Source organism: Colletotrichum fructicola (genome assembly GCF_000319635.2).
Source record: "Colletotrichum fructicola Nara gc5 chromosome Unknown KSG_Nara_v1_contig11, whole genome shotgun sequence".
Classification (NCBI taxonomy): Eukaryota; Fungi; Ascomycota; class Sordariomycetes; order Glomerellales; family Glomerellaceae; genus Colletotrichum; species Colletotrichum fructicola.
Window position 1 is genome coordinate 1286274 of NW_027094061.1, and position 236550 is coordinate 1522823.

The 236550-nt window shown below is 52.1% G+C and overlaps 79 protein-coding genes across 79 annotated transcripts; 33 read left to right on the forward strand and 46 right to left on the reverse strand.

The window, feature by feature from the left end:
* Positions 1-4253: 4253 nt before the first annotated feature.
* Positions 4254-4603, reverse strand: CGGC5_v016889 (uncharacterized protein; the record flags this gene model as incomplete). The annotated part of the gene is made up of 2 exons (XM_032027471.1): positions 4254-4477; positions 4561-4603. The coding sequence occupies 2 exons, from the start codon at positions 4601-4603 to the stop codon at positions 4254-4256; spliced, it is 267 nt and encodes an 88-aa protein (XP_031876156.1).
* Positions 4604-13213: 8610 nt separating this feature from the next.
* CGGC5_v016890 (uncharacterized protein) lies at positions 13214-14350 on the forward strand (the record flags this gene model as incomplete). Its single annotated transcript, XM_032027470.2, has 3 exons — positions 13214-13339; positions 13405-13673; positions 13750-14350. 3 exons carry the CDS (start codon positions 13214-13216, stop codon positions 14348-14350), a joined length of 996 nt encoding a protein of 331 aa, XP_031876155.2.
* A 1162-nt stretch (positions 14351-15512) lies between these two features.
* On the reverse strand, positions 15513-17013 carry sol5-8 (Bifunctional solanapyrone synthase; the record flags this gene model as incomplete). Its single annotated transcript, XM_032027467.2, has 7 exons — positions 15513-15661; positions 15732-15937; positions 16003-16255; positions 16328-16377; positions 16431-16530; positions 16583-16917; positions 16970-17013. 7 exons carry the CDS (start codon positions 17011-17013, stop codon positions 15513-15515), a joined length of 1137 nt encoding a protein of 378 aa, XP_031876173.2.
* A 4099-nt stretch (positions 17014-21112) lies between these two features.
* On the reverse strand, positions 21113-21507 carry CGGC5_v016892 (uncharacterized protein; the record flags this gene model as incomplete). The annotated part of the gene is made up of 2 exons (XM_032027466.1): positions 21113-21280; positions 21328-21507. 2 exons carry the CDS (start codon positions 21505-21507, stop codon positions 21113-21115), a joined length of 348 nt encoding a protein of 115 aa, XP_031876152.1.
* Positions 21508-24550: 3043 nt separating this feature from the next.
* CGGC5_v016893 (Transposon Tf2-9 polyprotein) lies at positions 24551-29004 on the reverse strand (the record flags this gene model as incomplete). The annotated part of the gene is made up of 4 exons (XM_066153637.1): positions 24551-25696; positions 25832-28262; positions 28304-28415; positions 28482-29004. The coding sequence occupies 4 exons, from the start codon at positions 29002-29004 to the stop codon at positions 24551-24553; spliced, it is 4212 nt and encodes a 1403-aa protein (XP_066006911.1).
* Positions 29005-31542: 2538 nt separating this feature from the next.
* CGGC5_v016894 (uncharacterized protein) lies at positions 31543-32066 on the forward strand (the record flags this gene model as incomplete). The annotated part of the gene is made up of 2 exons (XM_032027464.2): positions 31543-31744; positions 31798-32066. The coding sequence occupies 2 exons, from the start codon at positions 31543-31545 to the stop codon at positions 32064-32066; spliced, it is 471 nt and encodes a 156-aa protein (XP_031876167.2).
* A 1559-nt stretch (positions 32067-33625) lies between these two features.
* On the forward strand, positions 33626-35712 carry CGGC5_v016895 (ATP-binding cassette sub-family B member 6; the record flags this gene model as incomplete). Its single annotated transcript, XM_032027463.1, has 4 exons — positions 33626-35046; positions 35098-35289; positions 35346-35516; positions 35562-35712. The coding sequence occupies 4 exons, from the start codon at positions 33626-33628 to the stop codon at positions 35710-35712; spliced, it is 1935 nt and encodes a 644-aa protein (XP_031876168.1).
* Positions 35713-37877: 2165 nt separating this feature from the next.
* Positions 37878-40268, reverse strand: RPH1-0 (DNA damage-responsive transcriptional repressor RPH1; the record flags this gene model as incomplete). The annotated part of the gene is made up of 1 exon (XM_032027461.2): positions 37878-39407. The coding sequence occupies one exon, from the start codon at positions 39405-39407 to the stop codon at positions 37878-37880; it is 1530 nt and encodes a 509-aa protein (XP_031876161.2).
* Positions 40269-40865: 597 nt separating this feature from the next.
* dnaJ-1 (Chaperone protein DnaJ) lies at positions 40866-42211 on the forward strand (the record flags this gene model as incomplete). Its single annotated transcript, XM_032027460.1, has 2 exons — positions 40866-41712; positions 41766-42211. The coding sequence occupies 2 exons, from the start codon at positions 40866-40868 to the stop codon at positions 42209-42211; spliced, it is 1293 nt and encodes a 430-aa protein (XP_031876162.1).
* Positions 42212-42423: 212 nt separating this feature from the next.
* CGGC5_v016898 (uncharacterized protein) lies at positions 42424-43344 on the forward strand (the record flags this gene model as incomplete). The annotated part of the gene is made up of 1 exon (XM_032027459.1): positions 42424-43344. The coding sequence occupies one exon, from the start codon at positions 42424-42426 to the stop codon at positions 43342-43344; it is 921 nt and encodes a 306-aa protein (XP_031876163.1).
* A 343-nt stretch (positions 43345-43687) lies between these two features.
* CGGC5_v016899 (uncharacterized protein) lies at positions 43688-44681 on the reverse strand (the record flags this gene model as incomplete). The annotated part of the gene is made up of 3 exons (XM_032027458.2): positions 43688-44160; positions 44212-44326; positions 44379-44681. 3 exons carry the CDS (start codon positions 44679-44681, stop codon positions 43688-43690), a joined length of 891 nt encoding a protein of 296 aa, XP_031876164.2.
* Positions 44682-45928: 1247 nt separating this feature from the next.
* CGGC5_v016900 (uncharacterized protein) lies at positions 45929-46692 on the reverse strand (the record flags this gene model as incomplete). Its single annotated transcript, XM_032027457.1, has 2 exons — positions 45929-46531; positions 46576-46692. The coding sequence occupies 2 exons, from the start codon at positions 46690-46692 to the stop codon at positions 45929-45931; spliced, it is 720 nt and encodes a 239-aa protein (XP_031876165.1).
* Positions 46693-48126: 1434 nt separating this feature from the next.
* Positions 48127-49083, forward strand: CGGC5_v016901 (NAD/NADP-dependent indole-3-acetaldehyde reductase; the record flags this gene model as incomplete). The annotated part of the gene is made up of 6 exons (XM_066153638.1): positions 48127-48225; positions 48276-48396; positions 48445-48586; positions 48839-48869; positions 48918-48996; positions 49046-49083. The coding sequence occupies 6 exons, from the start codon at positions 48127-48129 to the stop codon at positions 49081-49083; spliced, it is 510 nt and encodes a 169-aa protein (XP_066006971.1).
* A 3573-nt stretch (positions 49084-52656) lies between these two features.
* On the reverse strand, positions 52657-54345 carry CGGC5_v016902 (uncharacterized protein; the record flags this gene model as incomplete). The annotated part of the gene is made up of 1 exon (XM_066153639.1): positions 52657-54345. The coding sequence occupies one exon, from the start codon at positions 54343-54345 to the stop codon at positions 52657-52659; it is 1689 nt and encodes a 562-aa protein (XP_066006972.1).
* A 543-nt stretch (positions 54346-54888) lies between these two features.
* On the reverse strand, positions 54889-56028 carry CGGC5_v016903 (uncharacterized protein; the record flags this gene model as incomplete). The annotated part of the gene is made up of 1 exon (XM_032028282.1): positions 54889-56028. One exon carries the CDS (start codon positions 56026-56028, stop codon positions 54889-54891), a length of 1140 nt encoding a protein of 379 aa, XP_031875429.1.
* A 1721-nt stretch (positions 56029-57749) lies between these two features.
* CGGC5_v016904 (uncharacterized protein) lies at positions 57750-58769 on the reverse strand (the record flags this gene model as incomplete). The annotated part of the gene is made up of 1 exon (XM_032028281.1): positions 57750-58769. The coding sequence occupies one exon, from the start codon at positions 58767-58769 to the stop codon at positions 57750-57752; it is 1020 nt and encodes a 339-aa protein (XP_031875431.1).
* Positions 58770-65486: 6717 nt separating this feature from the next.
* Positions 65487-66548, forward strand: ANKK1-1 (Ankyrin repeat and protein kinase domain-containing protein 1; the record flags this gene model as incomplete). Its single annotated transcript, XM_066153640.1, has 5 exons — positions 65487-66120; positions 66191-66253; positions 66300-66338; positions 66417-66470; positions 66526-66548. The coding sequence occupies 5 exons, from the start codon at positions 65487-65489 to the stop codon at positions 66546-66548; spliced, it is 813 nt and encodes a 270-aa protein (XP_066006781.1).
* Positions 66549-69707: 3159 nt separating this feature from the next.
* Positions 69708-70616, forward strand: CGGC5_v016906 (uncharacterized protein; the record flags this gene model as incomplete). Its single annotated transcript, XM_032026942.2, has 2 exons — positions 69708-70193; positions 70254-70616. 2 exons carry the CDS (start codon positions 69708-69710, stop codon positions 70614-70616), a joined length of 849 nt encoding a protein of 282 aa, XP_031876632.2.
* A 1166-nt stretch (positions 70617-71782) lies between these two features.
* Positions 71783-75321, reverse strand: CGGC5_v016907 (uncharacterized protein; the record flags this gene model as incomplete). Its single annotated transcript, XM_066153641.1, has 4 exons — positions 71783-74569; positions 74612-75071; positions 75135-75174; positions 75228-75321. 4 exons carry the CDS (start codon positions 75319-75321, stop codon positions 71783-71785), a joined length of 3381 nt encoding a protein of 1126 aa, XP_066006973.1.
* Positions 75322-77543: 2222 nt separating this feature from the next.
* On the reverse strand, positions 77544-80159 carry CGGC5_v016908 (uncharacterized protein; the record flags this gene model as incomplete). Its single annotated transcript, XM_066153642.1, has 6 exons — positions 77544-77686; positions 77906-79163; positions 79216-79229; positions 79403-79633; positions 79695-79727; positions 79952-80159. The coding sequence occupies 6 exons, from the start codon at positions 80157-80159 to the stop codon at positions 77544-77546; spliced, it is 1887 nt and encodes a 628-aa protein (XP_066006975.1).
* Positions 80160-80402: 243 nt separating this feature from the next.
* CGGC5_v016909 (uncharacterized protein) lies at positions 80403-81034 on the forward strand (the record flags this gene model as incomplete). Its single annotated transcript, XM_066153643.1, has 5 exons — positions 80403-80432; positions 80476-80559; positions 80645-80717; positions 80786-80934; positions 81020-81034. 5 exons carry the CDS (start codon positions 80403-80405, stop codon positions 81032-81034), a joined length of 351 nt encoding a protein of 116 aa, XP_066006974.1.
* Positions 81035-81332: 298 nt separating this feature from the next.
* CGGC5_v016910 (uncharacterized protein) lies at positions 81333-81629 on the forward strand (the record flags this gene model as incomplete). The annotated part of the gene is made up of 2 exons (XM_032025865.1): positions 81333-81419; positions 81489-81629. The coding sequence occupies 2 exons, from the start codon at positions 81333-81335 to the stop codon at positions 81627-81629; spliced, it is 228 nt and encodes a 75-aa protein (XP_031877576.1).
* Positions 81630-82705: 1076 nt separating this feature from the next.
* On the forward strand, positions 82706-83696 carry CGGC5_v016911 (uncharacterized protein; the record flags this gene model as incomplete). Its single annotated transcript, XM_032025867.1, has 4 exons — positions 82706-82732; positions 82790-82828; positions 82960-83603; positions 83660-83696. The coding sequence occupies 4 exons, from the start codon at positions 82706-82708 to the stop codon at positions 83694-83696; spliced, it is 747 nt and encodes a 248-aa protein (XP_031877545.1).
* Positions 83697-83724: 28 nt separating this feature from the next.
* On the forward strand, positions 83725-85434 carry CGGC5_v016912 (uncharacterized protein; the record flags this gene model as incomplete). The annotated part of the gene is made up of 1 exon (XM_032025868.2): positions 83725-85434. The coding sequence occupies one exon, from the start codon at positions 83725-83727 to the stop codon at positions 85432-85434; it is 1710 nt and encodes a 569-aa protein (XP_031877588.2).
* Positions 85435-87879: 2445 nt separating this feature from the next.
* On the reverse strand, positions 87880-89303 carry CGGC5_v016913 (uncharacterized protein; the record flags this gene model as incomplete). The annotated part of the gene is made up of 3 exons (XM_032025870.2): positions 87880-87974; positions 88305-89022; positions 89085-89303. 3 exons carry the CDS (start codon positions 89301-89303, stop codon positions 87880-87882), a joined length of 1032 nt encoding a protein of 343 aa, XP_031877544.2.
* A 2916-nt stretch (positions 89304-92219) lies between these two features.
* CGGC5_v016914 (uncharacterized protein) lies at positions 92220-93586 on the reverse strand (the record flags this gene model as incomplete). Its single annotated transcript, XM_066153644.1, has 2 exons — positions 92220-93410; positions 93473-93586. 2 exons carry the CDS (start codon positions 93584-93586, stop codon positions 92220-92222), a joined length of 1305 nt encoding a protein of 434 aa, XP_066006802.1.
* A 207-nt stretch (positions 93587-93793) lies between these two features.
* On the forward strand, positions 93794-94122 carry CGGC5_v016915 (uncharacterized protein; the record flags this gene model as incomplete). Its single annotated transcript, XM_032025872.1, has 2 exons — positions 93794-94008; positions 94068-94122. 2 exons carry the CDS (start codon positions 93794-93796, stop codon positions 94120-94122), a joined length of 270 nt encoding a protein of 89 aa, XP_031877553.1.
* A 50-nt stretch (positions 94123-94172) lies between these two features.
* Positions 94173-95318, forward strand: CGGC5_v016916 (uncharacterized protein; the record flags this gene model as incomplete). Its single annotated transcript, XM_066153645.1, has 2 exons — positions 94173-94758; positions 94816-95318. 2 exons carry the CDS (start codon positions 94173-94175, stop codon positions 95316-95318), a joined length of 1089 nt encoding a protein of 362 aa, XP_066006800.1.
* An 833-nt stretch (positions 95319-96151) lies between these two features.
* CGGC5_v016917 (uncharacterized protein) lies at positions 96152-97971 on the reverse strand (the record flags this gene model as incomplete). The annotated part of the gene is made up of 9 exons (XM_066153646.1): positions 96152-96181; positions 96238-96349; positions 96416-96511; positions 96560-96568; positions 96621-96627; positions 96682-96852; positions 97146-97251; positions 97299-97904; positions 97963-97971. 9 exons carry the CDS (start codon positions 97969-97971, stop codon positions 96152-96154), a joined length of 1146 nt encoding a protein of 381 aa, XP_066006801.1.
* Positions 97972-100857: 2886 nt separating this feature from the next.
* Positions 100858-101608, reverse strand: CGGC5_v016918 (uncharacterized protein; the record flags this gene model as incomplete). Its single annotated transcript, XM_032025876.1, has 2 exons — positions 100858-101445; positions 101492-101608. 2 exons carry the CDS (start codon positions 101606-101608, stop codon positions 100858-100860), a joined length of 705 nt encoding a protein of 234 aa, XP_031877540.1.
* Positions 101609-102391: 783 nt separating this feature from the next.
* On the reverse strand, positions 102392-103045 carry CGGC5_v016919 (uncharacterized protein; the record flags this gene model as incomplete). Its single annotated transcript, XM_032025878.1, has 1 exon — positions 102392-103045. One exon carries the CDS (start codon positions 103043-103045, stop codon positions 102392-102394), a length of 654 nt encoding a protein of 217 aa, XP_031877585.1.
* A 103-nt stretch (positions 103046-103148) lies between these two features.
* CGGC5_v016920 (uncharacterized protein) lies at positions 103149-104102 on the reverse strand (the record flags this gene model as incomplete). The annotated part of the gene is made up of 1 exon (XM_032025879.1): positions 103149-104102. The coding sequence occupies one exon, from the start codon at positions 104100-104102 to the stop codon at positions 103149-103151; it is 954 nt and encodes a 317-aa protein (XP_031877584.1).
* Positions 104103-104616: 514 nt separating this feature from the next.
* On the forward strand, positions 104617-106307 carry FUS6-4 (Efflux pump FUS6; the record flags this gene model as incomplete). Its single annotated transcript, XM_032025880.1, has 4 exons — positions 104617-104685; positions 104738-105051; positions 105107-105542; positions 105597-106307. 4 exons carry the CDS (start codon positions 104617-104619, stop codon positions 106305-106307), a joined length of 1530 nt encoding a protein of 509 aa, XP_031877583.1.
* Positions 106308-107118: 811 nt separating this feature from the next.
* Positions 107119-107571, reverse strand: CGGC5_v016922 (uncharacterized protein; the record flags this gene model as incomplete). Its single annotated transcript, XM_032025881.2, has 3 exons — positions 107119-107243; positions 107293-107420; positions 107468-107571. The coding sequence occupies 3 exons, from the start codon at positions 107569-107571 to the stop codon at positions 107119-107121; spliced, it is 357 nt and encodes a 118-aa protein (XP_031877582.2).
* A 1539-nt stretch (positions 107572-109110) lies between these two features.
* Positions 109111-109655, forward strand: CGGC5_v016923 (uncharacterized protein; the record flags this gene model as incomplete). The annotated part of the gene is made up of 2 exons (XM_032025882.2): positions 109111-109153; positions 109207-109655. 2 exons carry the CDS (start codon positions 109111-109113, stop codon positions 109653-109655), a joined length of 492 nt encoding a protein of 163 aa, XP_031877536.2.
* Positions 109656-110002: 347 nt separating this feature from the next.
* On the reverse strand, positions 110003-110995 carry CLB4-0 (G2/mitotic-specific cyclin-4; the record flags this gene model as incomplete). Its single annotated transcript, XM_066153647.1, has 3 exons — positions 110003-110221; positions 110268-110837; positions 110894-110995. 3 exons carry the CDS (start codon positions 110993-110995, stop codon positions 110003-110005), a joined length of 891 nt encoding a protein of 296 aa, XP_066006780.1.
* Positions 110996-111568: 573 nt separating this feature from the next.
* Positions 111569-112150, forward strand: CGGC5_v016925 (uncharacterized protein; the record flags this gene model as incomplete). The annotated part of the gene is made up of 1 exon (XM_032025883.1): positions 111569-112150. One exon carries the CDS (start codon positions 111569-111571, stop codon positions 112148-112150), a length of 582 nt encoding a protein of 193 aa, XP_031877581.1.
* A 1376-nt stretch (positions 112151-113526) lies between these two features.
* CGGC5_v016926 (uncharacterized protein) lies at positions 113527-114477 on the forward strand (the record flags this gene model as incomplete). The annotated part of the gene is made up of 1 exon (XM_032025884.1): positions 113527-114477. The coding sequence occupies one exon, from the start codon at positions 113527-113529 to the stop codon at positions 114475-114477; it is 951 nt and encodes a 316-aa protein (XP_031877580.1).
* A 704-nt stretch (positions 114478-115181) lies between these two features.
* On the reverse strand, positions 115182-115799 carry CGGC5_v016927 (uncharacterized protein; the record flags this gene model as incomplete). The annotated part of the gene is made up of 1 exon (XM_032025885.1): positions 115182-115799. One exon carries the CDS (start codon positions 115797-115799, stop codon positions 115182-115184), a length of 618 nt encoding a protein of 205 aa, XP_031877579.1.
* An 895-nt stretch (positions 115800-116694) lies between these two features.
* Positions 116695-117354, forward strand: CGGC5_v016928 (uncharacterized protein; the record flags this gene model as incomplete). Its single annotated transcript, XM_032025886.1, has 5 exons — positions 116695-116795; positions 116847-116909; positions 116977-117036; positions 117099-117173; positions 117228-117354. 5 exons carry the CDS (start codon positions 116695-116697, stop codon positions 117352-117354), a joined length of 426 nt encoding a protein of 141 aa, XP_031877587.1.
* A 694-nt stretch (positions 117355-118048) lies between these two features.
* On the forward strand, positions 118049-119248 carry MIMI_L93 (putative ankyrin repeat protein L93; the record flags this gene model as incomplete). Its single annotated transcript, XM_066153648.1, has 2 exons — positions 118049-118104; positions 118297-119248. The coding sequence occupies 2 exons, from the start codon at positions 118049-118051 to the stop codon at positions 119246-119248; spliced, it is 1008 nt and encodes a 335-aa protein (XP_066006978.1).
* An 885-nt stretch (positions 119249-120133) lies between these two features.
* On the reverse strand, positions 120134-121964 carry lolP1-7 (Cytochrome P450 monooxygenase lolP1; the record flags this gene model as incomplete). The annotated part of the gene is made up of 6 exons (XM_032025887.1): positions 120134-120256; positions 120323-120806; positions 120870-120995; positions 121101-121447; positions 121515-121711; positions 121766-121964. The coding sequence occupies 6 exons, from the start codon at positions 121962-121964 to the stop codon at positions 120134-120136; spliced, it is 1476 nt and encodes a 491-aa protein (XP_031877586.1).
* A 574-nt stretch (positions 121965-122538) lies between these two features.
* On the forward strand, positions 122539-123756 carry CGGC5_v016931 (uncharacterized protein; the record flags this gene model as incomplete). The annotated part of the gene is made up of 1 exon (XM_032025889.1): positions 122539-123756. The coding sequence occupies one exon, from the start codon at positions 122539-122541 to the stop codon at positions 123754-123756; it is 1218 nt and encodes a 405-aa protein (XP_031877548.1).
* Positions 123757-124812: 1056 nt separating this feature from the next.
* Positions 124813-126005, forward strand: fdh-3 (S-(hydroxymethyl)glutathione dehydrogenase; the record flags this gene model as incomplete). The annotated part of the gene is made up of 2 exons (XM_032025890.2): positions 124813-125161; positions 125239-126005. 2 exons carry the CDS (start codon positions 124813-124815, stop codon positions 126003-126005), a joined length of 1116 nt encoding a protein of 371 aa, XP_031877598.2.
* A 624-nt stretch (positions 126006-126629) lies between these two features.
* Positions 126630-128490, reverse strand: CGGC5_v016933 (Acyl-coenzyme A oxidase 2; the record flags this gene model as incomplete). The annotated part of the gene is made up of 4 exons (XM_032025891.1): positions 126630-127168; positions 127217-128188; positions 128242-128301; positions 128364-128490. 4 exons carry the CDS (start codon positions 128488-128490, stop codon positions 126630-126632), a joined length of 1698 nt encoding a protein of 565 aa, XP_031877549.1.
* A 4242-nt stretch (positions 128491-132732) lies between these two features.
* Positions 132733-133554, reverse strand: CGGC5_v016934 (uncharacterized protein; the record flags this gene model as incomplete). The annotated part of the gene is made up of 2 exons (XM_032025892.1): positions 132733-133275; positions 133336-133554. 2 exons carry the CDS (start codon positions 133552-133554, stop codon positions 132733-132735), a joined length of 762 nt encoding a protein of 253 aa, XP_031877534.1.
* Positions 133555-139096: 5542 nt separating this feature from the next.
* On the reverse strand, positions 139097-140917 carry CGGC5_v016935 (Baeyer-Villiger monooxygenase; the record flags this gene model as incomplete). Its single annotated transcript, XM_066153649.1, has 2 exons — positions 139097-140779; positions 140867-140917. 2 exons carry the CDS (start codon positions 140915-140917, stop codon positions 139097-139099), a joined length of 1734 nt encoding a protein of 577 aa, XP_066006777.1.
* Positions 140918-143077: 2160 nt separating this feature from the next.
* On the forward strand, positions 143078-143527 carry CGGC5_v016936 (uncharacterized protein; the record flags this gene model as incomplete). Its single annotated transcript, XM_066153650.1, has 3 exons — positions 143078-143099; positions 143157-143250; positions 143305-143527. The coding sequence occupies 3 exons, from the start codon at positions 143078-143080 to the stop codon at positions 143525-143527; spliced, it is 339 nt and encodes a 112-aa protein (XP_066006829.1).
* Positions 143528-148198: 4671 nt separating this feature from the next.
* CGGC5_v016937 (Transposon Tf2-6 polyprotein) lies at positions 148199-153093 on the forward strand (the record flags this gene model as incomplete). Its single annotated transcript, XM_032025895.2, has 3 exons — positions 148199-149340; positions 149382-150249; positions 150316-153093. 3 exons carry the CDS (start codon positions 148199-148201, stop codon positions 153091-153093), a joined length of 4788 nt encoding a protein of 1595 aa, XP_031877552.2.
* Positions 153094-153223: 130 nt separating this feature from the next.
* freB-5 (Ferric/cupric reductase transmembrane component B) lies at positions 153224-154594 on the reverse strand (the record flags this gene model as incomplete). Its single annotated transcript, XM_066153651.1, has 4 exons — positions 153224-153595; positions 153657-153724; positions 153790-154477; positions 154532-154594. The coding sequence occupies 4 exons, from the start codon at positions 154592-154594 to the stop codon at positions 153224-153226; spliced, it is 1191 nt and encodes a 396-aa protein (XP_066006819.1).
* A 913-nt stretch (positions 154595-155507) lies between these two features.
* On the reverse strand, positions 155508-158894 carry nphp3-2-0 (Nephrocystin-3; the record flags this gene model as incomplete). The annotated part of the gene is made up of 6 exons (XM_066153652.1): positions 155508-155551; positions 155596-156461; positions 156849-156988; positions 157046-157128; positions 157175-157881; positions 157945-158894. 6 exons carry the CDS (start codon positions 158892-158894, stop codon positions 155508-155510), a joined length of 2790 nt encoding a protein of 929 aa, XP_066006820.1.
* Positions 158895-159565: 671 nt separating this feature from the next.
* CGGC5_v016940 (uncharacterized protein) lies at positions 159566-159925 on the forward strand (the record flags this gene model as incomplete). The annotated part of the gene is made up of 2 exons (XM_066153653.1): positions 159566-159583; positions 159644-159925. 2 exons carry the CDS (start codon positions 159566-159568, stop codon positions 159923-159925), a joined length of 300 nt encoding a protein of 99 aa, XP_066007049.1.
* An 800-nt stretch (positions 159926-160725) lies between these two features.
* On the reverse strand, positions 160726-161946 carry CGGC5_v016941 (uncharacterized protein; the record flags this gene model as incomplete). The annotated part of the gene is made up of 2 exons (XM_066153654.1): positions 160726-160961; positions 161214-161946. The coding sequence occupies 2 exons, from the start codon at positions 161944-161946 to the stop codon at positions 160726-160728; spliced, it is 969 nt and encodes a 322-aa protein (XP_066007048.1).
* Positions 161947-163031: 1085 nt separating this feature from the next.
* Positions 163032-163736, reverse strand: CGGC5_v016942 (putative serine/threonine-protein kinase; the record flags this gene model as incomplete). Its single annotated transcript, XM_032025898.1, has 2 exons — positions 163032-163139; positions 163194-163736. 2 exons carry the CDS (start codon positions 163734-163736, stop codon positions 163032-163034), a joined length of 651 nt encoding a protein of 216 aa, XP_031877547.1.
* A 3050-nt stretch (positions 163737-166786) lies between these two features.
* Ari1-3 (Aristolochene synthase) lies at positions 166787-167597 on the reverse strand (the record flags this gene model as incomplete). Its single annotated transcript, XM_032025901.2, has 3 exons — positions 166787-167174; positions 167235-167508; positions 167579-167597. The coding sequence occupies 3 exons, from the start codon at positions 167595-167597 to the stop codon at positions 166787-166789; spliced, it is 681 nt and encodes a 226-aa protein (XP_031877562.2).
* Positions 167598-168487: 890 nt separating this feature from the next.
* CGGC5_v016944 (uncharacterized protein) lies at positions 168488-169282 on the forward strand (the record flags this gene model as incomplete). The annotated part of the gene is made up of 5 exons (XM_066153655.1): positions 168488-168529; positions 168626-168696; positions 168742-168755; positions 169094-169140; positions 169190-169282. 5 exons carry the CDS (start codon positions 168488-168490, stop codon positions 169280-169282), a joined length of 267 nt encoding a protein of 88 aa, XP_066007070.1.
* Positions 169283-169442: 160 nt separating this feature from the next.
* nphp3-5 (Nephrocystin-3) lies at positions 169443-172735 on the forward strand (the record flags this gene model as incomplete). Its single annotated transcript, XM_066153656.1, has 4 exons — positions 169443-170389; positions 170454-171160; positions 171208-172681; positions 172726-172735. The coding sequence occupies 4 exons, from the start codon at positions 169443-169445 to the stop codon at positions 172733-172735; spliced, it is 3138 nt and encodes a 1045-aa protein (XP_066006910.1).
* Positions 172736-172904: 169 nt separating this feature from the next.
* Positions 172905-173661, reverse strand: CGGC5_v016946 (uncharacterized protein; the record flags this gene model as incomplete). The annotated part of the gene is made up of 5 exons (XM_066153657.1): positions 172905-172994; positions 173054-173149; positions 173217-173306; positions 173377-173432; positions 173502-173661. The coding sequence occupies 5 exons, from the start codon at positions 173659-173661 to the stop codon at positions 172905-172907; spliced, it is 492 nt and encodes a 163-aa protein (XP_066007047.1).
* A 1050-nt stretch (positions 173662-174711) lies between these two features.
* CGGC5_v016947 (uncharacterized protein) lies at positions 174712-175319 on the reverse strand (the record flags this gene model as incomplete). The annotated part of the gene is made up of 4 exons (XM_066153658.1): positions 174712-174747; positions 174804-174999; positions 175167-175201; positions 175293-175319. 4 exons carry the CDS (start codon positions 175317-175319, stop codon positions 174712-174714), a joined length of 294 nt encoding a protein of 97 aa, XP_066007046.1.
* Positions 175320-176182: 863 nt separating this feature from the next.
* CGGC5_v016948 (uncharacterized protein) lies at positions 176183-177000 on the reverse strand (the record flags this gene model as incomplete). The annotated part of the gene is made up of 2 exons (XM_066153659.1): positions 176183-176199; positions 176259-177000. 2 exons carry the CDS (start codon positions 176998-177000, stop codon positions 176183-176185), a joined length of 759 nt encoding a protein of 252 aa, XP_066006932.1.
* Positions 177001-178001: 1001 nt separating this feature from the next.
* On the forward strand, positions 178002-180961 carry CGGC5_v016949 (Protein SERAC1; the record flags this gene model as incomplete). Its single annotated transcript, XM_066153660.1, has 8 exons — positions 178002-178035; positions 178095-178128; positions 178189-178417; positions 178469-178528; positions 178576-178884; positions 178932-179136; positions 179197-179229; positions 179289-180961. 8 exons carry the CDS (start codon positions 178002-178004, stop codon positions 180959-180961), a joined length of 2577 nt encoding a protein of 858 aa, XP_066006931.1.
* A 2955-nt stretch (positions 180962-183916) lies between these two features.
* Positions 183917-184336, reverse strand: CGGC5_v016950 (uncharacterized protein; the record flags this gene model as incomplete). Its single annotated transcript, XM_032025906.2, has 3 exons — positions 183917-184016; positions 184069-184197; positions 184260-184336. The coding sequence occupies 3 exons, from the start codon at positions 184334-184336 to the stop codon at positions 183917-183919; spliced, it is 306 nt and encodes a 101-aa protein (XP_031877595.2).
* A 4280-nt stretch (positions 184337-188616) lies between these two features.
* On the reverse strand, positions 188617-189715 carry Ari1-2 (Aristolochene synthase; the record flags this gene model as incomplete). Its single annotated transcript, XM_032025907.1, has 4 exons — positions 188617-189034; positions 189089-189361; positions 189430-189468; positions 189540-189715. The coding sequence occupies 4 exons, from the start codon at positions 189713-189715 to the stop codon at positions 188617-188619; spliced, it is 906 nt and encodes a 301-aa protein (XP_031877594.1).
* Positions 189716-190417: 702 nt separating this feature from the next.
* On the forward strand, positions 190418-192422 carry CGGC5_v016952 (Cyrochrome P450 monooxygenase; the record flags this gene model as incomplete). The annotated part of the gene is made up of 7 exons (XM_066153661.1): positions 190418-190730; positions 190794-190920; positions 190982-190991; positions 191044-191396; positions 191445-191499; positions 191547-192187; positions 192257-192422. 7 exons carry the CDS (start codon positions 190418-190420, stop codon positions 192420-192422), a joined length of 1665 nt encoding a protein of 554 aa, XP_066006872.1.
* An 88-nt stretch (positions 192423-192510) lies between these two features.
* On the reverse strand, positions 192511-193132 carry CGGC5_v016953 (uncharacterized protein; the record flags this gene model as incomplete). The annotated part of the gene is made up of 2 exons (XM_032025909.2): positions 192511-192902; positions 192949-193132. 2 exons carry the CDS (start codon positions 193130-193132, stop codon positions 192511-192513), a joined length of 576 nt encoding a protein of 191 aa, XP_031877596.2.
* A 439-nt stretch (positions 193133-193571) lies between these two features.
* Positions 193572-196133, reverse strand: Pnpla8-3 (Calcium-independent phospholipase A2-gamma; the record flags this gene model as incomplete). The annotated part of the gene is made up of 6 exons (XM_032025911.2): positions 193572-194451; positions 194528-194554; positions 194635-194689; positions 194759-195148; positions 195217-195789; positions 195848-196133. The coding sequence occupies 6 exons, from the start codon at positions 196131-196133 to the stop codon at positions 193572-193574; spliced, it is 2211 nt and encodes a 736-aa protein (XP_031877556.2).
* Positions 196134-196155: 22 nt separating this feature from the next.
* CGGC5_v016955 (uncharacterized protein) lies at positions 196156-196904 on the forward strand (the record flags this gene model as incomplete). The annotated part of the gene is made up of 4 exons (XM_066153662.1): positions 196156-196250; positions 196301-196517; positions 196558-196835; positions 196895-196904. The coding sequence occupies 4 exons, from the start codon at positions 196156-196158 to the stop codon at positions 196902-196904; spliced, it is 600 nt and encodes a 199-aa protein (XP_066006789.1).
* A 552-nt stretch (positions 196905-197456) lies between these two features.
* Positions 197457-198454, reverse strand: daf-16 (Forkhead box protein O; the record flags this gene model as incomplete). The annotated part of the gene is made up of 2 exons (XM_032025912.1): positions 197457-198014; positions 198074-198454. The coding sequence occupies 2 exons, from the start codon at positions 198452-198454 to the stop codon at positions 197457-197459; spliced, it is 939 nt and encodes a 312-aa protein (XP_031877557.1).
* Positions 198455-200179: 1725 nt separating this feature from the next.
* CGGC5_v016957 (uncharacterized protein) lies at positions 200180-200861 on the reverse strand (the record flags this gene model as incomplete). The annotated part of the gene is made up of 3 exons (XM_032025913.1): positions 200180-200596; positions 200654-200758; positions 200808-200861. The coding sequence occupies 3 exons, from the start codon at positions 200859-200861 to the stop codon at positions 200180-200182; spliced, it is 576 nt and encodes a 191-aa protein (XP_031877554.1).
* A 1050-nt stretch (positions 200862-201911) lies between these two features.
* Positions 201912-202831, reverse strand: CGGC5_v016958 (uncharacterized protein; the record flags this gene model as incomplete). The annotated part of the gene is made up of 2 exons (XM_032025914.2): positions 201912-202764; positions 202818-202831. 2 exons carry the CDS (start codon positions 202829-202831, stop codon positions 201912-201914), a joined length of 867 nt encoding a protein of 288 aa, XP_031877555.2.
* An 8737-nt stretch (positions 202832-211568) lies between these two features.
* On the forward strand, positions 211569-212165 carry CGGC5_v016959 (uncharacterized protein; the record flags this gene model as incomplete). Its single annotated transcript, XM_032025915.1, has 2 exons — positions 211569-211669; positions 211724-212165. The coding sequence occupies 2 exons, from the start codon at positions 211569-211571 to the stop codon at positions 212163-212165; spliced, it is 543 nt and encodes a 180-aa protein (XP_031877559.1).
* Positions 212166-213328: 1163 nt separating this feature from the next.
* CGGC5_v016960 (uncharacterized protein) lies at positions 213329-213826 on the reverse strand (the record flags this gene model as incomplete). The annotated part of the gene is made up of 1 exon (XM_032025916.1): positions 213329-213826. The coding sequence occupies one exon, from the start codon at positions 213824-213826 to the stop codon at positions 213329-213331; it is 498 nt and encodes a 165-aa protein (XP_031877538.1).
* A 458-nt stretch (positions 213827-214284) lies between these two features.
* Positions 214285-214841, reverse strand: CGGC5_v016961 (uncharacterized protein; the record flags this gene model as incomplete). Its single annotated transcript, XM_066153663.1, has 2 exons — positions 214285-214625; positions 214691-214841. The coding sequence occupies 2 exons, from the start codon at positions 214839-214841 to the stop codon at positions 214285-214287; spliced, it is 492 nt and encodes a 163-aa protein (XP_066006952.1).
* Positions 214842-215221: 380 nt separating this feature from the next.
* Positions 215222-216754, reverse strand: Tnni3k-2 (Serine/threonine-protein kinase TNNI3K; the record flags this gene model as incomplete). Its single annotated transcript, XM_032025917.1, has 1 exon — positions 215222-216754. The coding sequence occupies one exon, from the start codon at positions 216752-216754 to the stop codon at positions 215222-215224; it is 1533 nt and encodes a 510-aa protein (XP_031877558.1).
* A 2952-nt stretch (positions 216755-219706) lies between these two features.
* On the reverse strand, positions 219707-220714 carry nphp3-6 (Nephrocystin-3; the record flags this gene model as incomplete). The annotated part of the gene is made up of 1 exon (XM_066153664.1): positions 219707-220714. One exon carries the CDS (start codon positions 220712-220714, stop codon positions 219707-219709), a length of 1008 nt encoding a protein of 335 aa, XP_066006951.1.
* Positions 220715-220991: 277 nt separating this feature from the next.
* On the reverse strand, positions 220992-222680 carry CGGC5_v016964 (uncharacterized protein; the record flags this gene model as incomplete). Its single annotated transcript, XM_066153665.1, has 5 exons — positions 220992-221026; positions 221094-221155; positions 221211-221373; positions 221423-222144; positions 222208-222680. The coding sequence occupies 5 exons, from the start codon at positions 222678-222680 to the stop codon at positions 220992-220994; spliced, it is 1455 nt and encodes a 484-aa protein (XP_066007021.1).
* Positions 222681-224953: 2273 nt separating this feature from the next.
* On the forward strand, positions 224954-225289 carry CGGC5_v016965 (uncharacterized protein; the record flags this gene model as incomplete). Its single annotated transcript, XM_032025919.1, has 2 exons — positions 224954-225154; positions 225200-225289. The coding sequence occupies 2 exons, from the start codon at positions 224954-224956 to the stop codon at positions 225287-225289; spliced, it is 291 nt and encodes a 96-aa protein (XP_031877561.1).
* Positions 225290-226936: 1647 nt separating this feature from the next.
* CGGC5_v016966 (uncharacterized protein) lies at positions 226937-228436 on the forward strand (the record flags this gene model as incomplete). The annotated part of the gene is made up of 1 exon (XM_066153666.1): positions 226937-228436. The coding sequence occupies one exon, from the start codon at positions 226937-226939 to the stop codon at positions 228434-228436; it is 1500 nt and encodes a 499-aa protein (XP_066006953.1).
* Positions 228437-233299: 4863 nt separating this feature from the next.
* Positions 233300-235877, reverse strand: CGGC5_v016967 (uncharacterized protein; the record flags this gene model as incomplete). The annotated part of the gene is made up of 5 exons (XM_032025923.1): positions 233300-234333; positions 234390-234739; positions 234856-235319; positions 235382-235598; positions 235654-235877. 5 exons carry the CDS (start codon positions 235875-235877, stop codon positions 233300-233302), a joined length of 2289 nt encoding a protein of 762 aa, XP_031877601.1.
* Between the last annotated feature and the right edge of the window lie 673 nt (positions 235878-236550).

The following is a 236550-nucleotide window of genomic DNA, read 5'->3' on the forward strand; positions in this document are numbered from 1 at the left end:
GGCCCTGGGCTGTGGCCTTCAGCCTGGCTGGGGCCGTACCAATGAGGGCATCCAGACCTTGCGCGAGGAGGTCCAGGGCCTCGTCTCGGAGGGCCCGATTCTCTCGGGCTCGTCGTAAGGCGTTGGCGGCCGTCTGCAGCTGTCTTCCCGAGGGCCGGATAGGGGGGGGGCGTTAGGCCACGAGGTCGTGGAGGAAGGGAGGTAGGGGGGGTAGGAGGGTGTGGCAGGTTGTGTATAGAGGATAGAAGGCCGGTAGGGGCCCGCGGAGTGCCCGCGTCTGGCTGCGAGGCCATCGCGGGCGGGAGGTTCAGGTGTAGAGAAGCGATTGGGTTGTTAGCGTTTTGGTGTGTGGCCCAGCGTAGCACTAACAGTGGGTGCTAGTGGGGCGATGTGTAGGAGGGAAGTCTCGCGATCTTGTCCGGCTAAGAGTATTGGTATGCATAAAGGTGGTCCGCAACGCCGGACCTGGCTAAGGGGTTGTAATCCGGGAATGTTGTTAAAGTGTGACTGTGAGAGTCCCTCGGCTACCTGTACATGTTGAAAGTGACGGTTTTGTGTATCAGAAGTCAGAGGCTATCCCTCGTCGCAGCAGGCCTCCGCTGTCGCGCTTTCAGCAGTATTTTCTTTCGCACGTAAGTCACAATCCAGATTTCGTACCTTCGCTGTCCTAGAGGTTGACGGGAACAAAGGCGTCGAAGGCATTTGTGGTTGTATTTAACGCCATTGTAATAGGAACAGTACCGTTGCAGCAGACCTACCTCGTGGTGTACGGCGTGGAGAGCCGCAAGCTCATTTTATATGCTGCTCAGTACTTTGCCTCGTGCCGCGTGACACAAGTCTTATTTAATGGCTCTTGTCCGTTCAATCTATCCTGGATCCCGCTGGGTTACGCAGGTCTTTTACAGTCTGTCTAGTCATGTATGTATCAAAGGAAAGATATCTGAGGTGGTTGCCTATGCTAAGCCCAGACTCTCAGTAACGCGGACAGGCCGATTTGAAGAAGCCAGTTACGCATAAGAGGGCCTAAAGGCCTCCCGGATCTGTAATCAGTCTTTCGAAGTATTGCTTAAGATGTCCCGTGGGTCCTGTAGGCTTTGATGATCTAGAAAGGCGGAGGGTAGGCCACTGCTGCCTCCTCGCTAAGGTCTTTCGGCAGCAGACTATGTCATCCACATCTCTTTCTTTCCAGGAAGAACCCTGGGCCGTGCCAGTCAGGGCAGTGATGAACAAGGCTGCAATGGAAGCCAAAGCGCGCAGAGTTTGGATCGGTTTGATCAGAATTTTACCGATCGAATAGACCAGTATGGCCTAGATGTGACGAGAGAGGGCTTACCAAGCCTTGGAACTAGCCAGAATGCGATCTTGGACACGGCACGAAAGAAAGCCCGGGCGTCCTATTTAACATATAACAGTATGAAAGCATGTAAAAGGCCGAAAATGCAGATGGGTTGCAGCACTGAACTGTAGTGACCCTTATTATCTGGCGGGATCATATAGCGTAGAGCGGCGCGATCTCCTCCTGCGAGCGTCTCACAGCTGCTTCGTGGTATGCGGCAGGGAGTCTTGATATAAGCCATCTTTAGTGAAGGAGACTAGCAGATTCCATGCCTGTTAGTTGCGAGAGGGCTCCGCAGATGAGGTGGCTTGACACGTTTAGAAATAACCAGTTTTCCATTCCAAGAATGAAAGTATATATAAGAACTGTCCCCAACATAACCAAGATGTCCCGAATGGCCAGTGGTGCCCAACCCAGCGAGAACGCACTACTTCATCTACAATCTATATGACACCGGCAAACTGGCTCAAGGCTAAACCCAAGAAGCATCTGCTTGGCTCTTTTCATATCAAGGGTATCCTATAAGCTGGCTTTCAGAACATGCGTTTCGATTTTAGGGCTGATTTCTATTGTCCTCTAGCGACTTCTTTATTAACGTATCTTCACAAAGCGTTTTATATATATTCTCATCTTAGTGTGATCTCTTCCTAAATCTATATATAGAATTGTTCTTTCTATATTTACTACTTCTAGACATTTTAGTTGCTATCTATATTAAGGAAAGTCTGTAAAATGTGTACGTCCCTATAGCTGTCACGGTCTATGGACCGATATGAAGCTTCGGCTAGACCCTCAGCTGTGGAATACTTTGGAAGGTTACAGAATATCGTGGAAGGTTATGAGAACCTTGTCGGCCCTTACTCAATGGAAGCTTCTGGAAGAAGACTCACATGTATTTAAAGATGAGAAGGGCACCACTCTTTCCCAGAATGGTTCTTCTTTCCTCCAGCTTGGAATGCTCGTAGTAGTAGGCTAGACCAATGGCACCGACCTTGTCCTAGACCCTTACAATAGCTATTTTTTTAAAAGGTGAAGCGTTAATAAGTACTTCAATTAGGTTAATAGGTATTCTTTAAGATCACCTCAAAATATTAAGTGAAAGTCTTATCCAATTGTGGTATAGGAGCAAAGTGTTACGGTCAGCTCTCCGACAGTAGGGTCTGCTAACAGAAGCTGGGGATTGACACGTTATAACAGTACACTGAGGTCGTGGTCTGGGTAGTAGGTCGTAGGCTGATAGTAGATCGATCGTCAGAGGCTAAGGTGATCAGTCTTAGGCTCAACAAGTAATTCGCAGTGAAGGTAAGCTGAGAGTATCCGTGAGGATGAATACTAAGTTGATTGCTGAAGAGCTATGGAAGTCTGATCATGAGCCAGGCTCAGGGTCATGCTATAAACAAGTCTAATTCTGAACATGTTCCCTTGTATCTTGGGTCGATCTGGATCATTCCGATCCAGAATGATTGTTCGGCCCCCAAGTCGTGTTGGATCATGTTGATCCAATATGATCGTTATCTTATCGTCACGTGACTTGGACCGTAGTTCTTCCGTTACCAAGTGAGTCCCTGTTGTTCCCGTGATCCTGCAGTACAAATGTCCTGTCCTAGCCGCCCGCTGCCTAAGTGGGTCGGTTATCTGTTATTCCTGCATATCGGGTCGTAACACAAAGACACCCATGCGATCCTCAAACGGAGGAATCTAGCGTCTTATACTATAGATATTCAGAGGAAGAACGCCTATAAGAGAGCAGCTCTTAGTTAGCTGTGAAGATGAGTTAATTATCAACTAGCGGCCCTTTAATAAATGCGTGTTCTATACTGGCCGCCCTCTATACCCTTTTTTTAAAGGCAATTTTTATATTATAACTTATTATTCAGTAAAGAACGTATTAAGAAAACAAAGCTTACTTCTGTGTTACGACCGCTACAGTTGGTCACTGTAGGCTCGTAACTATATAGTGCAGAACAGGGGACAATGACAGCGGATTTGTCATTATCGAAGCTTTTGCTTTGTGCCACAGTTGGTTGCCCTGACCCGCTCGTAACATTCTGGTGTTAATTCCGTTGAGTTGACTTCTATAGATGCCACAACAGAACATTCAACCACTTATATAAGGAATTGAAAATATAGCGCGCTTAATTAACACTAAACATCTTAACATTTAAATAATATTATAAATATATTTAATTGAGGAATGAGTGTAGAATCAAATTCAGTTTTGAATCTGAAAAAGACTGCTAATAATGGGAGTTCCCTTATGCTGAATCAACCCTTTAGTTCGAGGCAATTTCTAGAGAGCGTCTGGAGTCATCTTCCCTCCCGATACATTCTAATCCGTCTTCACCTCATGAGTGACGTGACGTCTCATGGGTCAACACTCTTAACCTTTTTCTCGGAAGATATACTAACAACCTGCACAAACGTGAGTCAGAACCTGGAGATCTCAAACAGAAGCACCAAGCTTCATCTTCACAGTCACAGATCACACAGGTAGGAAGCCGGAGGCCGCCGCCTACCCTGCGAAAAGGCCCTTGGCCACAGGATCTCCCAGACTCTTTGCCAAAGGACATCGATGTCCCATATGGAGATTCCCCATAACACCCACGCGTATCTCGCGGCCTCCGATCCAAGGGACGTCAATACTCAGACAAAGCCTCAGGTCGCCTCAATATTCCTCCAATAGTCGGCGAGACAGAGAGAGAAAGGACGTAGTAGCGGCAGGAAACGCCCATATGGGGCATTCGATCTCCCCTGGTAGAGATTCAGGGAGCCCCTCTGGTCGGGGCTTCAAGACACTATAATCTTTTAGTTACCTATATATGCGATCCCGAGAAAGCCCATTTAGAAGCATATGTGCTTTCGTCAAGGGGAAATGGGTACGTACATGAACAGGTTGATATGAGTCAACCGCGTCCCCTTAAATAAGCCCAAGGTGTTGCATCACCTGGTATGCGGCCTCCATGCCGCCATCCTTAAAGGCGGCGCCGAGGACGGCCTCCATAGTAGCCGATTTGATGCTCTGAGGCACCATTCCCTGCTGGGATACGTTGCGCTCGATACATCTTGTCAGGCCGATGTCATCGCAGAGAGATGCCAGTCGTGCGTTGCTAGCATGCGTTTGTATCCGGGCATTTGTTTCACCTACATCACCAGTTAGCTTGAGGCTCAGCAAACTTTTCAACTCAGTGTTGCAAAAAGTCAATCAGGAAGGTACTTAAACCTACCGATACTGATGTTCAGATCAACAGCGATGTCAACGATGGTCATTGCGAGGATCCTATCGCCGAGCCCGGCCAATGGTTTATTCCCCTCCCGAACGGCCCGAGACCCAACTGTTGGAACCCCTGAGCCTGCAGCCTGCAGGGCCTCCCAGAGCCAATCAGATTGGTGGAAAACATAGCCTATTATAGAGGAGGCTTCGGCAAGCTTGGTTTGGCGGTTGCTCATCTCGGGTCGCTAGTCTAGGTAGTTCCGGGTTGTTACAATGAGAGTGCAAAAGTTGGGGTGAAAATATCTGTTAAGATTAGATTGTGCCGGAAAGAATGAATAAGGATTTTCTGGATTCCTGGAAAGAGGTCCACTTATTTATAAGGCGACCTGAAGAGTATGCCAAAAGGGTTGATGCAAGGGAAAGGTTTTTCAGTCAGCCACCGAGATGGATTTGGCCGTGCCGTCAGAGAGAAAATTAGTGAGAAGCTATTGGTATGTAAATGGAAGCAAGACAGGGATGGGTTGCCCGTGTTGGTCGAGGCGTCCATATCGTTGTCGTCGTCGTGGAGGGCAGAGTCAAATGCCTCATGCCTCGTGGCTTCTGAATATACCTGCCTTTATTGGACCTTTGATCGCAGCTGCCTCATCTACCGACTACAGTAGCTGCCTCACATGAGGCCGGGTCCTACCTGCCCGCCATATCAGCAGTTTCTACCTCGATGGCTGTCATGCTCTCGTGTGACGTCATGACGTCAAACCACCTTCTCTGAGAAATCGCTGCCCAGTATTCCTGCACAATCCCCTCCATTTATCTTTTTCAACCTTTCACATCTCACTTCGGCTCTACGACCAGCATCATCGCAATCATCCACGACCAAAACAAGATCCTCAATGCCGTCCTTTCAGCAACCTGAAGTCACGCTTTTCACCCCATAATGCCGAAGTCCTTCCACCTGCCCGTCACCATTGTGGACGCGGCCGACAAGGTCCAGCATGGACGCCACACCCACATGGCCGTTACCACACTCGACCCAGCCAGCGAGGTCCGATGGAGACGTCATATAAAAAGCCTATCGGCAGCAGAACTTAAGCAACAGACAGCAAATTTCTCCTCGCAACGTCCTCGTTCCGCCGCACAACACCAGCGATCCTTATCTTAGGCAGATATTGTCACGGTCTATGGACCGGTGTTCGGCCTTCGGCAAGACCCTCAGCCACGACTCATTGGACCCACCAAATCCAATGGCGCATTTGCTAGAAGGTTCCAGGAATATCGACAAGGTCAATGGCAAGGTTATAAGAATGCCCAGGAAATAGGGAGGATACGGTTCTGTTTCCTGTTCTTCAAGAAGATTTATTGTACTCGTAGTAGTAGGCTAGACCAATGGCATCGACCTCGTCCTAGACCCTTACAGATATGGACCGACCTCGTCCTCCCTCGGTTGACGAAGCGAACAACTATTACTACGGCCTTCCTTCCAGCCCACGGTTGATAGCACGAACAAGCTCCGATATATGGACCCCTGAACAGCTTTCCAACGGTTGGGGCACAAGACGCAAAGTTTTGAGGACAGTAGGCACGCATCCGATTCTTGCATCCTGGAATGACTCCGAGGGCCTGTATCCACTGAGTCAGACCATTTCGAATGTGTTGGACAAACATATTGGAAAATGGAACGCCATCGACATTATCAGGCTTGGTTTTGAGGATGCAGATGACCTCCCTGTTGTTATGTCAATTTCCATGGACCCCCTTGACGCCGATACGAGTTGGGAATCAGCATACGATGCTGCTTTTGAATGCAAGGCAGTGTTGGAAAGCTTGGGAATCAGCGATGTTCATGTCGAGATGAAAGAGTCCGGCCTGACAAGACTGCTATCAACCAACCCCGTGTAGTCTTCAACGCCGTCTGTGTCAGTCCCCGTATCCGCGGAAGCGACCACAGCTCAAGAACACACGCTTTCGACAAATAGAATTATTCACCTGGATAATCTAGACGAAACATGGCCTACTGAGTTTCAGGACTTTGGCTACTCGATCAGCGATGGGCTTGGCAACGCTATCGCTACTGTTAACGAAGCGCTCAAAGAAGGGACAAAATGTCTCTACCTCCGTGTCAGACCCAGGGGACAAGATCAATTTGTCACCTGTCTGCTGACCTGTCGTCACGTCCTCTTCGGATCCAACGAGCAAGACAACTGGGTTCCAAACACTGGAACGCGTCCACCGACAGGCATCAAAGTTGTCATCCAACCGGGGGAGAAAACAATACAGACAACAGAGACAACCCTGAAAGAGCTTGAATCTTCAGCGGCGAAGAGAATCAACGATCTCGAGATTGCAAAACTGTTCAAGGACCCTGTGACGATTAATCAGCAGCTTCAAGCCCAACAGCAAGCCCAGTCAAGGATACAAGAGATCAGACTACATTTCGCCAGTCCAAGACGTCTAGGGCATGTGGAGTGGGTGCAGAAGTATCACGTTGGCGAGAACGAAACTCTCATGGACTGGGGATTGGTCTTAATGGACCCCCACAGCCACGAGGTCGACCTAACGGACCTGAGGAATCGAGTCGGCATTGACGTTACGGAGCGACAATTGAAACGAGAGTATGGGATGAAGAACGTGGGCGTTGATATTCAAGAACCTGACATGATGGAGCGCTTCACCTTGATGCCACCAGTCCCTGCAGCTGAGATCGAACATCTCATCAAACCACCTAGAATGCACGGTGTGCTAGAGGCTGACCAGCCAGCTCCGAGCTTACTTGTCGTAAAAAGGGGAAGGACCACTGGCGTTACATTCGGTGTTTTGAACCAGGCGAAGTCGGTACTACGCACGCCTTCCGGGAACGGTCTACAGACTTTTACGTCGAGGGAGTCTTGCGTGATTGCCGAAAAGTCACCAATAGACCCTAGGCTGACATTTTCTGGCAAAGGAGATTCGGGGGCATGCGTTTTCGACCTGCAAGGACGAGTCATGGGTATGGTGACTTCCGGGATCGGGCGAGATGAGATCATGGCTGGAACTAATGACTACGGCCTCGATCGAGCTTGTGACGTGACATACGTCACCCCTATGGATTACATACTTGCTGACATGTCGAAGTGTGGTTTGGAAGTAGATATTATTTGAAAGCAGGGGTAGAGAAGACTTAAATATGTTTGTTGAGTAGTCTAATACAGATGAGACTAGAAAACGTCAAACCTTCTCTTTTCTGTATTCAGCATTCTCGTACTGAGCTTGAGGTTCCTGGTCGTTGCATGTTAGAGGACATAATGCATCAAGTAGTAGTTTAAGGCAGGAATAGTTAAGCAACGTCAACTACACAATTATAAGTCATAATACCAGTACCGCTAGCTATGAATGATGCACCTGTTTAATGAAGATGAAGCTGAATACGGAGCAAGAGAGGGGCCCGAACCTGAGGTTGTGTTTCTATGACAATCTACAGAGGCTGAAATGAAAGGCTGCAAGACCCAGCTGCTCGGTCTTGTGTCCTCGGTACGTATGACAACGCCTTCTTGAATCGGCTCGACGTATCGCGCCTCCTTCGCGGTCGTACTCCGAACATAACTGTCTAGTCTATTAGCGTCAACAGCTCCGCGAAGTATAAACCCACTCGTCCTCCGTCGCCGGCGATGACGGCGTCCTTCGCATTTATTGGCGGTCCCCGCGCAATGGCGCCGCGAACGGCTTGGAGGCTGTGCCCACCACCGCAGCCATACTAATGCCCCTTCGAAACATCGAAGCATGCTTCTCTCGCAGGCTCTCGATGTCCAACTTACGACTGGCGCCGCCGCGATCGACTCGCTCCTCGATTTGGACTCAGCTCCAACAGGCCGAGCCTTTGCCGCAACACTGTGGGCCGCCACCCGCAGTCACAGACAGTAGAAACTTTTTCTTCAAGCGAAGGCTCGGTAAGGGTAGCCATATTGTCTTAGGATATGCCGCCGTGAATATTTGTATCTAGGTCATATATATCTTCGCGGCACTATTTTGCCGACTGTACTGGCTAGGATGTGTTCTTGAGATCAAATAACGGCCTTGACGGGCCTTGAAGGTTCGGAGGAGTGTCTCGGAGGAGTGTCTCGGAGGAGTGTCTGATATGTTGCATCTTTATAGACTTCAAACTTTCTATCTCCGTTGAATGTTGTGGGTAGAGAGAGCGATTAGGTGAAGCCTGCTAATGCTAAGAACCTGTACGGAAGCATTCCACGCAGAGAAATGTTCGCCAGATGGAAGCCGATTTCCTTAAAAGTGGGTGTTGGAAACTAAGAGATGTAGATAGCTTTGTTGCGCGCTTTAGCGACGGTGGGGGTGTTTATGGACGAAGGTGGCTAGATTGCTGCTGCGTCTACTTGGAACGTTCCGAGTAAGTACTGACAGATATAATAATATTAGATAAGAAACACAGGCTTCCAAACCAATAGTGAATTATAGGAGTAAAATGGGATTGTTGGAATTGACTAGTAGCTGATTTAGTGAGTTAGTAGAAGTTGAGATGTTGCTAGCTTAAGGACAATAAGGGGTGTATCACGGTCGGTAGCAGGCTGCCAAATCCTCCCTGCCTTCCATCTTCAAGTTATTTCAGCGGGGAAGAGCGACCCGCTAGGCAGACCTGGTAAGAGCACTGCTGAAAATGTAGCTGGTCAAAACAAAGGTGAGGAAGGTGAGGCATAAAGCTAAAGGGGTAAAAGTAGCTGAGGTCATAGAGGTAAAAGCTTTAGAACTTAAGAATATAAAGTCAGTTAACGTAAGGGAACGGTAGGAGCAACTTTGCAACTCATAATTCCTTCTCAAACGAGAATCCTCACATCAGGTGGAAATCTTCACCATTATCAATCTATATCTCTGCTGAGTCGTATCCCTACGTCGCTTTGAGCTTAATGCCCTTGATACTATACTTAGAGTACTATTCTTATAGTTATGCGCTGCAAAACCCTTATTGTCCTTGTCCTTGACTTTGCTTGACCTTGATGTTCAATCTAACTATACGCCATGTTGAGGCCTACCACGGGCCTAACCCATCATGGTAAATATGTGATTTCCTGCAATAAGCGTTTGGTTTTAAAGCACGCAATATGCTGGTGACAACCTTGTCTGTTGCTAGGGCTAATAGACGCCAAGAGGTGGCTAGGATACAGAATGTACAAACCCACTGGTCCCCAGGGCACCAAGGGATAAAAGGAAACGAAGAGGCTGACAGCCTAGCCAAGGAGGGCACAACGCTGCCAGTCCCCAGAGGCCTACTAGCTACCCTATCAGGGATCAAACGGCTTGCTCAAGAGCGCAAACAACACCAGTACAGGAAATGGTGGAGGCAAGAGGCAACCCCCCGCTATAAGCAACTAGGACTCAAGGCCACCCTTGCTTGCCCTCCTGAACTTGCCCTCCCCAGGGCTACCCTTCATCATCTCCTCGCAGCGCGGTCAGGCCACGGGGACTTTGAACAGTACCATCAACGCTTTAACCACACAGAAGCACTGCTTACCTGCTCCTGCGGGGAGGCTAAGGAGGTAGACCATCTGGTCTACTGCCAAAAGACCCTACTGAGGAGGCAACAGTGGCCCACCCTCTACCCTTACAGTCGCCAGGAGCCCATAGGACCTATAGGGTCTCTTGAGCGCTACTTTAAGGGGCTAATCACTGACTCTGAAGGCTTTCAGGCCTTCCTCTGCGCGACAGACTTCTTCCAGAAGATCTGCCCGCGGTACTAAGAGATAGGCCACAACCTATCCTCTTAACGACAAACTACATCTTTCAGGAACCAGATGGCTATAACGGAACTAGGGCACCAGTGGGAACTAGGGATGGATAGAACACATATTCGCCCTCGGGCAAGACTTGGAGGACGTTAGGAAGCGGCCTGTACTATAGAGTATATAGCTAGAGCCTGCGGCCCTCCACGCCACATACCCTTCGGGAGGTCTGCCGCAAGGGCGGCTGCGCCCTTGTCGCCACGGCGTTAAATACAAAACAAACAAACAAACAAACAAACAAACAAACAAACAAGCCTTAGCGACTGCAAGTGGTCGGCTTGTAAGATGACGGTTAAAATCATTCAGAACCGCTGGCTTCTGGCCCAAAACCTCAGCGGCCGCTCTTTCGATCAGTTCGTCATCGGTCGCCACGTCCGGGTAGTCGTCGGGAGATAACTGACATGTTATTAGTACAAAGCCTAGAGATACGACTTGTACTTACAGGCCGGTTGTTTCACGTCATTCTTCATGGCTTCTGGAATTTTGCTGGCTTTGTTAGCTATGCGGAGGGAGCCCTCGAGCGAAAACCCGTTCCTCATCCTCAGGCACTAAGCTGCGAGCCCCCTGTACTGTTTACGCGTTCAGACTGGCAACAAGTGCTTCCCGCGCCTCCATACGTACCGGCCTGGTGGAGACCTTCGCATGGACTCATATTTGCTTAGCTACACACTTAGTGCAAGCTATCGACTCAATAATAGGCCATTGCGTTTGCATGCTACCAATCCCCCGCTACATTTCAGCTCAACCAGACTTTGCGTTCTATTATCCGGAATACAAAATTCTGTTCCGTGGGATGAGCGGCATCTTATATCACGCTGAAAGCGACGCTTGTAATGTTGGAACCAAAGAGGATCATAGAAAGATTCCCAACAGCTTCACCTAGTCTATGCTAAGGGCAGGATAGCCCTTAACTTCTATCATATGGAGCAAGAATATGGAGGAGTCACCAGCTTTCTCATACTCGCCGATTGAGTCTCTGAATATCCTTGGGACCATTATCTAAAAGACGAAAATAACCCCAAGCATTATGAAAGCTATCTAATAACTAGTTCCTAAACCGCTTAAAGAGCAGTTACAATATCAACGTTGTCAAAGACGCTAAGTTGGATGGAGAAATTGGAAATATTGATAAGGAAATTGCTAAAGAACTTCAGAAGATAGGCATTCTTCTTATCAGTCCGCCCGCCACTATATACGTCTAACAGAGTCCAGCACCGCCGGGGCTAAGTGACGCTGACGTTTAACTTATCAACTCGTCGACCAGCCCATATAGAACCCTCGGGTCTCTTCGACAAGATCACGTTGCCCTTACGCTTAATACGATCAGAAGCCTTATTCTGAGCCCAAGGGACCCGTCGCACCTCATCCGAATACTGTGTAACCAACACTGCTTGAAATTTCAGCTTCAACCACACAAACTCAAAATCGAGGCGGCGAAAGGGTCTTGGTAGTTACACTGGCTAAACCTAGAGCAATGACTATATACTGCAAGTCAGTGGCTATAACTCAAAGAAAGTGGCACTTAAGTCTATGATAGAGCCCCTTCTAAAGTCAGAGGATGGAGAACACCATAGGAAGTAACCCTAACCCCTAACCCCTAAGAAAGCAGTAGACTTGTTATCCGCCAGGCATCGTCCCGGGTCCCGTTTCACACTCGCACGTACGTACGGGATGCCCCCGAAGCTGGATGGCTTGAAGGCGGTTTTGCTGCAGACGGTAAAGTCGTCCAAGCCCCCGACCCCCGACAAAACAATCGTGCAAATTCAATCCCAGGGTTTTCTGCTTCTGTAAAAGATTTACAGGCCCTGCACTTTTGTTTCCCCGGGTTCTGCTGCGTACTCAGGAAGCAGCAAGCACCAAACATCACAATGCGTCCCGCAGCAGGGATTCTTTTTTTGCTGGACTGGGAACACTGAGACACTGCGGTCCACATCGGATTTTCCCGGGCGCGTTCGATCCGAATGCGGTGCAATGCAATTCCATCTTTCTCTCGCAGATTCTCCGCCGTCCCTTACGTGCGACCAAGTTACCAGGGCGGATCCCGGGCTGCAAATGACGGAGGCTCGGCCCCGGATCTCGGCTCGGGCGGGGGGTCTCCACACTCCGGCAGGCATTGTCCACATTTTGGGGCCTGAGACGCCACATGAAGCCTGCGCCATTAAAGCCACTGATGACCCACAACCTTGTCCAATCGGAAAAGGCCGCATTTTCCTCATCACCTGGCCAACCGAAATGCACCAGCCAGGAGTCGAGGGTCCGCCAACATCAAGACATACAACTACCAGCATCCGCAACACACGCGTCAATTGATTCCACCGAAAGGCGAACTGGCAGCCCCATTCACTTCAACGCTGCGACTGATCGCCAATGACTTCCGAAGACGCCATCATCACCTGGATCGCCAGTCTGCCTCCTCCCGCTGTCGCACGTCAGCCAGCAACATCACCAACGACAGCGGCCACGAGCCACCACGACCGTCCTCGCAAACGCAAACGAACGTCGAGGTCGCCGCACTCGCACCGACTGCCCTCCCCCCCGAAGAGTACTTGTCCAGAAAAGCGATCCCCATTGTATGCTGCTTCCCCAATTGGCATGGACGATTGCGCGTCGGCTTCTAGCGACGAGCACGACGTCAGAGTCGATGTGACTCCCCGAGACCCGAAGCGACTTCGAACAAACCCCCTAAACCTCACCTACGAACCCCCATCCGATGTCAATCCCGATCTCGATCCTACGCCCAGAAACAACCGCCACAAACCAACACCTGCCCCCCGAACCAGCAGGAGCCATGCCTCGTCCCTAGCAAGCCATACAAGCGACCTTTCCCTTGGCTCGGGCCAGGACACGCCGTCTAAGAAACGTCGAAGGCAGTCAAGTCCTCGGAAACAGACCGTCCTCCTGACAATGGAGAACGCTGTTGAGCATGTCAACCTGAATGGTGATGCCAAACTCCCAGATGCACTAGATAAGCTTGTGTTGCGTATCGAGGACCTAGGGAAAGGTAACAGAATCATTTCACACGCGGAGAAGGTTAGTTTGAGATCCAGACAAACGTTTTCTCAACCGACCAAGCTAACAGGCCATCTCGCTTGAAGGAAACACTCTATCAACAACAAAAAATATCCCGCCGATTCAGATGGGTCAAGGGAGACTCATTCGACTCGCCGCCGCCCGAGGACGAAGCCAAGGAAACCCGTGACGAACTCGGCCCGACTCCAGCCCTCGAGACGGTGAACAGGATTTGGAGCGACGCGGAGGATTGCCAGAACTTTCAACACTTTGAGATCCAATGGAATTGCGCTGTCCACTTCAAGATTCTCGAGGTGGCACTGGCGCACTTCCGCCGCCTTGGCTTCTGCATCTGGTACGTCGTAAACTTCATGCCGGCCTCGCTTCTGCCCCTTGTGTTTGTCCATCGGCAAGTGACTAACGTCTTCCAGCACCGGGGTTCAGATTCATTCGGACTACACACGCGGCTCCAAAGCCTCTCATCATAACAAGAAAGTCGACTTCTGTGTGTTCGTGAACGAACAATGCCCGGAGCTCACACGAGCGGCTTTGACATCTCCTTTTCAGTCCGTCAACCAAACCGAGTACCCAGCACTTCTGCAGCGCCCGATCGCCCTCTCTATTGAAACGAAAGTCACCGGACAGGACTGGACCGAGGCGGTCAACCAGATCAGTGTGTGGCTTCTTGCGCAGTGGGATGCCCTGGACGATCTCGTGTCGCGCTCCCAGGCCCAGGATGGAGACGCGTCTTCGAATGTGGATGCCGGGGATGCCGATGCCCCGAAACCCTCTGCTGCAGCAGCGGCCGGGTTGGTGTTTCTGCCAGGGCTCGTCGTACTTGGACACGATTGGTACTTTGTTGCCATGACGCGGTCTCCGGACGGGAAGTCTCGGCTGTATAATCGTGTCCTGATTGGATCCACACAAAGCACAGAAGGGGTGTACCAGGTGATTGCAGTGTTGCAATTGCTCGGAAGGAACATTGAGAATCACTACTGGCCATGGTTCGAGCGGACCATTTTGAATAAGTAAAGAACCCCAAGTTAAATGATTACTATCATCTTTCTTTGGGCGTTTATGTGGCCCTGATTAAACCTTAAGTGTTGCGTGTGGGAATGAGGTGACCGAGGTGACCGAGGTTGTGGTTTACAGGCAATTCATCTAATTAAGCTCGTATTCCAAGACCGTTGCGTCACATAACGCATCTCCAACTCTCAGTCCTATCACATAGACTTGTAGTCTACCAAGATTCTCGATCCGGTAGAAGCAGGGTGACCGATGCATCTATCCTTGAATCCTCAACCCGGCGGCCCAGCACTCCAGAACCACAGCGGCGCCAGGCAGCGTCTCCAGGAAATATCTTAGCCCTCAAGTTTCAGCGGCGCCAGCCATCATGTCCAGCTCGGCACAAGGACCAAATGAACCCACAACAGACTACTAAATCGGCCCCATTTTAACGCATTGCTAACCGCTTGGCATGCCCATTCAACTGTAATACCATCTTAAATAATTCAGCAACAATCTTAAAGGACAAATTATCAGCCTTATTGCAACACAAGCAGTGGAACACTTGTGACATATTATCAGTATGGCTAATAGCAGTATAATGAATGTGGGATGAAGTTGGTTGTATTGCTTAGTGTAATCTACTGGTCCTGCAGTAGATCTATTGTCAAATTGGGCGGTTCTAAAATGTATATCTTTTTTGTGTGTCTCTAACTAATTTTCAGAGCCTGTAGATCTTCTGCTATTTTCTTTATGTAGGTTATAGGCCCCTGTCCTAATCATTAGAGTTCTCATTGATATGGCAGACTTTTCTCAGCTTCTCTCAAGGTCGCTGAGTGGCGAATACCTCTCAAGGTTATTATCGCCAATTGTTCACGTTCTTCGTGCTGCCTTTTGGCCCTTTAATTTGACACCTTACACCGAGGGAAGTCTGCTGCAAGGGTGTCATTCCTGTTGGAATGACGTCAAATACAACAACACTAACAACAAGAACATCGTGGTCTGGATAAAAGCATCATCATAGGCTGTTCTATTGGCTTAGGTGGGATTCCTAAAGTCTCTCCTACTTTCTATCTAATTTGTACGTGCCTGCACAAAGCTTCTGGGATGTTTGCTCGGGGTCATACCTTTGCGACACGAGCTTCATCTTAGATAGATTCTCCGCGCCATAGCTAGCCATGACGTCGTCCTAAGTTTGGGCTTTATTCATCCAAATGAAAGGCAGATACACATTGCGCAGCTTAGCCGCCTCTGTCAACTTTTCAACGCATTGGCGACTTAAACTGAGCATCAACTCATCGTCAGAGGCCTTTGCCCAGACCATTTCCATGTTGAAGACTGCGGCATCATGTGTTAGCAGACACTGGACGGCAAACCATCGGTTCCCTCGGCCGCACTGGGGATTCACAGGTTTGATCCTCCTCCGTCCACCCAGCACACATCCCACCCAGAGTCTTTGCGTGTTCGATGGTCTTGCCTTGGAGCGCGCTGATATGCACGCTGACCTGAGCCCGCTCCACACGTCTGGCGGGCTCAAATGTAGTGTAAAAGATGGCAATCGCCTCGCTATAAAAGGCGCGGTCGAGTTTGAGTGTAACCATGGCGAAATTCATCCTGGAAAGCGACGACCGTCTCAGCTTCTCCGAGTTCCTCTGGTAGAGAATGTAGGGTAAACATACCGTCCGTGGGGACTGAACCAGAGGGCAAATTCCGGAGGTGGATCCAGGGTTGCGGAGATCGCCATATCCGGAAACGTGCGATCGTGCGCGTCGTTGTGTAGTAGTCCAATATCGAAGAATGGCTTGAATACTTCAGGGCAAGACCCATCAGCGTGACCTCGTCGATCCGCACAGACCTCAGACTGAGTGTAGGATTGTTCTCCGATCTGGGTGAAACCAAGAAACATCTCTACCCCGGGATCCTTAGCGATGCCTTCATGTTGAAAATCCCAAAAAGTATCCAACACTGCCTCTTTCTTGCTGATGTCTTATGTGATTGAGCCACCCCAAACTCCTGTGAGGGGGAAAGTTCTCATATCAAGTCGAATAATAACTCTAAAATTGTTAGCTCCACCTTTTAGAGCCCAGAATAAGTCGGGATTTTTCACAGCATTGGGTTGAACGAGTTTGCCACCTCCAACGACACCTCGAAATTCGCGGCATTTGCGAATGAAAAGCCTTGGCGATGTAAAAAGGGGGAGGTACCACCTGTTGAGAATCCGTTCAGCCTAATTCACCATTGGGGAGATGCAGGACCTACCACCGCTGATCTGACCTCCGCAACCAACGACGCCGATGTGGCCGACAGTCACAGCTTTGCCGTATGGCTGAAGATACTTGTAGATGGCATACCACCGGTTTCCCGGTCGCAATCTCACAATCTCTTCATCAGTGTTGTAAGAAATTGAACGCAACCTGTCAAGTGAAACCAAGACGCCATTGGTGATAGTTGATGCACCTTTAGCAGTTTGGTGGCCCCCACTCCGGATAGCAAATGGAACCTTGAAGTGCTCCAATACCTTGATACAGGTAGCAACATCATCCGCTGAAGTCGGATGGAAGATGCAACGGGGTTCTTGCACCACATGTTGAGACCTAAAATCTTTTAAGCCTGGTTGAGCGACCAGGTAGTTTTGAGGGCGCTCACCAATGCTCCCGGAACAATCCGTTGTACGAAGAGCTTCCCGGCATGTCAATTGCATGAGGCTTCAGGTTCTGTAAGACAGAGATAGACGCCGATAGAGGTGTTCCGGAGACGTCAACGTCATCGACAGAGTGCCGAAATCCGAGAGTCTTTAGAAATTCGGCCGTCTGTTGCTTGACTTACGACATAATGCACGAATATTGGCAACAAGCGAACGTAATATGCGGGATTGTAATCAAGAGGAGGTTTTCGACGTTGTGTGATAGACAGATTTCCGCAGCAACTGTAGAAGAACAGCCCGTGCCTATTATATGAAGTTTTGTGTCGCATCTAGGTGATCTACTCTTGGAACAGGAGGCCCCACACAACGTTCTTGATGTTTTTGCGTAAGGACAGTCTTGGATTGCCTGTATGGGCCTTGGCCGATGGAGAATATTGCAACGGACTTTCGGAGCACAAAGGCCCCATGGTACTCCACCTCCATCGGCCCTTCGGGCAACGAAATCAGTTTGGGCGCGACATATATGCCTACGCACGCAATTGTGTCGCGAAAATCTCAGCTGGTCAGATGCACCTCCACAATCGGCCCAATCGGCCGATCGAAATTCCGCTCGTGTCGTCTGCTTACATAATCGTCTTGGCTGGGGTTGTAGCTGGACTCCTTATGAGGTTCATTCCACGATTGTGCGGGTTGACATAGCATGGGCTGCCACGGCCGTCATGAACGTACTCGCTAATAATTCTCCTCGACGCGCGTGACGGCCGTTCATATGCTAGTCTTCTGATTTGAGTTTTCATTGAATCTACACAAACTTGCACGAACTTGCAGCGGCACCCGGAGCGAAGCATGAACTTCTATGATCGACTAACGCAATCGTCAACGCCATGCATCAAGGTTCGCATCGTGTCCTACTCTCTTACAACCCGAAACATACTGCTCGGCGTCCATCCAGAGAGTGTTGCGAGATTCGTTGGCCAGCCAAATCCTGCAACGATTCTCAAGTTGTTTGTGTCGTCCCTGATCATACTCAGGTGGGATACTAGAAGCTACAGGAGAGATTGCGTCAAAGACTTTCCTCGCGATCTGCCCGAAGCTCATCGCTGCGTCATGTCCCGTCCACTAAGCCGAAAGGAACTGCATCCTTGCGCCGGTCGCGCACAGAATACAAGCGACCGGCCTCGAAGCACGCTATACCTAAAGAAGCAGCATCCTCGCGCCAGTCGCGCACAGAATACAAGCGACCCCCTCAGGGCACGCTATACCTAAAAAAACTGCATCCTCGCGCCGGTCGCGCACAGGATGCAAGTGAGCCCCTCAAGACGCGCTATACCTAAAGAAACTGCATCCTCGCGCAGGTCGCGCACAGAATACAAGCGACCCCTCATGGCACGCTATACCTAAAGGAACTGCATCCTTGCGCGGTCGCGCATGAAACGTCATTGTTGCTGATAGTACCTAGCTCTACCACGAAATGCTAATGTTGTCCCAAAGATCAGCTGAAATAGATACTTAGGCGAAAAGGTATAGGATGGTGCTTAGAAGCTTAACTGAGCTGCCTTTGTAACAACGACACGTAAGAAGGAAATTATAGACGTGGCGCAAAATTATCAGACAAAGAAGTATTCAACAGATCATGAGCTCTCTGCAAGAAGCCCCAGCTAGAGACAAAACACCTAATGAAGATCTTATGTGTAAACACTTCTACTTCCTACTCATTCTCGCGAGCTCTCCTGCGTTGGGGCCATCTTCAAGCAATCCTCGCTGTCCGCCGGCTTTGGTATTCCTGAGGCAGTTGTGAACATTTGGCTGTCTTCTCCATCTTCTGATGTGCTGCTGAAACCCCGCGGAATGTGCTTAGCTCCCACCACCAGGACAGAGAGCAAACACTGCATTGTTATGGGCAACGGCATCAAATCTAAAGTGGAAAGTGCCAGGATGATAGCTGAAGAGAAGAACGTAAAGCCAAAGGTCCATAGTAGCCACTGGATTCGCTGTTTATTACGCTTTTGCTCTCTGTCGTTTGCGTTCACTGGGGCTTTTGATAAGAGAATGAATAGTTGAGCGAAGGCCAAAAGTATGAATAGCTGTAGGCTAGCGAGCGATAAAGGCATGAAGTCACGGCCTGACTTGCTCTGAAGCCACGCTCTTAAGCCAAAGAGTCCGCATAGAAAGAGGAGGATGATGTGATGAATGTATTGCGTTGAGTGATGGTTGGTAGGAGAGTCACATACCTCGCGCAAGACGACCGCAAATTCGAAGAACTATAACGACGTCAGACTTGGTACGTCTTGCGAATGACAACACGCTACCTCCACAGAGTTGATAATAATTACAGATATGCCTTTTGATATACATATAAAAGCTGGAGAGATCGTCTAAGTGACGACTGCGTAAGCGCTGGTGGTCAGGAGTATGAAACCAAGCAAGGCTAGTCCCATAGGCAGTTTTCAGAGTACTAAAGCAAAGGGTGGCCGTTTGTGATTCGTTTTGGCGTAGAAGAAGTAAAGAGTAAAGACCATCAGATTGGCTATCCCTAGGGCTAGCCAACTGTCGACATTAGAGATGGTTATAGGATATATTGTTGACGCAGCTTAGTTGGAAGCAAATTCTCAACCGTGTAAGGCAACCGTGGTGCGCCTGGAGGGCAGCATCATGTCTAAGTACGCAAGACGCCTGTGTCCTGGCCAGGAAATCTGCCGAGTTTGTCAACAGTCGCTGATTCTTTCGGCTGTGGCGGGCTGGCTACGCTGTATGCAAGGATGCAAATCAACTAAAGTGCTAGCGGACTTTGGAGCTGTCATGAACCCCGAAGCCGAGCGTCTGCTGGATCATCTTCATGAGTGTACTGTAGAAGTCGAAGTGTCCAGAGATGTAGGTGGAAAGGTGTAAGTTGGTATAGATGGTACGTATTATCCCTGTCCAATGTAATTGCAGACAGCACCGGAGATAAATGACACCCTGGCGGAGCGCCCTTCCCCACGCCCAAGAGGGCCATGCCAAGCCCCAAGAGTTGGGTACTTCGGCCGCCTCGCCTGATGGCTTCCACGGAGGTATTTATGGGGCGTGATCCTGGCCTCTGCCCCCCACCCCCTTGCGTTAGCGTGCCTGCAGCCCTTGCGCCCACGGCGACCTTGATCTGACGCTCTTTCAACATCACCGATGTCGAGCACCATGGAAACACCACCGGATGATGCTGCCAGTTCGAGATCCGAGACATCGCAATTGGACAGCTCTCTCAAACCCAAGACAGCGGCCACATCGTGATGAGCAGGGCTACTTCCAGCCCCCGGCAAACGCGGAACCAGTCTGGCAATCGTAGCAGTCCTTGCGGATGTCACCTGGTGTGGTCTCTGCTGAACCCACCTGCAGTTGACGCGATGGTATTATGGGTATGGAATCTATGCCTACGTAGCCCCTGTCCTTGGGTGTGTCCCTGGATTGGTGCAAAGTCCGATGTATGAAAAGGCGACCAGGAGACTTGCTCGGTTCGCATGGTTCGCATCGCAAAATTGCACTTTCTTCCTTGCAATCACCATGGCCACCTCTCAGCCAACGATTACAGCCTTTTACACACCCGAAAGCCAGGCAGAAGTAGAGTTCTACATACTGAACCTGGGCCGAGAACGACCAACTCCATGGCGAATGAGAGCTCACGAATTGGACGGCTTCCGGCGCAGCAAGTATCGCGAAGCCGTCGCCCGCACCTTGGAATCGTCCGGTGAGGTGTGGGTTCGACGCGAAGGCAACTTCATGATCTTACACACCTCCCCGGAAACGAAACTTTCTGTTGCAGAGTTCAACAACATCGTCAACAGACCTCCACCTGTAAAAATCATGGGCGAATTCTATGCCCCTGGAACGGCGGCATATCACTTAGCTAGGCACCGTCTTCGACGCCAGAAACGAGCTATGACCAAGGGGCGCGTACGCCAAGCGAGGTCATCGCCATTAAGTAAAGGAGAACCAGGAGCTCCGAAGGGATGTATGAAAGGGATCAAGTGTTATCTTCTCTCGATGACGGTCAGGCCTAAAGAGACGGGACGCTGTGACAGACGATAGCACATGCCGACTCAGACCATGGAATTTACACATGGGGCATCAAAGTTATTTGTTTTATTTGAGAAATACTACTGATTACCCCATGTCTACAGGCTCAGCTCGTTGAGTTGAGAATTGATGAACGTCTCGTTAGCCGACTTGGTGGTGTCCAACATTGCCTTCGAGTCTTCAATGCTGTCCTGTGCAAACTCCTGGACCTTTGTCAGGTTATCGTCATCCTTTGTCACTTCAGCCATAGCCTTCCAGAGTTCCAGCTGGCCGCGTCAGCGTCAAAAGACTTCAAAGCCAGTATGCGACATACCAAGGCAGTTTCAGTAGAGACCACGTCTTCTATGCCGAAGTCTCCAATCGTGGGGAGATGAATATTCAACCATCGCCACTCCGATTTCATGAGGTCCGGCAACTTGTGTTGCCTCGAGTGATAGACGAATAACCCAATCTCCCGGATTGTATCGCCTGCTGGGAGATGACACACAATCATTGTGGTGAAGTACTCCACGAGAGACTTAGGAACCTTTTTCTTAACAAGAATTTCCTTAACAAAAAAGCTGACAAAAGGCGCGTAACAGTTTTGGTGTAGCTGGAGAATATCCATGTCGTTCGTCGAAATATGTATGCGGGTGATGGGGTGTAGGATGCAGGAGCTCATGCAGCAAGGCAACCGTCGTGAGTGGAGGGGGAAGCGAACGCTCTTTATCTTGAGACGATGCCGGAGCGGGTCTCGACGGCACCGCACGCAGCTTTCATAGAGCCGACTGCAGGTGACAGGGCGACTGAGAGACCCTGGCTGAACATACCCTTTTGATGAGGGTCGTTCGGCCCAACACCAACCCGATCAGTGCCCTTGGCCACTGGGCTAGGCCCTGGCTGAACTGAGTCGGGGCACTACTTGAACTCCGGCGGCCGTCCCTCGCGCAGCAGCCGACACCTAACACCACTACTACCGCATTCGACGTAACTATGTCAGATCCGATGATCTGGCGTAAACTGGAGCTTCTCTCTGACGGAGTGACAGGGCTTAAGAAAGGCGAATTCATAAGCGGCATCCGGGATCTTATGCTCTGTCTGTTAATGTGCTTCGCTTTGCTGTTTGCATCTCTCTTTCAGCTGCCTCTACGGCCTCTACTATTCATTTCCGACTTTGGGAGCTCGGCTACATCTCGGTATAAGAGTCTTCGCCCGGGGACTCGCAGATTCCTCACACCCTTGCCTTTTTTCATCGTCGCACTCTTCGCGTACTTGATGAAATAGGGTGCCCTTGAGGACGCGCATTTTCCGACATCGCTGATCAACAATCTTCAGAAACTTTCGCCGCCACTTCAATCGAAGAAAATGAAGCATAGTATCCGGAAATCGACAAGGAAAGCAGCAAAGGCCATCGATTGCGTCCTTCAGCTAACCTGCCACCGAACAACAAGTCAATATCTCAGCCTCTATAAGGAAGGCTGCGCGCGGTCCCGATTTTGCATACCCTACATATGGCGCGAGAGAACGACAGAAGCACCGCCGGGCTCAAGAGTTGGATGCGTTCTTGGAAGTCACCTTCGTCGACCTGGAAGAATCGAAACTATCCTTCTGGCAATGGCACAGGACCTTTTGTACACTGGTGGCCCTTGCAGGCGTTTGGTCTTTTTTGAAACCCACGTCTGGCTCGTCGCCGTTGCGCGAGGCGGATTCACACTTTATGAAGCTACGATAACAAAAGAGAGACTTGCGGCATTGCACGATGGGCAACCTGGAGTCCCACTTGAGGTTTCTTCCAAGAAGCTTTCGACACTCCAACAACTACGGACGTCTCTGAGAGATGTCAAGAACACGATTGCCAGATCCCTCCCAAACTTAAGAAAGAGAAAGGCGGACGAAGATGATGGCCCGACACCAAAAAGACAGCGGCTGAGCGACGCTGATTATATGCGTCGTAAAGAAACCTTCTCGTGTGCGTCGGAGACGCCGCTGGTCGACTGGAACACGACGGAGTCTCTTCAGTCTAAGCCGCTCATACCGCAGCGTTATGCGAGCCCTGGAGACCTTTGTATGGAGATGTGGTGCTGCTTCAGTCGATGGGCAATGGAGAGTACCAAGAGGTTGCAAATCAGGCGTCTGTAGAAGTCTTGCATCAGCTTAGTGCGGCAAGCGCGTACACGCATTTTACTAGTACATGGGCGGAAACAGTCATTACCTGGATGTACGGATGGTTCCAAGCATAGTCACAGACACACTCCTTTCAGAATACTATTCCTTTTCACTGCAAAACGTTCGAAACAGTGAAGGAGGGCAATTCGTATCTCCGCCCACCTGCTAGTGGGTAGATGCACTGCAGTGACTGGGGTCAGTGGGTATGAGCAAGGGCTGAGATGCATCCTCATTCGCCGACAACACATTGACTGGGGATTGAAGGATCCTAGTCGATGTTGTGCCTCGATTTGATCTGGTCTGGAGCCAGCCGGCCTTGGAGATCATACATAGGCCGGCTGGTTCCCAAAGTGCACATTCAAGCTTGCTCCTTCAACAGCGGCAGATTTTGCAGTGCTTTGCCAAGATGTCAACCACGTATCGCTTTCCTTCCTACGCAACAAACAGCTTCGGCGGCCAAGGCGAGACTTTCCATGGCGCACTTCCTCAAATTTGTTTGGCAGACTATGTCATCTACCACCAGAAAACCGGAGTCTTCAGGCACTCGCTAGACAGAGACCCCGTAAGCGCTTTCCACGCGAGGGCATTCCCAGAACCGACTGGGAAAAATTTGAGGAGAGCTATGTTGGCCCTCTGGCTCAAAGTATAGCTCTTGGCGGGACGAGCACCAAGACCGTTCGATTTCCGCCATTTCAAGACCAAATTTGCCTGCTGTAGGTACACAGAGCACCTTTTCACGAGTGATTCAGCTGATATGAATGCAGCTATGTGCGCGTGTGGTCTATTGTCCCGCAGAGCGGCTTCACAGACTTAGTCCTGCGACCGCCAAAAACTCCGTCCGACGAGATGAACAACGACATATGCCACGTATTCGGGCTGGATCCTTCCGAGCTCCCAAAATCACCTACATACCAGCCATCGCATGGCCAATGCGAATCGAGCACCAGCAACATGTTCGGCGCTCCAGCAGCGGAACCAGCTGTATACCTTGAATGGGAACAGGACGCATTGGAATCTACCAGTGCAGCGACAGCGACTTGGAGTCAGTTGAGCGGGAGTACAGAAGAACCTCAGTTGCAACCTCAATACCTTCTACAAAGCAATTCAGCACTGCCAAGGGCGCCGACGGGCACAACGGCTTGTGGCTTAGCTGTATGCCCTACCGACTGTAAGGGGCTGGCCCCTAGGCTTGTTCAACGTAGAGGTGCCGTCGATTGACTATTCTAAGCTGAAGAAGGAGGAAAGGACTTTACAGGGATAGGCGCCTAGCAGCAGTGATGCAGACCGGGGCTAGGCGGTGTGCTACAGCAGAATAGTGGATCCGGCGGAGCCGGATCTCGGTAGCTGCTCCGGCAAAGCCGGAGATCTCGGCCGGGCTCTAGCCCGTTACATTACCTCCCCGCTCCCCTCCGGCGGCGCGTCCGTGGCGCTAGAGCTGGGTCTCCGTCGTGCTTCATCGCAGGGCCGTAACGTTGTTCGTAAGCCTCCATCGCTTCCGTCCCCTGGAGCGTCTCGATAGGCTCCCAGGTTCTCTCTGCGTATCCTTCCCACTTAACCAGCACTTCACGGCGTCTCCCACGCCCTCGACGCTTCCAGGCGGCGGCGTCGATACTCTCTACATTCCAGGTCTCCTCGCCTTCGTCATCTATAATTGGGGGCGGCTGCTCGTCGTCTAGCGTTTGCCCAGGTAAAGGGTCGTTACCTGCACGCTTCAGGGTATCCACGTGGAAGCGTGGGTATATAGCCGTTGGCACGTTAAGCTCTACCACGTATGGTGAGATAACCTTCGTAACGGTATACTTATGGTGCAACCAATCCAGTTTCTTGCATGGCCTAGGAGACCTGTAGTGGCCCATGTGAAGCCAGACTTTGTCGCCTGCTTCTAGTCTCTCCGTAGGCTGGCGCTTCCTGTTAGCCAGCTCCTCATAGCGTTGCTGCGTTGAGGCAAGGGTCGACCGTGCCATATCCATCACGTCCTGGAGCCTTGTTACCAACTTGCGTGCCAGGTCCTCGCGACGGCCCCCATGGTCTTCTGGGTCTGCCTCTTGAACCCGGACAGGCTCTGGGTGGTATCCGTGTTCTAAGAAGAAGCTGCTCATGCCTATAGCGCTGCTATCGCGGCTGCAGAGCGCTAGTTGAGCTGCTGGGAGGTTATTCGCCCAATCCTTCTGCGAGTAGGTAATGTAATTGCGTAGGTAGGCCTGGATCTCTTGGTTCATCCTTTCTGGGCCGCCATCAGTCTGTGGGTGATAGGCAGTACTGAGCCGCTGTTCTATTCCTAAAAGCTTGCAGAATTGCCGCCAGAAGCGGCTCGTCCAGTTGCTTCCTCTGTCGCTCACGATTGAAGTAGGGACGCCGTGGAAGCGGAAGTGGCAGCTCAGGAATCGTTCAGCGCAGGCTTCAGCTTCCATACTTTCCATAGCTTCAAGGGTTACGCCTTTTCCTAGCCGGTCGATAATTACCCAAAGGTATCGCTCACCCTTATCCGTAAGGGGAAGGTCGGTAATGAAATCCATAGCGAGGTCGCTTCGTATACGCTGCGGTATTGGTAGAGGTTTCAGAAGTCCTTTTCGATGCTCTCTCCAGATGTGGCTTCGCCCGCAGCCATCGCAATTGCGGCAGAAGCGTCGTACTAGCTGTGACTGGCCAGGCCAGTAGAAGCGCCTACTGACTAACGCGAGGGTATTATCTCTACCAGGGTGGCCACTAAGTACTGAGTCGTGGCTGCTTTGAACGATACGAGTACGTAGTGTGTTCGCCTCGCTATCTAGGTCTTCGCTACCTGGTACCCAGATCCGGTCTCTGAATAGTAGTCGGTTGCCATTATCGATCTCACACTCAGCAATCTGGACCTTTAGCTTGAGGCTAGGAGGGAAGCTTCTTTCTCGTTGTTTCACAGCATTATATGCCTGCTGGTAGACTTGGTCTTGCCCTTGGGTCTGGTCCCAGAGTTGCTGTAGTTCCTTATCGTCGGTGAACACAAGCACTGATGGGGCTGCCTCTACGCGTCGTGTACGCGTTGAGGTAAGGGCTACTTCGGGAAGAAGCTGGAGAATCCGGCCTTGTTCGCGCTCGTCCTCTAGAGACGTAGGTACGTCTTGTTCGCGTCTAGAGAGTGCGTCTGGCACTACTGCTTCACTTCCTGGCCGGTACTGTATCTCGAAGTTGTACTGAGACAGCTCCTCTGCCCATCGGCTTTGTCGTTCTGTGAGCCTCTGCTTTGTCATGAAGTACTTCAGGTTCTTATGATCAGATAGAACCTTGAACTTATTGACGCTCTGCAGTTCCGCTCTCCATGCTCGTAGGCAGCTAATAATAGCTAGCATCTCCTTATCGTGGATTGGGTAGTTGAACTGGGCGGCATTCAGCCGCTGCGAGTGGTATGCTACTGCGTGACGTCTCCCATGCTCATCTTCTTGTGACAGTACTCCTCCAAGGGCGAAGCCTGAGCAGTCAGCCTCAACGTAGGTTGTACGCTCAGGGTCTAGTTGATGTAGGATAGGCTTGGCTGCAAAGATCCTCTTAAGCTCCTGGAATGCTACTTCCTGCTCTTTACCCCAGTGGAATAGGACGCCCTTCTTTGTAAGAGATATAAGGGGTCCAGCAATCTCTGAGTATGCTGGGATGAAGATCCGATAGTAGTTTGCAAACCCTAGGAAGCTTCTAACTCCCTTAACCGTCTTTGGCGCAGCCCATTCCTTGATTGCCTTCAGCTTCTCAGGATCGCAGGAGATGCCTACTCCTGCGGTGATAATGAACCCTAGGTACTTGACTGTCTTCACAGAGAACGCACACTTATGAGGGTCTAGCCGGAGCCCTGCAAGAGCAAGCTTCCGTAGTACTAGCTTAACCTTTGCTTCGTGGTCTTGCCGTGAGCCGTTTGAGTAGATCAGTACGTCGTCCATATATGCCGTAGCGAAATCGTCTAGGTACTCTCGAAGCACTCCGTTGATATATCGTTGAAATGTAGCGGGGGCTCCTGTAAGCCCAAAGGGTACAACTAGCCATTCGAATAGCCCATATCTTGTCCTGAAGGCCGTCTTATGCTCCTCTCCTTCAGCAATTCGTATCTTATGGAACGCTGCAACCACATCCAGTTTCGTGAACCACTTAGCAGCACTAACAGTGCGTAGTGTCTCTTGGATTAAGGGGAGAGGGTATCGGTCGCGCTTAGTGAGTTCATTAAGGGCGCGGTAGTCAACACAAAAGCGTATCCCTCCCCCTGGTTTACGTACGAACAGTACTGGTGCTGATGCCTCTGAGCTGCTGGCGCGGATAAAGCCTTTATCCAGTAGGTCTCGTAGGGTCTTACGGAGGACGAGGAGTTCTTCTCGTGACATGCTATAGAGCGGCCCCCATGGTAGTACAGTCTCATTACCACTACTATCCTGTTTGATAGGGATCTTATGGTCGACCCCAGGACGATGTGGTGGAAGGTTGGCGGCTTCGTCAGGTTGGAACAGCTTGTGGAACTCAGCTAGTGTAGCTGGCGGAAGGAGGGCCTTTAGATCTGCCTTCTCAGTCTTCTTCGTAAGGGCCTTCTGTATATCTGCTAGGCTGATGGCTCGGACTTCGTATCCTGCAGTTCGTTTGGTGTCTCGTTGTGCTCTCCTATAGAGTGCAGTGAAAGGAGCTCCTGGAAGGAGACGCGCGGCTCTGATCTCCCTTACTCGATCTGGTTCTTCTTCGCCTTTTAAGCGTAGGTCTACGCCACCCCTCCTATGCCGTATCCGTTGTGCAGCGGCATCGTATAGAATACGGTTCCTCTCCATCCAAGGCTTCCCTAGGAACAGGTCGTCACCAAGGCTACGTACGGTATATGCAAAGATCTTCTCATCATAACCACACAGCTCTAGGTTGAAGACAACTACACCTGTTGCTTTTGTAGCGCCTGTAGCGTCGCTAAAGCTGCCTAGCAGCCGCTCAGAGCGGTCTACTACCGGTAGGCGGAGCTTACGGGCGAGGTCGTGGTCGATAAGGGAGTATAGATCGCACCCAGTGTCTACTAGGGCGTCTGCTTGAGTGCCCTTGTGTATGCGGGTAGTGATCACTGCTGATTTGCTGCTCATGTGATGCTTGAACTGCTTCCATTCTGTAATGTCACTAGGCTTGGCCTCTAACGCCCGACTTCGCGTTAGAGTTACTCTTTTCCCGAGCTCTCTTCAGCTTCAGAGCTTCCTAGCTCCTCTATAGCATTACTATCGCTGCTCTCCTCTCGCCTCTTAGCTTTCTCAACCTTCTTGACCTTCTTAGGCCCTGAACGTCTTGGCTTAGGGCACCGTGTAGCAATATGGCCGATCTTATTGCAGTTATAGCATTTACGGTTATCTTTCTGGGGCCTTATGTTGTCTTCTGATGAGGAAGAGTCGCTGCGGTAGCGCTGTGACTTTGCGGCTCTTCTGGGCTCCTTAGTCCGGCTGACTCCAGCCATGAGGGTGTCCCCATCGGCATCTCGGTATCGTCGTCGTTCGTGACGTTCCTGGTAGGTCCTACTATCTAGCCCTGACCCTATTATCATAAGGACCCGGGCGTATTCTGGGTAGGTTTTCGGGGGATCGATTACACTAATTAGACGGTCCCGCAGAGTGGAGTTCAGGGCTCCTTTCAGATAGTTGATTCTGACTGCGTCTGCCCAGTGTCCTCCTCCACCTTCTGCTAACTCCTTCTCAAACTTTGGGAGGAATGTAGCAAAGCTTTCGTTTTCCTTCTGTCGGATAGTACGTAGCCTATCCAGTGCCCTGGCTTCTGCATTGGGATCTCCATAGCGAGTCTCAAGGTATTGCATAAACTGATCGGAGGATTCCGCTCCATCTGCTCCGCCTTGAGCGTAGTAGGGTGACGCCATGGTTTGAGCTGTGCCTTCCAGCCTTGCGTAGATGTATGCGAATATATCGGCATCACAGTCGAAAGCTTCCCTATCTCTTCGTATCTTTCCCTTCATCTCTAGGAACCAACGTTGGAAATCTTTACGTATGCCGCTAAACTTTGGTGGGTTTGGTATTTGATGTTTCCTCCGCCCTCTAGCTGCCATCGTTATACCGTCGCTCGTTGCCTGTATAGTTGTATCGGCTGTGGACGGGGTCGTTACGCTGCTCGCAAGCGGCGTAGGGGTTGCTCTATCCGTTGACATAAGCCCATTCAGAGCTGTCAAGAGCTGCGTCATCTGGGCCGTCTGCTGGGCCATCTGGTCCTGAAGAGGACGGACGCTTGCGTTGACCGCTTCGTTGATCCGGCGATCAATCTCAGCATTCATCGCGTCGTTTACGCTACCCTCTGGCGGATCCATCGTGCCGCTCTCGTGAGGTTCCATATAGCGTCTTCTCGTTGCGCTACCCTCTAGCGAATCGTCGTGTCGCTCTCGTGAGGTTCCGTATAGCGTCTTCTCGTTTGCACTACCCTCTAGCGAATCGTCATATCGCTCTCGTGAGGTTTCGTATAGCGTCTTTTGTTGTCGAGCTTAGAATATGTAAGGGGCTGGCCCCTAGGCTTGTTCAACGTAGAGGTGCCGTCGATTGACTATTCTAAGCTGAAGAAGGAGGAAAGGACTTTACAGGGATAGGCGCCTAGCAGCAGTGATGCAGACCGGGGCTAGGCGGTGTGCTACAGCAGAATAGTGGATCCGGCGGAGCCGGATCTCGGTAGCTGCTCCGGCAAAGCCGGAGATCTCGGCCGGGCTCTAGCCCGTTACACCGACACACAACAACTGAGCTCCAATTACGATCTTCTACCATGGATGTATTTTTATGGAATCACCGAGGACGGGGGATATCCAGATTGCGAGCCACCCCGCGATCAGCATGGAAATTACTACTGTCTATGGCGCTCTAAGTCCAAATGCAAGCACCAGTCGGCATTAACAGAGAAGGAATATCAGTAAGGGCAGATGTGACACCTCTCCTAAGGGGCCTATTTGCTAATTTGTTATATCTAAAGAACGTGCATTGACGCGCATCTGAAGCGTTTCGCATGCAAATATTGCGGAAGAAGATATATGCGGCAACATTCAGCAGCAGACCACCTCAACAGGCAACCCTGGTGCAACAATCTGTTGAGGTTAAACCTGCCCTCAGCGCCGGATGTGTCTGGGCAGGTTATTGGGTACCAATAGAATCAGCTTCTTCTTACCCTATCCTACTGATTGGGCAACGGCATGATGGCTTCGTGAACGGCATGTGTATGGATGTTTCTCCGCCACCGCGGATACGCTCTAAATACAAATAGCTCTCTTTTCCCTCGCAAATGTTCAAAGGTTTCTAGCTTCCACAAAATCTTCCACACCTTCATACACCCACAATCATCGTCCAAGAACCACCGCCATGGACCGCTATCCCTGCGTCAACAGATACAAGCACGGCGTTGACTGCCCCGGCTGGGTCAACGTGCATGGCGCTCGCTGCGAGGACTGCGTCGTGGTACGTGAACGGCCGATCAAGCAAGCAGCCGATACTGACGTGACTAGTACAACCGATAAGTGGGGGCGGGAGCATCTGGGAGGAGAACGGGAAGCAGGAGATAGAACGCACTTAAGCACAATACAACTCCACTCATCCATCTGTTCTAACGCGACGTGGTCATGTCCCTATCGGTTACGAGGTACAACGACCAGATCCAAGGCCCAGACCTGATGCGCTGGGACGGGCTGCCAGCTGAACATCGGCGTTCCAACAGACCGTGCATCAGATGTCACCTCGACGGGGTCGGTTGTGGAGGGCTGCAGGCTTGCTCGGGCACACAAGTACCCAGAACGCGCGGGCGTCGGGATCCTCGCACAGCCAGCGGCACGCTAGCGAGTTCCCCGGCGCCACTGGGGTGTGGATACGTGCGGCGGTCAAGGGTCATGGGAGGTCTCGCTGGGCGCGCACACCCGGGGTGGGGTGCGAAAATCACGAACGACGACTCCAGCCGACTTGCAGGTTCGTCAATTCTTGGCCGATTCCAAGGCCAGTCCTGCTTTGAAGCTGCGTTGCCTTTTGGAGAGTTGCCATGGATGAGCAAGTGGCCACTTGATTGCGGGTTGCGTGGCGACATGGGGATGGCGTAGGTTGGTGCGGCTGTTCACCGACAGGGGAAGCGAACTTGGGGCGAGCCTTCAATCGGGCTCTGGATACCTACGTGTCAATGGAGATCATGGTGGAAAGTCCATGAATCGTTTGGGCTTCCTGTGTCGATTGGCTAGGTTTCGTCTGGCCCCGGGCCAGGTGCACCTTGTCTCTGGACTGCGATGCCACTGATGTTAATGTGCAATCTAAACAGCTCTCGATCCGAGATCAACTATCGCTCCTCAGGTATAAATAAAAGGCCTTCCCAAGTGCATTCGACTCAAGAAACTCTAGCCATTAGCTTTTCGTCTTCATTCCTCCTATCTTTTGAGAAATATCTCATGATGGACCCGCTCTCCATAGAAAACTATTCCTTTAACTTCCCAAATGCAATCCGCCGAGTCTTGAACTCAAACCCCAACAATGAGAAAAACAAAGGCTACAAGGCCTTTATCCTCTCAGCCGAGGTTATCAAAGACTTAGAGAATGGGAAGCTGTTGGACGCAAAGTCGCTCACAGCGCTGAAAAGACATCGAATTGAGTCTGGTGAGTGAACAATCATACGTTCTGTAGTCCTTTTCTAACATCGTGACACGAAGAACCCGCTTCGCCCGGGGCATGTCAGGATTCGGAGCCAGTTTATGCTCTGTACGACCCTGGATTGTTCTCAATGAGACATGCCCGCTTGGGGTTCATTTGCGGGACGCTTTTAACAGCTTTCATTAACAATCAACTGCCCGAATGGGGTCTCGCTGTCTCATCAGGTACAGGATATGGCGTCTATTCGCTCGGGCTGGCTGCGGGCTGGGTTGTGGACAAACTTGGAAGACGGCCGCTGGGCGACTACGAACAGGAGAACAGCACTTAGGATTCTCAGTTTCAAGAGGTCTTCTGGCGGGGTTCTACGGTTCGATAGGTCTCCCTAAATATACTAGGACATTACGTGTCACTGACAAATGCAACACCAGCTGAATCACATCTCTGCACTTTTTCTGAAGGCCTCAGCTATTGTAGTGATATTGTCCTCCTGTAGACGCGCGCAGGCTTCATCTAGTTGAAGGTAGCGACAACATATTCTGTGCCAGCCGCATTCATGGGCCGAGAGAACGGCTCAATCCTTCAAAGATTTGCTACATTTTGTCCCCACAGAACCTCATTATCAAGGCAAGTAGCATCCACCATCGATACTGGGATACGTGTAGTATTCCTTGGTTTGAGTCAAGGAACACAAGATCAGGCTCTAGATACCCGTCCATAGGGATCGCCGCGGCCAATATGACACCAACGGTCAGGGGCCGGCGCCTCGCAGTCATGCGTATTGGCCAGGCCTTCGTGTTTGAGATGAGGACCACAAACCAAGCCAAGGAAGGGTGAAAGGACCATGCAGACCGGCGCTTTCTTGGCGCAAACTTGACGTGGTCTTTCTCTGATGCGACTCATACCCTTGCCACACTTCCACCAGGGGCATCCTGCAGGAGGGCAACCTGAAAGGAGTGGGTGACACGGGTTGACAAGACTTAGCACCTATATGGCTCTGTTATACGCCCGCTGCTCACCTCGGAGGCAAGCCTTCCCGTCAGGTCAAATATTGCCAGCTCACTCCTGCGGGCAGGCAGCTCAGGGCGAGCGTCATTTAAGGCTCCAATACCTGTCTATGGGAGGAGCCGCGGCCAATATGTTGCAGATGGTCGGAGATCGGCGCCTCATACTAATGGACATTGGCCAGGCCTTGTGTCTCATTGCAGATAGGGGCTTGCTGAAGCAAGGGTGGGAGAACCATGCAGGCCAGCGCGTTCTTAGCTCTTTCGGTGCGATTTCTCTCTGAACGAATCTGCGTGATTTGCTAACCGACATAGGGTTGATCAAGGCAAAGCTTGCGGGGGCCTGTCGTGTTTCTAGGCTTGATCGTAGCGATCCATGCATGATAGCAAAACGGAGAAGTATATGGAAAATTGCTCGGGGGAGTTTTAGAAACATTTGCCTTACAGGCGAACCATGGCGTCCCATGCTGTAACTCAATGCCATTAGCGCAGCACCTTTTATATGCGAAATACCCCCATCATACGTCCCAGGGCACCAAATCTCTCTCTATCCCACTCAATCACAATGACGCCGGACGATATTTTTGACCGTGTTCGATTAGCTTGCTCAATTCTAGCTGCCGTACTCTCCTTCATGGCACCCTGGAGTACAGAGCATCGCATACGCCCAACGCCATGCTTCTCCCGGGTATTCTATGCACAGGTTGTCTTGACATGGGGCAACATGATACTGCTCTGGGCACAACCACTTGCCCCCATATTTCCTGCCTATCACGCCACGTGTTTCTCGATCGCAACACTCTTCCAACTGGACGGACTATCGGAAGACTTTGGGCTTATCTGGAATTTCTTCGCTGTGAGTTGGGCCCTTGGCATTAACCACGAAATGCTGGAAATTGCTATTCAGCTTAGTCCGGGCATCGAACCCGACTCGTGGAGAGTGATCCGAATCACACTGGCAGTTTCAAAGTTTGCGTTGTATCTCTACCTTCTCTACTGCTTCGCCGAGGAGAAAGGAACCAAAACACACCTTCGAAAGCGTCCTCCACAAGCCGACACTATTCTGCAGATGTGCATTAGCCACTTCAAGGTCTTCAAGCAGTTTATCTGGATAGACAACGATGATGGCATGCGGAGAAGATTTACTATATCTATCGTTCCCAGGCTGTGCCAAAACGCTCTTTGCCTCTGGCTCCCCTTGAGTATCAGTCGCCTTATGAGAGAGCTCAATTACGACAAACCTTACTCCGAAATCCTCCCATACATCATTCAGTGGTCTCTTCTTAGGCTTCTGCAATCGCCCGGCACTGGTCTACCATCACTGGACGAGTGGAACTGGCTCAAGGTGATCTTTCATCGCCAGCAGAAGCTTAAGCAGAAGATCTTCGCTGCAATCATGAATGCCGGCTTCTCTTATCATAGAAAGCAAAGTCGGGCAGCCATCACTACTGCAATTGACAATGCACAAGGCGTCGATCAATCCTTTGACGCCATTTTGAGGAACGCTTTAGATGGCTGCTTTGCGATCTTCATTGCTCTCCCGGTGACGGCCCTGAGGTTTGGAAGTTCTATGCTGATAATTGCTGCTTTTTTCTTGTCAGTCTCTGTCATCATCTTCCGACGCTCAACGACCAAAATGTTCAGAGCTAGAGCAGACGTTGTAGTTCTTCACCAGCGTCAGCGGCAGCAATGCGAGGACGCTATCCAAGGGTGGACTACCTCTGCCCTCTTCGGCCAGACGGGATACCATATCCATGAGAACGACGAGAGGCTGGAAGAATTTCACAAGATAAGCTGGAAGTTCTACGTCTCGTATTTCATTTCGAATGCATTGAACCACACGGCTCTGAACGTTGGATACTGGACCGGGGCAATCATTGTCCTGGGTCTGGTTCAATGTCGTCGGCTAGGAAGCGAAGATTTCTTTGCCCATCAGCAGTACTGGAGTCAACTTATCAGTCCCCTTTCCCATGTTTTGAAAGACGCCAAAGACATTGTTAAGAAGTTCCAGGATGCGACCGAAGCTGCAAGCCTTATGGAGATGGCCTCTCATCCAAAGGAAGAAAAGCCGGATCTCCACTTCCAAAGTGGCCTCGTGGAGTTTTGCAATGTCGGTGTCACTTTTGGCAAAAAGGTGGTACTCGAAGACTTCAATCTCGTTGTGCCTGCAGGATCCAAGATCGCTATTGTCGGGCCATCAGGTGTTGGTAAATCAACAATACTTGCTCTTCTTACGGGTCAAATCGAGCCCGATACTGGCAAGATATTGATAGACGGTCAAGATATCACTCAAGTGAAACATAGCTCGTGCGTCCTTCAATCTTTGTAGCCGAAGAAACATGCTGATTATCTGGGCAGTCTAATGCGAAATATCGGCATCGTCGAGCAAAATTATCACATCTTCAACACGACAGTCATTGACAATGTACGATACGGTAAGCGAGATGCTTCCGAAGAAGAAGTACAAAATGCTTGCAAGAAAGCTTGCATTCACGACGTCATAATGAAGCGTGAGAAAGGCTACGACTCTCCATGTGGTGATGCAGGAAAGTAAGTTGCCCTTGATTCATCTGCCCATTTGTATCGTCAGTTTCTAAACTCCCTAGTGAATTCTCCAATGGAGAGCGCCAACGAATTGCACTCGCCCGACTGTTTCTCATGGAACCAGATATCCTCCTCATAGACGAAGGGACGAGTGCTCTGGATGCGACAACAGAAGGCTCTATCAAGAGAAGCTTGTCGAGGGAATTCAAAGACAGGACTGTGATGACCGTGGCGTAGGTGACCTTTCTACCGAGATAGCTAGAGGCTAATTCTCTCAGACACCGGTTGTCATCTATCAAAGAATACGAAATCATCGTTATCGGCGAGAAAGGAGTCCACGTTGAGAGTGGAAGTCATGATGTGCTCTTGGATTCAAAGGGGAAGTACTGGCGATACTGGCAGGAGCATCTCGGAGAGGACGTTGCGTGAAATGACTATGAAACATGGGACGCTGGAGACGTGTTCTTTTAGGGGGTATTTACAATGAAATGAGAACATCGCTTCCCCTTTGGAATGGCTATGTGACTCCTAGTCCGATACCATCCTCGAGATAGGGGCTCAAACCAAGCCTCCACGGACCCATGTTAGCTCATGTGGTATTTTTACATGGGTGAGAAGGCTGCCTGGCTTAAAAGGGTACTGTAATTCCCGTGAATGGGTATTTAAGACCCCTCTTGTCCCATGAACAACCATAGTAGGCCACAGTCACGGAGTGTTCATTTGTATCCCAGACACCAGGACAGCTCGATCTTTGACCACAACATTACGTTACGTTACAATGTCTCCAGGGCAAGTTTGATTACCCCTTCGTGGGACAATTGCTTACCTTGGCTCAAGACAAGACTCGCAAGGCCCGACGCCCAACACCAGAAGGATTTGCTTAGCATCTAGGCTTCGCCATGAGTCGCAAGATGAGCCGGGAGAACATAACGCTTCTCAGCCGGGGTTTTCTCAATCCCCGAACTGTGAGGAGCACCGCAATGAGGATGGCAGAAGCTCGCCATCTGCCCCTCAGATGATCTCTCGAAACCGAGACATGAACTCTCTCAGTCAGCCGGCAATCCGAGCGCGTGCGAGATATCCTACTGGATTCCCGCCGATTGGCGATATCCCAAAGTTAGTGCTTAGCGCCTTTCAATCGAGCAGTGATTAATGAACGTTCAGTTACGGTCCGCTCGCAGCAGAGGATTGGCCTTCCTTCAGCTCAACTCTTTTGCCTGACTACAGGCCCGTCATTAGCGAAACTAGCCACATCACGTCGCAGATGCATCGGTGGAATGATATTCTCGCACCTTTTTTGGGGGCGAATGCATGGTACCAGCTACTATCAACCCCCTTGAACCCCCCTTGTCCTGAGATAGCTCACTATATTGTCTTCTATTCTTTTTGCGGAGAAAAACTAGTTTACAACGGGTTGATAGAGCAAAACTGTGTCGCGCTCGGAAAGGAGGGCTTCTTCACAGAGCTTCTTCGTCAACTTATGGAACCCCATATCCCTGACGAAATGGGATACGATATGGAATGGTCCCAGCCTTTCCACATTACCTCCACAAAATGGATTGTGTAAGTCGTTTGGTGTCTATGGGTGGAGAATGCTGACTAAGAATCACAAGCCGAGTCTATCACATCGGATGCTTCGAGTCGGTTCCCGGCAACCCCTTCAAAAAAAGATGGTCTGCCCTCCAGATGGCTGATGATTCGAAAAGAATCAGAGCCAGGATCCAAGCGACTCCGTACGGCGACATACAATCTGTTCCTTCGCGATGAGTTGTTGGCGTGGAGACTCATACGATACGTCCCACCAGACAGGAGTTATCGGCGGAGATAGTGTGTTGGTGGTGTATTGGCAATTAGGAATACTTACTATGATCAGTTTTCATTTTACTTGAATTTTAACCGCACACAAATGTTCTAGTGGCGAGGTTGTTGTGCTGGATCTAATTCATTTTTCGTCTTTTTTCCAACTATGCCACGCATCTTTACGCACGGGCCATAAGGTCCTTTAGGACCTTGTGGCCCGTGCACATTCAAACTGTGTCCCCTGCTTCCTGACAAGCATCGCAAAGACACGGGCTTGCCGTCCATTTACTTCCGTAAGAGACCGTGATCTGCTCGCCATCGGTAATATCTCGGGCGGCCCTAACTGCTGTTACATAGCGGCCGCTTGCTCGTAACTGCTCAAATTTTGCAGAAGGCCGGCAGGAATGGTTAAGCAGCCTAAAAACGTTGCTGACCTCGACGCAGCGGATTTGACAGACGACCGGCTCATCAGGAAGATCCGGCCTCACAAACTCCAGCGTATGGCTGTCATCAAAAGTGTCCACAGGAGCAATCTCTCCAGCAAGAATTCCAATGACATCGCCTGACCGATACGCCACTTGCCCATACTGGTTTGCCGTAGCCTGCAGACCTCGCCCCAGTGCCCCATAGTCTTTTATGCGCGGCATAGGTCGTGAGCCGTTGCGGGAAGATAGCTCCTCCAGACACTTGCATTCGGCTTCCTCGCAAAACTCACATAACTTGCTGTCGAGATCGAGAATAGAAGTGGGATCAGCAGGCCACGGTGCATGCTCAGGCCATGCTGCAGGACGCGGCTACGTGGGATATCTGCCCGGTTCAAAGACGTTCTCTGCAACCTGTGGAAAGGGACGAAGGAGTAACAGCATGTCCTCTTCTGGTATGCTGCACAAAGGCTTGCTCTGCATTTCCCAGACAAAATCGACGTCATGAGTGACGCCGTCTATTGACTGCATCAACGCTGCCGCCACTGTGCACAATGACGCGATGTAGTCATTGCTCAGAAGTCGATGCAGAACATCCACGTCATTTTCTTGTAATGACATCCACGCATCCAAAAATACGCCGAATGGATTCCTGCTGTCTAGGAAAATAAAACACAGAAGCTCCTTGCGTTCACGGCAAAGTCGCATCCACTTGTTGCCTTGATTTACGTGTTTCGACAGTACATCTCTGGGGCAATGCGACTTTTTGGCAATAGCGTCGAGAAATGAACTATCCGCCCTGAGGCGCCCTTGCTTGGACTGCTTGATGTCGCAGGCAAGATAGTACTGGTCGAGACGGACCATGAGCCTCTCGAGATTCGATCTCCGCTGGGACCTGCCGAGTGCAGTGAGACGTTGTGTGATGCGGACTTGCAGATCGCCTTCGAAATATAGTCTGGTGCGGTCGTTCTTGGGATCCCGTCTACTGCGGACGAGGTCGCAGAATTGCTGAATCGCCGGACGGCTGCCGATGGCCATGGCGAGTTTCAAGACTTCGGGGCTTGGTGGGTTTCTATGGTCGATACGAGGAATGTGGCAGAGTTTGTCGATCTTCAGGACCTGGCTGATGATCTCGTCCAGCTCTGGATGAGGCCGGGAAGTTTTCGGTTTCTTAGCTGGCTGCAAATCCTGTGGCCGCGCCGCCGGTCGTCTCGCGAGTTTTGTCCTCTCTGCGATGCTGACATGCTCTGTCTCCACGCCTGGCACAGGGTCCAAGGGAGGGGGCGAGACAATGCGGAAGTCCGGGCGGTGCAGAGGGTATAGCCCACATTGCTTACAAACGGCGAGGTCTGGCGGCATGACGCGGTCTCCGGGCAGCGAGAAATTGATGGCCGTGGCAAAGCACGAAGAGAAGTTGACGACGGCATGATACTGCCCGGGGCGGATGATGACCATGTCGCCGGGCCCGGCGCAGTGTACGACGAAGTCAATACCTTCCTCGCGAAGCCTTGACGGACCGACGAAGAGTGACAGATGGCGTACGAACTGCGCGCATCGGTTCGCCTTCCAGTGTCGGCGGATGAAGGCTTCGAACTTCGCCCTGTGGTGTTCTGCGACGACGAGCCACAGCTTCCAGCCGAAGCTGACATAGTTGCATGACCAGAGAAGAGCGTCGTCATCGTGCCAGCCGGTGCCGGAATACTTGGCGCCGATGTACACGTAGGGCGAGTTCCCGCCGGCAATGGCTTCCATGGACGCGAGAGCGTCGCCTGGGTGGAGGAACGATTCGATGCTGGACGTCAGCGGCGGCCCGGCATAATACGGTATGGACCCCTTGGGGGGGTCGTTGGCGATGTCGTCAAGAAACGCTGTGATCTCGTCCTCCGACGGCTTCTCTGGCATCTGAGAGAAGTCCGGGAGGACGAACTTGGTGGACGGCGATAGCTTCAGAAATGAGTATCCGGACCCATCGGGACCTTTGGTGTACACGTTTCCCAGATGCTCGCGATCCTTAGGCCGCCCGATGCTGGACTCCAAATTGGCCCAGTCAACCTCGGGCAGATTTGTGATCCGGACCTTGCCCGTGAAGTCTTCGTCGCTGACCATCTTGGCGATGTTCGGCACCAAATTGACACCCATTTCCTCAGTCGTCAAGCTGAACTTGGGCCTGGTCGTGATCGGTGCAGGCTCAGGCGGGGCCGGGTCGGTCGGCGACTCGCCCTGCGCTTCGAGGAGCGACCCTGCATGCTGCAAAGCCCACTCCACGTCGGAGCCCAGATCGGAAAGTGGCGATGGTGCCGCGGAACCCGGGGCAGCTGCCGTGGGTGGCTCCAGGTCTGCGCGGGATCCACCAGCGTCCGGAGGTGGACTGGGGACGGTCTCCTGGTGGGTGGGCACATCGGCCACTCGCGGTGAGGGCGCCGGAAGGTCCGCGGGTGGGTCCGAGTGTTCGTCCGCCACGACAGATGGCGGCGGGGAAAAGAGCGCTGAGCTCGGCGATGCGGCATCGGCAGGTAAAGTCTCTTGGCCAGGCTGCTCGGATGTTCGCGAAACCTCTTGCTGTATTTTCTGTAGTTCAGCATAAAGTCCGGTGAGAAGGTCTTTCAGCTCATCAAGATCCGACGTTGGCTTGGTGGTCTGGCGGGGATTGTTGCGTCGAGTTCTCCTTCCTGCGTGCGGGGTGGACAGCTGGAGCGTGGAGACAATCCTGGTGACATGCTGGAGCTTCGTCTCCAGAGCGCGAAGCTTGGACGCAATATCCATTGTACCGGTTCGATTCGTCTGAACAGCGCGACCGCTGCCCTCTGTTTCCCTCCCGTGCACGGGCAGACGTAGGTACTAAATACCCAGTCTACCCCTGCAAGGCGCACTGTCCGTGAGAGCGTTGGCTCTGAATGTCTGCTGCATGCGCCCTGGTGGACGAGCAGCGGGGACACCCTCACCCTTGCGGTCGCGTCAACATGGATGTGCCGGGCGCGAACCTGTGGGGGCCTGACCAGGGTTTGTTGGACCACGGATCACGACCCGCCATGGCCACTGAATTTGGGTCAGCTTCAGCGCATGCTTGTTGGCGCTGCCCCCACGCAACTCGAACCAAAGGCACAGGAGCGTCGAGTCTGGTATCCTCCATTAAGTCGGCATCGGAGGCAATTGGCAAGCTGTCTTCTTCGTCAATGGCCATGAAGGGGCAGACGAAGGTCTCAGCCAATCACTGACATTGGCGTGTTGGTCCAGAAACGGCCCGGCCAGTTGTGACATGACGGCCATTTCGGGATTTCTTCTAATAATAACTCGAGCGCAGCATATAACAGTTGACGGAGCTCATGGGATCATCTCTGCTTCATCAGACAAACAAACACAATGTCCATCGAATATCCCAAGCTTTCTAGTCTCCCACCAGCCCCCTCCGTAGAGTCGGAGGATGAGTCGGGCAATTCCACCCTTCGGGCTAAGAAGCCTCTGGCGCTGCCAGAACCAGTCAATCAAACAATCGCTGTATCTATTGATAATGCCCTTTCCAACATGGAACCGTCTTCAACAGGGCCAAATTCTCAAGCCATTACCTCAAGCCATATAGAGGTCCCCGCTGCTCCGCCGACGGCTACTTCCAGAGACCAGTACCTGCCTCCCGAGGAAGAACCAGATGAGCCTGAGCCCCAGGCCAAGCCCGGTCGGCCAGCCATCACGGTTGAATTCACAGATCCATCCATCAGGAAAGTTCTGGATGCAGAGGCTGCGAATTTCGTCAACTTCCTAAAGAAGCGCCTTGCCGATATGAAAGGCGAGGACCATAGAGCCAAGAAGGATGTAATGGCAAACAACTATAAGCTTAACTTTGTGCGTGAATTGGCTACGAAAGTTAAGAAATCGGGGGCCGTATCCGAGCTGGATGACCGCGCCACGAATATTGACATGTTGATTATGAACAAAAAAGAGGACCTCTTCGACGTCATCTTCAATGCTGCCGTTGTTCGCCTCACAGAGGAAGAGACGTCTAGAGCCAACGCGTCTCAGCTCAACGACAGAAATCGACGAGCTGCCGTCACGAGGATGCTGCCGCTAATAAACAATAACGCCACTTACTACAACATTCTCGAGATTCCCAGCGCCGCCAGCGACGATCAGGTCAAGACTGCCCTAAAAAAGATGACGATGCTCGTACATACCGACAAGAACGAAGACAAAATGGCGAAACTCTGTATGCAAAGTAAGTACAACCAACGTACGGCGGTGAGGCACAGTCTGACAATGCATCTGCAGAAGTAAACGACGCGAAGTCGACGCTTACAGACCCACGAAAGAAAGCAGAATATGACCGCCAACTCAAAGACCCTGGCCGACAGAGCAAGATTCCAACTGCCACAGTCGATCTCAACGAAGAGTTTGATGACAGCGCCTTCGGCAGGAACGGGGATGATGACCCGAGTTCTGATGAAGATTTCGACGACGACGAAGATGATATACCGAAAAAAGACGAAGACATTGCGAAAATTCACAGCAAATACGCGAAAGGTGTTCTGGCGTACCTTTTGAACGGGACCAACTCCAAAACCGATATCAAGAGAATGAACGGAAAGATCAGGAAGGCCAATGAAAACAAAGGACGAAGGGGGGAACTTTACCAGATGAGCGAGGGTATCGCGACCTCCATGAGAGACGATTTGAACTCTCTCCAAGCCAAGATGAAACGGAAGACGCCAAAGTGAAGGCAGAAACCGTTAAAACTACTTTCCGGCGGCAATGCTTGAATGAATACAACCAATGGCCCAAGGCATGGGCAGATGCTTTCGGCAAAGTTGCCGATCAGAGGCTGGTTGCGCTGACTACATACCAACCTGGCGAGCCCAAGCAGAACGCCAGCAAACGTAAAGGCAAGCAAGACAACAGGAATAGCAGCCGTGTGGGTCAAGACGTCAACATGGAAGATGCTCCTGGTGGTTCTGCATCTAACACCGGGCATAATGCAGGCGTGGGGCAATCCATGGACGTTGACGAGGAGCACGTCTCTCCTAACAGACCCAACGAAGACGCTTACTACAATGCAGGCCAGGACGACATGGACCAGGACGACATGGACCAGGACAACATGGACCAGGACAACATGGACCAGGAAATACCACCCCCAAGAGAGACGCAACTGCAGCAGGTAGGCAGAACACCGTTAGGGGAAAGAATCCTGGGCTGCTGTATTATCGAACGCAAATGTAAAGTTACCGGGCAGAAATCACCTGTAGGGTGGCGATTCGTTGTCGAGGTCCCCGAGGCCAATCCCGTCAAACTGGTCCCAGGCAGCGAGCTCGGGTACGAGGCAACCCGTCTTTATCACGAACTTCCAGAAGAGCAGAAGAACATCATTAACGGCATGGAAGAAGTATACAAAGACGTCAGACCTAACCTTTTCGGTGGCATACGTGGTGTTGCTTTCTACAGCCTAGGAACGAGCGGCATCTGCTACGTTTGGGTCGATAGACAAGACGACCCGAACCCGCAGAAAGCCCACATCCTGTCCCGAACGGCACTTCGAGCCTGGATTGGCCACAAGCTCACTGATAAAAAGATCGACGACTTCCTCGTAAAAAGAGGAGTGAGGCCAAGCTGGGCGCCGACGTATGGACAGTTAACGTATCCGTCGTATGACCGAAATTATTTGAAGCTTGCGTATCCACGTGCCATCCAATCCCCAAGTCGTCTACTTCGAAGTGGTGATGCTTACAATACGGAGCAGCAAATAGTCGTCGCCATACAAGAGCTAGTGAAGATGACGATCGAAGATAGAAAGGAGAGACGGGAGGACAGAGCGGAGAACAGGAAGCTCATGGAAAGGCTTCTTATAAAATAGAGCCGGCTCTATAGAATTTTTCAGGTCTTATTGTTATAGTCTCTCGTTCTAGCTCACTTCAAACACTGATACTGTTAACCGTTCCCGCTTCAGGCATTGTCATTCACAATGTGCCACCACTGACTACAATTCGTTGGCTCCTGCAATCCTCCCTGTTCTTGACTGTCCCTCAGATGATCTGGAACGGTCATACCTTGGCCCGATGCGGGCGGCCGGTGATTCTCGCACTCGCTTGCCGAAAAACCAGGCGGCTGGGGCAAAGAGTTCGTGTAATCCCGAGTTGAGTCAGGATCGCACGCCACAATGATTTCTTCGGCGATCAAATCATCGTCTATGAACCAGGTCAGACGATGTAAGTGCTTTTCAAAGAGATCATACCTGTACTCTTTTGACTGTCTCGAGTGCCCTTGTATACGCAATATCCACCGGCCAAGGTAGACAAGAATTCCTCATTATTTCGGTCGGCCCTCTCACCATTGCAGTTCTCCACTCTAACGCCGAAGGCTTTGATAACGGCCGCGAAGTTCGAGGCCGAACCTCTATGCCAGTGGCTTCTAAGATGAGAGCCTGCTGCAGAGGCAGACCGGTATGGAAAGTGCATCTCATGCTTATCACACTTGAGTATATACCACTTCCCTTTGAAATAAAGAATTCTATGTTTGTACTTGGCTTTCCCGCCTTCATAGAGCTCTTCGAAATCGATTGAATTCTGTGTTTTGGACGAGCTTTGGCCGATATCGTTCTTGTGGCCTTGGTCGAACTGATGTCCGGCTATTCCCTCAGCCATTTGACGCCGAAGAGAAGCAACTGCGGATTCTGAGAGTTCGATATTTTGCTGCATGGTTGGGATAGTGTTTGCTGGCTCACTGTCTTCGGGATTGTTTTGGATCTCGCTCATCATCATGGCGTCCTGGGTATGCATATATGGTAGATAACTGGGGGTTCTAGCTGGAACTGAAGCGCTGCCAAATATGAAACCGACCTGCATCTCCAGGATTAGCTGAAGCCAGCGAAAGTATAGAAGCAGCACTCACTAGATGTTGGTAATCTGGGACAGCTTCCAGCGATCGCGACCTCTGAAGTGAATCATGGTAGCTTGCTTCGAGACGCGCGAGCCGTTGGAAAGCATCGGCATTTTCATGTTCCCAAACCTCAAGTAATGCTTCCACCTCCTTTCTTCGATTCTGGTTATCTGCAATTTTGCGCTCAAGCGCAGTTCTCTCAGAATCTAACGTGGCTCGCACTAAATGTTCTCTATCACAAGCGCGCTGTCGAACTGTATCCAAATGTCGACCGAGACATTGGACAGCAGCGGTCAATTCCGAGGGTAGCGACATATTTGACTTGCACTGAGTAAGGTGGTGCTTGGGTCAATCAGGCGCAATCGCGCGGTAATAGATCTGGGAAGATGTCAAAAGCTTCGAAAATGGCGGCTAGGAGCTAACCGCTACGTTATGTCACTGACCAGCAGTTGGTCAAGTAAACGCCCGCCGACGGCCTTTCGGGATTTTTTTTTTTGAACTGACATCCACGTCTGATTGGCCGCTATTTTCTATCAGGCAAGCGTCACATTTCGATGTCCGCAGGAAGCCAACGGTAATGATGCTAAGGCCGAAGCCCGAGGTTGCGCTGGTCCAGACAGTCGTCGGTTAGATGGGAAGCCGAGCAGGTCGGCTTGCGCAAATAATAGCTTTCGCGAAAGCTATCAACTGGTCGCATTGCTCACCAGCTGTCACCTCCGAGCCCTGGGCCCCTGCCTGGTGGGGCGAGTTACCAGACTTTCGGGACGAGCCGCTCGATTTGATTGATCTTCGAAGGGAGCTTAAGCTTCCATCTTGCATGGTGTAGGTGCCCCAAAGCAAGGATGCAAGCTGAGCACCAACACAGCTGACCAGTCTCCCAGATGAGCCCTGCAATCGTCGGACATAACTGTATTGACCAGGTTTAATCCGAAGGAAGATTTCAGCTTTCGTCTTGCATATAGGAAATGTCTCAAGCAGGGATGTTAGTTGAGCACCAACACAACTGACCATTTTCTCATCTAAGCCTTGCAATCGCCGGACATAGATGTATCAATGAGGTTAGCATGTAGCGGTTTAAATCCCTCAGCCAACGCCACCTCGTGAGTGATGGCGTCGGAAGAGCAGAGGATTGGCCAATCTCCGAAACGAAGACGTCCCACTGGGGGAACTTCCCCGCGCCGCCCCTCCTTGGTCCGTGTGTGAAGTCAGTCACTGTTACATCATGGCAAGCTGGAAGCTGGAGACGTCATTCGAAATCACGAACCTTTCGGCCCTAATCTGATTTGTATCCCCGTCTGCAAATCCTCTTGTCAACCCTTCACAGAACTGCTCGAGGTGTTCCATGCAACAAAAACGTTCAGGGGGACTTCAACTTTTGAGAAAAGGCGGGTGGCGGGATATACGGCTAGCGACCTATGCTTTGTGGCACGAGTCGCAATCCTAAGAGCAGGGCAGCATCTCATACACTAGCGTTGCATCGACGTTCAAGCTGCATGAACTAGTGCGCACGTGACATTCAGACTAACAACAACGTGTGTACAAAACTTTCTGAACAGACCAGATCACTGTGATCTTTGTCGCTTGGCGACATGCTCAGGATCCCCATTCCCCTCTCTGCTCTGACCATGTTCTTCCTCCATCTTGGGCGAAACGCTGAAAAAGTCGGCCTTGGGTAAAGTGACAAGGTCTCGGAAAGGTGGAGGACGGCCTTGGTCGCGAGCATAGAGATCCTTGATGATATCCTCTTGTGTCTTCACCAACTGAGCCTGGTCATCGACCTTGCGTTGGAACTGACGTAGATCCATCTCGCATGCATGAATGCGTTCTCTCTGCCTCTCCAAGAGATCTTTCGCTGCCGAAAGCTCCCGGTGAAGTTCGGCGTTGACAAGATTAGACGACGACTGAAGTTCGTCGTATTTCTTGCCAAGCAGGCAGTACTGGTCATGAAGACCCAAATGCTTCGAGGTTGTCGACGAAAGCTCTTCTTGCAATCGAGACATGGTCTGTTCCAGGCCGGAGCGGGCTTCTCGTTCTCGACTCAGATCTTGGAATCGTGTGTTCCGGTCAGCGCGGCAGATGTTGATGATCTGGCTCATGTTCCACAACTGATAATCCAGCTGGTCGGAGAAGCTTCGCTGATGAACACCATGTCCGGGTATGGCGGGCTAGTGATATCAGCCGAGAACTTGAATGTTTTCTGTGTACTTACGATAACCTCCCTCACAGGTGCCGTCTGCACGCTGAGTTGAGGCAATGGCCGAGGGGCTATTTCGGTTTGCTCAACGACAGCGTTTGAGCGCTTCCTGCTAATCTTGGTCTGCTTCATGTTGACGTTTTGTGCTTGTGAAAGAGGTTGATTTGATTGATGTAAGATAATGTTTGGTTTGACTGGGTTGATACCAGTGTGTTACTTGAAGGGATTCTTTCGTATTTAAGTAGAGACTGTCTATGAACCTTTGGTTGACTCTGCTGGTGAGCTTCCAATAACTCATGGAACTTCCGAAGTTCACCTTCCGATAAGGCCAACAGGGTTTACTTCCTGTTGTGATGCGCCACTCACACTGTTATTTCCAGCGGTTCCAATCTCGGCGCAGTATCTATTTTGGTTCTATCTGTTCATGGTTGCCGGCCCTTCCTCAACAGACACGATGTCGAGTGGCACAGCACGCCAGAAGCTATTCATCCGAAGCAGTACCTCGTCCCGTTCAGCCAATGCCTTGTGCAGCGCGGCCTGTGTGGAACTCAAATCCTCCATCAGCTTGCTTTGTGCCTGGACCACTCTTCTGTATTGTGTACCATGCATCTGAATGGTAGAAATGAAGGCTTCGTAAAACGGCGTATCTCCGAAGCATGCTTCGAATGCATCATGGAAGACTTTCCACTTTTGCTACCAAATGTCAGCTTTACCAAAGTTTTGACTAGGAAAGACTTACATCAAAATCGTCAAGAAGGGTGTAATGGATAGCTGGTGTACTGGCCTGTACAGCAACTGGGATCGTGCGAGAAGCACCTGCGGTACTGGAGTCTCCTTGCTCAAGGGCTTCAGTCCCCTCCAAGCTAAAAATAAGTCTTCTGTGGCCGAGAGGCTTTGGCGCTTGCATGGGCTGGTTGGGACTGTTGTTACTTGCGGTCAGGGCGGTCCTCTTGCGACTGCGTCGCAAGCGGCGGCTATCAGTCGGTTGATTCTGTGGATCCATTGCTTTGGCGATTGCAAGGCTCGGCACTTTTATTCTGCTCTGACTGAAGAAGAGGGGCTTATATATACGGAAAGTTGTTTCCGTCCGCCAGGCCACTGTGCCTTTCCAGGGACCCCAGCATTGGAAGTCAGGAATATCATCACCCAGTCTGTCTGAGAACGGCCCCTGCAATCAAAGGTATCATATCAAGTGCTTCTCAGCTGATGTACTGTACAGGAAGACATCTCCCGAGGCCTCCAGGTGTGGGAAGGGCAAGGGAAGGGCGATAGCGGAGCTGCTTGCCGCATCTTCCGCGCGCGGCGTCCTGTGTCCCCGGAGCGTTACAGACGCCTCGGTGACAGGCGACCATCATCGCCACATGGGATGTATCAAGAGTCACTCCCTGATATAGTGTGCAGCTTAAGGCCCGAGACAGGGCACTGAGTTTGACACTGGGTATAAATAATCATGCTTGACCCACGCAGCAAGGAAAGCTGTCAGGCTCACGCCCGCACGACGTTCAGGTATCAACTCCTTCCTCTCGGTTCCACACTCTTCTTTAATCTCTGCTATCCACGGCCAAAATGGGATCTCTTGGAGACGTCAAAGCAACCCGTGATGAGTTAAACCAGAGCCCTCCCCTCCCATCGCTAAAGTTGAACGATGGCAATTTCATCCCAATGGTATGTGATCGTCCTTGATCTAAGAGGCTCTTAGTGACATCTAAGCTCAGCTCGCTTATGGAACGGGGACCGCGAACTTCAAGACGAGCAGCGAGCCAATCGACCATGTGATCGTCGAAGCCGCGAAGAACGCTATCCAGGCAGGATTTCGACATTTGGACGGCGCCGAGGGTATAGTCGCGCTCGCATTTGATTCGTGCCCAGCTAATATATTCTTAGTCTACGGGAACGAGATCGAGATGGGTTTAGCAATCAAAACCTCTGGAGTTCCTAGAGAAGAGCTCTATGTGGCAACCAAGCTTTGGGATATGACCAATCCGAAGGCATCGTTTGAGTTGTCTCTGCGCAGGCTCGGTCTCGAGTTTGTAGACTTATATCTGATCCATGCTCCTTTCAACGCACGATCGGACGTAGAGCTCCAATGTTGTTGTTGTTGTTGTTGTTGTATTTAACGCCGTGGCGGCAAGGGCGCAGCCGCCCTTGCGGCCGACCTCCCGAGGGGTATATGGCGTGGAGGGCCGCAGGCTCAAGCTATATACTCTACATTACACGCCTCTTCCTAACGTCCTCCAAATCTTGCCCATAGGCTACTATGTGTTCTATCCGTCCCTAGTTCCCGCTGGTTCCCTGGTTCCGTTATACTCGTCAGTTCCTCTACGAGGAGGGGGTTCGTTACTAAGGCCTAGGTTCAGACCTGGGCCCTAGTACCGCGGGCAGATCTTCCGGAAGAAGTCTGTCACGCAGAGAAAGGCCTGGAAGCCTTCATGATCAGTGATTAGCCCCTTGTAGTATCGATCCAGAGATCCTATTGGTCCTACAGGCTCCTGTGGACTAGAAGGGTGGAGGGTCGGCCACTGAAGCCTCCTCGCTAAGGTCTTTCGGCAGTAGACTAGGTGGTCTGCCTCCTTTGCCTCCCCACAGGAGCAGGTAAGCAGTGCTTCTGTATGGTTAAAGCGTTGATGGTATTGTTCGAAATCTCCATGGCCTGACCGGGCTGCTAGGAGATGATGGAGTATAGCCCGTGGCAGGGCTAGTTCAGGGGGGCAGGCGAGGGAAGCCTTAAGCCCTAGTTGGGTATAGCGGGGTGTTGCCTCTTGCTTCCACCATTTTCTATACTGGCGGCATATCCGTTCTCTAGCTAGCCGTTTGATCCCTGACAGGGTGGCTAGTTGGCCCCTAGGGGCTGGCAGGGTTGTGCCCTCCTTGGCTAGGCTGTCTGCTTCCTCGTTCCCTTTGATGCCTTCATGCCCTGGGGACCAATGGGTTCGTATGTCATACATCCTAGCTGTCTCTTGGATCTCAAGGAAGGCCGCTTGTGAGGAGTCTGGGACCCTGCCTCGGATCCCCTGGATAACGCTGGTATTATAGATACAGATGTGTATAGGCTGGCCCTGGGAGGTAAGGAGGGCCCGTCGGAGCCCTGCCCTCGCCCCCTCAGCCTCCCCATCAAACACTTCTGCTAAGCCAAGGCGGCCGCAGCCCTGGGCTATACGTTTGTTCTTACGGTATATAACAAAGCCAAACCCTGTAGCGCCATCAGGGGCCTTAGAGCCGTCCGAGTAGATAATAGTATGCTTATCTGGCACAGTCTTAAGCCAGGCCTGGAAGATCCTTGCTGCTACTTCCTTCGTCTGTGTGACTATAGGGTGGTGAGACCCTGGGGGGTATTGCGGCTGTAGGAGTGCTGGCCTTGGGCACCTAGGTAAGAGGCCAGCTGTTCTTTGGAGCCTGGTCTGCTGCCGCCCTGGCTGTAGAAGCCTTGGGACCAAGGGATGTTGTTGGTCAACCTTCTGTAGGCGTGTAGCGAAGCGTAGTCGCGCTGCCTCAAGGGCCACCTCTGCTGTTGGTAGGCCAGCATCTCGGATGAGGGCACTGGTTGGTGTGGTCCTCCAGACAGGTAGGATAGCCCTTGCTGCTGCTGTAATAACTCTTCCGACTCTACAGGCTAAACCATTCTGCCCTGTGCCGACTGTACTGGTGCTGCTGTTCAGGGCTGGTCTGGTCAAGCCTGCATACCAGGTCTCAGCTCCATATAGGGCTATTGGGAGGGCGCAAGCAATAGCTGCTTTTCGAACTGCAGCTGCTGGGAGCCCCCCTTTTGTGTTTGTAAGGTGCTGTAGGAAATAGGCTACCTTCTTTGCTGCTGCTACCTTTATTCCTACATGGTGTTGGAAGGTGAGTCTCCTATCAAACCAGACCCCTAACCATCTTATAGGCTTTATTGAGGCCTTAATAGTTAGGCCTCTGGCTTGGATATCTGGTAGGTCTGTTGTCTGTTTATGTTTTCTGCTGAAGTGGATTGCCTCACACTTAGCTGGATCAAAGGCGACTTTATTTTCTGTTCCCCAGCTGAGGATACTAGTGATCTCCTGGCCTAGGGCTGTAGCGTTCTCTTCTAGCGAGGGGCTAGTAGCTACTAAGCCTATATCATCTGCATAGCCAAACCGTAGCTTCCGATCATCAGCTAGGATATCAGCTATATAGAGCAGGAAGAGGATAGGGGACAGTGGAGAGCCTTGTGGTAGTCCACAGGATAGAGGGAAGTCCTCTGTAGTAGTATCCTCTAGCCTGACCCGGGCTGTTCGGCTAGAGGTGAAGGTGTAGATCAGCTTGATCAGGCTGCTTGGCCAGCCCTGCTGCCGTAGCCTGATAATAAGTCGGTTTCGTAGAACGGAGTCAAACGCCCCCTTAACGTCCATTGTTGCTAGCGTGGCTGTAAGCCCTGCATCTAGAGCCCTCTCTATCTCATGGGTTAGGCAGGTTGTCAGGTCGACTGCAGCCCTCCCTGGTAAGGCTCCAACCTGCTGTGGGCTGGCGACCCCTTCTAGGATGGTAAGGTAGGCCATCCTTTTTGCTATCAACCGCTCTAAGCCTTTGCCTAAGCAGGATAATAGAGATATCGGGCGCCAGGACCCAGTCTTAGAGAAGTCTGTTTTCCCCGGTTTCTGGATCATAACAACCTCCGCTTTGCGGAAGGGTCTAGGGAAGTAGCCTACCTGTACGCAGGCCTGGAAGAGCTGCTGTATAGGCCTAGCTACTAAACCCCAGGTGCATTGTAGTAACTTTGTAGTAATCCTATCAGTCCCAGGGGTTGTAGTCTCTGTTAGAGTAGCCTGGCGTACTTCCTCTATACTAACTGTATCCTGCCAGGGTATAAGACGCCTTGTGACCACTGGGATAGCAAAAGGGTTCCCAGGTAGGTCATCTCTAGCGCTAAACCGTTCGAGTAAGGCCTTTCGTAAAGCTTGGGCTTTGTCGTAGGTGTTGCTGATCGTCTCTCCTTCTACTATTAGAGGCGGAGCTTTAACTGCTAGGCTTGACTTCCGCCAGCCTATGATCTTATATAGATCTTGGTCTGTCTTAGCCTCTTCAACCTTAGTAGTCCAGTAGGCGCGTTTTGCCCTTCTAACGGTTGTTAAGAAGACCTTTTGTTCCTCTAGGATAGGGGGAGGTATGACCAGCCCAGGTTCTTGGGCCTGTTGGCGCCTAGCCTTAATAGCAGCTTGGTGGGCTACTGAGCATTCTTCTGTCCACCAGGGGGCTCCCCTACCCTGATTAGTCCGTCTCTTGCCTACAGCTTGAATAGCTGTATAGAAGAGGCTGACCAGTTGGGCAGCTAGGGTGTCTAGCTCTGCTGGGCTGGGCAGTTCCCCTAGAGTAGGTAAGGCTGTAGCCCCAGCCTTTACTAGGTCGATCAGCCGTGGTAGGGCTGACTCTGGTACTGAGAGCTGGTTAGCCTGGCGTCCTTGTTCCTGGGCCCTACTCATAGGAATAATTGTTGTGATGGCTTCGTGGTCAGCCCCTGGGTGTAGGTGTGGGCTGATATAAGCCTCAGTAAAGGGGATATTTGAGAGGGTTAGGTCGAGGGTATGCCCGTGGGTATGGGTAGGGGCCCCAACCTCCCCAATAAACAGAAGATCGTAGCCTTCCGCCCATTCTGCAATATCGTCTCCTCGATTTCGGCTAGGGGACCCAGGTTCCCATGAGGAGTGGTGGGCGTTAAGGTCCCCAGCAATAAGGGCTCTCTCTGGCGGTTGGTAATCTAGAAGGAGGCTGGTTGCTTGGTTTATAGGCTCATCTGGCGGCCTATATATATTCATAATAGTGAGGTCGCCAACTTTCACCCACAAGATATCTCTTGATTGGGTAGGCCTTTGTTGCTGTATTTGCAGCCTTAGACCTTTGCGTGTGTAGGTCATAACCCTAGGCCTTGTGTCTCTGCTGTTCCAGAAGTCAACTGGTACGTAGGAGTTAAAGCCTGGGTGTGTGTTAATCTGCATCTTATCTCTATAGCCTATCCAGGGTTCCTGGATCAGGACTATATCGATCTGATCTGCCCAGCAGAGCTCTAGAAGAGCTGTATGAGCTGGGCTTCTCTTCCCCACGTTACACTGGGCGACCCGTAATACCCGTGGGGGAGCCGTCCTGAGCCTACTGCTCCGAGTCGAGGTCGAGGTGGGTGTAGGCATTAATAACGTTATAATCAGGCTTCTGAGCTACCCGCTGGACCCTGCTGCTTGAGGTAGCTGGGGTATGCTGGGTAGGTAGTGGTGGTAGGATAGGGTTGTTGTCAGAGACGTCTGCTTCAGCCTCATTCTCATCCTCCTCCATACTGCTAGAGCTTGCTGTATCGCTAACGTCCGCTACGATGATTGAGTCCTGGGTAGGGGTAGGGGCTCGTGGTCGCTTAGAGCCAGGCTGAGGGCTCGTCAGGCTGTTGCTAGGTTGCTGGGTGCTGCGGGCGTGGGTGCCGGCCTGACTGCTCTGATAGAGGGCCTCATAGGCCTTCTGCCCAGCTTTACGGATCCGGGAGAGTTCCTTCCGACCTGGGAGGGTGGGGGAGCCGTTAACCACTAAGGGCCTTGCTGGGCAGTCCTTATGGTTGGCTTGGAAGGGGCCGGCGCAGTTAGCGCACTTCGGTCTGGCTATGCAGGGCCAGGTCTCATGGGAGCCTGCGGGCCTGCTGCAGTTGCTACAGAGTGGCTGTCGGTTACAGTACCGGTTTGAATGATATCCCTGGCAACCAGGGTCATGTCTGATGAGGGTCTTTTTCTTCTGGATAAGCTGAGATCTGCTGCTTTGGTTGAAGAGCCTGAAGGGTAGTACTTCTACAGAGAAGGAGATGATCCAAGAGACTTCGTTTGTGATAGGATTCACGCCAAGTTGGGATTGGCGGGCCCGGATAGGCTTGCATCCTGTCTGTGCAAAGACCTCCTCTTCAACTAGAGTAGCTGGGTCGAGGGTATCCCCATCGATAGTCCATAGCTTAGCAGGGCAGCGTGGGACAACATAGGTGAACCACTTAGTAGGGGTCTCAACCTTATAGGCTCCAAGACTGTCGGCTAGTTTCTGTTTGTCCGTAAGGAGGGCTTGCTGAACCTGCTTATTCAGGGGTCTCAGTGAGTAGCCAGTTGCGATGTGGTAGATATGTGGGATATCTGCTAGCTGCAGGCCAAGGGCCTGGCAGACCTTCCGGCGGAGGGCAAAAGGGGCATGCTTCCTAGCAGCCGTTAGGCCCTCCTCGGGGATGCGGGCAAAGACCCGGAGGTCCTCCTTTGGCTGGGCTAGAGTCTGAGTCTGAGCCTGGGGATGGATTGGGTTTTGGGTGCGGACCGGGGCCGGGGCCGGGGCTTGGGCTGGGGCTGCAGCTGCAGATTCAGCCGAAGCTACCACCTTAGCCCAATTCCGGCTCGGGGTCGGGGCCGCCGTTCCGTTCCCCATGATCCTCTTCAAGGCTTGAACTACGTAGGTTGTAGCCTCCTTCGCGATCTGCTTCCTAGGCCCCTCAAAGCAAGAGACCACGTTGTCTACAGACTGGGCGATAGCCATAAAGACATCCTTTCGGGCTTCGTAGAGCTTGGCCTCTTCACTAAGGGCTGTAAGGACAGCTCCAGCAGCTGTCCCATTCACAGTTGAGGGTCCCTTAGCCGTTAAGGGGGTTGTCGTAGAGGCGTCGGGCTGGCTTCCCACGAGGCTGGGCCGGGCTGGCTGGGCCTCGGTATCGCGGCGGCGTTTAGCCCTTGAGGTTGGGGACGGCTCCGGAGGGGCTCCAGAGCCTCGATCAGGGCCGGCCGAGGAGGCCGGCATCGGTCCAGAGCCCGCCGGAGGCTGCGAGGCCATCGCGGGAGGGCGCTGGAGGCGAGAATTGAAGGGTTTTCCGCTGTTAAGAACTTTGGTGGTATCCCACGTATTACACTAACAGTGGATGCCAAGAAAAATTAGGCGAGAGGGAAGTTGACCTTGCTCAGTAGCCACCCACCCCGACGACGGCAGCTTCACGTTGGGCTGCCACAATTCACTTCGAACCGTTCTCGCAACCATGACCGCTGATCAATCCTCGTATGAGCAACATCTGAAGCCTCGCTGTGCCCCGAGAGCGCGCTGCCGCGCTCGTCATCCCTAATGTGAACGATATGGCTGCAGCGGTGGTCAGTCAGTCCGAAACCTTGCTCGTCTACTCCCCGCCCACCTCGCAGGTTCATTCCTTAAACTTGACACCACGCATCATTTATGGATGTCCAGTGCACCCTGACGCACATCCTCATATTTCACACACGGTTGAGTGGCAGCAACGTCCAGCACCTTGTTGCGTATGTCACCACGCACGACTGTAGGCATAGCGATGCATTCTGGGAAAGCGTGATCAACGGCTTGAGATAACTGCTAGCTATTGCTTGTCTCATTCCTTCCATGGCTTTCCAATGTCTCGCATAGCTCTTTAGCCCTCCGTTTTTGCTCCTCCGTTCGTGTGCCCCATCTGTCAATCGAAGCCATGAATTCGGCCCTATTCACGCTTTGCTTTTCCATGAACACCCTGAGAATGGCGAGCAAATTCGCGAACCCTTCGCGCTGGCCTCGGAAGGACCAAAGACAGTCCCTAACGAAGCCATCGATGTTCTCGTTGATGTCGAATTCACTGGCGAACCCAGCCTGCGCCAGCAATAATGCCGTCTGATCGTCTTCCTCTCTCAGGGCCAACTCGAAATATTGCTCGGTGTCACCAACCTGATCCTCGTCCCCATCCCCATCCCGTATCGCATTGTACACACCACGGCCCAACATGACGCTGGCCAGGGCTACCGTGCTTTTCTTTGTCTCCGTCTCTGGTTCACGGTAGGCATACCATCTGGTGCCGATGTAATCGAAAGGAACGATGAGGTCTTCCTTGGACAAAGGCTGGGGTTGGGCTGAAAGTATTCGGCCGAGGATCTGTGGTGATTCGTATTGTATGGCCCAATAAATGCCTTCGCCCACCCGGGCTCCAGCTTCGATAAGGCGGTACACCACAGCCCAATGTTCCCGGGATGCGGCAAGATAAAGGGGCGTGGTCTTTTCCATGTCATTCGTCGACAAGCCGTATTGATGGCACTCGAGAACGGCGTTCTTGTCTGCGCCCTGCTCCAGCGCAAACTCCACGACCTCGTGAAGGCCAGAGTAGGCGGCTAGATGAAGGAGGGTGCCCTTCACCTCCAGCGAGTCGTGAAGCAATTTTCGGCCGGCGAATCTGGGATGAAAAAAGATCTCCACCTCGAAATCAATTTCTTCTTCGATTGCAACGGTGGAGGCAGGGCCTATGATACTGAGGGCTTTGGGGGCTGCTGACTTGTCGACTTTTTGTGCGATCGGCCCCTTCCCCCAGATGAAGTAGCGACACCACGCAACGGGCGTAAGTTGATGATCTTGTAGAAGTAGGCTGGCGAACGTAGGGTGTGCAGCGGCGGCGCTGAGCTTGTCTTCTTCGGCGACGAGATACCCGAGAATCATCCGAGCAAGTTCATTCGATAGCTCCTGCAACTGCATCATTGGGGTTTTGCGCAGGCGGCAGGGTGCTCGAGAGAATGTACAATAGATTGACAGTGCGGGTTGCCCAAAACCTCGAGGGCGGCGGCCGCCGGTTTTATACCAACGCGTATCCGCACCCCTGCAGTGAAAATGGAATACCGATCTGCGTTATCGAGGCCAAGGTACAGCATGGCAGATAACGATTCTTGCCATATCACGAAGCCTTGGAGGTACTCCGCTAGCCTTTCAGACCGGAGAATAGGAGTAGTTCAAACCCATGCCGTCCAAGCCAGCTGCCATCATCTCCGGGCAACGCATTGAACAAGTCAGGCCGTTGTGTACCATCCTTGCAGGGCCCCTGTGAGTGCCTTGGCTTGATCAATCGTTCTCTGGCGGGGACGGGACTAATGCCACATCTCCTGACCATGTATTCTGTGGGGGACATTGAGGTAGCTGCGGAGCCAGCCAAGGGAGCACGTCTCAGGTCCGAAGGAGATGGATGCATCGTCGAGTGAAGCGGTGGGGCGCATGTACCTACACGCTACGCTTGACCAAGTATGGCCGTCATAATAAACGAAGGGCATGAGCAGTAGCTGGCTGCCACGCGTTGAGGATTCGGCAATTTTCACCATGTAAGGTTAGAGATAGCTTAAGAGCCGATTCTGCTTTTGTCTTATGCTCCGTCAATCTCACTGAGCCCCACTTTGCCGCTTCTGCCTGCCATCACCTTCCGTGGGTCTCTCGAGCTGGATCATTGCAATTAGACACTCTACCATCGAGTCGTCCCAAGGCTCACTGCCTAGACGCCTTTCATGCTACCAAGTACAAATTCCGATGGTGAAAACAAGACTTCCTTTCAACCGTTCAAAAACGCACCTGGTCTCTGGCATGGGAGGCCTACTGGCTTTCATCAAGTGGCCTTGATGTGAGCCTCAAAGCTGGGTTTTCGTCTTCGTTTCTGCTTGATCAGAGCCGACTGGCTACTGCCCTCCGAAACCTAGGTACTCCGATCCACGTTCTCCGATCTACGTTCTCCGAGTCTGGAGATGCACTAGTTCTTGGGAATAGAACTTGCCATGACGTGAACGGGATTATATTCATGTATCAGAGCTTTCCTGGTAATGACCGAGGTTGACGCTGCTTCTGGGTAGGCTGAATGGCGTTCGCAGTAGTGCGATGCAATGAATTAGAGCTCATAGATCATCATCTCGATAACATGACGTTTTCAACTTCGTGGAAAGCAAGTACCATGAGTATTTCTCCATCGCAAGCTGGGCAGGCTCTCACTATCCCCAAGTCTAGACTTATCATCTGTGCGTGCGTGATTGGTGGGCTTCAGCCGATTGTAGACCATGTTGTCGGCCTCAGGGTCTCGTAGGCAGTGTTGCGACGATACCCCGGAGAACCCGGCCCATTTCCAATCCTTGTCGGGTTGGCCACTTGAAACAAGCTTAACGACGCGCCCGCACCATGGAATGGCGATGTATGCGACGAATGATATGGCTACTTCACCTGGAATCCACGATACGTGATGGAAGTGCCGCTCTTCCTAGTATTTCCCGGATGTGTGGCACAGGGGAGACTTTGTGCATTTATGGCAGTTCGAGCCACTAGGGTCTCTAACAGAGGGGTGAAGACTCTGCGCACTTGTCAGCTTCATACCCTATGCGTAGTATGCGGCAAATTTCGAATATTCTACATCACTGTTCCGAGCCGATGATAAGAATCGATTGAATTGACTCCTACACGATATCCCCTTGTGACACTTTCCGAAAAAGGCAAGCTCGTCTTTTCTGCTCTTCGGTTTTCGCGTGCCATTCCAGGCTGCGGTCCATTTCGGCCCAGTCAATGTCCCGCGCTTCCAGGAATATACTGAGCATTTCGCGTAGGTCCCCGAAGCCCTTTTCGCTCACCAGCTTGGAAACACAAGCACGGGCGAATGCGTCCACGTCGACATGGGTATCACCGCCATGACTGGCGAAGCCAGCTTGCGCCAGAGCCAGCGCTGCGGAGCAGTCGAGAGCCACCAATGCACAGTTGACGAAGCCCACCCGGTCCTCGCTATCGATGACACCGTACGCGCCATGCTGTAAGACGACTTCGACCAGCTTCAGTTGTCCCTTTTTGACCTTCCCATCCTCTCCGACCCTCTTATCCCTTTCAACCTTACTCCTGATGCCATACCAAGCGCTGGAGACGTACTCGAAAGCACTCCAAATGCCGTCTGTTGAATGTTGTGCTTCCGACATCATTGCGTCAAGTACTTCAGGCAACTGGTGGTAAATCGGCCAGTGCGTGCTCCAACCGATTTCAGCTCCGGCGCGAAGAAGGTACTCAACGACGGCGTAGTGTTTTTGAGACGCAGCCAGGTAGACCGGGGTGAGTTTTCCCAGCCTATACTCTATTGGCGCACTCTCGTTGCATTCCAGAGAGATGTCTTTGTCTGCGCCCTTTTTAAGGAGGAAGCTTACAACGTCAAATAAACCAGAATAGGCGGCGAAGTGCAGCAGAGTGCCCGAAGCCTGATCCGAACGCGGCCGCGTTTCATCACCAACCCAAACGGGAGGGAGGAGCAGCTTCGCCTCGAACGAAAATCTTTCATCGATGTTTTCGATGGGGGTATGCTTGATGATTGCGAGAATGCGAGTCGCTGCTTTCGCGTCGGCCGCTCGCGCGAAAGGCTGCTCTCCCCATACGAGATCACGAAGCTGTTTGACTGGCGACGAAGTTTTTCCATGGTCGACGAGGTTTGTGGACTGCATTTCGCACAGCTTCAAGAAAAAGTTCTGCAAGGTGTAAATCGGAGTCTTCCACTTGCGGCAGGGTGCTTGAGGAAATGATGAAGTAATAGTGGACGTTCACCCACTGAGGTCGACCGACAGACGCGTGCCATCCTCTTGTAGAACTATGAAGCGGCGGTGGGTGCCTTAAATACCTAAGCCCCTGCACCCTCGCATTCTCAAATGAGCGCTATTTGACGTCGTTGGGCTAGCCATGCACCCACAGGCGGCGTGCCACACCCTGTGGTGGGCTCAAGGATTAGCAAACCGTAGTGCAGGTAAATCCCTGACGCCAACGTTTCCGGGCTTTCCCATTGTAATCACTTCTCAAACAGGAGTGTGGCCGACCCCTTGCGTGAAGGCAAGTTTCGGGTCGGAATTTGGGCCTCGTCCCGGAGCCGAGTCTGATGGGTGGGAGTGTACAGGCTTTAGACTTTGCTGTGGGCCGCAAAATTGGGCTAATGTTTTCTCATCCCATCTGTTCATTCTTCTGGACTTCGTGCGTCAATGTTTGTCCTCATGTTGCAATCTAATCGGCCGAAGTTAAGCCTACATTCGTAGTTGGAACCAAACTCTTTCTTTCCTACGCAAGTCATTAATCACATAAACCCAGTCGGGGAAAAGAGTTCAAAGTACTTTCGTACCTCCGAATGCGCCCTTCGAAGTTATGGGCACTGGTAATTGCTCTTCAGAAAGCTTGGCCGGTGCAGAGATCCCATTGAGGTTCGAAACAATTGTGGCGCAAGGCAGCGGTCAGAATTAACGTCGACCGGACGCTGATAGATCCATGACGGAACAGCTGTATTCAACCCCAAACTCTGATTAACAGGCTCGAATGGCCTCTATGCACCCGTTGATCGATATTTCCAGCAGTAACACAAACAGCGGCAAGCTGCTCTTGTACCTACGATATGGCTATCAACGGTCTCTCTCGAAGAAAAGAACCCTGTACATGAATTTGTTCTACAGTGAGTTACAGCCAACGCTCGCTCTCCAGTACTGCGCTTCGATACTCGCTCTAGTCCGAATGGTTATGGGTATTGTTCTAAAGCAAACAACCCGTGCAATCGAGCCCACGGCAAACATTTTAGGAAACCCCGATCGGCTTGTGGTAAAAGAACTCCAGCCATTCAGGATATCTCAGCAGCTAGTTCCTGGTTTGACCAAGTTGTCTATGCACATTAGCCGTCACCTGTCCGGTCGGTCATATTCACCGCAAATGGCTATGTTTAACGAGTATCGAAGAGAGTGGCCGAAGACCGTTTTCGACTACCAATGCTGCCTTGGACATTGCGTCAACGGATTTCCGTAGAAGCTGTGATGAGGATATAATAACGCCAAAAGCAGCCGATCTCGGCGGAACCACACCGTAGCGGACTGTGATCGGCGGGCCCGTCGATCTCTAAGCATCGATCACTTCAGCCCATCTTAGCGCAGTCTTATTCTCTGCCCTTGCTACTCACAAATTACTGACGGCACCCTTCATATAGAGAATACGGCGCATGTGTTCGCATCCCGTTGGTGTGGCTACGCCCTCGATCCCATCAAAGGGGATTTGATTGCATTTAGACACGATACAGGGCTGTGATGAACCCCCTACTCACGCAAACATCGCTTCCCAATGACCGTTCTATGTTGACCCGGTCATTAATCCTGTCAGTGAGGCAGGCAACACGGTGAGCGGCCTGGGAAGCTTTGTCATGTACAGTTTGAGACGCTGTTGTTCGATGAACCCGGATTGATAGACCCGAATCGATGACCCTCTTCGAAGCACATGTCGTGGAGGTGAGAACTCCTTCGTCAAAGACGTCGATTTCGTTGGGAGCACGGCCATGTGGCACGAACAAGGGGCGAAGACGTTGGCCGTCCAAGGACAAAAGAGAGTTAAAATACATCTTCCAGGCGGAGTGCACTCTTCACAAAAGGTAGCATCAAAAAAAGGTTCAATTTTCACATAATCCGTGTCAGGACTTGATGTTCTGTCTTCTTTTCTGGGCCAAAGCCCAACTTGGAAAGGATCACCGGCATCTCGACCATTTCCGCTCATTTCAACTTGTCGAAGGACCTGGGTCCTCGAAGTGGCCAGCTGAAAGACAAACTCAGGGGTACGGGCCACTCAAAGGAATATTGGTCAGGAGTGTGTACGGGGTCTGGTATCAGCATGGCAGGCTTCGACTATAGCGGGTCTGCTGGCTTGCCGAGTGACTTGTTGAAGTGATCAGTGTCCGCATCAAATAGGGTTAAAGGGGAGTTTCATACATAAATACCGCGAACCGGCCGTCCCAAGTTCCCAGCAAAATATTGTCAACACACCTACGGCGATCCAGAGTATTACAAGAACAAAGCCATGATTATGATTATGAATCCCAAAAAAGAAGCCCCAGGACGAGGGGCATATGATACCACGGGCGTCCCGAAGCCCCCGCCGCGTCCAAAGCCGCGATAAAAGATGACGAGGTTCGTTGTGTCCAAGACCTTATATTTTACTCCAGTCTAACCTCGCTCAGTATGATCCCACGTTCGGAAGCAAAAGACACCTGGCGTGTCAGGCATGGATTCGGGCGTGAGAAGAGAAAGTTTCATTCGACATCTTGATCCCAGTTCTTACATGGCGAGGAAAGGCGCTGATCCATTCACACAACCCCTTTTAATCTAGAATGGCGTAATTACTACTCCAATTTCTGTCTATGGTATTCACAATCTGGCTAATACTTCGGCTTGTGAGATGAATAGTAAATGTACAGTAATGGGTTTTGGAAAAGTCGCAGAGCAGTGTGGACCAAGCTTGTGAATCGAGATCGATGCTGCTTAGTGAGCATACCATCAGCAAATGCCATCAGTACAGCATGAGAGCTCAAAATCACGAGGGTAAACCACAAAGATTCGAAAACCCGGCTGTCATCACTTTAGTGCGTCGCGAGTGTTCGTTTCTGCTGCGGAGCCCTCTTCTGAAGAAGGACTGCCATCGCACATCGCGCAATATGCTCCTACAATCTGTCGGTTTCACAATTGCCATTCGGTCATTTTTTCGCGCATTCTTTGATTGCATTTAGTCTGTAGGCCGGACCGCCACGGCAAGTGACAAGTCAATGAACGCCCTGGCTGTGGAAACACAACGCGTCGTACTCAAAGTCGCGACCGACTTCTATGACCTCTGGGCACAGGGTCATTCCTGAAGTGTCCCCATGATCTCACGCTGCAAACATGCCGCGTGTCAGGGGACGACTCCAATGGGTCGTCATCGCCGACTGGGAACGTCCACTTACCTCTGCATTTCGAAACATCGTGTCAGAAATGGCGTCCATCCGGCTGGCAGCATGATGACCGGTGCTGGCAATGGTCGTGCGAACGCAGCGTGACTGCATATGCGGCATCTCCGAGCTGCGTGCCATATTGAGCAGGTAGAGGCCATCGGCCAGTCCAAATTTCTCGTTCCAAATGGCTCCGTTCCATTGGTCATGAGCTTCTGAAGTCCTCAGTTGCAGCCATTGGGGTCGTTTGTTGGATACGGATTTGCGCGACCTCGCGAAGCGTGCTTCACCAATCATCAAACCCTGCAGGCAGGCCTCATCGACGAGTCGTCAACAGCAGTCTTTCAACAAAGTTGGGAGGATCCGAAGGGGACCATTGCAATCTCGCCACAGCTCAATCCCGGCCTACCAGACCGCGGCCCGGGGCATCGATACGGATGTGCGGACAACGTAAAGGATCCAACATCGATACCATGTTTGCTCTGCCATCCACGACATGTCGTTGAAGACTCGGAGCTGGCTGGCCAATCGCGGGGCTCCCATGCAGGGGCTCACCGGCCAATCCGCGCCTCGAGCGGGCCATCGCCAGGAACTTTGTGGGTGTGTGGAGACGACGACAAGGACACGTGGATAGCCCGCCTCCCGCCCAATCTGGACGCTTGGCTGGGTCCAGGGAGGTGTGCAGCGCAATCCAGCACTGCTTCGCCCAGCGCCCGGGGAAGATAGTACTGCGTGTCCACATCCTGCGAGATCCAGGCCCGTCTCCACACTGCAGAGTACAGGCGTGGTACCTGGACCGCCGCGAACACGACGACCAGACGGACAGGGGACGCGCCAGCGCGGAAAGGAAGTGACCAAAGTGCCTCGCACCCGCTCACATCGCGTGCCACCAGCTGCATATCGTGCTGCGTGCAAGCTGGACAACCAATGCAGGACGCTGCATGCCAAAACACGGATAGTGGTCTCGATCGCTAGTTAGTGGGTCTGCCAACACCGGCTGGAAACGCGCTTAGGAGAATACCTGGCTTCGGATGGACACACCTCGAGTCGGGTACCGGTGGCAGCGCTTGCGAACAAGCGCCGTCTCACGCATGCGACCTCAGACGAGGGCGACGACGCGAAACAGCTCTGGCGTAGTCCTTCCTTACAGGCAAACAGGGTCAAGCTGGAGCTCATTCGTGTTCGCAAGCTCACAATCCCGGGGTTCTGACTGGCTTCCTCGGCAGCAAACTCCATCAGAACGATGGCCTGTCGCGAGTGCAAGCTGAGACTGCAGCATTCTGCAAACCGAACACGCGCGGTTCCTTTCGCCGACACCAACCAGGCCCCGTCCAGTGAACCCATGAAACCGCCAACTCAACGATCGAGCCCACTACCTTCCCATTTCGTTTATTTCCGCCATAGCCCGAACCGGTATTACCTACATCGGCTTCCAGGCTGGCGATACTTTAGTCAATACCGGTTCAGGCCGGCGATTCTGTCGCCTTCTTCGGGACGGGTCCCGCCGCCTTGCGGTTCTAAAGTCTACGCCGTTGATCACGTCATGCTACGCCTTGAGCTCACGGCTTCCATCGGACCCATTCCGATCAACTTCACAGCAGAAGATACCGTAATCCGGAACTTGGGAGAACGCTGTCAAAGACGAAGAGATTCCAAAGTACTGAAGACTTGTCCCTTGAAAGGAAATGTCCGGCCTATTCCCTGCTTCCTCCGCCTACTACCACGGTGCCGACACAGGGCACCGTGAGGCTCTCCATCTCAGGGAAAATCTCCCACAGTCCCTCCGCCATGAACTCGACTTCTTCAGCTTTCGATGGCAGGCCTTCGCCTTGCCGGTTTTTTGCAAACATGAGATTGGCATGTTGAAGCGTTGGGATCCCTCGCACTGGGCTAGGAGTGTCGCCGATGCCCCCGCCCCCATCGCTGTCTGCCTTCATGTTGCTGTCGCTCTCGTCTTGGGTCGGCCCGCTGTCGACACCCACGTTGAGGTGTGTGAGGTTCACAGCCGGACTGCAGATGCAGAAGATCTTGCTCACTGGACAAGTTTGTCAGTGTCGTGAGGCCAGGGCATCGGTCCATGAACCGCTGAACGTAGTTTGTGGCCGTGCTCCGCAGTCGTGCATGGATGTGCTTGACGCGCGGGAAATCAAGCTTCAGCAATGCCTGAAAATGGCTCGGAAGTGCAGGCCTGCTGTGAATGAGGCGTAAGGTGACGATCTCTGTTGCGTATTCCTGTGCGCACCCGTCATCCATGATGAGATCTCGGAAATCCGCCGTCTTCTAGACGATTGCCTTTCCAGTGGCCCAGAATGACCGGTTAAGAACCATCCATAAGTTCTGCGGAGCCAGCCGCGTCAAATCGCCGAATGGCTTTTTGGGTGAGTTCTGTCTAATTTCAGTATGCTTCGGCGGCTGTCGGTTCGGGGTGGACTTACCCGGGCATCGCTCGCAGTGACAAGTGACGCCATCCTGGCTGGACCTGGCGGCGGTCGTCAAGAACAGGGACAACCTAGACTGCGACACAAATTAAAGACGCTTCTTTTGGGAAGTTGCGGCGCGTATGATGGTAGGCCTCCGGCCAGCTGCTGGCGTGAAAATCTTGCTTCTGTTTTCGTTTCGAGGAAGGAAGGAACGGCCGATCAGTGCTGCGTGCGCCTCCGGTTTCTGCTGCTGTTCTCTTCCCACGACTCTGGTCAAGACTTCTCTCGGCGAAAATGTAGCTTCAATGTGGGTTTGGCAAAAATTACTGCTTGGGGCGCGCCTCTCTGCGTCGTGAATAATACGACATAGTTTCCGCACGGACAAGGGCTGGTGGCCTGGTTACCTAAGCAGGCCTCGACGCACCAAAGCGGGGCAGGGCCGGCAGGCCAGGCCTTAGCAACTGTATTTGTCTACCGATTTTTTCTCTCTCCTTCCCCTCGTTCTTGCAGGAGCCGAAAACAAAGTCTCGTCTGTTCGCTTTTACCCAATCTTGCTGGCAAAGACGCGCTGGTGGTTTCCTTTCTTGTTTTGCCTACAGAAGCCAATACGATAAATTAATCTCCAGACCGGCATCAGCAGCTATTTCGATTTTGTTAGCAGGTCAGATCTCACCCCGCCGGCAAGCACTCTTTTTTGTTTTGTGGCGTACTGGTTTTTCCCAGGTCTGTCCTCGCAACGAACGCGCCTGCCTTCCTTCAACGACTTTCTTGGCCCTCTTCCTGACCTTTTGTCGATCCTTTTCCCGGCTGCCTTCTCGACCTTTTTTCAACGCTCCTCTCGACCTTCCTCTCGACCTTCCTCTCGACCTTCCTCTCAACCCTCACAAGTTTCCTCCCGGCCTTCTTTCCCCAACCTTCGTCCTGCCTTACCTACTCGACCTCCCACCCCGAAGACAGCCATGGCCTACTTGCCTCCCGAGATGTAGTGCATGATCGGCGAGCATCTTCAGCCTGCTGAACTGAGCACCATGAGCAGGACCGCCACATACCACCGCGCGCTCTTCGAGCCCATTCTCTACGCCCGCGATGCTACCCGCGGACTTTCCGTCCTTTGGGCTGCCGCTCGAGGCGACCAGGCCGCCCTGCGAAAAGCTATCAGACATGGCGTCACCGTCAATGCCAAGTGGCCTAGAAAGTGGAGGAGCCCCTGGAAGACCACCTGCCACCCCAAGTGGCGCTTCGACGAGAAGCTGAAAGGCTACACGGCGCTGCACGTAGCGGCCGTGTTTGGGAGGACGGATGCGGCCGCCATACTCCTCAGCGCCGGCGCCAGCACCGACGAACTCGCCTCCGTCTGCTGGCGGTGCAATCTCAAGGAGACCGACGCTCTGCATGACGTCACGCCACGAACCGCGACAAGAACCCCGCTGCACTTCGCGGTCTGTTACACAAACTACGATGTTGCCAAAGAGCTCCTTCGACACGGCGCGAGGATCGAGGTGGACGGGCCCCACATTCGCCACTGGTCTGCCCTCCACGACTTGAGCCGCATTCGCCTGCCCAGCCACGCGACGATCGATTTTGCCGACTGGATTATGAACAAATGCCACGCCGACCTCGAGCTCGTCAACAGCCGTAACAAGACGCCCCTTGCAACCGCTTGTGAGGCTGGCCAGTTCAGGCTAGCTCGCAAGCTTCTCTCTAAACCATCAGACTTTGGCTACTTCCCAAGCCAACAGAGGATACTGCCGTATCTCAGAGTCTTCCTCGCAAGATCTGGCTCGGTCTCGACCTTGTTAGTGATATATGATTTAGATGTATTATGTTTCCTAAGCTTGTAGTCGTGCGAAGAAGTAGGGGGATTAAGGTAGTCAAGACAGGTAAGCTCCCAACATTTAGTCACTCTAAAGAAGGGTGATGAAGCATCAACATGTGATTATATAATATCGGTCCTAAAGTTACCGCCACTGGGATGGCGTCCGCACGCGCCATGAGATGCGCCCTTCACCTCTGTACGTCCCTAATGGCTTTCACGATATCATAATTTGTGGATTAATCTTACTGTAGCCTTCCGTGTTAGCACCGGGTGATTCACCGCAGTTATTGCGGATGGTTATTAAGGTACTCCTTCTTTATTGGTCGTACTTGCCTCTTGGAGACAACGCTCCCCGTAAGCCAAGTAAACTTGCCAAGTTCAATCAATCAATCAATTATGAAGCCATCACCAGTCAATCAAGCCAAGTTTAAGCCTCAAACTTGATTGATTGACATGCGGGGAGCTGCTTGGAGATATCATGGTTCCCCACCTTAGAAGTGAACACTTCCTTCCATCCGTTACCTAATTGGATGACTGTGCAAGCCAATAAGACTTCACTAAATGGCACCACCCATGCCACATCCCCACTTATTTGTGCTCTGGGCATTGCTTAGTTTTGCCCACCGGGCTGAGGTTTTGCCGAGAGCCGTGGGGCCTCAAAGTAGCCATTTCCCCATCCGTGCTGATTGCCATCAACAATCAACACGAGGATCTTGGGGTTCTTTGACTCTTTCTCAATGGAGGCCGAACTTGCCAAACTACGTCGGCAACTTCGTGAAGCTGATCGCCGACTCGGGGAAGAGCAGCGCCGACGCGAGGAAGCTGAAGAACTTGCAAAAGCATCACAACCACAAACAATTCAGGCTTATCTAGCGGCCTGTCATTCTCTCAGCCTCGCTATTCAGGCCGTCACTGACCGCTCCCTAACTACACAAGGAGATACAACAAACCCGACCGGTCGGATCTTCCCTCAACGAATCATCCCATGGGATGACTTCGCAACGGCCCAAGAGGGGATCTGGGCCCAGCTCTCACCCGGTGGCTCCTTCTCCTCCCAGCCCCTCTTCCCATCTCAACACCAACTCGACTATGTGATGTCTCTGGTCAGCCCGATCAGCAGCGAAATTGGGCTCCGGAACTTCGAGCGCGACACTGTCGAAAACGCGGTACAGAAGCTGATCGACGAGGCGTATAAGGATCCGCGACTGCGGAACGATCTCGGCTTGCGGGGAACCGTGACGTTCGAGAGCCATACGAACCTCGGCGAGACCGAATGCACCTTATCCGAACATATGGATCGCATGTCCATCGAGAGGGACGATACTGGCCAGCAGGCGTCAGCCTCACATCCACCGAGTCGCAAGCCGCGGCGCAGGGCGAGAGGGAAGGGCAATCGGGCGGACCAGTTCTGCATATACCGCACCTCCGACGGCCGCAATATCCCTGCCCTGGCGATTGAGTACAAAGCGCCGCATAAGCTGGGGCGCAACGAGGTCGTCACAGGCCTGGCTTCCGAGATCCAGCCGGAACGTGACGTGATCAACCAAAACGGCGAGGGGTTTGCGTTTGCATCGAAGGTGCTTACTGCCGCCGTTGTCACCCAGCTCTACTCCTACATGATTGGCAAGGGCATCCAATATGGATATGTGTGTACAGGAGAGGCCTTCGTCTTCCTCCACATTCCGGATGACCCCGCCACCGTTTACTATCACGTATGCATACCTAACCTGGACGTCCTGGACGACGACGAGAACAGGCTGCATCGCACAGCCGTCGCACAGGTCTTCGCCTTCATCATTCAGGCCCTCCGTGCCGAGCCGCCTCCTATGTCCTGGCACGACGCCGCTGCAACCCTTGATACCTGGGCTGTAGAATACGACGATGTCCTGAGAAATATCCCCGAATCCGTACGGAAGGGCAAGGAAGCTCGCGCGTCTCCTTACAAACCCCAACGCTGGCGGGGCTTCAAGCGCTCGCCGATTCAGACACGCTCTCGCTGCAAGCAACCTGACACCAACGCAAGTCGTCGAGACGACAGCGACAATGACGAAGAACAGCATCCGCCTTCACCCACTCCGAATCGATCAAACAAGACCACTGCCACGCCATCAACGGGGGCAGGCTCGGCCAGGGAACACGGCCATGGTCGAGGCCGGCAGGAATGCCAAGGGAAGCAACGCAGCATACAAGACCGCCCGTTTTGTACTTCGGATTGCCTCCGAGGATTGGCATACGGCGGGCCAGTGGATAAGACCTGCCCTAACTTTGAAGATCATGGATACCAGCACATCGACCGAGAAGAGTTTCTACAGCTCATTCGTACCCAGCTGGCTGAAGACCGAGGCTGTGATGCGGACGCCACACCACTGTACCTGGCCGGTCGGATTGGAGCGCTCTTCAAGGTGCGGCTATCGTCCTGCGGCTACACGCTCGTTGCCAAAGGAGTTGAGAGGGTTGATCTTGTTCGCCTACAACGTGAGAACGATTTATACTATCGATTGAAGCCCGTCCAGGGAACATGCGTACCTGTATGCCTTGGCAGGGTAGATCTGGTCCTGCCGTACTACTACGACAGTGGTGTCTTTGAACACTTTTTGTTCCTCAGCTGGGCTGGACGACCTCTGTTTGATACCGTGCACCAAATCACCAACGCCAACATCATCAATAAGGTTAGCGCCGCTTACAAGGAAATCCACAAGCTGCACGTCCTTCACAAAGATGCAAAGCCGCGCAACATTGTGTATGAAGAAGGAACTGGCAAGGTTATGATTGTGGATTTCGAACGGGCAGAGTTCTGCGGTCGTCAACCTCTCGGCTCACTCAGCCCTAATGCTCAGAATCAGAGGAAGCAGCGGAGAATACAAAAACAAGGAAAGGATGATTTTGTGACAGAACGGGAATCTGTCATTCAGAGTGTCGCAAGGCTGGTGTCACGTACCTTGGGTATCTGAATATGTGGTTAGCTGTCTGACTGGTGGGCAGGCAGAGCAGTAAAGGCGAAGCTTGGTACTTACAGTAGTGAAGGCGCCAGGTGATTGTATTCTCTCTTGGACAACCAAGCAAGTCATAATACCAGTTTTTGCCTGCCTGCTTGTTATTAACTACCCCTTTCTTTCAACCTCTTGTCAGGGCTGCTGCGTCTTCATCATTCTTTCCCCTCTTCTCAGGCCGCCCCTTCTCTTTCAAGACGCAGGCTGCTCCCAAGGCCCCTCCTTCCGCCCGGGAATAAAAGATCTAACTCCTCCTCTTCTCTGCCTCCTACATCACCAGCAGGGAAAAAAACTGTCTTCTTTCCATCTCACAAACTATCTTCATTACCCAGCCAAGCCAGCTTATCTCTTCTTCACACGCGCTGATCGACGGCCCCGACCGCTAGGGGAGCATCAAAGGCACAGCTTCCTTCCTCAGTAACCACTAACCACCTTTGGGCAAGATGTCTGCTGCTATCGCAAATCCCAAGCTGTCGGCTGACCCGAAGCCAGCCGAGGAGACGATGCCTTGCGCTATCCGCCCTATGTTGGTCAAGCCTGGCATCCTCCCCCACAACGATCCCAGCCACAACACCCTCAGAACCTTCATCGATCTCCTCGACACCACCGCCACTGAGAAGGAGCAACGTCTGAAGGTCTCTCCTTTTAGGACGGTGGGCAACACCTTCGACTTCAGCGACCCCGCCAAGTGTCACCTTCCAAACGTCTGGCAGTTCGCTGACCAGGCCGAACTCGCCCGCCTGTACGACGCCGTTTTCCGCAGCGACAAACAGCCCGACTTCATCAAGGCGGCCAACCTCCATATCTACATCTGGTTTCCCCAGCGCGGGCCCCAGCCTTCCAAGAAGCCCAACTTTCACCATCTGATTGACATCCGGAACTTCACCCTCTACGGCTGGTGTGGACGTCTCCCCCGCGACAACCCGAAGGTCAGTATGGATGATCAACCACTCCCTATACATCGTCACTAACGCCCGGTGTCTGTACAGACAAGCCGTATCTTGGTCCTGACCACGGACCGGATGCATGACTGCACGCACTGGTCAAAGTACCCTGCCACGCCTGTCCAGTCCACACCCGGCAGCCACGCGACGGCGCCCCATGGCCCCCCTCCCACACGGATTGGCGTCATCAACAGCCACTTCCCCCATGGGGTGCTGTATCCACCTCCCCCGGAGGACAAGAACTCAACCATCGTCCCTCATCACATCTACAGTGGCATCCACTTGGACCATAGCCATGGACAGGCACTACCGCCCCCAGGCATCCTCTCGAATGACCAGCCTGCGTGGCCTGAGTCTCCCATAGTCCCCAGGGAGATTTATCTAAGCTCCTCGACATCACAAAAGTAGGCCCGGCCGGTGGCCACGCCACAGGCCCCAACAAGTCTCGACAGTTGGATTCAAGCTAGAAGAATGCAGGACACGGAAGGCCGACGGACACACTCTCAGTCATGAGGTTGACGCCGAGGTGAGGGGGAAGGGAGGAACACCACATGTGCACATTGCATGAAGAGCGAAGTTCGCGGGATCACGAGCACGGCAGCGATTTGCAGCCGGGGATATGGTGTCTTATTGAGGGCTCGGAAGCCATCACATGGCGAGGACGATAATTCTGTGCGTGGGAGGGAACCACGTACAAATGTATTGCAGTGCGATAGACCAACAGGGTTCTCCAGGAGCACTTGTTTGCCCTCAGATTGGCTCAATCCTTGTTTTCTTGATATGGCTGAGATTATCCACGACGGGACTCTGTTTGTTCCCAAAGGCGAAGGGTCGGCATAGTCCGCAATGCGCTTCACATGGTATCTTCTGAGAAATCGATTGCGGCTTAGGGAATCTCCTGACTTCAAGCTGAGAGCTGGATTAGTTTGCATTGCGAGACCTACCTTGCGGCCAAGTACGTTTACTGTGATTTCGCCTGGGGAATCCATGCTTATTCAAAGGCACAGTCACTGGGTTCAGTTGAAGGACGTATCCTACAACAAGGCGACAGACATCATTTGTATGTAAGAAGGATTCACTCGTCTGTCGCGATTGCTCATCTGCTGATTTGGCATCTTCGCTTTTTTTCAGGGATTGATACGCCACTGCCATTGACATTATGCAGAGGAACGAACTTGGCTGGGATATGCCCTTGACTCTGTTGGGCCCCGTCAGACAATGGCGCTAGGTCATGGGAGCGGGTAAGACGAAAGAGACGACTATGAAAACGCTTCACGACATCGAGGGCGGTCAATTGACCATCGTCTTTGATGGAGATGTTCGCATTTACATCAATATTGTGCCTCGTGGATCTGGAACGGCAGCGCCGTTGCTGCCTTCCCCGTGTTGTAGACTTTGGACAGACGTCATCATGGACAACATTTTAGGACGCGATGAAGTCACAACAGATGGAGGTCGTGGACGTCCGAATGACTCGTTGAGCTAATGATCTACAGAGCAACTTGTTGCTATTGGGCCCTTTCCATACATGCGAGTTCTTACTAATTTCCACTTCGCAAACATGACCCAAGACTCTACTGGTTGAACAACCTCATGACCTCCCCCAACAGTCCACCCTCTCCGAACAGCGCGCTTCGCGTGTCTCTCATCAGGGCTGTGAGCTGGTCAAGGGGCTCCGTCATCGACTCCAGGTGATACACAAAGCTCTTGAGCGGCTGACCCTGTCGATCAATGCGGCCCGTCGCTTGATCGACATCGTTCACGTTTTTGGTGATGCCAAAATGGACGCAGTAGTTGGCAACTTTCAATCCGTCGAGACCGGTGCCACAGAGAGCGTACGTGGTGATGAGAACCTTCGTGTGTGTCTTTGCGCTGTAGCTGCCACCGCTTCCGCCTTGATGCTCATGGAAGTCGCTGAACCAATCTACGATCTTCTGACGCTCGTCACCGGCGAGTCCGCTGTGAATGAAGGCTGACTGGAAGCGGGCGTCGTCCAGTTTCTCGAACCAGAGCTGAACAGCATACGCCAGAATGGGCCACTTGGCGAAGATGATGACGTTCTTGGGGCCCTGAAAGCCAGCCCAGTTCTCGCTATCGTCCGGATACGCCTGCGCATCGTTGTATGCGTCCGCGCAGATCCTGGCCAGCGTTCTGAGTCGGCTGCAATCAGCCAGGATGGTGTCGATGTTCTCCCAGATGCCGGGTGGCATGATTGACTTGTCCAAGTACTTGGATGGCATCGTCGTACCCTTGCCACGTCCGATCACTTTCACAATCCCATCCCATTTGGTCTCGACAGCCGGAGCGCCTGGCGTATCATCCGCCGCTCGAAGAAATCCTGGCATGTGGGTCGCGAGCTCCAACAGACGGACGTCTTTATTCTTGGTGATGATGCGGATGTCGCTGGTCGCGCGCGAGGCTGCACTTGCGTTGGGTTGTGATGCTCCTGCAGGTCCGTCTGAGGCCGTAGCACGCGCATCCTGGAGCTTCTTCACAACGGTACTGCCCACGGCTGCGATAAGGCCGTCCATGGGCGCCCGAAACTGGGTGTCGATGCGGCATTCGACCTTCTTCGTTGCCACCTCTTTCTTCTGCAGGATGGGACGTCCGAAAAACAGGCTCGAGCTCGCCCGCCTGATGATGCATGCGAACATGTTGGCGTCGGCGAAATCTGGCATGAAAGCTTGGCTGACCGCATCGCTGGTCATTTGGCTGACGGTCTTGAGCAGGCCAGCGTGTTTGTCGTCAAGCTCCTTCAGCAGTTGCAGCAGAGCGCGACACGCGATGCCAGGTTTGTTGCGCAGAAGTGAGAAGATTAGTGCCAGGTCGACGAGGCCACTGGTGATCGGACTGCCGGTGGCCGCCAGCACCATGGGCGGGCGCAGTTGTCGCTGCAAAATCTCCCACAAAACTTTGGCCATGTTGGTTTCCAAACCGCGGACCTGATGTGCCTCATCCCACACCAAGAGGCCGAAGAAGTAGGTCCCGCCAATCGTGATGGTTACCTCCTTGCCGCCACGAATGGGCAGCGTAATCAGCTGAGTCCAAAGATTCCGCCATTGCGTGTCGCGACTGACACGCTGTTGTCCGACGATGAGAAGAAGGCCCGTGGCGTCGTCCCCATCAGTGGGCTTAGATGAAAGTTGCAGAGTCACTCCGGCCGCCTTTAGGAGATTCGAACCATCTTGCTCCCATTCTTTATACATCTTCGAGGATCGTGTCTTGGTCGGAAGCTCCGCCTGGAAGGTGGGAAGACAGACCGCCTGCGCGGCGTTCACTTGGTTGTCATCTCCTTGCTTAGCCAGCCGCCAGTCGACGACACGTATAAAATTAAACGTCTCATCGTAGACCACATTTCCGTCGTGAGAACGGATCTCCAGATCGACGATCGGCTCGAAGTAGGCTTTGGCTTCCTTTAGGGTTTGACCAACAACCGAGCTCGGGGAGACCACCAGCGTAGCTCCGCGAGGGAACTTTTGGAGGAGCCTCGCGGTGAGACCACCTTTCTCGCACGCACACTGAATGCCGAAGGGCATGCCGCGCAAAGCGCACTTCTCTGAGTCGTTGTTGTGCGCCTCTGGATGGGCCATGTAGTGGTCTAGGCTGATGAAGCTAAGACGGCGGACAGCGATGAGGCCTTGGTAGGTGATCGTCTTGCCCACTCCCATGGGATGCGCAAGCAAGGCACCCAGATGGCCGTCGACAACAGCCTGCTCGACTGCCCTTCGGACGTCATCGAGCTGATAGGGCCTCAAGGCGCGCTTCGTACCGGGAAGTTGACGGCAATGTTTCGCTTTCGTGGTGACGTGCTTCTTGTCGTGGCCGAAGAACTCGCACGTCTTACGCCAAGACGTATCGTTGTCAGCCGAGTTGAACAGATCCTCTACGCCACCTTGATCGGGCATATGCTCGACCTGGAGGGCCTTGAGGAAGACAACGTCGTCGTCCTTCGCCCTGCTCGAAGGGGGTGCAGGTGTGGTCTCGGTGGCTCTGTCAGTCTTGGGCTTCTGCGACGAAATGAACATCTCCTGGTGTGATTTGAGGGGCTCGTCCACAATCTCGGTTTCCTCGGACTGCCCTTGAGCATCGTCATCAGTACTGCGCAACCGGTCGGCGACGATGACTTTGGCCGCCTGCTCTGGTTGCTGAGGTTCGTCGGGCAGATCGCGGACGTCAGAGGGAACGAGAGGCGGTTGAATGTCATGCCCAGACTGCTGTGCCTGCTCAGCGGGCCCCAGAAGATGCTGATCGATCGTGTTGCCCAGGTCGGTTCCACCAGGCACTAGCAGCTGCTGATCAACTCCGTTCTCCTGCTCTTCATCGAACTGCCCTGACGGCTCTGGGAACCGTCGCTGAATCTCCTAGAATACAGCAACACGGCGAGCCTCGGCCTTGTTGTGAACATAGAGTTCGCATTGAGCCATCATGTTGTCCAGTGCGATTCTCCACTGCCCGTCATGCTCGATGCGGCCGGTCCAAAGCGTCATATTGCCGAACAAGAGACGTGCATTCAGAACCTCATGCACGGGATCATACCGGACTCGATCGGAGCACAGGATCTCCCAGAACTTGGGCCAGTCGAAATCGGAGGTGAGCCGGTGGGAGGTGCAAACGCTTTGGGGGCCGGCGCTATCACGAAGCAACCATTCGATCATATCCTCGTACAGGACGCTGTCGCGCTGGACATAAAAGCGTCCCAGAATGAGGGGATCGTCGCGGAGACTAGAACGCTCAGGAGCTGTGCGGGCAAGTGCGTTGTTATTGTTGCGGGGATGAGCGGGCAAGCGCAAGGCCGGGCGTGTCGAGGAGCGGTTCGGGCTTTGGGGGAATGGATTGGCTGAGGCAGCGACAAGAGGAAGGGAGCTGCCTCCAGAGACAGAGTACGGCGATGGAATCCTGGTTCTCTTGCTTGCGCGGTCGGCCGACTAAGCCGCGGGGCGCTTGGTGGCAAGATCATGCTGTTCATCTGGGGACATGTCAGCAAACTCTCGCGGTATATTGCAGTTTGTGTCGCGGTACCTTCCGAGCTAGACAGCGACATGAGTAGAGAAGATTCCGGAGAGCTCGACGTCGCGGACGAGGAGGAGGATGAGGAGTACTTGCCCTCAGGCATAGTTAAAATGCCTGTGGAAAATGCTTCGAGGCAATATGGAGTATTGAGAAAGGGCAGGAGAGAAGCGACGGCGAAGTTGGTCTTTTCGCAAGTCGTGAAGAGAGGTGGGTAGTAGAGATAAAAAGGGAAACAGAACTGGAAGGGGGCAAGGTGGGGGGGTTTTTGGGACAAATGACCCACATTTACCTCACGTCACAGGCGTCAACGATTGGTCGGGTGCCGAAAATGGCCTGCGCGACTTCGTCGTCGCTGCCACGCGCTCTCTTCCCCGTCTGAGTCGACCACAACCAAGCGCGCAAATAAAAATACACTGTCAGGTCTTTGCAGGCCAGGTAAACCAGGCCAGCCATTCAGCAGTTGAATCAGAGCCTTGTGTGGGCCGCCGGTCCCCGCGATTCCAGCGCCAACCTCGAAGGTGGGGAAGCGGGCATTGGCCCGGACGAGGAGCATCCCTGTCGTACAGCCAGCAGGCCGGTGTAGTGCGCCGAGCAATTGTACGGCCTGAATCTGGCAATTCAATGAACAACCTCATAAGTCACCGACAGGGTGCGCAACATGGATAAGGGGGCGAGAGACGGAAGAGACACACTCACATACGCCAGGTGCAATCTGCATTTTCATTGGCCGTTGGTGAAGCCGCAGCCGGAGATGAAGCTTCGCAGTGGCTGCTGCGCTGAAGGTGTGCCTTGGCCAATGCGAGTAGGGTTGCGCTGGTGAGACGAGCTTCCGTACAGAATCCTGGCCGGTGAAGCCAAGCCTTGATCAGGGCCGGAGATGTGTACTGGAGTGTCCTTCCTCGACCGAACGAATCTCGGGCATTCATGGTGTTGGTAGTTTGCTGGGGTCTCTCGCAACGCCGGGGCGCGGATGAGGTGGTCTATCCCTCGCCGCCTCATGCCTGTGTAACGTAGCAAGGCCCGGATGCGTCCCAAAGAAGAGCTCCAAGAGGATACTACGCCCGTATACAGCAAACGGTACCTCCGCGTACGATCGCTTCACATACAGACGCTCTCCAGCCTACGAGCCTGCCGATTATGCGGAGACGTCGAGAAGCAGAATGGGTCCAGCTGTTGCGAGGCTGCTTCTGGACCTCGACAGGGGCTTTTGACGGGCGTGGTCATTCGAGAATCCAGCCATGTCGGATGTGTAAAAGTACCCTGCCTGCCGGCGTCTCACCCCTCTCTCCTGGGCATGGGGAAGCTGGGTTTGGCCCACGATGCTACCCAGGCGTTAAGCAGGACCACTATCATGGGCCCGCCTGCCCAAACCCATGGCCCCGGCGTGCTGCACGCGCGACTGAAATACAACCTCATATCAATCTCTAAATAGGCCTCGGGTTATATGTACACCGCACCCCCTGAATGTAGATTGGTGACCTCCCCATTGCCCCATAATTTACGACATCAAGCGAGCTAACATACGGCGTGGACAACTGTTACATACAGTAGTGCTACTGTAAACTCTGGCTGACAGTACCCTTGAACACCACCCCACCAATGCTGCCACGGCCAAGCGACGACCGGGGACCGGCTCACTTCCGTCTCACAGTGTGAACCCTGGGCGTCAGAGCCGGTCAACATTCGCCGCGATCTGAAGAGCCAACATGCGTCGTAGACGAAAATATGCGCGAATGATACCGTCGTTGGTTTCCTCTGCTAATTGTAAGGTCAATCGGATTATCTCGACTGCTGCCTTACCTCCTGTTTAGCCCGTCTGCTCGACTTGTCGATATCCTTGGCCGACCATAACGGGTTCCTGCTCAAACGGTTGCGAGCGTGGCTGGTGGATGTTACCAATGCGGTCACTTGTTCGACTTCCCTCACTGCCTCGTCGCAAAGTGCCGACTGGCAGCCCGTAACATCTTGGACCCAAGCGTCACGGTACTGTTCAGCCCAATTATCAACACGGGATGCGATGCATCCATTCCATTAACGATTGGTTCGGCAGCAGCAAACGTTGTTGCGATTGAATGGACACCTTCCATTGTTTCTCGATTTGCTTACATTCATACTTCTCATCGAGTGCCCCCTTCAAATCATCGCTTGCCCCCCTCAACATCCCAGTCTGCCAAGCTGACACCATCTCCGCGCAGCACTTCTTCTCTCCGAATGAAAATTGTTTCATGTCGGGTTGAGATCATTTCTGCAACCACCTAAAGAATTCGAGCCGTTTGGACATGCCATTCATATATAGCGCTCAACACACCAGGAAAACCTTGGTCACTAAGCAGCCAAAGTGGGGGCAATCTCCTCACCCCAGGCCCTGAGCTCCTCCAAACGTTCCTTGATCTTTGCTAGGTCCCCCATCACCACCGCTGTGAGTGAGGCAACACTCTCCCGAATCCTGTCCCTGCGGCTTTCAAGACCTGATAAATTCATAAGTCGGGCACGTAGCTTCTGCGTCACCGACGTGTCGCTGATTCGGCAGCTTTCTAGTTCTTCCAGTGCGGTTCGACAATGGAGCACCTCTTTCCCCACCTCATCTACTTCGTCCAGGTCGCCGTCAGACGGCGGAGAGACAGCAAGCAGGGGGCGCCATCGCTGGGTTCCAGCACGGGACAGAAACTGCAGCAGATCCCGCATACCTTTCAGTTCAGCTGCGACCTGCAGTCCGTCTGACCACACCTTGTTATGCTGAGTTCTCATGACCCGGGCGACGTCTTCCATGTATGTCGCTTGCTGCTTGTGCCAGAGATGGTAGTCAGCCAGGGTTATGATCGGCGGCAGCGCGGGTGGTATCACGATGCTCTGCGTCGAAACGAGCGGCGCCTGCAGCTTGATGTCAGACAGAAATGAATCATGATGCGCTCCACTGGCCAGGGCAGCGAGAATAGGTCGCCAAATTCCGTAGTCGGTCATGGCGGGGATCTGTTGACCACTGATGATGTGAAGGGCGTTGACCATCACCGCAACACCGCTGTCAGCGTCGTTCGTCTGCTCTGCGCACTGGTGAAAGGTAACATCAGCATCACGGCGGAAATGTGGCGACAGGTGCCCCAGCCTCCTCCTGATGGCGCCTTTATCCGTAAAGGCTGGTTTCGAGTCGAAGATAGTGACCACGTTCTCGGATATGACGGCAAGTATCCAGTGGGTGTGATTATTGAGGTTTGTGGGAGCCAGCGTAATAGTACCGGCGTTTGCTGCTAGGTCGTGATCAAGGTCCTGCGGTGGTTCTTGTCCGTTAAGCAGCAGTGGATGAAGGACTCGCACAGAGAGCGGGCACAGGGCGGCTGCCGCTTTAATGACCTGGTAAATCATCCCCTCTTTGACATGCTGGTCAAGTGCAAGGCGTTCCAAGTCGAACCCGCCATGCGATGTCTGCGGTGGCGTAGCTAGCCGTGAACGCTTGGGAATCACAGGCAGTGGGGATCCCGATCGCTTTTCCATGCTGGCCATGCTGGCCAAAGGACCAGCGCCCGCATGAGCAGACGGAGAGAAGTCGCCAGCAACATGACGCTCGACAGTATCAGACGACTCATTAGCCCCGAGGGCGAACTCTGGAGCAGGACTTGTGGCAGGTACAGCCGACGATCTTTGCGATCGGGACATGCGCTCTGGCAACTCTGCTTGCACGACAATCGTTGAGCCGGCCGCAGATGCGGGAGAAGGCTGATGTTTGTCGGTTTCGAGATAGGTATCAGGTCTGATCCTATTGTCAAGATTGTTGAAAGTTGGTGTCTGGCCTGTCTGACCCCTGCCGTTCTCCGAACTAAAGACCCCGTAACCGGCGAAATGACCGATGGGCAGCACCCTAACTGGGGTGGGCTGCGATAGGGTGGCATTGATGTCTGACGGAGATGCTGCTAGCTGGCGGTTCAGCTGGGAAGCATTCTCGGGCCCAGTCTATTCCAGAAGTCAGGTCTTGGGAACACAAGTGGGGGCCATTGGGGCTTACTGGAGCGGGTACGTCTTCAGGTTGACCTCCAGCCACCCCATCCTGTGTGTCGTGATCTCCGTGTGAGGGGAGTCGTCTCCAGATATCGCTCAAAGCTCTGGTGGTGTATCGTACACCTCGTAGCTCCCCGTCCAATGCCCACAGGCTGGTAGGCGACCTCCCCTCGTTCAAAGCCCACCGAACCAACTTGCGAATGGTGACAAGAGCATCATGGGAGATGTGATCAATATCGACGTCATCAGGCAACTAGCCTCGTCCGCCGCACAAGCCATCGAGTTCCCTATGTAGCCCCCGCCGTTCATGTGGTCTTCCTGGCACACGTGGTCCTGGCACACGTGGTGGCATTGTGCGCTCTTGGCTGTCAGTCGAATGCAGATTCTGAGCTGTGGCAGAACGAAGATCCGTCGTCCGTCTGAGACTGCGAAGGAAAGCGCGAAGTCAGCAAGGTGATCGAACCGGAAATAGACGGGAAGACAGACTAGGTTCGTGTGTGTGCGTGTGTGGCGGGTGCCCTGAGAGCCCGAATCTTATGCTGGCCGACGGATCGTGGGTGGATATGCGATGTTTCCTTGGTTCCCTGGGTGGGAGAGCAGGTGGCCGTACAATAGTCCAGAATTTCGCTATGCCTGAGGCACCGCGGGGGGAGGGGTTAAGGTTTGCTTGTCATTATGTAATCACCAACCCCACAAGCCATCGGCCGATACAACGCCTGCATCACTGCGATTCTTCATCGCACTTTCCCTATCCGTGACCACTCCAACCGCATGTCGTTGGACACGTTGGTGACCCACGGTGCGCAGGAGGCCGCGGCGCGTCGCACCTAGTGTGCAAGCCAGAACGGGCTCACGTTCGGGGCGGTCCCGGCGGCTGTGGCCTGCCGAGGCGTGTATCCCGCGCCACGCCAGGTCGACTACTGCATTTGTATCTGCGATCCCGACGTCCATAGTGTTGCCCGCAACATGTCTCCACTGATTACTCTGCCTCGCCTGGGTAACGGCTAGATGATGGTCCCTCGTCATCTGCCGCATCCGAGTCTAGCACGAGCACCAACAACACGGCGTCGTCACGCAGGAAGAAGAAAAGAGCTCAGTCCCTCCCGCAGTCCGTCAACCACACAGAGTTTGCGTGTCTCTGTACCAGCCCAATCACCGTGAGCATCGAGACTGAGAAGCCCTGCGGCTCCGAAGATGAGGCCAAGGCTCAACTCCGGTTTGGGGGTCAGCCCAACTCATCCACCTCCAGCAGCTGCTCGGAACGCAGACCATTGGTATCAGTCTACCGCTGCTTTATATCTCCGGTTCCACCTGGCAGCTTTTGTTTGCTGTGAACAAGCCTGATCGCGTTGTACGTCAACCTCCCGGAAACCCCCACCCCGCCTTGCGTTACCTTTCTTGACACCCAGACGACACGCTGACGTGATTCCGCGCAGGAGCTCCTACACGCACATCGATTCGAAGGCACGCGCACCATCATGGGTGGCTCCCAGATCCTCGCTCTCCTTCGTGCGCTGCGAATATGGAGCGAGACGGTGTTCCGAGACCGGTTCCTGAGCGCGTTCGTGCGTGACTAGCCGTGGCCATGGTAGAGCAGACGTCTCTCCCGGGATACCATCGCATGGAAATGTGGCGCAACGTCGTGGAAACCGACACAAGAGTCGGTAATGGCGAACAACTATTCAGAACCATAACGACGTCCATGCACAACAGCGAAGTCGACGCAGTACAGTACCTTCTACCCTAAACGTCACACGTTCCAGACCGTGCCGTGACTAACGAAGAGTTTACCGGTTCCACCGTTCCCACAGACTTGCTCCGAATGAAAGAACCTCTCTTGCTCCGATGGCAAGGCCCCAGCCCACGCGCGGGCTCGCCTATACGACTGGAATCCCTAAACACCAAGCTCCTGGGCTGGCGGATCGAAGGGGTCTTGACTCTTATGCGGTCTCGCGCCAGAGGCTGAGCCCGAGATATTCAGCATTCCTCGATTTGGGGAGATGATCAAACATGATGGTTGGGAGCTAGGATACAATCACTTCAACACATCAAGTCTCTGAAGCAGGCCTGCGAAGTCCACCAGGTCCCATGCTTTTTACACTCAAAACAATTCATCTCATCAGCATGCTTTTGAAAAGAGCGCACCAGCTTGGGTTCCAGGCCGTGACAGGCTGGCAGAATTGGAATCGGTCCACGTCCAATCAGGCTATAGTATGTCGCGCGTTGTCCAGCCATAGTGCGCACATTCCGTTAGACAGCGGCTGAACTCCTCGCTCGAAGACTCAACGGATACAACCTACGTTCTGGGTCGCAAGGGACGGAACCAGCGAATATATTCTGTCTCTTGTGATAGAATCGATATCGACAGTTGCGCCTGCAGTCTTGAGGGTGCTGAGGAGAGAGGATAGCTCCCAATGTTGATCAGATGTGGCATGTGTTGGAACCCATCGAATTTTCTTTAATAGTAGTAATATGCCCCAGGTTCTACACATAATATGATCTGGTCAATTGGGTAAACCACTAGCAGCTGGCGAATGCTGCGCGATAGCCTATGATTGAATGATTGAATGAACCTCGTCCACGTCAAGCATTATCATGCATTGATTGCGTGTAGAGCTTTGTATTATCTGTTGTGAACCACACCCTTGTGGAATATTGTTCTGATTGGGATGCGAAGTGGGGTTTTGGGGCTCTTTGATAAAAGCCCATAATGCTTCTGGTCCGCCAGGCTTTTTGGTGTCTGCTGTGCGCTGCTAGGGGCAAGCCTTGTAGATCGCTATTAGGATGCACTGTGCTTCGGGGGAGGCTGCGGAATAGTTAACGTTGGGGTTCAAATTATGTAAAACGTGACTACGCGGCAAAGTCCCTCCGCTTAATTTATCACACATTTTCTGTTGCAAGGCATGTCCTGGGCACCGTGCGTTGCTTTGTTCCTTTTCTGGCTTCTGCCACGGTGCCTCCAGTGGCCGCCTGTGCTTGGCTGGCTGGGCTCTCCTCACTAACGAACCTGGGAGGGACTCTGGGTTGGCGGGCTGGGGTGGAAGGGTGTGCCAGGGGTGGTGGTGTGCCAGAACCAAAATCAACAACCCAACCCCTAAGAAAGGACGAACTTTGGGTTTGGTTCATGTCCACTGCATCCATCTATCCTTAACACTGACGTGACTTCGTCTGTGCTGCAACTGCCTGCTAGTCAGTTAGCTCTGTTATTGCATTGGGAGGGCCCCGCTCCGCCGGCTGCAATTTCTAGCTGCAGGTGGCGTCACCCTCCTTATAAAGGTGGGCTACTTCCCCCCTTGTCTCGTCTTCTTTTGTTCTCATGACACTGGTGATGCATATGTATCGCTTACATACAGTCATAAGCATAAATCTCTTCCTCTTGGAAACACACTTCGATTCTCTTAACTTGCCCCACACAGGGCTCGTACCTGATGGGCTAGCACTGTGTACAACCTATGGATGGATTTTCAATTGAGGCCGTCCCCTGCCCGCAGCCAAGGATGGACATAATCAAGTATACCCCAGGGGTGAGACATCACCCGCACTGTAATGAGCTGCATTGACTCCAAACATCTTGTTTGCAGACAGGCAACCACAGCCAGCGATACATGTTTGAGACAGACGTAACAGCAGGTTCTGGCTCTCCTGAATATGGAAGGCTTGTGCATAAAGAGGAAGCTACATGTGCTCTATACTATATCGCTTGCACACGAACATCTCTTTCGTCACCCTCAACTAACAACGGCTACTTCAGAAAACGCAAGGAAGAGTGGCCGCCACTATGGACCCCTATGCCATCTGGGTTGACAAGCGAATGAAGCAGTTTGGTCTCTTATGGGATACCGCACGCGATGTCCGAACCGCCTTCAGGCACATTGGGGACCCTAACGAAGTCGTAGACGCATTTTCGCACCTGAATCGCTCGGCACGTCTCGAAAGTTTCATGGAGCACTTCCGAGAGTTGGAGAAAGCGACGGGTCAAAAAATCGACTGGACAAACCTGGAGCAGTGGATCAAGGGTGCCCAGGACCACGTACGCGGAGAAGTCGGAGAGACAGCCAGGGCATGCAAGCTGCTCAAGATTGACGTGACCGATTTGGGGCTGGGCGATGTCTACACTAAACTCGAGGAGCATCCATTTCAGCGTTCATGTGCTCGCGTCTTCGGCCCAAACTGGCAAACAAGATTGTCCGAAATCGACCGCACCTACGGCCTCGGCACCACCTCAACTACAAGGATTCTCATGGACAGGCAGCAATACCGGCAGGCTATTTCTTCTCGACAGAAGAAAGTTCTGCAGGATTTCGACAGGCTCACCAGGAAGCAAAAGCACTTTCCCGCTTTTCGGGAGAGATGGGCGAAACTAGAGACCGATGCCAGGATGAAAATGCTGCAACGGTATGGGCTTGCCCAGATCCAAGACGCTGACATATACGCTTACTTGGAGGGGGTAGAGGTTCGTTGTACTTGTCCAGCACTCAGCTGCGTTGATCTCTCGAAGAGTGATGAACTACCATCGATGCTCGAGACGCGGTGCCGATCGCCGCCGCAACGTTTCCGTCGATCAGACGGCCGTCACCATCTGCTCGGCGTCTGGGCAGGGCGTAAAGCTCCCATCGTGGTGGAGGGCGTATCGCACTTGGAATATGACGACAGATTCTCTGACGCAGTGAGGGAACCTTTGTTTTACGACGATGTTGTCTCTCTGGGCGCAGATCACGAAACACCGCTGCAGATCAGCTCGATGCTAAGTAATCCTAACGCGCTGTTCTGGCAGCTGCAAGGACAAACAGAGATATACCGGTTCCTGGGCAGCTTTGCAGACACAATTCACGACGCGACAACAGACGAGACGGGGACGGCCATCCAAGATAATGATCTTGACGTGGAAGGAAGCCCACCCATTGCGCGTACTTTCTTTCCAAAATACAACCACGACATGAATATCAACCTGGACGACTTGCATGAGATGATTAGAGCATCACTCGACGAAGCAAGAGACGATCTGTGGCAGCTTCGTCAAGACCCAGCCTCTTGGCATAGGAGCACAAAGAGAATGGCTCAAGGCAGCGGCTCAAAAGAGCTTCTGACCATACTCTTCGGTCGCGTCGACATCTTCGGCTACTTGGACCAGCTAGTAGGAGATGCCATACAACAGGCTGGCAGTCCTCTATTGACTGAGGCGGACGAAGACACCATAACGATTGCAGCATCGCTTGACTGCGCTCTTTCTGCGGCGTTCGAGGAGAGGTTGGCCCATTTTCGATGGATTATGCCACCGCCAGCGGGCTCACTCACCAAAGTTGGCCACCAGCTGTTGGAGCTGATCAGGGAGAACGATCCGATTCTCCGTCGTATGGGGTTCTCGGCGGTGATGAGAACCATCGATCGAGAAGTCGTAGGAGGCAGGTCCTTCCCTGTGGCCGTCTCACAGATCCTCAGCGACCTGCACGTCTTGGCTGTCTGCCTCGAAGAGACCGAGAGCCATCATCCATCGATCTCCGACTGGGTGGAATACTTTCAAAAGTCCAACTCCTTTTACGTGGAGCAGACTGGCAGACTGCGGCCCTGGAAGGAGATGCTCGAGAAGGCGGTTAAAGCGATGGGGGACGCTGACGAGCTCAATTTTGCGGGAGGACACCGGGCCTTTTGGCAACGACTGGATCAGCAGATGGGAAAGGTATCGCGAGGAAATGACGCTCTTGAAGGCGTATTCCGCGAGATAGAAAAAGACATGCCCCTTGGGCCCGAGCCGTCTGCAACAAAGAATCAGACGGAGCATTGGGTCCCAGTCTTCAGCAAGGCGCCCCCGACGGCAGCCACCGAGACTCAACGCAAACGAACGCGTCAGCGACGGGGAAAACACCAGAACGGAAATCCCGATCGACCGGTCGAGCGGTCGACCCAGCGGCCATCATGCAGCTCGTCGCGGAGGTTCTTACCGCGTATCGAGCTTCCAGAATCGGACTTTTGGCTGTCGCTGCGAGACGGCACCCAGCAGACCTTCGCCTGGGACGACTTTCGCAAGGCGTTGTGCAGCATCGGCTGCAGCATGGAACCGGCAGGAGGTTCGGCTGTTCGCTTCGTTCGCCGTGACTCCGAGGGCGGACGATTCTTTTCCATCCTATATCATCAGCCACACGGCGCGTCCGGCGAGACAACTCTCAACCTGGGCCAAGCCCGACGGTTATGGCTCAATAGGCTTGAAAGGCGGATCATCTTGGACTAAAAGAATTTTTGCTTCCGAACGTCTGTCAGTGTCAAGTGCCGCGCTGGTGGGTATTCCATCCGCGACGTGGCATGATATCTCATGTCGTAGCATCGATGCAGGTAATTCAATCGGACCCAAAACTTTGGCCGGGTCTTGTCAGGTCAACCTTCGTAGCAAATCTGTCGTACATCCTCTTGGTTCAATTAAAATCACATTCACATGCATGCTGTCCCGAGATCGCTATTAGTTCCATACGTACAAAATCAAAATCGGCTCTCACGTACAAATCGCCCTTCAGGTCTTGAAGAGGCGGCCTTGAGGTGAAGTTGTTGAAGTGCCGCTGGGGCAAGGCATATGGATGCATGTCCCAGGGGCACCCGTCTCTGGAGCAAGGATCTGCTCTGAACCTGGCGGAAGTCGTCGATGCAGAGCCCATGCGGTTGCCGACCCGGGGAACTGTACCACAGTCAAGCCTACAGACCCACATCATCATTCTGCTCTTTCTCCGCGGGAGACAAGCGCATGAGCCGAGCAGTTATCCAGCCCTACCCTGGATGCTCAGTGTGCTACCGAAATGGGGGGGGGGGGTTATATTTTCGCCTAGGGGGCATGCTCGAGAGCCACTCGCCAGCTGTCAATCCTGTGAACGGAGAACAGGCAAGTCCTGACCACTCTATTTTTTCAAGTTCCATATGTCTGACAATGCGACTGGCAAACTGAAAACATGATGATTGGGCCCTGACGAAGCTGCCGATCCGGTCCCATCGCTCCTTCTCAACGCCTTGAATAGCCAGCAAGCATTGACATCGGCAAACGGTAAGTGGGGACCTCATTTCATTATTCACGACGCAGAGAGGCGCGCTTCGAGCAGCAATATTTCCCGAATCCATTTTGAAGCTGGATTTTCGCCAAAAGAAGTCTTGACCTGAGTCGTAGGAGGACCACAGCAGCGGAAATCGCAGGCGCATACAGAACGGTCGGCCGTTCCTTCCTGCTTTCCTCCAAACGAAAACAGAAGCGAGACTGCCGCGCCAGCAACTGAACGATATCCTACCATTATACGCAACGTAACTTCTCCAGCAAGACCCTCTTCCGTTTGCATCGCAGTCTTGTTCCTTCTCTTGACGATGCCGCCACTTCCAGCTAGGATGCCGTCACCTGCTATTACGAGCGATACCCGGGTAAGTCCACCCCGAACCGACAGCCGCCGAAGCATACTGAAATTAGACAGAACTCACCCAAAAAGCCATTCGGCGATTTGACGCGGCTGGCTCCGCAGAACTTATGGATGGTTCTTAACCGGTCATTCTGGGCCACTGGAAAGGCAATCGTCTAGAAGACGGCGGATTTCCGAGATCTCATCATGGATGACGGGTGCGCACAGGAATACGCAACAGAGATCGTCACCTTACGCCTCATTCACAGCAGGCCTGCACTTCCGAGCCATTTTCAGGCATTGCTGAAGCTTGATTTCCCGCGCGTCAAGCACATCCATGCACGACTGCGGAGCACGGCCACAAACTACGTTCAGCGGTTCATGGACCGATGCCCTGGCCTCACGACACTGACAATTGATCGGTGGACTTGTCCAGTGAGCAAGATCTTCTGCATCTGCAGTCCGGCTGTGAACCTCACACACCTCAACGTGGGTGTCGACAGCGGGCCGACCCAAGACGAGAGCGACAGCAACATGGAGGCAGACAGCGATGGGGGCGGGGGCATCGGCGACACTCCTAGCCCAGTGCGAGGGATCCCAACGCTTCAACATGTCAATCTCATGTTCGCAAAAAACCGGCAAGGCGAAGGCCTGACATCGAAAGCTGTGTTGCAAGCGCTGGCACTCTCACGGAACCTGCGAGAGGTGGTGCTGAAAGATATCGTCATGGGACAACGACTTTGAAGATTGATGCCGCCGGTACTGCAATTCATCTGCATCTGTACGGTCTTCTACATCCAAGGGACGCTCGAGATATGGACGTTTTTCAAATGCTTTTGTCACAGAAGATGACAAGATCCCGTAGACCGCCTTCCTGTCCACCCAAGACTCATCGAAGCCCGTTGATGTATTGAAATTTTGTTATGCATCCCATTAGACTGAACCGGAAGATGGACAGGAGGATGAAAAGGAAGATGGAAGGTTGATATCTGACATGCTTATCATCTAACTGCCTAAGGTTACTCCTGAAACATTCAGGACCTGGGCCTGGAAAGCGTAGGACTCCCGATAGACATCATTACTTGGCCAGACGTATAGGCAAAAAGTAAGGAATACTTACTGGTTGCAGAAATACATACAAATTTCCTTAGAACATGCAGGCTTGAATAGGCTCAACTAATACTATTCATAAACCCGCAAAGTGCGCGAACAAGACGGACGCTTCAATTCAACTGATGGTAGCTTTGGATTGTTTAACAATGTGCACAACCGGGTCACTGTGAAAAGTATGGCCATGCGCACGTCATTTAGTTCTTGAACGCAATCAGAACTTGCAATGCATTCTCGATGTACTGCCTGTAGGGCCTTTTCAGTACGATGCCTCTTCGCAACGCGATGCCGACTAGTCACGTTAAGTACGGGCCGGCAATCTCTAACTCTCAAATCTTTTTGAGCCTTCAACTTTTAATCAATGGAGGCGTTCAGTATGTATTGATGAGGCCTCGGAGGGCTTAAACATGCGTATGTACATTAGTTTTATGGACTTCGTAATTAAGTTGATCTCATACCGGCCCTCATTCTGGTTCCTCAGGCCCCGCCGTTGCCTGAGTACCTTACTGATGAACGCCTAGCTTGGACTGGTGAGCATGCCCAATCCCAAAGGCTCCTTGCTGTCTGGCGAGCCGAATCTGCTTGAAAACTAGGTAAAGGAACCGTTGAATCCTTTGCGTACTCCTCGTCGCATGACAGACGCGCGCAGCAGTTGATGGCGTCTTGGGGGGGTTCCTCTCTTGCTCTGGGGCTGCTTCGCTCGTCTCTGCCCTCCCTTTCGTCATCCCATCGTCTCCAGTCTTTTCAATCTGCGGCCTTTCCCGGTCAGAAATGAGTTCACTTGACCATCCCTCCAACTCGTCTAGCTTGCTATCGTCAGTCGGACCCGTAGTAGGCCTGCACTCGCCGTCGGCTTCCATGGCGAGTAGGTCGTGCAAGCCATCCTCAAGTAGACCGACGAAGGAATCCTGTTCGCCCGCATTGGCTGCACTCGCAGTCCCAGTGCCGCTCATGACACAGTCCTCTACACCGCAGATATCTTGGCCGAAATGTGCTGCCTCTGTAGGTGAACCCTGTCCTGCTGAGCTAAAGGGGTCTTCTTCTGAAGGGGTCTCGCCTCGTTGGGTGTCTGACGCCGTATCGCCGAAGGTGGCGAGGCAATGCACATCAGCCTCGATCTCGTAGGGAGCGTCCGCATCTCCACTCTCAAATTCATCGGCTGCTGCGTCTGTGGCTCTAACGGAATCAGGGTCTTCCTTCACGCTGGGTGCAGCCTTCCTCTTTCTGATATCACCGGTGCCCAGCAAGTGACTAGGTTCGGCGTCGATTGTCTTCCGTCGACGGCGTGTGCCTCGGCGTTGGCCTCCGATTTCGTGCGTGCCGTTGACGAGTTCCGCCAGCTGGTTCAGACGCACGTCAGTTCACGCGACATATGTAACGACGATCTGCTGCCGCGGCTCACAAATTGGTTCACGTCGGGCATACTTTGGCCCTCGGGAACGTGGACGGCGCCATCTAGTTGTCCGTAGGTCGGATTGAAGTGGATGACGGCTGAGAACACTCGGGCACCCTCGCCCAGCTGCACAGCCTTCCGTTTCGCGCTTTTCCCACATTTCCGGACCTTCTCTTTGGCCTTTTTGTCGTACTCAAAGACGGCCTCGCGCGATGCCACAGGGGCCATGTTCTCTTGACTTGAGAGATCTGAGGAGACTCGAAGTTCAAACGTGATCGACGACAACACAATGACTGAGACTGGCTATTGGGATGCGCCTGCATCGCCCTCAAATACGGCTTCTGTCGAGCGGAAGCCATCGCTGGCTTTGTCACAGGCTTCGGTGTGAGCCAGTTCGCTCCCTCGCCACTTCTTTAGGGGTCTTCGCAGTCGCGCCCATAATTGGTTTCAAGTCTCAAGCTATTCAAATGAGTATTTTGTAAAAGCCCAGCTGTTTTTGGCTGCACATGGTGGCTTGATGAGCAAGCCCGAGTGTGTAGGCGTGTGCTCGAAGCTGAGGCTGTGCCTATGTAGCAGCAAACAATGGCTCTTGAGTTGTCCCAGTAACTAGGTTGATTATGACACCAGCCGATGATTGCTTTCCCGACGACGTACGTTTATGGCTGCACAGCAGGGGTGTTTGTGTCTTTGTCACCCCGCTTATCCGAAGATTCACAAGCGGCTCAGATGCCACAAAGTCCTGGAAGTATGGAACCAGAACCCGATTTGGGAGGCGGCTGTAACTCAATAACAAGGTAGCATGATGGTTCGAGAGCTGTTTATGACTTCGGTGTATCAGCAAATCAACGGTCCGCAGCCCATTTCACCGACTGCCATCTCGCCATGGATTGCCGCCCTCTATGTCTTAGCTTGCCTCGTTGTATTCTACCTTACTGCTCATCACCGGCTTGGCTTCGGCAATCAACATACTGCAGAGAGCACCTCAGATGGGCGATGAGGCGTACAGTCGCGATCGAAATCGGTTTCCGGTTTTCGATTCTGCAAATTTGTAAAATAAGAGCTGTTAATGGCTTATGTTGCTGACGAAGCAGGAAACATCTTAGCAGCGGTACCAGTTGCGTGGACCTGCGATACTTGGCTGCAAGATCCAGTAACAGCTGCGGTCATGGCTCTGCGGATTATTCTGGGCAATGCACTGTTTGTGTTCTTTTGTGAAAGGACACAGTACCCCGAAAGCAGACCTATGGTGAGGACCTGCTTATGCTGCTTCGTTCCGTGGCTCGCAGCAACAAACATGTCGATTATTCACCCTCAGCTGCTTTTAGCCTCTGATTACCGTCGACAAGCCAGCAGCCGAATCGGTACTTGAGCAGTCTTGGACCCTCCCAACCTTCAAAAGTGTCTTCTCGGACGGCGAGTTCTGGCGCTTATGTGAACTTGAGCCGCTTGGTTCTCTGGATTGGCCCTGGCAAAGTCAGTATATATCAGAGATCCCCTTAATGTAAGGGTCTAGGACAAGGTCGGTGCCATTGGTCTAGCCTACTACTACGAGCATTCCAAGCTGGAGGAAAGAAGAACCATTCTGGGAAAGAGTGGTGCCCTTCTCATCTTTAAATACATGTGAGTCTTCTTCCAGAAGCTTCCATTGAGTATGGGCCGACAAGGTTCTCATAACCTTCCACGATATTCTGTAACCTTCCAAAGTATTCCATAGCTGAGGGTCTAGCCGAAGCTTCATATCGGTCCATAGACCGTGACACTTAAACGAGAATCGAGCTTCAGACAGCGAACTCACTTTGCTAGGAGCACATAGAATGCCCTTCAATAACCGTTCCATGATCAGCCTCACGCGTCTCATGCGAGCTTCGCCTGTTGGTAAGTATATATGCACTTATCATCAAAGCACAGTGATAAGGAGGTCGGGAAAATGGGACGCGATATCACTTGCTGTTTGGTGAGGAGGTTGCACTTAGTCATTACCCCAGCTTACGTCATGCACCTATGTCGTCACTGATGGCACCCCCGGTGTTTTGCCGACATCCCTGGGGGGGGACAGGTGTCATCCGAACTTCTCGAATCCGACAAAACCATCTCCGGATGATCAGCAGCTGAGACACTATGGCGCCCAACCTCGCTGCATCACAACACGAGCTCATTCGCGACATGATTTTCAGTGGAAATTTTACTGACGTTTCTATTGCTAGAACTGCAGGATGCACGCCGCGCACTATCTATAACATCCGAGCCAATCTAGAGTGCTTCGGTCACACGAAAGCTCTATCGAATGGGGTTGGACGGCGAAGAAGCATCACTCCACTAATTCTTGCTGCTCTATGCGAACGACTGATTGAGAAACCCGATCTATATTGAGACGAGATGGTGATATTTCTTTCGGATGAGTTTAATACCCTAGTGACGGCCTCGAGCATTAGTTGTGCCCTGGCCTCGGCTGGCTGGAGCAAGAAAGTGGCCCGTTGCGTTGCTCAAGAGAGGAATGCGGATCTGTGGGACTTCTATTTGCATGAGCTGTCAGCTTTCCGGTCTTATCATCTCGTGTTTGTAGACGAGTCGGGCTGCGATAAGCGCGCTGGATTTCGTCGAACCGGGTGGTCGCCGCTTGGCGTAACCCCCGAGCAGGTGGCCCGATTCCATCGCGATCGCCGGTACCAGATCTTGCCTGCTTACGCACAAGACGGTGTAGTCCACTCGCGTATATTTCAGGGAAGCACGGACAGTGATGTTTTTGGAGACTTCATTGAGGAGTTGCTTCACTTCTGCGGGCGGTGGCCCGAGCCCAAATCTGTAATTATTATGGATAATGCATCATTCCATCATTCCGAACGAATCGACGAACTATGCGACAGAGCTGGGGTCAAGAAGTTGCTCTTACCGCCTTACTCGCCCGACCTCAACCCCATCGAGGAAGAGTTTGCTGAGTTGGAAGCCTTCATCAAGCGGCACTATCAGCAACACGACGGCGTTCCTGAGCAAGACTTCCCCGGATTTCTGGAGTGGTGTCTGCAGATGGTTGGAGCACGGGTGTCAAGCGCCCGAGGTCATTTCAGGAACGCTGGCATTGTTGTGGAAGAGCCATGATGAAGAGAAAGGTGTGAATGGAATTTGAGGGTAGATGCAAGATAAATATTATGACATGCTGCTGAACTGCTCTGCCCATGTTCTAATGTCCCTGACGAAGCGTTTCGCGACCCCAATTTTGATTCCTTGTTCGATGAAGAATTCGGAATTCTGATCTTCATGGATCTGCTCGAGATCGAAACCATCACCAAGCGCCACATCAAATGCCCTCCGGAATTCCTGTTTCAGCGTTTCGCATTGCACTTGGGAGCACTGCCAGTCGCAGTATTTTCTCATCGCCACGTCTCGCGGTCCTGCGGCATGCAGTGGTAGCACTACCTGACAGCGGATGTTCGATTCCGAGCATGGCGTCATGGCAACCTCCGCTGAAGATGGAGGCGATGAAGCTGGCATCACATTAGTGATATTGATCGGCGGGCAATTACCGAAGGGCGAGGTCTTCGCCTTGGCCTTTCGGTGCCTTTCTTCTTCCTGCTGCTCCTCGGCGTATAGCTGATCGCGAACTTCGTCAGGCACATCGTTGTGATTCTCCAGCACGCCACCCTGCTCCACGTGTCGGATTAGGGCTCTCAAATGATGAGACTTCAGCTTGTAATGCCTCTTCCCAACTCCATCCCGCCAACAATGGGGTCCAAGGTCACAGGGCGAGCCAGGACATCGCATCAGGCTGTAGACACGCTGCCAGGTAGACGGCTGGCCTGTAGATGACTCTTCAGCATCAAGCAGCACCGCCCGTTCCTGTAGCCGATCCTGCGTGATAGAAGAGAAGCCACGCTTGGTGCCCCGCTTCGCTGTGCTCGACGGCCCGCTTTCCATGTAATTGAACGAAATTTTGATTGTGATCGCTCGTCCAGCACGGTGAAGGTGGCTCCAGTTCCTCATTTGTCTCTCTACAACATTCCAGTCTATGTCAAGGTCGTCGAACCGTTTGACCAGGTCACGCTGGGTGCGGTCGCGCACGGATACGACGACGTCAGTATCATCAATCTTGAATGACTTGTTGGAGGGCAGCTTCTTTGTAACCAGCCGATCAAGCTTGTGCCGAAGGGTTCGTGTCCAAAAGGCATTCGGGGCGAGGACGAGGTCTGGTTCGCTATCTCTGGCAACTAGTTTCTTGTTCGCTGTCAACTTCCATTCGATAGAATAGTGAACACAAGTAGGTGGCTGCTCTTCGTAGAGATCGTCTTCATCCCAGTCACTCAGCTGCAGCAAGGGAAGTCTGTCGCCGCCAGGCGGCGTCTGACTTGGACTACGTGAGGAGACCGTCTGGATGTCCTCAAGTAATCTGCCGCGGGGCTGACAGTTGCACGCTGGCCTCCATTAGGATCGACAGCATCCGAGAACTCGTCCGCTGGATCAAAAGCAGGCCAGTCATAATCGTCGACCGTCAAGTGACCTGTATCAGAGAACTCCATTGCTTTGGCAGGCTGGTGGATGGACATAGAAGCCTCGGATAAACGAAGGCAGGATGGCTGACCACGTGGCTGTTGTTACTTGGGTGGAAACCCTTCCAAGGTAGGAGTATTCTTCGCTTGTGGCTATGACCCAGTGCTGATGGAACCAATGGGCAGCATTTCACAAGTAAGGGATAGCTCCGGAATAATATTAAGCCGTGACAGACCATGTGTACACGTCAATTGACTGCTGACATCAGTGTACTCGTGAACCACATTTATGCTCACCCGAAGGCTGGCTACTCAATATGCCGCTGTGGTTTTGCGACTGGAAATCCTGCCGATATCCAGCTGTACAACGAGATGGCGATTGTTTGTTATGTCGCAAACACTTATGTCGCATCCACCTTCGAGAGCCATGGCATGATTGCCCACGCGCAGAGGTCTGACTCAGGAAACTACGAATCGACCACATTGACACCGCTAACGAACTCTGCGATAGGAAAATTGGGACGTTTACTCCCTTCAGTACGCTGCAGCAGAACATCATGACATAGATCAGCTGTGTCGGAAGATCGATGTCTCGAAGCTATGTTCCCGCGCGTCGATGATTAGAAATGGCGTTCCTTGCAAGGTTGATCTATCAACCAAGCAGCTGTCTGCTATGATGGGCAACCAGAATTGCCACGCCGAGATCGCCTTCGAAGATGGCGTCGTATGGATCGCCCGTTTTCGTCTTACCAAAACAACGTCACCACCGCAGGAAGTCCGAGACTTCATCGTTCGAAGCGAAGCCGCAACGATGAGCTACCTTTGCGAAAACACTAGCCTACCGGTACCTCGCATTTACGATTGGTCCGACGAATCCAATCCAGAAAACGACATTGGGGTCAGCTTTATTCTCATGGAAAAACTGGACGGACGGCCTCTCGATTGGAGGGCAGCGACTCCGGCCCAGAAAGAGAAGATTCTGCAGCAAATTGCAGACATCCATATCGAAATCGAAAGACACCCCTTCGAATCTATGGGCTCACTTGTCACATCACCACAGAATCCTCGCCACCTAGAGGTACAAGGGCTTGCGCAACAAACAACATACCAATTGGAAGCTGGCCACGCTCTCGGTCCTTTCTCTACTCCTGCAGACGGTTCCGCCGCCATCATCGAGGCATATCTCAGCATGATAGCTAGCGGTGAACTCATTGCCTCTCGCCCGATAGACGCCTATCTGACGCATCGCTTCCGCTTAGATGTTATCGACCGCCTTTGGACCGGCTCTGCAGCAGAGAATCGATTTTTCTTGAAGCACCCGGACGACAAGGGCGACCACATCCTCGTTAACGATGACTTTGCTATTGTCGGAATCATAGACTGGGAATGGACAAAGACGGTCTCTCGTGCGGAGGCCTTTTGCTCCCCGTCGATGATGTGGCCGATTTCCAAGTTTTACGCAGGCTCTAACGAGCTAGCCCAGGATGAATTAAGACTTGCTGAAGTCTTCCGCGAAAGAGGTCGGAAAGATCTATCTGAATACATTCTGACAGGCAGGAAGGTCCAACGATTTTTTTTCGCCATGGGATCTGAAAGTCCTTCAGATGTGTCCAATTTTACGTCCCTTTTTGCGGGACTTAGAGAAGCCTTCGACTATAAGCATGAAGAGTGGGAGCGGTGGAGAAAAGACGCCCTCGACAGATGGAGAGACGACGATCATCTGCAAAATTTGGTACAACAAGACTACGAGAAGGAAGGTTGATAGTATAAGTAGGCGAATCGCCCAGCATTAAGCACATGATGACAGTCAAATGATGACTTAAACCATCGAGGAATGCATTTGATGAATTTGAGACCACCTGTTGCATAGATTCGACGGCTATACATTCCTGAGTCACCGCGTCGTTCTTCTGGCTTTATTCCTCATCATGCAACCATGTTAGACACATTTACCAACCCGACAAGTAATTTGTGAAATGGATGTACAATGTCCCTCGAAATCCACTGGACAGTCAGCTCGATTCTGTGAACCGGATGGTTTGTCTATCATTGATTGGGTCAGAAAACATAATACAGGTCGACGCGGGGCGTAGGAACAACCCACGTGTAGCACAGAAGCGGCCACCGCTCAAAGCCCAAGCGTCACACCCTTCTTTAGCATATTTTTCAGCCATGTTTCCTGCGAGCTGCGGGCTGCGACGTTGGTCGAGGTTTGTGAATTGGATTTAGTTGTGATGCTGCGGACAAAATCTTTGAGGTCTAGATAGAATCAGGGATCGGAGGGGATGATGAGACTTCTCGATTCTTATATACTTGAAGGTCAACAACAGCAGTCTCCTGGTTTGTACGCTATTGGCGGCAAATTATGCCATCGGGTGCAAGAAAGGCCAACCGAGAGCACATCTGCTGCAAGCTGTGGACAAATCGAAACGATCGCCATACCTCCCTCATGCAGGGAAAATTTAGATAGGTAAGCCGATTCTGAGGTATCTTCCCATTTCTTAGGCATGGCGAAACGAACGTCACGCGCAGTATGCTATCCGTTGCCTGGCGTCCTAATGAGGATGTGCATGCATGTTATCGCCGGGCCCAGACCTAGTCTCCAACGCTTTGTGTCGGGTAGCTCTGTTCATGTCCTGAATGAATGTGCGTGAGGGCAAGCCCAGAAGGGGAGGACCTACTGTGATAGGCTGGCCGAGGCCAGCCCGGCTATAAGCGGGGGCGGAGCGGCCATACGATGCCCCGAGGGGGCCGGGGACCCCGGCTCGTCTCGCAGACTGATACAATTTGATTCTACACGAATTCAGCCGCTCTTTTAGTCAGCAGCCGACACGGCCACGACAAGTCGCGATGCCTCACCTTGTCGGAATACTGCCACGCTCACCGCCCACCCTGTACGCGGCAGAGTCCGGCCAATGAGAGGGCAGAGATCTCTCTGGCACATCATGGCTCTCACTGCCGCATCTAAATACAACCTCATTGTACATACCATGCATCTCTTACCCACACTTACTGACCCTATACGTTAACTAGTCAACTGTATTACGACCCCACCTGCACTAACATTGATCCTTGTGAGCACCGTCAGTCTTCCTCCAGACCAATTTTCCGGACCTCTTCATTACTGTGTTTTGATAAACATGTGTATACACACATGTGTGTATGTGGCAGCAAGCGAAGCTCGGGTGAGGCGCACAGGGTCGATTCCTGATCGTTTCCTGAAGGGAAATCGATGTGCCTCTCTCCTGGCAGAGTGAGTTCGCTCTGCGGAGTTGGATTCTTGTCGAAAGGGATCTCTGATATATACTGATTTTGCCAGGGCCAAGTCGAGAGAACCAAGCGGCTCAAGTTTGCATAAGCGCCAGAACTCGCCGTCCGAGAAGGCGCATTTGAAGCTCGGGAAGGCCGAAGATTGCCCAAGGACCGGTTCGGCTGCCGGCTCGTCGACGGTAATCAGAAGCCAAAAGCAGCCGAGGGTGAATAATCGACATATTTGTTGCTGTGAGCCACGGAACGAAGCAGTATAAGCAGGTCCTCACCGTGGGTCTGCTTTCGGGGTTACTGTGTCCTTTCACAAAAGAACACAAACTGTGCATTGCCCAGAATAATCCGCTGGACCATGACCGCAGCTGTTTCTGGATCTTGTAGCAAAGTATCGCAGGTCCACGCAACAGGTACCGCTGCCAAGATGTTTCCTGCTCCGTCAGCAACACAAGCCATTAACAGCTCTTATTTTACAAACTTGCAAAACCGAAAACCGGAAACCGATTTCGATCGCGACTGTAGCTTGGTTTCGGGTCTGTGTGTCGCCTTCTTCGTTGCTTGGTGTAGCCTCCAGCTGAGGTAACATGCTTTGGCTTTGGCCTGTTGCAAAGGTCGGGCCAAACACGCCTCTGGTGAGTCGTGATCCCTTCTCCTGAAGGCCAAGGAGATCCCTTCGCTCGGCCTCCTTCCTGAGGTCCTTCGCGACCTCCCCAATCGTCAATGTTTTCTCCTCAAGCTTATCCTTGTAGATTCCAGCGTATATGGTGACCCAACCGCCGAATATTGGCTGGATGGCTCTCGTCAAATCTTCAAACCAGGTGTTGGGGTCTTCCACTCCTCCGGTTTTTCTCACAAGCGCATGGTTGGTGGCCATCTCCCAGGAGGTGATCCATCCCGCGAAATCCTTAGGCACACTAGAAAGGATCTTCGTGGCTGTCTGGTATTTACGCCGGGCTGCAGTCTGCTGCTCCCTCTCAGTGGCACCAACACTTGTCCGTAGATTGGCGTACCACGTCCTGAGGTCCCACATTGCACGACAGGAGCTCTGGCGCAAACCATAGTCTACCGTATCAATGACCCACGCCTTCAACCTCTCTGAATTAGTTTCTTGCTCTTTGTATTCCTTGTAGTCTTGCTCATACACTCGCCATTCGAATGTGAAGGAAGCTTTGTCTTCTGCCGTCAGTTCAGACAAGTTTCGAGCGCGTAAGTGTGGGTCGGTCGATTCAGTCGTCGAAAGCGCAAGGTCGCCTGTCGAGGATTGGCTGACTGTCTGGGTCGATTGCCCACCGTGGCGGGTCTGTCTTCCCTGTGGGGAAAGTTGGTCTAGGTCGGCAGCGCGAGAAGAAACCTTCCGATTGTAGGTTTCAAATGCTGGTCGTTGGGGCTTTTCCATCAACGCTTCTTCGCCGTCAGGATTGATGCAATCCCATAGGTGCAAGCTTATAGACTTCGTCTGGAATTCTTCGTCCCAACGGCCCCAGTCTTCGAAGGTCCGCAGCAGCACCTTCTTCGACGTAGCGGTATTGGTCGACATCGTATCTGCTTAGATTGCACGAAGCTTGTTCTAGAGCGATATGAGACTCTTAATTGTTAGACAAACGATGTTGATTTAATGCAATACCACTGAGGTCCATTGATCAAAAGGTGATTGTTCTGCTTGATTGAGGGATTTTCTCCTATACCGGTCCGAGCGGGGTTCTGTCTTGTATTTACCCATCATCACCGGTTCTTGCATATTATTCAATGCATTTCTAGCATCCCTTTATCCAGACACAGTCGTCAATCCAACAACTATGCGTATGCACTGGCAACTACATATGCTGCATTTTCCGCTTCTCTTCCCAGACATGCTATGTCCCAATCGCGTTGATTGTCATGCATATGGAGCGTTGGACTAGGCCTCGACCGGAATGCTAATAGCGAATACTTTTGCTATCCGGGCGGTAGTTTCTGGCCAACAGGGCGATACCCCACTCAGCTAAGCCAATCAAACCTTCAGCATCAATCGCGTAGCTAATTACGTACAACGCAACGTTCTGCGCGATTAGCTTCGCGCGGGTGCCCAACTATCGCAAGTCATCAACTGCGAGCAAAGTCGTCAATTGCGTGAAGCCGACAATGACAGTAACTTACGCGCCGTGGTGGTTTTCAAGTTACCTAATAGGCTCGCTGGGATCGCTGATAAGTGGGACACCGCCAGTCTAGCCAGAAACTATCGCCCGGATACATAACAAAACTCATAGCGGTGCGGTCGACTGATTTGGACATTGCATGAGACCACCACATGACTGGTAGTGTAAGCCCGAAATGAAGCCCTTGGCGGATCTTCTTGCAAGCTCAGAGCATTTTCAATGCCCAGTTCTTGATGATACTGTGAGCAAGAACATTTGCTATGTACAGTACATACATACAGCACCATGGGCGCACCTCTGAACCGAGGACGTAGCCAAGATCGCTTATCACCGCCCTGTTCCAGGTCTCAAGGCCACGCCGCATATCAAAGGAATCCCTCCACCTCGAATCAATAAACGTCGCTCGTACAACAATGTTATCAGTCAGTGGTAGTTTGGTCGTAGACAGGCCACGTGGGCAAGCGGAAAATCTCCTTCGACGAGCGCTGAAGAATGCTCACAAACGCGCCCAAGCCGAATCACGCCTACCTCTACCGAGGCAAGTCCCCAGCTGCTCAGAAGCTCGCAATCAAGTCGGGCTTGGACCGAGAAATCAAGTGGTCTCATTTACCAGCAAGAATGGAGCCTCCAGTAATGTTGAAGATCCAATTTCCGGCGATGGGGGTTTCGGACCGTAATGTAATCTTCGTTGTATGTATATGTCGATAGCATTAAGGGTGTTTGCGGTCAATCCTACTCGCTGGGAATGGATTGAAGGTACGAGAGACATTGTCACACATGGACAAGCGCACGCACTTGTGGGCGGAACGGTCGACGAGATGGTGCTGGTAATTTAAGTGTACCATCCGTTTCGATGTAACTTATGGTTCTTCACTGCGTCTAGACAGACTCGTCCAGTAAGACTAAAGTAGCCCCAGTCGCGTGCTCGTGCGCGGGTTACGCCTATGAAGACCTCGCATCGTGTGCCAACCTGACGAAGCAGTCTATCCATGGAACCTTCTAATCGCAGTCGAAAAGAGCCTCTTCCGAGCGAATCCTAGTAACGGGATCGTCCCAGTCCACCTCTCCTGAAGCTAAGAAAACCAACCTGTCTAGTCGTTTTTGTGCGTCGTCCAGGATCTGCAGCTGGTGTTCGAGTCTCTGGATGCCCGCACCGATGCGATCGATGACAGGCTGCAGCCCGGTTGCCGTGGCCTCGCAAGGTAGTGGGAACGGATTCTTGCTTTCACCGCCTCCATTTCTCATAGCTGAGCCTGCAGTCTCGCAGTTGATGATTGCCGCAAGCTTGTCTCTCGACCTACTTTGCGAGCGCAGTTCTTGGGCTGAGATCCCTAGGCAAGCCAACGTTTTCTCTAGGGACTGCTGGCTTACCACCATCGGAGGTTTACCCGTTAGGTGCGACGGCTGAATGCCTGTATCGAGACAGACGTGCTGCTTCAGCTCTTGAAGGGCCCTGTCTGTCAGCCTGCCCAGTCCTGAAGTAAAGACAATTGTGATGTTGAGCGACACAACACCATGAACACTCATATTGGTAGAGTAAAGCAAAGTATTTGCAAAAGAATCGATGAAGTGAGAGAATTTTGAGAGATAGCAGCGTGATAGTGTGAGTATTACTGCTGAAGGGGGTCAAAACATCTCTTGGTAGAACTTCTGATGCAAAAGCTAGAAACGGAAACGCAGACTTGGCATTGTTCCTCGTATCCAATCGACTCGAAGCCAACTCATCACAGCCAGAATAATAACCCTTGCTGATTCAAGCTTTGGAGTAAGCACTAGCAAAGCTGCATTGTTCTCCTACTATATGCATTCATATCGTGAGCCGGAAAGCGCTTAGGGCGACGACAATCCAAACTGATCGTTCCTTCCCGCGATCGAGAGAATGCCACGTTATAGCTGTCTTCTCTATACCACAGTATGCACAAACGCAAGCACACTCATAACCAAGCTCGCCGTCAAATCTGCAATGGCTGCCCCAAAAACATCTCCTTTGCTCGCCTCAACCTCAAGCAGGTCTGCCACAGCCTGAGATGCTTTGTACAGCGAGATGGCAAAGGCTGTCGCTACCGCAAAGAGGACGACTACAAGAACATTCAATCCCAAAGACACGAAACGGAGAAGCCTGAACTTGAGGCTGGCAAGCAGTAGAATAGTCGAGACCAACGTCAAGGCCAGCCCGGCGGACAGAACAGTCTCCAGGTTTGGACACCTGTCCACCAACCCTTGCAACTCTTCGATCTCCTGGGTCGAAGGGAGAAATGAGGTAAGGTCCTGAGCCAGACGAAACGCAGAGCCAGGAATTGCGGCGCATTCTGAAGCAACGCATGCGTACTTGGTGCCCACCGACACGCTGGACGGCAGACGGGCGGCCACCAGAGACTCACCCGATGCAACTGCGGCAGTGACCACGCTGGACGCCGCACTTTTCACTGCTGTGGCGATGGACCCGACCACATCAGGGACCTGGACAAAACGCCGCACTTGTTCGTGTAACTGCGCTGTCGTTAGTCACGCTTTTTCATCGTCACGAGTTACATACCAAAATCTCCACTATGCCCTTCTTCTCATTCTCATCATCCTGCAGAATTCTGACGGTTACCGCGAGTATGACTAGCGTCAAGACGACGTGCAGCGCTATGATAACCTTGGAAAACATGGCACGATGGGGAGGAGGGTGCAGACGCAGTTGTGATAGAAAGCCTAGTAGCAGATCTGAAGAAACAATACGCCCATAAATAGTGACTCTCAACTCCGGCAAAGGGATGCGTTCGAGAGGCATTCGAGGTCGGTTTTGGGACCGAATCCGATACCACGGTTCATTGCAGACGCTTATGGACCAAACTTTGTGGATGTGTCAAAACTCCAGACCCCAGTTGTGTGGCTCCTGGCAAACGCTCCAGAAAGCAGCAACGAGCTTTCCAGCATGATCATTTCTTTTTATGTAGGACGCCTCAACGAGCGGCTTTCTGCTTGAGCGGTGATGGAGTGTCATTTCTAGGCAAAACTCACCACGACAACAAGCGCAGCCTACATGAAGACGGATAAGCAAATTCGAGGTTGAGACCAGATCACCTGCATTAGACAACACTCTTTGCAGTTGTGTTTGTCTCTCGTCACGGGTAGGCAAGCGTATAGTTAGCTAGCGCAGAAACGACGATCGGCGTCGCAGCATGGCTTGTTTTGCTTGGTTTTCTATCTCAGATTTACATCTTGGCTATCATTTTGTTATTGTGCATCTTACACAGTTCTGTGCCGTAGCACATACAGACTGACGAGCTGATTGCCGCTTGACTGCACCTACGCGACGAGCGATACACTGTGCATCTCAAAGGGCGCTCCACCGGACGCTCGCTATGGCGAACTTGCTGCTTGTTTCCTTCGCTACTGTACCATGCCAGCTTCGAAGCCTTGCCCGCTTCGCAGACACCTCTGGTCTGTACTAGCGGGGCCCCCATCTGGAGATTGGTATGACTGGACGCGGATCAAGGCTCGTGTAAGCAGTGAACTCCGGCTCTGACAGGTCTTGATTCGCCCTGAGGTGATAGTCGTCGATCATCAATCGAACGCACGGGAGGCTACATTGGACCAAAGCACTGCACAGCTCTTTGGCGGTGTCTAGATATCCCAGCAGAGCGTCGCCGCCATCCTCAAGTCGGTCATGTATTTGCTGCAGCTGCTTTTGCTGTTCTCTTCGGCTCATCTGCTCTAAGCGGGGCTTCTCCGGCAGCACACACAGAAGTGCGTATTGGCCTGGCCCCCAGTCGCGGCGCAGCTGGCATATATCGTGCCAGATCTGGAATTCTGACTGTAGACGCCTCATCTCTCTTACCTCAGCCATAGTGATGCTGGTCTTCAGACATAGAGCAACCTCCTGATCACTGCTGAGACGGGCCATCTCCTTGTGAAACAGCACACCGCTGTAACGCCGGTAGAACTCACTCCGTGCGCCGCTCTTGATAGCCGACCATATCACTGCGAGTTCAGAGCTTTCCGACAGACGAGAGTTCCGGTAGAAGGCGACGGCCTCGCTCAACGTATCGAGAATGATTCTGCACTCCCGAGGCATGCTTGGTGGCAATCCATACGTGCCCATGTCGAGCACTCGGCCACTGCGCAATGAGGTGAACTTCTTACAGGCTGGGCCGGTCGGGCGCGACGATGATGATGGATGGTGTGGGACCTGAGCCGATGCACTGTCATTCGCACCAGAACCCCGTCCTGCTGAATGAGAGGTTTCCCTCGGGAGAGAAGCCTGACGCAAAATCGCCACCATCTTGCAGATCTGCTGTGAAGGTCGAGCCGACTGGCGAAAGAGTATCCTCTTCGTCTATGAAGGCTTCATCGAAAAAGACAGAGTTCTCCACTTGCGCTTCCTTAAGCCGGTCGGAGACATCGGAATCCTTCGCATCCGGGCTGTCTGTCAAGAGCTCGATGAATATTCGCGCTCGTAACTTTTGCAGGAATGCGGTCTCGGCAGATAGTACCGGCACGCCTCCGCCAGCCAGCATTCTCAAGCTCAACAGCGTTAGTATCACCATGTTCTCCGGCTGTGTCGTGGTGAGTGGCTCAGAGATACGAATAGTCGGTCTATGAAATGAGGCTTGGAACTGTTGCTCTAGCTTCGTAATGTTTTCGACCTGCACTCCGTATAGCTGTATGCAATCTGCGTAGGCAACGGCCACAAACCACGTCCCATCAAGATTGCATGGGATGAGTGTAGCTGCGTCCGACGTATCGCAGAGTCTAGCGGCTGCCTCCAAGGCGTCTGACGCGGCAGTTACAGGGTCTAAAAGTTGAGAATCTGGGTAAGATGATCTCAATAGCTGAACGTAGTTGGTGACTATGTCGTTGTCGACGAGGTCGCCTCTGGCGAGATGCCACAACGAGCTCGATACACCTTGTTCTGCGGTATTCATAGAAATAGCTACGGTATTCATGTAATCAACCCAGTCGCCGGTGACCTGTAGCGGCATCTCAGTTTGCTTGAAGGCTTCTCGTGGCGGATACTCCGAGACTAGCTGCCCCAAGTCTTGGCTAAACGCGAGCGGATAGCGCTTCCGAATGACCTGCAAGGCGCATTGGAACATCTCCATTGTCGCAGAGGTGAAGGGGAACGTAGTAAGACGACGGAAGACTTCGTAATCGTCCATATCAGCAGAGATGTGACGAGGTTTCGGACCATTTTCTTTAGTAACTTGTCGAGCCTTAAGTATTTCCCTTGCTAGAACTGTGTCTAAAATTCAACGTCAAGGACTCAGGCTTGAAGCATTCAGAACTCTCCAGGTATGGCTGCTCGCCCAGCTTGAACTGCGTGTCGGCATACGATAGAAGCAGAACCCAATTTCGGCTGCTTGACCAAGCGGCGCTTATTTGCCCAGAGATGGACCCAACATCTGGATGCGAAAAGCGCTCTTGCTGCTGGCAATCCATGTAGAAGTGGATACTTTGACATGGCTCTTGGTTGTATAAGAACTCTGTCACTTTCCAGCTCCAACGCCTAGGTCGAGTCACTAATCATTCCCCAACACCCTACACCCTTCCTACGTCTCAGAACCCGTCTCCGAAATGCATCATCAGCATATTGTTTCTCCTGTACAGCTGGAACTTGACGACGTTAGCCATGTTCCGACTAAATGGAGGCCCTCACGCCGCGAGTTCGCCATCATGACAACAGCTGCCTTGTTGTCCCTTATGGTCGCCCTTGATGCGTGTGTTATTGTGACTTCTTTGCAGGTCAGCCATACTTTCAGAGCCGCTTTTGTCATAATTAAGCTAATATTCATAGGCGATCGTTGAGGATCTCAATCTTAGCACGTACGACGGCTTCTGGATAGGCACGGCATACCTTCTGGCGAACGCTGTGATGATGCTGTTCATCGCGGATCTTAGCCATGTATTCGGTCGACGGCCGTGCCTGACCATCTCGGTGGTGTTCTTCTCTCTAGGCACCGTTTGCTGCTGCGTTTCCAGGTCCATCGGTCTGATGTTGGTTGGAAGATCTCTTCAGGGTGTAGGTGGGGCTGGGATCATCGTTTTGTGTCTTTTGATTTTCACCGACATCGTCCCGCTGCGGCCCAGGCCCAAGTGGTACGGCCTGGTGTAAGAAGCCATTCTCGAACTCGTTGATTCATCCACTAACACGATCCATCTACAGTCAGGCGGCATGGGCGCTGGGCAACTGCGCCGGCCCCGTACTGGGGGGTGCTATCGTTCAGAACACAACTTGGCGATGGGTATTTTACATCATGTTCCCCTTCTGCGCGGCCGGGCTGGTTCTTGTGCCCTGGCTGGTCAACCTCGATCGGCCGGCCGACGCGATGGGCGAAATGCTAGGTAGGATGGATTGGCTTGGCAGCGCCCTATTCATAGGCTCGGCAACGTTGTTTCTCGTGGCCGTCTCCTGGGGCGGTCTGCGCTACAGTTGGAGCAGCGCCGGCACCCTCGTACCCTTATCGCTCGGGGCGGTCGGTATAGCGCTGACCTTGGTCTACGAACAGCGTCTCGCAACATCTCCGTTCTTGCGGCGTCGACTCTTTCAAAATACTAGCTCTACCGTAACTTATATCTGCGGCGCTATCCAAGGCCTCGTGGTAAGAGTCGTGTAGCGTCAACTGCGACACAGGTAATGCTAACAAAGACGCTAGATGTACGGACAGCTTTACTACGTGCCCCTCTATTTCATGGACGTCAAGGGCTTCACTCCGACGCTGACCGGCGTCGCACTCCTTCCTGTCATGTTTACGTTGGTGCCGGCGTCCATCGCCACAGGATGGCTCGTTACGGTGTCCAACAACTACCAGTGGCCAATTTGGAGCGGCTGGACTCTAGCTACCGTCGCCTCTGGTCTGATGCTGATCTGGGATGCCGATACGCCAACGAAGGTATGGGCGCCGACGCTTGTCCTTCTTGGTCTTGGTCATGGCTCCATCTTGAACGCGCAGAACATGGCATCGCATGCTCTATGCGAGGAGGGCGACGAATCGATCGCCGCGGGCATGTATGCCTCACTTCGACAGGGTGGCATGGCACTCGGAGTCGGCGTCGGCGGCTCCATCTTCCAGAATGTTATGCAGCTCAAGTTGGAGAGAGATGGGCTGCCATCCGCGGGCTCTTATGGAGGTACGCACGCCATTACGAGCATTCTCAGCGCTTCCACGGACGATGGCATGCAGTCTCAAATACTGGATGCGTACGTCTATGGTTTGCGAGGCGTCTATGGGCTGTACGTCGGCGTGTCGGGAGCGGCGCTTTTGATGAGTCTGTTGATCAAACGCGTTTCATTGGACAAGGAGTCACGATCTAAGCACAGGGTGCATGCGACTGCGGTGGGCCATAATAGCATTGAGCAGATCTAGATGTTGACCGTGCTTCGAATGCAAAGCTGGAACCGACGCCGGCGTTACTATCCATTTGAGATTTGAGTGACTTAGAAATTAGAAGAGTGCATTAATCGTGAAGTTCGCGCGACTTTAGTGTAAAACCATTATAGATACCCATGCACGAACGTGAAAATGATGCGCCCCTCCGGTGCTTTGTCTGTCAGTCTTGGTTCCGGCACTAATCTGCTACACGCATTTCTCTCTGGGATCAAGCTATTATAATATCTACTCAGGAACCCATAACTTACAACCACAGCAACTTTCTGGCGGAGCGATTATCTGCATGGAGTTGCGGTCTCTTCCGTTGATCAACATAAAACTAACACAATCGCTCTCATGGTATCTGATGGCCGAGACACCGAATCTTATGTATTCTGTAGTGCTTTCGTGTTATTTTGCTTATTTAATAAAGATCTGACAGTGTATTGGAAGCTCAGTAAGGGAACCACTTTCACTTTGATTAATACCACGGAGAGTTAGGTAGTTCATCATCACTTGACGGCCTGTGCCGCTGACATGAAAGTGATGAAGATATAAGGCCTTACCAACATGCACGCCAAGCGATCCAAATACCTGAACCACGTTTCGCTCTGTCGGTTCAGTTCTACGTGCTAGAAGATCACTTGTAACCAAAAAGCGTGCGGCTCCTTTCCCTGCTCCTACTAACTCCCTTCAACTTCACCCATTACAGTCTTTCAGGTCATCAGTCCAACTCAGATGTTTACCATCATTGCTGAGGTTTTGAATTTTGCTTGCTTCCTGTTATAGCCTACAACTATACCAAGACTCACTGGTCCTGGCTAATCACGATGTCAAAGCCGGACCAACTGACTTGATGTTGACTAAGCACACTTCCCTTGTAGGCGTGACGGCCACAGAACAGATTCCCATTGTCGTTGCCAACCACTTCATCTAAAAAAGGTCAGTTGCAGACAATCGCACAGTACATGAATAGCCTTACTAAGGTCTATGCTGTGATCAACATAGCGTCCAGTATTTTCATCCAATTCCGTGCTGCATTTGTAATTGGCCCATGATGTCGTCGTATTGTCAGACGAACACTGTTTAGCAGACTTGAAAAAGTACCCCCTAGATATGATCAGTACGCTGCAGCAGTCTGTATGAGATGCTCTCACTCATCTTGCGCCATCAGAGTACCATGGTTATTCAGCAAACAATGGTTCAAATTGAGGACTGACCAGGTCCAGTTGCCTGTTGTGGTCCTGCAATGTGCGGCCATCTTGTTCTTTTCCTTGAAGACGGTACCCCAATCAACACAGGATGATAGAAAGCCGCGCGGTTTGAGAGGAGACTCCCTTTTAGCGAGCTGATCTGCATGTTCTTCGCCTGACACGCAACCAGGAATACTGCATAAGACTGCCAAGTAGCCTAGGAATTTTGCGACTGAGAAGGGCATAGTGTACAACTAATAGAAGTGGTAGTTAATATGTTCTGCTCGCTTTATTAATAGTGGTTCCTCTATATATAGCGGGGAATGAGGCCTTAGCCTTGAATCCGATCAGGGCCAGAACTTGCTTCATGCCAGTCAACTCTATTCCTAGGTGTTTAGTGCATTCAAAACCAGATGTCTCAGCTAATTTTAACTCCCAGATCTAAGATCCCTCAAGGCTAGAAGCATAAATGTGTGCTGATTTTTGCAAAGCTGAATTCTGCTTTAGCTGTGCAGATCAGTGCTCTAGTAAAAAGCCTTCCTGTTCCCGCAAAGACCGTTGAAGTAGCTGTCATTAGGAACTGCGCTCGCCGTGACACATGCGCAATGACACCGGTTGAACTAGGAATTATCGGAGGCTTGGCGGCATATTGCTCCTCGTGATTGTGCTGTTATGCAGTGTGTGCAGCATCAGAAGAGATCAAAAACGTGGTCACTCGGCGAGTTACGGGGTGAGTCCCCAGAGTACCCCATTTATTACTACTTTTCCCTGAGGTTCATCAGATACCATAATGCCTGCACTTGCAGGCGTTCGGACTTTAGAGAGCTTAGAAACATAGCGTCGGCACGTTGAGATAATGATTAGGGCATATTATCATTACTGTAACTCGCCCGGCTTACTGCGCGTGTCATCTGTGTATTCTACTAGGTAAATCAGCATGTCGTAGTGAATGCCTGAGACTACATACCCAGACGTGCCTATTGCTGCAAATCAAATGAAGTCAGCTAACCCTCATACATGCTTTGAGTCGGATGTGTGCATTCGAGAGTAAAATCTGACCTTCACTAGCCCTGTCATTGACTATGTATCTCAGATTGTATTACAGTACACTGAAAATGAGCTTATGAGTACTATGTACGAGCGGAGACACACCGTCGGTTGAGAGCTGCAAATGATCGCTTTCGGGTTCGCGCCACAAAAGTCCACACATCCTGTGATAGACTGCCAGACCCGTTCACAGAAGCTTTTGGCTTTCTGATCGCCAAAAGCGTCCGTTGTGGAGAAAGGAACACATGTGCATGACTGTCGGCGTAGAAATGCACTCTGGGTCGTGCTATCAGTCGCCTAGTTACTGTTCCGACGCCACACGTCTCCACCAAGCCTCCATAAATGGCCCCTCCACGTGGCCATCGAATTGACTCCACCGCTTGTGTTCAACTCTAGACTTTGAGGAGCGGACTTTCAGCTTTCAATGCTACAAGCTGCTGATGCGCGATCAACCCACTCCTTGGTCTATTGGTCCCACCTAGTTTTCGGGTATATGAGCTCATCATCATGAGCCCCTAGCTAGCAACTATGCGGGATTCAAACGCCACGCCCATCAAATGATGCATCCCACCGACGAGAAAAACGAATTCTCGACTACAAAATGTAAGAATTTCACCTAGCAAACGACCGAAGTATTAGAAGCTGACAAGCTGTAGCTACCACTACTCTGCAGCGATTGAAGGACTTGTATCTCAAAGTTCTCCTCGCATGCGTTATTTTTAGCACGACCGCCATGGCCGTGTTATCCAATGTTCCTCCGACAAACACATCAGTGATGGCTACGTTTGCAAACCTGTTGCTAGCTGTCTCTGCGGTCACAACGTCTTTTATCGCGATCATCACAATCATGCTATCATTCGTGTTTCACGACTTCGGGATCCTTCTCTGCGGCAGTCGAGTTGTTGCATGGATCCCAGTCTTCCTCCTGGACTGTGCGTTCATCCAGTTGATCGTCGGACTGGTACTATGGTTTCTGGACACGCATGCGTGGCAATTTGCAGCTGTCGTTGCCCTCTGGTCTGGCTTGTTATTTTTGATGACATTAGGCATAGCAGGGTGGATTGCCGTTGGGACCGACTCATTCACGTTTTTAGGCATACGATGAGTGGACGCATTCAGGCAGCGTAGTGCATAAGCATAAATGAACAGCTCTGAGCCAGTCGTCAAAACAAGCAAGTCAATCACGTCAAAAGATAGTCCTATTCGACCTTGAACGTTATCTGCTTTCAGCAACCCGTGTCTCATGCTCAATCTGTTCTAGTCTGATATGCTATGCGGTACTATGCATGCTAGTTCCGACCGCGCGGCTGAAATGCAATGGATGGCTGCCTGAAACGGCATGCACATTACTTGCGCTCAATCGCAGAGGATCACTTCCAGTTCTGAAGCCGCCGCCTCAACTTACGCAGTCAACCGATCGACCGCTTCGGACTCTTAGTTTTCACCAGTCATTCACGAGTCGTACGACTCAACACGTAAAACGCTAAAGCCAATCCGAGCCCTCTTCGCCCTTTCTATGGTGGCAGCAACATCTTGGTATGTTCCAAGGTTGTTCGTCAGTACGTCGAGGGACTCAGTGACCCCTTTCTGGCGTATATTATAGAAAAGAAGGGTTGACAGCTGTTGAATGTCGCGTCGTTCGTACCCCGATATCCTGCGATGTTGATCCGACTGTTCCGGATTAGTGACTAAACCGGGCGGACCGGCTTTCACCTACCCAGACGAAGTTTGAACGATCAACTTCACTTTTGAACGTCTTCAGTAAACATTGGGAGAGGAAGAACGAGGCAGCGGCGATCTGACTCGGTCTGAAACCGATGAAGTCTTCGTGAAGCACGGTGCTAGCAGCCAAATACTCAGCCAGGTTGGAGATGCCTATCTGTGGCCTGTGGAGGGTTGCTAGACGACTCAAGAAATAGAATGGACTCGGCATCCCTAAGCAATGGTCCAAAGTCTCTAAGAGCTGCGCCTGAATGTCTCGTAGATCCCTGGTCTTATAAAAGATGCCGTAAGGAGGATGGAGATCCAGGATAGACAGGCTGAAGTCCCTGTCTCCGAGATACCGAACAGCCGACACAAAGGCGACTGCGCCCAAAACCCCCAGATGGTCTCCAGTCTTTTTCCGCGAAAGGAAACAATCGACGCAATGGACTGCCAGAAACAGTATGTCGAAAGAAAGATCAAAGCGTTTGCAGTATAGTAGGAAACGTTTGACAAGTTTCCGACGATCGTCCCAGGTTAAGTTCTCATGAAACGACACGTAGTGCGCAAAAGGCAGCAGACGATTCTAATTCAAGCGTACTTCAGTTGAGAGTATGTATGCAGTTTCCATGGTTGCTTTACCTCAAGCTCAGTCTTATGACTAAACGTCTCCTCGTCATACTCATCTAAGCATGGCTGCTCTTCTTCGTCTTTCACAAAAACTTTAGCCGTAGTGGCGGGCATGTTGGTTCTATAGTGGGAGTACGTCAGTTTTGCGTTCACGGGCTTCGTGGACTTATATGAACAGATAAGATTCCAAACGGTCCTTACAGGCTCTGTTAATCATAGCCAAGGTCCTGTTGGGTATGTTTGTGGTACAAACTGCAGCAAGTGATATGGCAATACCTTTAGACCTGCGCGCGTCCAAAACCATTCAAAATGAGATGACTGTGTGCGATCCGAGAAAAGGCTTATCGGAGCGAACAGGCGCTGCAAACCATATCGCCTGGACGCTGACGAATTCTTTTTTAATTTCTTTTGTTCTTTCGTTAAAAAAAGACGGTTTTGGCGCTCTCACTGCGCCCCTGATTGCTCCTCGAATAATTCGACAATCCTGGCGCTAGACACTACACGAATACTGTAGAAGACGGATAGAAAGGAGAATAAAAGAGCAAGAAACATATAGTTGGCTCCAGTCGGTACATAGCTCATTTGGTTGATGGAACTAAACATATGCGACGCACGTAGAAGCCACCTGCTTTATCTACGACGCCGAGGTTCGAGTGATATCGTCCGTACTCAAGATATCAACCGTCGATGACAATCAGAAGTCTTAGTCAAGAGGAGGCCGCGGCCGCGAGAAGGTTCCTGGATGCCATATTTTCGTGCTCTGAAGCAAATGACACCGGTTTTGCGCTCCTCGGCAAGGATCTCGAGGGCCTTCTCGCGTACGGAAACAAGCCAAGCTACGTCGCTCTACGGCCCTTGGTGTTCTTCGATAACCACTCACACTACGGACTGCATGAATGTTTGAAGAGTCCTGATGGGGACTTTGACGGTCAAACAAGAGACTATGTGGTTGGAGGTGTCACCATCAATATATCGGGATGCGTCACGGAACATGGCAGCACAATGGTTACCAACTTTGATCGGCTTTTCCGTCGGGACACCTCTACGTTGACAACAGTAGTTCTCACGCATGTGCAAAGGCAGTTTTTTGTGCAAGTGATGGACGTACGAAACCACATCGGCTCGTGGAGATCAACGTACCACGTACCGCTGAACGTGCGCGCCTCACACGGGCCGGAGGGCTATGTCACCTGGGATATAACTTTGATCAAATCAGGCAAGGACTTAGAGGACGGGTTAGAGGCTATGGAGATATGCGATATGCCGTGAAAACGGTTGAGACGTACGTGTAGATCCTCAAATGCAACTCCAGTCACACAATACCATACGGAAGGTGGTGTAAACCTACCCACGGAATGATCCAGTGACGACTCAAGCCGCGAAACAAATTAGAATTGCAAGACAAACATACGTATTAAACATATCTAGACGTCTGCAACATTTGTTTTAGGAACCTGCGCAGCTTAGAGCCCTATGACGGTCAAGGAAGACCAACAGCTTTATATGAGATTGATAATGTCCTAGTATTATATATGTACACGAATTTGCAGAGGTAGTTCCCTCTATACGATGGAAGAGTCTCAAGAACCTGCGTCACACGGTGAATCCGGCGAGTGAAATGAAGATCATCTCGCGTTGATGACAAGGTCTACAAGGTAGCAATCCTCCTACTTCATTTCGTAGATCATCATCCACAAAGCCTCCTCTGTCTTGTGCATATGTTGGCTGAGGTTTAGACGCTGATCAATACAGGCATTCTGCTGAGCTGAGAAGCTCATCAAAATCATATTGATCAACTGCAGATTGCCCTCCGCTTTGGCCACTTGGGCTCGGTATTCTGGCGTCTGAGCGTTGAGTCTTGTGTCCCGTGCCTCTCTCATGTCTTCTCTCGTTCTGTGATAGGTTTTGACGTTGGTCGGGCTTAGTGAGGCGCTATGCATATTGGGGTTTGTTGATTCGGCGTGCGACGTATGCTTCAGCGATGATTAATGTTATGCAACATGTGCGATCAGCTTAGATTGAAAGCGGCAGCTTTACACCAGACCTCGTTAGAAGCAGCAGTTCACGGCTGCCCATGCTGAGTACATTGGCTGTGACATCACTGTAGTTTTCAGGCTCCGGCTTGCATGTTTCTCATGTTCAGCCGTTTCTGTTGCGGACGGCCTGCCGATGTTTCTTCATGCAGGAAAGCTACAAATAGCTTCGAGCTCCACAAGATCTTTCATCTCATGGTTGAATCACGCATAGTATGCCTCAGAGTCCTGCATTGGTGGCCGGTTAACTGCAAAGATCAGATTTCTGCTGCCATCCTTCCCGGCATGGATCAAAAGCCACGTTGAGCGCACACGAAGAAGATATTTATGGTGCCTGATCTCAAATGTATTTAAGACGGTTGACTTTCCCACGACCTTCTTTTTCTTAGCAGGTCAAACCATCGGAAAAGCGAGATGAATCAAGAACCACGCAGGAGTCTCAGACTCCAACAAAACAAGGAAGCCTCCCATCGACCGGAAGCCGCGAAAGCCCCAACTGCCCCGGAACGAAAAGCCAAGAAGGCTTATGTGAGGAAACAAGAAGAAGTGGTTTCGGCAATGCAAAACAAAATAAACAATTACACAGAAGAGGCGCGAGAGGTCTTTACAAGGATGGACCAACAACTCAGAGAGCAAGCTGCAACGATACAAGCCTACGAAGATAGAGACAGGGGTGCCACCTCAACAGAGGAAGGTGATGATTCTCAAGTCAACGCTATGGCTCTCGACGAGCCCCTCCAGGACGTCAAGAAAGAAACGCAGGATGAGGGCCTCTTCGTTCCCCGAACACTTGAGGACAACACTACACTTATCGTCACTGATGATGATGATGATGAAGATGATCCTGCTACCTTGGTCTCGTGGAAAGACATGTCCGCTCAATACCAAGACAACGAGATGGGAAATATCACCACATATGGGTATCTTAAATACTTGAACCGAACGTACGATGTTATTGGTCGAGGACCACGCAACGCTGAAAAGCTCGAACTTGTCTCATCGAGGAGGGATGTGCGAAATGATCATGAGAACGACCTCGGTAGCAAGGACAGGAGAAAGTCGCTTCGAGATGATCGGGGGGAGAAGATTAAGGTGGATGGCATCAACATACAAGTCCACATACAAGGCGTCGTTTGGATTGCGTCACAAAATCCGGAAGACCCGATAGCCTTGATGGATCCAAGGTACTGGGGCAAAAGAAAGTCTGAAGGCAAGAAGAACTTCAGACTTCCGTTCACCTCAATCAAGCTGAAGTGGGTGACGACGCGAAATGGGGAGAAGACGGTGGAGAAGACGTTCGAGACGAGATCAACAGTTCGTTCAATCTTTGGCATGACGCCCAAGGCGGCGCCACGAGACTACAAGATTGGAGAAAGAGTGGTTCTTGAAGAGGGGACGATGATGCCAGCGGCAGACCTAGCAATCTTCGCAGCAGCCATCATCTCATGGGATCGCTATGAGGAGTGGAAGAAGGAGCCCAGCACCGGAAAAGACCGTAGTCCAACCCCGGACGAGGTCGTTCAGACGACAGAAACCAAACAGGGTCGCAAGAAAGCGACGTGATAGAGATGGGCCGGTATCTAAGTCAAGATGCGTCAAAGCGTGGTCGGAGCGAGACTGTTCCTGCATGAGTCTCGCCCTCCGACTGCTCGTTCTTATTACATAGATTGTCACACGCCGCCTTGCTTTCGTATTTCTTTTCGATGCCTTAGATAGTCAGAGACGATATTATACGATCATTCAGAATGTACTGGTTTCGAAGCTTTGCTCTCGATACCCAGTCAACCAAGGAAGTGAATAGTGAAATAGACGCCTATGAGGGGTAGGCGGTGTTGACTGAGTCGGTTAAACTTACATCTTCGGCGCAAGCCAAAGACAGGTCTGGTTGGTAAACGCTAAGCACTGTTATTCTGGGAATTATCCAGATAGTAGAGACGGCACTCCAATATCTAGTTGCGCGCGGGAATTTTACGATGCTTCGAAGCTCTGCAACATGGACGACGTAGTTAAGGTCGCATCTGGCTGGGCGCTTGGCTGGTTCATCCGAATATTCTTCTCGGCGGTGACACAATTACACCCATTATCCAGTAGTACAATATTAGATCGATCAAAATGAGGGCATCACTGTTTGCCTCATGTCGCAGGTTGACGAGCAGTGTTAAGCCTGTCCAAGCTTCTATTTGATGGGAACACTTATATCCGTTTACAGCCCAAACCGCCCCCCACTCCTTCCACGCCTCGCCGAGCATCTCTGTCCATCTCAGGTCCTAGGCCTTTGAAATCCAGGTTCTGTTGATATCGGGACAGGTGCCTTCAGGCAAACTGAAGATAAGTCCGTCGACCGTCGACTTTCCATTTTCCTTCCCGGTATCCTGGCTAGTCTTGTGCACCGCATAGCAGAAGTCCAACTCAGCGGCGGGCTTCGATAAGTCGTTGGTGGACAGGAACGCGGTCTGTTGAATACCCGCAACGTGTTCAACGAAAACGTTTGAAGAAACGTGCACGATTCCTTCACCGGCGCCGGGGTGCAGAAGACCGTGCAGATGCAGATGGATTGTGGTGCCAGCGGAGTCAACCTTCAATACCGATTTGTTCTCGTCAAGATTGTTGCCATTCATCAACGAATCCTTGAGAGAGGATCTCAAGTCGTCGTCGACCACCGCATTCTGGAAAAGCTCCGTCATTCTTTCCTTGTTGTGAGCGAGGGTTAGGAGCACGTGGTACTCTCCCTCCCTCCCGTCGAGAATGTCGTAGAGGTCGATTCCGATGAGGAATAAAAGGAGACCCTTGCTAGACAACGTGTCCAGGTAGGTGCTGTTTTTGAATATGAGCTGCTGGATCTTCACCCAGTCTTCGCCTGCGTTGTTGACAGTTGAGGTCGCCATTGTTGTTGGTGTAAATATTTGCTGGCAATTGAAGTGCTGATGCCGGGAACCGCTCGTCGATCCCATGCTTATAACTTCCCACGCCCACGACTCACAGAGGCTTGATCTCCCCTTCCCTCCCGAACCGCCGCCAATTGACTCGGAACAAAGTTGACCAAAGCGACTTGACGCTGAACCCGCTCCTTCGAGCGTATTCTAGCCGCTGAGTTACTATCCCGAATTTGACGTCTTTCACTCCTCGGCAGCACCAAACTTGCTCAAACAGAAGGGCTCGTCTGCGGCGATACTGGCTGGGAAAAAAGAGACGTATCGTGATCCTTGCGGTTGTGGGTAAAGCCCCACCTCGTTGTTGGTCACAAACGCCCTGATCATGTGGAGATGCTACTTTGGATCGCCGTTCTAGACCGACTATGGCCGCGCTAACTCCAAGGTCTGGAATTGGCGGCACGTACCTGCAAGACGAGCCGCTCCAGAAGTAGATGTTGGTGAACAACAGCGAGACGGAATTCCCCGACTCCAGATCCGCATCTGAGTTCGCTGTGCGCCTTGCGCTCGAATAGGCCTCGATTGAAGGCAGTATCAGCTCGCAAAATGTAGCAATGGCAAGTGCAACGATCATCTCGACTCGCATTGACTACTTATGACATCCCCAGTGAGCGACCGCGGCACATACCTAGGATGAGTCCCATACCATTACCGCGGCTGCTTCTCGCTTTTACGCCGTCGCCCTCCCCACGCTACCTTCTGACCACCTTCGCCATCGAAGATGTACCAACAACAACGATCGAATGGGCCTCCGCACAGAGACGCCCGCCTAACGCCGCGTCAGGCATTTTTCCTGAGAAATCTACGGGCGGGTCAAAATGGTGGTCATCAACAGGCTAACGGTGCAGAGATGAGAACGTTGAGACAGCCTGCAACGGCACCCGTGGTGCAGGGCAGAGACGGCCTGCGCAGCGGTTCGATGAGGTCTCACTTACCGCAAGCTTCCACCGCGTAGGCAGAGTCAAGCTCCCTGAGGGCTCCTTGCTCACCAAACGTTCGCAGAATAAGCCCCCAGGAAAGTTCTCAGCAACGCTCGGAGATGCAAGACGACGGTCTTGAGCTTATGTATGTCGACTTTGACAACAGTGCTGTGCTGAATCAAACTATGTGGCATCATCTGAACGTGGCGCAGGAGCTACATTTCTGACAACTTCGGCGATGTGAAACAGCTACTATTCGATATCTCCGATGGGTGCGTGTACCTTTCAGACTATAGTCGTCGGCGATGCGAGCTAACGCCTTCTGTGTTTTCAGCATTAAAAAATTGACCGCCAGGGAAGAAGAATCACGCAAGCGAGAGGAGCAAATCTTTCCCGCCCTCCAAGAGCGGTGCGTCCACACCTGTTGCCGTTCATGATGTATGCTTACGTCCGGTGTCTTCAGTGTCGAAGAACTATCCATCAAAGTGGAAACCTTCAACAAGATGGTTGAGTCAGCAGGGGCAATCGTTGTGCCTGAGGCCTTGGACACGGATGGTGTGGACTTGGGGGACATGTCCAATCTCTTCTAGCTGGGAGACAGGCTTCGTTGAAGCCACGCGGGCGGGGACGTCTACCGCGCGATTGTACTATGGGCGCACTCTGATCAGGCTCAACGACTTCCGCAAATATGTATTAGTCAATTATCTATGCGCATCTACGAGGTTCCGAGTAAAAGGACAGGGAAATGACAGTGGCGAGGATGCTGGCGATAGACCTGAGAATGACAGCGGGCCGCGATAGCCTGCTGATGCTCGGCAGCCACCAGGAAGGGATTTCGTAACAGTCACATTCTAAACTTGGAAATGAATTAGTCAGGCGATTCTGCCTTGCATCTCTTTTCATAGCTCAGCAGCTGGAGCTTCACATGTGCATGCTGGACCGGTTGAGACGTATAAGAAGGTCGTCAGTCACCACCGCCATCATCTCGACCTCACCTCACATATTTCCTTCTCTATTCGCCCCGCAAATCCTTTGAAACGCCAACGAGTCATGCTGCAGAAACTGCCAAACGAGCTCATTCACGGCATATTCGATGCTTGTGGTGACCGCCAAACGCCGGTCAACCTCTCGCGGTGCTCTCGGAAGTTTTGGGATGTCTTGACACCGCGAATCTACCGGCACAACGTTCGTTCAGAAGGCTGCTCTGCTGCTCGATGGGCAGTTCTCCACTGTAGGAAACAAGATGTGGCGCTACGTATCATCGAGGTATCGGTATGCGCAGGGATGGACGTATGGACCTCCCAATTCGACATCACAGCAAACGACATCTTCACTCAAAAGTACGTAAAGAGACTACCATCGAGGCTGCGCACATCAACTTTCAGGCTGTCACTGTTTGCCTTGTCAGTTCTGAAACGGAGGAAGAAAATTGCCGTTTCTCTCCTGGACACACAAAATGGCGCAGCATCCTACCGGGAAAGGCTGCTTGCTTCGGAACTTACGACATATCTAAAAAGACTGATAAAAGATAGGCTGGTCGCGAAGAGTCAAGTGACACCTCTTCATGTCGCCTCGGCCTACGGTCTTAACGTCGTCGTCAAGCGAATACTCAAAGACACGCCAGCAGCTGTGGAGGCGACAGACGTGCATGGCCGCACTCCCCTGTGCTACGCAATAAGGTGTCCGCTTACAGCTGTTTCAACCATTCGATTACTTCTCCGACATCAAGCAAAGACCAACGATTGCATCCTTCTGGACGATCTTGAGGTATCTCTTCTGGAATACTGTTGCAAGAAGGGCCTTTTCAGTTTCGCTGTGTGTCTCCTTAACCATAGGGCCGAAGGCGACTTGCAACACCTCTTTCGGTTGACTCTCTTGGCTTCGTCAACAACAAGTGCTCGCAGGAAGAGAGCGACGCTGATCGAGAGACTGATCCAACGAGGTGCCGATCCGAACGGCGTAGTGCGGGCATCCAGCATTAGCGAACAGCCACTTCTCTTGGACCTGGCGTTAGCGTCGCCCTCCGCGACAGAACGTCTCCTAGACTTACCAGACATAGATATCAACATCCAGGACTCTTCCGGTTGGACACCCTTGAGTCGATTACTATTGCAGCACCACCCAAATTGCAAGACAGTCTCGTTGCTCCTGAGACGCAGGGCGAAACTACAGCCATACTCATTTAACGGAATCTTAAGACTCTCAACTTTCTGGTCTCTCCAAGAGCTGGTGACGATGCTTTCACGCTACGCAAACACCGTCGATCTGTTCCGGCTTCTTTACCGTTACTGCGAGTCGCACACGGCAAAGGATGCTGTGATGCTGTGTTTCTTGGCTTCAGCTGCTCCGCAGTCTCGAGTGCTGGCAGGAATTCCTAACAGCGACCTAAACGACATTCGAAGAGGAAACGGTTTTATCTTGATGCACTATTTCAAGTTTGGCCTCATGCCGTTGGACGCTTCTTCTTCAGATGATAGAGAGTGAGAGTCATGTTAGCTGCGAAACCGTCGTCATCGGTCTACGATGAAGTCAGCGTGAAGCTCGCCAACAGCGGCAAAATTCGCCTGGATGGGATGAGAACGGCAGAGGACTTTTCGTTATATCATTTGTACAGAAGAATAGAAAGAAAAGAAAGGAGTCAAGCATAACGTATCGACAAATTTGCAACAGAAGATTAAATCCTAGATCGGGGTGCACTTTGTCAGTTGCCTCCCTCTAAATGTGTCATACCAAGTAGCACATGAATTTAACTATGAGGTCGTGGGGAAAAAGATTCTATTCTTATGATTTCAGCTAAGCTGTTAGCTATTGAGTTTGTCCTTGATAGCTTAATAGTTCTCGACGATTCCTTACTCGACGATTCCTTGTGCGATAGGAAGGATATAGGTTTTAAGCTCTGATGACCGCCTAATGGACCTAATCTAGGTGATGTATATAATACTTTTGAACGTTATTTTATGTTTCTCAACCTCAAGGACGTACTAATGATGTTTGTCATCTATGGCTCCTACGCGTCTGCTATCCACGCCATCCCAGTGGGAGAAAAGATAGCGGCCGGTGACGTTTTTGTTCCGGTTTCCCTCGAATGGCGCCCTAATTCAAAACTGAATAAAGAAGACAGGCATTGATGATGACGTTACTTTATTGATAAACACCTCTGTAACACTGGTCTTGATGAACAGCAGAAGACCGACTAGAGAGGCATACGTGGACTGCCGGTGCATCATCACACGCCCTCCAGATATCATAATCGCGGGGTCGGTGTTGCCGTGTGCGGCGTTGGAAAAGGCAGCAGTCCAGACATTCCCTACTATTATCTAAGTTCATCTTTAGAGACCCCTGATAGATAAGGCTGCAACATCCTCTGCATTATGCTTGTTTTTTTAAAGCATATGCCTTCATCCAGAACTGAGACTGCAGGAAGATCCCGTAATTCAATGATTTCCACGGGATTGTCGGCTCACACAGGACCAGATCATACCTCCGCAGCAGCTGCCTTAAGAATCAGTACATCCTCTTCACAAGGGCCGCTCGCACCAGACGGTGACAGGAACATACCTCGACGAAGACCTTCTGCAGTTCCATCATCGCCACGTTCCTCCCGAGACATTTCCATTTACCATGCCCAAACACGATCTCGAGCGTTTCATTCATCAGCTTCAATCTTTCCGCATCTCCTTCAAGCCATCTTTCTGGTCGGAACTCGTCCGCATCCTGTCCCCAGACTTCGGCTCGGCGGAAAATCCCCCACGCCCCGTATCCGACGCGAGTCCCCTCCGGCAGGTACACGCCTTCGAAGGTGTCGCCGCCTTTGGGGACTTCTTTCGACATCTGGCCCGCGACCGGTGGATGGATACGCAAGCCTTCCTTGATGACAGCCTGTAAATAACTCATCTTTCGCGCCTCTGCCTCTTTCAAGACAGGCCAAGACAGCTCAGAGCCCGCGATCTCGGCACGGAGCGCCGCGAGTACACGCGGGTTCGTGATGAGATGGAGCAGCGTAGCTCGGATCGCAGTGGCTGTCGTATCGGATCCCGCAAGTCTGCGGGCTGAGGTCAGCGGAGGTCTTGAAGCGGAACATGGAAGAAGGTTTGACAAGCCGCACATCTGCATAAGGATTTCCGAAGACGCCTCCTCTTCCGTGAGGCCGTGCTGCACAAAAGAACCAAGCATGTCCTTCTCCAGCTTCTTGTTCGGCCCGAAGCGTTCGCCGGCGATTTCTTTCGCCATCCTGCCAAGTTCGATCAGCGAGGCAGTCGCTCAACGCATACACTAACCACCGGATAATAACGGCTAGCGACCAGGTCTTGGTCAGGCACGGCCATTGAAGACATACCGTGTCAGCTTGCCAAGGCCGGTAGCATCACTTTCCGAAGGCAACAGCCACCTGAGCCCCGGCCATGACAGCAGAGTGAGCAACGACGGAAGGACGGTCGCGACGACGATGCTCGGCATCTTTTGCTCGATTGTGTGAATATACCCGTGGACGTCCGAGTCGGACGCCAGATCGCCGAATGGGTTGCCGAATGCGAGATCAGAGATGACGTCGAGGGTGAAGTACTGCGCCTTCAACCCGAAATCGAACCGTTTGTTCTCGGAAACATACTTATCTATGAGTTCCACGAGGCGGCGGACGCTGCTGTCTATTCTATCTTCAAGACCAATGACCTCTTTGCCAGAATACTTTGCCCCACATAACTATCTGTCAGTCGCGGAAGACAACACAATCATGGGACGGGACGTAACCCACCCCTCTCGCCATTTGAGACCGAAGCTTGCCGTGCATTGCGTCGTCCCTGCTGGACAGCACGTTGTCGTGCGCAGGGTCCAGTCGCATCGCATCGTACCAGTCTGAACGCGTGTACTTTGTGCGCACGCCGAGCATGTGCTTCATGAGGTCCGGGTCGCTTGTGACGACGTCTTTTGGACCGACACGAACAAGAGATCCTGCGTGAGCAGTCAGCGAACTTCATGAAAGGTCATCCAGGTAGCTGCACCCACCGTACTTCTGGTTTGCTTCGTAGAGCTTGAGGTGCATACTACCGCTGCATGCCGCTCGCAGAAGCCACAACGGAGAAATGCCAGCAAGGAAAGGGCCGGGGATGTGTCTCAGCCGTATGTACTGGCGAATCGTGAGTATGACAGTGCACAATAACGGGATCCAGATGAAAGGACCGGGGAAGATAGTGCTTTGCCACATAGTGGAACTGAACTAGTCACTCCGGCTGCGCGTGTTCGACGGGGGATAATTAATTAAGGCGAAGTTTTTGCTGCTGAAAGACACAAAGGAGTAGATATGGTTAAATGATGAGTATTTTTCGCCATCTATTACTGCTAACTTCGCGCATATATATACATATATGCACCATACTGTACGTATCTTTTCATCCGCGGACGCGCCGTTTTCCGTCGTCACTGCAACCATCCATGGAATTGAGGCTGGTCTTGGCTTCGCACGACATGGTCTGCAAGCCGTTTGTGGACATAAGCATTGCCACCAACTCTCCTCCAATGCAAACCCCTCATCAGTGCCCGTGGAGTGGATACCGTCGGACACTTTGCAATGTCGCAGAATCTAGCTGCTCGTAAGTGAGCACTCTCTACACCTCATGCACGCCTGTAGTATAGAAAAAGAGACAATTTCGTCAATTTTTGCTTCTGCCGGTCATTGCTTTCATGCTTTTCTGTCGTCGTACATATAAGCATGCAAGACATCTCGTCAGAACGTGTCTGCTGGCCATCGATACAGTTCCAAACCCAGCCTCACCGTGACAATGGGTTGCACTTCCTCGAGGCTATCAGGCAGCCCACAGAAAGATGTAGATCAAGGCCCATTTATTCACTACCCGCTGACCACCTTTCGTCCGCCGCGGTACGCATACAACGAACATAATGAGGCGTGCCGTGTGCTACGACTTTGGGATGATCAGGGCGGGAAGTCTCGCAACTTCACGTTTGTCGTCCATGTCATAAACAACAATATACTCGATAGCTCGCAAAGGCTCGCCCAGGCCAAGCTGCTAAGCCACATGCAGCAGCTAGCGTCTGTCCATGGGGTTCGGATTCTGGTCAAGTGTCTTGATTACCTCTCTGAAATAGAGGAAGACCTAGATGCGGCTGAAGAGAGACAGCTATACCTGGATATGCTGGCAGCTGCATCTAAAGCAGACGTCGTCCGTCTGTGGGACGGCAGACCGGCGGTGGCTGATGAGCAGCGCGTCGAAGAGCTCAACACTGCCGAACATCGAGTGAGTGCCGTCATCGAGAAGATCCGATGGAACAGGGATCTAGGCGACGTAGATGTCAAGAACCAGGTCGAGCCAGAGATTGTTGCCGCCCTTGCTCGATTTGCCAAGACCTGGGACTTGGACGAGTTCGTGGACATGCACGAAAAGATCACGAGCGAGCCGCCGACGTTGAATGTGACCGGCATATCGAAGTTGCAGGCCCAGTTCATCCTACAAGCTCATGTTGCCCAGGCAAGCCTTGCCAGTGACAACGGAGCGACGCCGACCATCTCCATCAGCTTCGTTCCGGACGAAATCCCCAACGTAACCCTCATCAACATCAAAAAGCAGTGCAGGGCGCTGTTCGCTCCGTTGGCGAAACGCGTTCAAGAGTCCGAAAAGTCGCTGCGTCAAGATCTCTACACGATGCAGCTCATCTCTCTCGGCACCCCTCATGGCAAGGGCGGACAGCAGTGGAAAGAATTGGACGACCTCGGACAGGCTGGCATGGATATCATCGGCCATCTCCACCTGGACGCGGGCCAGATACTGCTGCGCGGCCCGGGCCCGCTCCTTGGCCAGAAGATGCTGTTGGGGTCTGTGGGACCCACCGCCGACCGAGCTAGGGCAAAACAGGAGTCGGAGGCAGGTTTGTACGGCGTAGGAGGTTCCCAGGTAACCCGCGAGGACATGGAAGCATGCGTTTGCCAGAAACCAGGCATCGCTCCTGGCGTAGAGTATGTTCAACTGAGCCAAGATGGGTAGACAAGAAGCAGCCGTCAATGCGCAAGGCTTGTCGTCTTGTTAGTCGTGCTGCTTCCTAGGCGGACGTTGTGCGTTTTCATGTGGATGATCTGGTAGGAGGATGGAATGAAGACGCATCAGCCAGTGTTGTGAGTATTGGACAGCCCCTCAGCCTCCAGATTGCGACTGCATTCTGTAAAGCCACGCAAGAGCCCCAAAATATCATTACAATCCGCTTGAGGCCCTGCGGCACCACACCTTTTCCTTACACAAGGTCTGACGATATCTGGAGTGCTCGCCTGCGATCCTACTGCTTATCTTGCAAGTGAACGCAGACATGCATTCGAGGGCTAAATTTACACCACATTAGCGTGGGATGTAGGGAAAAAGCGATCAATTGCCCCCCTCAAGAAAGGTTTCTGGCGTTGCTTGCCGGTCGATCATGGCATCACTGGTCATTTCCACGTAACTACGAGGAAAAATTGTCTCTGGCGTCCCCACTTCCCTGATGCTATCGATAGAGGTCCAGATTCGACCCTGTATATGTGGGGTTTATCATCCTTCGAAAACATTCATGTAGTTGCAGGGTTGTGCTGTGCTGTAGCTGGCGTTGTCTCGGCCGAGTCCAAAACTGCCTTGGGCCGAATCGTTTCTTATCCTCGCCGCGCGGTCGATAATGACTAGGTGGAGCAAACCTTGGCATGACAACCCAGGAATGAGCGCTGGATTTGACTGCCGGAATTGCGGCCCCAACAATGAAGAAAGCCAGATACTGCGATCGGGACTGTTTTGGCACAGCTGGCAGGTCAGGTCTCGCTCCTTTGGTGTTTGTTGCCTCTGGGTTTCGCCGCGGATGAGACGGTCTCGATGAAGAATGCCAATTGTCGGTCTCCATTGCCTATATATAGGTTGGTATCATCAAATTACAAGTCTTGAACCATCGTACGACAGAGCATCCAAAGCATCCCACAGCACATACGAACAAGAGCATCGCCCAATCCACGCTAGGCAACGAAAGCCAACAGGACTCACCGAAAAAAAAGCATGTCTCTTCATCTTTCTTGGCCCAATGCGACAATGCGCGCCGTCGTTTATCATGGCACCCCTTTCGAGATGACAGTCCAAGACGTCGCCAGACCAACTATCGTCAACGAGACTGATGTCGTTGTGCGAGTGACCACCTCGGCCGTATGCGGATCCGACCTGCATATCTATCGCGGCTACATGGGCGGTGCCGTTCCTTGGACGATGGGCCACGAGGCCGTCGGCTACATATCGGAGATTGGTGACGCCGTGTCCTCCGTTTCCATCGGGGACTATGTGATCATCCCCGACACCGTATCCTCGGATCACTTGGAGATTGAGCCGACATCAAAGGAATACTTCGGCTTCGGCAACAGCGAAATGGGTCTCGGTGGGCTCCAAGGTATGAGCAATCCAGCTGAGCACGTCTCAGGGTACCCCAGGGCTGAGAGCGCAGTGAGCTGACGTGAAGACGGATAGCTGAATACGCGCGGGTCCCTTTCGCCGATACCAATCTGATCCCGATCCCGTTGACCCGCGAAACGGCCAACTCGACGATCGAGCACGACTATCTTACGGTGTCGGACATCTTCGCCACGGGCTGGGCCGGGATCGATTATACCGGCTTCCAAGCTGGCGATTCTGTGGCCATCTTCGGCGCGGGTCCTGTCGGTCTGCTTTCGGCGTACTCAGCCATCTTGCGTGGGGCTTCCAAGGTCTACGTCGTCGACCATGTCGAGAGACGTCTCGAGCTCGCAGCATCCATCGGGGCCATCCCCGTCAACTTCGAGCACGAAGACCCCGTCGCCCAAATTCTGGCACGTGAGCCACGCGGAGTGATGCGCATCGTCGACTGTGTTGGTATGGAGGCTCTGAATTCCAACCTTGAAATGGATGAGAGCGTTGTCGTACGACAGATGATCGATGTGGCCCATTTCGGAGGAGGTATCGGCCAGCTGGGTGTGTACAAGTCTCAGGACAGCTCGCCAGGAGCACCGTACGGCAGTGTTATGTCGCCCACAATTCCCTTTCCTGTCTCAACCTTCTTCGGTAAGGGCCTCAGTTTTCGAACTGGAGCTGTAGACCCGAAGGAGTATGCCCCCCAGTTGATTGATCTCATCAACAGCGGCAAAGCCCATCCCAGCTTTGTGATCAGCGCGGTCATTGGGATTGAGGACGCGCCAGAGTACTATAGCCGCTTCAATGGGAAGCAGGAGGCGAAGGTCGCCATCTACTTTCCGGAATAGACTGGTGTACAGAGTTGAAGGTTCGTGTAGTTATATGTTCAGGGGGAAGTAAGGCTTCTCATGAAATTCAAATCGATCCCTTCAGATGCCCAGGGCCACGGCTCTACCAATGCGTCCCCCAGTATTCTTCCTATTGAGATTCTTCAGATTTTATCTTCTCTTCATCTCGGTTTCACCAGCTGATGAATGTATCCCGATGAAGGGCACGTATTGAGATACTGTTCGCCGCTGCAGTCGTCCACTGCAGAGAGTCCGGATCGTCGTGTGAATGGACCCCTCAAACTAGACAGGAGCATGAGATGGTATGGGCAGCGCTCCATCGGGTTATTTTCTTAGTGGCACATCGAACCATGCCGTCGCCGTTGCTAGCTTACGAGTCAACGTCTACCAGCCAGTCTTGGTCACCGAGAGGTTTCTGTGAGTGAAGCCAACAAAACGTTCGTTACTGACTACATCGTAGGAGGAGGCAAAGCCAGCAAGCGTACACCGTCAGGGCAAACCGTCCGAACTCCTACATCACTATCAGGCACTTTTATCACGGGCATGGTGGTATCTTTCATTTGTATCTTGCAAAGACGCATCAATCGACGGCATGTCAAACAACTCTCACTATATTTTCCTAACTCAAAGTCTTGACTTTGGCGCCTGCTCCGCTATAATGTCATCTCTGCTAGCGCCAAACGCCGGCAACGCCTTGATGAACGTCTTCGTGCATGTCTCGTCGACCAACGGGGCCGTGATGTATGCCTTTGCATTTGTTCTGTCCACCAACGAGGGCAAAAGGGGTAGAAGGTTGCCGTATGCCCGTTTCTCATTGTCCCATAACATAGACCGGGTGCCGTAGCCGTGCTCGACAAACCAGCTGGAACTTTCCTGGATGCAGGACGCCTCAAACAAGTCGAGCACTTCAGTAATAACGTTGCCTTGCGCTTTTGCGGCCTCATATGCCATGCGCTGTCCGATGGCCTCCACAACTGCTCTACACCGGGGGAGAACGCCATCGTTGTAGGACGCGCCCCTGATGCTACCAGACAGATTCGATGTAAGGGCCATTTGGCTCACGGCCTCCTCGAGTATTCCGTTCTCGTACAGTGCAAGAGGTCTTCCCGGGTCGACCGACTGTGGAAGGCGATATCTGTTCATCAGGATCTCGGAAGCTAGGCCTGTCGGATGTCAGCATTCAAGCGCAGGTTCGCGCTGATAGAACCTACGGATGCTAATGACCAGAGTATCGCCTTCGGCCACGGAGTTTCCTTGGAACGTCGACGCGAGTTCGCTTATCTGGTTATGCGCGTACAATCCTTGCCAGCCGCATCGCTCCGCCAACTCGGAAAGCAGACGAGACGACCGGACCACCAGGACCTTGAAGGCAGTGGCGATCCCTCTGCGGACGTCGGCGCTGTGCTTCGGGTTCATGAATTCGCCAACGCTCCACTTCGCGTAGGCATGCAAGACTTCTCCGTGCGCTAGTGCTTTCAGGATCGGTCGCTGTTGCGTGCTGAACTGCATGATGGGCAGCTTTTTTGCGTCTCCAACCAGACGACGCTGGCTGTACGTGGCGGCGATACAGCCTGCGACCCTGATGGCAGACACACCCATGATGGAGAGAGAGAGCGTGCCGACGGACACCCTCCAGATATGGGCAAGGAAGCCCTCTCGCTCGTTGTCGACTCGCGACAGCGATCCGAGTAGCGCTTCGGGTCGAAGGCGCACGTTCCGGAACGTCGTGATGGAGTGGTCCAGCGGTTTGGTCCCGGGTCTGACAGGAAGCACACGCGACACAACGCCATCGCACATGCCCCCGGCGTCATTGATCCGCACGACGAAAGGCTTCACCCCTCGGTCATCGCCGCTGACGATGAGCCGAGCAAAGACAACTGCAACACGGGCCATGCCAGCCAACGGCGATGTGGGAGGCATTGCTTTAGCGGCGCCGATGGTCGGCGTGTTCAGGCTGAAGGACCCGTCTGCTTCCATCGTCGCAGTGGTCTCCAGATTTCTCGCATCGAGGCCGTGGTCAACCTCTGTCAACATGAACTCTCCACAGGCGCGGAAATTCAGGAGCTCGTCCAGTATGGTGTTGAGATCAGGCCGCTCCCGAGAGAACTGAGAAATCGTGCCGATGCATAAGTTGAGATGGATCGTTGCGATGATGAATGCTGTCATATCCCGGGAAGACACCGCTAGTATAAACTCGATCAGCTTGATCAACTCCCCACATGAAGGGAAATCTCACGGTTGAAGTGGAAGTCCCAAAATCTTGGAGACAGCTCGGCGATGTCATCGATCGTCAGATCTGGTGAATGCTTAGCACAAAGGTATTCGAGACCCCATGATAAGCACATATGCCCTCCCTACCTTGGCTCAAGCATATCGCCCTGGCACGCTTGTAGTGCAGTGGGATGTTGGAGGGAGATGGCTCGTGACGACCGTCCTGTGTGACATCCCAGATCGTGTCGAGTAAGAGTGACGTGTCGAAGTCCATGTGGAGGCAGTTAGATTGGCTTCAAGGAAGCGAAAGCTGAACGAGACTGAAGGAGCCGCACAATAGAAAGACGTGCTAAGAGAAGGGAATAGTCGAGACAATGATTCTAAGGGTCAAAGAATGAGTTCCTCGGTTTCCTCCGCAGTACCATGAGGCTAGAATCCATCCTTAAAGGTGTTCAGTCGCTTTGTAGCTTGCATGAAACCTTGGTATGTACAGTATTCCGCGGCTCAGCAAAAGAAGCTATATTTCAAGAGGCTGTATTTGACCTGGGCCATTTCCAGACTCATACCCATCACGCAAGATTAGCTTGCATGTCTTGAGCGCAGAGCTTCTAATGGCGTTTAACGTGAACAAGGGTGCAACCAAAGGGTCAAATTCCGGCTGTTTCTAGCTTCGTCCATCTTCACAATAGCCCTTCTACGTCACACAAGGGTCAAAATACAAATACATATTCGAGATGGCTTCAAATTTATTGCGTAGAAACATCCAACAGCAGTTGCTGCACATATCTTCTCGAACATTTCTTAACCCTTCGCTATTCACGTTTGACATCTTCCTCGCTGTCTTGGTCCCCAACGCTGAGGATGAGTGCCAGGTCCGTCGAAAACTGCCACATTCTTCGACAATTGGCAGCGAATTTGATGCGAACCATCACAGAGTACACGCTCCGAGGCACAATGGATCCTGGTCAGCAATCCGCCTTGGAGTTCGATATCTCAAGAATGGCCAGCGACATACAGCATATGATTCCTTCCCCGAACAACCACGAGGGGCAGGGGCGGCATGCTTCCACTACACAGGTGCCATCAATTTTCCAGCCTTAGGGTTGAAATTCCATCGCGACTTGGTTCACACTATTCGGCGGTGTCAAATTTGAGGTGCGTTTATGGCAAGCCTGACCCTACATGGATGAACGAATGTCTTACTCACGTGGATAGGACGTAGTGTTGTTGGCGTCATCGAAGTGACTGGGCAGGATTGTTGACCGGTATTCTGTAGAATTCAGGGTTATAACAAATTTACTGTCGTGAGATGAGGCATCACAAACATTCTCTCTTCAGCCTAGCCGTAGGATAGGATACAGACTGTGGAGGAAGTAGTTCGAAGATTAAATTCACAACCATCAACTAATTATGCATAAGCTAACGTGAGACTTCGTCACGGATGCACAATTATTGTTCTTATATTTAGAAACGGGATCTCTCCTTCAGCTTCACGAGACCTACTGTATGTGTTGAGAACCTCCGGTCTGGTTTTGCTGATAAGAAACTGCTTGTGATTTGCGTGACCGTTAGATTCGGTCATGTGGCTCCATAAACTGCTGATACGGTTTGCAGACGCCTCAACAATCTTCATGAAGTTTAGCCTGTCGTGAATATCCATACTGGCATAGAATACGCACAGACTAGCCCATATCATTAGTCAAAAATCTCAACTATCGGCTGCGTAAAGTGGAAACTATAGAAGACGATACAATTCTAACGCCGTCAAATATCTTCTCCGTTGGGGACGAATCGCAGTTCACAACCTCATCGTCACTGTTGGAATACGCCTCCACAAACAAAAAAGCGAAAGGCTCATTCGTCGGCGCATATCTGCGTAGCAAAACTACCAGCTGCTTTAGGTGGCTTAAGTAGTAAGGAGAAGCATTAGAGCAGCCGCAGCCCAGTCGTATTCGATTTAACGATTCCACTTCCTTTTCTTCGGTCCCGACTTATCACACCCGCCGGCAAATGATCCATGGTGAACACAGTCCTGCAATGATTAGTCATGAAGACCGGAGAAAGCGACAGTTAGCTCTTCACGTGATGCAACTCCATCAACAAAGCAATCGTGGACTCGTTACTTCCTCTTCAACGAATACGCCTCAAAAAGTGAAGGCTTAGCATTACGTACAACATGACTTGTGGAAGAATAGCCAGTTGTGACCGCAGCTATCGCCCGTGAACGCGCAAAAGGCACGTCCGCAGGTCACAGGTGCGGAAGCTGCCGACCACGATTATGAGGGCTCCGCTTCCGCCAGATATGCCCGCGCCCAAGATCAAAACCCACGTGGGGTCCAGAGCCATTTTTGCCTCCCGCGTCCGCCAGCACCCCGGTCGGCAATTCCACGAATCGCTCGCCTGTTCCAGCTGTTCTAGGCCCAGTCTAGACCCCGCTCCGTCGAGAGCAAATTACAGATGTTTACTCGCGCAGACCCTGCAAGTCTGGTGGTTTCCTCCTGCCCCACCCCAGCGTCCATTCTAGGATTAAGCCAGATGCGAGACTGTTTATTTTGCCAACGGCCAAGTGCGGGTTTGTGACGTCATCGCACAAGGGGTGGCCCTGCCTCCTTGATTTTGCAGGTTTCGGGGAGTAGAAAGAGGAGTTAGATAGAAGTATAAGTAGAGCGTTCTTTTCCCAGTCGGAATGAGGACTTCTCTTGGTGGGCTGGGCCTCCCGCCCCCATCGCTGAGTTGCCGTTGACCTTGTCTTGACGTTGCCATATAGCGATGCCGTTGGATATTTCCAACGATGCCAGGCATGGTATGTTTTCCTTTGTTTTCCGTTGGATGAGTATTCCCAGCGTTGCCAGGCATGGTTATGCTTCCGTTGGATGACTATTCCCAGCGATGCCAGGCATGGTTATGCTTCCGTTGGATGACTATTCCCAGCGATGCCAGGCATGGTATGCACTTCCGTTGGATGAACATTCCCAGCGTTGCCAGGCATGGTCATGCGGGCGGCGAAATTCGGACTCTGCAACCTCCCCGTGGTGCCGCCTGGGAACCTATCACGTACGTGATAGAGCCAGTGCAGAGACGTGACAGCGTGGGTGCAGGCGGTGGTGATAGCTGCGCGCTGAAGCTAGTCGATTAGTTCATTCAACTGCGACGATCCTTTAACTACCCCTACGGTCATCAGCAGGGTGCTCGCCATATCTAATGCAATCATCTCTCTCAAGCTTAGAATACGTACATGACTCCCCATTCGTACACTTTCATCGTGATTGCAAATGTTGCCGGGGCGTACGTATAGTATTGATGGCATGTCTCTTTGATGTCCTTTCCTTAGGCATGTAATATCTGAAGCTGTTAGCTGGGGTGAATCTTTCGGTATAGGGTGCGAGGTCCGTGACGTTAGTTGGGCGGCGACGTGGGAGCGCGATATCGAGCTTGCACTGCGATGATCTGGAAGTTTCACCTCTCGAGCATCAAGCAACAGCCGGATCGGCGCCATTGAGGGGGAGACAGTTGAAGCAATACAATGCTATCAGTCGCTGTGCTGTATGCCGGTCGGCCCTTTCCCCAAATATCCTAACAGGTTGCCAGGAGCTATAAACGCCATCTCTGCGACTAGGTACGCTTCGAGAAAACAGCAGCACATATCCCCCCACTGCAGTCGGGCTCGGGCTAATAGGCAGGGCTGGACATTGGCATTGCTGAGTACAACCTTCTCCCTTCCTGGCTGTTCTCGCCGTGAAGAACAGCCACTTTCGAAGGTAAGAGCCATTACAGCCGTGCCCGAGGTTTTCAGGAGCGAGCTGTGCTTTATTTAGCCAGCAAGGCGGCGAACATGCAGTAGATGTTCTCTTTTTATTTTTGTTTTGGTTTTTGTTACAGTATCTCACATGCTCGTATTCTCTACGCCGTGCACCAACCAGCACGGTAGACAGCACCACACCCGAAATATCCACGTGTACCAGCTTCCGTCATGAATACGCCGACGATCAGCAAGATCCGCTGCATGCGCTGTCGCAAGGAGGCCGAGCTTACTCCGACTGACGATCCTGAAGACGCAGGCATGATTAGCATTGGATACAATCTGTTTTATTGCATTCAATGCGCCAATGAAACCGGGCGCCGAGAAGCGGGCTGCCGAACCAGCACTTCCGTCGTCTAAGACCTCTGGGAGAGGGGACCAAGTGAGCAGGCAACCCCAACATTTGCCCAGTGTGCCTAATGCTCTCTACGTTACAGACACACTATCTTAATAGCAGACGCAACTCTGGAAGACATGAAGTTCGGTTTCCGGGGCCACGTTCATACCGCCTCAGATGAACCTCTTCTCTTTGAAAGGCATACTGGCTCTCAGACTAGTCCAATAGAACTAAAGGATAAGCCACAGACATAGTTCGGATGCATCCAGGAAATATAGCTATAAAGCTGGGATCCAGTACAAATCTCGCTCCTGATGATAGTCAATATGAACTCCTACAATATTACAGTGGCCAGCCCCAGGCAGACGGATCACATGCGCTTATCGTCTGCGGTTCCGCTGTGACGAGCCCCGCCATCTATCTTGATGAGCTGCCTGGTACGGCAGGAGCCGTTCCTGGCGGGGCATGAGCCGCATGTGCAGAGACACCTGCTGCAGAAAGCGTTGCACCCTGGCCGCTTGCGTCCTGGAGAGGCCGGCGTGCGCCGCTCTCGCCGCCGGTGCCGCCGGAGCTCTCGTGTCTTGCGCATTTACCGTCTCCCATCCGGAGACGTCTCCGGACCGCCCGTTCGCCACCCTGCGCCCGGACTCCACTGCTTCGGAAACGCCGTGCGCACCAAACATGCCAACCAACGTATCCGCCCGATGGATGCCATCAGCGACAGCACCATCGGGCATCTCTTGCTTGATGATACACTCCTCAGCATTCCGGAGGGCTGAGTCGTCGGCCATCCGCCAGTCAACTTGGGGCCAGTCCTCCGTTCTCCTCTCCCCGCGCCTGGCTGTATATGGTGTCCCGATGTGGCCGATGGCCCCCTCACCAGCACAACCGGCGCCGTTGATGCCGACGCTGTTGTCGTGGGCCTGGGACACGGCTGTGTTCGCATGAGCTGTCTTCCGGGGTGGCTCCGCACTGAGACTTACAAACCCATTCACGTCCGGCATGTATTGGCCCCCGGGGACGTACACGGCCCCCTCCAGCCGGTCATGCGTCGGGTTGAAGTAGACGACAGTGGAAAACACCTGGGATGTTTCGCCTAACTGGATGATTTTCCCCTCGGCGCTCCTGCCGGATTTGCGGACCTTGTCTTTGGCTTTTTTTTCTTCGGCGCTGACTTTTTCTCTTGTTGGTGGATTGGTCATGGTTGCGACGGTGCTGCCCTGCCTCTCGGTAACCGTGTCCTGCCAAGGGACCCGCAACTTTGACCGGGCCTGTCTGGGACGGCAGCGCGGTAACGTTCTCACATATGGCCTGGAGCCAGAGTGAGGTCGGCCCGGGGTCCCACAGCGTCCATTTTTGACCATCTCATGTTCCGCACCGGCCCACACGGCCTGACTTCCTGCTCCGGAGTCAGATTCGGCTCCTAGTGAGGTGCAGATCCGGCCGAAAGTGGCTCGTCACAATGCGATCCGCCCTGGGTGTGACCTCTCTCGGGGACAGGTCACCCCGCTACGATCTCGACCCTCGACTGTGGTCTAGGTCGTCTGCATGGACTGCGGTCTAGACTGGACTTGACTGTGGAACATACTCGGTTGTTTCCCAATCATGCTTGTCCCATGCCTGGCACGTCGACAGGCAAAAAGAGCATGCCACCATACAAAGTCGGTCTCTCTGGGTTTGAGAAGTTGATAGCAGTGTCTGGATCCGGTTCAGCAGAGTGCAGATGTTCCAACATCGCGTCCGTACATGCGGCATTTTTACGCAAGTTTTCATTCTGTGGATAGGATACTTAGGTGGAGAGGTCATCGTTAAACGGGCAAACTCCAAGGGGGAGGGGATGCAATTCAAGGTATACCATCGAGATGGCCGAACTCGAAGCCCACTGTCAGGTGATTGTCGTCTCGCAAATGGGCTAAGCCCAATGATATTTCAATTCACATCGTAGTATGTACAGTATAGATCACTAAGCCAGGTATGGAATGTCCCAACGTGAGCTGGTGTGAGACGCTTTCAACTCACTACACACGCTTCCCAAACAACGGATTCTTTCAAGAGGCCTTGCAGCTACTCAGGGTTTGCGACTATATGCATTGCACAATTGATGAATTTCGTATGTATTGTTGAAGCAAATGACTGTGACGAAGCTGATAGCGCAAAGTCGTTGTTGCAATCTCGTGCCGGCCAAGCGACGCGCAGCGGTTGTCACTGATGTCGCCTTCGGAGCTTGTACGGCTTCAAAAGACGTACCTTCGCCATTGCGAGATCAGGAAAACTCTGCAACAGCCGCAGGACGCCTTCGATAGGCTCATAGGATGATATACGCCGCATGTGGACAGAAAAGTGGCGCCGAGTCTCAACAGTTGTCGTAACGAAATTCGGTCTCCCGTTCCTGCCTCCGAGTTCAAGGCCAGTTACTGCGGCTACTTTCTGGACTCGCTTAGTCATGGATCAAAAACATGATGAACATAAGCTCCTGTTGCACGGACACAGTCGCGGCTGAAATTGGTTTCCTGTCCCATGCTTTGGGGTTGTGAATACATCTTAGCCGCTTATGTTTCTTTAGATAAGCGAGATAGCAGGAGCCTACCACCCTTGCCACGTAGCCAGATGAATACGTCACCAGAGAGCAACAATCAGCTTATGGTGTGATCGACGTAGTAATCAGAACGACCCCAAACCGTTTACAGAGATTATGTTATTGGCAGGGTTTGTGACAGAACACGAGGCCACCTGCTCCACAAGACACAGAAAGTCTTCCAAAGCAACAAGCCCTTCTCGACTGTCTTGGATGTCGGGTGATCTTGGCATTCGCGAAGTAACGGTAGTCGGCCACACTATTGTCCGTATAATTCCAGCGATGATCCGCGCCTAATCTGGAACCACGCGACACAGTAAGGGAAATTTTAGAATGCCCTGTTCAAAAGCGTATAGTACTACCTCTTGCTGCGAATATATAAAGACAGCCATAGTGCCCTCAGACCGCATCGACAACGCATCCTTCACCATACCATTCTCATATCATATCCGGCACCAGAATACGTCATCTACTTCCAATACACCACCAACTGGCTCCGGCCTCGGAAAGACCCTTCAGATGGAAACGCAACCAGTTCACCGTACCAGCAACAAAGACGAGGCCCATGAGGTCTCGACGATGGAATGGCAAGTGAGAAGAATTCAGGGACACCGCGAAATTCATGGTGTGATTCACTATGACGTGGTCTGGGAACCGACCTGGGAACTCGGCCGCAGACTTCAGCACATGGCAACAGAAATCATCGCTTGGAACAAACAGCACGATTACTCAGATTATAAAAGACAGCCATCTTATCGATCAGACCCTGTTCTCAAGCATTGGTCGGGCAAGGTCATCGGGCGAGATGAGAGGGACGGCGAGACATACTACAGGATTGAGTGGGAGACCACTGTGGAACCGGAGGCCAATTTGGAAAATGCCAGCAGTCTCTTGAGCGAGTATAAAGGCCATAACACAGATTTAAGCGCAAGTGTTAATGGTGGGCATATGATAACCCTATGAGACGGCAGGGTTTCAATACTTTCAGACCAAAGTCTATATATATAGATGAGACAATGTGAGGAGACAATATTTGAGTAGTTCTCTATAATATAATGGTTCTCTGGTGCTCTATTCTAGTCTATCGTGATAGAATGTAGGCAAGTTGGTTCTGATTACATTCTAATGCTCATCTTACTCAGCTACGTCCGGTTAGTCGACCAGTGAATATGAGCCTCCGAAGGTCTTGACGTAAGCTCGGTTTGAGCCTTTTCTCGATGTACGTATTACTCTTCGTATCATCAAACGCGCATCTTGTCGCGCGAATACGTGTTCTCCGGACGCTGTCATGGGGGGGCGGGGTTGGGTTGTACTATGACTTAGGATTCAGGCTTCCAACCTGATAATGTGTATTTCGGCTCGCCGAACCACTGACAGCACACTCAATCACTGTCTTTCTGTCTTACTCGGGAGACACAAAGCCAGAGGTTCGTTCCCATCTCGGCATGATGACAGAGACGAGAAGAAGAGTGGGAAGGTCCTCGTTTAGTCTGCTCCACTGCCCCGACTCTTGGGGAATGAAGAGTGTCCGTAGTACCAACCCGAGCTCGCCACCGGAAGTCAAGATGAGAGTCTCGTTTCTCGCTTGGCTGTTTCCCTACGACCCGGGACCGTTATCCAGGAGCTAAGAATATAACCCCTCCACCGGGGACGGGGGAATGCTACCGGTAGTTAACGTTGTATCATTGGTTTCCAGGAAAGATAAATTTTGCCAGGGCTTACATGAGAAGCGGGGGACTTAGGATGAGCGGCGATATGTTATCGTTATAAAGTGATTAATTAGCTACTATGTCTCATCACTGAAAGGGACGAGGTGTTGAAAATGAACCATGGACACCTCGTAATTCTATATTTACATACAACGTCTTCGTTTCGACTGAATGTCTCCCTCCTCTGTGCCTCTCTTCCCTGGGCTTTGGATCTCGGCCTGCGTCATGTCCCCTGTGCCTGGAGTCTTTCCAGTGATGTCCTCTACTGCCGTCATCGCCAGTGCCATCAACGGAGCAAAAGCGTCATCCGGTATGCCCGCATCATCGTCATCGGACAATTGGCCGCACGTCTTCTGTAACGAGTGCTCCAGTCTCTCGCCTGCAACGCTTGGTGATTGTGGGTCTGTGATGGAATCTGACATTTTTGAAGCCTGGAGCGACATGGAAAACGCTGCTGGCGACAAAGCACTGCACGACAGCTCCATAGGAGACATCTCTAACTCTAAACGGCAGATATACTCGGCTTGTGCGTGAATGGTTTGATCCCGGGCTTTGATCTGTGCCTTGTGTTGTTGGATATCTTTGTGAAGTTGCTGGAGCTCCGCGTCTTTGGAGGTAGCATGCTCGTGGCAGCATAACATGCATTTCGTCATCTGATCTATGATGGCAAAAAGGCTTGGGGTGAGGTTATCGGGACTACTGGTTGTAGCAAGATGAGGTACTTCCATCTTGCTTCAAGTTGTTGTGGAAACTGTCGCGCCGATCAAACATTTGATTTCGGTGCCGACGGCGTTCTTTTGAAAGAAAGTAATGCTACTGGAGCAAACACATATAGTGGTGCCCGCAAACAGCAAAAAGCAGACGAACTGCCTATTGAATAAGCCAGCGTAAAGCGGATCTTGAGATGTTTCTGGCATTGGACAGCCAGAATTAGCCCCTGGCGTGTGGAGTCTGTCTCGTATTTTACATTGCTATGTAGTTCAGCTGTCTGGTGAGTAACTTTGATCGGAAGCTTGTGACGTCAGGAGCCAATTCCGAATTGCCGAGAGTTGATCCCCATTAGGGCGCGAACAAGCAAGCACGCACGCATATCTGCGTTTTAACCTCACAGCCGAGTCTTATTCCGCCGCATCTCAGCGTAGCCATCGTCAACTAGATAGGATTTGTCTTCCAAGTGTTTTGATAATATCGCTGGGCTGGCCTTTGCCTCAGAGATGCCTTTTCCATGAGTATTGTGACTACTTCGCGGCCACTCAATCTTTCTGATGGGATACCACCAGCTCCTGGCCATTTATTCGTCCTGCTTTCGTAAGGGTTCATGGCCAAAGACCAGACATTCTTAGGGGTCCTGCGGCAGCTAATGCACAGCCCACCGACTTACCACAACTAAAGTATGACATGAAAACCAATGGATTTCTGAGGAGGTACTTTGAATCACGATGTGATATGAACATTTGTTGGCTTCTTTGACCCCCATAGCAGTTCGGTTATTACCAACCCAGGCCAGCCTGCATGGCTGTCATAAAAGTCTGTCTGGGTCTGCGTGGTATAAAACCACAGGCTCTCTCTGCTTAAAGACCATTGCATCTTCGTCCAACCACCTCTTAATGCTGTCAGACAACCATGCTGTTCACTGTTCATTTATCAACGCATCTCTTTCGCTCTATTCGTGGCGCACCATGCTTACCAAAGTTGTGCATTCAATGGCAGATCTCTGGTATCATAGCTCAAAAGCTGCTGCCTGGGTTGCTGTTTCGTTTGACAACGTCAAAATCACGATTGAGGCGAACGCTTTACGGTTAAAGACTTTATGCACGTCAACGCCACAACCCCGTTTCATTAGGGGATATCTAATATTTAGCACAGTTACCCGGTTCACAAACAAACATGACGGAAATCAAAGCCCTCGAGATTAGGATCCCTGGTGGGAACTGAAAGAGCCGGCGCCTCCTGGGCTAACCCCTAGAGGTAATCAACCGCAGCTCGCCCTGAACAAGAGCGATTTCTACAGCCTCCCTTACTAGTCAGCACGTTCATGTCGCATGCATACATAGTGTATCAGCTATTCAGTCTATGACGCGACTGCGATTGCTTGGAAGATAGTGCGTAGATTTACGTAATGTTCAATTAAGACTTTTCTTTACACTCAATAACAGACGCTACTGCTCAATGACCATATGCGCTGTGATTTCCGACTCATGGGCGTGAGAACCGGCCTTGACCCCGTTGAAGAATGTTGCCACCCGACCTTGCTTTGGAATCCAAGAGAGGTAAACCCAAAAGGGGATTGACCAGTCAGTCTAGACGAGTGTGCGAGATCCTCGAATTAAAGCGAACATGGAAGAATAGAGCCTCATTGGCCACAGCCCGCGTCCAGTTCACTTCGTTTTCAGAACCAACTGTGGCTATCCAGAACACGAAATCCAGTAGCTCCAGCCAGCAAGGCAACGCGATTGAAACCTATTCCTCCGTCTTGGATACGACAAAGTTGGCCCAGTCATCGAGGGACCGGCTGCACAACTCTCTCCATTGCTGCACCCCGCCCAGAAAGACGAGCGGCTCAATTTTCTTATGCGGGATGTTCGCGCCAGTCCACCACGCGGTGCTTTCACAGAAAATAGTCGACTTGAAGGCGTCCATTACGAGATCTTTCCACGACCGACAAGACTCGTTCGCCGGTTCAACCGAATACAGATTTTCTTCGTGCATACGCTCTAGGAGGCTCACCACCCAGTCGACCTGAAGCTCGATGAAGGGCGGTGCATTCGTTTGCGTCGTCGGCCCTTGCGGCCCGTATAACATAAACGCATTGGGCATATTCGGTATCATCATTCCAAGGTAGGTGCTGATACCATTCTTCCAAGCCTCACTCAATCGAACGCCGTTCTTGTCATGAATGTTCATGTCGAGCAGGCTCCCCGTGACGCAATCGTACCCGGTGGCCATGATGACGACATCTAATTCGTGGTGCGTGGCGGCATTTGCTCGGCCGGTGAGAACTCCTTGTCCATCAAAGGCTTTGATCGGTGTCTTCTTGAGATCTACTATTTGGACATTCGGTTGGTCTAGCGCCTCGTAGTAGTTCATCTCAAGGTTGACACGTGTCGATCCAAACCATTCGAACTGTTCCATAGGCGCGACGATGTCCATCTTCTTGGGATCCGTCATGCGGCTTCGTGTTTTGCGGACCCAAAAGTCGTACAAGCATGCGTTGGCCGTCTTGTCCAATGCGATGTCGCGATAGTTCGATTGCGTGAGACCGAGGCCGCCCCTGTTCCACAACTGCTCGAACAGGCGGTCCCGTTCTGCCTCGGGTTTGCGGCTCAAATGCTCAGGGTTCTGATTGTATGGGAGAGCTGAGGATGATTTGAACTTGGCCTGTGCAAATATGGCGTCGTAGTAATGTTTCATTTCCTCGGACTCTCTGTGCGACAGCTGTCTCTGGTGCATCGGGACTGCGATGCAAGGGTTCCGGACGAAAACTGTCAACTTGCATTCTAACTGAGCAAGCTCCTGGACAATCTGCAGACCGGAGGCCCCTTGCCCGACGATGCCAATCCTCTTGCCCGCCAGCTCGAGGCCGCTGGGCCACTCGGACGGATGTATGATTTGCCCACCGAACGCACTCTGGTTTGGAAAGGGGGGTATGTACGGCTTGTTCATCGAGCCGCATGCGAATACGGCGTACTTGGAGGCAGCAGACAGCCCCTTTGACGTGCGAAAGCGCCAACGTCTGCTTTCGGGATCATACTTCACCTCGTCCACTCGGGCGTCGAAGATCGTGTCTTTTCGGAGATCCAGTGTCGCATCGACGTGGTGGAAGTATTTGCGAATTTCCTCATGACCAGGAAACCGCTCGGTGAAATGGAAGTCGGCCCAGACTTTGGATAGGCTGAACTGATAGGCAGGCGTGTCAGAATCGACCCTGGCTCCGGGGTATCGGTTGAAATGCCAAACACCGCCGAAGTCGTCTCCGCGCTCGAGGATCTTGGCAGAGAATCCTGCTTCTCGAATCTTGTGCAAGGAATAGCAACCGCTGAACCCTGCCCGACGATGATGACGTCTGTCTCGAGCATGTTTGCCGCAGTTCCGATCATTGTGATGAGGGAGGAAGATATGTGATGTGGACGTAATCGCAGATTTCTGAAGTGGGAGTGAATTTGTACAGACGTGAGCCAGTGGTTCGGGACAATACCGGGATCACGCCATCGACTTTGGTATATAACTAACTTCATTTGTCTGTCGGCTTGGTGTAGTCCCTGTCATGGGAACAGAAGCCATGCTGTGTGATATGATCCAGAGCTGTTTCTGGCTCTGTCGTGTGGTGCGTTCTCAGGAGTATTGTCTTCGGGGCGTGTGAGAAGGGCGTGGGGGTAGATCTCACAGGCAGTGGATAGATGCCATTTGGGATCATCGCAGGGCTGCATCTGCCGCTAGGAAAAGCCTCCACCAGACCAGACATGGAGGGCCCCGAGCAGACCATTTCAAGGTCAATTAGCTACCAGAACACAACGAACCCGCGGCAACAGGCGAAACTGGCGCTCAAAAAAGGGCCTGGGTGGACTGCCCCGCCGCCCCTCAACGAGCAATGACAGCACCAATCTCAGCGCAAGAGGACGACAGATCCGGCTGAAAACTGCCGAAAGGCAGAAACTCACTACCTTACCACACTGCACAGGCCGACCGGCTGAATCAGCAGTAACGAGTCCGTGACGTTCTGGAACCCTCCATCGACGTAGAACTCTGACAGCAGTTTCTGTGATTCTCTGTCGTACGAAGACAATGTCGGCGCAATGCGCACTAATTACTGTTAGCCACCAACGATCGCGATTGGTCCGCGTGGCTCGCCACGATATATCACAATAAATGTCCACACAGGGTTTCGTAAAATTTTATTAGTCTACTGCGTAAAGCAGCATGTTCTCGTGGCCGGCTCAGCATCTGGTAGAGAGCTCGGCCGCCATCAAAGGCGGGCGCCGTAGGCCATCAGCAGCTGGACTGCTTCCTCGCTCTTGTTCCGATTGGCAAAGAACAGTGGACTTTGTCCCCACTCTCCGGGAATGTTTGGATCGGCCCCTTGTTGAAGTAGGAGCTCTGCGCAGGCTAGGTTATTGTACAATATTGCGACACCAAGAGGTGTATGCATGAATGGTTCAGTATAGACTCCGTCAGGCACGGAATACCCTTCGTTTTGCCAGTCGATCATGAATAGACAGCAGTCCCTTACTGACGGGCCGAAACCGTCTGTCCCAATATTGAAGAGCCGCCGTAAAATATCATAACCCTCGGTTTCCGCCGACAAATCTGGCAGTCCAAAATCGCCCGCCAGGGTATGCAGGATCGTATCTCCGATCGAGTCACGTAAGAAGAGGTTCGTGGAAGGCGTGAGCACACAGTGCAATGCTCGAGTTTTCCACCCACAATCGAGCTGATGTTGATGCCAGGCATTTGTCGATACCTCTCGGCTGAACAGGCGTTCTGGCGTGCGCACGAGAACATGGAAAATAATGTCATGCTGTTGAGTATGTCAGAGCGCGTCCAGCCATAGTCTAGTGTCAGCGGTACCACATCGGCGCCCTGAGCTTCTCGGTGTTCTTGATCCCCGACCCAATCCCTCGATGATGCCAGTGTTGAGCTAGCAGCCTCACTGTTGCTATCGGCAGTTCTCCAAGCTGAAGTGGTCTCAAATGGATCCGGATACTCGTACTCGAGGTAAGGGGACTCGTCCGCCGGCATATGCTGCTGTACTGGTGCGCCACCTGGCTGCGCGGGATCGTCATCGCTAGAAGTTGGCGTATGTACGCCGGAAGACCATGAATCAGAAGAAGCAGGGGTTTCTTCACCGTCTACTGAATACGGATCGGCGCCGAAGAAAAGTTCTGACGAGTCTCGGGCCGGTTGCTCCATCGTATTGGTTAAAGCTTACGTCAGTAAGTGCTGAGACAAGAAAATACCTCTGCGACACATATCGTGGTATCGGAGGCCACTTGATCAAGGTCAAAATATTTATACTTATCAGCTTACCAGCGGTCAGAATTTTCGTTAGAAAAGCATGAACCGTCGTTCGTAAGCGTCTTCTCGATCTATCAACTGCCCCTATAACGCAAGTTGTGCGGCGCTTTCGGTGTCCAAAAGAAGACGCAGCTACCTTCGCGGAACAGCTGCAGAATCGGCCACACGCTCGGAAGCCTTTTTTTGCCATGTCTGTTGCATCGAATCAGTCAAATATCTGTGCATTCATGCAGCAAGAACGATCGAAATTGTCATTCCTGGAGGGAAAATTAGTGCGCTGATTCTGCGGAAAAAGCCGGCCTTAGCCAACCATACATGACAACATTTCACGCGTCCTAAGGCAGGAGACCACTGGTGGAGATTCAGCATTCTTGCGCAATCGATTCGCAGGCTTTTGAACTTACTTCACGAAAAGCAAGTTGCATAGAGATGAAGGGCTCTTTGCCAAAGGGTAAGTTTGGGTGCAGCTCGACTCCCATAGATTATTCACTGACAGTGCCTCGCCAAGCCATGACGGGAGCAAGCGGTAAGTCGCCAAATCAGAAGCCGCCTGCTTCTGTCCAAAGCGAAAAAGTGAAGCCTTCCATTACTCGTGATTCACGGTACGCCCCATACCTCGGAGCTTGACGCATGCCGGAAAGCTGATAGTTGGTTAGCCACAAGGTCAAGAACGCAAAAAAGCATCAGGCGGGCAACGCCATTCAGACTGTGCCGATCACGCCTTGGGCCACGTCCAGCTGGGTGGCGAATGGCAGACTTGTCATGGAGCTCGTCAATGGCAGGATGGCGTATTATTTTGTGGCCGACGATGGTCGTGTGATAGGTATCTACCCTGGTGTTTGGAGTTTTCCACCAATGTTCCAGTGGTCGTCAAATTAAAAGGTGGCAAGCTGTTGATTTTAGCCATATTTCCAAAGATAGATGCCACGCTGTAACCCGTGTATTCAGTTTCGTTGCTCCTGATTGATGATACAGCGTAGTATTTTTAGGGGTGAGCATAGCTATGGAAAATGCAAGATTTGATGTAGATCATCGTTATGTTCCCGTTGAGCGACGCTGTCTAAAGGTGTATATGTATTCAAAAGCTTCCAAAATTCGCATATTCTGCTAAGCATAGACCTGCTACGGTACATACAAGACTTCTTGGCTTTAAACACATCCTGGCTTTGACTGGACAGGCCCGGTAGTCGCCCCTTTCCCTTTGGGATGGCGCAGCGTGTTGGAAGTGCTTTTGTTTACCATATTGGTCACGAGCTTGCGATGTGCTTTATCGGCTTCTTTCCGTTTCCGTGCATTGCGAGTCCGAAGAGAAGGCCAGATCTTTCAGTCGACTCCAAGTCCCTGAGACATACCGTCCGGTCCGATGACGATGGCTTTTTTGATAGATAAAATTCACTGTCCGGTCAAAACGGCAACGGCGACTCGTCAGCAGCATTTTTGTTTGAATTTCCTTTTCCTCCTCTGGCTGTAGCTGAGATGGAGGTCTGTTGAGTGTGGTTTGCGGGCACGCTTGTGATGCGAAATAGGGTGTTGCAGGATCAGGAAAGAGTAAAAGATCTTGATAAGCATCGGATACTGTTCGACTGAACATTTGAGAAAAGAGATCACCGGACATTATGATGTTACAGTATCTTCAGACGTTGCAAGTTCAAAGTGATAAAGTTTTAGCTCTCACCGCAACAGGGCTACTTATGAGAGCCTTCAGCATGAGCCATATTTGACACCAACCTTATCAGCTTCAGCTGCCCAGACATGTCAACACATACACCGTACTATCGTTACGTCTACAGCCAGTTTTGACCCCAATTCAAGAATGCTTTAAAAGGCGAGACGATGTGCGGATGGCTTTATAACTCCTTTTACTACATGCTGAATCAAACCGCAGAAACCACCATGGAGATATGGGCGTTTGCCAATATATACACAGCTGCTCGTACACCTAGCCCAGTCCAGTCATCTTCAAGCACATTGACAACGCTACCTCAAGCGTGCACCTGGCCTCCGAGAGAGAATCCGCCGACCACAACGGCAGCTCATACTACCTCACTACCGGACACGCTGACTTCCACTCATCGATTCTGGAACGCTACTTTCGCCCAAAACACACCAAACATAAGCACTGTGATCGGCGTGACGACGACGACATCCAGTAGCAGCAATCTTGAGTCGTCTTGGACGTATCAAAAACCGACAATGCACATATCTACAGCGGTACCCGTCAGCGCTACTGTCTCTCGCCGCGCCCGCTGTAACTGCGTCGCAGCCTTGTTCATTTCCCTGGTCGTCGTGTCTCTCTGGGGGTATCCTGGTTAGAAGGACTATGGGCCGTCTAACGATGCTGATTCGCAAATAATTCATAACAAAGGGAGAAGCAGCCAGTACCGTCATAGGCGGATGCGTGTTTACAGTCTGTCTGGGTCGAGTATGTTGGCACCATGCTTCCGTGTTCAGTAAGATTTTTCAAGATTTGAAATTGCATACATGGTGTACTGTCAGACAAGTCAAAGGTCGAGCTCTTTTCGACACAATTAGAGGAATTTTCAGATTAGAGCCTTTGAATTTCAAATTCGCTGCAAACACAGCCACAGATATTTGTGATGGAGTTGTTGTTTCTCAACCGTTGAACTCAGAGTTCTTCGTTTCATCGCCTCTTACTCTGCTGAGACTGGGAGGAAAAGAGCTTAATAGCAAGAAGGATAGGATAGCAATACCTCCCACAACCCCATGCGAATGAAAAGTGTCAAAAGCGGGATACCGAACAGCATTTAAATATTTCCCCGCAACTTACGCAAGTGGATCAACGAGGTAAATAAATGACGATACTATAGGCCCAACAACAAGTATGAACAACCCTCAGAATAGCATCCTCCTTGTGGCTCAGTCGACTCTCGGATAGTCCAAGGCCATCGTCGGCGATTCTGCATGGATCTTAGTGCTTCAAATATCAACCGCTATTCTACTGCTCGATGTCAGCTGCAAGGAGCTGTCGTGGACACAGATTTTGGCGTGGAAGTGCTGCCCCACTTTGTTGTAGATGTCGACAATATATCGCTGAGGTCTTCGCTGAGCGGTTCGAGGGCTTTATGTCTGGCTTGCCTTACCCCTTGTCACCTAGTCAGTGCCAGCATTCAATTCTGGAAAGAGTATGATACGCTGGTGTTTGAACCTCCATATCCACCCTTGTTCAATCTGCTCGTGAACGACTTTGACCCTTGGGTTTAGCGTCCAGCTAGCCACTTCAAGTCCCAGCCTTTCTTTTCGACCGGCTACCTTCTCCTGATATGGTTTATTGCAAATTATGAGCGTATCTCGTGCTATACGTTGACACTGTGGTGAGGTTAAAGAGACAATTCTCAGAGGGAGACCTCAGCCTACAGCATTACGCAGGTTTGATGAGAGTAACGAACACATTTCAAATGCCTCTCACTCCAAAGACATGCATCTCAACAATTTGGAAATGCATGACAAACCGAACAGACATAAGAACCTGTCAGGAGCAGATAGCCTTGTGATTTGCATCCCATCACTGATTTTATCAGATCATTCGACGCGTTCATCGCCCGCGTTCTAGGAGCCAACCGAATGTGAAGCCGAAATCATAGACATAAAGACGACTTTCAGGCTACTACGCAGCCCCAGGCCTGTGACATGTCGGGTTATGTGGATTATCAATTTCAGCATTTGCCCAAAGCACAAGCTGACCGTCGGTTGTGTTGAGGTTCTGAGCCTTTGAGGCCGGTCAATGGCGCAATAATGCTGGCCAAAATCCTACAAGCTGCCTTTTTCGCTCTGAAATGAGAAAACATCTTCATTTTATGCGACGACTCCAGGTACAGTACCAATGCGTCGTTATGTCTCGCCAAGTCGTCTCTCCTTGTGACAATCAAGTATGCCGGATCTGGCCTCAAGACCACGGCCTGGGGAGGGACGTGCCCACAGCCGGCAAGAGGTGGGGTATGCACTGTAATGCCACGTTGCAGACGGAAGTTTCTCGCCGACAAAACACAAAGATCACGAAGAGGTCGTTAACCGGCGCGACAGATCCAATTACGGAGCATCGGTTTGCCCTAACAAGAAGGCGCTTTCTGGCTTGAACAATGCCCAAGATACCAATTCGCAGTCCTGCAGCCGGCCATTTACAGCAAGAGGTGCATAGGATCGTCTTTGGCTGCTCTGTGAAATTGCCGACCGCAGATCTCAACCGTAAGTAAGAACAAACTGGCGATGATCCGTAAGGTCGGAGTGAACACGTCTGTCGCCGTGACCGCTCGTCGCGTCCTGGACTCAGAGCCGGATGGGTCGAAGGTTCTCCTGTCTCTTCATCGATATCAGCCATCGTGATTTGGGTGGTCTTCTTACAACAGTATCCTTCCATCCTTTGTGAAGTTTGTTGGCCTCGGCAGCGGTGCGCGTTACGTGGTGGTCTTGGACCGCGAGTCCCGATGGCAGATTAGGGGCGATAGTGGGCAAGCTCTGACAGCGCCGGCCAACCGCGGTTTGCGCAAGCCACTGTACTTTCTCACTCTGACACCTTGAAAGGTTTTCTAGGGTGTCCTGCCGCTGTGCATTCCAAGCAACATCTAGTGTGCTCACTGACGGCTTGATCACCTGGCATAGTAGATGCCAGGTAATCGCTGTCAGGCGTGACTCTCGCGGCAGACCCAAACACCAGGTACGCACGGGCCACAAGCCTTGATGAGGTCTTGTGATCCGTGCGCAGGCGATAATGTCGTCATGTCTAGATACGTACAAATCGCACTAGAGGGAACGCATCTTAATAGCTATCCTATCTTTTCTTCTTTTAACTCTAGCATCTGGACTTATCTATGTATATTTAGTTGTGAAAATCTCAAGCATCTGCATCAGTCGACTGGCTGATAGTCAAGCTCTCGCAGCCACAGGTTGCTATGGAGGTACTTGCGGATATCTTCCCTTTTCTGGCACTCAGCGTATAAAGGGTGGTTCTCATCCATCAAATAGCCTCCCGCAAGGCCAGAGAGGGTGTCACGCGTTGCGTTTGTAGCAGATACTAGATCTACGGTAAGAGAACGTTCGTCCGTGGAAATGTAGTTCTTACCGAGCAATAACATGTCTCCCATTTTTCCAACCGCTTCTGGCGATGTTCTGTCAAAGAGGTGGGATGCTTCTGTAACGGGCTAGAGCCCGGCCGAGATCTCCGGCTTTGCCGGAGCAGCTACCGAGATCCGGCTCCGCCGGATCCACTATTCTGCTGTAGCACACCGCCTAGCCCCGGTCTGCATCACTGCTGCTAGGCGCCTATCCCTGTAAAGTCCTTTCCTCCTTCTTCAGCTTAGAATAGTCAATCGACGGCACCTCTACGTTGAACAAGCCTAGGGGCCAGCCCCTTACATATTCTAAGCTCGACAACAAAAGACGCTATACGAAACCTCACGAGAGCGATATGACGATTCGCTAGAGGGTAGTGCAAACGAGAAGACGCTATACGGAACCTCACGAGAGCGACACGACGATTCGCTAGAGGGTAGCGCAACGAGAAGACGCTATATGGAACCTCACGAGAGCGGCACGATGGATCCGCCAGAGGGTAGCGTAAACGACGCGATGAATGCTGAGATTGATCGCCGGATCAACGAAGCGGTCAACGCAAGCGTCCGTCCTCTTCAGGACCAGATGGCCCAGCAGACGGCCCAGATGACGCAGCTCTTGACAGCTCTGAATGGGCTTATGTCAACGGATAGAGCAACCCCTACGCCGCTTGCGAGCAGCGTAACGACCCCGTCCACAGCCGATACAACTATACAGGCAACGAGCGACGGTATAACGATGGCAGCTAGAGGGCGGAGGAAACATCAAATACCAAACCCACCAAAGTTTAGCGGCATACGTAAAGATTTCCAACGTTGGTTCCTAGAGATGAAGGGAAAGATACGAAGAGATAGGGAAGCTTTCGACTGTGATGCCGATATATTCGCATACATCTACGCAAGGCTGGAAGGCACAGCTCAAACCATGGCGTCACCCTACTACGCTCAAGGCGGAGCAGATGGAGCGGAATCCTCCGATCAGTTTATGCAATACCTTGAGACTCGCTATGGAGATCCCAATGCAGAAGCCAGGGCACTGGATAGGCTACGTACTATCCGACAGAAGGAAAACGAAAGCTTTGCTACATTCCTCCCAAAGTTTGAGAAGGAGTTAGCAGAAGGTGGAGGAGGACACTGGGCAGACGCAGTCAGAATCAACTATCTGAAAGGAGCCCTGAACTCCACTCTGCGGGACCGTCTAATTAGTGTAATCGATCCCCCGAAAACCTACCCAGAATACGCCCGGGTCCTTATGATAATAGGGTCAGGGCTAGATAGTAGGACCTACCAGGAACGTCACGAACGACGACGATACCGAGATGCCGATGGGGACACCCTCATGGCTGGAGTCAGCCGGACTAAGGAGCCCAGAAGAGCCGCAAAGTCACAGCGCTACCGCAGCGACTCTTCCTCATCAGAAGACAACATAAGGCCCCAGAAAGATAACCGTAAATGCTATAACTGCAATAAGATCGGCCATATTGCTACACGGTGCCCTAAGCCAAGACGTTCAGGGCCTAAGAAGGTCAAGAAGGTTGAGAAAGCTAAGAGGCGAGAGGAGAGCAGCGATAGTAATGCTATAGAGGAGCTAGGAAGCTCTGAAGCTGAAGAGAGCTCGGGAAAAGAGTAACTCTAACGCGAAGTCGGGCGTTAGAGGCCAAGCCTAGTGACATTACAGAATGGAAGCAGTTCAAGCATCACATGAGCAGCAAATCAGCAGTGATCACTACCCGCATACACAAGGGCACTCAAGCAGACGCCCTAGTAGACACTGGGTGCGATCTATACTCCCTTATCGACCACGACCTCGCCCGTAAGCTCCGCCTACCGGTAGTAGACCGCTCTGAGCGGCTGCTAGGCAGCTTTAGCGACGCTACAGGCGCTACAAAAGCAACAGGTGTAGTTGTCTTCAACCTAGAGCTGTGTGGTTATGATGAGAAGATCTTTGCATATACCGTACGTAGCCTTGGTGACGACCTGTTCCTAGGGAAGCCTTGGATGGAGAGGAACCGTATTCTATACGATGCCGCTGCACAACGGATACGGCATAGGAGGGGTGGCGTAGACCTACGCTTAAAAGGCGAAGAAGAACCAGATCGAGTAAGGGAGATCAGAGCCGCGCGTCTCCTTCCAGGAGCTCCTTTCACTGCACTCTATAGGAGAGCACAACGAGACACCAAACGAACTGCAGGATACGAAGTCCGAGCCATCAGCCTAGCAGATATACAGAAGGCCCTTACGAAGAAGACTGAGAAGGCAGATCTAAAGGCCCTCCTTCCGCCAGCTATACTAGCTGAGTTCCACAAGCTGTTCCAACCTGACGAAGCCGCCAACCTTCCACCACATCGTCCTGGGGTCGACCATAAGATCCCTATCAAACAGGATAGTAGTGGTAATGAGACTGTACTACCATGGGGGCCGCTCTATAGCATGTCACGAGAAGAACTCCTCGTCCTCCGTAAGACCCTACGAGACCTACTGGATAAAGGCTTTATCCGCGCCAGCAGCTCAGAGGCATCAGCACCAGTACTGTTCGTACGTAAACCAGGGGGAGGGATACGCTTTTGTGTTGACTACCGCGCCCTTAATGAACTCACTAAGCGCGACCGATACCCTCTCCCCTTAATCCAAGAGACACTACGCACTGTTAGTGCTGCTAAGTGGTTCACGAAACTGGATGTGGTTGCAGCGTTCCATAAGATACGAATTGCTGAAGGAGAGGAGCATAAGACGGCCTTCAGGACAAGATATGGGCTATTCGAATGGCTAGTTGTACCCTTTGGGCTTACAGGAGCCCCCGCTACATTTCAACGATATATCAACGGAGTGCTTCGAGAGTACCTAGACGATTTCGCTACGGCATATATGGACGACGTACTGATCTACTCAAACGGCTCACGGCAAGACCACGAAGCAAAGGTTAAGCTAGTACTACGGAAGCTTGCTCTTGCAGGGCTCCGGCTAGACCCTCATAAGTGTGCGTTCTCTGTGAAGACAGTCAAGTACCTAGGGTTCATTATCACCGCAGGAGTAGGCATCTCCTGCGATCCTGAGAAGCTGAAGGCAATCAAGGAATGGGCTGCGCCAAAGACGGTTAAGGGAGTTAGAAGCTTCCTAGGGTTTGCAAACTACTATCGGATCTTCATCCCAGCATACTCAGAGATTGCTGGACCCCTTATATCTCTTACAAAGAAGGGCGTCCTATTCCACTGGGGTAAAGAGCAGGAAGTAGCATTCCAGGAGCTTAAGAGGATCTTTGCAGCCAAGCCTATCCTACATCAACTAGACCCTGAGCGTACAACCTACGTTGAGGCTGACTGCTCAGGCTTCGCCCTTGGAGGAGTACTGTCACAAGAAGATGAGCATGGGAGACGTCACGCAGTAGCATACCACTCGCAGCGGCTGAATGCCGCCCAGTTCAACTACCCAATCCACGATAAGGAGATGCTAGCTATTATTAGCTGCCTACGAGCATGGAGAGCGGAACTGCAGAGCGTCAATAAGTTCAAGGTTCTATCTGATCATAAGAACCTGAAGTACTTCATGACAAAGCAGAGGCTCACAGAACGACAAAGCCGATGGGCAGAGGAGCTGTCTCAGTACAACTTCGAGATACAGTACCGGCCAGGAAGTGAAGCAGTAGTGCCAGACGCACTCTCTAGACGCGAACAAGACGTACCTACGTCTCTAGAGGACGAGCGCGAACAAGGCCGGATTCTCCAGCTTCTTCCCGAAGTAGCCCTTACCTCAACGCGTACACGACGCGTAGAGGCAGCCCCATCAGTGCTTGTGTTCACCGACGATAAGGAACTACAGCAACTCTGGGACCAGACCCAAGGGCAAGACCAAGTCTACCAGCAGGCATATAATGCTGTGAAACAACGAGAAAGAAGCTTCCCTCCTAGCCTCAAGCTAAAGGTCCAGATTGCTGAGTGTGAGATCGATAATGGCAACCGACTACTATTCAGAGACCGGATCTGGGTACCAGGTAGCGAAGACCTAGATAGCGAGGCGAACACACTACGTACTCGTATCGTTCAAAGCAGCCACGACTCAGTACTTAGTGGCCACCCTGGTAGAGATAATACCCTCGCGTTAGTCAGTAGGCGCTTCTACTGGCCTGGCCAGTCACAGCTAGTACGACGCTTCTGCCGCAATTGCGATGGCTGCGGGCGAAGCCACATCTGGAGAGAGCATCGAAAAGGACTTCTGAAACCTCTACCAATACCGCAGCGTATACGAAGCGACCTCGCTATGGATTTCATTACCGACCTTCCCCTTACGGATAAGGGTGAGCGATACCTTTGGGTAATTATCGACCGGCTAGGAAAAGGCGTAACCCTTGAAGCTATGGAAAGTATGGAAGCTGAAGCCTGCGCTGAACGATTCCTGAGCTGCCACTTCCGCTTCCACGGCGTCCCTACTTCAATCGTGAGCGACAGAGGAAGCAACTGGACGAGCCGCTTCTGGCGGCAATTCTGCAAGCTTTTAGGAATAGAACAGCGGCTCAGTACTGCCTATCACCCACAGACTGATGGCGGCCCAGAAAGGATGAACCAAGAGATCCAGGCCTACCTACGCAATTACATTACCTACTCGCAGAAGGATTGGGCGAATAACCTCCCAGCAGCTCAACTAGCGCTCTGCAGCCGCGATAGCAGCGCTATAGGCATGAGCAGCTTCTTCTTAGAACACGGATACCACCCAGAGCCTGTCCGGGTTCAAGAGGCAGACCCAGAAGACCATGGGGGCCGTCGCGAGGACCTGGCACGCAAGTTGGTAACAAGGCTCCAGGACGTGATGGATATGGCACGGTCGACCCTTGCCTCAACGCAGCAACGCTATGAGGAGCTGGCTAACAGGAAGCGCCAGCCTACGGAGAGACTAGAAGCAGGCGACAAAGTCTGGCTTCACATGGGCCACTACAGGTCTCCTAGGCCATGCAAGAAACTGGATTGGTTGCACCATAAGTATACCGTTACGAAGGTTATCTCACCATACGTGGTAGAGCTTAACGTGCCAACGGCTATATACCCACGCTTCCACGTGGATACCCTGAAGCGTGCAGGTAACGACCCTTTACCTGGGCAAACGCTAGACGACGAGCAGCCGCCCCCAATTATAGATGACGAAGGCGAGGAGACCTGGAATGTAGAGAGTATCGACGCCGCCGCCTGGAAGCGTCGAGGGCGTGGGAGACGCCGTGAAGTGCTGGTTAAGTGGGAAGGATACGCAGAGAGAACCTGGGAGCCTATCGAGACGCTCCAGGGGACGGAAGCGATGGAGGCTTACGAACAACGTTACGGCCCTGCGATGAAGCACGACGGAGACCCAGCTCTAGCGCCACGGACGCGCCGCCGGAGGGGAGCGGGGAGGTAATGTAACGGGCTAGAGCCCGGCCGAGATCTCCGGCTTTGCCGGAGCAGCTACCGAGATCCGGCTCCGCCGGATCCACTATTCTGCTGTAGCACACCGCCTAGCCCCGGTCTGCATCACTGCTGCTAGGCGCCTATCCCTGTAAAGTCCTTTCCTCCTTCTTCAGCTTAGAATAGTCAATCGACGGCACCTCTACGTTGAACAAGCCTAGGGGCCAGCCCCTTACAGCTTCCTTCCATAAGCTCGCTGCCAGGTCGGGGCTTCCGACGTAAAGTCGGGCTCTCGTGCCGAAGTCCTTCACCCGAGTAGGTTCACCATGCGACTGGCCCGCGCTGCTATGAAGATATTTAGTTACTAGCCGCTCAACATCAGACGTGCTCAGAACATGTGTCGCGGCGCTCGTGGTTATCTGCTTGTCTTCCACACAACCTGGGACGAGGGTCTGGAGATCTCCGACAGAAATTCCTTGCGCCTGCATATCGAAGTAGATAGAAATCTCCAGGATCTGTTTCCGAAAAATTGAATCAAGTCAGCCAATAGTCAGGTAAGTATTCAAATTCGCGTACGTAGCCATCGTCCAGCGTGTCGTCGTTCAGTATAGGATTCAGGATCGACTCAGCCGCGTGCACAATGCCTGGTGTAATTAGCTTGCGAACGCCGGTTCTAATCGGACTAAGAACAGCATCTTCTCCGACTTACCCAGATTGGTTACCTGCCAAACAAGGTGAATCTGCCGCGTGCGACCTCTGCAGTTGTTGTAGCCGTACACCAGCTTCTTCAAGTACGGTGCCTGGGCAGCGATGCCGTGGTCTGTGGCGACCATGAGTACTGCCTCATAGTCCCAAACCGGCACGCTGACGCCATGTGGCCCTGATAATAAGGCCAGTCGTGGCACAACATGCTCGTTAGAGTATCGCACCAGACTGGAAGTGAATCCCCGTCGGGGTTTGATGAATAGATCAACAATGCCCTGTTCCGCCTCGGCCCACGAGGTCACGACGAAGGGGTGGCTCTCGAGCAGTCGGACTCTCGGCATCCACAGCAATAGATACTGGCCCGCCTCAAACTTCAGTGGCCGAGAAAGTTGTATAGAGACACGGACAGTGCCGGTGACATGATCGACGTAGGCTCTACCAAATGTTCGTCCCATCGTCTTGTTGCGGAAGGCCATCAAGCCCACCTGTGACAGGGCCGCCAGGGCTGCCACACCAAGATAGATGTACATCCACAGCCAAGAACGACCGGCGATCGATCGCAGATGGAACCCAGTCCCAACCGCTGCCAGACAGGCGAGTGCCTGGTGAAACCTCAGACACAGCTCGTAAAAGCGGCGCCGGAAAAAAGGGAGGAAGGACACCGTCGTCGTTACAAGCATAGCCATGGAGCCCTATGAAAAAATGGTCAGTGGAATACGGTCTCACAGTGGAGAAAGGTCAGCAACCGCAAGTATGAGAAGCTCTTTGGCGTCCCCAGGAGTTTGAAGCTGAGATCTGTCATTCTGCATGGCGAAAACGACATGCGCTGCGAGAAGGATCGTTGCTGTGCGACCCTGCCACCTGTGTATGGCTGCGTAGTGCTGAAGAGGTATGGCTAGTATGTCAGCCGTAAAGTCCAGGCAGGGTCCGGCAAACAGGGAAAGCATGTTGAGGAGAGTCAGGTTCCCCGAGCGAGCGAGAAGGGTTGACGGTCGGAATGTTAGGAAGAATATGTTTATGCCCAGGTAAACGGTCGGAACGAGCAACGAGACAGCATTCCAGGGACCGAACAAAGAATGACGATGGACGAGAAGACGGTATGACAGATGCTTCTCTACCAGGTGGGCGAGTTTTTTCCGAGCTCTCCCCGCGCGAGACAGGACGTTCATCAAAGCGAGACCAACAATCATGCCAGCAAGGCAGATTGCATATAAAGTGGTTACCCAATCCATGAATCACTTGAACTGAGAGTGCTGACGATCAGAAACGAGTATCGGGGTGATGCACAGATTGGTGGGGTTGTAAGGGTGAAGGGGCAAAGTTTTTACTACAGTGGCTAACGGAAAGGGCTTCATCCTCCGTAACTCTCTCGTCTTTGTCCGCACGGACGTTTTGACTTCTTGGCGCTTAGCACAGTAAGTATTCTTATCTTATCAAACCCGCTACAAACCGATCAGCTCCACAGTAAGCTACCCAGATAGATCATGACGAGCATCGGGTTTTCTGCGGACCAGGTTATGCAGATTCATATTTATTACAGTAGGTCTTATTATTCTGAGCATAAAGCAAGTCATCACCGCAACTAATACTCTAAACACGACCACCGCCGCCCACATTACCATAGTTGTGTCCCAAAAGCATCTCAAGCATCAGCTCTCAATTTTGAGCTACGCACGTTTAAGCCTTTCTTTCCAATTCTTCAACTTATATCTCAAGCTATGATCAGTAGCCACGCGAGGCGGCGGAACCGGGGCTTGCCTTGGAAGCTGTAATCTGTGAATCTGATCAGACAAGTGAGTATACCGTTCACTTTCAGAACCAAATGCATCAGCGATGCCCGTTCTAGCGCGATCATAGTGCTCGAGAGCTCTATCTGTAGCACCCAGTTGCTCAAACAGACGGCCAAGATTTTCCATGGCATTAAGGGCAGGGACATATGTTCTCAGCGTATCTGGGTGCAACACCTTCTCGTAGCCTTGAAGAGCCCGTTTGTACATGGCCTCAGCCTCTTTGAGTCGGCCCTGATCCTTGTAGAGGATGCCTAGATTGTTGACCGTGTTGAGTGTCGATGTATGGTCTGGCCCCAGTGCCTTCTCCTTGCCTTGAAGAGCCCGTTCGAACATGCCCTCGGCCTCTTTGAGTCGGCCCTGGTCTGAGTAGAGGAGGCCTAGATTGTTGACCATGTTGAGTGTCGACGTGTGGTCTGGCCCCAGTGCCTTCTCCTTGCCTTGAAGAGCCCGTTCGAACATGCCCTCGGCCTCTTTGAGTCGGCCCTGGTCTGAGTAGAGGCAGCCTAGATTGTTGACCGTGTCGAGTGTCAACGTGTGGTCTGGCCCCAGTGCCTTCTCCTTACCTTGAAGAGCCCGGTCGTACATACCCTCGGCCTCTTTGAGTCGGCCCTGGTCTGAGTAGAGGAGGCCTAGATTGTTGACCGTGTCGAGTGTCGACGTGTGGTCTGGCCCCAGTGCCTTCTTGTAGCCTTGAAGAGCCCGTTCGTACATGGCCTCGGCGTCTTTGAGTCGGCCCTGGTTGTAGTAGAAGAGGCCTAGATTGTTGACCGTGTCGAGTGTCGACGTGTGGTCTGGCCCCAGTGCCTTCTCCTTGCCTTGAAGAGCCCGTTCGAACATGCCCTCGGCCTCTTTGAGTCGGTCCTGGTCCGAGTAGAGGATGCCTAACCTGTGGAATATCCACGCATTGTCTTCCAAATCGATACTTGCATCAAATATCTTAACGCATCGATCCGCATGTTGCAAGAGTCGTCGCTGCACTATCCAGTATTTATCTTGTTCTCGATTGGGGACGCGCGAGGCTACACATCGAATTGCAGTCCATGCCAGCGCTTGACTTCGTTCGGTATTGAGCACATGGATCGTCCATGCATGAACACAACCATGCATGTTGTATCCTTGCGATTCTAACCCCGGTTCACTCACAGCGACGTTTGGTTCTACCAACCCATGGTCACAGAGTACTCTCACTACTTTGTCAAAGTTTAGTCTGTCCTCTATCATCTTGTGTAGCCAAATCGGCTTCTCCGACTCCCCTGCCCGCAGCAGTTCGTACCATACATCATGGTTGTCGAAGTACGCCCAAAGTCGGAGCAGGTCGGCGGCATTCTGGTTTTGCAGCTGGATATGACGGAGTGAGATATCCCACGTGGTGTATAATGTATGATCGTACTCCGTCAATCCTGGACTCTCTTCCTGGAGATGTAACCATGCTTTTTCATACATCTCAAGATACTCCCTGCAGCTAGTTACCACTTGGTCCAGGTAAGCCCCAGCTGTTGCGAGGGCGAGTGGAAGGCCATCAAGCTTCTTTGCAAGTACTGTGGCGTCGGGATCTACATGACGTTAGCTAATCACATATATAAGGCTTTCCTGATTTACCTTTGCCAAGATCAGTGCGGCCAGATGTAGACGCCAGGATCGCCAGACTGTCCTCGAGGTCGGCTAGCTTCCTGAGCTGGACGCGCTGTCCGAGCTTCACATATGACGAGCGTGTTGTAATGAGGATAGCGCCGTGTTCTGTATCAGGAAAAAAAGGGCGTATGTCGTACGCTTTTGAGCCTGTCTCGCCAGCATCATTCTTGTTCCCTACTTGCGAACCAGTCTCGTTCTCACTAGGACTACCACGAGTGTGAAGTTTGACGTCATCGTAGTTGTCATAAATGACCAGCCAACGATTGTTTTTTGGCTCGTCTAACCAGCGCTTAGCTGATTCAACAATTCCATCGAGATCTTCGTTATCGATTGCATTCTGGACGTATGCAAGAGAAGCCGTCTCTCTGACAATTCGCTGGGCCAGGCGTTGATAGCTCTGCTTGAGCGCAGTCGTGTCTCTCGCATCAAGCCATATTACCGCCGAGTAATCATGATAATGTGTCTTTGCGAATTTAATTGTCGTCTGGGTCTTCCCTATGCCACCCAGGCCATGCAAAACAACCGTCCGACGCTCTCCACTCCACTTCAATGCGTCGTAGAGGCGCCTGAGTTCATCTTGTCTGGCCACAAAGTGGTTCACACTGTTGACTCCAGGCAGCTTGAAGGGGAGTATAAATGAAGGAGAAGCTGTCTGTGCTGCATTACCAGAGCATCTAGTTATTTCTATTAGCTACCAAGACTAATAACCCCCATGTGCTATCTGATGATTCTCTTACCGCTGCACCTTATCTACCGGCAAGTAGAAGAACAGCTGTCGAGCATACGCTGCTGCTACAGCTGCCGCGTACCCGTGCCACATGTCGTTCTTGTGCGAGTCGCAGTAGTCCGAAATGCCGCGCACGACAAGGCAGGGAAAGTCGGCGATCGCCCCGGCAGCCTCCATCTCAAAGCACAGCAGCCCATCCTGCTGAGCTAGTGTGTCCCTTAGCAACGCATCCTTCACCACCAGCTCTCCAGATGCGATATTGCCCCTATGCACAACAACAAACATGTCGTCATCATCGCTCATTCGAGGTATAAGCTTCGATGGGTCACACTCGGCGGCGCAAGGTGCTCCTTGATGTTGGTGGATGTAGTCTGGTGGAAAGAGATGATCGTTCCGCTCGCCGGGGTACAGGAATCGTCGAAGGCCACGGCTTGTTATGTCGATTCGACGGACGTTCTGCTGAACTGGATCAACACCTAACCTCGCCCGCTGGACTGCTAGCGCTTGCGCGGCATTGAGAAGGACTGCCGGCGGTGGCGCCAGTGCACCCGTTCTCTTGAACTGGCCATCTATCGCTTTTCCATGATCGTACTGCAGAGCGCCGGAGTGTCCACCCGCAGGCTTGCTCACAACCACATGACCCAGTCGTATTATCCCATTATCCGTCTGGACGGGAACTCCACCACCAATACCCACCAAGAGACCGAAGCGCAAGTTGGGAAACGTCATCCTCATCTGCGCCACAACCGTAGCCGCGGGGCAGTTGCCAGGCTGGTGCAGACCTGCAATAACAACATTATGGCCGTTGATGGTCCCAAGGCTGTACACGTTGTGGTCTGCTGAGGACTTTGGTATCGCGGGATGTTCCTCGTCCAGCATCTCCATTGCTGCGATCTGCTCCACCTCCAACGGGCATATCCATGCTACCTTATAGTCGTCGCGGCTCCGTTCCTGCGACATCTTCGATCGATCGCCTGGATTCCTAAATCGGTCGGACAAGGGTAGGTTGCGATAGTACGGATCGCCCGGAACTTCAGAAGCGGCAGGAATGAAACTAGGCCGTCAGGTTAACCTGTGGAAATGGAGACCTGGCGTGCAAAGTCGTCGCTCAGGTAAGTCATCAACTGCGAGAGGGGAAATCCCTCTTGCCGCCAGCCTTATGCGGCTGAGTGCTGCGCCGCGGGCGAATCATGGTGGAAGAAACTGCCAAGTCCCGCAACTGTCAGCATGCACTTTTGGACGCGCTCGCGGTGATGTAATCCACTCCATTGCTCGGTCGATGAGAATGCCCATTGCAGCAATCGGCAGGCTGTGAAGGGCTGGGTTTTTCTTGATCACCCAAAACTGCGAATCATAATTCGTTGGTACAGATCAGGATTTTGCAGGCCCAAACGGCACGCCTCCTATTCACAACAAACTCCACTTCAACCTATCCCTGCGATTACGCCAGAACAGCACTTGAGAACAGCACTTGTATTCTCCACAAAAGAGCTCCTAACGGCTCCAAGACCGTGGAACGTTCTAGAACTCCGTCCATAATGCGCCTTCCAGACCCGTTCTCAGCGATCGCTCCCATCGCAACACCTATCTTTCTAGTCGCTCAGCATCAGCGACCAACCCCCAATCCCGTGATGGCGCCTAATCTTGCAGTTTCGCAGCACATTTTCATCCGCGATATGATTGTCAGCAAATCACTGACAAACGCCCAGATAGCCCGCTTCGTCGGCTGCAGCACCCGCTCCGTCAGCCACATCAGGTCCAACCTCCGATACTTTGGTACGACGAAAGCCCCATCCAACGCCGTCGGCAGGCCGCGAACGATCACGGCCCCTATTCTCCAAGCACTACTTGCGCGACTGACCGAAAAACCACACATGTATCAGGACGAGATGGCCAGCTTCATCTGGAAGGAGTTTGAAGTGCTCGTTACAACACAATGCATAAGCAGGGCGTTATCATCAGCAGGCTGGACGAAGAAGACGATTCGCTGAGTGGCCAAGCAGCGCAATAACGACTTGCGCGACTTCTATCTCCACAACCTCTCTGACTTCCGATCGTACCAATTGGTGTATATTGATGAGTCTGGATGTGACAAGCGGGCCGGCCATCGACGCACAGGCCGGTCGCTCAAGGGGCTGGCTCCTGTGCAGAAGTCTTGGTATGGTCGTGGACGCCGTCGTCACATCCTACCAGCATATACCCAGGACGGCGTCGTGCTTTCGCATGTCTACCAAGGATCGACCGACCGCGCCTTGTTTGAGGATTTCATTGCGCAACTGCTATGCCATTGTGGCAAATGGCCTGAGCCGAAGTCGGTTTTGGTCATGGACAACGCGTCCATCCACCATTCGCAAAGGCTTGACCAGATGTGCCAAGAAGCCGGAGTGAAGCTGATCTACCTTCCTCCGTACCATCCGACTTCAACCCGATCGAGGAGTTTTTCGCAGAGCTCAAGATGTTTATTAAGAGAGTTTGGGTGGAATACGAGGATCTTCCCGAGCAAGACTTTGGGGCGTTTTTAGAATGGTGTGTGGACGTTGTTGGTGGACGAAAGTCCAGCGCAGAGGGACACTTTCGCAACGCTGGACACGTTATCGAGGAGCCATGAAAACCGTCGTAGGATGTATTTTTCATTAGTCTAGCGTCTTTAGCAACTTGATTCACTCGCCTGTTGCTGTGCCCACTTCTTGATATCTTGAATGAACTGGAGGGCAACGCCTCTTCTCACACCTCTCTCGACGAAGAATGCCGCATCTTCGCCTTGATGTATTAGCTCCAGGTCGAGGCCATCTTACAGAGCAACGTCGCAAGCTCTGCGAAAGTCAAGCTTGAGGCCCTCATCACGGACTTTGGAGCATTGCCACTCGGTATACAGCTTCATGGCATCGTCGCGTAGTCCCGGGACGTCAAGAATGTCGCGGTGGCATCCGAATGGGTTGGCGGCAGGCGTTGCAGCTGACAGAAGAGCGGCAGGCTCTGAGACAGCTAAGCCGACCGGGTTGGCCACATCATCATGCTGCTGGCCTCCTGTCGAGTCAAGTCGTAGTTGTCGTCGTTGTTGTCTGCGACTAGAACTTTCTTCTTCTGCATATAGCTGATCTCGCAGAAAATCCGGCAAGTCATTATGTGTCTCTAACACACCCTCACTTTCAGCATACTTGACGAGACGTTGCAGGTGATGCGTTTAGAGTTGATAATGTTTCTGATTTGCTCTGTCCCGCCAGCAGTACGGCCCCACACGACAAGGCGGGCCTGTGCAACGCATGAGGTTGTACACACTGGGCCAAACCGACGCAAGGCTAGTGCTTGACTCTTTGGCGTTGATCTGCAGGGCTCTATTGGAGAGCATCTGGTTGGAAACGGACCTGCGCCCGCGCTTGGTACGACCAGCTGACGGGGTCTCTTGGCGTGAGAGAACAAAGTTGAAGGAAACGTCAACCCTCAGCTTCTTCCCAACTCGAGTCAAATGGCTCCATTCTTGCAGTTGACTCTCGACCAGCGTCCAGTCAATATTGAGTTCGTTAAACCGCTTAACGAAATCGCGTTGAGATCGATCCGTCACAGACACGACCACATCTGAATCGACCGGTCTGAAGGTTTTGTGGGGTGGCAGCTTTCTACTCAGAACCTCCTGGACTTGTTCCTTTAACTGCCTCTTCCAGAGTGCTTGTGGGGTGATGGTGATGTTGTGCTCCGAGTCTTTGGTGATTGTTCTGTTGTTGGCCGTCAACTTCCACTCCACGACGTAAGGCACGTGAGTTCCTTGCAACTCGATGTGGTCAATTTCACGAAGTCCGGGGGAACGGAAGTCACTGTCGTTTGCAAGTGTTTGTTGACCTTCGTTGTCGTCACTGTCTGTTGCTTCGGTTTCTTCAAAGTCCGACGACGAGAGACTTCGAGTTGATCGCGCCGTGTGTTGGCCTTCGAAGCCATCGTCAATCATCGAATCAGAAGGCGGCGACATAATGATGGCTAGAGGCCGGATAGCTGTGTTGACGGCGAGCACCTCCATGGACTGCACCAGGATTCATATACAATGTGGGAAAATTAGCCAGCTGATGGATGCCCTTCTTGTGAGCTGCAGAAGTTGAGAAGCGCCATTTCGTGTTGCAAGAGCAGACGCATTTGTTCTGGATGCATAATCACGGTTTCTGGATTCTTTCAACGACAAATTCGGCTTCGGAGACTATTAGCCAGGTACAGTACTGGCGACGAGATAATCCCAATATGTCTCTGGTGCACATACGACGTCGTACAGTAGTCGGGCGACTATGATTAGGTGGATAAGCTAGGATAAATCTGTCATGACATAGGATCTGGATTCTGCTCCTACTTGTGCATGCACAATGACCCTTGTCAAGGACTACGATAATCAAGAAGTGGATTCCGCACTGGAGCCATAAGCTGCATCGGATCGGAGACTGGTATAGCCGTACGAGATCGCACAGTGTAAGCGCCAAGAACAGGCGGGTCCGTGCGGAAAGATGGAAGAGTGTTGAATTGAGGATGAAGCCCTTTTCGTTAGCTACTGTACAGTGACTATATCAGTGACAGCTCATGCAAGTTGCAGACATAATCAGGCAGCAACAGCTGTCTGCTTAGCTTCTGCATTCAAAGCAGAAAGCTGCTGACGGAAGCTTAATTCGGCACCCCTTTCACCTCGGCTCCACAGACGTATTCTCTTGGGAAGACCGCCACGCGTGCCAGGCTTACTAGACCCAGAAGACATTCGATTTCACGATGCCTGATAAGCGGATGCTGTGTAGATGCCTGTCAGCTGCATGGCTCTTCGTGCCACAAATTTTGAAGACTGTTGCTGATACGCACATTTTGTAAGTCAAGAACTGACGACGCAGAGTCGATCGCAACCAGAAACGTGAACCCAGCCGAGTCGGGAGGCCAGCGGTTGAGATCGTCGATGCCTGGGGTCTCCTTGCAGTACTTTTGCATAAGGAGCTGGACGAAGCTGCCGAGGGTTTTGACATGATGGCGGCTGTGGCCTTGGAGCGGTTGACAAAGTTGTTGATTCGCTGTTTGATTTGATACCCACGTCAGATCCCGAACTGTCAAGGTCTGACTGCGCTGGGCAGAAGAATGTCACTTGCCGATCTTCACCACCCCCGCATCAGTCACCAAGACATTCTTGCTATCAAGCGAAGGATGTTCGAATCCTTCCCCTTCTAGGTAGCTAAGACCATCTACTAACTGTACCCGCACATGTTTCAGTCTCGTTTTCGGTGACCTGGACCCGTTGCTTACCTGGCCAACTACAGCACCGAGTTGTGCCTCGTCAAGATAAACTGGGCATTTTATCAAGTGCAATAAATTGATCGCCGTGAGTTCGAATACGGCATGTAAAGAGGTGTGCGTCTTGTACGCGTGAATAAACTCGAGAACGTTTGGATGGCGGAGCCTTCTCAACTTCGCGAGAACTTCCTGCGACTCTAGCCGAGCCAGTTCACTGATGTGGAAAAGCTTTCGATGTCTCACCGCTACTGTCAGAATACCCCCGAGATCATGTAGCTCATACTCCGCATGGTAATCTTTCCACGGTAAGCCCTTTTCGACATCCAAGGGGCGGTCGGAGGTATCGTCGTTTTGCAGGGAAAGATAGTCTTTTGCGGAGTCCGCAACTGAGACGCGCTCCTTGTTGCTCTTGACATGAGGCGCATGGTGTAACTTATCCTTGCTCACGGCTGCAACAGCTGCAGGGCCAACATTATGAGAAGTCAACGCGGCAGCATTCTGGTGGCCGAATGAAGTTGGAAAAATGGCGATTTGGGTCTTTCTGTTAGGCTTCATGGCGTCTGCCTCGATGTGTACCACTGCACTTGTGGCAGTTCGCAATTCTTTGGCGGTGTATAAGTATCGTTGTTGAAAGCGGTTTCTGGCCTTAAGCAAGGCTTACCGCCAAGACCAGTTCTGAGACTGGCAACGAGACGTCACCGTCTGACACGACCAGTTGCTCGGATCAGCCTCACAAGCCAATTCCAGCTGCGGGATCCATTGTGTCGCCTACATGAGCGAACAATCCAGTCATTTACTGCTCTCTTCTCTATGGCGCATACCACATTCTTCGGGCGCTGATACGAAGGGGGCAGTGGGGCAGTGGTTGTCGTTTACATTCTGCAGATGAGGGCGGCTTCCATAGCTGGAGCCAACCTTGAGACAATGGCCGGACTGACACAGGAGAACAGGAACAGCCAACAACCATCCTGCGTTGTCCCACGTAAAAGCATCATCAATCACGAGATATGAAGTAGCATGTGAATCGAGATCGTTCTATCAGAAACCGCAAAAGAAAAGATGAGCCGTGTGCTTGAATAACTTGCAAAGCTAGAAAGAGACAAGCGCACCATGACAGTTTCCCGTGGACTTTATTCCGCCTTGCGACGAAGTCCATCTAGTAGATACTGATACACCCCACACAAGACGCACGAGACGACGAGCCACCAGCTCGTCACTGTGGTGGTAGCTATCGATGTCGCCGACCACTGTCCTCCGTGAACTGTATAAATATTTAAAATAGTAGACAGAAATCCGATTAACGAATTTACAAGCGTAGGACTGTTTTCATTTAGCGACGACTCGCCAGGTTCTCGATCGACTTGAGAATCTTACACGATGATATGCAGATGCACCCAGACATAGTTCCTGCGCCATTTGAACCACAGCCACGCTAGACCGATGGATGCCACACCCGAGAGCACGGATGCGAGAGCGATCAGACAGTCGTTGACCCAGTATGAGACCGTCTGTCCGACCTTGCCCATGCTTTCAAGGACTTGCGACCGCCTCAAAGACGCGAAAGTGGACGGGAAGACGATGTACCCGGCCAACAATAACCATGAGAAAACTTTTGCCAGGAGAGACCACCACCAGTCTATCTCTTTATCGTTTTGAAGCACCATCTGGTCATATCTGGACACCGCATACATCTTCACCTCCTCATCGTCGTCGTACCTGGGAGGAAGAGCTTTGTCGTCTTTCATAGTCACCAGATGCTGTACGAGGCGCAATGTCCTGAGAGGAGGGGGGGAACAAAAAAAAAACAATACAGGAGGACTGTAGACCTACGAACAGAACAACGTAGGTTAAATGTGGCTGGATGAGCGAACGAAGAACTTCAAGACTCCATCAGCCCAAAACGGCCTCACCCTGTTCCACCAGTATCAGTCCAATAACCGAGTACTTCCGGCTTCGTCTATGTAACACCGCACTTCTGTTCACAATAGTTGATCATCAAATTTTGCAGGTTGTATACCATCGCTGGGCGTGTGCGGATCATACCGCTGAAGGACTTACTTTGCAGCCTAGAATGCTGTACAATTCGCCAGATAGCTTGCTCTGCCCTTCGCTAAGCGCGATCTTGTTGTCCTGAGTAGCTCTCCCAGCTGACCCGTCAAATCAGCAAGGTCTCGTACGAGGCTGTCCATGACTTCCTGAAACCGCCGCATTGTCCTGAGCTCGCGCTGGAGTGCCACGTTCTCTTGTAGCAAGAGGGCAATGGCCGTATCGTATTGTTCGTCGGCCTGCTTTGTCAGCCGCTGCAATAGGTCATCAAGCTCGAAAGTGTCGGAATAAACGCTGGATGTGCGACGAGGTTCCATCATTGCCGCTGCCTCTTTCTTGTCTGATCTTGGTTCGTTTAAGTACTCTGGAGCTGCTTTCAGCTTAACGCCTAACTTCAAGTAGCATCAGTCGCCCAATTGGTCGGCACCAGAGATCTTTGTGATTCGGTTCCAAGACTCCGACGAGCCTTGCTGGAAAGTACAAATGTATCACTCCTCAGTCGTATCCTGGCGATTCGACCAGCCGTTAGCTGTTCCCAGTGTCATCGACCACCACCAATCAGCTATCTCCGCCCAGGTCACGGACAACCCAGCAGACGCCCATGAATTCGACCTATTCTGCCGACGTCCTCTGTCTCTACGACTTATCAATGGCGTGGTCAAGCGCATTCTTGCAGAAATACTTCCCATCAATACCCACAGATCTCAATTTTCCTTGGGTTAAGATCCTTCCTACGTCATTTGCTGCTATGGAGCGACATAAGCGGAGCGGTGTTTTGTGCTGCTCTAATGTACTTGAGACGGGCGTTTCGTCGGTCTAAATCCGTCATGACAGAAACGAGTGGACGCCTGCACGTCTTGGTGGCGATCATTCTAGCTCGAAAATATCTCGAAGATGACACATACGAAACGAGATTCTGGAGCGGTCTGGCAGAAGAGATAGGCTTGTTCTATTTCACAGACGACGACATTAACAACGCGGAGATACGTTTTTTGGATGATGTCGCATGGGACCTGAACATAACCGGTCCAGAAATGTACGTAATGTTCAGACAGATCCGAGATTTGGACATTAGTTCTGTGCTGGACTAGAGATGATTTTGCCGCAATTCGGAGGCGATATCGCCGTTTTTTAGTGATCTCATCCTAAGGATATGTAGCCATTGTGAGCGGACGGTGATTAAGGGTATATCTGTGTCTGGCCCTATTAGCCGGAACAGCCACAAACCATACATACCGCTGAAGTGAAGACCTTCAGGATAAAGCTACAGAATTAGTTCCATTGTCACTGCTTCTTCCTCTCCACATACGTCTGAATTCAGACCCAGGCCACTGATCTTCTGATTGCCGTTCATCGTGTCTACCTACTCTACTATGCACAGTACGGAACAAGGAGCATCAATCCGTTTTCAATGATTCAATGATTATTGATGAAGATAGAGTGGAAAATGATAATTCATATGCATGAGGTCTCTAGGCTGCATATAAGGCCCGCATGCACGCTCCCCATATCAGAAAAGATTTGAGGGAGGCTGCACTTTCGGTGTTGATTGCAACTGATTAGTAGAAGTCCTCGGGCTTGCTTTTACACGTTGGCGTTGTGAAAAAATTCAAGTACTCTCGAAGCGAGTCTGAACAGCCTTCTTCAATCCGCTCAACGACCAGGTGGTCCATCTTTTCAACCCATCCCTGGCATATTTCTGAGAGCACATTCTCCGCACACCTTGAAGATACGTCAAGCTCATCGGACAGCACTTGAACGAGGTTACGGGGAATGAATGCTGGCGCATCGATGTCTCTCTCAGTGTGGCGATCTTCTTCCCAGCTTGCAAGATCGTTCAAAGCAGCCGCGTGGCGTGCAAAAAGAAACTCAATGCCAGCGACTGAATGAGCTTCTTCTTGACTGAGATGAACGCCCTTTACAAGACGGTCCAGCGCCATAACTATTCTGAGATGATCTCCTTAGCCGCGTCTAGCATTAGGGGATTAGTTCGGGTACTCTACTCACCGAGAACCATCAGCCTGATCTTGGCATTCTAGTAGGCCGGCAATTCTTCTTCCTTCCAATGATTTGTTGTTGGTGTGTGAACGCCAAAAGTTTTGCATGAGCTCCATCACTTCTCGTGCCAGGATATCATCAATGACTGCTATGCGTTTCCAGACATCATAGACGACCTTCTCGATTGCCTCTCCCTCGGTCGGTGCTACCTCACACGTGATGATGGACGACAGTTTTTCGATATAGGATGAGCCTTCCTCCGAAGTCATGTGCCCTAACAAGTCTGTGATATAAGTAGCGTATTAGCCAGCTCAATCATAACTAGAAAAGATCAGGCTCCGTTCGTTCCCTACCGTTGACAAGGAAGAACATCTCGAGGCAGTGACAGGCAGCTGTGACGCGGCCTGGCGAGCATGAGGGGTACTGGCAGCACCACCAAGTCGGGAGTTCCTCGGCAGCGAAATATAGCCGGGCTCTCTCGTTTTGAAAAGGCCAGCGTTCGAGAAAGTACTTCTTGAAGTCCATGCAGGCCGCACGATGCATGCTCCCGACTAGAACTGTCGTATATCGGAACTGGTGCGAGCCGGGTCGCTCCTCGATGGATCCTTGATCCTTCCGGTGGTGAACGATGACTTTGCGTGCGGTAAGGTGAGGCGTATGAAAGAAGGTCAAGACCCTCTAGAGGATAAAGGGTGTTGTCCGCAAACGAGAGTCTTGGAATAGCTATTTACTGGGTTTTAATTGCACTTAGCGGCTGAAACTTTGGGTACTCTTTAAGTAATCCTGGCAATTGCAGACAACTGTCCCTTGCTTGCCATAAACTCAGCACAGATCGCCAGGGGTCATGAATGAATCTAGGATTGTTCTCTTACCGTACTGTACAGTGGCTAACGAAAAGGGCTTCATGCTTAATTCAACACTCTTCCATGTTTCCGCACGGGCCCACCTGTTCTTGGCGCTTACACTGTGCGATCTCATACGGCTGTACCCGTAACCGGTTTGGCGCAGCTTATAGCTCCTGTGCCGAATCCACTTCTTGATTATCATATGCCTTGATAAGGGTCACTATGCATGCATAAGTAGAAGCAGGATCGCGCTCTTGTGTCATGATAGTTTTGTGTTAGCTAATCCACTTAATGCACCAGAGACATATTATGATTATCTCGTCGCTAATACGCAGCTAGTTCTCTCCAAAGCCAGATCTATCGCTAAAATAATCAATTACGCATCCAGCTCTATATGCATCTGTCTTGGATCACGAAATGGCGTCTCTCACTTTCTGCAGCTTAAAGCATTGTACGACGGTAAGGTCATTAGCTGGCCTGTTTTCCCAGATTCTAGATAGATTGTGCTGCAGTTCATCAAGGTGTTAACCTTCAACACACTCACTACGCTTCTAGCCATCACCATGCCGCCGCCTTCACATGTATTTAATAATTAACGAGGTCTTTAAAATTCAACACACAGCGTGGTAAACTCAAAGTCTCTTGGTGGAGTGCTATAGCTGACTGAGCAGCTATCTAGGCATTTGTCAGGGATTTGCTGATGATCATATCGCAGAGGAAGATGTGCTGCGGAAATGCAGAATTAGGCTCCATCATGGCGTTGGGGGTTGCGGCGGGGGTGATGGCTGAGAATGGGCCGGTAGGGCGGTTGATGGAAGCAGTTCCGGGACGTTCCATAGTTCTTGAGCCATTAGGAGCTCTGTTGCGGAGAATAAAGCTGCTGTTCTGGCGTAATTGCAGGGATAGATTTATGTGGGGCTCTTTTAGCAGGTATCCTTTTCGAGTTTGCAAAATCGTGATTTGGACCAAAGGGACGTGATTTTGGAGGTTTGAGTTATCAAGAACTCACTCACCCCTTCACAGCCTGCGGACTGCTGCTGTGGCATTTCTCATCGACCGAGCAATGGAGTGTAGTACATCACCGCGAGCGCGTCCAGAAGAGCATGCTGACAATTGCAGGACTTGGCAGTTTCTTCCATCATGATTCGCCCGCGGCGCAGCACTCAGCCGCACAAGGCTGGCGGCAAGAGGGATTTCCCCTCTCGCAATTGATGGCTTACCTGAGCGACAACTTTGAACGTCAGGTCTCCATTTCCACAGATCAACCTGACAGCCTAGTTTCATTCCTGCCACTTCTGACGCTCCGGACGATCCGTACTACCGCAACCTACTCTCGTCCGACCGATCCAAAACTCCAGGCGACCGACCGAAGATGTCGCAGAAACGGAGCCGCGACGACTACAAGGTGGCATGGATCTGTCCGCTGGAGGTGGAGCAGATCGCAGCGATGGAGATGCTGGACGAGGAACATCCCGCACTTCCGAAGCCCCCGGCAGACCACAACGTGTACAGCCTTGGGAGCATCAACGGCCATGATGTTGTTATCGCAGGTCTGCACCAGCCTGGCAACTGCCCCGCGGCTACGGTTGTGGCGCAGATGAGGATGACGTTTCCCAACTTGCGCTTCGGTCTTTTGGTTGGCATTGGCGGCGGAGTTCCTGTTGAGACGGATAATGGGATGATACGACTGGGTCATGTGGTTGTGAGCAAGCCTGCGGGTGGACACTCCGGCGCTCTACAGTACGATCATGGAAAAGCGAGAAACGGTTACTTTGAGCGGACAGGTGCCCTGGCACCACCACCGGCAGTTCTTCTCAATGCTGCGCAGGCGCTAGCAGTGCAGCGGGCAAGGCTGGATGTCGATCCGGTGCAGCACGACGTCCGTCGAATCGACACAACGCGTCGTAGGCTTCGACGGTACCAGTATCCCGGCGAGCAAAACGATCATCTTTTCCCACCACATTACGAGCACCATCGTCAAGGATCATGCAACACCAAGTGCGACCTATCGAAGCTTATACCTCGAACGAGCGATGATGACGACACGTTTGTTGTTGTGCACAGGGGCAATATCGCATCTGGAGAGATGGTAGTGAAGGATGCATTGCTGAGGGACATACTGGCTCAGCAGGATGGACTTTTATGCTTTGAGATGGAGGCTGCTGGGGCAATTGCCGACTTTCCTTGCCTTGTTGTGCGCGGCATCTCGGACTACTGCGACTCGCATAAGAACGACATGTGGCACGGGTACGCGGCAGCTGTGGCAGCAGCGTATGCTCGACAGCTCTTCTTCCACTTGCCCGTAGATGAAGTGCAGCGGTAAGAGGATTTATCAGATTGCACATAATGGTCAATAGTATTAGTAGCTAATACATCCAACTAGGTGCTCCAGCAATGCAAGACAGACAGCTTCTCCTTCATTCATACTCCCCTTCAAGCTGCCAGAAGTCAACAGCGTGGACCACTTCGTGGCTAGACATGAAGAAATCGGGCGTCTCCACAAAGAACTGAAGTGGACTGGAGACCGTCAAACGGTTATTCTGCATGGCCTGGGTGGCATGGGTAAAACGCAGACGACGATCGCATTCGCGAAGAAACATCGTGATGATTACTCAGCGGTTTTATGGCTTGATGCGAGAGACATGACAGCGCTAAAGCAGAGTTACCAACGCCTAGCCGAACGAATTGTGATGGAGACTACGTCCGTGACATATATCAAAAACGCCCTTTCTAACGGAGACCTCGATGAGACGGTCAGTGCAGTCAGGCGATGGTTGGATGAACCAAAGAACAATCGTTGGCTGATAATCTACGACAATTACGATGACGTCAAACTTCACAGTCGTAGTAGTTCTAGTGAGAACGAGACTGGTTCGCAAGCAGGGAACAAGAACAATGCTAGTGAGACAGGCTCGAAAGCCTACGACATACGCCCTTTTTTCCCCGATACAGAACACGGCGCTATCCTCATCACGACACGCTCGTCATCTGTGAAGCTTGGACAGCGCGTCCAGCTCAGGAAGCTAGCCAGCCTCGAGGACAGTCTAGCGATCCTGGCATCTACATCTGGCCGCACTGATCTTGGCAAAGGTAAGTCTGGAAAGGCTTTTATGTGCGATTTAGCTAATGCTGTATAGATCCTGACGCCGCAGTACTTGCCAAGAAGCTTGATGGCCTTCCACTCGCCCTCGCAACAGCTGGGGCTTACCTAGACCAAGTAGCAACTAGCTGCAGGGAGTATCTAGAGATGTATGAAAAAGCATGGTTGCGCCTACAAAAAGAGATTCCAGGATTGATGGCATATGATCGTGCCCTATACTCCACGTGGAATGTCTCACTCCGTCATATCCAGCTGCAAAACCAGAATGCTGCCGACCTGCTCAGACTTTGGGCATATTTCGACAACCATGATGTATGGTATGAATTGCTACGGGCAGGGGAGTCGGAGAAGCTACTTTGGCTGCACAAGATGATGGAGGACAGACTAGAGTTCGATAAGGTGGTGAGAGTACTCTGTGACCATGGGCTGGTAGAACCGACCGCCGCTGTGGGGGAACCGGGACCAGAATCACAAGGATACAGCATGCATGGTTGTGTTCATGCATGGACGATCCATGTGCTCAATACCGAACGAAGTCAAGCGCTGGCATGGACTGCAATTCGATGTATAGCCTCGCGCGTCCCCAATCGAGAACAAGATCAATATTGGATAGTGCAGCGACGACTCTTGCAACATGCCGATCGATGCATTAAGATATTCGATAAAGGTGTCGTTTTGGAAGACAATGCGTGGATATTCCACAAATTAGGTGTCCTCTACTCTGACCAGGGCCGACTCAAAGAGGCCGAGGGCATGTACGAACGGGCTCTTCAAGGCAGGGAGAAGGCACTGGGGCCAGACCACACTTCGACACTCTCAACGATCAACAATCTAGGCAACCTCTACTCCAAGCAGGGCCGACTCAAAGAGGCCGAGGGCATGTATCTACGGGCTCTTCAAGGCTATGAGAAGGCACTGGGGCCAGACCACACATCGGCACTCGACACGGTCAACAATCTAGGCAACCTCTACAAGAACCAGGGCCGACTCAAAGAGGCTGAGGCGATGTACGATCGGGCTCTTCAAGGCAAGGAGAAGGCACTAGGGCCAGACCACACATCAGCACTCGACACGGTCAACAATCTAGGCATCCTCTATAAGGCCCAGGGCCGACTCAAAGAGGCTGAGGCGATGTATGATCGGGCTCTTCAAGGCTATGAGAAGGCACGGGGGCCAGAACACATATCGACACTCGACACGGTCAACAATCTAGGCATCCTCTACGTAGACCAGGGCCGACTCAAAGAGGCTGAGGCGATGTACGATCGGGCTCTTCAAGGCAAGGAGAAGGCATGGGGGCCAGACCACACATCAACACTCGACACAGTGTACAATCTAGGCCTCCTCTACAAGACCCAGGGCCGACTCAAAGAGGCTGAGGCGATGTACGATCGGGCTCTTCAAGGCAAGGAGAAGGCATGGGGGCCAGACCACACATCGACACTCGACACAATCAACAATCTAGGCCTCCTCTACGCAGACCAGGGCCGACTCAAAGAGGCTGAGGCGATGTACGATCGGGCTCTTCAAGGCTACGAGAAGGCGTTGCACCCAGATACGCTTAGAACATATGTCCCTGCCCTGAATGCCCTCGAAAATCTTGTGGATCTGTTTGAGCAACGGGGTGCTACAAATAAAGCTCTCGAGCACTATGATCGCGCTAGGACGGGCATCGCTGATGTATTTGGTTCTAAAAATGAACGGTGCATTCGCTTGTCTGATCAGATTCACGGATTACAGCTTCCGAGGCAAGACCCGGTTCCGCCGCCTCGCGTGGCTACTGATCATAGCCTGAGTAATAAGTTGAAGAATTGGAAAGAAAGGCTGAAACGTGCGTAGCTTAATATTGGGAGCTGAGGCTTGAGATGCTTTTGGGACATTACTATGGTAATGAGGGCGGCGGTGGTCGTATTTATAGTATCAGTTGTGTTCATAACTTGCTTTATGCTTAGAACAATGAGACCCATTGTAATATACGCCTGCACAACCTGATCCTCAGCAAACCCCATGCTCGTCATAATCTGGGTAGCTAATTGAAGAGCTTACAGGTTGTAGTGGGGTTGATAAGATAAGAATGCCTACTGTGCTAAGCGCCAAGAAGCTAAAAAGTCCGTGCGGAAAGAGACGAGAGAGTTGCTGAGGATGAAGCCCTTTTCGTTAGCTACTGTACAATACACAGGCTGGGCCCATATGTAGTCATTCTTACTGTGTGCAGATCACGGCGATAAGCAGTGGGAGAATAACTGCCGGTGATGTAAGGGTCTAGGACAAGGTCGGTGCCATTGGTCTAGCCTACTACTACGAGCATTCCAAGCTGGAGGAAAGAAGAACCATTCTGGGAAAGAGTGGTGCCCTTCTCATCTTTAAATACATGTGAGTCTTCTTCCAGAAGCTTCCATTGAGTATGGGCCGACAAGGTTCTCATAACCTTCCACGATATTCTGTAACCTTCCAAAGTATTCCATAGCTGAGGGTCTAGCCGAAGCTTCATATCGGTCCATAGACCGTGACAGGTGAAGTCGGTTATGGATTCTTTCAAGTAGATCTTCATTCCGCGCTGCCACTCGCACTGTCGTACGTACGCCGTCCCGACCCACACTTTTGTTTATCGTCCAGCCGCTACAGCCATTACTCGAGGTCTGCGGAGGCCCATCACAGTACAGAGGATCGCAAAACCGGTGTCCGCTTCGCAAGTATGGTTTGTCTGTTGAGCACAGACCTTCCATGGATTAGGTACATGGAAGGAGGCAGGGGTACCTTGACAGCCACCACGCTACATCTGTTCCTGGGAGCCCGGAATGGCTTATTGACCACATCGCTGACAGCTGGCTTTCATAATAGATAGCTAACATAACGCGTGCCAAAATAAGCTGCTGGTGTGCATTTACAGCTCACAGCGTCAGCAACAATCAGGTTCCTCACACTTATGCACCGCGTTAGAGACATATTGCTTTATCAGAGCCGTCATTCCATTCACGAGGCAAGCCACTTTGATAAGCAGCTTATGGCACTGGCAATACTTCCAACATGTGCCTCGTTTGGAGCAGCAACTTGCTGTTTGCATCCTCGAAGGCGCCATTCCGCGTCGAGCATACATCAACGTCGAGCGCGCATGTCATTTTGGGCTCCTAGAAGACCAATGTTGGCGCAGAGCGAGGCGTGAATACTTGCCTTTTAAGTGCTGCACAAGCCCTCCATCAATCAATCGGCCCATGTCTCGATGCTTTTTTGTTCTTGGTTCCCGCCAGGAAAGATGCCCGACGCGTCGTTGAAGATCGCAAAGCATCATGTTCCTGGAGATCACCAGCAAAGTTACGAGGCCAGATGGCACGATATTTGATCCAAGCTTGATGATCAAAAGTCGAAAAACTTCTTGGTATTGTTCGCATTGTGTATAGAGATCGTTCGATATGGTCTGTTCTTGCGTGGGAGTCGATTGGCAGTCGGTGGTCCGGACGACCTACTGGCTTGTCCCGTCTTCTCGATGTCGTGTTCGCCTAGTCAAGCGATGCTGTATACGGTCGGATTGTCGCTGATCGAATTATGCTACCGTACCATAAGCGACTTGATGGTTCATCTGCAATGATTAGCGAGGAGCTTTCCCCTGGACGGGCAGTCGTTCGCGTTCCTTACCTTCGCCTCCGGGAGAAGCTGGGCGGCCAGCGGCAAAGACGCCGTAGCGCTGAGTCGACGCGGCCACTTGTACACAAAGAGAATGCCCATGCATCGAGACCTCCAACGAGCGGATAGTTGACGATGCTTCGTTTTCTGTGGTCGCAATGGCGTCAATATCCAGGCGATATGCAGCGAAAATCGTGCGTGTCGAAATCTGGGTTTCGTTGTGAGTACAGCCGAGCTTTCAGCGCGACGCATTGCCCGGGAACGGAACGCAGATTTGCGTGACTACTACCTGCATAAGCTGTCGGCTTATCGGTCGTACCATCTAGTCTACGTTGACGAGTCGGGTTGTGACAGGCGTTGCGGTTTTCGACGTACGGGTTGGTCTCCTCTGGGGTCGACGCCCACGCAGACTGCGAAATTCCATCGTGGTCAGCGGTACCAGGTGCTTCCGGCGTATACACAAGATGGCGTTCTATTTTCGCAACTGTTCCAGGGTCATACCGATGGTGAGGCGTTTGAGGACTTCATCGAGGCGTTGCTTCCGCACTGCGGGCGGTTTCCGGAGCCGAAATCGGTGCTTGTAATGGACAACGCCTCGATCCACCACACAGCAAAGATCCGACAAATGTGCGACGATGCTGGCGTTGTCTTGCTATATCTTCCGCCTTACTCACCCGACTTAAATCCTATCGAGGAATTCTTTGCAGAGCTCAAAAGTTTTATTAAGCGTCACTGGGCAGACCGCGAGAACTGTCCTGACTTCGCGTGGTTTCTTGAGTGGTGTGTGCGATCAGTGGGTTCGAGGAGCACAAGCGCCGAGGGTCACTTTCGGCACGCGGGTGTGGAGATAGAGAATCAGGTGCATCAATAGACTGGAGGCTGAGCCTAGCATAAGATCGGATTGATTCACGCGCATAGTCTATGGCTGTTCTTGTTCCCAACCCGAGGCCCATTCGCGTATGTCCCTGATGAAACGTGTCGCAGCCCCCTTCTTAACTCCGTTGTCCATGAAAAATTGAGCGTCTTGGTCCTCGTCCACTTGTTCGAGGTCAAGACAATGTTCGACCATAACCTCGTACGCCTTTCGATACCCTGCTTTGAACGACTCGTCCAGCACTTGTGAGCACTGCCACTCGCAATAAGTTTTCATTGCAGAATCCCTTGGCCCAGGAATCTTCAATCGGGTGGGCGTGTGGGAGGGTGCAGGCGCCGACCCGGACTCGCGTCCAGGCAGCGGAACCCCTGCGGACGCATCGGATCCGGGCATGACGTTGGTAATGTTGATGGGTGGATATTTCGCTTGACTCCCAGACCGTGCCTGACGGTCCAAGCGTTGCTGATCTTCCGCATACAATAAGTCACGGATGTTCCTCGGCATGTCGGTGTGGCTCTTAAGCTCTCCGCCATCCTTAACGTGGGTAATCAGACTTGCCAGGTGACGAGTCGCTAGCTTGTAATGCTTCTTACCGTGGTCATCAACCCAGCAGTGCGGTCCAAGATCACAGGGTGGACCAGGACATCTCATAAGGCTGTACACCTGTTCCCACACTGGCACTTGTCCTGTCCTGTCGCGGTCATCTTCAATCTCTGCATCGCGCTCAGCCAGCATCCGTTGCGTTGCTGAGCGCTTTGTTCCCCGTCGCCCGCCACTGCCGGCTGCTGGTCCAGTCTCCACGTAGTTGAAGGAAACGCTGATCTTCAGCCTTTTGCCAGCACGAAATAAGCCACTCCACGTGCGCAGCTGCGTCTCGACAACGTCCCATTCTATATCCAGGTCGTCGAATCGCTTGACTAGGTCTTCTTCCGAGCGGTCTCGCACAGACACTATCACGGTGGTATCGTCAGGTTTGAAGGATTTATTGGGTGCCAGTTTCTTGGCCGCGACGTAATTTAGCTTGCTGCGCAGAGTCAGGTCCCAGTAATCACCTGGGGCAAGGACAAGATCCGGCTCGCTGTCTTTGGACACTGATCTGTTGTTCACCGTCAATTTCCATTCCAGATGATAGTGAATACAGGTTGGCGGCTGCTCATCGTAAGTGCGGGATGCGTCCCAATCCATCAGTCGAAGCAGGGGCAGTCTGCCATCAGGAGTAGGTTGCTGCGTTGCCGCCCTGGATGATGCTGCAGGCGCTGGGCTGCTTCCATCGACAGACTCGAGATCGGGCCAGGTATCCCAGTCAAAATCAGATGGAGAGTCACTGGAAGCCATCGTCGCTAATACAGCAGAGTAGTTCGGACGAATGGCGATGCAGCCGCTGAGGTGTGGGAGAAGGTCGGGTGGGAAAAGACACGTCAGGCAGCTGAGGGCGACACGTGGCCCCAAGTCAACATCCGCCCAAAGTAGCTAGTCTGGCCAGCCGCGGTCTGTTCCATCTTTTTGATTGCGACATCCACAGTTCCCCTGCTTGACTACAGTGCCCCGCATTTCGTCCAGGTATGCACCATCTGAAGCTTAGGCAATAGCTCATCATCGCCTCTGATACGGGTCGGCCCGTATCGTCCCATCACGGGACGTCTGGGGCCTTGGAACCTTGTCCATTCCCAGGAATATGTTCGATTTTCCCTTGATATGTATGGTTCTCTGTCAGTGTCAACTGCCAATTGGTGCATGCAGATGATTTCAACAGTCCTCAATTAGTCCTCGTCTTGCACTACTTGGCGGTTTGTCTCTGAGAAGGAAGGTTTGGCTTGGGCAGCCTCCAGAGACCGTTGAAGCACCCTCAAATCCAACATGCAAGGAGCTACACCACGCGCGCGCTTCGTTGGAATCGATAGCATACAAAGGCATATCCCCACTGTCATAGGCGGACCTAACACGATGATTTGACGGGATCTTATGCCGCCTGGATGACGAAAAGCGCTATTGCTAAATATATCATGAGGAAGAGGCTTGGTCGCTGATTGTATAATTAGTAATGCGGAGAGGGTGTCCAGAGACCGACAGGTGCGGACCAGGTCAAATGGCGCCATTGGAGCCACGTCGCAGCGCTTATCTTACCAGGCGACAGAGCAGGCAGATATGGCCCCACAAAGGATGCGATGATGCTGACGGACCCAGCGGGGTTGCGTTTCCAGTCCCTGGCTTGCTCTTTTGCGGAGTTGAGAATTTGAACTCATCCCAAACATCAGCGATTGAAGGTAAACTGGAAACCTAACCGCACACGCCATCAAAGATCTATTCTCGAACTCCGATCAATTTTGACGGTAGCCATGGGATTAACCCGCTTGTTCAAGAAATTCAACAGTAGGAAAGATGGCAACCAGAAGCACCATGCGCCCCACAAGTTCGCCCATTTGGACTAGAGGTCTTAGTCGAAGGAACGGATCCTGTCGTGGAGTAAGTGTCCGACTGCCAAAGTATCGCCCTTTCTGATTTTTGATTAACCAATCTGCTTAGCATCGTTGCGGTCCACGGTCTAAACGGCCATCGAGAGCACACTTGGACTGCCAGTGGCGGCAAGCATTGGCTGCGAGACTTCCTTCCGACCGACTTGCCCAATGCTCGGGTCCTTTGCTGGGGATATGATGCCAACACACACTCCAACTCTGGTGTTAGCATCCAATACCTATACGATCACGCTCGAGAACTTGTCGCAGATCTGGCCAGGAAGCGAGGCTTGACCAAGGTGTGTAGCCACTTAACCGTCGTTTTTAGCGAGGATACTGACAGCAATCAGTCGAGAGAACGGCCGATCATCTTTGTGGTGCATAGTCTTGGTGGCATCGTCGTCAAGAGTGTCAGTGCACAACTTGCTTAACTGTTGCCCACTCTAATTTTGTGTAGGCCCTCATCCACTCCGACACCGCACGTGAAGGCGCATTGGCCGAACATCGATCTATCAAGACCTCCACACATGGAATCTTGTTCATGGGAACCCCTCATCAAGGAGGTAATGGAGTCCAACTGGGGCGCGTGCTCGTCAATGTCGCATCCATCTTCGTCTCAGCAAACGACCGCCTGCTCAGGCACCTCGAACGAGACTCGGAATGGCTACAACAACAACTAGGACAGTACGGGCCTATCAGCAGAGACTTTGTGACAAAGTTTGCTTACGAGGTGTTCGAAACGCCTACTCCCTTGGGAAAGATCACGGTTCGTCTAATGCCGAACGTTTTTGGCTGTATACTTATCAACAATAGGTTGTGCCAAGAGCATCAGCTGTTGTCCCTGGCCAAGCAGATGGCGAACCAATCGCCATTCATGCTGATCATATCAACATGGTGAAGTTCGCTTCTAAAGAGGATCCAAGCTATGTTAAAGTGTCGGAGGTACTACAAATCATGGTGGCAAACGCTGGCAGCAATATACGGTCGAGGTGGGAGACGGAGGAGAGGGTCACAAGGGGTAGGGGCCATTAAGGTGGTTCTGTTCAGATACAATAGCTAATGAACCATTGCGATGCAGCACGAATAGGCAACGAAACACCTGAGAAATTGTGTACGTGTGTTGTATTCCAAAGTCCTATCTGACTGGTCTGACATCTGATACGATCGCAGCTGGCCCATTTTACTCCATCCCATTTCCAGACAACAAAGGCTTTGTTGGGCGAAGTGAAACGCTCCAAGTCCTTCACTCAATGTTGTTTCACGGTAATTGCCAGAGCGTCGCTCTGTGCGGCCTGGGTGGCATTGGAAAGACTCAAGTTGCTTTAAAGCTCGCCTACTTGATCAAAGAAGAGAGACCCGAATACTCGATATTCTGGGTGCCAGCATCAAGCAAGGAAACCTTCAACGAGGCGTATCTAGCCATCGCCAGAAAGCTTGGCGTTCGTGATACTGATGAGAACGACCTCAGGATAGCACTGAGAGAGCATCTCAGCTCACCTGACTCCGGCAAGTGGCTTCTCATCATCGATAATGCAGACGACGAAGGCGTTTTATATGAGGCAGAAGATGGCCTCGACAGACTCTACGACTGTTTGCCTCAGAGCGATGAGGGTGTGACTTTATTTACTACCCGCTTCTCGCGTGTAGCAACGTCTGTCGCTGGGGGAAATGTCGTCGACTTGGCAAGTATGAGCTTCAATGAGGCCAGCGACTTCATGAAGCAGTCGTTGGTGAAGGATCTTTATGAAGAGGCTACTGTGCTTAAGGAACTTCTAGGAGACCTCACATATCTCCCTCTCGCCATTGCGCAAGCTGCAGCGTATATGAACGAGAACAGAACACCGATGCAAGAATATCTTTGCCTGCTTCGAAACACAAATCAGGACATGATCGAACTGCTTAGCAGCAATTTCCATGACAGAACACGAAACAAAGACAAGAACTCACAGAACCCGGTAGCCACCACGTGGTTCATTTCATTCAACAAGATCCACGAATGCAATCCGCAAGCTGCTGAACTGCTCATGTTTCTCTCCTACATTGAGCCAAAGGGGATTCCGCGATCGATCATGCCAAAATTATCTTCGGAGCAACAACTGACTGCAGCCATTGGAACACTATGTGCCTACGCCTTTATCACTCAACGAGGACGCACGAAGGTCTATGACATGCACCGCTTGGTACACATATCGACAAGTTTGTGGATTGAGATTCAAAACAGCGAAGACCAAGAAGGAGACCTCGCGATGAAAACTTGGGAAAGCGCATTACGACAGGTTACCGAAGTGTTCCCCTCAGATGCGCACGAGAATCGCTATTTGTGGAAAGAGTATATGTCGCACGCTTTGAGACTGTTGGGAAACGAGCTATTAGACCCAGTGAAAATGGTGGACTTAGGCTACTGGGCTGGGCGATGTTTGAGAGTGGATGGGCGAACTAAGGATGCCATCAAGCTACTCGAGCATGTCGTCGACGTTCGTAAGACGACGCTTGATGAAGGACATCCTGACCGACTTGCGTCACAACACGTGCTTGCAGGGGCATATCAAGCCGACGGACGAGTCAAAGATGCCATCGAGCTGCTTGAGCATGTTGTTGACGTTCGTAAGACGACGCTTGATGAAGGACATCCTGACCGACTTGCGTCACAACACGGGCTCGCAGCAGCATATAAAGCCGACGGACGAGTCAAAGATGCCATCGAGCTGCTTGAGCACGTCGTCGACGTTCAAGAGATGACTCTTGACGAAGGACATCCTTCTCGACTTGCGTCACAACACGTACTCGCAGGGGCATATCAAGCAGCGGAAGCAGCAAACGAGATCCTGAATGAAGCGTTTTAGGTAGTCGACGACACAATCCATAATGAATTTGAGTAATATGAGTATGGGGGGCAACATATGAGTACTTTGCAGGCATTGTTATACGTCTTTTATAGCTTTGTCGCATGGGCAATGGAGGCCTTGTCCAACGCAAGTGCATGTTCCGACTTGACTCGCACCGCAGGGGTATCATATCGTGCGGCTGTAGCATTTCAGCGTGATAAGTTCATAAATTCTCGCTCGTTAGCATATCACGGACCAAGGCGTGCTGCGATCGCGCGATAGTCGGCGCTATCGTCGATAATGGAAAGGTTGAGGAACGAAGCGAGAGGACATACGGAATTTGGTTATTTCGGCTTAAGCTTGGCTGTACTCACCCTAAAAACCCTGACTTCAAGCAAGTACACGTTAGCTGCCTAAGGTTTCCGTCATTGACGCCAGTATACCTGCACATCATAAAGCGGCATCAGCTGTTTGCTGATTTGCAGATCGAATACCAGGGGCGCTGATTTTGTGGGAAGTGCCCGAGGCGACTCAGCAATGCGGCGTGTCGAAGGTAAGGAGCGCGACTCCATGCCCGTCTGGGGGAAAGCTCCTCGCGAATCACTGCAGATGAACCATGAAGGGCTTCATGTTCTGGTGCTATGATTCGGGACATGACAACAGTACCCAAGACAGCATCACTTGACTCGGCGAGCATAGAGTTGAGAAGACACTGCGAGCCAGCACACTGTCCGAGTCGCCAACCGCCAACCGACTCCTACGCGAGAACAGATCCCGTCGAACGGCCTCTGTACTCATACTACTCAAGGGAACAACTGTCGAGGCGTTGTGCAATTTTTGATCGTCAAACTGGGCTACAAAATGCTGTGCGCTATCTTACCTTGCAGGTTGGCTGAGGATATCCAGGAACGTGATGCTCTGCGGTCTTCAATGAGACGTTGGGCATCTTTGACTGGAACCAAGAGGAATAAGCACCAACAGATGGGTGGATTGAGGGACAGAGGGCTCGCTCAATGGTCAAAGGGCAGGTCTTCACGCCTCGCTCTGCGCCCATGTTAGCCCTTGAGAAGCTCAACTAAGGCGCGAGCTTGACGCGCAACGAGTATGTACCGGAGCAAATTTGATACCCAAACTCTGCGTGCTGTAGAAATACTGCAGCGCCATAAGTTGCTTACTACTTGGATGAAATGGCAGCTCGGATTAAATGATATCTCTATAACGCGGTGCATAAGCGGAAAAAGCTGCTGTTTGTTGCTCACGCAATGTTGGCTATGTATTGTGAAAGCCAGCTGTCAGCGATTAGCTCAATAAGCTATTCCGGGCTCCCAATAACATTTGTAGCGTAGTCTCCGTCAAGGTATCCCTGCTCCCTGTCATGTACCTTAGCCGTTCTTGGATGGGGTGGACTGTGCTCAGAAGACAGAACACACATGCCAAGCGGACACCAGTTTTGCGAACCTCTGTAGTTCTCAGCTTCTCAAATGTTGAGAATATTTGCGGAAGAAGAAGCGACATGTGAATAGTACTGTATGTATAGTATGTACCAAATTAGTTACACGGCATTAAGAGGTCCGATGAGCAGCGATTATATTGGAGTCGTAAACAGTGTATTGCCATTGAATACGCAAAAGACACGTCCGCCAAGTCCGCAGGTCCAGAGGCTCCCGGCCGGGACTGTGAGGGCCCCGCTTGAACAGGTGGGGTGCGGTGGAGCAAACCAACAAACAATTCAGTCAATTAGCAGCATCCGACGACAAAGTCACTCCTATTCTTAGTAAGGTTGATGAAATAAACTTTTTGCTTGCATGTCGAAGGCCGGTAGCGTCCGTTGCGAGTGGAGATCTTCCTGTACAAGCAAGAATTTCCGAAGCTAGTGAGGCATCGGCCCTCAATACAGATGGAATGTGCTGTATGTGATCCCAAGCTTGACACAGGTCCTTGGCAGTCTTTGCCTTGATCAGAGCAGAGATGAGAGTCTTCCAGTATGACTTCTCCCAGTTTATAGTAGCCAGCTCAACTGAGATGCTGTCAAAACAGACGCGCACGACGTGAGTGGACCACACGTGACGCCTTGCGCCTGCAGGGCCCTACGCATGCCGGCGTGCCAGTCCTACCTGCCGCCAAGGATACTTGGACACTGGCAATAGAGTGCTGACAAGATGGCGGCTTGCGTCATCAATTGGCCTTGGCGTTGTGTGCTTAGCCGCTACCACAAAGCGAAGATACAGAGACCAACGACATCTGGCCGCTCGTGAGCTCTGGGGATGGATCACGCCTGAAAATCACACCTGAAATCATGCCTGCAAAGTGGATTAATCTTCTCCCAGCCCCGCAAGGCTTGCGTCTTCGGTCAAAAGCCGTCGGCCGGACGGGTGCGCTTGGCTCCAGGCACCCATGGTTATCCCAGGCGCCAAGCTGCTTTTTAGCAGACGTTGGGCGAATAGCGGACCCGCCTACTGTCATTCTGAGAGGTGTGATCAGACCCCTGCAAGACCCCTGCAAGACCCCTATTGAGATTGTCTCCTCGGTTACGGGCTCGTTTCCTCTTTCTGCACGAAGGCATGGAGGAGGCTCCGCGCAAAGCACTCGAACCCCTGGTCCGACCCGACAGTACGGTAACGGCGCAGAACCTTATTCTCCACGTTCCAGGGTCTTACATGGGTGAGTTGTCGAGGATGCTTCAGGACGAGGGAAAAGCGAGACGGTCGTCAGGCTCGCATTTCTTCGGCTCGCATTTCTCATTTCCAACCTTGCTTTCCTCGGGTTTGCATAGCTCGACCGTGAGACCATGATGCTTCGCCTTCTCGTCAGAGGAGCTTTGTGACACATTTGAAAATTGGTATACGCCTAACCTGACTCTCATGCAAGGATGCGTCCCAGATCAGACTACATACAACAAAGATCCAGCCCTTTTACCCAATACGGACATTGACGCACTGACACACTGACACATACCCGCTTCCATCCCGACCGTTACACTTGTCCAGCTATGCCGTCCCAGTCTATCGGCAAGGCTGCAGCGTCTCCAACCGAGATTAAAAGACGGTCTACCTTTGATTCCAACTGCTCAACGCTTCGTAGAACGTTAGCTAGCATCTCTCAAAAGATGCGGTCAACTGACTCACCGCCAAGAGATGGTTTTGTAATGCGTCTTGTTCTCGTCTTTCACCTCGGAAAGGGCGGTTCTCCATTCCTGGATCGAGCGAGCTAAATCGTCTTGAAGCTCTCGAAGTAGCGACATTATCGACAGGAGGCTAGAGATGTCAGCACGCTACTAAGTGCTGCTCAGAGCGGGGTTCCTGTGAACGTCGTATACTTGAGGTCCTGCACTTCGTGGCGGCTGTGGCTGTCCCAACCACCGAAAGAATCAAAGTCTGCTGACGTTGACGGCATCTGTGCATTGGAGGTGATGCTCCCGCGCCAGCCTGCCGCCTCGTCGGAAGAAGAACCTCCACGCCGTTGCTGACCTCGCACTGCATGGGTCTGCCTTCGGGACCTTTGGAGCAGGCGCTGGGATTGGTCAAGCCGCCGAGGACGTTGGGGAGGTGGATCCATGAAGTCGACTTGAGTTACGAAGTAGGCCGATGGCGTCAAGGAGGATAGATAAGAGTCGGGCGCGAGCAACAACGAAAGCTGGTGTGCATGCTATGAGCATTCCTCACACTGTCGAGGTGATATGATCGTCTTTAATACGGCGCAGGCAGCATGATGCCGTCTCTTGATTCTTGATTCAGGAAGCAGAGCCTGCCCCCAAGCGTGCCAGTGGTATTCGTTACCAGTCTGTCGGGATCTTGCGATTGTTTGCTTGCTCGAGAAGGGAAGCAATGCTCCGACTTCTTGAACGATTGATGTTGTTGGAACCAAACGGGGCATCTGCCTCTTCCCAGCAGCTTCCCAGAAGCTCCCCTACATCTCGACTCTGCGCCACCCACGTTGTTCGCGGCGGCTGACTCGCGGGCCAAGTTGTGGTCGGCCGACTGACAGATGGTCGAAGCGCAGTGTTGGTGCTCGTGCGCTGCAGGGCCCGCATGCTCACCCCGGTCGCCAATCAGCTGGCCTCATGTGTCTTGCGCCAGTCATCTCCGTCTACAGGCACAGGGGCACGGCGGAGAGACGGCAGACGTCGCGGACCGAGTCAGAAGGGCCCCCGGCGGGTCTAGCACCGGCACCCCTCTGCGAAAGCACAAATTGCAGTGCTGGTCTCCTCTGGTACCTGAAAGCTGGATCCTGGTTCCAACAGAGCCCTGTTGTGCGGAAGTCGCGGAGTTTGCGTATCGCCGGTCTTCAGTCACGGTCAAACATCGGTCTCTTGGCGCGTGATGCAATCCCACAACGCCATTGGAGTTCGAGGATGATCGCTGTACCCGATAGTGCCGATGGTCTCGTTGTCCTACTGGCATTAGTAAACCTCCTCGGAAGGTGGGAAAGAGGATTGTTGGTGCTGTGCCGCCGGAGGAATTGCCTCGAACACGACGAGCGGAGCCATAGTTGTTCGCCATCATGTTGCCTTCCTCGTGTTGGAAGGAATCGTTGCTCTCGTCGTGAACTCCTGGTCCTGGCAACCCCTGACTGAGCTGGGATGATCCTGCCAGCGGCGGGGAACGACGGACCGAAGCCGAACAGGGTGGTTGCCCACTCAGAGAACCTGGTCCCAGCGTCCCCAGGGTTCACGATGGGAGACGGTTGGGTGTCTAGACAAGAAGCATTCAGGTTCAATTGACAAATAATGATGACTGCATCTGTCGCCTCGTGATAAAAGAGAAAGCGACTTCGTTGAGGGCAAAGAAACAGCAGTAAATGTAGCCACGGTTATGCTAACGCCGTTGTCTAACACCCCTCCGACGTTCCGCTCGGTGCTGGGTCTGAGCAAGGTCCCTGAAAATTAGTGTTCGGCGGCGGATAGGGTCTGTTTGTCTGTGAAGATGAGTGCTGGACCATGCGTCCAGAAAGTAGAGTTTGCTCCTGTTACGTACATATCGGTGAGATAATAACCTCTTGTAGGCATCCAGCGTAACTGCAGAGACCACATCAGAATTTTAAAAACCGTCCATTAAGCACCTGCTTGCACTCTGACTGCTGGTATGAGATGTTTATTTATAGACGGATGACATGAGACAAGTTAGATAACAGCCCTTTGCATAACTCGCTTCTATCTTGCTACAAAATCAACTCTACTGTGAAGCTGAGTGCATCCACTGTTTTCAGCATAAGTCTTGGTTCTAAGTATGACTAAGTTTGCAGCTTAGATGACTTAAGATCTATTATGGTTATATGCTACGGATTGCTAGCCATGGAATGTGCTCGGGAGCTAGTGTGATCCCAATCGGGTCAACCTTTAGAATATGGCTTACTTCACTTCCAACCCGATCTCAGAAAGTCTTGACCGTAACTGCAACACCCGCTGCAGTTGTTCCCTGTGTGGGCATAGCTATATAGTGCAGAACACGGGATAATGATACCGGCGGTAATACTGCGAAGGTTTTGCTTCATGCCCTAGTTAGGTGCCCTGACCCGCTTATAACAGTAAAATAACTACAGAGAATGACGATATTTTATGTCTAAGACGATTATGTCGATGACGATGATCTCTTGTCCTACAATTCGACAACATTATTTGAGGCATACCAAACGACAAGCTTGAGGCAATAGCTTCGGGGCGGCTAGTGATTGAGCAGGGGAATTCTTACCACCGAAGTACGCATCAAAGTCAGGACATAGACGTCAAATGTTCCAGGAGATCATGGTTTCCAAGCTGATGTTCCAGACTAAAGCGTGCCTTTCCGATACCATATACTGGGTTAAAACCTTAACGGACTCTAAAACTGATGACTATGTATTGCTGCATTCAGGCATTGTTACGAAGGTGAAATCACACTTTCCAGGCAGCAGTTGCGCCTTTTCTTCACATCAGATATCAGTCACTGTGCCTTATGGACGCTGAGCATTGTGGGTATTTCCGTGTCAGTAATATTTCTTTGGGTGTTAGTATTTCTTCAAAGGGTTTATATAGCTTTCGATCGCTACTGGATAGGAATGCGATATTGCATGGATCAGATGACGTACCCATGTCACGACCTGAACCACAGCTCACCCGACGTCACCCGCTGATATCAAATACTGCTCGGTTAGCGCCCAAGAAGACAACGCTACCCGAAGGAGTCTTCTTGGTCTGTGGCGTAATCCCTGGACGCGAGTCACTAGAACGCTCGCGGTGGGGTTGCAATGCATCCATCGTTTCGATACCCACGGACATATAAAGAGTTCAAGCAACGGCAGCGGCATGAGCACTGACTTTTCCCTCATTTCACTCCATCTTCAGGCGAATCCAAAATGACTCTCATTGACCTTACCAAAGAAGAAAAGCAACTTTCGTATTATTGCTCTTGGTGCTATGCACTCCTGCAAGAGAAAGTCTTGCTCCCTAAGTGTTCCTGTGTACGTCTCGTTATCTGAATATAAGACTCGACTAACCTGAGCAAAGGTAATTTGTACGAGGTGTTGCGAAAATAACCAGAGTTACAACGGCACGAAGGAGGTGTACTGTTCCAGACATGGCAGCTGGCGCCTTGAGGGTCAACAAGTGCGCAAGGTCTACGACTTAGACTGCGGCATCTGTCTGGACAATGGTTTGCTTAAACTTCTCCAGGCTGGTCCATGCGGTACGTCAATTTTCTCTGCTTAATGAGCGATTTGGTAACAGGATGTCAGGTCATGTGTTTCATGATGAATGCCTAGAAAGCTCCGGTAGTGCCTATGCAAAGCAGTGTCCCTATTGTCGCCAGACAGGGAAACGCTGTCGCGTAACCACTGTGAGTCTGCTAGGAAATCACAGCGAAACAACGCAACAGCAGACGCTCTTCACTAGCGAGTATCATCGGCGGGAACAGTCGCGGCGACGACTGGAAGAACGCAGAAGCCGGATGGACGAGGAGCTTGACGACTATGAGATGTTTAGAAGCTGGAGGGCTCGGTTCTGGGCGGGTCGGGTCTGGAAATGGGAGGACGTGTTTCGTGCTACACAGGCTCACGTCAGTAGTACACATACAGTCTGACACACCACTGAGTGAGCGATTTGCGGCTTCTATGATCACGAACACAATGTCGACGTTCCGTTCTGTGCTAGTCTATCAGCTATACCTACTATATGTTTCCGTCTGTGTCATTCCTGGCTACTCCTTACCATATCTGCAGCTCTTCGTGGCGTCAGTGAAAGTCATCTTAGGGCATTCTATCTCAATGTTCAGGTTCTTCAGGTTCAGATCCTGCCTTTTGGCCCTGCTGTCAACGATATATGTGTGGGCAGGGACCCATGAGAGCTCGACACAGCTGTCCCCGGAGGACAAGTGAGTTGTCTGCGGAGATCTCAGGACGCATGCGCCGGGTTTCCGAACCGAAACCCTCAGTCGTGCCAACAATCTGACAGCGGCATGTACATCAGTGTGAATGAATACTATACTTCTTTGTTTCCTGCTCTGCATATCTACCTGTATAATCTCGAGGGCTTAACAATGCCTTCAAGCCCGTCGACCTGGTGCCGTTGCTCATCATGGACGTGACCATAAACAACTTGCGCTGAGTGGCGAAAGGTCGCTGTCGTTGCTGACGTCCTAGCCAGTAGCAAGATGCTCAGCCTGATCATTGAATATAAACGCGACGTCCTCCAGACTCTTCGATCACACCAGGCCAGAGGAGTTGTACCGGAACGTAGTCCGACTCCACAGCTCGTTGCCGCACATTTGCATCTTCAGCCCGTCTAGATACTTTCTGAGAGAGTCGGAACAGCCCTCTTCTACCCGCTTGGCGATGAATGCATCCACCATCTTGGACCATTCCTCACACATCGCCCAGAGGACGGACTTTGCGTTCTCGGGCGACAAGCCGCAATCGTCCGACAATACCTGAACGATGTTCGAGACGACTGAACCCTGAGCGTCAATCTCTCTCTCGGCGCGCCGCTCCTTGTCCCAGCTGGTCACGTCGTTCACAACCGATATGTGGTAAGAAAAGAGGACTTCAACGGCAGCTGTCGATTCGAGTTCGTCCTTGCTGAGATGAATGCCTTGCGAGAACCGTTGCAGAGCCAGCAGCAGCCTGTGATGAGTCTGATCAGCGCGTTTAAGGTTCCTGGGATAAGTTGGTGCTCACTGGGCGGCTACGTCGCGTTTTCTGTACTGCAAGTAGCCGGCAATTCCTTTCTTCGCCAAGCGTTCGTTGTCTGTCTGCGAGCGCCAGAAGTCGAACATGGGTTCCACCAGGTCGTCTGCCAGACAAGCGTCGAGAATACCCATTTCTTTCCAGACGTCGCTAACAATCATCTCGACAGGTGATCCAACGTTCGCTTTCGCATCTCCGGTGACATGGACATCAGTTTCTCGTTGTAGGATGCGCCTTCCTCCAGAGACATGTGCTCTAACAGGTCTTTGGTGCTTGGGCGTCAGCGACTGCACTATGAGATTACGAACAGCGATCTTGGGACTACTGCGTACCGTCCAGAAGAAAGAGCATGACTGATAACCGACAGGCAGCTGTGATACGGTCGGGCAAGGACGAGGGATATTGGCAGCAGTGCCAAGTGGGAAGTCCTTCGGCGGCGAACCTCAGTTTGGCTCCCTCGTTTGGGAATGGCCAATGTTCAAGGAAGTACGCGTTGACGTCCGCGCACACCGTCAAGTCCGTGCTTCGGGGATGCGCGATGCTGATTGACGAGTGGCGCGAGTCGCGTCGCCCAGCGAGAGATTTCTGGCGGTCCTCCATTGGTTGATCGTCGTGCATGGCAAAAGGCTGTCTGCGATGCGTTGGGGCTGTAATTCACCAAACCTCGCATTGGGTCAGTGGCAGCAGCTATCTAAATAACGGTCAGCTAGCTCCTCCAGCCTCAAGGTCTGTGGTATTGACAGAAGCGCCGGCCTCGAGCATACAGTTTTGGCGATGGTCGGCCTCGCTTCGTTCCTCCTAGTTTCCTAACGTACCGCACACTGAGGATCTCAGCAGAGGCCGTCGACACATCAGCCGGGTCCTCTTTCGCGCTGCTTGTTTCCCAAACACAGAGCAAAAGTGGCTCTCGCCATCGCTGCCAGAAACGCATCTTGCGGGAGCAGCTGTATGACTGATTGGCCTTTGACAACATGGTACGGTAAAGGCTACGAGGATCTGCAATCTGCTCGAGTCATACACCCGCTCGCTGCCGACGGGAGCGAAATACGGCTCGGACACACTGATGTGGTCGTCGGGGCTGGAACTATTCCCATCTCCAGATGTTTGGCCCAAGTACTGTAGGAGTTGGGGCCAAGCAATACGTCACGTCTCTCTCCCTCGCCGCGTCGGGCCTGCTGAACCCTTTAAATCCAGCGTTGTTCTGGTATGTATGCCGTACTATGTATATATATTCCAACACGAAGCCATCGCAGTCGGACGGCCTGTGGCAACACGACCAAACACGAGCATCTTCTCTGGCGCCAACGCTGCCAGCCCAACATGCACCAAGCCCCCGCAGGGCCGAGAACAGCCACATCGCAGCCAGACGGAACGTGGTCCGGTGTCGGTGGCACATATACGCCGTTCCCACCGGCGGTTGCCTGGCCATCAGTAGCGCATATGTTACAGTCGGTCATTGCACTGTGTTTGCTGTACGGGACTGCCCTGGCAACATATCGCATCACTTGCCATCCACTTGCAGCTATTCCTGGCCCGAAACTCGCAGCAGCAACCTTCTGGTATGAGATCTGGTTCGACGTTGTGCGATGGGGACGCTACACCCACGAAATCAAGCGGATGCATGAGCTATACGGTGAGCAGCGTCGACGGCGGCAGGTGGTTGCAGCTACAAAATGTCTCGGGCTAACCATCGCAGGCCCCGTCATCCGGATTAACCCCGACGAGGTGCACTGCAGCGACCCCAATTTCATCAATACTCTGTACGCCACCGGTGGGAAGAGGCGGAATAAATCGAGCTTATTTGTTGCCGGCTTCCCTTCTGAGTATGTGCCCCTGATCCGCATCATCTCCCGTGCGTCTGGCTGACCATCTTGTTACACGCAGTCTCCAACTGGTAAGCAAGACATGCACGGCATGCACAAGACTGGTGTTGACCGCATCGACAGGGAGGCTTCGGCACGCTCGACCATGACCACCACCGCTCTCGCAAATCCGCAGCCAGCAGGCATTTCTCACGGGCGCAGATACAGAGGCTCGAACGAATGGTCCACGCCGCCGCGCAAAGGCTCTGCGATAAGTTCCTCGCCCACCGCGGACACGGCCCGTTCGACGTTGCCGCGGCATACAGTTGCTACGCGGCCGACATCATCAGCGAGTACTGCTTCGGAGAACCCTTCGGCTTCCTCCACCAACCTGGCTGGGATCCTAACTTTAGAGAAGCGGTCTATGCCATGTTCCATCTCATACACATTATGAGGCACTTCCCGTTCGTGGTCTGGCTCGTAGACCGCGTCCCGATGTACGCAGCGGCCTCTCGCACGTCACGAACTGGTCTAACCGTGAACAGGAGCGTGATAAACGCAGTCTCCGAGAATGCTGGAGCCCTGGCGTACCACTCCAAAGTACGCCACACGCGCGTTCGGCTGGATTTGGCTGACGCTGGTGGCAGGTAAAATTGCCGATGTTGGTTCGACAAGCCAAGGCCGCGTATGACGCTGGTGTGCAGATGAGCCAAAACACTGTGCTCTTCTCACTATTATCGTCAAATTTGCCGGCCGAGGAGAAAACAATAGAGCGGCTGTCCGGCGAGGCGAACGTTTTCCTTGCCGCTGGAACCGAAACAACGGCGACGGTCCTCAGTCTCTGCACGTACCGTCTCCTGAAGAATCCGGACATCGTGGTAAAGATGAGAGCCGAGCTGTTGGCGGTGGTGAAGGATCCGCAAGCGCTGCCTGACTGGTTCGTCCTCGAACAGCTGCCGTATCTGACCGCTGTCATCAAGGAGACTCTCCGATTGATGTACGGGCTGTCGTCGAGGTTGCCCAGAATTGCTCCCGACGAGGATGTGGTGTACCAGGGCACGTGGACTCCTCCTGCGACGACACAAGCGGTGAGCGTCAGGCACGTGATCCCCCGAGGGTATGCCATGGGCATGTCGGCCTATCTGGTCCACACCGACGAACGTCTGTTTCCGGACCCAGCCAAGTTCGCCCCTGAGCGATGGCTTCTCAGAGACGGAAGGAAAGACAGGCACCTTGAGCGGTATCTCCTCACTTTTTCGAGGGGCAGCCGACAGTGTCTCGGTATGCAGTACGTCTTTGCCCACTCGTCTGTGGATACCCTGTCCAGACATCCGGCTGACCGCAGGACTTTCAACAGGCTTGCATATTGCGAACTATATATCGCTGTCGCGGCGCTGATTTTGAGAGTCATAGGGAACATGAGGCTGTTCGACACAACAGATGCTGACGTCGTGTATGACTTCGATCTTGCCCTGGCAATGCCCAAGAGGGGCGGTAGAGGCATTCGGGTCAACATGAGCTGATCGAGCCATCTGTGGAGTGGCCGCGGTCACAAAGTCCCGGACGAACCGCCAACAAGCGATCCGCAATACAGAACATGCAACACAGACGTCACTTTTCGTCCTGGAGTATCCTTTTCCTCGCCCTCCGCATTTTCCCCCGCAATTTCTTGTGTATTTTGTCAGGGCTCAGATCCTGGAACATCGGGCGGAAGTAAATATCTTCGTGTCTGATCATCTCCTTGTCGCCGCTGTCTGAGACGGACCAGTAGCTCAGCTGCCCGTATTTTTTGGGTGTTGCGTATACAGCGTGTTGCTTATTCAACGTAGATCGTATCCAGCCGACATGTGCGCGTTCCGCCGATGATGCTTTTCGACCGGATCTTTCGCGCAATGGTTTTGACTTCGGTTTCTTCTTCGTGGACGGTGGCGGTGGCGGTTGTTTTTTGTTCGCGAAACGTCGAGGATGATGACGCTCCTTCAGTCGACGTGGTGTCTGCGTGACTGTGGGTTTGTTAGCGTCGGGTCGCATTGGGCGCGCTCTACGGACCTCTTCTTGAGCCCAGGTGGATCACATCGTCGGTATGGTCGAGAGGCGATGACGTCCTCGTCGTCGGTGCGATGGCCGTTGGTAAAGTCATGTCATATGATAGTGTGCAAACTGGGCCGGTCGTGGAGCCCATGAATATCACATCATTGTCGAAACCACGACTTGCGATCAGTGCCGTCGTCATTGATGCCTTCGATAACGTGTGTGAGAAGTATGTTGATGCGTGTCTGTGGATTTGTCTGTGGATTTGCAAGTGCAGCGCTAGCCCCTGTGTCCTCTAAACTGTTTAAAGCTTGGGCCTGGGCCCCCTTGCCAGTCTACGACTGCACCAATCAATGCGAGCGGAACCATGGTGCGGGTGTGCCTTGCCGGACTTTATGCTGCCGATCCAGTCACTGTACCTACGCCTCAGGCATCAAGCGGGCTCCTTCCGAGCTTGGTGTTCGTGTCAGTCCTCGAGCATCGGGCACTCCACATATGCTAGGCCTTGCTTCTCAAGCGCTGAGCTCCGCATACAATGATAATCAGCCTTTATATCACGGCGGCATGTACGCTCTTGACTTAATGGCTTTCTTCTCAAACCTACGCTACTAGCACGGTCTGCTCCTACCGAATCCATCTGTCTACCTCTTCAACCTCGGTCGCTTACGGCTAGCATCTTCGTTATCATCATCCCGACTTCGTTTCTTACGATGGTCCGAGGTGCCGAAGCACTGGTCCAGCTTCTGGCTCCGCACCAGCTGCCGCACTGTAAAAGGCGAGCCGCTGATACTACGACCCTCGCTGGGCGTCTCCCACAGGCAGACGCTGAGCGACTCTTGCAGACTGGCCACGCGAAACCTCACCTCCAGGAGGAAAAGACCATCTGGACAAGCCGTCGGGTATGACGCGAAGTCGCCCCCTACTTCGTGGCCACCGACGCGGAAACAAGCTCTGCTTCTCGCGAGCTGCCGCATGAACTCCTTCAGGCTTTCAGAGCCGGCAGCCAGCCGGCAACGGATGTGTCCGCAGCACTCGTATCCCCCGTCGGAAAACACGTACGGTTGCGAGGCACGCAGCTCAAAGAGGAACAGCTCCGCCCTCGCACACAGCACCAGACGCCTCAGCGCTGGCAGGCCTTCAAAGGTGCACTCATCGTCACGTTCAGGGTCGTCGAAGCTGGACAGGCTGTCCAACGGCGGTTCGGGGCCGTCGAACTCGACATCAAAGCGGAAGAACTCACCCGATCGATCGACATTCTTTTGTGCGACGACCCGCTGCCAGGCGTTCTTTTCGCGGTTCAGGAATGCTCGCGCGAGCCGGAGGGGAAAGCAGTCCCGCCACCCGCCGCCTTCAGACACGCGGGCTGAGGAGCCGGTGCCCACCGAGACCAGAAGGCTCGGGTCGGGTGCCTCGGGGAAAATCGAACCTACCTCCTGCAGGGCGATAGCAGACGGGTTGTTGGCCACCAAGCCGCCGTCCTGGAACGTCCCGAGGCCGTCAATGGACCAAGGCGTGAAATAGCTATGTGTCCGTTAGCATTGCTCGGTCCTCTGGCAGGCAATTGACTGCGGCTGCAAGTTGCCCGCCCAGTACTGACTACGGTGCAGCGGTGGCACATCGGAGACTGCAAAACGTGTCAGTATAGTAATCAGTAATCGATACACACAGGCGGGCTTGGCGCAGGAACCCGTGGGGACCACACACATCTCCCACAAAGCCACCTGGCCCCCGTTGACGTTCGTCTTGAGTAGCTCATAGTCTGGTCAGCTCGTCAGCATCAGTCAACCCGCGGTATCAGATCGCCTCGACAAAAAACGGGGCAAACTACCGCGATCCCCGCCCCGCTGGCCTGCACCGTTGTAGTTGGTGAAGATGCAGGCACTTGCGTCTTGAACGGTAGCGACCGTCATGCCAACCATCACACCCATCTCATCGGCGGCCGAGTAGTCGGCGATGCTCCTGTCGGAACCGAACATGTCTCGCAGGGCCTGTTCGATGTGATGCGATGGATACCTGCTGTCAAAAAGAAGCACAGCTGCAGCGCGGACAACTGTGGCAAAAACAGGGACCTGCATCATCAGTCGTACGAAGGAGCTTATGATCGGAATGGACGGAACCCTGCGAGGCGTGAAGGCGTGCTGCGAAAACGACTCGAATCGGCCGATGCACTCGTCCACCGTCCAGCCGTTGATGCAGAGAGCACCCGCGCTGATGGCGCCTGGGACGATCTGTCAGCTCGGACATCGCCCACACGCGCATCTGCATCGATAGCGTTCCCCAACTGACCTGAGCTTGTGCCAAAGACGACGTCAAAGTTTTGCTGCACCGGGTGGCCGGGCAGGCTGATGTCGTCTTCGAGCTGCTTCAGCAGCTTCAGGGGGTATTTCCCCCGCGTCCCGCCGCCGTCGATACACAGGACCCGGACCGACGCGGTGTCCGGCTTCACGCGTACCTGCATACCAATGTTTCGTCCGCAGAGCATGCACTCGTCGACCTCGACCAGCCACGGATCAGCCGCACTCACGACGCCGAACACCTTGACGCAGTTCATGCACTGGCCGTGACCGCACTCGGGAAAGAACTGCGGACGGCGCCGCAGGCAATGGTAGCACGTGCTGTCGGATCGTAGCCGGTTCCAGTCCTCCGTGAAGGCGGCGACAAGCTGTCGGTGCAGCGACGCTGAGCTTTGGCCCGTCGTCAGCTGCTGGAACATGCAAGCCATCTGGGCCTCGATCATCTTGGAGAACTGGGACGGCAAGACGAAGTCGGTGGACCCTTCGTGCGCAAGGACGGCGGTGCCGCACAAGTTGTGGCACACGTCCTTGTAGAACATCTGGAAGACGTCGCGCGGATTGAAGACTGCAAGTCATTAGCGGGGGCCAACGCCGACGAATGCTCGTGTACGTCGTGAACATACGGTGCATGCCTGGAGGGTAATGGTCCAGCACGAAGCTGGAGGCGATGACGGGCACGGCGAATCTCTTCAGGTCGTCGACGGAGGCGCAGTACGTCAAAAAGCGCGCGAGATGTGCGGGCAGATCCGCCGCCACCGGGCTGTCCAGCCGGGAAATGGCAAGAAAGTCGAGGGGCGGCGCGCCGGCATCGCCAACGTGCTCCGCGGCGTGGCGAAGAAGGCCGGCGAGGTGGGTGGCCGAGAAGAGGCAGCTCGCAAGCACGCGTTCGACCCGTTTTGTCTCGGCCATGTAGGATAGCTCATTGCTTAGAATGTCCCAGCGAAGGGAGCGCAGATGGCGTCGCAGGGACCTGGGCGCCGTTTCGGCCAGGCTGATCACGCGGACGCCGTGGAAGCGTTCGGACACGTGGGTGTCTGTCCTCCTGCGGACGGCCTGCAGCAACTGACTACGTGTAGAGTTTTCTTCCCCGCCGTTCGTGACAACCACCAACCACGGCCGCACCGACGACGTAGACGGTGTGCGCATCTCCAGCCACGACGCAAGCCGCTGGGCGACGGTCTCTACGCCGCCAAGGTCGTCGGCAAAAAAGCAGACGGCATCGGCAAAGGGGAGGAACATGCGACTGTAGACATGGTCGGCGAACTCCGCCACCGTCGACGGGATGGCTTCACCGTGAGGGGTCGACAGCGGTCTTGCTACGAGTTCATGGCAGAGCGTGGAATTTCTTGGCCTTCCGAGCCGCTTATGGGGCGGGATGTCGGCGTCGGCAATCAGCGTGGGCCTTGCGCCGGACGCGCCGACCGGGGCGAGGGAAATATGGATCTCGCCGTGGCCCCGGGTCGTGTTGGGCGTGGTGATGTCTACGCCGAGTCTTTTCATGACGACCCGCTTCGTCGCGTTTCCTATTAACACGAGTGTACTCGGATACTGGCTGTCCGGACGCGGCAGGCTGTCCAGCAGTCTCTGGGCACGGTCCGTGGTCTCTACAATGTATGTCTGGTCCTTGGTTGCGGCGCGCAGCCAGCCTGTATGTTTACAACGGATCATAGTGTGCACTGAGTATGTACAATTCACCAGCTACTACGGGGCAGACGAGGGACGGGTCCGTCTTATAACAGCGGCAGGGCGCAGTTGAGAAGCCAGAACGCGCTGAACAGCTGGACTCGAACCCGACAATGCGCGGCGTGAATGGATGATTGTCGTTCAAACCTCTTTGGCAACGCTTTGGAGGCACTTGCGCCCGAGTGCTCGTTCCAAGCCGGGCGTAGTTCCAATCCGGCTTTGAAGTGACCAGAATGACCGAATCGGCTGATGCAACCGAATCCTGGTTGTGTGTGTATCGCGGGTGCTCGTGGGCACCTCACCAGGCCCTGGCACGGCTACTTCGACGGACATACCCAAGAGTGTAGGAAGACTTTGGGCAGATCGAATTGGCGCTTTTTGTGGTACAGTATGAGTGGGTATTACATATCTTCATCTTTCATCTCTACTGTCTGTATTTATGTACATATGCACAGTACATACCGTGCCGTACACCATTCGATAGATGCCCGCCAACGGTGCACTGCAACACTACGTAACTGCAACACCCAGACCTCACGATCTCAACCATCAGGTCCTCCATTGGACGGGCGTTTCCGGGAGACCACTCGGACTCATACGGGCGTTCACCCACATGGGAACATAGGCTGTGGCGGCACATAGAGGCGACATGTCACCGACGCCTACCCAACTAAGCTGGTGCCGGTCACAGAAGCAGTTACAGTAGGGCCAGTTGACATAGCGTCTGCTGTCCAGATTCCATGCCCACAGGGGATCGTACGCAGGGTCCAAGCCGTCTTGCGTCGACACAATCGGACTCGGCATCGGGTAGTCGGTAGAGCGTTCCTCTTCCGGCTGGCTTCTCTCGGGGGACGTGCAGCTGTCGCTGGCCCTAGGGCTACCGTAGTCGTGAACCGTTTCGGACATGTCCTCCGGCAAAACATCGCGCGAATTGGATGCACACGGTGTAGAGGGCGGTGCCACGCTGCTTTGCCTAGCAGTCTTAGCAGTCGACATTTTCGTCTTTTTCCTGCGATTCACGCGGGGTTTGCGCGTTGGTTGGGGCTCCGCGCTTCCTGCTTCTACCAGCTTCCAAAGGGAGCCCTTGCCGTCCACTCGCTGGAAGGCCTGTGTACCAAAGGTTAGCAGGGGCCCTCCCCTCACTTTCTTTGCAAATCTCCACGAACCTGGTTCAGGCAGAGGTTCGAGCGGACGCTGTTTTTCCATCCTTCGTGTGCCCCATTAGCTCTGTTGGTGTTTTGCTTAAACCACTTGTACAGTTCGCGCAGGCCCATCTGCTTCGTTGTGCTGCTGAGGAATGCGATGCGGATGAGCTCCGCGTACGTCATCTGCCCGCCGTCATCCACTTTGGTGCCGGCGGTTGGCGATGATTTGTCGGCTACCTTGGCCACGCAGGAGAAGGCCAGGCCCCCGCTGAAGGTGTGTTGCGGTGTGCCATTTAGGGCCGGCACGTCCACGCCTCCATGAGACGTGGGGTGGTGTGGTTTTCGAGGCAGTGAGGGAGAATAGACTCCAGCAGAAATGGGCGATGTGCGAACGAGATCCATGGGTTCAAGTTGTCGCGCGAGTGTGCGCACGTCCTGCAGCCAGATCGACGTCCAGGCTTTCCACCTATACTCATGGAAGCCAGTCGACTCAGCGAAGACGGCTGCGCTGGGCTAATGCTCTTATTTTCGGATCGTAGCCCAGCGTTCCGCCCGCTTGCACTCCCGTAATGCCGTCCGTCGGTGGCATGGCGACCAACGCCTGAATGGAACCTCCAGAGATGGCCGCACCTTCTGTAGCACCCGCGTCGTGTACCATCTGCTGTCGGCGACGCCCTCGCTCCAGCCAAGTTCGCCCGCCAGTAGCTGCGGCCGCCGGCACTCGTTACTCCGCCGCATGAACACCGAGAGCAATGTTCTGCTCCGTTGGCAGTTTATGCCACTCGCATACGAGACCCTCGAGTCAAACAGTGCGGGGTTGAGAGCTCCTCGCGCGAAGCCTGGAAAGCTGGATATGGATGTTTGTCTAGAATATGCGAAGCAGGTGCCGTTTGTTGCTCTTGCGCTGTTACCGTATCATTCACCAAGATCGTGCCTGCATATGTAGCCCCGCCTTCTGCCATGTTGCGCCGGCGGGGTGCGGGGGGGCAAGAAGAAGAGCTTGGCGGACGACCAAAAATGGCTGTATCTCTGAACATGAGAACAGCTAGATGCAAACCAGGACAGGGCCTTCTGACTGCATCGCACGAGAACGGCTAGACTGGGTATTTGTCGATCACTACCCGATTCATCACACAGCGGGCAGGAGACGATTCTGGAGTCGAGCGCTTTAGTGCAAGCGCCGACCGATGCAGCGGGATGAGAAGGCTACAAATCCACGTGGCAGAAGGACGGGATGCCGCCGTTGGTGTTAGAAACAGGACGCTAAGTCAGGTGCCATCATCCAGCACAAGCTCCATTAGTCAAACGGTATGTATGAAAGTTTGCAGATGCTAACTACCACCACGAACTAAAGCCTCGCAAGTATAGTCCTAAAAGTCAGCAGCAGCGGCCTCTGTGATGAAATGCCAAACCGTACACCACAGACTGGGAATCTGCTAAGAAAATTTTCACTTTAATTACGTCTTGAACTCGTGACTAAGTGATTTAAAATGCCTCATCAATTATCATACTGCCTTGTAAGGAAGAAACTTAGTGAAAGGCTAGCATCTCACAGTACGAGAGGCGATACTCTATACCCTGCACCGTCGCATAATTTCCTCTCTTGATCGCCCATCCTAAAATGCCACCGAACGAGCCCTCCATTCCAGACGACATTCTGGCAATCCTTTTGGTGGGGTTTGCCCTCATGTGTCTTTGCTCGGCCCAGAGTAGGCCGGCGTTGGGAAGGGAGGCACGTCTGTGGCCATGTAGGACTGCCGATCGACTTTCACTGTTCTTGTCACGAGGACTCCGTTACCTGTGTGCTGCGGTCCGTAACCGCTATCCCTCCGTATCTGCGTTCGGTATCGCCTCAGTTGATCAAGAGAGAGATTCAACCTGTGTTTCGGACTGTTCCCGCTGAAGACGCTCTTCGACAATGTGGGCCGCCGTCGAGACCCGATGCTGACGAGCAGCAGACGCAGACTCGGCAAGCTCGCACACAGCATCGCCACGGACTGCTCGATGAACGACCACACCACTATATCAACATGATCCCACGTCTCGTCAAACGTTGTGCTATACTCCACCAGATACTTGACTCGGAGGGCCGAAGTCAGGCAGGCGCTATATACTGTGTGAGCTCTCTTATTCATTCCTTGAGCCGGACGAGGGGTATCGGACGCACAAAGAACCAACGCTGAATAGCGCGATGACTGCCAGACGCCGCTGGAGAGAAACCTTCAGCTGCCACACGTGCGGGATCGGCAGGAGCAAGATGGCGATATCTTCAGCCATGGCGAGTCCGCCACTGCTGTACCCCACCGCCTGCAGGTTCAGGCACCGGCGGTCAGTTATCGTGCGGTCCCAGATCGATTGGACGGGCATGCATTGCACCGCAAACGGGATGGTGAAGAGCGTGCCGTGTAGTAGCAGAATGACCTGGATGCCCAGTGCGATCCTCCGGAAGGTCTCCGACGGGAAGATGCGGCGGAGGAAAAGCACGATTGACAGCTTCACCGCAGCTTGCAGGACAGTGTAGATCAAGTTTCCGACGTAGAGCATCTGGCTCGACGTTAGGGCGATGCACCACAGCCAGTCGGCGGGCCCGCATCCTCAGACCTTACGAATAACGACACCATTCCCAACGGGTATCGTCCAATAATGCATGCCGAAGCCGATGCTTGTAATGTGTAGGTAGACCGCAGTGAGGGCGACGAGAAGGGCCTATAAGACAACATCAGAAAGGCTTGTCTGAGAGTTCGGCACCAGTTACCGCCGCAAAGATGGTCATGTAATCGTCCTCCCATAGACCTCCGGCGTACCGCATGCGAGTGAGAAGACGAAGTGCCACGGTCAAGAACACGAGACTGCAGCTGATAATGAGCGTCCGTCGGAGCTCCGTCCTCCGCGATGCCTTGGGATACGCTTCGCATAAGGCTCCCTCTATGGTTGCCGCGGCTTTGACCAATTAGACAGGCGATGAACGGGAATGGTGGACCTTACTTAGTTGATCGCCAAACGGGCAGCTCATTTGAACACATGTCGATAGTTCGGATTGGACAGCAATATTCGGACAGATGCAAGTAGCCACGTCTTCTGGATCGCAGGCGGACATGGTCAATGTCGTGCGGATACACTCAGACTAGATTGATGACTTTCAGTGCGATACAGGCCCAGACGACACCACAAATACTCACGGCACATGTTGGAACCTGCGAAAGGATGTCGGTAGCTGACTTTGCTGTCACAGTTGACATGACAAGCTGGAACAGCAACGATACGAAAGCTGGTGATCGACGAGCCATTGCAGTGTTGCTGATAACGTGGGGAGACTAAGGCAAACGGAAGGCACTCGTGTCACCAGGTTTCGGCACTGGCCTCGATCGCATCTCATTTAGTGCGCGGCACCACCGTAATAAGTGGTCTATGTTGACCAGAACAGATAAAACCTGCTTCTCTGGTCGCGCGGGAGAATGAGCTGAAGTCACTTGTAGCGCTCGCAAGCAGCTTGCGGATCAATGCCTGGCTCTAGGCCTTCCTCCGTTCTCTATGAGCTTCGCAACAATGGCAAACTTGATGTTTGATGACTCTTTATCTGCAGCTTCATCCAGAAGGCAACACCTGGGACGTCACTGACAGCTGTGCGGCGCACTCTCGCGCAGGAAAAAGGGCCTTTAACAGGTCTATACTGCTTTGGCAGCAGGCTGTGTCTATACCGGTCATTCCCGAGGGTTATCTTCGGCGCAACCTAACATACGCCAGCCCATTCAGATGTGCAGAAATTACTCAGGAGCTTACGTGACGCCAAGAAATTCCGCTCTACAAGCACATCACAATGTATTCAATTGCGCAGCCACGCGCAAATGTCGAGAATCACCTAGTATACATCATCCTCCCCTTCGTCAACGTCAGACCCAGAGCTTTCTTCTGACAGCCCCGAGTCTTCACAAAACTCAGAGTCCGTATTAGACGTTTCGTGGTAGTCGTTGTCAGACAGTTCTTCAATCGACGAGTCTGAGCCTGCGATGAAATCAGATTCGGCTGGAGAACTTCCGTCATCCTCGTCGTCAGATTGGTCTTCATCCATATCACACGTCGAATGGCCTCCAAGCCCCAGCTCATCGTCGCTAAGCATGTCGAGAAGTAAATCGGACGCGTCTGCGGTATTCAACTGAAAGACGGCCCGTGTCCGGTGCATGGATGACTCGTGGGTATCGGGGAACAGGATTCGAACGCAGCAGTACATGTACAGCATCTTTCTCGACACCGAATCGTCGCATAAATGGAAAGTTGTGGGTAGAACTCCAGGGTGGACGGCGTCCTCTGGCGCATGGATATCCCAAATCCGCGCGGAGAACATCGGGACTTGCTCCAGCACCCTGATGATGACAGGTATATTGCGAAAGTCGAAGTCCAGCGCCCTGTCAAACTCGAACAGCAGATTTGTCCTGCTGTCCGCTGGACAGTCGTCTGGCTGGTCGGGAGACTCGAGAACTTTCAGGCACGCCAGAAGTGCGGCTACCTTGACGACGAACTCTTTTCCTTGGAGCGGCCCACGGAGACTGCTTACGACGTAGTCAATAAATCGTTTACCCGAGGTCCCATTGATGTCTTCTTTAACCCGTTCAAACGGTGGGTACCACGTGTCGTCAGTCAGTCCGCTGTGGGGGCAGTTGACCGCCAGGCAGATGGCGAGGCAACACCGCTCGTCATGTCTGAGCAGGTTGGTCCTGTGTCTCGTTAGCAGGATACTTGCGTAGCGTCATGATCCTGTGTTACCCACCACATTGAATCCATGATGTTCGTTGTTCAGACTGGGGAGGCTCGATACCTCTCTTCGCTTTTGCCAGGGGCAGCTTTAATATAGTATGCGACGCGGCTCTAGACCAAAGGTCTGCTGGCTCAAAAGCAGATACAGTAGCACTCTTCGTATGGGCGCTGATGTTGGCATCTGCCCTGCGCAGCCAGTTCGGTGGAAGCCATCATAAGCTCAGCGGTTTATATCGAAAGCCGTTTCTGCAATGGCGCATCCATTGGAGGGTCTACTTACGGTGCGTATGTATGCAAAAGGCATGCGATGCACCGAGACGGATTGTCTCGTTGCTCACTGATGGACGAAAGGTCTGATCCACCTCCCCGCTTAATGAATCGACGACAACGGCAGCCTCATATGGCCTGACGATTCTCACCAGGCTAGTTCCTGGTCAGTATTTGGCTTCCTCTGCGAGCTTTGTGGACGCATTCTCGTCAGTATTGAATAAAAGGATGCGCGAAACACACTTAACCCAACACCAAACTCATGTTTCTGCCCAGTCAAATGAAAGCCCGGCATGGCAGCTAGACCTTCAAAACGCCCGCGCCGTTCAAGCAGCCTGTCTCTGTCAACCGACATAGACAACGCAGTCGCGGCTTTGGGGGGAAGAACCCATGCAATTGACCTCGCCAACAATACAATACAGTCTCAAAAGGCACCGATCAGTAAGGAGAAGCGTCTGGAGGAACTCGTCAGAGACTCTGGCCGCCTCAGACAAGAACTAGACTACTGGAAAGGCGTGGCCCTCGCAGGCACTACATTTATGGCCAACGTCGACGAAGCCGTGACGCAGCTTCAAGACGTTCTTGGCAGATTTTCGAGCGTCATGGATGAGTCAAACGTCGTGGGCTCAGAGAACGGCATGGGACAGGCATATTCATCTAGGTCTGATTTGTATGAAGACGTAGAGAAACGGACAAGGGACATGCAAGACTTGCCGGTACCACAAGATAGCCTCGACATACTTTTGGCTCCTGTCAGACGGGGCCGAGGAGGTTGTGACTTTGAGGCTTTTGATCCGACAACAGCACATAAGCGCACAGTATCCAATCCTGGCGGTTGGCTGTAGTGTGAAGACAAATCACGTGGCAGAGATATGTAGATCGGGTCATCTTTTCAATGTTATGTGATTTAGAGAAACCTCAAACTGAGCATGCGTGCACACTAGCTTCGAGATTGCGGTAACCAACACAGGCCTGTCTTGTTGGAAACTCTGGAGATGCCACCACCGTTGCCGAGCATGTGGTCCAGCCCACCTGAAATCGCCGATTTGAGTCGCTGCAAGTAACCGACCTACGGAAGTCCTCGTTGATGGCAAGGTGTTGCCGTTTTTCGGAAACATTCATTGGCTTCTCAAGACTCGTACTTTTGCTACATGAACTGTACAGTACAGTACTGTACATACAGTATGTATGGTACAGAGAGTTTGGCAGACTCTATGGGCTCCTTCACCAATATCAAAATTCTCCTGTGGACAAGTTTGGCTACTCTGATGTTGGCTTCATCTCATGTAGCCGTCACTGGCCCCTTTCAGGGAGCATGATCGGCGCAGTCGTGTACAGCAGCCGCCGAAAACGCCTCTCCCATTGCGCAGCTACGCAGAGAGGGCCCGTTGGCAAATCTACTCGGTATATAAGCAGTACCCAATGCCCATGGTCTCAGGTCCCCATCGTTCAGCCAAACAATTTCAAAGCTTTGCCCCAGATGACCAGGTCAGCAAAGGAAGTCCTCGATTATGTCATGAACACATTTTTCGTCAACAATAAATGGCACGAAGCGGCCGTCAAACTCGGAGCCAATCCCATTTTCTTTGGGTCTGCTCTCAAGCGACTTGCTGATGGTGAAAATTGCCGAGACCTTCACTTGGCAGCTGCATCCATGGACTGGACGGGCGATTTGCAATACGAAGACAAGTTATCCGATTCACTGAAAAATCCCAGATTCGACGGCAAGTTACTGTCGCGTATCCAGGGCGTTGATCGGCAATTTACGTTGAACATCCAACAAGACAGCGACTACATGGACGACCATACAAAAGTCAGAAGTTTTGGCAGCCTGTTCAACCAGGGAAGGGATGAGCTGACGACTTGCGTACTTTACTATAACAAGGGGCAGGGGCTCCTGGAGGAGTTTTGCATTGCGGATCACCAGCTGCCTTGGAAAAAACTATACAGAATACCTTTGCGGCACTCTCTTTCGGCATATGACTCACGTCCACTCGAATGGGTTGTAGTTGAGGATACAGACGTCACTTTTGGAACTCAGCAGTGGGCAACCCTGGCTGGCACGCAAGCGTTCGCTGAGAAGCGAGCTCGCGTATCGTCATAACGGCGGTACAGTATTCACTGGAGGGCGGTACACGTAGGTCGATCACGTGGTCGGATGACGTACTTCTTTCCTACAGATACCAAGCATTAGCTTCTACAAATCCACTTATCAACTGAGACGAGTCTTTAGTTCAATAACGGGCCCATTGTGTCTCTCGTCAGTACGCCCTCAGTTTGTGAGATTACGGCTATCAAAGTAAGCAATGTTATGCCAGCAAAGGTGTATGATGTCTGGCTGAAGCGGCCCAATGCTAGGTCTTAAAGTCACAAACGCCCCCAAACAATGTGCGGATGCCGACCTCCATCACTGGGCCCGAGAATGGCGAAAGGTTCTGCGTGGTACATCATGCGGGTCAGGTCATGACCTGTGGTCCGTCAGCCGCTTCGTTGTCGTCATCGAGCGTTGAATCCGGGCAATCAGGGCAATCAGGACATGTGATCACACTTGTACCGTCTCATTCTAAACAAGCGTAGCCGCTTAACACAGACAAACAAACTTAAAATACGCATTCACTGAATAAGTTTCTGGAGTTCTAATATGGTTACAGAATCAGCTAAAAAGTTTCAATGCGGGCTACAGGGTCTCAACACGCATCGTCTTAGTCTAGAGCTCTCCAAATCTGCGTCTAGTGGAAACTCTCAGTGCATACATACATGTATATACTCTTTTTGCAGAATTGCAACCGCGTATGACCTAGGAAAAAATACAAGCAAAAAAGACATCATCAAAGCGTTGCTTCCCCGGCTTCCCACCCCGAATGCACAGTGTCTCTCCACGCATAGACCATATCTCATTTGCCACTTCATAGCCAGCGGCTGCCTCGGAAGCAGAGCACTAGTCTCGCTTTGCATAAGAACTATGGCTTCTGTGTCACTGCTATGATTGCGTACACACATTGCTCTTCCGAGCTTAAGCCGCTTTCCGACAAGATTTCTATTGGAAAAGCTAAACAAATAGACTCCCATCGAAGTCGACGTAAGCTTACGAACTCACTCTGCAAACTATGCATCGTTAATGGTCTATATCTCGGGTTGTAGGAAGTCTAGCAGCACGTCTCTCATATGCTCGTAAAGTACTTAAGCCTGGCGTTTCTTATCACATAACAATTCGTGTCTGTCCCAAACCAGCGGTATTCATAGATCTCACACATCATCACTCGTCAAGGTCAGTGCAACACGGACAACGCTGGTTCTGATGCAATGAAGCTAATCGTCGAGCCTCCAGCCCTGAGAGTCAACATGTTGATCCTTTACCCGGTCTCTTCGCCCGCGCTTGACAATACGCTAACTCCCCGCTGTCGGTTTTGTCGCACGACTACTAGCCGGCATGTGACACGTTCGTCCAACCGCAAAGGGAACGCCGGGCGACCGTATTATAAATGCCCCTCTTGCAACAAATTTCAATGCTTTGCCGACGTCCGCGGTTGCGATCCACGCAATCCGAAATGCCCATGTGGGCAACCGAGCAGGATGCAGGTCGCAGGTCGTGAGCGCAGCCCACCTGGAGGGCTTCACTTCGTCTGCCAGAACGGGGCCTGCGACTTCTATCTGCCTAGGGCTGGTGATAATGGCGGTCAAGAGTGCGTTGTCGAAGAGCATGTTATTTCACTTCTAGCTAGGCTCTCCATCATATAGTTTCATCTGCTGATGGTGAATTGACGCGTATTTTGTGCCGCAGCAGCCAGTCTTCTTGCCCTTCTAGGATACTCAGCGAGGTCGAGAATGTGAACCGGATTGTGACTGTCGTATAGTGAAATACTTCGGCTAAGGTCGCTTGATGCGTGCGTGCGTCACGCCTGCTCATGCTGCATGCCGCGTTTCGTTCCGCGCAACTGGCCTGTTGATCCATGAATGGCTGCGGTGCGGTACTACGAACGTCAAGCTTCACGTCTGATGTCCAACCCAACATTACCTCTCCAGTCACTGCGGGCGCCATTTTGTGCGCAAACATTGACCAGTCTCTCGACCTTTGCATTCGTCGCCTTCCGCAACACAGCCCAGTCTGCTTGTTGCTCATCATTATGCAGCCCCGCTCTTGTCGTCTGGGGCACTTCTGCTGTTTATCTCGGACGATCGTCAACTAGCCTGACCTGCGCGAGGCAACATCGCCACAACATAGAGTAACGACACGTACATCCACGTTCGCTGCGACCAGAAGTCAGCATCAACTACGCTAGCGTGGGTTTTACAATTTCGAAATCACCGCTAGATGTTCCGCTCGAACCTCCGTTGTATATAGTACGGTAACTTCCCCAGTCACGCCTTCAACAACTTGTTTCCTTCCTTTTGAACACTTAACGACTTGGCGAATTTGTAACCACCATGGCTCTCCAGACCCTAACATCTCCGACCCCAACATCTCAGACCTCAACTGACCGGATGTCGATACCAGCCCTACTGGCGCCCGACCCGGTCATGCAGCCAGTTCCAAACAATACTGGCCCTCTCTCTGAAGATATGTCCGGACAGCAAAGCTTGGAAGTGGACTACACGTCGTCGCTGTCGTCGTGGCCGTTGACAGACATCCAGTGCCACCTAGCAGACCAACAGACCGTCACTATGGCGTGCCTCAACACAACAAGTCGTACCGCGGAGGCGCTTCCGCTACCATTGCCTGAGATGCTGACTCCCCCTTGGAAGCCCACTTCCGAGGACAGCACATATACGAGCATAGCTCCTTGGGAACGAATGCTCAACGGCAATAGAAGTCCTGGGCTCTGTGCTTACTCGATACAGAGGTGTCCAGTGTGCTCCTATGATGCATTCATGTAGTGAGCAAGCCCTGCATTCCGCGACGAGGTAAACTGCTGCTGACCCCGAAAAGCTTTTGGTGTCTTAGATCCTTATGCGGCCAGCAGCTCCTTGATGCTACTTATATGGGTGGATTCGGATCCGTTCCGCTCTATCCTGCGAACAGTTGCTATTGCGGATGGTGTATGCCTTTTATGAGTGAAGAGTGGACGTCAATAGTAGACGGTACCTCAAGCGCTTACGTGGGTATAACTGCGGATCCCCAAGCGGAATTTACTGATGCGCATCTGAGCGGTGCTCTGGGTGGTGCTCACTTGGCCTTCGCCACACCGACTGAGGAGCCTCATCATTGGACGTGCGGTTCCGTCCCTCAGCCTACTCAGAATCAGAACCTTTTCCCTGCAGATGGCGACGAATGGAGGCCAGCAGACGAGACAATCGAACCCATCACCGTTTTTCCGTCGTCGTACTCTGGTCAGATGACTCCTTTGGAGTATTAGCGCATTCCACCTGGCCCGACTTCGGTTTCCCTATATATTAGGTAGCGATGTACTGCATTATGTAGCATTTGGTATCTACTCCTCGGACGCATCTGATCAACCGGCATTCTCCGAGCAGGCTAACAGCGCGAATATAAATACATTCATCCGTATTCGTGTCTATAAAAAAATCACAGGACTACCAGTGGCTATACAACCATCGATGATGTCTACTCCGTACTCGCAACCGCTTTTCCACCCGTGCAAAATCACAACTCATCTAGCATAGTTGCAATCAAAGAGCGACCGGCCGCCGTACCATTCAAATCCCTCCGCCGGATGAATTGAAGACGCCTCGCAGCTGGCGCGCTGGCTTCCGTGCAGTCCTCCCATTCTGTCGTCTCATCCGCGTCGATAATGGCGCACGTCTCGTGACCAGAAGACTCGTGCTCGCTTTCCGTTCTTGCAGGATTTGTCGCACGCCTTGCACGATCTCGCATGTTGCAGAAGGCGGCGCGTGGGGAGGTCTGCCAAGTCCCTGCCGTAGACTGACGAGGTGCATGTTGGTCGATCTTAGTGGTGTGGGGCTGAGTGTGCCCCCGTGGCCCCGTTGGGCGAATTGCAGCATCAAATGTCTCCCGGAGACCGCGTACCGAGCGTGTCAGTTGAGGTTTCTCTTGAGGTGACATGGAAGACACCCATTCGCTCACGACGTCGAAATAACTCGAGGATTGCTGCGACATGCTGATTGGTTGTGGGCTGACTGGAAACAAGGTCTTGCTGCTGAAGGAACATTGAGACACTGATTCTTCCTGATATGGAGAGATATCTAGGTTCGGTCGCGCAGCAAAGCCGTGACCGGGCCAGTGGACCCTTCTGTGGTCCAGAATGGGCTCTATGGTCTGGGTTGTGTATAAAGTAGAGCCTGTTCTGGACTGCCCCAGTCGGTCCACCCCCTCCTCCCGGCTATGTCAGAACCAGATCGTAACCTCAGGATTACACGAATCCATTTCCGAGGCTCCACCTACCGGCGGATGACAAGCGGTCGTGTCCTGTTTTGGTTGACGCAACTACTTGAGTCGATGGGTGTATGCTAGCGAAGATTACGCCGCTCAACAATCAGCTATGACATGAATCTGCATTGTTATTTGACCCACACCTTTGCAGTTGAGACTGAATTTGACAGTGACAGGCTGTGTTACGGCCTGGGTTCCGGGAAAGATCCTCTTTTGCTTCCCGTCGAACGCACATAGCAGCGAACGATAGACTGAAGTCATGGCATCCACGCATGCAAGCTTGCCTGGGGTCTCTCAGCACAGCTTTCACATACCTCAGTGCAGTCTTACCCACGGAATTCGATGATTGTGCAGCTAATCGTTTGTGCGAGGGGGTTGTGGATCTCCCCGGTCACGCTGAAGAACTCACGACCGCTAAGTACTCGTGGCAGTGCGGACGACTTCAACTACCTAAGATATGAACACCAAGTTGCTTGCACTATCCACTGTGTTCCACATTATGTCTATCTTGACTTTTGTTTTCTGTTCTATCTCTACATTGTAAAGAAACTTCGGAAGTTCTAATAGCTAAAGAAATCTTTTCTGTTGTAACCTGTATGGAGTCCGGAAACAGAAGGATTGCTGCCTCTGTATTTTATTTTGTGCTGTATGACGCTTTTACAAATAAACCTAAAATATCTCTAATGTTTCCCAGAATTAAGAACATCTACTGTAAGGTTCATGCATTATAGAAAATTTATATGTATTCTGCATAAGCAAATGTCAGCTTCACACAGCACGTGATAGGTTAATTGAATAACCCGACCTTGACATCTCGCATAGTTTCATAGGTCAAGCTCAAATTGATGATCGTGCAATGATTCAATTACACCACCATGACCTCTGCAACACAGAGATATCTGCTCTATATCCAAACCTGTAAAAAAGCTGATGGCTCTAGTCCGTCATCCCGAGCGAAGTCGCGTCGTGCCTGCCTCCCGAGTGTGGTAGATCTAGAGGAGGCTTGCTAACGCGTGAGGCGGACGGTCGGTGAGGGACGAGATGCGCGCCGTGATGACAGTATCCCTGCCGCTGTCAAACTCCATAGAGACGTTTATAGACCGTGTGTCCTTCACAAACCCGTCCGTGCCATCCTGCAGAAACGTGGAAACGGCAGCACCCGGAACGTCCGTATGGATCTCCCTATCAACATGTGGACTGTCAGACACCATCGTAAAGTTATGGTTAGGCGAGATGGGCGAGATGCTTGATCATGACGCTTCGGATGAACTACGCGGCAGCTTATAGCCACCAATCAGGCACACCCAACCAACCATTCCGGCCCAATCGAATCTTAGAATCTATTAATTGCTTCGCACTCAGTACCAAGGGCTGAACCTGGCAAGGATGCTCGTTTGTTATCCTGTGTCAAGTGGAGGCCACAGGGTTTACCGCCTAATGACGTTTCACCATGCTAACTTGCTTAACCAAAAGCGACCGTGAAGCAGCGATATTTACATTGAGCACCACATGTATTGCAAACCTGAATGCAACCTAGCGCTCGTCAGTAATAGTTTATGCGCCGAGCCAATCATGTTTGCCGGCTATACGTCAGCTTGTTATATTGGATTGCGCGAGCTTCACGGAACATGAGTGGCCTCTTCATGGCCATGATCACTGGGGCTCATTGACACCTGCGCGAGTGTGAGTTGTGTCACCTGACAAAGATCGCTAGATATCCCCCTCAAATGACAATACATATAGCACCGTCGTTCCCTCAATCACTGGCTTCACCTCCTACGCTCACACTACTTCATGCGAGCAACGCACACAACGGACTTGGCAGTAGCAATGACGCACCGAATTTCTATATCAAGTCTGGTGACACCTAGTCCAGTCACTCCTATGGTTCTGGACGACGCCGAGACTCGTTTTGAAAACGCATTCACACCACAAACCCCGCCAGCGCATAATTCATCGTCAACGACTATTCAGCATTACCAAGTAAGGCGCCAAAAAGACATTGAACCGTGGCCTAGTATAACGGGCAACCCTTCAGCGGGTTGTCCGTTATTACCGCCCGCGATTCTGAGGTCCTCTGGGGAATGCACCTTCGACGACATAGTCTCAGCGCACGAGCCGCAGTCTTATGACGTCATATCGACAAGTATGGCTGTCCAGAATGCCATGTTCGGGGACTGTAGCGATTCAAACGCGGTCAGCTATCCGATTGAGACGTGTTCCTTCTTTTCGGACAATACAAACACCACGTGAGCAAAACCCTGCATGCTATAAAGAGGCGGACTATTGCTAACGAGTTGAAGTGCTCCTTTGGACCCACAGCTTTTTGAGTTCTTGAACCTAGCGAACAACGACATGACATGGTCATACCCCACCTATGGATGGAACCTGAGTTGCGAAAGTAGCGCTGAGAATCTACTAGAGGGCGGAATGTCGAGCGCTTACTGCCTGGAGAGCATGCACCTCCACGGCGGATGCACCGACGGATCCCCGGCAGCTGCTCCAGGCCTGGTCTATGCTACACCGGTTGAGCCGCTTCAGCCGTGGACATACGTCCTCGGTGCACAGCCTATGCTGCAACAGGACTTTGCGCTTGAAAATGGCGGCTGTTGGGGCGTAGCCGGTGTGCAGTTTGGACCTGACAGCATCTCAACAGAAGGCTTCGCTGGCCAGATAAGCTCGCTGGACGATCGAGCGGTTCATCATCCGTGCTTTCCCTTGCTGAACTATGGGCCGATGATTTGAATACGGTGTAGCTTAGCATGCATCGGGCTTGGCATGATTGAAAGCGGCTGAAAAGGTCTATCAATCAGGTTGACAAAGCGAAAGTCAACATAACCTCTAGAGTTATACTGTATGTAATAATACTGATATACTTCTACTAATTGGCTTGAACCCTCTCTTTCTACGTCGCACGTCTGAACGTGTTTTCACGTTCCACGTACTGTATGTCTCAACATAGCCAAGATCAACAAGCGACTGGCCGCCGTGCTGTTGAAGCCCACACAGCGGGTAAATGTAAGACGTTGAATAGTTGGCTCGTCGACTTCTGTGGAGTATTCTGATTTCTCTTCTGCGTCGATGATAGCATTGAGTTGAGATGATGACTTGATGTTCTGAGCTCTGTTGGTTTCTGTACTGGCAGGCTTCGTGAGACACCCTTTTAGTCGTTTTCTGCTGCAGAACTCCCCAGACGTAAGTGTCGTGGATCTACACAACTGACCGGTGGCGTAGATGATACAGTACAGTGCTATGGTCAACTGCTCGATCTCTTCGAGAGGCTCAATGCGCAATGTCCCGGAGGAGCAGCTCTGGGCGCAATCGATTCGTGCTGCTGCTCGTCGGTGGTATTACCGGCTTCCGGGTTTGATTGCGTGGGCAACATGGTCGAGACCCATTCTCACGACCTTGAAATAATTCAAAGCCTAGCTGGCGACCGCTCAGAAACAGGCTTATGGTTCTTGGCTTAAGCGGGGCGCGCCTGTTGTCAATCAGTAGATCCGTCTATGCCCCAGAAGCGGCTTCTTCTATGCTCCAGAAGCGGCTTCTTCTATGCTCCAGAAGCGGCTTCTTCTATGCTCCAGAAGCGGCTTCTTCTATGCTCCAGAAGCGGCTTCTTGATCCAAGGCGTGCATACGACAGTTCATTCCTGGGCTTATGCACACCCCTCATTTGGTCATATCCACAACGACCACCCCCTGCACCGTCAGAGCTCGATTCAACGACAGTCACATTCGCGCTGCACTCTTTGCTCTGAAGAAGGCGGGAAGAATACCCCAGCATCGATGAGACGCAGGCAGCGGAGACTACACTGATTGACAGCCATAAATACATCCATCTTGCTTCCGTGCATAGCAGAAGAAAATTGGACCAAACCTGAATCCTTGCCATTGAGTTTACGTTGTTTGCTACCAATCACCAACCCCCATAGTCTCCCTCATCTTTCGGCGATCTCGCCACTCCCATTCGCTGTTTTGGCGGCGACTTTCACGGCCGGGCGTGCATTTGCAGATCTGATGGTGATCGACCAATAGCTGGCCGTGACTTGCAAGATCCTCTTCTGCTTCCCACGTCGGACACGCATAGCCGTCCCACTTAACGGCGTATAGGGTGGTGCCCTCATCAGTCTCGCAGCACCCTACGATGCACTGAAGACGGGACGTCCAAGCCGCGTGGCTCGGTCGAGGTGGCTCGACAGACTCCTGCCACACTTTGATGCAGTCCTCGTCTTCAAACACCCACAGAAGCTGACGAGCGTCTAGCCAATCCCACGCGAGAGGGTCACGGATCTCTACGACCACGCCGTAGAACGCGCGACCGCCATCTGTAGCGGTGCAAATGATTTCAGTAACCTCGAGACATGAGGACCAAGCTGCCTGGACTGTTGAACCTCGTCGCACTACCATCTTGATGTGTGTTGGTTTTGTGTTTCCGCTTCAAGAGAGGCAACGTGATGAAAGGATACGGGAAGCTCTCGATAAATGATGAGAAAGCGTGGTATATATCCTGCACTGGCGTCGGACGCCATCAGGTAATATTAATTGTTGATGGATAGGTAGGTAGGAAATTAGCCTACTAGTGTAGCAAAGCCATTTGCGTATACTGCTCGTCTTTGAAGCCAAAGGTGACTGTCTTCCTTGTCGCCGGATTTTCTAGTCGCTGGATGCTATGTTGCAAGTCTCAAGCCCAGGCAACCAACCACTTATGATCCAGAGACGATCATATTAAGTGCGTAACACGCGCGCACATGGATCTGGGAAACATGGATGGATACAACGAAATATTTGGCTAGTCTCTGCTATCGTGACACACCTTCTCGCAAACGCTGCCCTCGAGACGAGCCGGCATCTCTCGTCTGCGGCCTTCATGCTCCCTCCATAGCCTGACAATGTTCCTTAACTATGCGTGCTATGTCTTTCAGGACGTGTCTGTCTCGCGGCAATACTAGCACTTTCAACATGAATTTATCACCGCTACTGCTGCCGTCAAGCTCTGCGTGAATGGTTGCAGGCCACTGGTAACGTGAAGTATCTTGTATCAGCGCAACCACAACAGCGACAGATACGGCTGCGCTGAACTCGGTGGCTCTGAACTCGCCATCGCCTTTCGTCCATGGATTGTTTTGTCCTCTGTGTGTGTCTGGAGTGTTTGGCGCCGTACAGTCATCGTCAGATGTGTCATCAGGCGTGGCAAGACCGGGACTGGCTTCATGAGATCAGTAGGTGCCATTAACGATACGGACGTACGTATGTACGGTGATGGCAACTCACAGCTGACGACGCGCGCCCTTTTCCGACCACCTCTGCTCGCAACCATTGAAGCCCTTTCTCGTTCGTTGAGCTCGTCTTGGTTCAGGAACGAAGCACCGAAAAGCTGTGCCGTCGAGTGGTTCAGAGGAAGATGATCGGACGTAGGTTCCATGTCTTGTCGGTGACCGTGTTACTGTGAAGGGAAATCTGCAAGACAGACTCTGAACGTTCACGGCAAAGGCTTGATTCTACATTACGGCCGCGGGTGTAGCGCTCCGTATTTATACTTCTAAACACCTGACTAGCATTCATTTTCTGGAAGAAGAAGAAGCCAATCTGACATGATAAATTCTGTGATTAGCAAGCCAACTGTAGCTTTCGCCAGGGATGCACATGCGTCATGTGATAAGTAGGTGTCACCCCTCCCGCCGAGCCTTATGACTGGATGGAAACGACATTACGATTGGCTACCTTAAAGTCTCATCATAGATTCTCTCACTGTGATGACGCTCCTCGAACCTGCTCACACAAAATGCCAATCTACCATGCTAGCTAACACCATCTCCGCGAGGCCTTGTTCCTCTCCGGATACAGAATTGCTGCAATTACCGGTCCCGGCCTCGCTTCCTTCTTGTTCCGCAGCATGCTCAAGACGCCCGTCTTCGTCAGACTAATCCCGTTCTTTAGCATCTCCGTGACGAGACGTATGACCATCTGCGGGGAGTCCTGCAGGAAACGTGATGCCACTGCGTCGCCACGCTGGGATGCCACCCAGAAACAGTGCGAGTACACCACGTGGAAGATCTTCAGCAGCTTAGGCTCGCGCGTCAAGAGAGTAATGACGCTCCAGTCGTCTCGCGCGTCCGCAAGCCGCCACAGCTTGCTGAGGATGCCGCACAACACTGCATCGTTCGTCTTGGCACCGCGTCGCAGCAGGATCGACGCCATGAGCGGATTCCCATGGCACGTCGAAAGCGTCCAATCGAGGCTCGTTACGCCATTCGAGTCGCGCTTGTCAATATCCAGAACGCCCGAAGAAAGCAACATCTCGGCCTCCCAACGGCGTCTCATCCGGATGAGCTTCAGCAACAGGGGCCCAGTCCAGTTGCAGCGCGCCGATATGCAGACCGCTGCGTTTGGGTCAGCGCCTGACTTGAGAAGGTGGTCGATGAGTCGCTGTTTCACCACTGCCGTCCTTCCGTCCGTTTGCTTGGCCCGGGCCAGGAGAGCCAGCTCGAGTGGTTTTTGCTCGAAGATGAGGAGCGCCGGGTCAGCCCCCTCTACCAAGCCGTCCGACTCGCCCGTAGCGTCTGCTCCGGCTTGTAACAGAGCCAGGGCGGCAGAGAACATGCCGTCTTCGCAGGCCATGCTCAGCGCCGTCATGCGCCATGTGTCTATCGTCGTAGGCCGATTGACGTCCACATCGAACCGCGCTAGATGGGTTATAGCCGTCTCTGGGGACGGCGACAACAAGGAATGTATCAGCGGCGTGTCGCCATTGCTATCAACCTTGTCCACCGCCAGTCCTTTCTCCTCGATCAGATACGTCATGACCTCGGTCAGTCCAGCCGCAGCCGCTTGGTGAAGCGCGTTGATCCCAAACTCGGGAGACTCGAGACGCGCGCCACGGCGGAGGAGAATCATGGACGTCTCTGCGTCCTGGCTGAGGAGAGATATGAAAAGAGGAGTCCGCAGCCGGCAGTCGGGGACCCCGTCGATATCTGCCCCATGATCGAGGAGAAATGACACTATGTCAGGATAGCCCTTTGAGGCAGCGACGTACAGGGGCGTGACCAGAAAAGGGCTGGGTTGCTGGGCTTCCATCACGAACATGATCGCCGGTTTATTGTAGTCAGCGCCGGCTCGACAAGCATGCCTAAGCGTGGCGAGGGCCACCCGCGTGTCTGTGCAATTCGAAATTGTCTTAAACACGGCGGAGTACTGCCCCGTTGTGACATCTTGTCGGTAAAGCTTGGGGTTGAAGAATGAGTGCCAGGCGCGTGAGCACCGTGTGAACTGAGACTGAACATGGGGTTCGCTGTGGTTGAAGATGTGCCACGCCACGTCTAGAGATATCGGCTTCATGTTGAACGGTATGCCTTCTCATTACACGAGGTGGCGTCGTTTGTGACAGAAGCGTAGCAAGAAGAATACATCGTGACACGGTCAGACTCGCCGGCTTCATATCCAATCTGAGAACGGAGACATCCTCCGGTGGACGGCACCCTACGTCGGAAACGACCCTCGCATTCCATTCCAAGTTCGAAGTTGGCGCTGCCATGGAGAGAAAGATTCGGTGTTGCGACCCAGGCGTATGGTGCTTGCTTGGCGACGGACAATTTCGGGCGCATCGTGTGTCGTTTCGCAGGTGGTGTGTTTCGATGAGAACAGTCAGAAATGGCTTCCGAGCTTCACCCGCTTGTTGAGACATCCTCTTCTTGGCGAAATCCTTTTCTGGTCTTGTCTCCACATTTGGAGGTCCAGAAGCGGAAGTGGGCTAGCTGCCTGCCAACTGACCGACCCTTTATTTTCGATTTTTAGCCCTCACTTGAAGCTCATTATACAGCCATGCTCCCGAGCCACACACATACGGCATAGTATACCCCAATTCAGTAAGCACCCTGTCCGCCAGACTCGATTTGTCCCCCGCAAGTTGCCTCGAATCCCAGCCGAATCCATTTCCGGCTTCTCGCAACAACCTCGTTTGAGGCAATGTTGGTAACTAATTATACGACAAGGAGCTTTCTTCGGCCGCTGCGATGGAGTCGCTGCGACTCGAAGACAGGCGCCCATTCGGGCTGTTGCTGGGGGTCTTCCCAAAACATCCGATAGGGATCCTTTTGGAAAACCCGCACAAGCTGAGAGTCCTGCACAGGGTAGGAGCCACTTTCGATTCCCAAAACAACTTTCACGGCCACCCATTTTCACTATGCGCCAAGCCACACCACTCGAAAACAGCATTCGACCTGACCAAATGGAGCCACATAGACAAATGCAGTAATCGTCTTGTCCTCTCTACTCGTTGGCTTATACCCGTCGAGGTCAAAAAGGGGCAGAAACAGAGCAGCCACATTTGACACCGGTTGCATACCACATAAAGCAAATTCTTGCACCAGACGCGTGCATCTAGATCGGAAGCGATATGCACCCCCAGATTGGGGCCTCAAACATCCCGGGGACATTTGTTACTGCATGGTGAACCTATCCACCAGCATCATGTCCTCAAGGCTTCATTCCGTCTTCTCGCCTCTGCGGTTTACGCCGTCAGTTGAGACGCCTTCTGAGCGGAAGTTTCCACAGGACCATGGTGTGACGTTCCTCCTCTGCGACTCCGATGAAGAAGGCGACAGTGTCAAGCGGGTAAAAGTATCCAGGAGAGAGCACCCAAGTCAGGAAACAAGCTCTGCACGCAGCACGGCCCCCTCAGATCTCGCAACTAAAATCAAAGCCGCCTGCTCTGCAGCTGCCCAACACCATCAACCAACCAAGAAAAGCGAAGCAACGCCTTCGCCTAGAGTTGCACACGTTTATGTAAGAGCCTCTATAGATAGATCGCTCCATCTGAGAACAGCCAGCGGTGACGGCCAGATAATCACGCAATCGTTTGACTGGAATACAAGCGGCCACAACACGTACTCTACCGAGTGTGGCATCCCTAGACCGGACTCGCCCACCATATGAATATCCTGGGCCTCACCTCTGCGTAGCCAAATGACAGACATACATTCAGGTGATCCGTGAAGAGTAACATAAGAAGCGACCGACTAGCGAAAGACTGTGGCGAGTTTGCATAGGAGAAACCAGGCGTTTTCGTAATAAGTTTGGAGTCGCTGGGTGTGTTGCCACGTGGGGACACTGAGTATTACTCTGCTCAGAGCTTAGTGGCTAGTGATACAGACTGCAGAAACACCTATCGAATGGATTTCGCCTGCGAGACTGTCGTTTCTCAACAGCTCATCATCTCATGCGTGAGACTCACGATGAACTACACGCACGTCTAAAGTTGCTACGATACTTGCGTTGATGCTGTCAGCAATCGTCTCTTGCGAATAGTTTGTCAAAGTAGAGTAATACAGTAACGCGTACAGTACGAACAGCTAACGAAGACATCTCCAGCTGAGCCAAATGGTTTAACGTCATAGGCTGGTTTTTGCGTACAGTAGCTGTCAGGTCGCCTCTTCCCGGCTAGGCTTGTCTGCGTCTGAAATCATTTGCAGCTGAATCTCGCCGCTAGGTCCGTACATGTGCACTGCATACATACAACGGCAGGCGGAATTGGCTTCACCAGGTATGTATCGTAGCGCACTCTTTCGTTTTAGGGTGGCGGGTCGCATTTGACATGGGATAGTCGGCGTGCGACATCCACTTGAGACTGAGTACTGAGAGCCCTACTGTCGAATCGTGCACCAAGTCATAGGACCAGAAAAGTGATGTGTATTGTCTTATGAAAAATCTTCTCCTCTTCTTCAACCGAGGATCTTCTAGGACTTCTTTTATGTCCCAAGGTAGGGCTTAGTTACCCTAGCTATCAGGGTTTGTCCAGACTGGAAAAACTCTGCTTAATACCTCTCAGGGTCGCTTTTATGGCAAATATCTCTCAAGGTCATCATGCCAAACTTGTCCTTAATCCCAGGGGATCAGGGCCACCGCCACAGCGGTTATCCACGGCGAACTTCCGAATTCCATCCCGGACTTTCTGACACCTACTACAGTAGCTAACGAAAAGGGCTTCATGCTGAGTTCAACTCTCTTCCCTCTTTCCGCACGGACTCAGCCATTCTTGGCGCTCACACAGTACGATTTATTATCTTATCGATTGGAGTACATTCGACAGCCAAAATAGGCTAGCTCAATTTGCGGGTCTGCTGCCCGCTGACGTTATGAATTCGATTATGCAGAGGTATCATTATTCTGCACATGATGCTGGCTATTGTGACTGTTATATTGTACAATAAAAATCACTCTCCACCAACCTGAAAACTTTTCACCTTGACGAGACACCCCTCAATTTTGTCTTGAATCTTTTCCATCTGATTTTCACCCCCCATCCTGCAGCTCTTCTGCACTATAGTACTCATCCGTCTCGTCCTCGCTAAGCGAAACATCCGTCTCTTGCGAAGAGGACTGCAAGGAGTAGATTTTGCCAGATACGTTTCTATACCGCTCGTTGTGAGATCCAAACACAGATAAAAGGCCGCTTTGTGCCCGTTGGTAATACGTGACGGCTGCCTCTGCATCGCCCAGCTGTTTGGACAAGGAACCAAGATTCTCAAATGTATTCAATGCAGGCACATATGTCTTCATGGCGTGTGATCCTAATGCCTTCTCGTAGCCTTGAAGAGCCCGTTCGTACATCGCCTCGGCCTCTTTGAGTCGACCCTGGTTGGAGTAGAGGAGGCCTAGATTGCCGACCGTTGAGAGTGTCGATGTGTGGTCTGGCCCCAGTGCCTTCTCGTAGCCTTGAAGAGCCCGTTCGTACATGCCCTCGGCCTCTTTGAGTCGACCCTGGTTGGAGTAGAGGAGGCCTAGATTGCCGACCGTTGAGAGTGTCGATGTGTGGTCTGGCCCCAGTGCCTTCTCCTTGCCTTGAAGAGCCCGTTCGTACATGCCCTCGGCCTCTTTGAGTCGACCCTGGTCCGAGTAGAGGTTGCCTAAATTCTCGACCGTGTCGAGTGTCGATGTGTGGTCTGGCCCCAGTGCCTTCTCGTAGCCTTGAAGAGCCCGTTGGTACATGCCCTCGGCCTCTTTGAGTCGGCCCTGGTTCTTGTAGAGGTTGCCTAGATTGCCGACCGTTGAGAGTGTCGATGTGTGGTCTGGCCCCAGTGCCTTCTCCTGGCCTTGAAGAGCCCGTTCGTACATGCCCTCGGCCTCTTTGAGTCGACCCTGGTTGGAGTAGAGGAGGCCTAGATTGCCGACCGTGTTGAGTGTCGATGTGTGGTCTGGCCCCAGTGCCTTCTCGTAGCCTTGAAGAGCCCGTTGGTACATGCCCTCGGCCTCTTTGAGTCGGCCCTGGTCCGAATAGAGGTTGCCGAAAGACTCGAACATCCATTCTTTCGTCTCCGGCTCCGCACTAGTGCCTACCTTGATGATGCATTGATCCGCATGTTGTAAGAGCCGTCTTTGGACTAACCAATACTCTACTTGCTCCTTACTTGGTACGTGTGATGCTACACAACTCATCGCTATCCAAGTCATCTCCTTATCCACCACTCCTAAATTCAGCACATACGTCATCCATGCGTGAACACACCTATGCACACTATATCCGTGGGATTCTCTTCCCACCTCTTCTTTAGGTGGGTCCGCCTCTACTAGTCCATGTTCACAGAGAACTCTCATCGTTGTGTTGAAATTGATCTGGTCTGCTGTCACCTCTTGTAGCCAAGTAGGCCCCTCTGACGCTGCTTCTCGGAGAAGCTCATACCATAGGTCCTCGCTATCAAAGTACGCCCAAAATTGTAGGAGCATAGCTGCACCCACGCTTTGCTGCTGAATATGTCTGAATGAGACTTCCCACGTAGAATATAACGCTCGGTCGTACTCTAAAAGTTGGGGGCTTCCTTTCTGCAAGCGCAGCCATGATTCCTTATATAGTCGGAGATACTCAGCACAGGTCGTTGTCACTTGGCTTAGGTAGGCTCCAGCTGTTGAGAGGGCAAGCGGAAGTCCGTCCAGCTGTCGTGCCAGCGTCGCAGCGTCAGGATCTGTTCAATAATTTAGTCCTATTCAAAGTTTTCCTTTATAGTGATATACCCTTGCTGAAATGATCACGGCCGGATGTTGATGCCACTATTGCTAAGCTGTCGTTGATATCGCCCAGCTTGCTTAGCCGAATCAACTGCCCGAGCTTCACTGTCGCAGAGCGGGTCGTGATAATGACGGCGCCGTGGTCGGTTTCGGGGAGGTATGGGCGGATATCGTACGCTTTTGAACTTGCTGCTTCGGCTTGGCTTGTCTTGCCGGAGATAGGCGCCATCCCTGCGGCACATCGGATACTTTGGTTGGTAGTGATGTGACTATCTAATAAGACATCATCATAGTTGTCATAGATGACCAGCCAACGATCGTTCTTTGGTTCATCTAACCAGCGCTTGGCTGATTCAACTATTCCATCGAGGTCTTCATTATCGATTGCATTCTGGACGTATGCAAGACAAGTAGTCTCTCTGACAATTCGCTGGGCCAGACGTTGATAGCTCTGCTTGAGCGCTGTCGTGTCTCTCGCATCAAGCCATAAAACCGCCGAGTAATCATCACGATGTTTCTTCGCGAATGCAATTGTCATCTGAGTCTTTCCCATGCCACCCAGACCATGCAGGATAACCGTCCGACGGTCTCCAGTCGACTTCAGTTCTTTGTGAAGACGCCCGAGTTCTTCATGCCTGGCCACGAATTGGTTCACGCTATTGACTCCTGGTAGCTTAAAGGGGAGTATGAATGAAGGAGAGGATGTCTGTGTTGCATCACTAGAGCATCTAATTGGATGTATTAGCTCCTAAGACTGATAACCCTCATGTCCTATACAATGAGTCTCTTACCGCTGCACCTCATCTACCGGCAAGTGGAAGAAGAGCTGTCGAGCATACGCTGCTGCCACCGCTGCCGCGTACCCATGCCACATATCGTTCTTATGCGAGTCGCAGTAGTCCGAGATGCCGCGCACAACCAGGCAGGGAAAGCCAGCGATCGCCCCGGCAGCCTCCATCTCAAAGCACAACAGTCCGTACTGCTGAGCTAGTGTATCCCTCAGTAAAGCATCCTTAACCACCAGCTCTCCAGATGCGATATTGCCCCTGTGCACAACAACAAACGTGTCGTCATCATCGCTCGTTCGAGGTATACACTTCGATGGGTCGCAATCAGTGGCGCAAGGTGCTCCTTGATGTTGGTGGACGTAGTCTGGTGGAAAGAGATGATCGTTCCGCTCGCCGGGGTAATGAAACCGTCGAAGACCACGGCTGGTTATGTCGATTCGACGGACGTTCTGCTGCACTGGATCGACATCTAGCATTGCTCGTTCCACCTCCAGTACCTGCGCAGCATTGAGAAGAACTGCTGGTGGTGGTGCTAGAGCACCCGTTCGCTCAAAGTGACCCTCTCTCGCTTTCCCATGATCGTACTGCAGAGCGCCGGAATGCCCCCTTGCTGGCTCGCTGACCACTACATGACCCAGCCGTATCATTCCACTGTCTGTCTCGACCGGAACACCACCCCCAATGCCAACTAGAACACCAAACCTTAGTTTGCGAAATGTCATCCTCATTTGCGTCACAACTGTAGCTGCTGGACAGTTCCCGGGCTGATGCAACCCTGCAATGACGACATTATGACCATTGATTGTCCCCAGGCTGTACACATTATGATCCTCCTGGGGCTGCGGGAGCGCTGTATGTCTTTCATCCAGCATCTTCATTGCTGCAATCCGTTCCACCGCCAATGGACAGATCCATGCCACCTTGTAGTCGTCGCGGCTCCGTTCCTGCGACATCTTCGGTCGATCGCGTGTATTTTGGGATTTGTCGGACGAGAGGAGTTTGCGGTGGTACGAATCGCGCGGGCCGTCAAAAGCGGCAGGCAGGAATGAAACTAGGCCGTCGTGTGAATCTGTGGCAATGGAGACTGGACGTTCAATGTCATCGCTCAGGTAAGTCATCAATTGCGAGAGGGGAAATCCCTCTTGCCGCCAGCCTTGTGCGGCTGAGTGCTGTGCCGCAGGCGAATCATGGTGGAAGAAACTGCCAATTCGGTCCCGCAACTGTCAGCATGCACTTCTGGACGCACTCACGGTGATGTGGATCCCTCCATTGCTCGGTCGATGAGAAATGCCACAGCAGCAGTCCGCAGGCTGTGAAGGGGTGAGTGAGTTCTTGATAACTCAAACCTCCAAAATCACGTTCCTTTGGTCCAAATCAAGATTTTGCAAACTCGAAAAGGATACCTGCTAAAAGAGCTCCACATAAATATATCCCTGCAATTACGCCAGAACAGCAGCTTTATTCTCCGCAACAGAGCTCCTAATGGCTCAAGAACTATGGAACGTCCCGGAACTGCTTCCATCAACCGCCCTACCGGCCCATTCTCAGCCATCACCCCCGCCGCAACCCCCAACGCCATGATGGAGCCTAATTCTGCATTTCCGCAGCACATCTTCCTCTGCGATATGATCATAAGCAAATCCCTGACAAATGCCTGGATAGCTGCTCAGTCAGCTATAGCACTCCACTAAGAGACTTTGAGTTTACCACGCCGTGTGTTGAATTTTAAAGGCCTCGTTAACTATTAAATACATGTGAAGGCGGCGGCATGGTGATGGCTAGAAGCGTAGTGAGTGTGTTGAAGGTCAACACCTTGATGAACTGCAGCACAATCCATCTAGAATCTGGGAAAACAGGCCAGCTAATGACCTTTTCGTCGTACAATGCTTCAAGCTGCGGAAATTGAGAGACGCCATTTCGTAATCCAAGACAGATGCATACTGTATAGAGCTGGATGCGGAATTGATTATTTTAGCGATAGATCTGGCTTCGGAGAGAACTAGCTGGGATTAGCGATGAGTTAATCATAATATGTCTCTGGTGCATTAAGTGGATTAGCTAACACAAGACTATCATGACACAAGAGCGCGATCCTGCTCCTACTTATGCATGCATAGTGACCCTTATTAAGGAACATGATAATCAAGAAGTGGATTCGGCACAGGAGCTATAAGCTGCGCCAAATCGGTTACGGGTACAGCCGTATGAGATCGCACAGTGTAAGCGCCAAGAACAGGCGGGTCCGTGCGGAAAGATGGAAGAGTGTTGAATTAAGCATGAAGCCCTTTTCGTTACTGTAGCCACTGTACTGTAACAACATAAAAGCATATACAGTATATTGCTACAGTACATACTGTAGTTACTAAAGTTGAGGCCGAGACGCAAAGTTGGCGGCATAATGGTGTGACAATTCCGAGTTGTAAAGTGGTTTCTTGAGCCTGTTCCGCTACGGCTTATTGCTGTTGCCTTCTGGCCCCGTTTGTCACAGGTCCACCGATGACCGGTGCTCCGTCGGAAATCAGATTCAGCTGCAAGTCGCTGCCACCTGATGCCCCCTACGTACGTGGAGTCGACAGTATCTGCCTGAAGCCCGACGGTTTGGGACGAGAAGGATGACAATCTGAGAAATATCCAATCGAATGCTCTTGTCAAACCTTGGTCCTGCGTTCATAGCACAGCAGAAAACTGGTGTGCTCGCGTGCGTAGAGCTCAGTTTGCATTTCGTGTAGTGAATGACCAAAACACCAATATGCCTTCTCGTCAGAAACCACCAAAGAGAGATAGGACCAACGAAAACTGCGACAAGGCCGCCAAGAACATCATGTGGCGTTGTGAGCAGATACGACGCCGGTACGGAGCCGACATGTACATCCAGGTCCGCTACAAGAACAGGCATTACGAGTACTCGTCATCGAATGACGAGAGTTTTCCCAGATCGAGAGCTGAGTTGGTGAGTTCGACCACACCGTAGTCTTTCAGGGCTAAAGTTACAAAGAAAGGGGTCTATCCGATCCTGGTAGCAAAATCGCCAATGGACTTTGAAGACACAAGATGTCAGAGCGAAGTGAAGGATCCGTCTGGGTGATTGATGTTTGGCGGCAATGCACCTATGGGGTGGAGGACTGGCACTTTAGACCACGTTAGCACTACTCGCAGAGCTGCCGCTGAAATTGATTTCCACATCTGGTGTTTCTCTCTCTCGTGTCCGTATGTTGTCATCGTCTATGTGGCAAAGTGAGTAGATAAAATGTTCAAAGCGGCGCGAATTGACGTGTTTTCTTTGTTCTTGCGACTGTCTTTGCAGTGCTCCTGAGTTGTTCGACTCATGGTCAATCGCAGGCCATGATTCACTGCCTCAATTCTTGCCACTTTCCCTCCTCTCCTAACATCCGATCTAGTAGCATTTGACGCTCTGCTTTTGCCTACCTACTGCCATTGCCTTCTTTCGATTGGTGCTGTTGACACTCTTGGACGGAAGGAGTTGCTAGTTTGATGTAGACGTATTGTCTACTCAACGTAAAAACATCGAAGCTTCATCCGCAAGTAGCAAGTCTCCTGATAGATCATTAGAGAAACTTCATAAGCTTCCTGCTCACTACCTGTCAGTAGCCCGGGCGATATGTCTGCCAAGTCGATGCTATAACAGGGGGACGTTGAAGAAGGGGCAAGACTGGCAACATTAGTGAGTGTTGATGCACTCGCTTGCGACAAGGATTGCGCCTGGAACCCATATCCCTTCACCATCATGCTTGCCATTACTCGTGACTTCTCGATACGGAACCACTCTGGTGCCCTCAGTCCTGGAAGTGGCATTTCCTTGGGTACCTGCAAAGATAGCGTAACCTCTAACAACGCAAGAGGACCCACTCGAACGATTTGGCTATGCTCGAAATCCACGCTTCGTCTCTCCCGTTGTTGAAGGGCCATCTTAGAAGACAGCTGTCATCAGGACGTTAGCCGCAGGCATCATGGGTGAATCGAGAAGCATAGTGGAATCTGCAACAAGCGGAAGACCGGGCTAAGGCGGCAGAACGTCAGCAACAGCAAGAACGACGACGCGCCGAAGCAGAACGACAGCGCACCGGCGAGGCAGAGCAGCCCAACCCACCTCGCTCAACGAATACATCGCTACCTTTCATTCCCTCGTTCACAGCATATTTACCGTCAAAACCAACCGTCGACTGACTTTCAAGGGTCCATCACAAACCCACGCCATAAGTGGTGTCCAACCAATCTCCAGCCACGGCTCGACTTCTTACAGCAACAGCGCATTAAACTTTACGACAACACTTTCCCCTCCGATCGACGCTGTTTCGAGGGCCGATCGTTCCTGTCCGGTTTGGGAACCAGAATCGTGAGGCGCAAAATCACCAACGGAGAACCACCCGCATGCGATCAGTGACACGGCCGAGGAGGTCGTCAACCCCAACGTCCCATCGACACCCCCCCTCTACACCGTACAACAGCAAAGTCGATTTCAAACGGCTACGAACCGAGCGTCTATTGCTCCGAATCCGCCGACTCGGAAAGTCGCACAATGCTCTACATTTCCGAATACAAGCCCCCGCACAAACTTATCGCGCCTCATCTTCGCCTCGGTTTGCGCCCGATGAACATATACAGAGAGATGGTCAACCAAAAACCGATCCCTACATCAGTCGACCTAGATGCGCGGTTTCAGTATCATGCCGAGAGACTCACGGCCGCCGCCATTGCATAGACTTATCACTACATGATTGAAGGCGGGCTCGAGCACGGGTTATTGACGACGGGCGAGGCAATCGTCTTCTTGATGATTGACTGGCGCGAGCCTGAGACACTCTTCTATCATCTGGCAGAGCCGTCTGCGGAGGCGGAAGCTCACCCCGAGCATGCTCACCTCTGTACGGCAGTTGCGCAGTATCTGGCCTTCAGCCTGATTGCTCTGAGTATGCCAGGCGGACGATCGCCACATGGGCAGGACGAGCGGCGTGAAGCTATGAAGAAGCTGAAGACGTGGGCGGAAGACTTCGAGACGACATTACGGTCCGTTCCGGACAGTGAAAGACAGCCACCGGAGAGTTCGCCGGGATACAGACCAAAAGCCTATGAAGATGTCGATAGATCTCCGTGCTTACGCCGAAAGACGAGACGAGGATATGCGGGGGACCGGCATACAAAGGAACAAGTCGCCAAGGACCCGAACGAATCCTCTGAATCATCGGATGACGACTCGAGGCGGAACGTGCCAAGCACACCCACGCCTACGGAAAGGCGGACTCGCGGAGGGAACCCCCAGAGCCAGGGCGGCCAGGGTAGCCAAGGAACCCGACGCAGTAAGCGACTTCTAGAGCATCGGCCGCGGGATGGTGGTGAAAGGAGAAGAAGCAAAAATGAACATAGGCCGTACTGCACGCAGAAGTGCTTGCTTGGGCTCGTCAGAGGCGGCGTCCTTGACCCAGGATGCCCGAATGTTTTCCTTCACGGCTGGAACCCAAGCTACCGCCGCCACAACCACGACGGTGTCCGCGCAGAATCTCGTCATCCAATCAATCACACTAGATTCGTGAAGCTTCTTACAAAGCAGCTGGAGCGGACACTAGACGATGGTGTAACACCTTTGGCACAAGGCGGCGCACGGGGAGTCTTGTTCAAAATCAGCCTGCTCGCGTACGGCTACACCTTCGTCAGTAAGGGTACAGTGCGGGCTTTCATCGAAGACCTTGAGCACGAGGCAGCGGTTTACGAGCGTCTACGGCCTATCCAAGGCATTTATGTGCCTGTGTTTCTTGGGACTATTGACCTTCGGCATCTGAACAGGACCTATTACTACGACCACCGGGTCTATGTGGTGCACATGACATTTCTGTCGTGGGGAGGGAATGATCTTTTTACGACAGAGAATGTAGATGGTGGAGGCGGGCACCTGGAAGAGATGACGATGCAGCCGTTGAGCGCGATTCATTGGCAGGGTGTTGAGTACAATGACACGCGAAAGGAAAACATGCTGTGGAATGAGGAAATCAAAGGCGTAATAATCATCGACTTCGAAAGGGCGCGGCTGTTGACACCTCCTCGGCGGGCACTGACGCAGCTTGTGCCGAACAAGCGCAGATGGACGCCGGAGGTGGTGAAGAGCAGCGAGTTGACCGTGAAGTCAAGAAATCGAGAAGAAGTCGATCGAGCATTTTCAGGGGACGTTGAGATGGTAAAGGAGATTTATGGAAGCAGCTCATTCATAAGCCATACCTAGGAAATTGAACATCGGTCGGCTTTCATAGCTAAGCATGTAGTGCTGGCACGCACTTGCGATGATCCTGACTCGTAATTCGCACGATGTCCGTATATTTGAGCGCTGTGCACTCGTATGCCTTGTGTTTAGTGATCTGGTGGCACTTGTAGCACACTGGAGGCGTGAACGCCGCTCAAACGCTATCGTCGAGCCGGACTTCTATCTGACGTGGAAGAAGCCCAAGGAGATCAGTCTACGTGCATCGCTGGCGTTGATCACGAAACACGGCTATGGGGCCTGACGCCGGAGGCATGTCTTCCTAGGCCAGGATGTCTTGGCAACCTATAGCTACCAAATCCCCTCGGCCAGGCTTGCCTGCGTCTGAAATTATACACCTAATATGTGTACCGCTAGGTATGTAAATGTGTACTTGATATGATTGCAAGCGGAATAGGCTTTGTCAGATGTCGTAGCGCATTCTTTCAGTCAGGGTGGCGTGGGGTCGCATTCGACATGAGATACATACATAGTCAGAGTGCAACATCCACAGTGGATTTAGTATTGAAAGAGCTGCTGCTACTATAGCATTTGCGTTCCATAACCGAAACTCTTCTCCGCGATGTTCTTGACTAGCTTGAGTCCAGCATTGATTCCTTGGGTCTACTGCTATGGCGCGACACCACCCGCTACACTGTGGCATGCATCACACTCGTCTCGTTTTTCCACTGCCGCCTGAACCCGGTCGGCGTGTTTGCAAGCCAAAGCCGCTTCGCACAACGTCCGCGTATGACACACCTGGGCCATTCCAAGTCGCAACCGCCATCGCCAGCGCTTCGAGATTTTCGTCTGTTTTGGAGCTTTCGCCCTCCATAGGTTCCTTCACCATTTGCAGTTCGTTCTTGACTAGCTTCGGCTCGACTATGTACGCGAAGCTCTGTCTCAACGCTCCTATTCCGTCTTTCCGACTTCCTCCACGCATCGAACATAAGTTTGATTGCCGTATGTACTGTAGTTCTTTGATCTGTTTACCTATTGTCATCGCTAGAGCTTCATTGTTATCCTCAATGGGCTTCACGCGTTCCTTAGTCCGGCATGCGGCTCGAGCAGTGGTCGCCTGCCGGCCACTATCAGCAGTCTCGGTCTCTCACTCGATCGCATCTTCGGTTATCTCTTGGTGGGTCGAGCTTTTGCGGATGGTTTTTGCACCCTTATGTAGGAGCTGTGACCCTCACAACTTCTCCAGGTAGTGAAAGTAAATTGCAACTTCATTCTGGTCCATGTGGCATGGCTTGCAGCTTGGTACAATACAAACCTACCCAGACACCAACACGTTGTCCATGAAGGGGTCCGAAATTGGTAGGCTATTTGCATATGAGAAGCTTATCAAACAACGCAAGTTGTCTGCCCATCTCTCCAGAATTTCTAATGATGTCAGGTGGCCACGATTTGTTCGTGCATGTGACCGGCTGTGTTGCCCATGCCTTCTAGCTTGACGAAGTCATCAATGTATGCATGGTCAAGGGCAGTGAGTGATGCGTACGCTGAACAGGATGATTGCGTCGGACGATAGTGTCAAGAAACACTGAGCCTGCGTGTGAAGCGGGAACCGAAACCAGAGAGAAAAATATTTACTTGACAAGGTGGGAGGTGGGGCGGCAGAATGCAGATCAGAAACGGCAGAAAATTCTGCAAAGCTGGCAGAAAGATTAAGTGGAACCCAGGGGGAAATGGCAGAAAGATGGCAGATGAATGGTCTAGCAGAGAGCGAAGGTGGAGCGGCAGAATGATCAAAAACGTACTAGTAAGTGGCAGAAAAATCTGCAGATGACTGAACTGCTGGGGGGGTTTTGGAACGATCATAGCAAATGCGTCTCGAAAGACGGAGAGGAAACCATTCTCCTCCCAATGACGCAATTAGATGCAGGACTCGGAGCGTGACTTCGAACGAAAGATCTAGGGGCGCTGCAGGCGACGCAGGCCTCCGTTGTTGAAAGCCCTCAATTCTTGGATTTTTCAGTAAACTTATCATGTGATGTGAGAGCTACGCGCATAGAAAGGACTTGAACGGGACAAAGGCCGCTGCGTGAGGTGTCCCGCATCGTGATTTTCTACCTGCTGACGGGTGTCAATCCATGGTATTTTGCTACCCTCAGGACGGCAGAATGACAGAGAATGCGGCAGAATACCCGGTGGGTATGGGAGAGTCGAGAAGCGGCAGAATAATTATGGGGATGACAGAGTTCGCTGGGTGTGGCTGAGGTGATCAATCTTAAACTTAACAACTTATTCGCAGTGAAGCTGAAAGCATTTTGAGGATGAATGCAAAGTTGGTTGCTGAAGAGCTATGGAAGTCTGACCATGAGCCAGGCTCAAATCATACCATCTACAAGTCTGAACAGTACCCTTTGTCTACCTGTGGGTGATCACCTCGATGCATGAGGTGATCGCGATCAGTTGGCAAAACCAACTGATCTGACAGAACCAAGGATGCCCTCGTTATACGAAACCACCGCTCACAGTCATCACTCAGTTAACTACATATTCAAGCCAGGATTACCTTACAAGGAATATACGCCAATCGTTTATATATAGATCTACTGCAGGACCAGCAGAGTACACTAAGCAATACAACCAACTTTTGTTGGATTGACGACTGTGTCTGGATAAAGGGATGCTAGAAATGCATTGAATAATATGCAAGAACCGGTGATGATGGGTAAATACAAGACAGAACCCCGCTCGGACCGGTATAGGAGAAAATCCCTCAATCAAGCAGAACAATCACCTTTTGATCAATGGACCTCAGTGGTATTGCATTAAATCAACATCGTTTGTCTAACAACTTTAACCCACATTCATTATGGCCATACTGTCATGATCGCTGAGCGCTTCCTAATGTGCTCCACTGATCGTTCCTTATCATATCAGCACGTGATTTGTTTTATAGTTCTTCCATTTCCGAGCGAGTCCCTGTTGTTCCCGTGATCCTGCAGTACAAATGTCTTGCCACTGCCGCCCGACGCTCAGGTGGGTCGGTCGATTGTTATCCTTGCGAACGCGTCGTAACAAGAGGATGGATGATGATACCGGAGGTATCATTCCCGAAGCTCTTGCTTTGTGCCACAGTTGGTTGCCCTGACCCGCTCGTAACACTTATGTATGAGCTGTGACTCTCACAAAGAGCACATCGCAACTTCATTCTGGACCAGGTGGCATGGCTTGCAGCATAGTACAAACCTACCCGGACACTCTCATGTTGTCGATGGTCCGAATATGGTAGGCTATTTGCACAGAAGGAGGTTTGCCGAACAATGTAATTTGTCTGCCCATCTCATCGGGATTTTCATTGATGTCTAGTGGCCACGATTCGTTCTTGCTTTTGACGGAACATACTTTTCATGCCCTCCTGCTTGAGCTGTGTTGCATACCTAACACAGTTTGTTACACGTGATTGTTACGGGAAAGGGCAGTGCCAGAGGGAAAAATTGATTGCTTAATAAGATGGGAGGTGGGGCACAGGATGTAGGTCAGAAACGGCAGAAAATTCTGCAAAGCTGGCAGAAAGATTAAGTGGAACTTGGTAGGAGACGGCAGAAAGATGGTAAATAAGTGGTCAAGCAGAAAGCAAAGGTGGAGCGCTAGAATGATCGAAAGCATCCTAGTAAGTGGCAGAAATATCTGCAGATGACTGAATTGTTAAAAATCTTTGAACGTTCACAGAGAAAGCAGCAAATGCGTCTCGAAAAATGGAGGATCCATTCTCCTGTCAGAAAGCCCGGTTAGGTAATACGGAAGCCAGTCACAGATTTCCGCTGTGGCGGTGGCATTGGTCCCCTGGGATTACCCCTCTCCGGCAGGCCTTTCAAAGATGCCGAAATCAAGGGTCGACTAGCAAGAAGGGAAGAAGAACAATACACATGACCTTTCTGGTCCTATGACTTGGTGCGCGATTCGACATCCCAGGCATAGATGACGCAAACAACTGTGGGAACGATTTCTTAAAAGGATTAGAGAGGTGGAGCGGCAGAATTTAGATGAGGAACGGCAGAAAATTCAACGCAGCTGGCAGAAAATGAAAGCGGAAGTCGAGGAGGGTACGGCAGAACGACATAAACGGTCTAGCGTAGTAAGGTGGGGCGACAGAATAACCAAAGGCTTGGCTATAAGTAGCGGAAAGACCTGGAACTGTTGTGAGCTTGTTCGACTCTTTGAAACACAAGAACATTCATGAAGGCGGCAGGAGGCGGGCGAACTTCAAAGGAGCACAGATGAATCCAGCGAGTCTGAAACCCCTAGCGACAGCGAAAGTTGCATCGTCGTGGCATCATAATACATATAAATATTAGTTGAAGTTGATGTGTATCAATGAGGGCATCAAAAGTGGGTGGTCCGGAAGTGGGTGTGGGACGTTAAGTCTAAGATTGATCACCTTAGCCTCTGACTACCGATCCACGACAGCCTACTACCTACGAACCAGACCCACGACACGACAACCTGTTTACTAGCGTCAATCCCCAACTTCTGCTAGCAGACCATACTGTCGGCTACCTGACCGTAACAAATAGGTACGATTTGGTTTCTTCGAAGATGTGGATGCCCACGGCCATGCTATGATTGCTACTCAACATACAATTTGAATAAGGGAACAGGCAGGAAATGGGGCGAGAGTTGCCACGTTGACAGCCGCCCGCAGCAGCAACAAGTCAAAAAAGGCTGTTGATATCTAAATTGGCCTCGTATCATGAATCGATCTCCTTCCCTGGATGCGATATCTATGCATATCGTCTATTTTCTGTCCTAGAGATAACTGGGTAATCTACAAATCGATCCGTCCTCGTGAGCTTTGTTGGGAACATATGAAATGCGTCATCCTTTGTGCAACTCTCATACAGACTTTTGCTTGGCCATCCGCCTCTGATGGACTTTCTTCGCCCGTCTCTGCGTAGTCTGTTCCGTTGTTCTTAGCGAGATATTGTGTTTAGCCTTGACATGGTTTCTGAACACATCCAACGAATCCATCTTTTGGTATTCTGGCTTATCTCGGCAATTAGGGTGGTTGCAACGTATGACCCCCCCAAGCTGGATAGTGCGCTCTCGTTCTCTGAGATGCTGGTCGTCGAAGTGGTCATTACGCACTGTCGGCCGGCAGTACTTGAAGGTCCGCTCCTCAATCGTAAGTCTTTCATCGCCGACACAATCGGGACACTGATTCCGGTCCAGAATGGTGGGAATGAGCTTGGCACCAGGTTGCTGGTCGGTATGAGGCTGAGATTGGTGACCTGTGCGAAGGCAATTTTGTCTGCGCGTCTCCCTTTTGCCGAACAGGCTGACCATCAAGTCGATTACTTCTATCCAAAGCTCCGTAAAGTCGTCGTACGTACAATTGCTTGGTTGATGGCAAAGAAGCTGGGCCAGTCTGGCACGCTCAGGGATTGACAAGGTGATGGCCGGTTCGGCGTACTCCTCGTCTTCATCGCCATGTGCTTGCCTCTCAATGTCCCAAGTAGGGCGGTTGTAGAAATAATAACGGCGATACGCCTCGACAACTTTTTTTTTACGCTGATCCTGCTTGGTGCGGATTATTTCAGTCAGCCGTCGAATCTCCGGCTCTTGTGGCATGCCTTGCACGCGATGCTGACCACCTTTCAATGCTTGTCGTTGCTGCTCCAATTCTAAAATTCGGGGATCGTCTGGTAGATGGTCCCAAACTTCCTGAGGCACCATGTCTTTCGTTGCGCGAGGATCCCGTGTTAGGCTCACATGGGCGAACACTTTGTACAGCTGCTGTTCAGTCTTTTCTTCGAGGAAAGTATTCTGCAGGTCGAAATTGACGTTCTCGTTGAGATACGCGCCGTGAAAGGTGGCGAATTTTGGATCGTGGCGCATCATCTGGTCGCGAACAGAATCAGAGGCGTTTCCTGGAGTCAAGATTGTTAACCTCAGTCTTCGAAATTGGTTGCTTGCGCCGACTCACCATTGGCCGCGTTCGCTGCTCCTCTTCGGGCAAATCTCGGCGTCCACGCGTTTTCGAAGCCAGCGTCAAGGCTTTGTCGACGCATGTCCTCTCTCAACTTGGAATAAGTCATCGCTTCGTCCATCGACAGCTCGGCGTCGTGGTATTTTCGGAATAACGGTGTTTTCAACATCGACTGCTTCCACCGCAGTGCTATGGATTGGACCGGACCTTGTACTCGCGTTTGCAGCACCGCCGTCGCGTTCGTCAAGCTTGGCGCATCAAAGGCCTGATCTCGAAGTGCCAGAGCGATCACAGTGCTGACAGCACAGAAAATGAGCTTCTTGGCAGGTGTGAAGAAAAACACGGTACTTCGCGCGATTAGCATGCGGATTGCGCAAGGGAAAATGAAAGAAAAGGGAGGGGGGTGGATGCTGAGAACCGCCAGAAACGAAGGGAAGGCCGCGACCCCGTTTTATAAACTCACGGTTTGGGTTTATTGTCAGCGCCTTTGTGGTGAATGAATTTGATCGCCATCGCCGGTGTAGCCCGTCCAGTCGCAGGATGACGCACTATCATCATCTGTATGTCCTCGTAACATAAGGCTTTGGGGCGTCCTCGACCAACAGTCTCCTGCAGCAGAAGCTTAGTGAGCGGAGAAGAACTTCCATCCTGCGCCATGTTGTTGCTGTCGTTGTGCGCCGCGTCTTTCTCGTCCGTAGACTCCCGTCTTTCAGCATGCACGATTTCGGCAGGCCGTGCGCCGGTGTAGCAGAGGAGCTGGTAGCAGCAAGCCAACTGAATGCGATGTCCCTCTGACCGGAAAATACCGACGTCATAAGCGATGTTAAACATCAAAATCGCATGCAGACTATCAGCGGCAAGGACGGGCTTGCCGTTGGTATTCGGTGCTCGTAGCTCAAAACGGGGTATAAGAACTCGGTGGTGAAACTAGCCAAGGCCATATCAGTCGTGTTGTGGAAATGGCAAACTGCACAAGGTGGGCAAGATACCTTGTAAAGCTCTTTCATGTCGTTCCGATTCATGTAAGAACCGGCAACGCACGTGTACAGTTGTTGGAATTGGCGAATGTATACCTGGGTAGTGCCCCATGACTTGATCGCGCCCGCAGACCATTCGCATACTCGAAAAAAAAAGGTCATCGTCGTCTCTCGGGTCACGGACTTTAGAGCCGCTCGCCAATCGTCCCACTGTTGCTCTTCGCAGTACCTGCTCGTATCAGAGATCAGCAGTGGCGTACCATCGTAGGCTTTCAGTGGCTTACCGTTTCCATTTTTTGCGTACGACCGAGATATTGATCTTGGATTCATCTGCCAGTCTCGGCTGGATGAAGCGGACTGTTTCAAGCTCCTTCCGAAGAGCATCGTGTTCGTCGGCAGACAAAGGCACTGGGCGCTGCCTCTGCCGATCCTGTGCTTCTTGTTGAGTGAATTGCTTGATGAACCCCACGCCAAGCTCGAGGTTTCCGGTTGCAGGGGCAGAAGCCATCGGGAGCCGTATGTTTTGGGGGAGAAACTTCTCGTCGAGGAATTGAAAAAGGAGGGCCGACAACTGTGCGGAGTGGCAAAAGGGTTCGGCAGAGTTGTTGCCTCAATTTATACCGGGCATGAGCCGGTTTGGAATACAAGCACAAAGCCATTATCAGAAGCGAGTTTAGGCTCCGAGTGCCATACAAGCAAGGTTGCTGGGGATAACAGAATCATGATCCAGGGCGACGAAGGGACCCAAATTGAGAGGAAGCTTCATCTGGCTAAAGTGGCCCTGTGGGCCACTTTCGTACGAGGGATGCAGTGGGGCTGGGTTGGCAGCAGCAATGTATTTAGTACCTAGCTTGAGCACCTCAGCACCGGTTTGCCCTCACTGCTGATGCCACCAAAAACGGCGGCACTTTCCACCAAATCCGACGGCATAAGCAGCGACTTTTGTGTTTTAAGAGTAAAATATAGTTAAACTTATATAGCTTAGTTATTAAAGAAAGACTTTTTATTAATTACTAAGCTATTATAGTGTTATACTATAAGTACAGCTTATACTATATTAAGCTAATTTGAATAAGTCCCTATACTAGACTAGCTTTATACTAGTATAGATTTTATTAAACTAAACGCAGCTAAACTAATTTTCTAGCCCTGCTTATAACCTATATAAAGTAGCTAAATCA